The 288358-nt window shown below is 39.0% G+C and overlaps 5 protein-coding genes, 1 long non-coding RNA gene, 2 other non-coding genes and 2 pseudogenes across 13 annotated transcripts; 5 read left to right on the top strand and 5 right to left on the bottom strand.

The window, feature by feature from the left end:
* Positions 1 to 16107: 16107 nt before the first annotated feature.
* On the top strand, positions 16108 to 23064 carry Dusp26 (dual specificity phosphatase 26). Its single transcript, XM_046453324.1, has 4 exons — positions 16108 to 16445; positions 18473 to 18768; positions 20354 to 20568; positions 22213 to 23064. Exons 2-4 carry the CDS (start codon positions 18548 to 18550, stop codon positions 22410 to 22412), a joined length of 636 nt encoding a protein of 211 aa, XP_046309280.1. The 5' UTR covers positions 16108 to 16445; positions 18473 to 18547; the 3' UTR covers positions 22413 to 23064.
* Positions 23065 to 23741: 677 nt separating this feature from the next.
* Positions 23742 to 27638, bottom strand: LOC124098480 (uncharacterized). Its single transcript, XR_006853572.2, has 3 exons — positions 27499 to 27638; positions 26917 to 27096; positions 23742 to 23986 (listed from the first exon to the last, which is right to left on the bottom strand). It is a non-coding gene; the product is annotated as an uncharacterized LOC124098480 (long non-coding RNA).
* Positions 27639 to 38730: 11092 nt separating this feature from the next.
* Rnf122 (ring finger protein 122) lies at positions 38731 to 52912 on the top strand. The gene is made up of 6 exons (XM_046453311.1): positions 38731 to 39170; positions 44137 to 44293; positions 49326 to 49371; positions 49643 to 49684; positions 51464 to 51546; positions 51805 to 52912. Exons 1-6 carry the CDS (start codon positions 39146 to 39148, stop codon positions 51917 to 51919), a joined length of 468 nt encoding a protein of 155 aa, XP_046309267.1. The 5' UTR covers positions 38731 to 39145; the 3' UTR covers positions 51920 to 52912.
* A 10747-nt stretch (positions 52913 to 63659) lies between these two features.
* Positions 63660 to 63791, bottom strand: LOC124098486 (small nucleolar RNA SNORA70). The gene has a single exon (XR_006853574.1). It is a non-coding gene; the product is annotated as a small nucleolar RNA SNORA70 (small nucleolar RNA).
* Positions 63792 to 69102: 5311 nt separating this feature from the next.
* LOC124098487 (small nucleolar RNA U13) lies at positions 69103 to 69204 on the bottom strand. Its single transcript, XR_006853575.1, has one exon. It is a non-coding gene; the product is annotated as a small nucleolar RNA U13 (small nucleolar RNA).
* A 271-nt stretch (positions 69205 to 69475) lies between these two features.
* Positions 69476 to 78490, top strand: Tti2 (TELO2 interacting protein 2). Of its 2 annotated transcripts, XM_046453278.2 has the most exons (8): positions 69476 to 69598; positions 69883 to 70594; positions 72175 to 72361; positions 72953 to 73045; positions 74447 to 74634; positions 74713 to 74856; positions 75045 to 75207; positions 76435 to 78490. In XM_046453278.2, exons 2-8 carry the CDS (start codon positions 69951 to 69953, stop codon positions 76537 to 76539), a joined length of 1524 nt encoding a protein of 507 aa, XP_046309234.1. In that variant the 5' UTR covers positions 69476 to 69598; positions 69883 to 69950; the 3' UTR covers positions 76540 to 78490. The 2 variants fall into 2 exon arrangements, with proteins under 2 accessions (XP_046309234.1, XP_046309235.1); XM_046453279.2 differs by having other exon boundaries at positions 69538 to 70594; positions 75057 to 75207.
* On the bottom strand, positions 76748 to 84648 carry Mak16 (MAK16 homolog). Its single transcript, XM_046453280.2, has 10 exons — positions 84540 to 84648; positions 82294 to 82343; positions 82093 to 82202; positions 81926 to 81990; positions 81582 to 81733; positions 80832 to 80886; positions 79377 to 79451; positions 78264 to 78380; positions 77380 to 77445; positions 76748 to 77246 (listed from the first exon to the last, which is right to left on the bottom strand). The coding sequence occupies exons 1-10, from the start codon at positions 84552 to 84554 to the stop codon at positions 77049 to 77051; spliced, it is 903 nt and encodes a 300-aa protein (XP_046309236.1). The 5' UTR covers positions 84555 to 84648; the 3' UTR covers positions 76748 to 77048.
* A 13630-nt stretch (positions 84649 to 98278) lies between these two features.
* Fut10 (fucosyltransferase 10) lies at positions 98279 to 201569 on the top strand. Of its 5 annotated transcripts, none has more exons than XM_058582322.1 (5): positions 98279 to 98299; positions 109697 to 110048; positions 114188 to 114482; positions 172082 to 172917; positions 193443 to 201569. In XM_058582322.1, the coding sequence occupies exons 2-5, from the start codon at positions 109968 to 109970 to the stop codon at positions 193674 to 193676; spliced, it is 1446 nt and encodes a 481-aa protein (XP_058438305.1). In that variant the 5' UTR covers positions 98279 to 98299; positions 109697 to 109967; the 3' UTR covers positions 193677 to 201569. The 5 variants fall into 5 exon arrangements, with proteins under 5 accessions (XP_058438305.1, XP_046309274.1, XP_046309276.1 ...); XM_046453318.2 differs by lacking the exon at positions 98279 to 98299 and adding an exon at positions 101104 to 101248; XM_046453320.2 differs by lacking the exon at positions 98279 to 98299 and adding an exon at positions 101267 to 101556.
* On the bottom strand, positions 158380 to 167175 carry LOC124098467 (serine/threonine-protein phosphatase PP1-beta catalytic subunit-like; annotated as a pseudogene).
* Positions 201570 to 214715: 13146 nt separating the features above from the next.
* On the top strand, positions 214716 to 220925 carry LOC124098476 (ADP-ribosylation factor 1-like; annotated as a pseudogene).
* The last annotated feature ends 67433 nt before the right edge of the window (positions 220926 to 288358 follow it).

The raw sequence follows: 288358 nt of genomic DNA, 5'->3' as shown, positions 1-288358 counted from the left end.
GGGTCAATCATCAATCACCATTTCTTCATTTAATCTTCCTTTTACTGAAGTGTTTAGGATTATTTCTGTTTTTTTGTTGTTGTTGTTGTTGTTGTTGTTGTTGTTGTTGTTTGTTTGGTACTGGGGATTGAACTCAGGGGCACTTAACCAGCCCTTTTTATCTTTTTTGAGACAGGGCCTTGATAAGTTGCTGGGGCTGGTCTTGAACTTGTATTCCTCCTGCTTCAGTCTCCTGAATTGCTGGGTAACAGGCATTTGTACCACCATGCCCCGCTTTTCTCTACATTCCTTATTGTTGTTGTTTTAGACTTTTTCCCTTTTCCTGAACCTTCCATTGCTATTAAGTTGCTAAATATCACCTCTGCAGATTTTTTTATTTGCTTCCTTTAATTTGCTTCCTCTATAGATTTAGAAGGATAAAACAATCGTGTTGAAATTGTATCCCCAAAAAAGTGAATATGCTCTGATAAAGGCATATAAGTACATTATATTAATAATAGATACATGTGTGGTACCCAGATAAACATATACTCATTGTATCTATTTCATTCATTTTAGTCACCAGATCCTTTAATTTTTTTCAACTATTTAGGTTTAAATTATTTCAAGCTAACAGAAAAGTTTCAAGAATGTTTCAAGGAGTAGCCATACGCCTTTTAACAACTTTTCACCAACTCTAGCTAGAAGTATCCCAGTGAGCTCCTGGGATAAACTTTCTCAGTATCACAAGCAAAAAAAAAAGAAAAAAGAAAAAAAATGTAGCCATTTGAAGGATTTTTGGGTCCATCATATAGTTAGTCACTGCCATTGTTTGGACCTAAATGTCCCCCCAAAGGCCCATATGTTAAATCTTGGTCCCCAGAGTGGCACTATTGGTAGGGGGTGAAACATTTAAAAGACAAGGCATTGTGAGAAGTCTTTGCATCACTGCGGGTGTGCCCATAGGGGACTGCAGGACCTTGATTCCTTCCTCTTTCTCCCTTGCCTCTTGGTAAAGAGTTAAGTGGTTTTTACTCCTCTGTGTTTTCCTATCATGATGTACTACCTTGCTCCCAACCCAAAGAAATAAGGCCACCGGATCATAAACTGAAAAGTCCAAACCCTGTGAGTCAAAATACACCTTTTCTCTTTATAAACTGATTATCTCAAGTATCTGTTATAGTGACACAAAATTGTCTAATACATCCCATGACCCAATGGACCAACACCCACTGCCCAGAAATTTTAATAGCATCAGGAAGAATATTCATTGTGGCACTAATTGTAATGGTAAAAAACTAAACACAAACCACATATCCATCAATGACATATTAGTTGAATATACTATAATATCACCATACATAATATTACTATAGAATGAAGAATATTTCTTATACTTCAAATGTGTGATATCCAGAATATATTACAAAATTTATGAGGAAAAATAATTTTTAAAAATAAGAAAAATTAAGTAAACTACCATTTATTTTTTTTTAATTTTTATTGTTGGTTGTTCAAAACATTACATAGTTCTTGATATATCATATTTCACACTTTGATTCAAGTGGGTTATGAACTCCCATTTTTACCCCGTATACAGATTGCAGAATCACATCAGTTACACTTCCATTGATTTACATATTGCCATACTAGTGTCTGTTGTATTCTGCTGCCTTTCCTATCCTCTATTATCCCCCCTCCCCTCCCCTCCCCTCTTCTCTCTCTACCCCCTCTACTGACATTCATTTGTCCCCCTTGTATTATTTTTCCCTTTCCCCTCACTTCCTCTTGTATGTAATTTTGTATGACCCTGAGGGTCTCCTTCCATTTCCATGCAATTTCCCTTCTCTCTCCCTTTCCCTCCCACCTCTCATCCCTGTTTAATGTTAATCTTCTTCTCATGCTCTTCGACCCTACTCTGTTCTTAGTTACTCTCCTTATATCAAAGAAGACATTTGGCATTTGTTTTTTAGGGATTGGCTAGCTTCACTTAGCATAATCTGCTCTAATGCCATCCATTTCCCTGCAAATTCTATGATTTTGTCATTTTTTAATGCAGAGTAATACTCCATTGTGTATAAATGCCACATTTTTTTATCCATTAAAAAAAGGGTTAGGAAATATGAAGACAGAAGCTAGACTTCCTATAATGCGGTGTATTTGAAAATAGGTCCACAAATTCTTTCATAGTCCTCCCATAATGAGGTAGATCTTAATATACCAAAATTTTAGTGTAGAATGGACTTAGTGACTAGCTTCTAAATAAATAGAAAATAACAGAAGTAATGGAATGTCTCTTCTGATGTTGGGTTATAAAAAGACTGTGGCTTTCTTATGGGGCTTCCCCCCACCTTCTTCATTTGCTCTAGGGGAAGCAGTTTTGTGGACACTTGCACAGGCCTGTATCAGATTACACCCAAATATCTTTAAAGTATTCTAAAACTACAGAACATCAAGGATGAGATAGACATATTTTCACAAAGCTGTGTCACTGAAAACCTAAACCATCTACTCCTATGCAGCTTACTGTCTACATTGTATGAATTTAATTTTTATTGTCTTCATTAGCATTACTTTACTATTCCAGGAGACCCTTGACCAAGAAGGTTAAAGTTGTAAATAATTTCATCATTCATCGTAGGAAGTTATCAAAAGAACACCTTTTTTAGGAATATACATTTTTTAAAGTTTCAAAAGTTCTTTGTTAGGTAAAATAAAAGCATGGCTATGGGTGGAAAGTAAATATCTTAAGTTAAAGTCCACAAAGCTGGTTTACTTAGGTCTCAATATTTGTATTTGTATATATTCTATGTTACAGCACAAAAACATCTCCCAAGCTGCCAGACAAATCAGAAGATAAATTCACACTGAGTGGGATCATCTCTGTCTATATAAAGGGTATAGATGTGGATTCAGCATTTCCTTGGTGTCTCTCTCTCTCTCTCTCTCTCTCTCTCTCTCTCTCTCTCTCTCTCCCTCTCTCTCTCTCTCAATGTCTTTCCTTTCTCTTCAATATTTATATTCCCTTATTTCCCTCCTACTCACAAAAAATTGACATTCTAACATTTAATAGCCAATTTTTGCCACTTATTTATACCAGTTCTTTGAAATAGTATTGCCTATGATTCACGACATTTTCTTTGTACAACAGAATCTAAGATTGTAGATATCACACAATTTAATTTGATGGTTATTTTTAAAATGGAAAACAATGATAAAAATTTAGGTGCCAACTTGGAAGATATTATACATTCTGAAGTATTCTATTTCATTTCTATGACCTGAAATTTCTCACTCAAGAAAAACTCCTAAACATTTATTGTATCTTTCTGCTAGAAAGAGAAGCAAGTTTTCTCTCTGACAAACTTGTCCCAGGGGAAAAAAGTAAATGTTTTCCCAAAATGAAGTATAGTTCTTCCTAAATTACAGTGTATAATAACTAGAATATGGTGGTAATATTAAATTTCACAAAAGTTATAGCTCAGAAAGTGGTTTGGGGCATTTTGCAGGTGGTCTTCCATCTGAGTTAGTTCTGGTATCAATGCTATTTTCATCTTTTGTCTCATCTTCATCACCATCCAAGACCTTATCTAGAGCCACATGGTCCTGTAGTTGCTGCTGTTCCAAGGGACCAAAGAATTTGGTCATCAGCTACTTCATCTGGGTCACACCAGACAAAAGGTTCTAGAGATAATCTGCATCACTTGACATCACAGAACACCTGCAACTGCTGCTGCTCCCCATTCAGTCCAATGTACTCCCCTCAAAAGAACAGTGTGTAGTTTATATGCCAAGGCTCTGAATTTCTTATCTCAAAATCTTTACTTTTCTGTTTCTACAAATCCTAAGCTATCCTATTGCCCATCTAATCCTAATTAGGGAACCAAACACCATACACCTGGCCTTAAACTTCCATAGCCTAAGGTATTCCCACTGATATTAATAACAATGAACTCAATAACTTCTGATGCTTAGCAACTCTACCTGTGAGTTTAGAAGAGGCTGGCCCACATGAGGCTAGAAATATCACCTCCAGGTCTATATTTCATCCTGTTGCAAGTACACATGGTCAAATATTTCAAGGGACTCATGCAATACATCAACAAGTAGGAGTAGTTTTTCTTCAACATCCTCCTACACAACCCTTGCATGATTTAAAATCTGGAGGCTCCGTTTCTTGGAACAGACATCACAGAAAGACACCTCTTGAATCATGATGAAAAGGACACTTATCAGGCACTGTTAACAGCACAGTTTATCCTTGGCTGCATCTCTGTGCACTGCCCCCACTCCCAACCAATATGTCTACATCCATTCCAGGACATGCTACTTTATAAAATGGACTTTGAAGCTATGATTAAGCTTAGGAACTTGGGATGGAGAGATTATCCTGGGTTTTCCAAATGGACCCAATGTATTCACAAGAGGAAGATAGGAGGATTGCAAAGAAAAAGCAATGTGATGGCAGAAGCACAAGAAGGAGAGATATGAAAATATTATACTGCTGGTTTTAAAATGAAGGAATGTATCATAAGCCAAGGAATGCAGGTAGCCTCTGGAAGCTACAAAAGAGAAGCAAGGAAATTCTTGTAAAATCTTCTGAAGAAATGAAGTCATGATCTGGTTTTAGACTTGTGACATTCCAAAATGTGAGAAAATGAATTTGTGTTATATTAAGCCATAAGTTTATGAGATATTGTTACAGCAGCAATAAGGAACTAATATAATGTCTCATAGTTAAAGAGACATAAACTAAGCTTGAATCACTTGAAGACTGCTGCTATCAGAAACCATAACCCGAGCATTCCTAGGAACCTGCATAAATAGTCTTTGGAAAGAGATAGCATTCACCCAAGAACTTTGGACAAAGAAGATGACTATAGTGAATATAGACAACTCCTACCCAAGGCCATGCAACAAGACCACATATTGCCACTCATTAATCTGCATTATTTTGTTCATGATTTTCCTAGGTATTTTCTTTTCTCTATTCCTGATATAAGGCAAGTTTTAGCTATGTTTTGCATTAGACTTTTATTCTTAATATTGCTTTTTTGCATACTTTATCATTCTTTAATATGAATCCCATGTCTGACAACAATTTATTTAAAAATTTACTGAAATATAAAACTAAACTGGCTATTGAGTTTGTACACCTATTTCTTTAGGACCCAGTCAGCTCCACTTGGAACCAGGTCCTTATAATACATCAGCTTAGTTCCTGGGTAACTAAACTCAACCCTGAGGTGTTTTTTCAGATGGCAAACCCTACAATAGGTTAGACATTTCAAATTCTAAAGTCCTCTGTCACATCATACCTTGAGAAGAAAATTCTTAGGGAACAAAACAAAACTCAGAGATATTTTTGGAGCCATCTGTTATAACCAAACTTCTACTGAAATAGAACTTGGAAGAGGATGAGGTGGATGGTGCATATAGTCCTGTATCATTTAAGGAAGCAGAAACATTCTGAGAAGTGCATCATTAGGTGATTCTGTAATTGTGTAATACCAAATGCATTTACACAAACTAAAATGTGCATGATGTAACTAGGCAATATAATCTTATGGGATTGCTATCATATATGCAGTCAACTGAAAATGTCGTTATGTAGCACATGACTATAATGGGAAACTCTCTCAGTTTCACACATCTTTGAAAAATAAAATCTTTTCTCTTTATAAGTTGATTCATCTCAGGTGTTTGTTATAATGATGGAATGCCAGCTAACACACACTCATTAGCACAACACACACCTATCACTCTGAAAGTCCAAGGATTTAAAGTCTCATACTCAGAAATAGGGATAAAAGCCAGTCAAATTCTGTGTTTTACAAAACACCTACAATAAGGAATTATCTGGCCTAGAATATCAATAGTGCCAAGTTTGAGAAATCGTTTGTTACACAACTAGCTATCTAATGATCTTGAAACTATAGATTTCATTCCCTGGTGCCATACTATTCTGGATGAGTGGCATCAAATGTTCCAACCAACTATATATGGTGATATATATCCAATGACTATATTGAATTTGTGACACAAAGGCCTAGTGACTATTCCCCTTAAACTAGACAGAACATGTTACCTTGATAAATCACTGCCCACCTTCAGGAGGGTCACTAAGGTTCATGCAGGGCCCATTTGGGCCTCTTAGTTTCTCCTCTAGGAAAAACAGATAATTAAATGACTGTTTTAGTCAATTTATTCATTGCTGTGACCAAAAAGACCTGACAAGAACAAAATAGGGGAGGAAACGTTTATTTGGGGCTCACGGTTGCACAGGTCTCACTCTATAGATGGCTAACTCCATAGCTCTAGGTCCAAGGTGCAGCAGAACATCATGGCTGAAGGGTATTACAGAGAAGAAAAGCAGCCAGGTCGCGGCAACAGGAAGCAGAGAGCACTCCGTTCACCAGAGACAAAATATAAACTCCAAAGGCATGCCCCCAGTGACCTACCTCCTCCAGTCACACCCTACCTGCCAATAGTTACCACCCAGTTAATCCATATCGGTGGATTAATCCACAAAGTAGGTTATAGTTTTCATAAACGCATCATTTCACCTCTGAACATTTTGTCTTTTTGCGGGGATAGGGGGGTGGAGGGGTGGGGGGACAGTACCAGGGAATGAACTCAGGGGCACTCCACCACTGAGTCATACCCAAACCTATTTAGAGACAGGGTCTCACTGAGTTGCTTAACATCTCACCATTACTAAGGCTGGCTTTGAACTCACGATTCTCCTGTCTCAGCCTCCTGAGCCACTGTGATTACAGGCCTGCGCCACGACGCCTGGCTTTTTGCTTGTCTTATAATGAGCTTTTAGGGACACCCTATATCCAAAACACAACAATGACTTCATTCAACCACAAGATTTTTCTAGGCCTCAAATTTAACACCTAATCCCTACTCCCTCAAGGAGAATTCCAAATTTATTTCCTCTCCTAATCTCTTTAGTTCATGCTTTAGAAAAGGCCTGAGAAGTAAGGTGAATCCCAGAGGGTAATAAGCAAGTTAGACAACATCACCAAGGCTATGAGGCTCTTTACCTGTGATATTCATGAAATTAGACAGGCACCAGTGCAGGACAGAGATGCCTTGGATTTAATATTGTTCTCACCTGGGGAATAAGTACTCTTTCAGGGAAAGAATATTGTATTTATATCACTGCAGACTTCTGGAATAGTCTCTAGATTACTTAATTTTCTGATTTCTTTGCTTCTCAGATCTCTTCAGTAATAGAAGCAAAACAAAGAAATCAAAAAATCAGATAACTTGGCTAATAACACTAAATGTGATTTTGCAAAACCTTTGGATTAGAGATGTTGTCTACAGCCTTGATTTAATTTGGTCATACTTCATTCTTGGCTGAAAAGTGGATTCTAACCTCTGAACACGATCTTTATCATGGTATATATGTCTGTGTTGCAGCGTTCAGGGGTGGTCTCTAGAGTCTTAAATGTTAAGGTACAACACTTATCTCATCAAATAATGCAACATATAATCATCCAACAAAAAGAACAAGAAAATCTGATGCTTATAGAGGTTGACACAAATACGGTCAGATCCTTGGAGAATGACCAGTCATTCCCCGGAATTTGATATATGAATGTGATAGCTCAAATAGAAGTGAAGATCTGGATGAATCACACCCTAGATACTAATGGTCCACCCTCTAGCTCAAGAAGAAAAATGATCAGAGGGAGAACAACAAGAACCAAAGCTATCTACCCCCACACAACTTATGCTGCCTGCATTAACTTGGCTTCACTACTGCATGGCTTTCATTAGTATAATTTCACTACCCTGAGAGACTCTTGTCCAAGAAAGTAAAAGCTGCAAATAGCTTCATTGTTTATCGTAGAAATTTATCAAAAAACCCAGCAACTCTGGAGAACATCGATCCAGTTTGGATCCCATGATTCTTTGGACTCCTCATCTTAAAGTCCTCACTTTGCCATTTCAACACATCCTAAACTATTACATCATAATTACCTGATTCTAATCAAGTCAAGACTGTCTTACACCATACTTCAAAATCTCTATAAATCTGACCTCAGTTCTTCCTCAAAAAAGGCTATAAGTTAGCATTATCCTTACTGTGATAAGCAATAAGTTCAGCTCTGGGTCATCAACAGATTATTTGCTAATATTTGGGAAGCAAGCATTCTATAAGGACAAAGAGAAAGTTCTAAAGCTAACTAAGAGAGAAGGCCAGTTACAATAATTACAATAAAGGAATAATGAGAACTCAAAAAAAAAAACTTATCAGCAAAAATAAATGCTGGAAAACAATGAGGTAATAGCTTCCATGTTCTGAAGAAACATAATTGGGAGCCTAAATTTCTAAACTCAGGCAAAGTAGCATTTACAAGTCAAGGAGAATTAGAAATTTTTAGACTTGCAAGTGCTCAGAAATTTCCTACCAATGGTCCCTGAAAAAAAAAAAAGAACTACTAAATAAGAAAAAATGAACCTAGAAGGAATGAACAGAATAAAGAAGCAACAGTATGCAAAAGAATTGTTTTAAAATGCTGGTAAGTCTAAATAAATATTGAGAGTAAAAAAAAAATTAGAATAGCAATAATTTTTGTGTGTTTTCAAAAAACCAGCTGGCACTCCTAAAGATAGCATATTAAAAGCAAGCATTTAATTCTGCTTCCTCCTGAAACCTTACAAAAACGACAGTAGATTTTTTTTTTCAAAAAATGAAAAATAGAAGAACATAAGACCCACCAGAATGAAGAGAACAGAAAATATTTTAATAGCAACAAAATGTTGGATGTTAAAAAACAGAAGGCAAATTAATTGAGAAATACTTGACAGTCTGATTTACACCACAGAACATCCAAAAGGCCAAGGAACTGACAACACTAGGTACCTCCTACCCCTGGAAGAAAGTGTGGAAATGAACTAAAAACACAGACTTGACAGGAAATCTGTTCAAATTAATCCTCAGATCTCCCATCACTGCACAGTAAGGCAATAACTCCTTTGCTACACCAGGGTAAACTGGAGGTTCATTCAGTAAAGAAGTAGAACAGAAGGTCTCTTAATGGGGGGTGGGGGGATATCAGGCACATTTGAGCATGATGGTATCATTCTAAAAACAGGCTAGCCAGGCTTGGTGATGCATACCTGTAATCTCTGTGCCTCAGAAGGCTAAGGCAGGAGGATTGCAAGTTCAAAGCCAGCCTCAGCAACTTGGCGAGGCCCTAAGCAACTTAGCAAGACCCTGTCTCAAAAATAAAAAAGGACTGGGGATAGGTCTCAGTGGTTAAGTGCCTCAGGTTCAATCCCTGGTACCAAAAAATGAAAACAACAGTTTCAATAACATTCATCGATACAGAGGCTGCCCAGGAGACAGCACATCCAGAGGCAAAAAGAATCATGAGAGTCAAAGCAGACCCCAGGAAAACAGCTCTTTAATGCAGCAGGAAAAACTGTTCTGATGTGAATAAGTCAGAAGACTCCAGAAAAGACTTAATGAAAAAGATAATATTGAGAAAATAACTATGTTCACCAACAGGAGATTTAGGAAATTGGAAAAGAATATGGGGGCTGAATTAGTGAGGCATCCATTGAAAATTAAGCAACTAAAAAAAATGATTATTAACTGAAGGGAAAACAGAAAGATAAGCAAGAAAAGTAATCATGGCATGTGACGTGGTTCAAGCTTGAATAATAATGTATAGTTTTAATATCCTAAACACTGAATATTTATTTAATAAAACAATGATAGGGTTGCATAAAAAATAGAGAGGGGAGGTTCTCATATATCTTGGAAAAGAAGAGAAGAAGATAAAATAAAAATAAATTCTCAAATTCATAATGAGAAATTAATAGATAATGCTGAAAATTGAAAATCAAGAAATAGAAATATGAACCTATTATAGAGAGATATAAAATTGAACACTGAAAGAAACACCTGAGGACTGGAGGTGTAGCTTAGCAGTAGAGTGTTTACCCAACTTTCAAGGTGCCCTGGTTTGATCCCCAGAAAAGACCAATGAAGAGAAAGAGAAGGAGAAAATCATCCGAAATTATTCAAAATGTTTGCTTCTAGGTTGTGGGAAGTGGGCTGATGGGAAGAACAGAAGGGTCTAATTTTTACTAAGTATTAAGGAATTCATTGATTCTTTATAAACTATGTGCATTATGTGACTGATGAATATTAAGACTTCATATATATAATATATATATTTATATACTGGGATTGAATTCAGGGGTGTTTTACCATTGAGCCACACCCCTGGTCATTTATATATATATAGTTTGTTAGTTTGTTTGTTTGTTTTAGTTGTAGTTTGGACACAATATCTTTATTTTATTTTTTATGTGGTGATGAGGATCAAACCCAGCACCAAGGGCTCTACCACTGAGCCACAACCCCAGTCCTTCCCTTTGTTTTTTATTTAGAGACAGGGTCTCTCTAATTTACATCTTGTGATGCTCCTCCCTCAGCCTCCTGAGTGGCTGGGGTTATAAACATGCACCTCCAGGACCAGCAAGGACTTTTTTTTTTTTTAATCTGAATTCAAAGTACTAGATAATAACAAAGAAGAAGATGAGACAAAAGGTATCACTGAGTGAAGTTCACATAAAAATCCTTGGAGTCTAATACTGTGTTTAGGTATGAAATAAACATCTTTTTGGTGGTATTGAAATAAATAAAAATAAAGTCTTTGTCTTGATCATCGAGGGTGAGAATATTGACTAAATTTAGCCTTTAACTTTCAAATCAACAGAACATTATCCAGAGAATAAAGAAAACCAGATAAATCCAACTAAAGAGAGGAAAGGAAAATTTGGGCTGTAGATACAGCTCTGTGGCGAGCATTTGCCTAGCATGTACCAAACCTTGGATTCAGTCCCCAAGATCACATTTAAAAATAAATAAATAAATATGCTAAATATAAAATACAAAATAAGATGGTAGGAATTATTTAAAATATACTAATAATAACAGTTCATATTAAAAATTCACTAAATAAATTTCAGTTTGTATTTTTTAAAAGGAAAAAATGAAGAAGAAAAAAATAAAATACAGATAGATATTTAAATCTAATTATGTATGACCTATAGGAGTTACATTTAAAATAAAATAATATATATCATATATATATTATATATATATCAGACAAAGATAGTTTTTAATGCAAGAAAAATACAAACAACAATACAGTGTTAAGTCAGACAAGGTAAAACTTAAAGCAAAACATATTAATTCTTAGGCTTCTTTTTAACTAATTTCTTTTTTCTTTTTCTTTTTATGTGGTACTGGGAATTAAACCCAAGGGCACTCTACCACTGAGATACATCTCAACCCCCCCCTTTTTTTTTTTTAATTTTAGGACAGGTTCTCACTAAATTGCCCAGGCTGGTTTGAATTTGCAATCCTCCATTTCACCACTCACCCCACCACCTCCAGTAGCTGAGACCCCAGTAACTGCACCACGTGTCCTGCTAAGCAAAAAAATTTTTTAATAAAAAAAGAAATAGCATCAGAGAACTTGGTGCATCTATTTTTTAATCTTATTTAATTTTTTCATTGATTTTTAATTGATTTTTTCAAAATAAATGACAGCAGAATGCAGTACAATTCTTATTACACATATACAGCACAACTTTTCATATCTCTGGTTGTATATAAGTATGTTGACACCAATTTGTATCTTCATACATGTATTTTGGATATTGATGTCCATCACATTCCACCATTCTTGCTAATCTCCTGCCACCTCCCTTTACTTCCACCACTCTGTCCAATCTAGATTTCATCTATTCCTCCCATGCTCCCCCTCCCTACACCACTATGAATCAGCCTCTTTATATCAGAGAAAACAGTGGTGCATCTAATAACATAACTTTGTACTATCCCAAACAGCAATGGACAGAATTAGAAAGAATAATTAATAAGCCCACAAATGTAGGAGATTTTTAAATTCCTCCCTCAAAATTTGATAAAACAATACCAAAAAATTAAGGATTTGTAATATTTTAAAACCTTATTTAGAAGGGAGATAAAGACAGAAATCGCAAAACAGATCGTTTTCTTTATATACATGTTCTTTTCAAGCATGTGTGGGACATTTACTAAAATTGACCATATGTAAGTCTCAACCAATTTCATAAAACTGATGTTTAAAATAAATTCATACTGATTATAGAAAATTTGGTAAAAATAGACCAAATTTTACCATTGTGGTTTAAGGAACAAGATAAAAATTTTAATACCACTCTGATTAGAGTTTACCTCTTTTAACATTTGGCATACTTCCTTTCAGTCTTTTTCAAAATGTATGTTGCATGTTTTTTCAAGCTGCTGATGTTTGGATTTGGGGGTTTTTCTGGTTTTTTTCTTCTTCTTTTTTTCCCCATGCCCACATTTACTGCATTTTCTTTTTGTATCCCGTTTTATTTGCAAATAATAATAATCCTACTATTTCAGCAAAGAGAAGCAGTAGTCTCTCTTACCAAAAAAAATATATATATATAGATATATAGATATAGATATAGATATAGATATAGATATAGATATAGATATATATCAGCTCTTGCAAGAATGTGTGGTCCTTAGAAAATTAACATTCATAATGGTGGCATGTTTTCATCTGGATAGATTACTTGGGAAAATTGCCATGGAACTCATTGGCCCGAGAAGCAGAGAAGGACTGAATTGAAGTTGAAGCAAAACCAGATTCTCGCTCTACTCAAAGGAGCAACATGCCTTCCTCCCCAATTCAGACGCAGCCGGAGACAGCAGGGGAAATCCCCCACCAACACCTGGCAGACGCCTGAAAGGACAGATTAATCACTAGCAGGGACTTGGGGGAGAGAAGTATTAAATAGTGGCCAGATAGAAGCCTGAGGAGTGGGACCCAGAAGAAAAATAAGGAACCACCAAAGAGGGGGTAACTTCAAAGAAAAGCGAGTCTTTCTGAGCACCCCCCCCCCACACACACACACACATCCAATACTAAATAAAGTCGCAGTTTTCGGTCCTGTCACCTTTAGGTGAAAACGCTGTGTAAACTCGCAGCTGATTTCAAGGTGGACCAACCCAGAAAAAAAAAGGCATGGCGGTACTTTGGGCGCGGTTGGACAGAAGCGCAATTCCTGGGTACAGAAGAAAGAGTTTTGGAATAAAAGGAGCCATCTCTTGGGGATGAGAAGCAGCTTCTCCCAGCTTCCCGCACACACCTGCAGATCCTGCCACTAGGAAACCGCGCCCCTAAGAGACAAAGACCGGAAGCTTGAGAAGGATTCTTGCATGAAAGTCCTCCGGATTCTAGTAAGAAATTAACATTCTGTTAAATGCCTGGCACACAGTAGGACTTGATACATTTTAGTTATTGCTAGTCTTTTTTTCTTCTTTAAGAATAATACAAAAAGAAAAGAAAAGAATACAACCGCCAAGTGTAGTGGCTCACTCCTTTAATCCCAGGGATATGGGAAGTTGAGGCAGGAGGATTGCAGATTCAAAGCCAGCCTCAGCAATTTAGCGAGGCCCTAAGCAATTTAGAGAGACCCTATCTCAAATTTTTAAAAAAATAAATCAAAAGGGCTGGGTATATGGTTCAGTGGTTAAGCGTCCCTGGGTTCAATCTCTGGTACAAGAAAGAAACACAATGGTTTGAGGCACAGAGTTTTGCTTAAAAGAGTCCTGAATTTAAATTCATGCTCAGATCCCATCTATTACCTCTTTGGTCTCTGCAGAGTAGCTTTACTGACACTCTAAAACTAGTTTTCTCAATGGTGAAATGGAATTAATAACATCTATTAATGGGATTAAATTAGTTTATGTATGTAAAGACTAACCCATGGTCAAATGGTAGTAGTTAAAATTATCATTTAATATTTATTTGTTGGTCTTTTTAAAAAATACTCTTATTAAATTTCTCCTCTCTCTATATATATTTATTTATAGGGAGGGATCATTTCTTTCAAGACAATTTGAAATCTATCCTCTCTTGATTTATTCATTCATTTTATTCATTCAATGATTTTTCAGTTCTGGGGATCAAACCCAGGGCTTTACATATGCCAACAAGTATTCTTTCTGACTAGTTCTCAACAGCATTATCTGTATATCCCAGCGCCTTATCTCCATCTTTCAGTAGCCTCAATTTCCCATCTCTGTTATATTCATCCCTGTGTAGTATATCCATTCATGATTTCAACTATGGAGAACAGAACTTAAGAAAGTATATAATAAAGTAAAGCTCATAGGTCCTTTCATAGAACCTCTCTATGAACACAAAGAAGGAATTGAATGAATATGAATGGATCTAGAAGAGCATTATAGATAATTGAGTCTTCATCCTAGTCTTGAATTATGAATGTCTTGAATAAGATAACCCTGGGTTTGAACCTGTGTTCTGCCATAGACTCACTGTGGGTAAGTTAACTAATATGGACAAAAGTCAGTTTCCTCAAGTACTCGCTGAACATAATACCCACTTAAAATGTGAGTGGGATTAAATGAACTGATATATGTGAAGCCTAAGGAATCAACTGACACTATCTAAACATGCTATTTTTCATTCCTTCCTCCCCTTTCTGTCCTTCATTCTCCATTATCTGCTAATTTCTCCACCACCATTTTCTATTCTCCCCTTCATCATTTGTTTAGTTTGGAGTCACCTGGAAACAGCATAAACCTCTTACTTACCAAGAAAAAATATGCAACCACTTGAGCTACAGGTTGGACCATGGAAATGGTCTTCATAGGGATGTTGGTGCATGGACAGTTTCTATGGTAAACTATAAATAGGTGCCCATATTGTTGTGATACATTTTAAATCACATATTCTACCTTTTTGAGAAAAGTGCAATGCAGGGTTGAAACAGAAATCTTGTTAGAAATCAGGATCAATTTTACCTAGAACATTCTCTCAACCTACCAATCCTGAAGACCATTTTGCTTAAAATGAGGTCTTATAATTAAGTGCTCTTTCACAATTTATCTTGTGCCAATCATTGAAAGCTTTTCCTGGTTCTTTATGAATTAAAATCTCAAATTTAATTTTCCCAGGTCAAGACTCTGTTGCAAATACTGAGGATTTCATTTCTTCTTGTCAAATGCCATACTAAGAAGGCACAAGGAAAAGTGAAAGTTTGCTTTCTCTGGAGAAGAAAATGTTAAGAGATAAATTAATCATAGGTGGTAATCTGTGAAGGTACCTCCCCTTTCTCACAGAACTGACCAGGGGATTGTGTTGCTTTGGCCAGTACTTTCTCTGCCTGGAAATCAAAGCCTGATCTACTGCTGGACATGTAGATTCAATTCCTGATTTCATCTATAGTGGAGACCATCTTCAGTCCCAGTCTGAGCTAATGTACTTCCTGCCTTTCTTCCAGGAGACAATTTTCTGACTAGTTCTCAACAGCATTATCTGTAACATTTATTGTCTCCCATCATGCAATTGAGGTGGGCCCTGAAGAAAACATGCAATTCTAGCCCTCCAGCTGCTCCCTATCTTGGTGCTTACAAGGTGCTGACAACCGAATCTGAATCGCACAGGAAGTGAATTTTCACTAAAAAGGACTACAAAAGAAAAGAGAGATTTTCTTCAGATTTCCTCAGGAATCTGAGGAAAGCAGAGTTCACTATGAACTGAGCAGAATCTTTCTGAAGGAAACCTAGGGTGCATTCTCTATCTTGTGATGCACTGGTGTAGAGCAGATAGGGGCATGAACTTCAAAGTGCCACTGTTTGAAGATAAGCTCTTCCAAAAATCAGCTGTATGATCTGGGCAAATTACTTAGCCTGTCTGTGCCTCCATCTCCTTCGCTTTAAAATAAAGACACTAATACCCATCTCATAGATTGGTGATGCGAATTATGTGAGTTACAATATGTGAAGTACATGGCCTATGGTCAAATCTGAATAATGCTAATACGGACCACTGTTTTTTTTTTTTTTTTTTTTTTTTGAGAATGAGGAAATGTACAAAGGAGTATACAGAATGCCTGTGTAATTACTTAATTCTATCTGGGAGGAGCATCCGTGTTTAAGACACTGCCTGGGAGTGATCTTTAGACATCATGCTTTGTAATTGGCCCGTTACAATAACACTCAAGCGTGTGCGCGAGGCGAGGCGGTGCAGGTCTGGCTGCGTGGGTCTGTGTCTGGTCTGTAAACGGGGGCGGGATCGTGGCGGGTGCAGGCGAGCCCACACTGCGCGGCGGCTCGGACCACTGAGTGTGAGACCGTGTCCCTGTGTGTCACCAACGCACACTCTGATATGAACCCCACTTCGACGTGCGTGTCATGGCTTAAAAATAGATTCTAATCCGTCAGCCAGCTCTGGCAGCCAGCGGCAGCAGCCGGGGCGGCGGCGGCGGCGGCGGCGACAGCGACAGCGGCAGCGGCGGCGGCGGGAGAATCATGGCCGAGGAGCTGCCTGAGCCTGCGATCGGCCTCGGGAACTGAGACCCCGCACAGCTCGCGCGGAGAGGTACAGGGGCTGCGGCGGGGCGTCGCCTTCCCTTCTGGCTAGCGGACTGGGGAGAGGAGGACACCCCGGGCTATGGGGAGAAAGGGACACAGGGAAGGGGGCATCCCCCCCCCCCCCGCATCAGAGCGAGCTGTGCTGTCCTGGGCTCCCTCCCTCCCCCCAGCGCCAGGATGTCTGGGTTGGCAAAGGGCTGAGGCGACAACCATGAACCTGTTACCACCGAGACAGCAGACAGAGGAAGGGGTGGGGGAAACTGCCCCGGGGCCTCTCAGAACCGGCTGATGGGATTGGAGAATGCCCAGGGGTGTATCCCGGGACAGAATGGGGTTTCTCCACCACCCTCCTTCCCAAGAGGAGAGTCCCAGAGAGAGCTGTTTCCTACATCTGGTCGCCTTCCCTGCCTCCTCTTACCTATCACCATGACATAGGCAGCAGAAGCAGAATCTATTAGGAGAAAAAAGGTTGTTTGGGCATTTCTAAACAGTTATAGGGTCTTTAGGCCTGAAGAGAAAAGATGGGTGGTGATGGTGGTAATGATGATGGTGGTGGTGATGATCATAATAGCTGTGGTGGTGTTGAGGCAGTACTGTTTTATTTCTATGCTGTTTCTGACCCAGCCGTTGGGAGAAAAAAAAAAAAATGTCTGTATCTAAATACCTTAATAGCCATTTATTCCTCCTGAGCTGGGATCCTGAAACCCCTGTTTCTGATGTCCTGTGAGTACTTGGCCTCTACTGGCCCTGGAGAAAGGGAGAGATGGGCCCTGGCTGCCACTGTGGGATGAGACACAGTGTGGCCATGGATAAAGATGGCCTCTCACTGATGGACAGTAGGTTTTAGTCCCTTGGGCAGAAGTCAGGAAAGGAAATGGGAGGAGGACTGCAAGTCAATCTATCATTCCAAATACTGGGGAACATAAGTGTGACAGGAGGAGGAGGGATAGGGGCCCATGTACCTGTCTGCCTAAAGGTTCCAGGGCAAGCCTCAAAGGCTGACCCTTCCCAGCTGTAAAACTCAAGGCATGACTCTAGTTTCACAAACGCCAGCTGCCAACAGGTATTCTGAAACACATCTGCTAACCTCCTGGTTGGAGGCCCCCCGTGCACACTGTGTAGGATCAGTTGATTCTAACAACCCTGAAGAGTATCTGAGTCCCAGGGCCTGCAGAATCCTCATTTTCCCTTTTCTTCTCCCTCTACAGGCCTCAGGCCTCCACCTCTCCCCCTCCAAACACACAGACACAACATTATTCATGTATTTAACTCAGAATGCCTGCTTTGACTCAGAATTCTCACCTTCAAGGTGAGGTTTGAGCGTGGTTTATCTGTTATGCATATAGATTGAGTCCTTCTGTTAGCTCTTACACTGAGCAAGTATTTTCCCAAACTTACTCTCCCTCTTTATTGCTGTTCTTCACTAACCCAGTCCCTCCCCACAAATATTTCCTATTAACAGGCATATCTTTGAGGCTGTGCAGGGAAGGAATGGGTTAAGGCACTTCATCTCTCTGGAACCAAGGAAACAGGCCTGACATATGCCATGGCCCCAGCTGCCTTGTCTTTCTGATAATTTTCTCTGGAAGGGTCCAAAGCCACCCCCATCTGCATCTCAGCTCCCTAGACTCTCTGCCTATAGCCTTAGGCAGATGAGGCCCAGATTCAGGCTGGCAAGAGCCCCAGCAGTGGGTACAAGCACTGAAACGCCAAGTGTGTGTGTGTGTGTGTGTGTGTGTGTACTGGCAATGAGGGTGGGGTGGTAGAGCAGAAACCCAGCAGCTGGGCAGCTCCCTCTTCCCGTAAACAAGGACATGTGACTCTCCCACCTCCTTGTGTGGCAGAGCCAAAGAGCTCAGTGAAAGGAGCTTCTGCGGCTTGAAGAAAAAGGCAATCCTGATGGCCCTACCAGGGCTGGCCTTACCTTCTCTTCCTTGAGGATCCTCTCCCCAGGGCCTGACCCAGCCCAATTAGCAGGAAGGAAAACAGCTGCTCTGGACTCACTCAAGTGTGTCTCACACCTTCCTCTTTCAGCAACAGCTACCTGGTGACCAGCCCCATCATCACCACAGCCATCGTGCAGCTGCCACAGTTCCTGCTGCCTCTAAGATGTGCCCTGGTAACTGGCTCTGGGCCTCCATGACTTTTATGGCCCGATTTTCCCGGAGTAGTTCAAGGTCTCCTGTTCGCACTAGAGGGAGCCTGGAGGAGATGCCAACTGTTCAACATCCCTTCCTCAACGTCTTTGAGTTGGAAAGGCTCCTCTACACAGGCAAGACAGCCTGTAACCATGCCGATGAGGTCTGGCCAGGCCTCTACCTTGGAGACCAGTATGTACGGGGTAAACAGGGATCATGCCTGGATGTGTGTGTGTGTGTGTGTGTGTGTGTGTGTAAGGAGAAAAGAGGGTGGCAGACAGACACTGAGTTGTGTTGTTGGTTCCAGATTAAGGATTGAAGGGAGGGGGGAACACAGAAAATAAAGGCTGGAGGGTTTGGGAGAGTTTAGATAGGATTATCAAAATGCCCAACTCAGGATTGAAAAACTCTTGTTCAAATAGTAACGTTATTCATTTAGCAAACACTTAGTATTGAGTGCCAGTGCTGCGTACCAAGCACAGTAGATGACTTCTCTGACCTTCCATCTGTTGTGCTATGACCCTGGATAAAGATAGTCACTGGGAGCCAGGAACAGTAGGTAGTAAGCCCAAGGGGTTCATCTCGAGATCAAAGCTAAAGTGTCTGCAGAGTCTGTAAGTTGGAGGCTGTGGAAAGAGGAATATCAAAGAAAGAGCAAATTCTTCTCTTCCTCAGGGGCTCTATGGTATGCAAGGATTTTTTTTCACATGTATTTTCACTCTTAATCTTCACAACAGCCTTGAGAGGTAGGTGATAAAGAGGAAACTGATGCTCAGGGAAGTTGTAACTGGCCAAACATCACATGAGTCTCATGAGCCAGGACTTAAAGGTTCTTTCAAATTTCCACTTAAGGAGTTTGCACTGGAAAAGCACTTGCCCTGACATATGACCATTTTTCCTGAGAGGTGTCTGCCACTCAGCTAAAGGGGATGGTCTTGATGCAAACTTGAAAGTGAAATTATAAAACTGGGAAAATGTGAGCCATGGCATAACAGGGAAAACAGAAGAGGATTCTGGGTATCAGTGACAGTATAAAGTAATTGGAAGGTTGGGTATGGGAAGAAGTATCAGAACCATGTTTAATGTCCCATGTAAGGTCAAGATTAGCAGGGACATTAAACATTTTTTTTCTTATTTTTTACTTTTTTGGTGCTGGGGATTGAACCCAGAGCCTTGTGCATGCTGAGTTTGAGTTGTATCACCGAGCTACACCCCCAATAGGTATTTTAAATGTGAGCACATCTAACAACCCTCTTGATGCTCAGATCCTCTCTGCAATATCCATGGAATATTAATGGATATACAACATCTAATATCCTCTCTGCAATACTCAGTGGTCTCCTTTTCCTGCTTGAACACCCCAGTGATGGGAAATGGCTCGCTCCTGAGATACTCCAACCTTTCTTCAGTTAGATTCCACTGTTAGTATGTCCTGTTAGTAGCCTGAAAGTGAAATCTGTGGCCCTATAGCCTTAATCCTTTGATCTTATTTCTACCCTTTAGGGCCCTGCAAATCAAGGAAAATCCCACTTCCTCAGAGCACCCCTTCAATATTTTATTATGGCCATTTTCACCCCTCCTCCTTAGTCTTCTCCAGTCACCCTCAGTTCTCTCAACCATTGCTCACAGGACAAGACTTTAACTCATTGCCCGTCTTCCTCCCTTCTGGGGCATTAGTAAGTAAAGTAGAGGCCTGGAGCCCATGATAGTACCTAGGCAAGAAATGGCCCTGACACCCTGGCTTCTCTACTCTCCCTCTAATTTCTGTTCAACACAGGGACATGGCCAACAACCGCCGCGAACTTCGTCGCCTGGGCATCACCCACGTCCTCAATGCCTCACACAGCAGATGGCGAGGTACACCTGAGGCCTATGAGGGACTGGGCATCCGCTACCTGGGTGTCGAGGCCCATGACTCGCCAGCCTTTGACATGAGCATCCACTTCCAGACGGCTGCTGACTTCATCCACCGTGCACTGAGCCAGCCAGGAGGTAGGAAGGGAAAGCAAAAAGGAGGAAAGATCAATGAACATGGAGCTTAGGAGAAGCCCAAGCGTTCAAGTATGGAGAGAGATTTTAGCCACATGATAAAATGCTCTGGATATAATGTTAAGGAAAGAAAACCATTCTCTCAAGTATTTTTTTTTCTTCTCAAAACAACACAAAGTAAATCACCCAGCATTGAGTGGCAAGTTGCACCTGGGTGGTGAGAATCTGGGTGCTATAATTTTTTAATTTGGGGGTTTTACATATTTCTATGCTTTCTAATTATTTTTACCTTCAGCATGGTAAAAATGCTTTAGCAGTCAGAAAAAAAAAACAGAGTAGGTCCTTTGAATTAATAGGTTCTGAATCCATGGATTCAATCAACTACATATTAAAAATACTTGAAAGAAAAAACTAATGAACATGTACAGATTTTTTTTATTTCTTGCCTTCATTTCTTAAACACTACAGTATAGTAATTATTTACATAGCATTTATATTATATTATATTAGGTATTTAGATAATCTAGAGATGATTTAAAGTATATAAGAAGACGAACATAGGTTATATAAAAATACTAAACCCCGTTTTATGTAGGGGACTTTAGCATCTACTGATTTTTGGTATCTTTGTGGAATCCTAGGACCAATCCACCTTAAATATTAAAGAAGGACTATGTGTGAAAATATAAATATATTCAATGATTAAGAGAAATAGCAAGATAAAAGGATAAGGGAACCAGATGCAATGCACATGACTGCCGTCCCTGCTACTGAGACAGGAGGATTTTGGAGCCAGGCATTTGAGGCCAGCCTGGGCAATATAGCAAGACCCAGTCTCAAAAAACACAAAGGGTAGAGAGACTGAACAGGGCTTGACACAAGGGTGTTTCCTGTTGATCCATTCAGCAAATATCAATGGAGTCCCTACCCTGTGCTAAGCTTGGTTTCTCATTAATGATGAGTCTACCTTTGCACCCTTTTCAGTTTTATGGACACTGAGGTGCTGCACGACCTCTCCATCCATTTCTGCAGAGGTTTCTTCCCCTTTGTTGAGGATCTGCATGTCTTGGTTTATTTTTGTATTTTATTCATTGCAGTGCTAGGGATTGGACCCACGACCTTGCTCATGCTTAGCATGATATACCCCCAGCCCAGTATCTTCATTCTTTTATTTTTATTTTTTTAAGAAAAAGGAATAAGCCAGGCGTGGTGGTACATGCCTGTAATCCCAGTGGCTCAGGAGGCTGAGGCAGGAGGATCGTGAGTTCAAACCCAGTCTCAGCAAAAGCAAGGTGCTAAGCTACTCAGTGAGACCCTGTCTCTAAATAAAATACAAAATAGGGCTGGGGATGTGGGTTAGTGGTTGAGTGCCCCCTGAGTTCAGTCCTCAGTACGCAGAGGAGGGGAAAAAAGAAAGGAATAAGAAGGTTTATTGCTAGAAAAGGAGAAACATAGGGGACTCCTGACCCAGAGACTGTGATTCTGCCTACCAGGATCTTCATGCTTAACACCACTCATCTGCACCCGTTTCTTTCTCCATGCACCTCTACTTATCTGTCTTCCTGTTCACCTGTCCTTGTCATACTCTCCCTGGCTTCCTCCAAGCGACCACAGTCTCCAGCTATCTCTTTGTGTCTCTCTTTGCAGGGAAGATTCTGGTGCACTGTGCTGTGGGAGTGAGCCGATCTGCCACCCTGGTGCTGGCCTACCTCATGCTGTACCACCACTTCACCCTTGTGGAGGCCATCAAGAAAGTCAAGGACCACCGAGGCATCATCCCCAACCGGGGCTTCTTGAGGCAGCTCCTGGCCCTGGACCGCAGGCTGCGGCAGGGTCTAGAGGCATGAGAGGAGGGGGAAGAAGTCAGGTCAGGTCCCTGGGTAGGTCCCTGGCTCCCAGCTGGAGGAAGGAAGCCCAGGTGGCAGGTAACAGATAACTCAAGTAGTCCATTCTCTCCTAGTGACAGGAGAGTGAATGCTCAGGGGTGGAGCCTTTGAGGGAGGGGATAGGAAGTAAGGTTTGGAAGCGAGGTTGGTGGCACCCAGGGACTTTTGACCAGGGAAGGAAGCAGGTAGACTGCAGGTGAAAGATGATCCTAGGATCTGATTCAGGCACTGCTGGATTCCAGCCAAGGTGCTCCCAGTGATTCACAGTCCCCTACCCTCTTTGTGCTCAAGTGTTCCCCCCTCTCACTTACCAGAATGAAAGGGCCCTCTCTGTCCTGTGTCTGAGCAGGGAGTTAGAGATGCATCAAGCACAGATGTGATGGTATAGAATTGTGACAGACGGTGAAGGGATGGTGTGAGAAGCTGTGAAACCAGAGGGAGAAACCCACACAGACTTGTTACTCCAATCACAGGAAGAGTAGGTGTGTGAGGGTTGGCATGGTGCTTATGAGAGCTGCTTGTGATCAAGAGTATTACAGAGGTGCATGACTAGCTGGTCATTCACTTATTGGATTCAGGTGTCTGAAGGAAAAATAAAGATGATGGAAAAGAAGAGAGCTTCTTGGTGTCATTGACAATTTGAAAGAGTTCTATTTCTCTCTCTTGGGGATCCTAGCCTTGCTGGGGATAGCAGCAGTTCCTGACCCCCTCCTTTTGGTGATCAGCTTCCACCACCTTGAAAACCTCCACCAGTTCTTGCGAAACCCTGGAAAATCTTGAACTGTTATTTCCAGAGATTCCACTAAGAGGCAGCAGAGGACCAAAAACCTCAGCTCTGCAACCACTTCTTGTTGCCTAGAAAACACTTCCTCCATCTTCTAATCTTAAAATAGGTCCCTGTTCATATGCTCAAATGCATAAGAAATATGTTTATTTTTTTTAAATCAGCCTGATTTCCATATAAGCTCCCCATTCTGATCAGATAACATTCTGATGAGAAACCCATCCCAACTGTAAATATACATTTAGGGGTTTGTATTTTGTCTGGTGCCAAGGTATTGTGGGGGCGAGGGAGAGGTCATGTAATTGCTTTCTCTTCTGATCTTTACAGGCTTGCTTCAGAGGAATGGAACACAATCCTATTAGTAAAGTTAATCAAAAATTAGACTTGGAGCTGGGAGTATAACTTAGTGGTAGAGCATTTGCCTAGTACATACATACAAGACCTTGGGTTATATGCCCAAAACCACCCCCCCCCAAAAAAAAAGATATAAATCCAATTATAGTCAATCAGTTTTGATGAGTATTTTTTCTTTTAATTCATCTCTTCTGATGGCCCTTCTCATGGTTGGAAGCCAGCTCTCATGGTTGGCTTCTGTCTTGCTACTTTGGGCCTAGCAGGTCTGATTGCTTCTAGTAGTCTATGTTTATCGTATTTCCAGTTTCCTCACCAGCCTTGCCCATACTGGGATTCCTGTAGGAACCAGAACTCCAATCTCTCAGAATTTGTAGGTCTCAGTGCTCCAGGCTAATACCTATAAGATGAAGGCAAGCAAGCTCTGTTAGTTGGAATGTCAAAATTCCATCACTGTTAAGAGACATATTTATCTAAGAGATAGAATGAGGACTTCATTAGGTAATATTGATTTATTATTATTATTAGTTGTTCAAAACATTACAAAGCTCTTGACATATCATATTTCATACATTTGATTCAAGCAGATTATGAACTCCCATTTTTACCCCGTATACATATTGCAGATTCACATCAGTTACACATCCACGTTTTTACATACTGCCATACTGGTGTCTGTTGTATTCTGCTGCCTTTCCTATCCTCTACTATCCCCTCTCGGTAATATTGATTTTAATTGAAATGTGTTGATTTCCTATCAGAACCATGGACCAGATGAATTACATATAACTAAAAAGAATTACACATAACTCAAAATAACTCATGCTCTTAGAAAGACGAACTGCAACTAGAAACAGTTGGGTAAAGAAGACAATTGTCGTCTCCTTTGTTTTGGCCTAGAAAAGACAGTACTATGTATGTAACTGAACAGCCACAACCATATTTGTTCGGTCTGATTATTCCCTAGAGTGTTCATGATGAATAATTTGAGAATTTAATTCTAACTTCTAGTAAGGAATTACAGTTACTAAAATACATTAAACCAAAGAACAGGCTTCCAGATGATCTGCACAGAACAGATTCTGTACTTTTATTATTCAAAGAAGCATATCATTGCTATGCCCAGGCACTCTCCTATCTTTACAAACACTCGTCTAATTCTCATAAAAGCCCTGTGAAGACGGTATAATTGTCATTGCTTAGGAACAGAGAGTCAAGGTTCCCTAATTGGCTCAAGGATGCACAAAGAGTAAGTGGAAGAACTAGAATTTAAAACTGAATTATCTGGCTCCAGAATCTGTGTTTACCCATCATACTATACTGAGCCTCCAGCCCCACCCCTGAAGGGTTTATGAAGGATTTCCCTGTCTATTCTAGAGATTGTGATCCTTCCAAAAAGAACTATGTGTATCAGAGGGGAGAAGGAGCCCACAGCCTGGTATTCACCCAATTAGAATCAGTCCCAGCCTCCAAGTGGGCTCAGGGTAACACCTGTCACAGGTGTGTATCACCTCCATCTCCCAAACCTGAGGTTCAATGTCAAGACTCCCCTATCGTATTCTTGGGCAATGGACCATGCAGACTAAAATAACTGGAATGTGAACAGGAGGAAATGTGCTCTGATTAGGCACAGCCTGTGCCACTAGTTGACTGTGCCTCAACCCTCTGGAGCTGAGATCCAAGTCAAACATCTCATTCTGCTTCTTTCCTTGCCATCTCCAGCCTCCGCCTGTTCAGTGTTGACTCAAGCCCTTGAGTCAGGCCCTGGAGATATTGCTGGCTCTGAGGAGGAGGAGGAGTGTTTGCCCAAACCTTCACCCCTATAACTAATCCCAACTGGGAAGCTCCACAGGGAGCAGCAGCTAAGAGAAAACTGCTGCTTCTGAGTCCCAGGGCAGCAGATGAAGCTGGAACCACACAAGCATCTAACTAAGAATTATGCTGGGTCTAGAAGACTCAGCATTACCACATCCAAGGGCCTCTGCTAGAAGTAGATACCTTAAAGAAAAGGATATTTGGGTCTGGGGTTGTAGCTCGGAGTTACAGTGCTTGCCTAGCCTACACGAGGCCCCAGGTTTGATACTCAGATACAAAGAGAAAGAAAATTTGAATAGAGAGAAGAATTGGCCGGGTTATAAGGAAACGAAACCCTGCTTATCATAGATTTTTGTCCTCAAAGTATTTTTTGAGGTGGGGGAAGAGCAAAAGACCCACAAGCTTTATAGAAAGTCCTGTTTGCACCCTAATCCCTGGAACCTGTAAATATGCCATCTTACCTGGTGATGTATTAGTCTATTTTTGGTGCTATAACGAAAAACCGGAAGCTGAGTAATTTCTTACAGAAAAGAGATTGATTTTGCTCACAGTTTAAGAAGCAGAAAGTCCATAATTAGGTGATCCTAATAGTTTGGCCTCTGGAGAGGGTTTCCCCTGGCTGCATCATATCATAGTGGATAATATCAGAGCAGGAGCACATGTGAAAGGGAGAAAGGGCATGGTGAGACAGAAAGCAAGAGAGAGCTGGGTGTGATAGTGCACACCTGTAATTCTAGCAGGAGGTTAGTAAATTTGGGGGCCAGCCTCAGCAACTTAGCAAGACCAGGTCTCAAAAAAAAAAAATTTAAAAAGGGTTGTAAACTAACAGCATCAGTGTGAAATCCACCAACAGAGGGTGTCTTGTGTCATACCTCCATATCTGGGAAACTTGACACAGGATTTGGGTTTCCAGTCCTCCTTGAAAAGTTGAAAAAGACAATAGCCCACGTTTGCGCATGACAGCAGTCTGAGTAAAGGCTGTCTCCTTTAGAGGAGTTAAGTGCCTGTTCTATAGTTCCACCTCTTCCCTTCTCCACCTTTAAAAAAAAAAAAAAAACTGGGGATTAAACCCAGGGAAGCTTAACCACCAAGCCATATCCCCAGCCCTTTTTAAAAATATATATATTTTACTTAGAGACAGGGTCTTGCCAAGTTGCTGAGAATGGCTTTGAACTTGCTATTGTGCTGCATCAACCTCCTGAGCCGCTGGGATTACAGGCATGCACCACTATGCCCAGCACTCTACCTATTTTCTAACACAAGACCTGTTGCGCTCCTTGAGACCAATTGCCTGCAACCCCTGAGGTAAATCAATCCTACTATGTCTTTTTTTTTTTTAGAATTTTAATATTTATTTTTTAGTTTTCGGCGAACACAACATCTTTGTTTGTATGTGGTGCTGAGGATCGAACCTGAGCCTCATGCATGCCAGGCGAGCACGCTACTTCTTGAGCCTCATCCCCAGCCCCCCACTATGTCTTAAATTCCTACCCCAAAATATAAACTATTACTTACCTTAAAAAATCCAGACTAGCCCACCTTCCCTCATTTTCTTCCAATTCCTGTAGTCATTCTTGAAATGTTCTTAGTTTGTGGGGAGTGGTTGCTGGCCTTTACAACGGCCTGGGATGTTTCCCCTGGTTTGGCAGACACTCGAACCTCCAGCCAAATTCCCATTCAGCATCTGGAGCCAGCCTGGGAGAAGGTGGCTGGCACAGTGAGTCTCAGGAAGGAAGCTTGGAAGTAAGTGGAAAGAGGCCCAGGAAGCAGGGAGGGGTGTGTGTTTATAAGTTCACAACTTGGCTTCTGATGATCTGTGGACCTCCACCTTCTGCCTAGGTAATTTTCCCTGGGGCAGTATTTTTATTTTTAAGTGCTCAGAAATCAAAGGCCCCTGCCTCTGACCCTTGGAGCTTATTCACAAACTGGGTTAAAACTGGCCAAGCCCACATTCTCAATGTATAACCTTGACAGAGCCTGAGCTTAATTGAGACCCACAACCAATGGCAACCTACTGAAAACAGACAGCAAAAATATTAACCCGGGGAGGGAGATAGAGTCTGCCCCAGGAGAGGGGAGAGCACCCAGTCCACTTACAATGTTCAACCCCAAAGAGCCGGCACCGGTTGGTCCTTGCTCCAGGGAGGGAGAGGACTCTTACTTGCTTTAGGAGAAAGGAGAAACATGTCCCCAAGATGTGTCTCATAGAAAGTAAAAGAGGTGAAGTGGGCTGGACACCCAAGGCTAAAGCTCAAATGGTTGTCCCCTGCCAACCCATGCCAGGTACAAAACACTCCCAGCTGCCAAGCAAGATAAGGCTGGGACCCTGCCCAGCTTCTTTGCACATGTGAATGATCATAACCTCAAGAACACCCCCACTGGAAGGCATCCAAGAGAACATCCAGTTCAGGGATTTTATTTTCTTTTTCCTTTTGTTTCTTTCTGTTTCTTTTCTTTCTTTATGGGTTTTTTGTTTTGTTTTGTTTTGTTTGTTTTCTTGATGTCTTGTTCTGCTGGAAACAAGCATTTTTTCAAAGATACTATCAAAACTTTGGCAAATATCTCCAAACAAACTGATAAACATAATGCTTTGTTTTTCAACTGGCAGTACTTTGAAAAGATAATACAAAAAAAAAAAAAAAACTAACCTGAGTCAACATTAGCTCAAAATGCTTACATTTTTGACTATATAACTTATGTTCCCACATGATAAAACAAGTGATAGCTGGAATCAACATTAACAGATAAATTCTGTGAAATGAAAATTGGTGCTCTTGGATGAATCACAGAATGTTATGGTTAAATAGACCCACTCTTTTTTATATTCCTGGCACCCAGGATGAAAAAAAAAAAAAAAAAAAATATATATATATATATATATATATATATATATATATATACACACACACACACATGTAATGTAAGTAAAAGATTTTTACCTACTTATATATTGTAATAATTATTTTTTGAAGACAGATGTGCTAAGAAGCTAATTTACTTTTATTTTATTTCAGTTGTGTGTGTGTGCCATGGATGAAACTTAGGTCTTAAACATGCTCTAGGTGAATGCTCTACCACCAGCCCTGAGTCCTAGTATTTCAAATCACTTTCATTGGGGCCATTTATGTGAGGGTGGGATAGGGAGAGGAATTCCCTTGTGATTCAAACAAGAAGACTTATTTTTATATTTTATATGCATTTTGTTGTTTTATTTTGTTGTTGCTGTTTTCTTTCTTGGTGCCATGTATTGAACCCAGGACGTTACACAAGCTAAGCATACACTCTACCACTAAGGTACATCCTTAGCCCTTGCAGTTATTTTTAGACCTTACTACATAAAAGATTATGCCAACGAAAAACAGATATAAAACCAACAATCTAATCCAATCCTTCACTTTGTAAATGAGAAAACCAAGACAGGGAGAGGTAACAGGAAGGCACAGAAATAACACCAAAACCAAGACTCAGGTAGGGAGAGATTGCTATGAGTTCACCAGAGTCACTTCTCCCCTGTTATTAATAGAACTGCCTGAGCTTTGGCCAGACACATGACTATCCTGCGAACGACGACATTCCACAGTCTGCTTTGCTGAGAAATGTGACCCTGGGACTAAATTCTCACCAATAGAATGTGAGCAAAAGTAATGTTCTATTTCTTACAAGGAAAAGACTGTCCCTTTAGTGTTTTGAACCCTTCCTTTGGATTAGAACATTAGATAAATGATTAGTAAACCATATGAACAAGGGAAACATCCTGGGAACCCGCCAAGGGACAAAAGAACCTAGGTCACCAGATGGCTTTATGAAATAGAACCACCTTTACACCCTGCATCTTCCACTTTCTTTGGGATATTTATGAGTCAAAAATAAACTACTAGAGTGTTTGAGCACTCTAGTTTTTTATGCCTCTTTGTTACAGTAGTTTTATTATTTATCTACTGCTGAGTAACAAATTACTTCAAAACTCAGTGGCTTAAAACAATAAATATTTGTTATTATTTGGTGGTTTCTGTGGATTAGGACATCAAGGGTAGTGTAACTGTGTGGTTCTGCCTCAGAATTTTTCCTGAGGGTACAGCTATTGTGGTGACAGGGGCTGCAGTTATCTAAAAGCCTGAATATGATAGAATACCCACTCCCAAGCTCATTCATGTGGCTATCATCAGACACCTCAGTTCCTTACCACGTCCTTTCTCCATAGGTGAGTGACTTTGTGATGTGACATTGCCTACCCCCCAGAACAAACAACCCAAGATGAAGAGTGGCTAAGAAACCACAGAGCATTTTTATGACCCATCTTCAAAGACGAATAGTTGCCTCCATCTTTTTCGATTGTTACAAGAGTCAAGAAGTCCAGCCCAAACTCAAGCAGATGGGGACTAGACTCTACCTCTTAAAGGAAGGGGTATCAAATGATTTGCGAATGCATTCTCAAAAATACCACAGGGACTCAGCCTGCATCTGAATTAATGTACTAGATTTACTGACTCCTAGTCCCGTGCATCTTCTCGGCCATGATGCTTCATGACGTAGTTCAAGGACAGTAATGACTAAAACTGTTGTGTGACAGGGACATGCCAAGCAGTTTTCAAACATTTTACCACTCATACAATGCTGTGTAGTATATGCTACTCCTAGCCCTAATTTTATAGGTGAGAAGAAAAGTTTAGAATTACCATGCCAGACTCTAAAGCCTTATTCAGCAGCAAACAGCATGCTTTGGGGAGGCAGACCAAGGGTGGAATTCTTGCACCAATACTTGAGTTATATGATTTTTGGTAATACCTAACCTTTCTGAGCTTCAGTTTAACATTAGAATTAAAAGGAAAGTTGAAAATAATAAACTTTCAAGGATTGCGGTAAGGAGTAATTGAAATCATGAGACGCACTGAGCACAGGAATTGGCATGAATGGGGAATCAATATGTCCTCCCATCTTTGCTTCATTCTCAGATCTCCACTGCCACCCAGGAGATGGTTCAGCTCTGACCTACAATTTGCTTCATTTCAGAAAGCCAAAAACTTAGCAGGACTATGCAGAATACCTGGGCAACCAGGTAGCATGAACCCCATACCCTCTGTTTCCACCCCCACCCCCATCCTTCTCTGATACTTTGGAAAACCATCAGGCTATGCTTAGGAAGTGCTTAGGAAAAGACTCTGGCAACTGTAGCATGGTCCCAGCCTCTGGAGAGAGAAAGGATGTTCCTACTTAGTCCCACAAAAGCCTTTGTCTCCTACTGGACTTTCCATGTGTGTTGGGACCTGAGGAGAAGAACAGGCAAATTGCTGCCTCACATTCCTAGAGAACCACAGACCAGGACATGGGAACATTGCTGGGTACATTATAAACACCTGTGGTCAAGAGTTGTATCAATTTCCTAAAAGAATCCCAGTACTTAGACTTCCCCAGTATCTAGACAGAGAAAGATCAAAGTTTTTAAAGAGTAAAAAGAGCAAAGGGGCTAGGCATGTATAGTACATGCATGAGCTTAGCATGTGCAAGGCCCCAGATTCCGTCTCTAGCACCCAAAAAAATAAATGTCCTAAAAATTAATATGAAGGGCCTCATTAGCCCAGTGTACAATGAACAACTCTCAACAACTTTAAGGAATTACATGTTCCTTTGTGAAAATTCTTTACTAAAATATTAAAAAGCTTGGAATGCAGCTCGGGAGGCTGAGGCAGGAGGATTGCAAGTTCAAACCCAGCCTAAGCAACTCAGTGTGACATTGTCTCTAAAAAAAAGACACCTTGGAAAATTACTGTGACAATTTGTCTTATTTTGAGGCATGACATATTTGTTTACTCAGTTAATTATCACTGTTTACAAACCAACCCTGGTTGACATTCTTTTACACATCCTTTTTTTTTCTTTAATTAATTTTTTTATTTATATATGACAGCAGAATGCATTACAATTCTTTTATTACACATATACAGCACAATTTTTCATACCTCTGGTCGTAAAAAAAATATATCCACGCCAATTCGTGTCTTTATACATGTACTTTGGATAATAATGACCATCACATTCCACCATCATTTCTAGCCCCATGCCCCCTTCCTTCCCCTCCAACCTCTGCCCTATCTAGAGTTTGTCTATTCCTCCCATGCTCCCTCTCCCTACCCCACTATGAATCAGCCTCCTTGTATCAGAGAAAACATTCAGCATTTGGTTTTTGGGGATTGGCTAACTTCACTTAGCATTATCTTCTCTAACTCCATCCATTTACCACAAATGCCATGATTTTATTCTCTTTTATTGCTGAGTAATATTCCATTGTGTATATATGCCATATATTTTTTATCCATTCATCTATTGAAGGGCATCTAGGTTGGTTCCACAGTTTAGCTTTTGTGAATTGTGCTGCTATAAACATTGATGTGGCTGTGTCTCTGTAGTATGCTGTTTTTAACCTTAAGACTGAGGAGAGAGATAGCTGGGTTAAATGGTGGTTCCATTCCCAATTTTCCAAGAAATCTACATACTGCTTTCCATATTGGCTGTACCAATTTGCAGTCCCACCAGCAGTGTATGAGTGTACCTTTTTCCCCACATCCTCATCACCACTTATTGTTGTTTGTATTCATAATAACTGCCATTCTGACTGGAGTGAGATGAAATCTTAGAGTGGTTTTGATTTGCATTTCTCATCATCTAGAGATGATGAACATTTTTTCATATATTTGTTGATTGATTGTGTATCATCTTCTGAGAAGTGTCTGTTCATGTCCTTGGCCCATTTATTGATTGGGTGATTTTTTTGGTGTTTAACTTTTTGAGTTCTTTATATACCCTAGAGATTAGTGCTTTATCACAAAACTCAACTCAAAATGGATCAAGGACTTAGGAATAAAACCCGAAAGCCTGCATCCAATAGAAGAAAAAGTAGGTCCTAATCTCCATCATATGGGATTAGGCCCCAACTTCCTTAATAAGACTCCTGTGGCACAAGAATTAATATCAATAAGAATAATAAATAAGAATAAGAATCAATAAACTGGATTGATTCAAACTGAAAAGTTTCTTCTCAGCAAAAGAAACAATCTGTGAGGTGAATATATCTTGGTGAATACAATCTGACAGCCTACATCTTGGGCGCAAATCTTTTCCTCTTACACATTCTAAGACTGGATTTGGAGGTTCATGGAAGAGAGACTCTTACAAAAGGAGAAATGGAGTGACTAAAGCCTCTGTCCCCTTCCCCCCACAGAGGGACGTGGCTGACCCTCTCCAGTTTTTCTATTGCTTGCAAGGCCTTTAAAATGAGGGGATTCATGGGGTGCATAAGAAGTCTTTGGGGGGTTGGGACTGTAGCTCAGTGATAAAGTGCTTGCCTCGAATGTGTGAGGCAGTGATTTCCATCCTCAGCACCACATAAAAATAAAACAAAGATACTGTGTGTTCATCTACAGATAAATCAATATTTAAAAAAGAAGAAGAAGAAGGGTGGGGCAGTGGAAAGGAGAATCCCTTGACTCCTTAGGAAGATTTTCTGGAAGCTTGGTACTACCTTGCCCTCTTTCCATGGAAGATTTAGAAACACAATTCTGCTTCAGCTTTCTCAAGAGACTTAAAAAAACAAAACAAAACAAAACAAAACAAACAAACTATATATATATATATATATATATATATATATATATATATATATATATATTTTTTTAATATGAGCCCTTTATTGTTTCAATTTCCTCCTCAACAAAAGAACCAGATGTGTCTTCCTGACTTACACAAAGACAGCAAAGGAACCATCATATTTGGTTGGGGGCAACATATCTAAACTGGATTGACATAATGTGAGAAATCAATATGTCTTCGATAAGAACCTTCAATCTAGGAAAATGCTGGAACTAAATCAATTTTTCCTTTTTTAATATTTTTAATGAGGTATAATATTTGTACATCTTTATAGAGTACATTGGGGTAATTCAATACATGCATGCAATGAAATGAGCAATAATCAAATCAGAGTAATAAGTATTTCCATCTCTTCAACAATTAATCACTTTGACCTGTTGGGAATTTTTTTATTCTTCTAGTCATTTTGAAATATAAATTATTTTAACCAATAGTTACCTGACTGTATTAAAGAAGAACGCAAAGAAATCCCTCCAATGTGTTTTTTTGGTGTCCCCTGCCTTTCCCAGTCTCTAATGTCCATTATTCCATTCTATTCTTTTTTTTTTTTTTTAGTTGTAGCGGACACAATACTTTTATTTTATTTATTTATAAGTGGTGCTGAGGATCAAACTCAGTGCCTCACACATGCTAGGCGAGTGCTCTACTACTGAGCCACAACCCCAGCCGTCCATTTCATTCCTTAACAAGGCTGCCTTATTGGTTCCTACAAATGAGTGAAAATATGTGATATTTGTCTTTTTGTTTTTGACTTGTTTCACTTAACATAATGACCTCCAGTTCCATCCATATTGCTGCAAATTATAGGACTTCATTATTTTATGACCAAATAGGATTCCATTGTGTAAATATACTGTTTTCTTTATCCGTTCATCCACTGAAGGGCATAGGGTTGAAGAGGACCATAATAAAGTTGGGAGAGCAAATATCTTTTTGGTATAATGATTTCATCTTCTTTGGACACATACTTGGTAGTGAAACTACTGGTTCTATTTTTAGTTTTAGTTTTTGTTTTTTTTGTTTTTTTACTGTTTTCCGTAAGGGTGTCCTAGTTAACGTCCCCACCAACACTGTATAAGAGTTCCCTTTTCTCTGTCTCCTTGCCATTTCTTGTTATTGTTTTCACCATTTTGATGATAGGTGTTCTGACTGGGGTGAGATGATATCTCATTGTGGTTTTGATTTACATTCCTCCAATGATTAGCAAAACAGTATTTTTTCATGTATTGTTGGTCATTTATATGTCTTCTTTTGAGAAGTATATTTTTAGTTCTTTAGCCCATTTTTTTTAGAGAGAGAATTTTTTAATATGTATTTTTTAGTTTTCGGTGGACACAACATCTTTATTTTATTTTTATGTGGTGCTGAGGATCGAACCCAGTGCCCCGAGCATGCCAGACAAGCATGCTACTGCTTGAGCCACATCCCCAGCCCTTTAGCCCATTTTTTTAATTGGATTGTTTGTTTGGTACTCAGGTTTTTTAGTTCCACGTATATACTTGATGACAATCATATACTTTATGTCAGTCAAGTACAATCTTGTTGAATGAGGAGTTTGCAAGTATTTTCCCCCATTCTCTAGATTGAATCTTAATTCTATTGGTTATTTCCTTTGTTATGCAGAAGCTTCTTAGTTTGACTGAATCCCATTTGTCTATTTTTACTTTTGTCACCTATGACTTTGGGGTCCTATCTAAAACATCACTGCCTATGCTTATGTCTTGCAGTGTTTTTCCTATGTTTTCTTGTAGAAACTTCAGAGTTTCAGGTTTAATTGTTAGGTCTTTGATCCATTTTGAATTGATTTTTATGCACATCTAAAGAAAGGGATCTAGTTTCATTTTTCTTCATATGCATATCAAATTTTCTAGCACCATTTATTGAAGATGCTGTTTTGTTGTTGTTGTTGTTGTTTTTATGTTCTTGATGCCTCTGTCAAAAATCAGCAGGCTGAGGCTGGGGATGAGGGAGTAGTTTAGTGGTAAAGCTCTTGCCTATCTTGCACAGGGTACTGGGTTCGACCCTCAGCACTGGGGGTGGAAGGGATTAGTTGGCTGTATTAGCACAGATTAATTTATAGTGAACCAACATTTTCAAAAATGCCCAAGACCTTAGCTCTTTGGCCAGCCTACATCTTTCAACCCAAGCCATTATCTGAGGTATTATACTGTGACTACACTGGCCCAGGAGGGAAGAGGGTGGGACCTTGGGAAGAAATATGACACTTTTTCCAAACTGGAATCTCTAAGTGCCTCAGGAGAGCTTACTGGATGTTTGAAATGTTAGTCATAAACTATAAATCATTATAGAACATCCTATCTGATGACTGCAGCCATGGTTTATGTGTGTGTGATCTGACACGTTCACTGTCTTGACTAACTGGCTCGGTCTCCAAAGAACTTCCCTTGTTCCTACCTCCAAGGTGTTTTCCCACAGAGCCTCTTTTCATTCTAAAAGGGAGTGGGATAGAAAGGTCTTCCTCATTTCCTGTCAATTTTCTCTTCAAAGGCTCTTCCTCTTTCACAGTTTTGTGCTAGGAGTACCTAGCAGAAAGTCTTAACAAAATTTGAATAACCTATTTCACTTCACCCTGAGGCAATGAAGAGGAAAAAAATCATAGAAGTAAACATTACACACATTTGAGTTTTTAATAAACTTCATTTTTTTTCATGCAGTTTTATGTTCACGGCAAAATTGAGGGAAAATTACAGAGAATTCCCATACACCTCCTGTCCCCACATATGTACAATTTACCCATCATTAGGACCCTTCACATTGTGGTATATTTGTTACCACTGATGAACCTACATTGACACATCGGTATCACCCAAAATCCATATTTTACATTAGCGCCCATTCTTGTGGTGTTGTACATTTCATTGGTTTGGAAAAATGCATAATGACATGTAATCCCATCATAATATCATACAGAGTATTTTGCTAACTTTTAAATCTTCCAATTTCCACCTAATCATTTCTTCCCACCAACCCCTGAACACCCCTGAGATTTTTACTTTCTCTATAGTTTTGCCTTTTCCAGAACATCATATCATTGGAATAAAACAATACAGATTTTTTTCCTTTCCTTTCTTTTCCTTTTCTCTTCTCCCTCTCCCTCTCCCTCCCTCCCTCCCTCTCCCCCCCCCCACCTCCTTCCCTCCCTGCCCCCTCTCTGTCTCTCTTTCTGTTAAGGATGGATCCCAGGGCCTCCCACATACTAGGGAAGCACTCTACCACTCAGCTATACCCCCATCCCTTTTTATTTTATTTTGAGACGGGGTCTTGCTAAGTTGCCAGGCTGGCCTTGAACTTGCAATTAGATCACATACCATGAGGCCTGGCTCTACACAGTTTTTAAACCTCTAGGCTGCATCAACAACCTGGCTTAAATTACATGGTTACTTATATGTATGCACAAATTATAAGCATTTACTAAACCAGATACTAGAACCAAGAAAGTGGTCTGTGCCCTTGAAAAATTTCTTGAGGCAGGCTCATAGAGAAATCAAACTCCGGAAATCACATACTCAACTTTATAAACTTATAGCACATTACGTTATATATGTGAAGTATTAAAACAGATTCGGAAAGGGAAAATAGCAGACCACAGAAAACTTGAAGTTTTAGCTGAATCTTAATGTGTTTGTCAGGCACAGAAGGAAAATTCCAAACAGAAGCAATATCATGTATAAAATCACAGTCAGGAAAAAATAATACTATGTACAAGGAACAATAATAACAAAAAGCTTCAAAACTGATGAATAGTGCATGGGGAGAAGAGTATTGGGAAGACAGGCAAAGACTAGACTGAAATGTTTTGAATGCCAGGCTGTATTTCAAAAACACCAGAGACGGGTAAAAGTTATTAAGCAAAGGAAATACATTTTAGAAAAACTCTGGAAAGAATGGATTCGAGAATATATAATAAGAGCATTATTTCTCTCAATAGCTGTGTGAAAATTCTGGGGGGAAAGTATATCAAAATGAAGATTTCTGGGACCCACTCTTTACTGAGACAAAATTTCTGGACTCAAGGCCTGGGAATCTATAAATGTTACACGTCTACCATAAGTGATTCTTATGGGCTCCAAAGTCAGAGACTAGAACTAGAATGAGAGAGATCGGTTAGGAAGCTTTTGCAATTGCCCTATTAAGAAATGAAATGAGGGCCTGGGGATGTGGCTCAAGCGGTAGTGTGCTCACCTGGCATGCGTGCGGCCCGGGTTCAATCCTCAGCACCACATACAAACAAAGATGTTATGTCCGCCGAAAAACTAAATAAATAAATAAATAAATAAATAAAAAGAAATGAAATGAGTTACATCAGTACATGATGCTCCTCCAGACTAGCTCCTAAGGAAAAACAAGTGTTTTATGTCCATTAAGCAATCTTCCATATCTTATGCAAATATTAGAGGGATGATTTAAAATATAGGGGAATTTGTGCACAGCTTATGTGCAAATAGCACAGCAATTTATCTAGGGAATTTGAGCATCTAAAGATTTTTGTATACTTGGGAGTCTTGAAACTGATCCCCCACAGATGGAAAGGGAAAACTATTTGTTCCAGACTGATCTGTGATGTTGGTAAAGACATTTGATACCTTAAGGATCATACTTTGAAGTGACAAAGCATTCATATGCCTAAGCTTATTTGGGAGTCAGGAATTCCCAGGAGTTAGATAAAGTATTCATCTCCAATTAACAGACTGGATAGGGAGATTTCACAGGAAGATAAAGACATTCTTGTTTGTTTGCTTGCTTGCTTGCTTGTTGTCCCCTTACTTGCATTGTAAGCCCCAGGAGAGCAGAAATCTGCTGTCTCTGACAACATTGATGGTGCTCTTGTGCCAATGGTGCTTGGCATACAGTAGGCTCGCGGCGAATACTTTCTTTGAAAAATGAAAAGTGGAAAGACAGACAAAACCAGCAAGAAATGATGCAGCGTCAGAAAGAATAGTGGATGGAGAACTGAGAGACTCCGTCTGTCAACTACTGTTCATTCAACACCTATAGGGCGCTAGAAGCTGGGGATTCCTGTCCTTAAGACATCGACGGTGCCAGTTTCTGGTTTTGATTCTGCTAATCAGGAGAGTGCAACCCTGCCAAGTCATCTGCCTTAAGGTTCGGGCCTTGATTCCTTGTTTGTAAAATGAGGCGCTGGCCAAAAAGTAGGATGACAACGAAAGCCCTTTCCAAATCTCAGTGGTATCCGTCTGCTTTACCCTCTTCCCTCATTTGTCCCTTTTTGAAGGGAACATAGGACTGTGCTTTCTGCCACCTAAGACCAGGTCCAAACCCAAGGAGCTTAAGTAGAGCTATTCCCCAGGATTAGCTTCTCAAACAGCTATAGAAATGCTAAATAGTAACAGATCTGGAGGCGGAAAACAACGTGGCACTAATTGTTCAGTTTTTCCTCCAGGTCCAACACTGAGGAAGCCGGCCCCCTCCGGCGACGCACTGAGCAGCTCACTAGTGTTAGGACGGGAGTCTCACGGAGGTCTGGCAAGGTGGGGCCGGCAGACACCCACCTTGAAAAGATGCTGCCCTAGCTTCAGGGGAAAGGGCCGGGCCTGCAAATAATACCCGGGGGCAGGAGGAAGTCTCTCATTGGCCGGAGGGAAGGTGACGAAGAGGGGGCGGGGTTTGCTGGGGGGAGGGGGCAGTATTAGGCAGGGGGTGTGAGTAGCCGGGTGTCAGTTTCGGAATTCCAGTTGGTTCTCCTTCGCGCGGTGGGACTCGAGCCTAGCTTCCCGCTAAAGCCTTTGCTTCTACTAGCTGGGAGTTGCTGCCGTCTGGGCACTCCCTCCTGGCTCTGCATCGCTCCGCATCTCCCGCAACCCGAAGCCCTTCGTGCATTTCCTCTGTGCTTCTGCTCCGGGAGAGTTTCTGTTTGTTTCCTCCTCTTTCCTCTTTGTTGCTCTGAAAACCGTCCTTAGTGCATCCCCACACTCCGGAGGGAGTTGGACTTTTCGAGAAAAGCGGCTGCTGCACACTGCACCGGCCACTCCTGCGGACCCGCTAGGCACTGCGCCCTACCCGCCTGCCCTCCCCTCCGCCTGCGTTCGTTCGCCCGAGAAGGCCCGCCCAGACTTCATTGATGCACCCATTCCAGTGGTGTAACGGTGAGTCTCGGGGCGGGAAGGCGAGCGGACTCTGGACTGGCCGCAGACGCCAAGGGGGCGCAAGGTTTAACGTCTGATGGGTTCGTCTTAGCTCTCGAGTTAAGTTTTTCATTCAATGGGACGGCGAAGAAGACGACCTGGTGTCCAACTCTGCGGTGCACAGCGCGGAATTTGAAACAATCCAGTTTTAACGCGAGGGCTTGGAAGGGGTCTCTGAAAGTGTGGCAGGCCAGGGGCGTGGGAGCCAAGTGGTTCCCAGCCTTTGTGTGGCGATTCGGCTTTTCTACCCCCTTCCCCTGCCTTTGTGCGCTCAAACTCTGTTCTTTGTTGTGGTGGTTGGAGAATTAAATCCACGCTCGGGCTAGGTTCTCCTAGAGGGAGCTCAAGTTCCCGGTCTGAAACTTTGCAGGCTATTTTAAATATGTATACAGTGCAGCGTGCGGGACAAGGCGCGGGGGTGACTTCCTCTCTCTTTGTTGGGTTCCCACTGGCAGCTAGTAGGACTCCGCCGGTGGAAGACGATGGATTAGAGTCTGGCTTTACTGAATGAATAAAGTCTTGCAGATACCTCCGCTCCCAGCTATTCCTGTGGTAGGAGGTTGGCCTAGCAGGAGCTCTGCTTTCTGGCCCCAAGGCCAGGCTATGCGGTCTGTTCCCGAGCCTGCGTGGTGACCTCACCTCCAGACCCAGCCCCCCCACCCATCATCCCCCAGTCCAGGCCTGGTTGAGGCTGCTGAGTTAGTTCATCTCACCTGAGACTTTTTGGCGGTTCAGGTGATACGGATTAGGTTTGGGTCTGAATTTCTCACTGAAACTGCACGAAAGGAATACTTCTGAGCAAATCACTTTTAAATACCAATATTCACCCACCCTTCCCCCAGTGGTCCTAGAATCTTGACCGCGTTTTTCAGACGCTGGGAGTGGGGGTAGCGGGAGTCTAGAAGGAGGTGGGAAGCAGCTGGCCTTATTTTGAGTGTGGCAGCCTGGCTAGTTAGGAGGGGGAAAAGATCCATTCTAGAGAGTAGACTCCTGCCAGATCTTGGATTAATTATTTCAACAGGCTTTTGTTTTAAGGCCGGGTTTGGGCAGCATGTGTATGAGTGTCCCCCATCCCCCTTCTTCCTCCTTTTGCTAGTCGGATCTAATTTCCTGAAAATGAACCAAGCCGTGTGTGATAGGCGGGTAATGTGGGAGAGGGGGCGGAGGATGGGGGTTGAGGAAGGACGGTGCATCCCAGCATCTGGGAAAGATTCCCGTTGGCTGGGAAGGAGAAGCAGTTCCCAGATCCCCTGGTCTTTCTTGGCCAGCCCTTCTCTGACGTCATTCTTGCTCTCAGCCTGCCAGTTGAGATGAGACATTCTGATGTCAAGGCTTTCATAGGTTGGCGGAAACAATGGAACAGAGACTTAGAACTAAGGGGCTGTGGTTAACACTGGTCTTTCTTCTGGACTGCTACCTTTCAAATGCGATTTTAGGTCTTGCTTAACCTTTCATACTTTCCGCCCTGTCTTGCTGAGTATTAAACCTAAGACTGATGCTCATGCTAAGCACAGCTCTACCCTTGAACTGCACTCCAGCCCATATCTTTCACTTCTTAAAGTGGCTGACTAATACTGTCCTTTGACTCCAGTGAGGAAGCAACAGCCTTCCCTACCCCTAAGGAAAACAGCTGGAGCTCCTATTACCTGGGACTAGCAATCTCTGTTCTTTGCAAGTTTCTTGCACTAACCTAGTCCTGGAGCCCCAGGGAAAGCCTTTATGAGACAGGAAAAGATGGAAGAGATAAACTGATTAGAGGACTGCTGGGGCCACAGTGCCTCCAGGGTACCTGTGTATACTCTCTGCAATGGTTGCTACCACAGCTTTGCAAGTCCCCAGAGCAGGAAACAAAATTAGGTTCTTTGGGACCCAAAAGATACCAGGATTCAGCTCATGAAAGATAACACAGAAGAGCCAATGCATATGGAGGGAGGGTAAGTTAAGACAGCTTATTAGCATCAGATATGGCTGAGGCCAGAGCAAATGGTACAGGTTGTGAGAATAAAGAAAGAGAAGGGTCATTGAAATGGCACAAAGACTGCCACTCCTACCTTAAGAAGTGAGAGACTGGGGTGGGGCAGAACACCACATTAGCATTGAAAAGAAGATATAGTTTTTTGGAAGGGAAGTCCTGAGGCCCTTTGCCAGTATAGATTGAAGGTTGGCTTTCTCAGGCCAGTCTAGCATGATCTCCTCATAGAAAACTGATATCCTTTAGCCCATGGAGAGCAAATATTTTAGTGGGAAAGGGTGGTGAAAGTGTCTTAGTTTCTAATCTTCCATGCAGTCTAAAAGCAAGGGGCTTTCTAATGAACACAGCAAAGCTTAATAGCTAATTATTTCCTTAATTTCCTCTTAATTAAAGAGTCCTTCAGAACAAGAACTTCTTTTGCTTTCTGTTTTCAAACAATGTCTAGGTCAGGGCATAAAGCAGGCCTTTAACAATACTTGTTGGTTGACTGGTGATTTATTGGCTGAGGGCACTTTCTGGGCAGTTTTCCCAAACATCAATCTTCTTACTTTCAAGTAGGAGCTTTGCCAAGGGGACCAGGTTGTTTTGAAAAAGCAGGGAGTTATTTATCTATTAACTAGTTATCAAGACAAGCCAAACACTAGGCTAGGCACTGGAAAATATATGAAAGTTCATGTTGATGTCCTCAGACTTGGAGTATTTGGGCTTGTTAGGACTATACTCTCGGTGACTCTTAGTCTTGGTTCTCAGTCTTAGACCCACCTCTGCTGTGAAACCTAACTTTATGCCATGAAAATCTTTGTGTCTCTGCTTTTCTATAGAGTAAGATCGTCTGATGATTCTTCCACTCTTCTTTGCCCTTACTATCTTAGTGCTTATATAATCAATGCTCAATGCATACTTAAATTAAGTTGATGCTAGAAACAAGTGAGTATATAAAACACTGAATGAGCAAGGGCCAGAATAAGCCATGCAGGTTGTGAGCACTGTAGAATTCAGAACAACACAGCTCTTTGGAATATTACAAAGAACAGGTGGTGAACTTTAGAAAGAAGGAGGGAGTTCTAGGCAGAAAAGACTGCATGAATGAAGGTATAGATGCAGATGAGGACAAGATTGGGCAAGAAAATGTGAGGAGAATGGTCATATGTGGAAGTGTTGAAAACACTGGGGAATTGCAAAGGGACAGGGGACGTGTTTAAGAGGACTTGAAATCAGACATGCATTTGGAAAGTACACGATAAATGGAATGAGAGGATGTGGTAGACATGTGGGGAAAATTAGACGAGATGAAACTGGAAACAGCAATGACAGCAATTAAGAGACAACTAGTCAGTAATGAGTATTTGGAATAGAGATGTGCAATAGGAAGCAGCACACTCTGAAAGAGATTTGGATAAAGGTGATGAAAAGGAATGAAATATACCATGTCAGAGTTGACTTCCAGTCTTTGGAATCAACCTTCTGCTGAGTGGTATTAGCACTAGTATTTATCTAATTCTACAGCATACTATCAATTCCTGACTCCTAACTTAAAGCTTCTATGCCTAGAACCCAAGAGCATAGAGACTTTGGGAGCTAGGGCTCCTTAGCTGTTTACTTTAGGGAGATTATTTAATGATTAAGTTGGTTTTTTTTTTTCCGCATTGGTGGGGAAAGTGACATTTTACTGTGGCATTCCAGTGATGAAACTGGAAGCCACATATAGTGGTGTACCCCTGTAGTCTCCAGAAGCATCACTTGAGTCCAGGAGTTCCAGGCCAACCTGGGCAACATAGTAAGACCCCAATTGTTTAAAAAAATAAATAAATTTAAATTGGTATCATGAGAATGCAGTCGGGAATTGGGAAACAGCAGTCCCAAGTTTTGTTACTGAAGAATTCTCCCCTTTCCCTTCCTACTGCTGTTCTAAGCCATCAACTTTCTATCAGTTCTCTTTCCAGCTACAAGCTGGCTCCTACCCTTCTAGGTGCCCAGGGAGACATGACAGAAAGAGAAGCTTTTCTTTCCCAGCAGAACTTTGTGCCTTTGCCCAGAACCTGCTCACATACCCATGTCAACACCAAATACTAGCTAGAGGGAAATGACTGCCACAGTGGGAAAGCCAATCAAGACGTATCTCTGAGCCACGTGAAAAGGGAAGCAGAGTAACTAACTTAGTGCTTCTCAGACAAACTGTTCGGAAGAGTTACCTGAGTCTCTTGTGAAAATGTTGATTCTAGTTCTTTTAGCCTGGGCTGGGCCCAAGATTCTGCACATCTAACAAGTTTCCAGGGTGTACCATCTCCATAGTGGAACTGTACCATGAGACTGAGTACAAAGGACGGAGTAAGGGAAGCTGCAACTCCCCACCCCCAACCTCATCTCCACTTTCTGGAACACTGGCCTGGACTTGGAGTGAACAATTTCTATTCTAGTCCTGGCACAGCTTGTCTTCTGGAGCAGGTGGCTTAATAATGACAAATGACCTTTGCAATTGCACTTTGCAATTTATGAAGTCTATTTCTTATACTGTCATTTTAAGTCCACTCTATATTTTGCTGCTTTTTAGATGACATGTGAAGCTTAGAGAGGTAGGCTTCTTAAAGGTCGTGCAGCTAGCTAGGGAGAGTTGGGTTAGAACCCAGGTAATTCGTTTTCTCACCTATGACCCTTCTTCAGTCTATGAGCTTCTACATGATGGAACTGGGTTTTCCATTTTCTCCTTGATCTAAATCCTTGATCCCTATAGGTACCTTGAATGGAATTCCATTTCACATATTGGTTAAATAATTTACCCAAGATCATAAAAACCTAGTAAGAGTTAGAGCTGTGATATTAGCTCAAGCCAAAGAATCAGAGGTTTAGGAGCCTTAGCCTGCCATTGTTCTTTGCATTCCAGCTGACACAGTGTGCCATCACCCTCAGGGATAAATTTCCAAGTCTAATATTATTTTTCTTCTTCTTTTTTTGCAGGGTGTTTTTGTGGCCTGGGACTGGTTAGCACTAACAAGTCCTGCTCAATGCCACCCATCAGTTTCCAAGACCTTCCTCTCAACATCTATATGGTCATCTTCGGCACGGGCATCTTTGTCTTCATGCTCAGCCTCATTTTCTGCTGCTATTTTATCAGGTAGGTGGGTCACTGGCTTACTTAGGGAGGGAATTCAAGGAGGGAGGAAACCAAGTTAGAGTCACTAATCTCAGGCTGGAGCCACTGCTAGGAGAACATGGCTAAGCCTGCTCCTCTCTGGGCCCCTGAGGCCTGCTGTTTCTATTTATATCAGCCTATCAAGTTGTCCCAGAGCACATAAGGTCACCAAGGGTTGGATTGTATCCCATCTCTGGGCCAATTGTTGGACGGTTGCCTAGAATTACTATCCAGCTGTATAGTATAGTTGGTGGTCCCTAAGTATCCTTCTTTCCTCCACACTTATGCCCTCTAGGATGCCAGGATATCCATGATACCAGAGGCATGTTTCTCTGCCCTCCTGAGAAATCTTGTTGTCAGTTCCTCATGTTGATATTAGCAAGCTGATGTCTGGAGAGCTATATGTTGATTCTGTCTTGGAAGCTTTTATTTTGGAGAAGTGGGGGAGGGGGGAATGAAAAATGTCATTTATTCTTAATTGCTTGGGGATCCAGGGAGGGACTTGAGGTTGGCAGGGGTAACCAAGCTCCTGGAACCGTTTTTTTTCCTGCTGTTGAAGGACCTGGGAACTGGTAGCTATTTTCTAAAGGAAAAACTTGGAGCACTTTGACATTCAGAGTGGAAATCAGGGTAGTAATATTTCTGACTATATGGGACTGTCCTGTACATTGGAGAGGGTTGGACATCCCTGGCCAATAAAACATGTGACAACTGACGCCTCTCCTACCACACATATTACCAAATGCCTCGGTAGATGTCAGCTGGGGTCTAGGCCAGTATCTGATTAAATTATTTAAGGAGATTAAGGACAAGGAGCACTGACTCCCCACTAAGATGCCCTGCTGGGTGCATCCTTCAACTGGAAGGCAGCTAGCAGGGAGTGGCAGACACTTGTCGGTATACCTCAAGGAAGGGGACATGGATATCCCCTCAGGCATTTCTCCAAAGTTCCAATTGGCTCCCTTGGGGCTATTTTTCAGAACTTTTCAAAACAGGTCCCCAGGACTAGACTTTTCCACTTAAGTCTATGCAAAGAAAATAATGGTTTATTTTCCCTCTTGTACAGTTGAGTGTTAAATTTGCACTTCAGTATTAATTGGGGGTAAGAAAAGACTTATAGTATCTTTTCCTCCCTCCATTCTTCTCCATTTTCCTGAACCCTAAGTTTTCTCCCTCAAACTTGTCTATCTACCAACTTATTCCTATGAACCCCTGTATCGAGCCATTCCATTTCCTCAAAAGCTAAGTACTAATAAGTATTTGATATGAATACATATCAAATACAAATACTTATTTAGGATGAAACTGAAAGGAGTCCATAAAACCAACTCTACTTGGACCCTTTCTACATGCACAAACACATCAGCTTTTCTGAACAGTCTTTTCTGAACAGGTTTAGTTATTAGCTCATGTATAAATGAAGACATTCATGCTCAGTTAAGGACTTGCCCAAGGTCACACATCAAGGGAGATGCTACTGGTGGGCTAGCATGGTAACAATTGGTTGATCTGTTAGATTCCTTCTATAGCTGTGCTCTCCAGGAGTCTAATTCCTTTCATGGGAAGTGGAGGAACTTCTGTGCCATTATTTGTACCCACTTCCAGCTGGGCATTGGAGTCCTAGAGAAAGAAGCACAGGCGAGGGAACCATGTGTCACTGATTTGTTTCTCTTTGGCTGCCGTAAAAGAACAGAGCAGTAACCATATGATACTAAAAGCTGTCCCACTGTGGGGCAGCTCTGGGCCACCTGTCCCTTCTGCAGTAATCTGCTCCTTTATCACCCTGTCCTGCAGCCCGCCCAAAGCCAGTTGACCCTGGAGTTTCATGGCTTCAGAGGCCCACTGGTATGTGCTATGTGTACCTATATATAGAAAGACGCCCAAGCATAGAAGCCACTTCCTCTCTCTGCTTCTTCGTTTCCTCCTAGGCCAAAATAGGACCATGACCACTGCTCCTGACCTGGTGAGCTCATCAGCCAAAGCCAGCCTCTGCTCCCCTGCTGCCCAGTGCTCCTTTTCCCCCTCAGTGCTGACCTCTGCCCTGCACAGGATGGAGGGGCCAGTGCAGTACAAATGGGCAGGAAAGGAACAATTATTTTCAGGACCTGGCTTCATTGTTTCTTCTAAAAGGGAAGAGAGGAAAGGAGAGCCTGCTGGCAGTAGCTAGGGATGGTCTTATTGAATCCCGGGTATTTTTAGTTGCTTTGCTCAGCCAACAGCTGAGAAGGCCACCTGTCCATCCCCAGCTGGGATGGCCCGAGCTCTTTTCTTTTTGCTCTGTTTTCCTTGCAACCTTTTGGAGCCTCAGTTTCATCACAATCTAATCCTTCCTGAGCTGAAATCTTTATACAAGATAAAGGTGTAACTGTGAAGCCCTTCTCCATCCTGAGGGTTCTGGAAGATCTCTGAGTACGATCATCACAGAGAACTAGCTAGATGAGACAGGTGAGGGAAAGGGAGGATACCTTAGGCACCAAGGTTCAACCGGATGGCAGGGGAGGTATCTGAGTCTCAAAAGAGGCATGGCATCCCTCTTTCCCCCAGAAAGTTAAAAACACAGGCTTGGGGCTAGTTTTGTAGTTTCTCAGTAGAGTGCTTGTCCAGCACATTTGAGGCTCCTGGTTTGATCCTTAGCACTACAAAGCAAAACAAAACCATCACACAGGCTCTTCACCACTTCCTTATGTGCTCTGCACATAGCTGGTAATGGAACAACAGTGTCTTCCCTCAGACTGGCTATGAGCTCCCTGATGATGAGAACACATTCACCTTTCCTCCACTTAACTCACTGTCAGATAACAGATTAGCTCACTTAAGCTTTGGATGCATCTTCTCTGCCCCTCTGATGTGGAAGTTGAGAAGAGAGACATGTGCATTATGTATGAATATATTTTCTGGACCATAGTGGAAAGAAGGGGAAGAAGGCTGCCCCAGCCCCAAGCCCTTGGCAGAAGTCCACTTGAACTTGACATCTCCAGAGGCTCCAGGAACATATGACCTTGCTGGGTCATGTAATTTCCTGTCAGGAAGGATGGAAGAGGCTGGCAGCCCCTTATCTGACCTACACTGTGTCTAAGCTATAGCTCCGCCTGCACCTTCTCTCCACTATAGCACCTTCTGCACCACCCTGACAGCAGGCTCTCTAAAGCCTGTGGGTCAACTTCACACCTGCTGTGACTGAACCTCTCCATGATTCATGGTTCTCTGTTTCTAACTTGGGTCAGCAATCTTTTTTTCTATACAAAATCAGATAGTAGATATTTTAGGCTTTGTGGTTCATGGGGTTTCTATCATAACCACCCGGCTCCTCTGTTTACATGCCAAAGCAGCCGATAAATGAACTGAGCATGTCAGTGTGCTGGTACCATTTAATTGGACACTGAAATTTGAATTTCATGTATATGTTTTTATGAGGCACTAGGGATGGAATCCAGGGCCTCACACGCGCTAGGCAAGTGCTCTACCACTGAGCCACATCCCCAACCCTGAATTTCATGTATCTTTTATGTCAAGAGATAAAATTATTTTTTTTATTACTAGTTTGTTTTTATGAGATATTCTTCTTCTATATTCTTTTTTTTCTGGAACTGGCATTAAGTGTAGGGTCTTGCGCATGCTAGGCAAGCACTCTACCACTGAGCTATACCCTCAGGTCCTTTTACTTCTATTTTCATGCATTGAACTATAAAGCCTATTCTTAACTTCTGGGTTCTGTAAAAGAATGGGAATGAGGTAAATTTGCCCCTTAGATCGTCCCTACTATAATTTGGTGAGTTTCTGATGTTTGCTTCCAGTAACCCAGGCCAGGGTTAGAAATAATCAGTGAGGGTTGGGAGCATAGCCAAGTGGTAAAGCACATGTGCTTAGCATGTGGCAAGGCTCAATCTCCAGCACCAAAAAAGAAAAAAAATAATAATGAGAGAGAAAAAGCACTCGTGAACACCCCGTCAGGTTCTGTTATAGCCCAGGCATAGGAGGCCATCTAAAGGTACCTGCTGTCAGAGTAAGTTTTCCCCATGAAAAGTAAAGCAGCACAAATTTGTGCATAATTATGGTCCCAGCCATTTGCATAGTAAGCCATTCAGAGAGTCTTAGACTTCATGAGATGTAAAGGTGTGTCCCAAGATCATATCACATTCTCAGGACTACGATGTATACATCCTGATTAGGGGGACAGGTCATATTCTGTAGTAAAGAGAATGAGCTCTATAATCACTTGGAGTTTGATTCAACCGGACACAGCTGCCAAGTAGCTCTGTGGAGTTTGGGCAAATTTCTTAGCTTCTTAGGGTTTCATTTTCCTCATGTATAAAAAGGAAAGTTTCTCCCCTTTTAGAGTTACTTGGACTCAGTGAGAACAAATTTGACTAGGTCAGTGTCCGAGCAACATGTAGCACATACCCCATTAACTATTATGCCATTGCTATTAGTAACAACATGCCGTGTTTTGGCTACGGGGAGGTAGGCTGTTTGCAGGCCACCAGCTTACAATGAAGAGGCAAAAACAAAGAAGGCATCGCCTGGACTGTTTGTTTGGCACTTGAAGGGAAGAGTGTGCTTTGGTTCTGGGATACTTGAGTTCTCCAAGTGGAAAATTCCCCTAGGTCAAAAGAAACTTATTATCCCGCTACCCTGGCTTGATGGAAGGATCCCTTCTAAGAATATCTAACTCCTTCTCTACAGTTGGAAAGCACATTGTTAATCTCTATTGTTTGGATATCTGAAGAATTTACCTGCTGGGAAAGGGCGGGGAGAGTCATTGAGCTACAATGGGGTGTTCTGCCTGAGAGTCTCCCAAGCTATGTATGGGATCTGCTGAGAATCAATAAGAGGCTTAGTCTTTGGTCAATTCTGGGTGGCCTGGATGGATCAGAACCATATTCCCTGGCATCTAGAGGACAACCATCTCTCCTCACTCCCAGAAGAATGCCCAAGTAGCCAGCCAGCCTGGCCTGCTGTGATTGCTCTGTTTATGCAAAAACATAGTAATCATCTCTTTTTCTTTTTCCCCCAGCAAACTCCGGAACCAGGCACAGAGCGAACGATATGGCTATAAGGAGGTAAATGCCACCTCTTTGCCTGCCATTTCCTCCTCGAGAAGGCAGGAACCCAAGTTCCCCTCATCTGTACCCCCTTGGCCTCAGCTCTGGGCCTCCCTGAGACTAGCTCCTTTCACTGTCCTCAAGTCAGGCTTGCCCCAGACTGTCCAGAGCCCTCCTCCTCCATGGGAATCAGGGAGACACCCCATGAAAGACAGGGGACTCCCTTCACTGGCCCATCCTGCAGACCCTGTGCTGGTTCCTTCAGACATCTTTCCCCATCTTCTTCCAGGTGGTGCTTAAAGGTGATGCCAAGAAGTTGCAGCTCTATGGGGTAAGTGTCCTGGGACGGTATGCAGGAGGGCCCCAGCAGGTAAGGCAGACAGCACCTTTCTCCAGCTCGCTGCCAGGATCTTTTTGAGAATGTTTTTAGTCTCTGTTTTTGTATTTGCTTTGGCCAAATAAAAGGGACTCATGCCAGCAGGTAATCAATATATGGAATTTATTATGGCTAGAACAGCTTATGCAGGGGAAACAAAGAGCAGGGGGGATTCACACAAGGATTTGGGTTAGTAGTGACACCATGGCCCCAGGAATCCTGCCATGCATAATCTTCAAGGGAAGGCTGATCACAGTGCTTCACACCATAGGAAAATTTCAGCTAACTTTCCCACGTTTACCAGTGTATAGACCCTGTCCTAACCTCTGATCTGTGAATCCATCCCAGTGGCTCCTCCCTGTTTCTCCTCCATTTCCCGGATCCCCGCACACATACCAATTCTTTGGCTCCCCTCAAATCTGACCCTTAATTGGCCATTTCCTGATCCTTTCCCACCTATGCCTTTGAGGTCACTTAATCCATTTTCCAAGGCTTTCCTCGGTAACCACAGACACTCCTAATCAGAGAGAGTCTGTGGTTGTTTGGGAGTGGGGAGGATGCCAGCATCACCAAACATGAGACTGCCCAGACATGGCCTCATTGCATTTTTATTTTTGATGTCTGCTGTGACACCCAGGAAAGTTCAAGTGGTTTCTAAGCCTTCTTAAAAGAATAATTCAACTGAGATCATGGAGGCTGATACCTAAGGACTTAAATCTCAAAAGAATGTAACTGACTACATCCACCCCATCCCTTTATTTACTTTTACTATTATCCTCCTTGTTCCATGTATATGCTAGAGAGGATTTAAAACTATTCTCCCAGTACATCACTGTCCAGTGGAAACTTACATGATAACAGAAATGTTTTATATCTGTCCTGTCCAGTATGGGAATCATTAGCCACATGTAGCTACTAAGCATTTGAAATGGCGCTGTCTACTAGTGGAGCACGAGGGAGGATGCGAATTCTGTTTCAAAGCAGCTTTGAGTCAGCCAAGTAGACCACACTTTCCTGAGTTGAAAAAATCTATACATGGTGGCAGACATGTTCAAGGAATGCTGCAAGGATTTGGTCTCTATAAATCATGTGATAGATAACTGTGTAGAGAGGGCAGCTAGAGGCTGTGGAACAATACTGGAATCATGCTAACATGAGGAAATAGTATCATACTTAGAAATCTTGGCATGAGTATAAATAATGTCTGTCCAGCAGAGAAATCTCTGTCCCTTCTCCAAAAGACCTGTTTTAACTTATGACATAAAACTTGGGAAAATTGGATCTTATATATTTTTTTTCTTTTTTTGTTTGTTTCGTGTTTCTGGGATCAAACTTAGGGCCTTGCACATGCTAAACAAGTACTCTACCACTGATATATGCCTTCAACCCACATTATTCATATTAAACTCTGGATTAAATAAACTTTTATAATAATCGAAAAAGTGTGGCTACTGTAACTGATAAACTAAATTGTAATTTTTGTCTTATCTTGATTAGTTTCAATTTAAGCTGCCACATGGGGTTAATGGCTACCAATTCTGTCAATAGAGTTTTATAAAATAGAGCTCGTTTCTCGGTGAGAACAAATTTGTTCTCGGGTTGACAAAGGAGAATAAAGGGTTGACAAAGGGCTAGAATGGAGTTTATTTGGCTGTGGATGAGACGAAGACCTCCGGGATGGGTGAGTAAAGTGCTTCTGCAATCTCCTCTCACACGCCCCCTTTCTCCCTGCAGCAGACCTGTGCAGTCTGTCTGGAAGACTTCAAGGGGAAGGACGAGTTGGGCGTGCTCCCATGCCAACATGCCTTTCACCGCAAGTATGTGGGGTTATGGCCAGGATTGCCCTGTGGAGAAGAAATAATCAGGGAGCATTTTCTAGAACCTTTCACTCCTTGCCACCTCCCATCTTCCCCTTACCAATGATGCCCTAAATTTGGTCTTGTCTGAACACCAGAAAAGCCAGAAGTGTTAGGTTGTGGCAGGCACAGGGATGTTCTTCAAGAAGCAGTGGGACTGAGAAGCAGCTGGAGCAGTCTGAAGGATCTTCTTAGAAATAACAATTCTGTCGTTCACAGGTGCCTAGTGAAATGGCTGGAAGTGCGCTGTGTCTGCCCCATGTGCAACAAGCCCATCGCTGGGCCTGCAGAGGCCACTCAGAGCATCGGGATCCTACTGGATGAGCTGGTGTGAGGGCTGCCTCTACACCAAGACCTGGAGAAGACTTCTTACCATGTGGGCACCTGGTCTCTCTTGCACAGCTACAATGAACAAGTCTTGGATGATGATGGTCACGCTTACCTAAAAGGGAGAACGGCACGGGGCTGGTCTTCCCCCAGCAGGGTGAGACCAGTGCCAGCCTTGCTTCACCTCTCTGCCTCCTGAAGTCTCCTTCCCTATTACTCAGTACTGATGGCCTCAACCAGCCAGACCTCTATATCCTGGCACTGGACTATCTATTTACCTTGTCCATGCTCTGGGAAGAAATCCATCTTTATCTGGCTGTGAACATGGAGCACCCTATTTGAAGGTTCTCCATGGAAGGCAAGCTTCCCTGACTTAGGAGCAATGAGCTGACTCTTGTCACACCTCCAGTGTCTCATCCCCGCTCCTCATAGGAGGTTAGAAGGGAAGGAAGGAAAGATCAAAGAACCAAGTACTTTCACTGGAGGTGAGGGAGGCTCTGCATGAAACAGGGGAGAGCAGGGACCTATAAAAGGAATAAGTCAATGTTTACATGGAACCTATTGAAATAAAGGCTGGCTGGCTGGCTAGCTGACTACAGGGGACAGGGGCACTGATCCCTTCCCCTGCTAGGATCTGAGGTGCTATCTATCTGTTCTCTCCCTCTTCCTCAGTTAATCTCAGAGCTTCCTATTTCTTGTTGTGGTGTGAAAGCCTCTCTAGAGGAAGGGTTTGTCCTATACACAGCCTGATTCTCAGAGGTTTTTTCTAAAGGAACAAAAGGGGTCTGGGGACAGGGGCATCTGGAGGTTACAGCAGCAAGATACCTGCTTCCCCTTTGTAAATAGTATTTTTATACTTCATCCTCACCATCTCAGGCTTTACATATGGGATCCCCGCAATTCAGGGGTGGGAAAGGCTTCTGTGCCTCCCTAGAGTGGGCTCGGGAGGGAAAAAGTTATGTATTTAAAGAAAATTAAATTTAATAACAAGTTTCTCTAACCAACCTTTGCCTGTGGTTATAGCCCGAACCTGTGGGGCTCTCTGCTGATAGAGGGAACAAAGCTCTTTCACTGCCTCATCCTACTTCCTCCTACCAAAATCAGACACACACCCACTTGCTGGAACAACCTAGCCTCTTATATGACATCTAGAAGAATGGCATGGTAATGTTTTATGGTACTGTGTGCACTCAGATCTTGCACCATGTCCCAAGAGGGTTCTGAATAACAGGGTGTGTTAGGTGGACTGAGAATGTCAGGAACAATTTTCCATGCAATCTTACACATGAAGCATGTGGGCCCTGGCTGCCCTCTGCTCAGTGAAAAAGGGCGATGTCCATGGCCATCCAGGGAGAAAGCCCAGGGTGCTGAGCACAGGCTAAGTATTTGTTGAGCAAAATATGTTGTGCTGGTGAGTCATCTGTACAAGAGAGGCCCATACAGAAAGTGACAGGCCCCAAGGGCACCCCTGTGCTTGTGTGATATAGGGTATGGGCACACTTTGCATTTACATTGGACAGTCCAGAGGGGACTGGCAGTCCTAGTGGAGTCCTTACCACCTCTGTTAGTGGGGTCCTCTGCCCTTGCAAAGGGTGTACTTTTTCTTGTCCCCTCTTTCTCCTTGTGCTCGGGGATGACCCTACTCTTCCTCAAAACTTTCACCTGCTATTTGCTGCCACTAAACTTGTGGGGACTGATCTTTCCTCATGGGGACATGGACTCCTTTAGCACTTTCAGCTTGCTTTAGTGTAGGGAATAAAATGCATTACTGAAGCAAAACAAGAGCCTTCCCTCAGCTCTTGCCACGGCCTCCTGGTGGATATACTGCTGGGATCAGGAGGGAGAACTGGTGGTCAGAAGGTTGGCTTCAACTTTCCTACCTCATCATCTCCCCTTCCTCTTCAAGACAATTCATCAATGTTGAATTAATCAGTATTAGCATAACTCAAGATGAAAATGTTAGCACTAAAATGTATGTTTCAGAGATTTTCTAATATCCTGAGGTCAACAGGACAGGGGAAAAATGCCTGTGTTGCTTCTGTTCAGTCAGAGCAGTATGTCCACACAGAAAGGAAAAGTGGATATTGTTAGCTGATTGGCTATGAATTGGCAGCAGCTGAGCACAGGTTAAATCATAACTCCCAAATTCATAGTCATCAGTGTGGTCTTGTCACTCAGTTCAGTGTTTTCAGAACACATGCTATCCCGGGCACTGGGAGACAGAACAGTCCTTGCCTTGGGGAAGCAGCGTGAGTACTGTGTTTGGGGTGAACATGCTTGTATGGCACAGAAACCCTTAGCTCAACTGCTGTGAAAGCAACAGCAGGAGGTTGCCTGCTGGAATATGATGGCTGAGTCTCCTAAAAGCAGTAGTATGGCCAAAGTCATGCAAGAATTAACCAGCCTATTTTGGACCAGGGAATGCAAACAATTTTGTATGAAGTTAAGGCAGGGAAGGATGCAGTCAGCTAAGTCCTGTGTGGGGCCAGGAACCTGGGACATGATATGGTGAGCTTCCTAAGATTTATATCTAGTACCATTTAGGAGCTAAGCCTATTATTTTCTCCTCTGTGCACTAAGGCAACTTCATAGGTAACTACAACATACTTGGTACTATTCAAATTAATGAAGAATTAGCACCCTGAACATGTTTAAAAGGGTAAACCATTGAAGGAAATTAAGCAATAATTGTACATATACCAGGATTCCAACTTCACTGGTTTTACCTGTGGCAAACACCATGTGATCAGTCAAAAGATTCTAGGCAAACCTGCCAAGTTTCTTCCCCCATGAAGGACTCTGCTGTCCTTTCTGGGTAAACTCCTCTGATTCTGGATGAGGGAAAGAATGCTGAGAAAGCCAAATGGTTCATCTGTAATTCCACGAATAATAAGAGTCAAGGCCAAATGTGAACCCGGGTAGGGCGTATCTAAATTCAATATCAACTTCACTGCTCCACAGAGCTTTGGAAGCAGATGGGCTCTCCATGGAGAAACTCAAAAAAAATACCAGGTACTAGTAACTTCCTGGGCTAATGAAGTCAGGGAAGATACAAACATCAGGTACTTCTCAAATAATCTGTGCGGTCTGCCATTATGTAGAGCCATGGGTGGTATTTGGTTTTGTTTGTTTTCTTAACTTCACTGTGAATGACTTCTTTATATGGGACTACTATTTATAGAATAGATAATTGGAGTAGGGTTGAGAAATTGAGAGCTCCAATTAGGCAAAATTTGAAAATCTCTGACTGTGATACAATGGGACAATGGGTACCTTGAAGCATTGAGCCCTCCCATTCACCCATCTCCCATGAATTGTTACTCCTGACCCCCACATCTGCTAGGGCTTTTCCCATTTTTACTAACTCCCCAGTTTGTCATGTTTTCCCCACAATAAGACCCTACCTCTGACTTCCATTCCACCACCCTCTTTTGTCTTTGGGCATCGGATATCATCTTAACGGTCTCTGACCATCTCACTGACAGGTTAATCTTCTATTGAAGCCATATAAGCAGATTCTGAGGAAGAGATGTGCTCACATTGGAGACAAGGACAAACTGGTCAAATTATGTAAGCTTGTACAAATTCATGAAAAAAAATTAAACTGTTTACTGTGCCCCAGACAATAGCATTGGATTCCTATTGATCCCATTAAAAACAAAAGAAAAAAAGAAGCATGCTTGCTTAATTCCTTTCTGATAAGCAGCTATGTAGACCAGGAAAACAACTGATGTCACTTTTGTGCCGTGGTATGGTTTGTGGTTCTTTTCTGATGTGATGATCTCAACAAGAAACCAGGACCTATGCTCTGTAGAGGAAGAGGCAACAAAGAACTGCACTAGAAGATGCCCTTGATAGCTGCCAAGAATTCTTCCCAGCCTTGACCTCTCCATTGGCAATATTCAGCAACACATTTTTCTTATCTGTCTCCCTTCTTTCCAGTTCTTTTAAGCTCCCTCTTCCTTTCTTTATTTTTTTTTTCCTGCATCCCAACCTATTCTCTGGTATTTCGGAGGGCACCACACCATTGCAAAATCCTCCTGATGGGCTACTATTGTCATGAGTGGTTCAAAAAAATTACAAATGACTAAGTGTTTACACCCAAATGATGGTATAAGCCCCAACATGGACCAGCTCTGTTTCTAAATGTTTATTATTTTATATGTCCTTTGTGTCTCAAGAGAGCAGCTGATATCCTTAAAAGACACGAATAGAATTTGTGGTGACTTTGATGCATTAAAGAAATGATGCAATGGGGCTGGGGCTGGGGCTCAGTGGTAGAGCGCTCACCTAGCATGTGTGAGGCCCTGTTCCATCTTTAGCACCACATAAAAATAAATGAATAAAGATATTGTGTAAAAGAAAAAAGAAATGATGCAAGCTGGCAGCAGCGGCACACACCTATAATTCCAGCAACTTGACTGTAAGCTGAGGGAGGAGGATTCCAAGTGCCAGGCCAGGCTTAGCAACTTAGCAAGACCCTGTAGCTTAGTGGTAAAGTGTCCGAGTTCAATCTCCTGTACCAAATAAATAAATAATACAGTGTGAGGAAGGCCATTACATCCAAGCGCATATGAGGGAAAAACTAATGTCTTTAGTGGATGTTGGGTTGGGCATAAGTCAGAAAAAAAATAAAAATAAATCCAAAATGTAATAGCATGATTACAGTGTGCCAGGGACTCATTCTCTCTGCAACCTTCAATATTTAACTCTCTGTTGGGTTATTTGATTCAGATTTTATGTCTGCAGAAGAACAGAGAGATATAAAAATTCCCATGAAGGGCTGGGGTGTACTCAGTGTTGGTGTACTTATTTAACATGAGAGGTCATGGTTTGATCTCCTGCACACACACACCATGAGGAAGATATTAGAATATTTAAAATCTGAAGGCATAAAAAACACACAAAAAAAGAAAGTGGTTTTCAGCACTATGTTGTAAGCTTGAGTCTATTGTAAACTCAAACGTCCTAGAAATTGTTTTCTTCCCTTAAAATTGCTTTTGAAGCACGCCTGTAATCTCAGCAATTCCAGAGGCTGAGGTAGGAGGATGCCACATTCAAGGCCAACTTCAACAACTTAGCAAGACCATGTCTCAAAATTAAAAAATAAAAAAGGATGAAGATGTAGTTAGTGTAGCTCCTAGGTTCAATCTACAGTGCAACAAACACACAAAAAATAAGCTTCAAATGATTATACACTTCTTACATTATTTTTTATAGGTAGCTTCTCTTTAAGTAATTGAACTAAGGATGACCAGAAATCTGCCTTGACTATAAAGATAAGCACATAACTTGCTGATTAATTTTGAAGAGTAGCTCTGACTTCAAGGTGGTTTTAGGAATAACTGAGATAATGAAATCACTTTATTATTTATAAGAATTGTGTGTAGGGTGGTGCTGGGATTGAATCCAGCGCCTTGCATATGCTAAGCATGTACTCTACCACTGAGCCATATTCCCAGCCCCTCATTTTATATTTAAAATGCAGTAATGGTGATAAAGAGGTCTTCAGTTTCTTAGTTAACTTTTAATCTTGCTAAATTATATGTTGTGTATTAAGGTAGAAAAAGAGACAGGGAGAGAAAGAGAAAAAACATCGGAGTGTAAGATATCCTCCCCTTGATGCACATATTAACATTTCTTGCTCATTTATCCATGGAATATTCTGATTTTGGACTTTTTCCACATCCTAAATTTAGAAAGCTAGAATTATCTTTTAAGCACCACTTTAAGCAACCTTTTTGAAAGGAAGAATGCCAACAAGGGGGAAATCTATATTTCCTCGTGGTTGGAATGCAATATCTCTAACACAGTCATTCAGCAGAGAAGTCTTATTACATGCTGATGTTACAGCAAGGACAGTAATCCAGAAAATTCATTACAAGTGTGCAAGAGTGAAAACTTCTACATTAAGACCAAGAAACATGAGAAACACAGACTGCTGCCAGGCAATGAATTATAGGCATCCCCTCTTTGTGTGTTCAGGGAGCCATGCACATTGAATTGAATAATTGGCTTTAATGTACCAGGGGAGATTTCATTATTTAAAGAAATTCTATGTTGAGTCTTTTTATAGCTAAAGCATTCTTTTTTTTTTTTTTGGTGGGGGTCGTGCTGGGAACTGAACCCAAATCAAGTCCTCATGCATGCTAGGCTCTAACACTGACCTATACCTACCCACAAGCCTCAAACAGTCTTTTAAAGTAGAATTTAAGGATTTCTCCACTTTTAAAAATGTATACACTTTGAAACATTAAATTCTGCATATAAACAATGAGGGGTGTTTTTTTTTTAAAGTAAGACATGCCTATAGAATAAATCAGTAACAAGTAATTTCTCTAAAGTCGTGTTTACGAAAAGAAATGTTTGAAGCTATCACAGATGGAGAAAGAGAAGTTCTGAATGAATGCTCTTTGCTCAATTATTAATTTTTAAAAGGGGAAGGGCTTTCAGCCCTGTAGCAAAACCTTCTCAGAGCTGCCCCTCTCTCCCATGCTTCCCAGCCAGGCTGACTCTTTGAGCTTGCACCTTAAGCCCAGTAAACCCTGCCATGGATAGGGGCACTGCCATCTCAGTTGCTTTCCTCCCCCATTACAGGTCCATTTCTGGCAGTAGATAGCTGAAATCCTCACCGTGGCCAATTTCTACCTCTTCCCAATACTCCTTATGGAGAGGGGTCCATTGGAAAGTGGCCTATCCTATGTTGTGTAGTCTCCTCTTGATCAAAAGACTATTAAATAGAAACTACAGCTTTGCCCCGTTTACAGATCATTTAAAAAGTGACAATACAAAAAAAAAAAAAAAAAAAAAACAGATGGGGGGAGAAAAGAAACAAAAGAGAAAGCTCAATATTTGAGAAACAAAAGTTTTGCTGCCAAGCTTCAGTGATAACATGTGGCTGTGTTTTAGGAAAATATGGATACTTTCCCTTCTACTCCTCACTGTGAGATTAATTTATACAATGGAGTAACAAAGCTAGCATCAGAATCCAAAGAATGAGTTGTCAGCCCAGCTCAGCCTCTAATTAGCCAGGAGATCATAGTCTCATTCTTCAATCTCTCTAAACCTTATTTTTCGCCTCTGTAAGATGGAGATAATAGTAACTACCAACACATATTAATTGTTTAGTACATGCCAACTGTGTGTCAATGAATAAGACCAAAATAGTTCCCCCTCCCCAGATATTTGGGGTTGAATGGGAGTGATAGATAATAAACATACACACACGTGCACCACAATGATAAGTATAAAGGGCCGACATAAATTAAACTGGAGTGAGAGATGACCATGGAAGGTTTTTCTGAGCAAGAGGCAAGTCAGTTAAGATCAGAAGAGTTCCAGACAGAAGAGCATACCTAAGAACTCAGAGGCAGAATAGAGCTTGGATTATGGGGGAACAAATCCCATGCCCTGAAGATTAAGGAGAGAGAGGGAAGGAAGGTACAAGATGAGGTCCAAGGGTCACAGGGACTTAGGGCCTAGTGGCCATAGTAAGGAATTGTAATTTATGATACTGTGACTTAAGCAGAGCAGTGATGTTATCTGAGTTTTTGATGGAAATGGAATTGTGAAGAAGAATGAAAGGGAACAATTACAAGTCTATTCTAGTGTAAGTTCCAGCCTTTTTATTTTTTATTTTGAGACAGGGTCTCGAAAAGTTGCTGAAGCTAGCCTCGAACTTGCAATTCTCCCACTTCAGCCTCCTGAGTTGCTGAAATTACAGGCATGTGCCTCTGTGCCCAACAGTCCTAGAATCTTGAAGGTCCACGAACCTGGAGTTTTTATTTCCAACGGTAGAAGATGGGTTTTCCCCCTCTAGAAGAAAGGAATTTACCTTTAGCCTTTTTGCTCCATCTAGGCCCTTAAGAGGTTAGGTGTTGCCCATCCATATCAGGTAAAGGTGAATCTTCCTCACCTCAGTCCACTGACTCAAACACCCATCTCTTCCAGAAACACCCTCACAGACACAACCAAAAACGCTTTACTAACTATCTGGATATGCCTCTATCTGGCCAAGTTGATATATACAATTAAACATCACAGCTGCCTAGAAAAAAGTCTATGTCCAAGAACTTGAAACATTGAATTTGATTATAATTACTTATTAAATGTATTCTAAAGAAAAAAAAAAGGAACAGCAAAAGAATCATAAATTATGGGGCCTGGAAGTGTAGTTCAGTGGTAGAGCACTTGCCTAGCATGCAGAAAGCCTTGTGGGGGGGGGGGGGAGGAGAAAGAAAAAAAAGTCTAAACTATGTTCAAAAATCTTATGTTCAGTAATAACACTGTTGCTATTTTAATACATTTTTTGTGTATGCTTTAGGATAGAGAAAACAAGTAATTATGTTAATGTTATTAAGAACAAAGATTTTCAGTGCAAGAGAAGAGAGATAAGACTCACATTAAAGTGGAAGCCTGAAATCTTAAATTTGCATTGGAAATTTCAATATGAACTGATTATTTCTTTTTTTTTTTTCTAAATAATATATATTTCCTAGATGTGGCCACTGGCAAGACTAGTGAGGCTTAGAAATCTAAAATCAATAAAAATCAGGAGCAATGGCATTTCACTGTTCAAATGGTAGCCTTTAAATAGCTTTTGCCCTTGGAAGGCTCTTTGGAGGCTTCACTCAATCGAGGAAGCAATCCAACACTATGGGACATAGTAGCCAAAAAAGACACAGAAGCCAAAGGGAAAAGACTCCTGTTGGCAAAAGATGAGACACTTGAGTATGACAATGGCATTAAACTCATATCTATTAATTTCCTTGAGATCATATGATATGACAAGAGCAACAATGACAAAATATCAGGTATCAAAGGTCTCTAGGACACTAAACTCTTTGTAAAAATTGGTAAATAAAAGGAAAGAATAAGCACTCATCTTGGTTTCCCTGTACGAATTGCATTTCAATGTGGTCAAATAGCCAGTGGTTGAGGAAAAGTTCCCATTTAAAGTATAACTCCAGGTAAAAAAGTGCAAAAGGTAATAATAGAATTAGAAAATTTCCATTTGGTGACTCTAATCAAATTAAGCAATTATTATCAATTGGGCTGCTAAAGCCACCAGGGGAAAGAATGATGAAAAAATTTACAACAGATCAATCAATAAAAGTTCCTAACCCCTCAAGACTAATCCCTACCTGCTTCTTTAAAATTTTTTCTTTTTTAGTTTTAGATGGACACGATATATATATCTATATATATATATATAGATATATATATAGATAGATATATAGATAGATAGATATAGATATAGATATAGAGAGAGGATCGAACCCAATGCCTCACATGTGCTAAGCAAGTGCACTACCACTGAGCCACAACCCCAGAGCCCCTTAACTGTCTCTTTATAGGAAACGAGAAGATAGAAGAACAAATTAAATAACATCAAGGGAGAGAAATCAGGCTAGAGATATAGCTCAGTGGTTGAATGTGTGTCTAGCGTATGTGAGTTGATGGGTTTAATCCCCAGCCAAAAGAAGAAAAAGAAAGAATCTCCCAAATGGAGTTTCAGAAATTATGGACTGATTCCTTCAACATGAAAATGGCACTTTTTGGTTTTGGGTCCTAGGGATTGAACTCAGGACTTTGCACATAATAAGTATGTGCTCTGTCACTAAGTTACATCCCTCAATGGCATTTTTTTTAGAGTGTATTTTTAAATACTATTATATGGCTGGGGGTATAGCTCAGTGGTAAAGTGCTTGCTTAGCATGGGTCAATGCCCTGGATTTAATCCCCAATACTGAAAAGAAAGTAGTAAAAAAAAATAACTTATAAAATTTTAAATCAGTAAGAGACATACATATAACCAATTGCAAATTTCCTTTAAAAAAATCAAGTAATGATAGTGGGAGAATTGGTTTGTTTTACCTTATGTTTGAAGACATTTTGCTGGACAGAGATATGGGGTGACTGGTTGGTTGCTGGAGAGGAAGGTGGCATCAGTGAGATCATTTTTATGATGAAATTGAGCATTTAGGCACAATAAAGGGAATGACTGAGTAAGAGAAGATAGAAAAGGAATATACTACTGAAGTGGAGCCTCAATGAAAAACAGGATCCACCCCTACGAAGTTATAGGCTTTGGTCTTAAATCAAGGACCAACTAATTTTAATAAAAGATATTGTAGAAATACCACACTGAAAGCACAAGGTGAAAAGGAAGCTAAACAATCCTGGAGTTTTAGGAGGGAGAAAAGTGCAATGGAGATGTAATAAATTTCTATCACAGTGAAAGCAGCCAGATTCAGTTGAATTCTGAGCATGGATATGCCTATTATTTTTGATGAATATATCATGTTGAGATTACATTATTTTTGATGAATATATCATGTTGAGATTCCTGTGTTGATAGCTCTTTGCAATTTTTTCAAAGGATTTTGTTTAGCGGCTCCTTCTACCAATTTAACAAACAGGATTTTGTTAAGTGATCACAATCAAAAGTCTCTGCACGCATAATCAAGGATTTTCTTTGTTCAGAAAATAATTTGTTAGTCTGCACTAAGAGGAGAGTTTTGGCTCTCTGGTGTCAAAAGGTGACCTATAGAACACTTGTGTCAGCTCAATTTAAAGGGCTGGGGGTTTCAACTTTTTGAAGCCATTTACCAATTCCTGAAAAACAATTTGGGCAACCATTACCAGCATGGTGACCCAAATGTCAGAGGTGTTACCTATGGAAAAACTAATGGGAGTATTTTGCTTATCTCTATGACCTCTAAAATTGGTGATAAAAGTAAATGAGGAAAAATAAAAACCATGAAGGTAGAGAACTTTATTCAGGTTTTCTTTTTCTTTTTGAGATAGGGTCCCTTTAAGTTGATTAGACTGCCAGACTGGCCTTGAACTTGTGATCCTCCTGCCTCAGCCTGCTGAGTAACTGGGATTACAGGCCTGCACTATTACACCTAGCCCTAAGGCTCTCAGTTGCAACTCTTAAGAGGCATTCAAAGACTGCAAAAACTGTACTATCATTTTTCCATTTGGCTTGTAGTCAGAAAAGTAACTCTGCTGAAAGCAATCATTATCTTACTGTGTATTTCAAAATCCCATTTTAACCATGTTTACACTATAGGAACCTGGAAAGACCAAAGTGGTATATTGTCATGCTTTCATTACATTAGTCATTACTCATAGAAGGCAGAAGATACTTCTGTTTCTTTTTTCTTATGAAGAGGTTTTTACCCCAAATTGTTACTCATGTAGTCTTTGGAAAGCCGAGAAGTATTGCGCAATGTTTAGCTGAAAATTCCTTGGAATTTACTGTAATTTTCTGTTTCTCTTCCTCCTCTTCCTTTTTTTTTTTTTTTTTTCCTTCTTCTTTCTGTTTTGGATACAAGATTTATTGGTGAGTGTGATTAAGGAGGGGACAACACAGTGGAAGCCATCATGAGTGCAGTGTTCTCCACTTGTTCAGGGGATCATGTCTGGGGATATATTTGACCTCATAACCATCAGGAATGAGCCATTTCTCAGCCACCACTTCAGTGTTAAACTTGGTAAAAGCCCACTTCTTTTGAGATGTGAATGTTCTGGAAGCCAGGGAACCTGAATTTGGCCTTGGGTAAGGTCTCAATCGCACATTCCTTGTTTTGCAGCTTGGTGAGGATGGATATGATGACTTACTTGGCCAACGTAAACCCTGATTACCATGCCCTGGGGTCTCCCAAAGATACCCTGCACACCTCTCTGGAACCTAGATTGTAGACAGCATGAGATCACAGATATGAAAATGCACCGGAAAGTGCTGTCTCCAAAGTCTCTTTGGGCGACCATATGAGCAACAGGCTGCACACTACCAAAGAGACTGCTGTTTGCAACCAATGCACATTGTTCCTTCTTAACAAAATATTTTAAGTGTTAATCTTTTTTTACACAATTACATTTATACATATTTTATAAAATATACAAATATAATCATAGGCTGATTTGTAAAACATGTGGTCATTTCCCCCCACACTTTTTTTTCTTATCCTCTCCATCTTCTTCTCAGCCTCCCTTCCCCCACATCCACACCATCCAGCCTGCCTCTCAAGGTCATCCATCTATGTGGAGGACCAAGGGTGTATCCACCTACATTTTCTCCTTACTCAAGTGTTCAGGTACCCAGGGGAACTCCACATATGTATGAATCCATATGTACAGAACATTATTTTTTAAGCATTATCTTATAAGCAGGGCTCACAGTATCTCTTCATCATACAGGCACCACTTAACAACGTTATCAATTGAGCTCCACATCATTCTTTTAAAAAATGGAGAATTCCCCAGTGGGGACATACTGTTGCTGAACTCCACCTTGCAATACAAGTGGTGATGTAATAAAACTACTTATTTATCTTTGTGATCGTAAACCTATATCTTTGCAAATGGTTATTTGCACATGATAGTTACAGGAGTAGAGTTGCTACTGAATTCATTTATTCTTTTAGGAGATGCTGCTGGGTTGCTTTCCAAAAAAATGAAGGAAAATAGTCAAGGAGAATAAGTCAAATGTGGATAATAATGGTACTCTGTAGATTTAAATTGTGAGGATTGAATGGGGGGAAACATGCAGCGTAAAGACTAATCCAGATGAAATTGCTTTTAATTCTCCTAAAGACTGTGGGCTCCCCTAGGTCACTGCCTTGGCCTTTGTACAGTACCATTCATGTGATGTTCAATGATAGTGAGGTTTCAGGATTGTAAAAAGAATTGGTAGAGCAGTGAAAAGCATAGGTTTGGGAGTTGAACAGACCCAATAAGCACAGCATGATGGCTGACACCTATAATCCCAGTGACTTGGGAGGCTGAGGCAAGAAGATCGCTAAGTTCAAAGTCAGTCTCAGCAATTTAGAAAGCCCTAAGCAAGTTAATGAGAACTTGTCTCAAAATAAAAACAAAAAGGGTTGGAGATGTGGCTCAGTGACTCTGGTAAAAGCACCTCTGGATCCAATCCCTAGTACAAAAAAACAACAACAACAACCCAGGACTGCACAAACAAAACAAAAAATGTAAATGCAATCACATAATTTTTTTAAGAGAGAGAGAGAGAGAGAGAGAGAGAGAGAGAGAGAGAGAGAGGGAGAGAGAGAAAATGTTTTAATATTTATTTTTTAGTTTTCGGTGGACACAACATCTTTGTTTGTATGTGGTGCTGAGGATCGAACCCGGGCTGCACGCATGCCAAGCGAGCGCTCTACCGCTTGAGCCACATCCCCAGCCCTCACATCAATTTTTATTATGAATAATTTCAGAATTATGCTAAAGTACAAACACTAATATAAATGGCACCCATGAACACTACTTGGCTTCAACAACCGTCAACACACTTATACTCTTGCATCTGTCTCTTGTCCGTGCCTTCATCACGACCCTTCCCATGGAGTATTTTAAAGTACATTCCAGATATATAATTTGTTTTCCTTCCTTCCTTTCGTTTATTATGGTATTGGGGAAGGACTCCAGGGCATGTTAGGCATAACATAACTAACAAGAACAACCTAGAGGAGGAAAAGTTTATTCTGACTCATGGTTTCAGAGCCAGAATTGTTCTTTGGGCCTAAGGTAAGACAGCATCAAAGGCTGCTTGGAGCTACTCAGCTCACAGTGGGGTCTGGCAGCAGAAGGACAGGGTGGGCACAGGGAAAATGAACCCTTCCAGGGCATGCCCCTAGTGACCCACCTCCTCCAGTTATGTCCCGCCTGCCTATAGTTTCCACCCAGTTTTTCCATTCAAACTAGGATGGACTGATTAGGTTACAGCTCTTGTAATCTAGTCATTTCTCCTCCTAACATTTCTGCATTAACACAGGAACTTTGCCGGGAACTCCTCATATCCAAACCAAACCAAATCCCTGATACTAAAAACAAACAAATAAATAAATAAAGTTGGTTTCTTAGGCTCTCAAAAGGTGAATGATGAGGAATGTTCTTGTTAACATCATTACCAATTCATTGATTTGTATATATTTAATATGTTTCAATCATGACCATTATTATTCTTTTCATGACTAAATTGCTCCATCTTTGGCCAAAGGGTGCACCTTTATCTTGGCTCAAGGATTCTTTCGATGTAACCTTAGTAATATTTGGCAGCTACCTTGCTTTCTGGCATAGCAAAATGCTACAGGCTCATCTTGTACAGCACAGCTCTTGCCCCAGTTCAGTCATTTCTGAAACCATTCCTTGTTCCTGGTAGTGAAAAAAAGCATTTAGACTTTGAATTTGGACAACGGTCATTGGACTATTATTGCTTTTTGGCCTTTTCAGTGGACACAACTAGGACATGTGCATTTTGTAGAATGAAGACAATTAATTCATAAATTCATACTGACATTGCCCATTAGAATTTCAGATTATAGAGTTTACACCAAATTTTATTTATTTGATAATTTTATCTTTTTTTGTCTGTAGCTGGAAACTTTGGGTTCTAACAATATTAACATATTTAACTATTTGGTAATATATATAAATCATTTATAATACAATAGTAAATAACAATACATTATTCTAATAATACTATTTCTAAATGCAGTTGATTTCTTTGCCATTTTTTTTGTCCTTAGAAAATATCACATTAAGGGAATATAGCCATATTAATAAGCTTCAAAGTCATTTTCTTACTTTTCTATGTGGTCATGCTGATGACTCAATGTATTTTTAATTTTTTTCTGTAGAACATGCTTTGTTAATTTCTCTTTTTTAAAGGGAGAGAGAGAGAGAGAGAATTTTTAATATTTATTTTTTAGTTATCGGCGGACACAACATTTTTGTTTGTATGTGGTGCTGAGGATCAAACCCAGGCCGCACGCATGCCAGGAAAGCGCGCTACCGCTTGAGCCACATCCCCAGCCCCTGTTAATTTCTTTTTTAAATAATTACACAATGGGGCTGGGGATGTGGCTCAAGTGGTAACGTGCTTGCCTAGCATGCATGAGGCACTGGGTTCGATTCTCAGCACCACATAAAAATAAAATAAAGATATTGTGTCCACCTAAAACTAAAAAAAAAAAATTAAAAAAATAATTACACAAAACATTTATGGGATTCTTTTGATATTAAGTCAAAACTATAAAATGCTGTATATACAGAGAAGTCTAGGTTCCATCCCTATTCCTTTCATCCTGCACTTTTTTCTTATACGTAGTATTTTATTAGTTTGCAATTTATACTCCACTGTTGCTGCTTTCAGGTGTAAGGCTATACACACATCATTGTTCCTATTTGTCCATCTTTCTTAAAAGAAGGCAACATACATGTCCTCCACAGTGCTCTTTTCACTTAACAACATATTCTGGAGTTCCACAGCAGTCCACAGAGATGGTCCTCTTTTCTCTGTACAGCCACACAGAGCTGAATTGTGTGGATGTACCTTAGTCTATTCAGCCAGTCCTCTGTGGATGGACATGTGGGTTCAAAAAACGTTTATTGCATGACTAAATTGTGCCAGGCACTAGGGATAAAGACATGGTCACTGGCTTCAGGAAACTCTGTGTAGAGGGGGAAATGTCTACAATACAATTACTTTCCTCACATCAAGTGTGAGCTTGGATCCACTTAGCACAAGGGATACATGGTACAGGGAAGAAATGCTCCCACACAGGAAGGATACAATAGCTGCCTATTGATTGGCATCTTGCTCCACTTGGGCCTTTATAAAGGTAAGTCCTCTTGGGAGGAAATGTTTATTAGTGATTGGAATTGCTGAGAAAATCAGGAGTGCCACCAGTTGGTCAGAGAAAGGGAAGGTCAAATGACAAAGGCCAAGAAGGAGGGTCATAACGACAAAATTCCCTTGGAAAGAGGAAATGTGAGTTAACATGGGAATTGTGGTATAACAATAAGAGCTAACATCTATATGATCGAACTTTCCGCTGACCACACATTGTTATAAGCAGTTTGTATGTATTTAACTGCTTTCTCAAAACAATTCTAAGAGGCAGGTAGGGACTATCATCAACTACATTTTTTCCAGTAAAAAAATTAAGGCAGGGGCTGGGGTTATGGCTCAGCGGTAGAGCGCTTGCCTCGCATGTGCAAGGCCCTGGGTTCGATCCTCAGCACCACATAAAAATAAATAAAAAGTTATTGTGTACAACTACAAAAAATACATATAAAAAATTAATGCATAGAATGTTCTTGGAATATTGAACTTTTGCCCAAAGTCACAGGGAAGAAAAAAAAAATCAAGGCAGACAGGAAGACAGAGTAGATTGGTTAGTTGCAAGTCCTGTACCAAGAACATGCCAAGTGGGGGTCGTATAGCCCCCTGCACCATAACCACCTCCAGGAGGACAAGGAACCACTGACGTGTCACGGCTCACTCCTCGAACACACACACCCACAATCCGGAGGCCACAAGGGGCTTCTTCTGGACTTTCAGGGACCTGGAGGCGGGATAAAACCCAAAGCCTCTGCTGCAGGGTGGCACAGGCCGCTGGCCACAGGCAGGGCTGCTGGGTGGCAGCAGAGAAGCGTAGAGCCTCCCCGTGGATCCCGTTCCGAGAAACGGCCCAGTAGTCTCTACCGACCCTCCTGATGCTCAAAGTCCGTATTTTTTCCGCTCCTGCCCACGCCTTGGCACAAACGACATTGGCTTCTTCAGACTCCTGGGACACCGTGACACCTCTGGCAAACTCCCAAAGGGGCAGGGCACAGTGCCCGGAGACCAGGCCAGGAGGAGCTTTACTAAAGTTAAGCGAACGCAATTCCGCCCCCGGGGAAACTGCAATGAGAGGGGGAAATCAGGTCTGCACGGCGGGAAATGGACTAAGGTAAAGGACTCGATGCTAGGCGCCTGGTTAAAACTCTACCAAGACGGCGGTCCTGGACCTGGCTCCAGGAGCCCCAGCCTGCAAGGCCTGCGCCCTTCCCGCTCTCTTGCGGTCGCTCTGGGGTTCGTTCTACTCGCCGCCAGCAGCCCAGAACCAGAGCTACGCACCCCCGCACCGGAGGGACAGTGCAGAAAGCCACACCTACTGCTGGGTGCGGGAGTGACCGCGCTCCGTTCGGTGAAATGTTCGACAGTATCCACAATAAAAGATAAGACCTACACAAAAATAACCACCTACACTTAAACGAAAAACAAAAAAAAACCTACATACATTTTACAAGCTGGGGCAACACTATAAGCTAATAAGAACCCAAAAGATTATGCCTCCACGAACTTATAAACGTGAAAAAAAGTTATACGATCCTTTAAGTTCACGTCAGACGGGTAATGTGCCAATGTCGTAACAAGGTTTAGAGGGAGGCACATCTCACACAAGAGCGTGAATACCCAATCATCACGCTTATGAACCGAAGGATCAGACCCGTAATTTCTGGTAAGCAGTCCCAAGTATGTGCCACTAATTTTTCGAATAGGGTGATTAGATAATTTCACATATATCCAATTTTAACACAAAAAATTCTGTACACTTCAAAAAGCAGAGCTGATACTCTGTGACAACTTTCTTTCCCATCTTACCAAAACAAAACAGAAACTAAATTAGTGAGCGGGTGCTTATATATGTAAATATATTCGCTAGAGCTCCACCTTTTCTGCCTGTTTTCTTAGCCTATCTTTATGGCTTTCCGACCGTAAGTCGTGAAATAGAAGGTTGCGTCAGTATCGGCGGAAGTTAGCCTTGTGCTTTGCGGCAACGAGGTTTGGTGGTGCCGGATACTGCCAGAGACAGATGGTGTGTGGGATACCCGGCAGGTATTCGCATTCTTATTGTGTTCGTGTCTCAGCTCACCAGGTTCTTTCTTAAAAAAAAGAAAAAGAAAAAATGGAGGGGAAGTGGGGTGTCTTCAGAAAGAGTAGTTTCTCCACTTCCCAGTTACAAGTCTGAGACTTTTTACCAGCAAGGCGCATTTCCCTTGCACTTTATTAACCCGATCAAACTTGTCACCCTGCTCCCAGACGTCTCGCCCTTTTATTTGAATATAGTTAACTGTCCTTTGGCATAATTCCAGCTTCCGAGTCATCTCTCCCCTCTTTAGTGGGTCCTATCCAGCCTCTAGCTTCGTGCTCCAACGGAGACCAGATCTTTACTGCTGCAGCCGGAGGAATGGAGCTTGAGAGCGCGAAGGAAACACCGCGGGAAGGCTCTTCCTTGCCTGGCGAGTGGTCTCCCTCTGCCCTCGAACAGAATTTCTCCAAGATTTTGCACCGCCTTACCGGCCAGGAGGCACGACAAAGCAACTCAAGAGATGTCGCTCTTAAAGACCTCTGTGCTCTAATAGAAGCCACAGAGTGTAACAGATTATTTGAGGAGAGTGGCGAACCGCACCGTGGAATACCTGAAATACTCGGGCAGGTGGCAAAAGCTCTGGGAAAGTACGCAGCCCCATACAAAGAAGAGGAAGGTGGAAGTGATAGTCACTCTGAAGTAGATGAGAAAGCAGCAGAAGTTGGGTTACTCTTTCTTATACTGTTGGGGAAAGTCGAGACTGCCAAGAATTCTCTTGACTGCCCTGCATGGGAGACAGGCCTACGTCACTTGGCAGGACCCATCTATATTTTTGCTATCACACACTGCTTGGAGAAACCATGGACCAGCCCAAAATCTCAGGAGGTTGCTGGAGAGGTGCTCTCCTTACTACTTCGAGTTACTGGATGCAGTTCTGAGGCAGGATTCTTATGCGGAGAAAATGAAGATGAGAAAGGGAAATTTATTGTGGTAATGGGGCTACTCAAACCCGATTTGAATAAGTGAGTACTCCTTCCCTTTGCCACATGAGCTTCAACCTAATGTAGTGGAAGGTTAGAGCTCAAAGAACCCAAGTTTATTCATCAGGAAAATAAAGATGTTGTAATAGTAGATCTCTTAAAACTGACTTGTTAAAAATGCACTAGATAGTAGTAAATATGAGATTAAAACCAAGGTTTTCAGGCTTGATTTTACAATGTTCTTTCTGGCACTAGATATTTGCCTTGAAAAATTGGAAATCCTGTCCCACTGATCTGGAATTATGTTTCTTAACCTAGGTGAAGATAGGGATTTGGAGAGGATTTTAAAAACTTATGATTTGAGGGGTTGAGAGTGTAGAGCACATGCCTAACATGAGGCAGGACTTGGGTTTGATTCCCCAGCACCACAAAAACAAAAGTTTGAATTTCAATTTGGGGATCTTTAAACTCATCACTAGGTTTTAGATAGAGAAGTAGTATTTGGAATGAAAAAATAATGACTCTTTTTTTCACTTGATACTTTGGAAGTATTTGTAGCACTGAAGTGATGACAAAAAAATACCATAAACTGTCATTTTTACCAGGAACATGGAGGACAAGGGCTTCTTCTTTTAATATTTATTTTGTTTATTTACTTATTTTTATGTGGTGTTGAGGATCAGACCCAGGGCCTCGCGCATGCTAGGTGAGCGCTCTACCGCCAAGCCACAACCCCAGCCCAAGGGCTTCCTTTTATTGTTCTGAGTAGAACCAGTTTAGATAGCCTCTCTGAATCTGTTTCCTTGATGGCAGGTGTTTACCAGGGATTCAACTTAGGGGCACTCAACCATTGAGCCACATCCCCAGCCCAATTTTGTATTTTATTTAGGGTCTCACTGAGTTGCTTAGTACCTCACCGGTCTGAGGCGGTCTTTGAACTTGATATCCTCCTGCCTCAGCCTCCTGAGACGCTGGGATTATTTATATATTATTTAGTATAAATAATATATATTATTTATATTAAAAATAATGAAACCCAGCTGTTTCATTATTTTTAATATAAATATATATACTAACAGTTATTTTGAGGATTAGTTGAGTCATGTGCAAATTCACTTTATAATCTCTAAATTGGTGCTTATGTATTGATTCATTTGTTCCCTTATAGTAATGCCAAGACATTTCCATTATTCCTCTTTCCCTTTTCAGAACATATTTACTGTAATAGTCACCAACACCACTGTCACCTCAGATTCTTTACATAGCTGTGGTTATAAATAACTGTTTCTCATTGGATAAGTTTTAAACAGAGAGCCCTTGATGATTGTTATATTTAGTGTAGATTATGGAAATTATTATTACTTTTTTTGTGTGTGGTGCTGAGGATTGAACCCAGGGCCTTGTGCATGTGAGGCAAGTACTCTACCAACTGAGCTATATCCCCAGCCCAATTATGGAAATTATTTTAACTCAAATCATAAAATAAGTGTTATAAAACCAAGACTTATCCTATGTGAGGTGTATTTTTTCAAGAATAAAAAATACTCTGTTCAGTTTGAACTGGTTAATTATATTGCTAATTAACATCACATCACTTTATGTTGTTTCATGTATGCATTTAGGGAAACCTGGAAAAATAACCCTGCTGCCAAACATGTTTTCTCATGGATTCTGCAACAGGTCACTCGACCCTGGCTATACCAACACCTAGAAAGGATACTTCCCCCATCATTGCTCATCTCAGATGATTATCAAACTGAGAACAAAATCCTGGGTGTACGCTGCCTTCATCACATTGTGCTTAATGTGGTAAGCAATTTCTGCTGTCACCTGTGTTGATGGGACAGACTGAGTTAGTTATTCATGACCATTCTTAAGTCATCATATATAGCTATTATTTTCACTTATGTTCATTCACTAGCTTAAGTCATTAAGTCATTAAATTCACTTATTTATTTTTCTTCTTAAATTTCTCCTCTGCCAACCTGATGTGTTTCATGGTTTAATTTAAAAAGGACAACCAAAAAATCAGGAGTATAGCTCAGTGTTAGAGTGTGTTCATAGCATGCATGAGGTCCTGAGTTTTTAAAAAAAAAGCAAAAAGGATAGTTATAGTAGAAACAGGAAGGATGGATCATTATCATACTGAATAACTAGACCTTGAGTGATTAACAGTTGACTTCGAACAAGGGAAAAAAACTGAACCTGAAAGGGATTGTACCCAAATGTGCAAGCTAGTATTGAAGGAAACTTAAAAATTTTGTATTGTAGAGCTTTTAAAATATATGCAGAAATAGACTGATATAATTAGCCTCCATGTACCCATAATCTAATTTGGAGAATTACCAACATTTTGCCAGTCTTGGAAAACTTTTAATTGGATAACTTGTCTGATTGCAGCCAGCTGCTGATTTGCTCCAGTTTAACAGAGCCCAGGTCATATACCATGCCATTTTCAACCACCTGTACATGCCAGAACACAACCTCATTCAGGTAAGGTTTATTCAACTGTTTGAGTTCTCCAAAATTGAGTAGAAGATTGCACTATGTAAGTACTGAGTAGTTGAGAGACCTGTTCCTCTCTTATAAAGTAACGATGATAAATAAAATCTGTTGCCTAAAAAATAGCTCAACATTAGACAGGCATCCACACCTGAGTCTTCAAAGAAAAACCAGTGGTTTGCCTTCACGTTGGTCAGTTATGTATCACTTATCGGCAGCTAAATGTCTGAAAAAGTTCTTTTTTATTAATTTTAATGTTCTTCCTTCTTTCTTGCCTTATATCAACATATGCACTTGAAACTCATTATATGTAAATATTTAGTGTCATTTATTTTTTCATCCAGTAGTCACTGATACCCATTATGTGCCAGTAACTATTGTAAGATTCAGAGATAAATGAATTAGGTAGGCTTTAAGAAATCCTTTGGAGGGATAGTAAGGTAATTGATTATGTATTCACATATCTGAACACATGTGCAATATGAGTGATAACTATATTAGGTTTGTGTAAAATGCAGCAGATGTCTAGCAACAGGCAACTAACCAGGTTGGGGTGGTGTTAGGGATGATTTTAGAAGGCTTTGGGAAGCAAGTGATATTTGCTTATGAGGATGAATAGAAGTTTCATAGGAGGGAGAATATTCTGAAGACAGAAGAAACAAATCTATAAAATTACAGGTTTGTGTGTGTGTCGGGGGGGGATGGAACCCAGATCCCTGTACATGTTGGGCAGCACTCTTCCAGAATTATACCTCTAATCTTTGATCTTTTTAAATGTCTTGTCTACCTCCTCCTCCAGCATCTTTTTTTTCTCTTTATTTTTTTTACTTTTATATTTAAATTAGTATTTGGAGTTATTGACACTCCACATACTAACAGGTAAGAGTATATTTATGGCTTTTAAGATGGTGAAGAAGAGACTTTTGAAAATGCAAAACACTAAGAATAACCAAGCATCCCAGGAGAACTAAAAGGGGAGGGTCTGGATACTGTAACTTCAGATAGGGTGATCAAATGTGATACTAATTTGGACTATCTTAGATTCTGTGTGGAAGTGGATTTATTGATAGTACATGTAAATATGAAGTTATCACTAAGTCACTTTTACTTAGTGACAATAGACTTAAATTCCTAAAGTCTGGATAAACATCCCAGCTCTGCCAGTATTCCCATTTCACAAACTAGTAAGGAACAATCCTTAGGAAAAATGGAGATGAAGGATGTGAAGACGGTGTTAAATAATTTGCATCCAATATATTAATTACTTTGGTATCTTAGAATTGCTATGACATGGAACCCAAAGACAGTAGATTAATGAAGTTCTTAGAAAAATCAAGAGTGTTGTGAATGCAAACGGATGAACTATAGTTTCTTTCCATTTATTCCTTTTAGGCTGTGCTCCTGTGTCTCCTGGATTTATTCCCCATCCTGGAGAAAACCATGCACTGGAAGGGAGATGGAGCTCGCACCACCACACACTGTGATGAGGTACTGCGGCTGATCCTAACCCATATGGAACCTGAGCATCGCCTTCTCTTACGTAGGACTTATGCAAGAAACCTACCAGCTTTTGTGAAGAGGCAAGTATCTGGGTTGCTGGTCTAGCCATACATCCCAAATTCAACTCTTTGGCATCACATTTTCTCTTCTATTTTTAGGTTGGGGATCCTAACTGTCCGGCACTTGAAGAGGCTGGAGCAGGTCATCATTAGTTATCTGGAGGTTTATGACGGACCAGAAGAGGAGGCTAGATTGAAGATATTAGAAACCCTAAAACTTCTCATGCAGTATACTTGGCCAAGGTATAACTTCTAAGCAGACAGCTGTGCTAAAAAGGGGCAAAACTCGGCCAATTTTCTCTTTTTAACTTCTGTAATTCAGTGCAAAGTATTAGGGACATGCATAACAAAAATTTGAAGTCTGATCATTGGTTCTGTTTTGATGTTAATGGTCTTTTAGAATGTGAACAGTCTTTTCTTTCTGACTGCAGAATTTCTTGCAGACTTGTGGTCTTACTGAAGGCTATCTTGAAACTTATATGTGATGTAGCAAGGGACCCAACACTTACACCTGAGCCTGTTAAGAACACCTTGCTACAGGAGGCCACAGACTGCCTGATTCTCTTAGATCACTGTTCTCAAGGACAAGTAAAGGTAAGAGTGTACAATTTGGTTTTAGTTGGCCCTTATTATTTATATGTAATTCCTGTGATAATTTACTATTTATGTGCCTCACCAAGCCCAGAGGGTTTTATATTCCCATCTCTAAGCCCTCTAGTCTTCAACAGTTTGTTCAGTACTTTTTCTTTTTTTCTAATGATGGGAATTAATCCCAAGGTAGTACACTTTCCCCCAGGCAGCCTTTGAAGCACATGCTAATAAACATTATTCTTATTAATGAGCTATATCCCCAGACCCTCATTTTAAAGCTATTCAGAACTGCTTAGAGCAAAAGGCAAGAGGATCAGAGGTCTGAATTACGGACAAGAGAGTACGGGCAAAAGCATTATGATCAAGAGTTTGTAAAATTTAAGTTCTGTTCTAGTCTTTTGAATTAAAAGAAGTAATGAGTTTAATATTAAATAACTTAGCTATCAGAAATGTTCCTGTTTTGGGGTAGGTAACCATTTTAGGTGGATGTTTTCCCATAGTTTTATTTATCCATATAGGAATTCTTTTTGGTCGTATATTCCACAAAAGTTAACTACTCAAAGTCACAGCTTATACTAGCTATCTGTGCATTTATATGTATTTAACAGACTTAATAGACTGTCTCATTTTTTACTCCATTTAGAAATCTTCAATTGAAAGCCTAAAGGTAGCATGAAAAGAAATTCATATCTCAGAAATATTTGAGAGTGTGAATGAACAAATAAAACAACAAACCAAACTATTTCATTTTAGCTCTTAACCTTGGGCAGTTTCAAGTATTGAGTTCTAAATCCAGATTAATTTGCCATGGTTAGAATTAAACTGCTGCCTCTTGAACCAACAGGACACTGGAATAAACAAGTTAATGTTTTGTTTCAGTTTGGTTTTTTGGTACTGGGTATTGAACCCAGGGGTGCTTGATCACTGAGCCACATCCCCAGCCTTTCTTTGTATTTAGAGATGGGGTCTCACTCAGTTGCTTAGGGTCTTGCTAAATTGCTGAGGCTGGCTTTAAACTCATGATCCTCCTGAGCTGCTGGGATTATGGGCATGCACCACTGTGCCTGGCTTGTTAATGGTTTTTGAAGTAATCTATTCTGATTGGTGAACTGCCCTCTAGAGTTATCCATTCTTTTCTTCTTTGAGTATTTTCTAGAGAAGAAGAATGAAAGTAAAGGGGAAAAAGTAACAATTCAAAAAAGTCCATGTTTGTTTGGTTTCATGTTTCAGGGTCTCTTGGCCAAAATTCTCCTAAGCTGTGAAGACAGAACGGTGGTGAGCTGTATCAGAAAAGTGCAACAGGTTCCTGAAGGCAATCCCTACCATGGAACTTAAGAGTGCTCATTAAAAGGAAAGAATTTTCTTTCCATTCCAGATTGTATGAATGGAGTTGTGGGAAAAGGTATTATTACACTAAACATTGAAAAATAGGAACTTTTTTCTTTCTTTTACCCCATAGGAATAGGGAAAGGAGAAAAAGAAGACATTGAAGACCTGACATTCTATATAAAGTTTGGGAGAAAGAAAAAAGGACACTAAGGAATTTAGTGCTAAAATTTATAAATATTTACACCCACAATTTCATTCCACCTTCAGGGACTCATCTGTTAAGCTTCTTGGGCTCAAGCTGTGATTGCCAACACATATGGTATAAAAATACTCTTCACAACTTACAGATTTCTTCCACTTACTCCAGATTTCTTGCCCCACTGAAGTGGCATAAATATTAAGAACATAAGTATTGTGTGAAATAGTACATAAAAGAGCAAAAACTGGAGGTTTATGTATGTTTAAGATTAAAAAAAAGTTCAAAATGTTCAGTCCTGGTTAAAAATGAAGGAAAATCATGTGGTTTTGGTCTTGGCCATGGGCTCTGTCTCTTGTTCATACTCTATCTCTACATAGGCTCGTTTCCTCCTGAAAGGTCCTTTCAAAGGTGTTTTGCCTTTGTGCTTTGCATTAATAGTCTTGTCTTCTTCCTCTTCACTGGAGGATTTATCTTCCTGGTCTTCATCACCACTGACTTCCAGCTTATCCATATCCTAATATGGAGAGAAAAGATCAAAGGAAAAATGCTAGTTTAGAACAAATAGAGTGTTTATTTGCTTTTGTTTATGTTCAGAAACTATTCTTTTGCCACAGGCCAAAAGACAATCTTTTACCCCCAGAGCTCACCTCAAAATCACTTAGATCACTCTCATCCACTTCCTCATCTTCCACAAATTCTCTTTTGCCCACATCCTAAAATAAAACATAATGTTTGGGTCCAGAATACATAACAAAGATCCAGTTTAGACATATAGTAAAAACTCTTTGCTAAATAAGAACATGATTCTTTGGTATAAGCCAATCAAAATTTAGTTATTCCCATGTTTAGTGCTCCTAAATTTTAGAGACATCAGATAATTCCCACGCCTGATTTAAATTTTTAGATTTATATATTTAAATTTTTAAATTTATATATTTTATATATTGTTGTATTATTTAACATATTATATATATTAAATTTATATATTTAAAATAGATTTATATATATTTAAATTATTAGAGGCGAAATATCTTCATTAAGTAAAACTAAAATTGTTAATTTATAAAGAGTTTGTTGGCTGAGGTGGAGGACAAAGCAAATCTTGTGACAGAGAAAAGGTAACTAGATCATTTTTGGTTAAGGGGCTTAAGATAATATTCTCTCTCTTAATTACAAAAAATAGGGACCAAGGGTATAGCTAGTTGTAGAGTGCTTGCCTAGCATGTATAAGGCCCTGAATTTGTTCCCCACCACCACAAAAATAAATAAATAAAAGATGTAAGAATTACATAAAAATGTATCTGTTTCTAAATGTTAGTGCTTGTCAAAACAAAAACAAGCCATTGCAGTGGTATATGTATGTAATCCCAGAAACTTGGGAGGCCAAGGCAGAAGGATTTTGAGTTCAAGGTCAGCTTCAGCAGCTTAGCTAGGTACTACCTCAAAAAATAAAAGCTAGGGAATGTAGCTTGGTGGTAAAGCAGCCCTGGGTTCAATTCCAGTACCAACAACAAAAACAAACAAGACTTACTTCTTCTTCATCTTCTTCGTCATCTTTTTCCTCAGTATCTGAAGAGTCACTTTCTGTCTCCTGTTGTTCCAGAGCCTTGTCGAACGCATGAATGGGGAAGTTGTAGATGTCGCCATACTGAAGAACAAACAAATTGCCTTTAACTACATTTGGGTATTTCACTTGAAATTCTACTGTCCTACAAACATATCTCTTCCTCAGGGATTAAATGAGAATACTTAATTTGATGAGTAGTTTTTCTGATGCCTTCTTTTTGACATTCCCCCCACCCCCAGTAGTGGGCATTGAACCCAGGGCACTCCACCACTGAGCTACATCCCCAGCCCTTTTATTTTTTTTGACATAGGGTCTTGCTGAGTTGCCCAACTGGGTTTGAATTTGTAGTACTACTGCATAAGCCTCCCAAGTAGCTGGGCTTATAGGTGTGTGCCACACCTGTCCTGTTTTTGACTTTAAGACATCAGTAGTTAACACCAAATGGGTAGCTTCTATGGAGCATGCATGGAACCAGGACATTTAAACTTTAGAAATTTATAAAACCCAAGCATTAAAAACAAATGTAATTTTGCTGACAAAGGTAAATAGTAAAGCAAAAGCATATTTTAAGTTGTCTACACAAATAACAGTTTTTTTTTAAAGAAATTTATAAAAATCTTTAGACTAGATTAATAGGTAAATGGAGCATCCCAAGGTTTTTACACAGAGATCTAGAACTGTTGTGTTTGGGAATGAAACCAGGTCTATGTGAATTTAAATAAAAATCAGAGCAGAGAGCTTTCCAGTATTCTTTAAATAAAATACATTTCCCTATATTTTCTAGCATGATACTATTGCTTAAAAAATAAAACTTGTGCTGGGCATGGTGGTGCATGCCTGTAACCCCAGCAGCTCATGAGGCTGAGGCAGGAGGATTGTGAGTTCAAAGCGAGCTTCAGCAAAAGCAAGGTCCTAACTAAGCTACTCAGTGAGACACTGTCTCTAACTAAAATACAAAAAAATAGGGCTGGGGATATGGCTCAGTGGTTGAGTGCTCCTGGGTTCAATCCCCAGTACCAAAATTAAATAAATAGATAAATAAATAAACTTGTACCCCAAAGTTACAAGCTTTCTCACCGTATCTTGTTTCAGTCTCTCCAGTAATTCCTTCTCAATGGCGTTGTCCAGCTGAGCAGCTATTAATGCCTTTTCCTATAAAAGAGAGAAAACCCATTTACTTCATTAGTACTCATTTTTTCAGCCTGCAGAAACAGAAATTTCCCATTTCATCCTATTATTGAGGCTTTTGCCTCTAGCCAAATAGATTTCTTCATTCCCTCTCAAGCTTTCTTGGGAACTTTTCAATTTAAAAATTCCCATGGTTTTAAAAGTAGCATTATAAATTTAATTCTAACAAAGCTTTTGACAGATCACTATGTCTACATAAGAATCATAAAATTATCATCCCTAAAGTCAAACTTTATAAAGGCTGAGAAAAGGAAATAGAGACCTTCACCTAATTCTACTTTCTAAAACCATCTTAGATTCCATGTGACAGAACCAAAAAAAACTCTTCCTCTAATGGCTGTCAGTAGTAGTAATCCAGCAGAAAAACTTAAGTACAGTTCATAAAAAACAATTTAAAGGCAACACTTCAATAATGAGTTTCAGGATGAAATTATTATTATTATTATTATTATTATTATAGGCAAGCACCACCATGCCCAGCACATTCAAAAAACTTTAATTGATGGACCCATCAAAAAGTTTGGAGACCAATGATGTGATATATTTGAGATACAGAACTTTATATGTTATTCATGGGAACAAAAGCATCAAAAGATTAATAAAGCTATTTCTTAAAAGGATAGGTAAAAGGGAGGTAAGCAAAGCAAATACCAAGAAGGACTGAAAATTTGAACTGGTCAGGAATAGTAGATTCCTAGGTCTTGAAGCATAAGGTAATTTTAGGAGGTGGACAGGTATACTGTTCTGAACAAAGGTTGGAGATTTCTGACTAGTGCACATGTTCCAGGATACAATAATGTTACTATTCATCACTTTAGTAACAAAATTGCCCAATTTACCAAGTAAATAATCTATGATCAAAGCAGAGTTTCCAATTCTTTACCAGCAATTTTAAACTGCAGAAAATTCAATTTATCAATCAAATACACCCAGACCAGACATCTGGCTATTTAAAGATAATGCTCAAATTCTGCTGAAGATAACATCATATATAAGCAAAGCAACATCAGAATTCTGAATTCTTAAAACATCTGACTTCAAGAGTTTAAGGAGTTATGAATCTGTATTAAGACATTGTTTTTGTCTATTTAATCTCTTAAGACATTGTTTCCACTATACACATCCCTAAAGCATCCATATTTTAACCTAAAAATACATAATCCTAAAATACAAAAAACTCAGCTGTCATAGGCAACTAATATTGCTATTGATTAGTGCGCCATTATCCAGGGCTGAACAGTTTACATGAAAAACAGTAACTGAATCTTTCTCATGTACCTTGCTTACTACCGCTACCACAATGAAAATACAAAAGCTATGAGTGTGAAAAGTAAGTTACGTTACCTCTCTTCTTTTCTCCCTACGCTCTACCTTCTTACTCAAAGGAACCAGTTTTCTCCTAGGAGAAATAAAACACTTTATCAGAAAATCCAGATTCATGTGCTTTGTGTTGCTTTTAAAAGATAAAAGGATTGGAATTGGTTTTATAAGGCTCAGCTCAATACAGCAAAATATACTACTTAAAAATTTCCATGCTATAATAAACCAGCTATTTTAAAATATATTTTAACATAGGTGTTTTTGTTTGCTTTAGACATCCTGAGGTTTCTGAGGGCATTTGCTATACTAAGATTAATGTTTCAAAAAAAAAAAAAAAAGATTAATGTTTCAGTGAACTAATAAATAGGAATTTCCTGTAGAAGATTAATATCATCTTTAACATTCTCTGCACATGACAATGAAAAAAACATCAGGGTCTAACACTTTTAGAAAGTAAAAGTCTTACATTCCTGTTTATCATGTTTTAGACAATTTTCAAATCCCTAATGTTAAGATTTCCTCAGGGAATTATAAAAGAAAAAATTTTGAAGTATATTTTCAGGCAAGGAGTGGGGAGATAATAAAAGTTATACTCTTGTTTTAAAAATCCTGCAAATCAAAAGACACACCTTTAAAATTTCTTCTTAGGGTATCATACAAGATTATACAAAGCTGAATTTAATAGAAAGCATTATTAGCAGTTTAACAATCTCAGATTAATAACATGCTCTATGTAAAGAAGGTTTCAAAATAAACAAACATACAAATACTTACTGTCGCTTCAGTGTAAGTTTTCTAATTCGAATTAGGTACTGGGTTATCTTGGTAAATCTCTGCTTACATTTGTGTCGAATGAAGCGGGGCCAGTAAATTAGGTTTTCATCTATTTGTTCCAGTGCTTTCTCATAGTTTTTATGAAGCCGAACCTACCAAACAGAAAAAGGAAGCTTGAGGAGCAAGGGCAAATGATTAAGATTTCACCATCAACACCACCATTAAAAATCTTAGTGGGAATGGCTTCAGAAGTTTAATCTAGAGATGGTCAAGGAAGAGAGAAAAGTCATGTGGCATTTTTGCTCTTGATTTAATAGTCACTACAGTTTCTTTGTGAGTCTTACCCGTTCCCAGAGACGCCTAGGAAAAGCTGCTCGTTCTATAACTTTCATATACAAGTAGCACTGTCCTGAAGGATAAAAAAAAATCTTTAATATTACTTCAGAGAGATTGAGGAACATCCTTTTAAAAGGATGTTTAGTAGTTCTTATAGAAGTTAAGAAGGAATTACCTTTCTCTTCTTTGATAGTAGCATATTGACTATTTGCCAGGGGACAGGATGATCGATTACATAGTCCAGTTAGGCTGTATTCATTTCTGCAAAAGCCCTGAGTCTTGGTTCTAGAATAGGAGGAAATAAACATAGATTATAAAATGGTTACCAACAGGGCAACTAAAAGAATTTTAGTCCAGGTTGCAAATACAGTCTTACCTTATTTTGAAGGAACAAAATTGCCGGTTTCCTAGTGTATCCCAGATAACCTGCAAGACAGAAGTAAAAATACCCTTCAGGTGGCCCAACAGATGCTATATTAATTAAAAAAGACAATGCTACACATCAAGGTATGCTTTACTAAGGAAAGAAGTCTTTAAGGAATGGAAGAAATGGTTTTTAAGAAAGCCTAACTTGTTTTCTTTACACAAATTCTTTACAGATTCCTGTAGAAAAAAAAAAAATGAATACAAATTAGCAATAATCATAATGTGACTACCCAGAGATAAAATTTCATTAGTATTCTGTTTTTCCAGAATTTGTGTGGCACCAACTACAGTGTACCTGTGTGTACATTTTAAGCAAAAATGAGATCATATTATATGTACTTCGTAACTTTGCTTTTTTACATATATGTTCACTTTCCATTATAAAAGGTTGCACAATACTATTTCGGGATTTATATACCACAACTTTATCTCACTGAGGGCAAGGAAAATTATCTATTGCTATCCTTCACTGGCTGATGTTCCTGTTATTCACTCAGCATTTCTTATATATTTAAGGCTCCAAGTCCTGACACTCTGTAAGGAATGAAAAGAAGGCACAGAGAAGAGTTTTATCTATCTAGTTAGGGGGAAAATATGTAACAAAGCATCACAAAGTAGCAATCAATCTAAGAGCCACACAGAAGTGTATGATAGTGTAAGAACCTTTGAGAGAGCTGCCTTAAGGAACTGAGAAAAAGCTTTAAAGTAGTTGAAGAAAGGTCAAAGAATAGAACACATTTTGAGAATTTTATAGGAAATGAAACTGGACAAGCAGGAAAGTCATGCTTGTGACTTCAATATCATCTCTAAAACAATGACTCCAAAATTGCCATCTCCCAATTAAGGCTTCTTTCCTGAGGACTACTTTTGTCTTTGCATCCAGCTGCCCACTTGACACTTCAATTTCAATGTCTAAAAGACATCATAACTATTAACATATTCAAATAAAGATCTGAGTTCCACACCCCTCTAAAGAATATGGCACTGCTTCTCTAGTCTTCCCCCATTTTAATAAATAAAATCACGAATAAACGATTTGTTTAAATCAAAATCCCCTAATTTGTCCCATTTGTTCGCTGAATTCATCATCATGTCTTGTTACTTACCTAAAGAACAAACCTAAAGTTCATCCATTTCTTTTCATCTCCACACTTACTACCCTAGTCTCCTTGCTTTCATTCCCTCTCCTCAGAAGTCCTTCACACAAACAGCAAGGGGAGAATCTTTCACAAGGGTATAGCTGATATCATCACCCACTAAAAGCCCTAAGAACATTTCCTATAAGACTGCATCATCTTGCCTCAACAAGTATACCTACTTCTCATCCTCTTGATTCCTATAACAAGTTATAGGAGTGTCCTTTATATTCTTTCTCTCCCATCTTCAGATCGTTGTACCTTTATGTTTTCTGGAACGCTTTACTGTACCTCTACTGTTTTCTTCAATGCTCAGTGGTTGTCTCATTTTCATATTATAGGTCTCAAGAGAAACCTTCCATGACCAGCCCCATCTGAAGTAGTGTCTCCTAATTACACTCTACTTCATTTATTACTCATCTTTCTTTCACAGTACTATTGTTTTATTTGTTCACCTGTTTACTTTCTCCCTCACCAGAGTGCTCCAAAACAGCAGGGGTTTCTGTTAACAAACCCGAGTAATTACCACCATGCCCGGCACATTGTTGAAAAAATACTGAAAGTATGTTTACCAACAGCTAAATGAATCAACCTAGGATGCTTCTGAAATCCTGACATAAGCAGACAGAGCAGATGTAAAAAAAAAAAATAATAATAACACAGGAAAAGCAGACTGAAAAGTAACTTGCACCGGGATGAGCAGGATCCCTAAATTTGGAGTCTAAACTTCGCCATAAACCTTTTTCTCCCGCCCTCCCAAGTCCCAGGAACAATACAGCTGATAGCATGGCACAAAGTCCTTAACGCTAGGCACTAGGAAATGGTTAAGTTGACCCCGTGGTCTGAGGGGTAGTGTCCTGGCCTCTTAACGGAACGTGCGCAGCGAGCTGGAGATCTCGCGTAGACACGCGTGCAAAAACACTTTCGATAATCAGGGTTCTAGAAACCTCTCGTCAGGAACCGCAAGAGGCAAACAAATCAGCTGAGTATGCGGTTTCTGATCCCTAAGAATGTGCGAAAAGCACTGCATAAATCCCGGGAGCAACAGGAGAAAACTCACATCATCTGACTGCATGGTCTCGGCTGTTCAAGCAAGTAGCGCATGCTTCCAAGAAGAACCCGGCTCCTCCGGGCAGTCACTTCCGGAAAGCCTAGCCTCACGTCTCGCGAGAAACTGGACTTCTCGAAGCCACACGGCGCCCCCTGGCGATCTAACTGTCGTGCCTCCTGTGTGCCTTCAAGCGCAAGGACATCAGCGCGCACGCGCACTGACTTGTGTTTACTGTGGGGTCCCGCGCCGCTGGGAAGTCGTGTAGGCAGCGTGGTCGAGAATCGCCGGGTTATCTCCTGTTGCTCCAGCATCAGACTGAAGTTCCCTCTCTGCTTAGTTCGGCCCAGTGTAGAGCTCTGGAGAGCCGCGCCCGCGTCCGCGCCCGCGCCCGCGGACCTTGGCGCCGTGAGGGGCAGGATTGTTCCTTTTGCGCTCCTTTGTAGGCTGGGAGCTCGAAATCCAAATTAGCCTCTGTCCTTTTTAACCTAAGCCCCTGTGTTTCTCACTCTCGGAAATTCATATGTCAGATCATATTTCAGAAACAAATGTGGAGGGTTAACAGTCCATTTTAATTTTTCATTTTGCTAGAGGAATTACTGTTTCTACAAAAGAAAGGTTGTTTCTACTAAAGATCATTGCTAAAAGAATAAGAAGGGCACAATCTCAGAATAAGGATGGGCCCTTAGTTTGAAGGCATTAAATAAGTAATTGTAATAAGTATTGTACTTTGGCTACGGGCTGGTGAAAGCCATGATTCAGAACCATTGATTTACCCCTAATTTTGGAGGCAAATTTAAGTTATAAAAACTATGGCCATTTACTAATTATCTTTAGGCAAGTCACTTAATTTTTATCAAACTCTTGCCTCATTTGAAAAATGGGGATATGTAAGAACTAGAGGTATGTTAAATACATAGTTTAAATTGCTTTATAAAGTAATTGTGATTGTTTTCACTACACTATTGTCCTGTACAAGGCTGGTTTGGAGACCTAGAGGAAAGTCCTGTTATACGCACACACACCTTTTTATGCTAGTAAAAAATTTAAAACAGCTTGGAAGAACCCACCACCTGTACACACCACACTTTGCAAGTTGCATTAAGGAGAGGAAGTGGTGCACTTTTCAGTTTGACTTAATACAACTCCCCCCCCCCACACACACACACATTAATAGGTTGCCTGTGAATACTCTAGACTTGTTACCACGTCTTAGAGATGGCTCTTTCCCCTAAAAAGGAAAAATTTCAAATCAAAATGCAAAAAGGAGAACCATCCTTCAAATGAGAAATGTTTTTAAAAAATAATTACAAATAATATATGAATATAGGTTATAGCTACAAAGCGAGCTGTCAAATTTTTTTTTCATCCTCACTCTTTCTAAACAAAACCCTTTAAGTAATTCATCAAGTAATTTTGGAGAACCTGCTATATGCTAGATATAGTTCTAGGAGCTGGGGAGATAGCTACTAAGGGGGAAAAAAAAAAAGCTCTGTGCCCTAAAGAAGCTTACTTAGTAATGGGCATTCAGAGACTTGTCAAATAAACTATATTGTATAATGTAATGTCAGGTAGTTAATAAAGGATATATAAGATATAGTAAAAAAATACAATAGATAAAATTAAAAGAATATTTAAGAAATCCACAGGAAGACAGGAGAAAGGAAACAAATCTGTACACAAATGTTTAGAGCAGCTTTATTCATAAAATCAAGAAACTAGAAAAAATAAAATGAATTAAAAATGTAACAAAGATCTATGTATAAGAGCCCAAACTCTTAATAGAAAACTTAGGTAGAAGTGAAGCATGTTGGTGCAACCCTATAATCCCAGTGGCATGGAAGGCTGAAGCAGGAGTATCACAAGTTCAAAGACAGCCTCAGCAATTTACCAAGGCCCTAAGCAAGTTAGTGAGACCTTGTCTCAAAATAAAAAATAAAAAGGGTTGAGGATGTATCTCTGTGGTTAAGTGCCCTTGGATTCAACCTCTAGTAGCAAAAAAAAAAAAAAAAAAAAAAAAAGAAGAAAGAAAGAAAACTTAAATCTTCATGATCTTGGATTAGGCAATGATTTCTTAGATACGACATGTAAAGCACAAACAACAATATCAAAAAAGACTAGATATTATCATAATGAAAATATTATGTATTTCATAGAAATACATTAAGAAATTAAATTAAGGGAAGAGATAATATATAGAACATTTTTACAAATCCTGCATCTGATAAGAAACTAGTATTTAGAATAGATAGTTAAATTTTAAACATTCAAAAAGACAACCTAGTGAAAAATCAGGCAAAGAATCTGAACAAACATTTCTTCAGAAACAAAATACATGAGTGACCAGTAAGCACATGAAAAGATTCTTAACACCATTAGTCATCAGGGAAGTCCAAATCAAAACCATAGTACACTACTTCACATCTACTAGGATGGCTAGAGCAAGTTAGATAATAAAAGGGCTGGTGAGAATGTAGAGGAATTGGAACATTCATATAGTTTGCTGGCAGAAGTGTAAATAGGCACATCAGCCACTTTGGAACACAGTTTGAGTGTTAAAACATAGTTACCATGCAACCTAGGAGTTCCATTCCTAGATACATACCTAAAAGCAATAAAAACATATCTGTGTAAACACTTATTCATGACTCTTCATGGTAGCAGTATTCAGAATAGTCAAAGAGTGAAAACATCCCAACATCCATCAACTGATGAATGGAAACCCAAAATATGTTATAGTCATACAATGAAATATTATTCAGCATAAACAAAGTGAAGTACAGGTACATGCAAAGACATGGGTGATCTTTGGAAGCATTATGCTACATGAAAGAAGAAAGTTGTAAAAGACTACATATTGTACAAAATGTCCAGAATAGGCAAATCTATAGATACAAAAGAGTAGTGGTTGCCTAGGAAAAGCATGATAGTGAGGGTTCATTGAGGGAGAATTGGAGTGACTGCTATGCATACAGGCTTTCTTTTTGGAATAAAGGAAAAATTTTTAAAGTGATTGTGGTGATGTTTGCACAGTTTTGTGCACATAATAAAAGCCATTGCATTGTATGCTTAATTGGGTGAATTGTAAGGTCTATTAATTACATCTTAATAAAACCATTATATAAGGAAAATGGAAGTAATTTAGATGTCCTTCAGTGAGAGAATGGTTAACAAATATTCATACCATAAAATACTACTTAGTAATAAAAATAAACAAGCTATTGATACAATAATATAGTTTAATCTTTAGATGATTGTGCTGGAGGCTAATCTTAAATAGTTACATATTGTATAATCTTATTTATATAACAATCTTGAAAGTCAAAATAATAGAAATGGAGACTAGATTGGTGGTTAACAGGGCTTAAAGAAGATGTGAGGTGTGCCCTTCAACAGGTGAATGGATAAAGAAAATGTGGTATGTATACACAATGGAATATTACTCTCAGCCATAAAAAAGAACAAAATTATGGCATTTTCCAGTAAATGGAGGGAACTGGAGAATATCATGCTAAGTGAAATAAGCCAATCCCAAAAAACCAAAGGCCAAATATTTTCTCTGATATATGGATGCTAATTCACAATGGGGGGAGTGGTTAGGGAAGAATAGAAATACTTTGAATTAGACAAAGGGGAATGAAGGGAAGGGAGGGGAAATGGGAATAGGAAAGATAGTAGAATAAATCGAACACTACTATTCCATGTGCATATACGATTATATGACCAATGTAATTCAACATCATGTAGAACCAGAAGAATGAGAAGTTATACTATATATGTATAATATGTCAAAATACATTCTACTATCATGTATAACTAATTTAAAAAATTAAAAAGAAAGGGGTGAGTGTCAGAGTCCAGCTCCAACAGGGGGTCTCAGGAGATGAACGGATGGTGAGGAGTCGGCAAAAGGGGGTAAAGAAACAACACAGACACCAAAGTGAAGGTGCTGAATCCCAATCTTTACTTGTGAAGTTGATCATATATACTTTTCATTTTGGCAGGCTCACAGTACTTTGTGGTTACAAAACAGGAATCATTATTCAAATAAACAAAATATTACCTAGCTACAATTAGATAAGAAGAATGTCTCTTGGCTTAGGCATAAGCAAGCATTTTTACTTTCAGTTCGCGTTTTGCTTTGAGCTGTTTCTGCTTAGTTAACTTTTAATAATAGTTAGAAATGTCCCAAACTATTGGCCTATACCTTGACTATTCTTTCTTGACTTACTGACTGGAACCGGTGCCATGGTTATGGCAAGTGGTAAACTTGTTATTAATTTTAATCAAACAAGAGTAAGAGCACAAACAATTGTGCACAGGAACAAGAACGAGTTGCCCAGTACCAAGGACTAATCTGTCTTCTTAACATTAATTCTTCTTCTCTAGATTTTAATTTAATTTCTCAAAAACTTCCTTGACAGGAATACAGGGAGTTTTTCATTAAACATTAACAATTTACCCTCCACAGCTGAATCATTGCATTTAGAGCAAACAGATCCATTCTTTAGAAGTAGTTGCATTAATTGGGAAAGTCATGTTTTTTCCTTCATACTTAATGGTCATATGAGAAATCGCAACTATACTTATTAAAGGAATACAAAAACAAACCAGCCCATTCCCAGAAACATACTGCGCTCCTCCAGAGGATGGACGCCTTGCGCCATCCACCTCAGTAGGGCCTTGCCATTGCCTGAGTCAGGGGAGGGGTGCAGCAGGTGGGGGAAAAGGGTGTGGCTATAAATGAGCAACACGATATTGGAAATATTCTGATCTTGACTGTATGTATATCAGTATCCTTGTGATGATATTGTATTACAGTTTTCTGTTTTCTTTTGTGGTGCTGGGGATTGCACCCAGGGTTACTCTACCATTGTGCTTCATCTCCAGCCCTGTAAATTGGAAGACCCACTCTACTTTTTTTTTTAATATTTATTTTTTAGTTGTAGTTGGACACAATACCTTTCTTTTTATTTATTATATCTGGTGCTGAGGATTGAACCCAGGGCCTCGCACCTGCTAGGCCGGCACTCTAACTGCTGAGTCACAACCCCAGCCCTGTTTTTATTTTTTGACTTTTGACTTTTTATTTATTTATTAGTTCTTTTTAGTTATACATGACAATAGTTCATTTTAATATAATTATACAAACATGGAATATATCTTATTCTAGTTTGGATGCCATTCTATGGATGTACATGGTGGGATTTACTATAGTATATTCTATAAGTATATAGGAAAATTATTTCAGATACATCCCACTTTCCTTTTCTTATGGTCCTCCTTTCCCTTCATTCTCCTTTGTCTAATCTACTAAAAATCTATTCTTCCCCTCTTCCCCCTTATATTGTGGGTTAGCTTCCACATATCAGCAAAAACATTCAACTTTTGTTTTGGGGGACTGGCATCTTTAACTTGGCATGATGATCTCCAGGTCCATTCATATATTTGCAAATGTCTTAAAGTCATTCTTCTTTATGGCTGAGTAATACTCCTTTGTGTATATATACCAAATTTCTTTATTCATTCATCTGTTGTATGGCCCTTAAGTTGGTTCCATAGCTTAGCTGTTATGAAGTAAGTCACTTTAAACATTGATATGGCTGTGTCACTGTAGTATGCTGATTTTAAGTCCTTTGGATATAAACTGAGGAATGAGATAGTTGGATCAAATTGTGGTTCCATTCCTAGTTTTCTGAGGAATCTCCATACTGCTTTCCAGAACAGTTTGCAGTCCCATTAGCAATGTATTAGCATACCCTTTTTCCCACATCCTTGCCAACATTGTTACTTATTTTCTCCATAGTTGCCATTCTGACTGAGTGAGATGGAATCTCAGTGTAGTCTTAATTTGCATTTCTCTAATTACTACAGATGTTGAACATTTATATATATATTGACCACTTGTATTTCTTCTTCTGAGAAGTGTCTGTTCAGTTCCTTAGCCCATTTATTGACTGGGTTATTTGTTTTTTTCTGCTGCTTTTTGAGTTTTTTATATATCATGGAAATTAATGCTCTATGTGAGGTGCAGGTGGCAAAGATTTTCTCCCATTCTGTAGGCTCTCTCTTTATGTTCTTGATTGTTTCCTTTTCAGTGAAGAAGCTTTTCAGTTTGATGCCACATCATTTATTGATTCTTGATTTTACTTCTTGCACTTTAGGAGTCTTGTTAAGGAAGTCAGTCCCTGAGCCAACTGGTGGAATGTTGGGCCTACATTTTCTTCTAGTATGTGCAAGATTTCTGGTGTCAGACCTACTTTAGAAAGTAACTTAGTAATATCCCTTAAAATATGTTTTAAAATCCAGTAATTCTGCTTCTAGACATATACACAAAAGAATTTTTCATATAGGTATATAAGAAAAAAATGCAGAGAATTCTTTAGAGTAACATTGTCTGTACAAAAAAATATAAACAACTTAAATGTTTATTGACGGAAAAATGGATGTCGATTGTGTTATGGCTGTGCCTAGGAAAATTGCATAGCAGTAAAAATGAATTAAAAAATGGATAAATTCTAAAATTATCATGGTCATTGAGAAAAATAAATTACAAATGGAAACTTTATTAATTTATTATTGATGTGTAGCAAGTTGCCCCATGGATTTCATGGCTTAGAACAAAACACACATTTTTTATCTTAGCGTTTCCATTGGTCAGGGTTCTGGCCTATCTCTCGTAGACCCTCTGTGTTAATGTGTTGGCAGGGTTGTGTTTTCATCTGTGGGCTTGACTGGGGAAATGTCTGATTCTAAGATCATTCAGAATTGGTAAAATTATTTCCTTGTGGTTGTATGACAGAGGACCCCAGATTTCTGTGGGCTATGTCCTGAGGCTGACCTCATGTCCTGAATGCTAGCTGTAGCTCCTTATCACATGAGATTTCTCAACATGTTAGCATATTTCAGCTGTTCCCAACATGTTGATATGAGAAACCTTTAAGAAATGGGGCCTAACGGGAGGTCTTGAGGTCACTGAGGGTGTGCTCTAGAAGGGAACTGGGGCCCACCATGATCAGCCACTGGAGGCCCAAAACAAGGGGTCAACTTATCATGGACTGAAATCTCTGAAACCATAAGCCAAAATAAACGTTTTCTTTATCAACTGATTATTTCAGGTATTTGTTATAGTAAGACAAAGCTGACTAACACAGCAGGTTGTTGGGAGATGAAACATGAAAAGATTGCTCATCTATAAGCCAATGAGTTCCATTGTACACAAACAGAAGAACAAACTGTTTAGGTAGAGGTAGGATAGATGAGTTTTAGGTTTTTAGTAGAACCACAGAGTTTACCAAGAGGAAGAGACACAGGATTAAGGAATTGTGAACCTCTGATATAGTGAGTGAGTAGTTGGCAGAAATGCAAGTAATTATCAGAGGTACAGCATCTGTTAAAGTGCTTGTTTAGATTGCCAAAATAATAATTGGGCATCCAGAACTGCAAAAGAGGAAAGGAAAAACCTGTGGGATTATATGATCTTGAGTCCAACACAACAATCAAAAGTCACGTGGGGGTTGGGGGTGGTGGGAAAATTCTTAGTTTCTGAGGATAAATAAAAAACATTCTGGGATAAAGGGCCCTGTAGAGAAAGAGTACGTAGAGGCTTTTAGTTTTGTTTTGTCCATTTTTTTTCTCAGGGCTCATTTTTCTTTTTTTTTCTTTTTCTTTTCTCTCTTTATTATTATTATTTTTTGGGGGGGGGACTGGGGATTGAACCCAGGGGCTTTTAATCACTAAGCCACATCCCCAACCTTTTTTATTTTTTATTTTGAAACAATGTCTCACAAAGTTGCTTAAAGCCTTGCTGAGTTGCTGAGGCTGGTTTTGAACTTGTGATCCTCCTGCCTCAGCCTTTGGAGTTGCTGGGATTACAGGCATGCACCATCTCGCCCAGTCTCATCTGTCATATTATTACTTGTTATGATAATTGTTGGGCATATATTCTAAATAAGACTTCTTACAAATGTATAAATCTTTGAAATAAAAAGGATGATACTTCTTATGTATTTGCAGTTTAAAAATTTTTATTAGTTGTTGATGAACCTTTATTTTTATTTATTTATATGCAGTGCTGAGAATTGAACTCAGTGCCTCATACATGCTAGGCAAGTGCTCTACCACTGAACTATAATCCCAGCCCCTGTTTTGGCAGGTTTTGCCCTTGCAGATTAAATCTGTTCTTTCAGATTAGTCTACTGGATTCGAACGACAGGATTAGAGGGAAATTTACTTTGAAATTGAGGTATTCCAGTACTTGAAGGTGCAACAGAAATGCCAAAAAGAGCTTTGTATTTAAATGAACTGACCCTGAGTATTTCCCACATCTAGTTCTATGTTTAGAACACAGAAACCTTAGATGAGAGGCCTTGAATTCTCTGAAAGTACTTCCAGAGATATTTAGCCTGGCTGTCAACCTTCTGCTTACTGTGGAGGAGTAGTTTTGAAATAGCAGAGCTGAGGGGCCTCTTCAGTTGACACTTTGATCTCCTATTCTGAATCTGATGCTTTGAGAATATCATAGTCTTTCAGAGATGTTCTTCAAGTGCTTATCAGTTTAAGAGCAGACTGGAAGGAAGGTATAAAAGATATAGACTTTGTTTTTTGTTGTTTGTTTGTTTGTTTGGTTTTTCATTACTGGGGAGTGTACCCAGGGCTAGGCAGCATTCTCAGTACACAAAGGGACAGATTTTTAAATTCCAAGTAAAATCACATAATTTTTCCAGTAAATTAATTTTTTTTCTCACGGATTATAAGTATTTCTGTATTATCTATTTACATTTTATTTAATGTTTGTTTTAGTTAGCTTTTTTACAACTATGACCAAAAGACCTGACAAGAACAATTACAGGAAGAAAAGTTTATTTTGGGGCTCACAGTTTCCAAGGTCTCAATCTATAAACAGCATATTTCATTGCTCTGGGCTGGAGGTGAAGCAGAACATCATGGCGGAAGAGTGTGGTGGAGGAAAGCAGCTCAGGGCATGGTGTCAGGAAACAGTTTCCCTCACCACAGACAAAATATATACTCCAAAGGCACGCTCTCGCCCTCAGAGACCCACTTTCTCCAGCCATACCCTGCCTGCTTATAGTTACCACCCAGGTAATCAATTCAAGCGGATTAATGTACTGATTAAGTTAAGACTCTTGGGACTCACTCATTTCGCTTCTAAACTTTCGTGCATTGTCTTTCACATAATTTTTTGGGTGAAATCTCATATCTAAAACATAACAAAGTTTGAGTCAGCTAAAATAGCCTGCACATTTTAAATTTAATTTTGAAAACATATTCCCTCCCTCCCTTCCTTCCTTCCTTCCTTCCTTCCTTCTTTCCTTCCTTCTTTCTTTTTTTCTTCCTTTCTTTCTTTCTACTGGGAAATGAGGCCAGGGGAGTTTAACCTCTGAACTACATCCCCAGCATTCATTCATTCTCTCTCTCTCTCTCTCTCTCTCTCTCTCTCTCTCTCTCTCTCTCTTTCTCTCTTCTTTTTGAGACAGGATCTCACTAAGTTGCTGAGGCCTGCCTTTAACTTGGTATCCTCCTGTCTCATATGTCAAATTGCTGGGATTAGACCCCACTCCACCCCTTTCAAAATTCATTACATTCAATAAATACTATACTGAATACCTATTATGTGCCTGGCACAGTTCTACATGTTGGGGACATAGAATTTGAATAAGACAACCTTCTTGCCCTCAGGAAACTTATATTGTGATGGGCAGATAAATAAAATAGTAAATACTATAATGTCAGGCTCAATGAGTACAATAATGAAAAAAAAAAAAAACAGGAACAAGGAATAGAGAGTGATAGGGGAGGGTATTTCAAATGGAGAATCAAAGAAGCCCTTTCTTGCAAGGTGGCATTTAATGGAGCCCCAAAAGAAGTGAAGAATGGCAAAGTGAATCGACCTAGGAATTAGACCAGAGAGTTTGCAACTGCTAGAAGATAACACAGGCCCAACTCTTCAAAACATAGGCAAAAGTGTTGTCTTCCTTAATAAGACTCCTAAAGTTCAGGAAGTAATATCAAGAATCAATAGGGATGATATCAAATTTAAAAGCTTCTACATAGGAAAGAAAACAAAAGCATGAAGAGAAATCCTACAGAATGGGAGAAAATCTTTGCCAGCTACTCTCCCACCAGAGGATGAGTATCCAGAATACATAAAAAGATAAAAAAAACATGCCACCAAAAAAATCAAATAACCCCATCAATAAATGGGAAAATGAACGGACCAGCCATTTTTAAAAAGAAGAAATAAAAATGGCCAGCAAATATATGAAAAAAAATGTTTAATATCCTTCACATTCATGAAAATGCAAATCAAATATGCTGAGATTTTATCTCTCTCCAGTTAGAATGGCAGTCACCGAGAATACAAATAATAATAAATACTGGTGAAGATGTGGGGGGGAAATTATATTTATATATTGTTGGTGGGAATATACATTAGTACAACCCTGTGGAAATCAGTATGGAGATTCCTCAAAAGCCTGTGAATGGGGTTGGGTATTTAGCTCAGTGGTAGAGAGCTTGCCTAACATATATGAAGCCCTGGGTTGGATTCCCAGGGGGTGAGGAGTGGGGTGGGGTGGGGGGACATGATGACCATATGACTCAGCTATCAACTCCTTGACATTTATCCAAAAGAACTAAAATTAGCATGCTAGAACTCCCCGTGCATAGCCGCAATTCACAATAGCCAAGTTATGGAACCAATCCAGGGTTCCATTAACAGATGAATGCATAAAGAAAATGTAGCATATATATACAACTGAGTTCTACTCAGTTGTAAACAAGAATGAAATTGTATCCTTTGCTGATAAATGGATGGAACTGGAGAACATCATGCTGAGTGAAATAAGCCTGACTCAGAAAATCAAGGGTGAAAAGTTTTCTCTCATATGTGGAAGATAGAAAAAAAGGATCTCAGGAAATTAGAAAGGAAACCAGTAGAGCAGAGGAGAAGATAGAGGGGGAGGAAGGAAGGAAGGAAGGGAAAAGGGAGGTACTAGGGAATGAAATTGACTAAATTGTCATGTATGTATGAATATATCACAATGAATCCCACACTTATTTTATAATTATAATGCACCAATTTAAAAAGAGACCAGTAGAGTTGAGGAAGGGGGTGAGGGGAAAGGAGGAAAGGAAGGATAAGGGAGGTACTGGGGAGTAAAACAGAAGAGGTTATGTGCAATGTAACGTATACCACAGTGAATTCCCCTATTATGTATAATTATAGAGTGCCAATAAAAACACAAAAAGAAGTGAAGCATAAGCCATAAAAATATCTGGGGAAAGACCATGCCAAGCATATGACAGCAAAGCCCTGAATTTGAGCATGCTTTATGTCTTTGAAGAAACAACAAGGAGGCCAGTGTGGGTATAGAGCAAAGAGTAAACAGAGGGTGCTTGGAAATGAAATTGGAGAAATAGCCCAAAACTCATCATTTCAGACCTTATAGTTCATGATCTTATACAGATGTTTTTGGATGGAATAGTGGCATGATTTTTTTTCATGATTTCTGAGGATCACTCTGGCTGTCTCGGGAAGACAAATCATTAGGTATAACAGTTATCAAGATAACACAAATTAGGTCATCGTGACGATGTTGAAAGTTGTGAGAGGTGGTGAAATTTTCGAAATATTTTGGAGTTGGGCCTATAGTCCCTAACCTGTTAGATGACAGAAATGAGAAAAAGAACAATCAAGGATGACTATGAGGATTTTGGCTTGAGCCACTGGGTGAAGTGAAGTATCTTCACAAGATAGGAAAGGTTAAGGAGAGGCAAATATTAAAGGAGCCAAGGAGTTGATTTTGGACATATTCATTTTTATTTTCTTACTGAATATTTAATTAGAGTTGTGAGTACCTAGCAGTAAGTACACAAAATGTTCTGGTCCATTTCTTACAGAAATCCCACCCAGCAAGTGTTGCCAGGTCCTGGAAGGAGCAGCAGATGCTCCTTGGTTGGGGCCAAGTTCTGCTCCCTGCTTCTTTGTCCTTCAAAGCTCTTAGTTCAAACATTGGAAGCGTCTCTCTTTGCCATCATCCTCCTTGGCTACTTATGAAGACCCGGCTCCTGTTGGTAGCTGAGCACTCTTCTCAGTTCATATCCTGCCTATAGGAGCTTGGATCTTAGAAACATTTTATGAATTTGCACAATTTCAGCATGTTTAGTTCAAGTTGGGAAAAAAATTTTTACTAGGTAAAACTTTTAAAAATATTTATGAGTATTCTATGTAACATCTGATTGAAGTCCACTCCATTAGATAAAAGTCATATGAAAAAATTCTTTTCAGACAAATTTCTCTCCTCAGACTTAATTGTGACTACCTTGGGCACGCCAAACTTGGTAAGATATCCTTATTATTCCTACCGCCTGTTTTGTTTAACTTAAAAGATCTACTATAGGCTCACTTAGCCTTTTCTAGAGGTCTTAATAAAAGAACCTTCCAACCTCACCTGAGGATGCTTTACTGATTTGGAGACAGGAGATGAGAACCAGACATTTTTTTCAAATCTGCTAGCTTTTGGTCTCCCTTTTCCCTTTCTGCAGTTCCCAGAATATACAGCTAAAAGATACCAACGAACACATTCAGCATTCTGCCTGGAAATCATTTTTTTATCAAGATGTAAAAGTTCACTGGGAATGTTTTATTTGTTGCAAGTTGCTATAGGTAGTAGTTTAAGCAAATATTTCACCACTGCATAATATGTGCCATTATTTTTCCAGTTTGCTATAGTAGTTTCCTTGTTGCTCAAAAAATACTAAAAGTTTAGATTCTTGTTTGGATTAAAACATGCAGCTTATCGGTAAAGCTAAACTGCACTATTCCTAGCACTACCAAAACCAAAATCAAATAACAGCAACAACAAAACAGATTCTTCACTATTTACAAGGTTATTTCTGAGTGGCAAAAATTGTCTCTCCATGTTTTTCCCCTTTGTTATATATTTCTCCTGTATTTCCCCCATTCAATCTTCATTACCATAATCAGACCAACAGAAAATGTGAGGACATGTTTTTCTTGCATCTGTAGTGGAACCCTTGGCAATAGGCGGTAACTGCATAAAGCCTGTCAAGTAGATACATTCTCACTGTTTTTCAGTCTTTGCCCACCACCTGGTCCCAAAGCCAGTGCTATATATTTTAAACTTCTATTAAAGCAGCAGCCACTTCTAGATGCCAATTTCTATATTGGTTAGGTATTGCTGTGTAACATATCTTTATTAGACTTTGAATACATATATTCCTATACATTGATATCTATATGTATGAATATGTCACTATATCAGATTTGACTGTCTCTCCTAAGAATTCATGTGTTAGACACTTAACCCTTAAATTCATATGTTGATGATATTTGGAGGTAGAGCTTTTGAGAAGTAATCAGAGTTAGATGAGTTCATGAGGGGAAGCATGATGGGATTATTGGTTGATTTTGATGCAGCAAGAACACCCTCAGCAGATATCATACCGTGACCTTCCCAGTCACCAGATGTGAGCTGAATAAACTAATTTTTTTTTTTTTAGAAATTATTCAGTCTGTAGTATTCTGTCATAGAAAAAGAAAACAGACTAAGCACTCTAAAACTCAGAGGTTTAAAACAGTAAGCATTTATTATTGCTCACTCTTTTTTTTTTTTTTTAAGTCAGGTGGGTGGTTCTGCTGACCTTGGACTTGCTCAAGAATCTGCAGTCAGCTGGTGGAAAGGCCTGCAGCTGCTTGGTCTAGAATGCCCTCATATGTCTTAGAATTGGTAGGTTTTTGCCAGGGGCAAAATAGTGAGCTATTATTCGGCTGGTTATTTTGGGGATGTTCTTATGGGGGCTAGGTAGTGTACCAAGATACAGAAGTTGAGGACATTTAGGCTTAGGCTTGGAATTGGCACCCTGTTATTTCTGTCACACTTTGCAGCCAACCTTGTCACAAAGCTGGCTTGAGTTTTCTTCTCTGACCCATGTATTATATAGAAGTGTGCTGTTTAATCTCCACATATTTGGGGTTTTTCCAGTTATTGATTTCTTGTTTAATTCCATTGTTGTCTGAAATGTGATATCTATTACTTTAAATTTGTTAAGGTATATTTTATTGTCTAGTGTCTTTATACATGTCTTTTGATTCATATACATGTATTAGGCATATTTTATGGGAATTTCTGGGTTATAAAGCATGTGTACATTTAGGTCTAGTAGATATCAATAGGCAGTTTTCCAAAGTGGCTGTCACAATTATTCCTCCACCAATAATTCTTGAGTTTCTTAGTTTCTTGCTCCATGTGCTCCACAGATTTTCCTTCACTTGGTATTGTCAATTTTAAAATTTGTAACCATTTTGGTGGGTGTTAGTAGTACTTTATTGTGTTCACTTGCATTTCCTTGATGAATAAAGAAGTTAAGCATCTTTTCACATACTTACTGGCTATTTAGATTCCTTCTTGGTGAAGTGCTATATTTTTTTGATTGCTTTTCTTTCTTTCTTTCTTTCTCCCCCTGCTCCTCCTCCTCCTCCTTGACTGCTTGTCTTTCTTATTGCATTGTAGGAATTCTTGACATGTTCTGAGTATTAACTCTTTGTTAGATACTATCTATTGAAAATGTTATGAATCTGGAATGTCTCCCAAAGGCTCATGAGTTGAAGACCTGATACCCAATGCAGCAATATCCAGGTTTAGGATTTTGAGGATGTGATGGAATCCTGAGAGACTATCCTTATCAGTGGATTAATCCTGTGATAGCTGAATGGACTACTGGGAGGTGGTAGAAACTGTTGGCAGGTGGGGCATGACTAGAGGAAGTGGGTCATCCAGGATGTGCTTTTAGGGATTATGTCTTTTCCCCATCCCCCCACCCCCCTTCCTGGCTGCCATGAGCTGAGCAGCTTTCTTCTACCACCCTTCTGCCATGATGTTCTGTCTCACCTCAGGCTCAGAGCTATAGAACTGGCTGACCATGGGGTGAAACTTCTCAAACTAAGCCAAAACAAATATTTCCTCCTTTAAGTTGTTCATATCAGATAGTTTGGTAATAGTGATGAAAAACTAATACAGAAGTAAGTATCTCTTATCTATCATTTTCCCACTTTCTAATGGTGTCGTTCATGAAAAGAATTTCTTACTTTTTTCATTTTGTTTCTGGGGATTGAATGCAGGGTCTTGCATATTCTATGCACATGCCCTACCACCTCCAACCCCTAGAACTCATTACTTTTAATATACTCAATTTTCAATCTTTTGTGTTTGATTTTTCTAGAAGTGGACAGTATTATTAGGTAACCATTTTTGCAGAGAAGTTAATTGAGGTGCATGGCATGGGAACTCTGCAGGGTCAGGACTAGGATAAGGCAGACCTAGGACAGTATATCTGGGTCCTGCAGCTGCACCCAAGATTTGCAGTGACTGCCCTCCTAAACAGAAGCAATAACTTCATGGGAACTGAATTACCCCTTTCCATGATCACAAGTCTGGTTGATAAACATTGGGAACTGCAAGTGGAAATTGCCTCTTACACCCACAAGCAATAAGGACTTCTCCAGAGCTACTCCCAGAACCAGAACTGAAATAATGATCAATCAGACCACAGTTGGATCAAGTCGGCTTAATTATGTGTACCCTTTCCCCTGTTCCAATTCTTCCTGTATTTGAATCTAAAGCTCATTTATCCACACAAAGGGCTGAAATGCTGGATCTTACTTTGCCTTCCAAATATGGCCATGTTGATTAAAGTTATTTTCCTGTTTTTCACCATCACCTTTTCTTTATTTCTTTTTTTGGGGGGGGTGGGGGTGGGGAAGGGGGTTGATTCATTGGAATCCCCCATGTCAGGCTTCTAGCCTAGAGCTCCATTAACAGCTCCAGCCCTTAAATAATGTCCTTAGGTTGATCACCACCTGGACTAAGGCAAAATATTTTTAATTGGTTTATCTGGATTGGATTCTCAGTATCAGTTTTCCTTTAGCAGTACTGTAGTCCATGTGGCTGCTATAACAAAATACCTTAGACTGGGTGCCTTATAAGCAACTGAAGTGACGACTTGGAGACTGGGCAGTCCAAGATGGAAGCTCAGGTAGATTTCCTCAGGTGATGGTAGGACCCCCCTGCCATCTCTGTCAGACTCTGTCCTCCTGACCAAATCACATCCCTGATGGTTCCCCTCCCAACACCACTGCACTAGGACACAAACATTTGGTCTACACCAACCAGTAATACCAAACTAAATGATTCTACTAAAGTTCACTCTACCAAACACCAAGGACACTGATTAAAGGATCTCAGAATTGGATTAGCAAAAAAAAAAAAAAAAAGACTCACAATTTTCCTAAATAGCTAACTTTGAACTTTAGTACTTGTATAGTTTGAGAAGAAGAGTTTCCTGTGACTTAAGAGGGCCTCAGGAGCCTTCCTTTCTAGAAGGCTTTCATGAAGAACTTTCCAAAACTTTCAAGAAGAACTGAGTCCTAGGGCGGATTGTGCTTGGACGCCCCAGGGAGGAGAGGATCCACGTTCTCTGAAGCAAGCCCCACCCGCCCCGTCCCCGCTACTCCCCGCCGTAAGGCATTAGTGAAAACCTGGATCCAGGATCTCTCATCCTCAACGCAGCCCATTCAGGCAACCTTTCCCGGTCTTCCCCCAGGCCAAGAGGGGGCGCAAACTGAAAGTGAAAAGCAGCCTGCTGTAATCCGTTTAGCTATCCTCCTATGCTGCGGCGAGGTGAGTGTGGAACTGTGGGTCTTCTCTAGTTTGGGTAATGGCCTGGTGGGGGCAGGGGCTTGATGTAGAGAAAAGAAAAGAGACTTTTCTGTTGCCCTTGGAAACTGGGACGCGCCTGCTGGAGCCAACAGTTGAAGAAAATCTCTATGCCAAGAAGGGTATGAGTGTTAGGAGACCGAGTTGTGCACTAAAAGAGTCTACGTCTGTTTGAGAACAGAAACCTTGGGCAGATCTTTCTAGAGCCACGGCCTGAGATTTAAGCTGATCCGGCTGCTGAGATGGCACAAGTGGGAGGCTGATGACAGGCGGTGGGTATAACCGGGAGCCCAGAGGAGGAGCGCGCGGTTCTGCTGCTGCGCTAGCTGCGCCTCTGGCGCGGGGGACCTCGCGTTCCTCCCCCTGCCTGCCACCATCTGCTTCCCCTAACTTTGCTTGTGTATTGTGCATTGCTTCAGTGCACTTGGGTCTTCACTGAGAATCACTTGTTGCTAGAATTTCGTGCGGAACTAGCAGCAATCCTGACTTTCCAGCTGTGGAGATTCTTGTGTATATATTACAGAAAATACCTTGGGAGAGCCCCCAGACTGCAGGCTTTGGTTTTCCACGTGCAAGCCATTTCGAAAGGTGTTTTTGTACCCAGTTAGCTCTCTTAGAGCTATTTTCTATATTTTATGTAAGACATAGAATACTGCTGTGATTTTAAGACGTTTACTTGGGATCCTTCCACCACCCATACTGGGATTTGAATCCACGGTTGCTTTACTACTGAGCTACATCCCCTGCCCTTTTAATTTTTATTTATTTATTTATTTTTAATTTTGAGACAGAGTCATGCTAAATTGCCCAAGCAATCCTCAAACTTGAGATCCTCCTGCCTCAGCCTCCCAAATGGCTGGGATTACAAGCATGTACCACCACACCAGTCTTGGGATCTTTTAATAATTCTTTAATACTTAGGAAATGCTATGGCAAACTACTGTATTTCTTAACATTGAAGCGCCAACAGGTTACTCCCACTTACTGCCACAGTACCCAGAAATGTTGGGGAGAATATTTTATGCTTGAGGTGACTTGGATTGTTCATTTTATTTGTAAAATACATATAACTCTGGTTGGGTACAATTTTGAATAAGGAAAATCGGTCGTCAGGACCTCAGTGCCTTCATACATCCTCCCTTCTCTCAAATGAGATCCTCCCTTCTGCAGAAGCTTATGACCAGTTGTGGGCTTGTTGGTGATTTCACTCTGCAAAGTAGGGCCTTGTTTTCCCACAGTCCACCATTGTCTCCAACAGAGGTCTTTCAGGTGGGGCCTGGCCATCTGCATTGAATAAACAGTACAGGTATTAGCACACTAAAGTTTCCAAGCCACCAATATAGACAGCATCCTAGCCTCAGTCTTAGAACTTTCTCCTGCTGCCTCTAAGCCAGAGACAAAGTTGTAGCATTAAGTGATCATTAAGGTTTGTGCATATTTTGAAATGGCTACAATAACTCTTCATTTGCTAGCTTCCTGCTAGGTGGCAGTGTGCAACAGTGAATTAAACATCCAGCATCAACTGTTACTGTGTTGCTTATCTTTTATTCGTCAAGGAGGAAAAAAGTAGTGTGTTTTCAAGTTATATCTTACCAACAGATCATTTTTTGAAAAAGAAATTCAACCTGGTTAAATTTAGGAAATAAAGAAAAAGAAAATAGTTTGCATAAACAATGATGTTATTCATGTATGTATAAATATTGCTCAGTATGCAGACATTTCCAACCTGTATTTAAATACTTTTTATTTGGAATGTAAAGAGTTGATTTCAGCAAGAAATGCAGTATCTTACTCAACTATCAGCATTCTACAATAAAAATGTTATCACGTTACTGTACAAGGGTTTTTGAAAAATTAAGAAAAATTAAGCTGGGTGTGTAGTGGTAGTGCATGCCTGTAATTTTAGTGACTCAGGAGGCTGAGGCAGGAGGGTTACAAGTTCAGCGCCAGCTTAGCAATTTAGTGAGATCATCAGCAACTTAGAAAAACTCTCTCAGTTAAAAAAAAGTTTATCTTTATTTATAATGTGTTTCAGAGTGTTTTTTTTTTTTTTTTTTTTTTTTTTTTTTTGAGGATACAATTTTAGTTTTCAAAAGGTAATGTTGAATTACTAAAAGGGAAAATGGGGCTGGGGATGTATCTCAGTAGTAGAGTGCTTGCTAAGCATGCTTAAGGTCCTGGATTTGATCCCCAGTGCAGGAGGGGGGAAATTAACAATCCTAAACTTGTTATATACAAATATTTTTTGTTTTATATTTCTTGAAATTCTAGTTTGTGATTATTCAAATTGTCTTGATGATTATCATTTTACTAACTTAAACTTTCTTCTCTGGAGAATTTTTGCACCTGGACACTATTCATGGGAATAGAGAACTTGTTTTTGGCAAGAAACTTCAGAAGATTGCCTGGTACAGCTATTGTTTATAGACATGTGAAATGTTAGCCATATTCTGTGTTATTTAACCAGCTCCTCATTCATGATTATGTAAATTGCTAAAAGTAGATGAGATATTTTTCTTCATATCTGCCAAGTAGAAAAATTGTCACACAAAAAAATCTATAAGTTCTTTTTGAAGAATGAATAGTTACTAAGAAGACCTTATAGGAAAAACAAAAATGAAGAATTCTTGCCTTGGGGGATTGCAAGTTCAAGGCCAGCCTGGGTCACTTTGTGAGACCCTGTCCCAGATAAAATTAAAAAAGGTGTGGGGGTGTAGCTCAGAGGTATGGCTCTGGGTTCAATCCCTAGTACTGCAAACAAATAAACAAATCAAAGATGATGCCTTCTTGCTTCTTGAGGAGTCACCTTAGTTCTTATTTTGACATAAAAGCTTCAGTCTTGTGCCCCAATCACCCCTTTTAACTGTGCTTTTTTTTACTGGGGCTTTATATCAGTGGAGGCTGTATTATTAACACTGAAGTGTGTATCTGGAATCTAAGGGCACACCCTGACACCTCCCCACCCCTTTAATAGTCCATCTTGATTCACAAGGCTGCCAGTGCTCCTTTCTCCCTTCCTAGTCTCTGTTAGTCTTGCCTGAAATGTGTGCTTGGTTGCATAAAATAACCTTCCCAAGTAGAAATCTTTAACCCTCAGCCTTCTTTATATAAAAATAATTGCCTAGCAAGATCAGAAGTCCATTAAGAACCATGGAAATAAATGTTGATTAAAATTGGGTAAACATCAAAATTGGAATCATTACACTGTGGTCATTAGATGCTGTAGGGACAGTGGCAGGTATTAAAGAAGTTTTCAAATTAAACAATAGACCAACTGTTTCATGTCACAATTGTTTTTTATGCACCCAATGAAGCAGCTTCAGAAAGTTTTCTAAAATCCTCCAGCTTCCTGCCTTTTCTCCATTGTTGTGATAGAAATAATGCACAAGATGACATGGATCTATAAGCTGACTTGGTCTTGGGAGGGGTATATCTCATTTTAGGTAATCTTGAGAATCTTGTGGAATGGCTGGAAAAGTAAAAGAGGTTCAGGCACTCTAGAGAAGGCACAGAAGAGGAAGCTCTGCATTCTAGGTATAGCTGGGACAGAATGTGTGAGGAGGACACCAGGAAAGAAGCAAGAGGTGTGGGGCGGGATGCACATCCTCTAGCTTTTAAGCTAACAGAGTTTTATATTTACCTTGAGATCTTTGGGAAGCCATTGAAGGATGTCAATCAGAGGTGATATACCTAATCAACATTCTAGGGACATCTCTTTATATCTGAATGGAGAATGCATGAAGGTCAGACTAGGAAGAACACTGGTTATTGGGTCTTGGGAGTAACCAGGTAGGAATGAGTGAGGAGTGTTAATGAGAGATAGTTGAAAGGAGGTAGTTGCATGTGCCTGACGAGTGGTCCAAAGTCCCATTATGGTTTATATTTGGAACATACCTCAAAGGCTCATGTGTTGAAGGATTGGTCTATAGTGTAGCAATTTTCAGACTTGGGGTTTTTGGGAAGGGCTCTGATCTCATCAATGTAGTAATCCAATAATGCATTCATAATTGAATGGACTGTAAAACCATGATCCAAAATAAATATTTCCTCTTGTAAGATTGTTTTTCTCAGGTATTTTGTCACAGCATGGAAATCAGACTAATACGGGTCCTTAGACACCTTCCCATCAGTCTACCATCTCATCTCTTTCTTTTTTTTTTTTTAAAGAGAGAGAGAGAGAGAGAGAGAGAGAGAGAGAGAGAGAGAGAGAGAGAATTTTTTTTAATATTTATTTTTTAGTTTTCGGCAGACACAACATCTTTGTTTGTATGTGGTGCTGAGGATCGAACCCGGGCCGCACGCACGCCAGGCAAGTGCGCTACCGCTTGAGCCACATCCCCAGCCCCCATCTCATCTCTTTCTAAGCAACCATGTAAGGGATGTCCTGGAGATTTATGTTATAGAGTGACAACACTTCCTGGGAGAGTCAAGCTAACTGGAGAAATTATACTTTAATAGAAATAATTTAATAGGAATAATTTAAGTTTGATAATTAGTTGTATCCCCTCTAAAAGCCCTTCCTGGTATTATATTCATCTCAGTTAAGAGGGTTGTTTATTAAAACAATTGATTTCCAGTTGCTAGATGAGAAAGAACTGAGCAGAGAAGGCTTCCCAGAGCTCCCTGCCTTCTGCCTCACCTCTTTCCTGCCAATAAGGAGAGGGAGCAGAGAGGGACACAGACTGTCAGGGTTGGAAATCTCGTGTATCAAGTGCATCACTAGGCTTGGCTTCTCATTTTTCAGTCTAAAGGACAGGGTAGAATCATTTCTTTGTTCCAATTCTGGCCCTGCACAGCCAGAATTTGGAGCTGGCACACTCAGACTGCTAATTTTCTTTGAGATACTCAGTCTTTCTTCTGTCTCTCTTAATTCAAAACAAAGTAGGAAATATGGATCCATTTTAGGATGACAGTGCTGCTGGTTTTGGTGGAATAGCACTTGCAGGAGCATGAGGCAGTTGCACTTAGCTCCAAACCCCACTCTGGGCAGCAGATGGCCAGCCCCGGGGCAGTACATTACAGAAGCTCAGCTTCTAGGGTCAAGAGTATTGGTTAGTAAGAGTCCATTTCAGATGTGATGTTCTGTGATTGAACAAACACATTGCTCTGTACCAGAAAAAAAAAATTGGGGGGCATTCTCTTAGAAGACTCTGAGATTTATTTTTCAGGCAATGCTAGGCAGAAGGGCACTTTGCTCTTGGAGTGCCATGGAGTTGGAGATTGGTGGTCTTCATCGTGCTCTCTGCAAAGCCCATCTGTCACACAAGCTGGGAGACTGCTGACTTGATGATGGGCCTTGGGTAATTAATACTATATATTAGATTGATTGTTACTGCTACAAATGTACCCTGAGACTTGGTTGATGGCTGCATACTATAAATCACAGTACTGGGATCTGTTCTTTAGTGGTGGGTATTTAACCACTGCTTGGTCCCTGAGATCTCACTACTCTAGCTTCAGGAGTATAACCTAAGTTGAGATTTTCCAGATGCAAGGGAATTTGTAGCCTTAAATTCTTCCATTGCAGAATTTTCTTTCTACAGCCTTATAAAGACCCCACAACCGACCTGAGCTATCTGGTAGCTGTAAAAACATTCCCAAATCTGTCCTCAAGTTCTCTCTCCATCCTTTGTTTTCCTTTGTCCCTGACTTGTTTTGTATTCATGACAAACTTTCATTGTTTTTCCCATGTCTTTCCTTTCCATTGATCTTGGAGTCAAGTGACCTGATTTCTAGATCCACTTCTGCCTTAAAAACAAACAAACAAACAAACAAAGAAACCTATGATCCAGGCAAATCACTTAAAGTTGCTGAAGATCAGTTTACTTATTTGTTGGAACTGGGAATACAATACCTCCTTGTCTAGCTTACAAAGTGGTTATAAGATTGAGTGGACTGACAGACCTAAAACTTTTGAGAGTGATATAATTTTATTCCCTTTTAAGCTTATAATATTGTTTTACTTTCTAATCTGGGTGCATTAATTATAATAAATTGCTTTTGCACCTAAGTAGAAAAAAAATTTTTTAAAGAGAGAGAGAGAGAGAGAAAGAGAGAGAATTTTAATGTTTATTTTTTAGTTTTCGGCAGACACAACATCTTTGTTTGTATGTGGTGCTGAGGATCGAACCCGGGCCGCACGCATGCCAGGCGAGCGCGCTACCGCTTGAGCCACATCCCCAGCCCCTAAGTAGAAAATTTGATAATTTTTCTGTTATGCAAAGGAAAGAAACAATGATAATTAACTTTTATTGTTTATTATTAAAAAAACTGAGGCTTAGTAACTTGTCCAAATTATATTATGTATAAGTGATAGAATCAGAATTAGAACCTAAATAGCCAGCTTCACATTTTATGTAGCTAATATGTACTATCATCTACTGAGTAGAAGGTAAGGAGCTTTACAGGTTCCTGGTAGATTTTGTTTTGTTTTCTCTAACATACTAGCCAACAACTATTCTACGTAGTTTTTTTTGTTGTTGTTTATTTGTTTTTTCCCTCCTGTGGTTCAGGTAGATAGCTGTAATGTTAGCATTATCTGGTAGGAATTTTATAGTATTAATGGTTAAAAAAAAATAGAAAAGAGTCATGTACAGTGGCAAAGGCCTGTAATCCCAGTGAGTCAGGAGGCTGAGACAGGAGGATCTCAAATTTGAGACCAGCCTCAGCAACTTAGGAAGGCCCCATGTGTCTTAGTGAAACACTATCTCAAAATTAAAAAATAAAAAGGGTTGTGGTAAAGTGCCTCTGGGTTGAATCCCCAGTACAAAAAAACAAAACCAAAACAATACAAAGAAAGAAAAAACAAACAAAAAAAACCCCAAACCACATGAACTCAAAAGCCAGACTCTTTTCTGGTTGTAGTATTTATCAAAGTTATGAAGTTATTGTCTTGAGCAATTTACCTTGCTGCCTTCAAATTTAATATTCTCACCTTCAAAACTAAGGATAGTAGTTGCTACTTCATGCAGTCGTTTTTGGCTTATAAATGCTACATACTTAGGAAAGGCCTTGCCCATAATAGGTTGTTCAATAAACATGAACAGTCTCCTTTTCATGTTCATATCTCCTTAAGAAGTTCCAGTTGATGAGACAGTGACGTTGAGAATTCAGCTTCACTTCCATCTAATAAAAATCATAATAATATTTAAATTTATCGTGCACCTGCATTATGCCAGCTGGGGAGTTGAGATTTGAATCCTTGCAGGCTGACTCTAGAGTCTGTTTTCATAGTTACTCTATTTTGAGAATTCCCATGGATGAAAGAAGAAAAATGCACTTTCAGTGAGTCTTTGTGTTATTGAGGAAGAAAAGTATCCTGGGCTTAAAAGTAAATCAAGATAAGAGAAGAGCTCACTTTTTTAGACCCAGGTCTAGAGTTCCGTATCATTTTTACAGTTCTAGTTATATCTTTAACTCTCTCCTAGAAACCTGTGGCTCTGAGTTAGGGTCAGGCCTTTGGAGCACTGTGAAGCAATACTGACCATCTTCTGGAAGCTGATCCCTGCACAAGGCCATTTGCTAAGACGTGGAACTCATGGAATCTTGGGAATAAGAGACAATCTTTTGGAACCATGTAGTTCCTTCTTAAAACTTTTCAAAAAGATCATCCATTGAGATAGATGAAACCAGAGTCATGTTGCTCAAACAGCACACTGCTTTATTACACTTGCCATACAAGAATTAACAAAATAAATTAATAATCATGTTTCTTTATGTTTTCACTGAAGTTGGTTTTCTTGGGGTATACTGGGACAGTTGATGATCATCCATTATAAATTTTCTTTGTCCAGTGTTGGGGATTAAACCCAGGACCTCTTGCATGCTAGGCAAGCACTTTACCACTGACCAATACCCTAGTCAATTATTATTCATTTTTGATTGAAGCCTGACCATTTTTTTTTCTAATTTTTAACCAGAGTGCGTACATAGTCCTGGTACTTTCTTTCCTTTTTTCCCCACTCTGTAATGGTAGAGAGTGATTGAACTCAGGGCCTCATGTATGCTAGTCAAGTGCTCTACCACTGAGCTATACTCCTAACCTCTTGTCCTGGTACTTTCTGTTCTACTTCTTTATTCCTTTGAAACCTCAATATAAGGGAGTAACTTCATATAAATGGCTTCTGGAATTCGGTCCTCTTTTGCCATAGAAAATTAAGTGAAAGAGAATTTTAGATTTGGTACCTGATTGTAGATTTGACATGCTCTTCTAATGGGCTAGGTGACCTTAGGTGAGCCACTTCACTACTCTAGTCTCCATTTCCCTGTCTGTGAATGAGTTATTACGACTACATGATCTCCAAGATTCCTTTTAGTTTAAAACATTAGTGCTTGTACATGATAAACCTGTAAGACTACGTTTATTAAATCTTGTGCACTATGGCTAAAAGATTATCCATTTGTCTGTTACAGAATTGTTTGATGTCTTTTTGTCTGAAGAATCTCCAGCTGCTCTGATGATGGCTTAAGAAGACTGCATGCTGTTTGCTCTCGATGCCAAGCCAGGCTCGCTCAAAACCTCAGATCTCAGTCCTTCATGGAGACCAGGTCCCAGCAGGAATGGCAGTGCAAGAAATTGGCACCCAGATGGTTCCTCCATGTGAAGTTGTCTCGGGCTATGGGCTGCCGCGAGAACACCTGTTAACTGGGCTAGCCCTCTGTCAGTCACCCAGGGCAGGGCAGCATGGTGCGGATTCAGAGGAGGAAGGTTTTGGCATCTTGCCTGTGCATGACAGCTACTGTCTTTCTGCTCGTCACACTCCAGGTACCAAGAATTTGAGTTGTGTAATGTGGATTCATTACTGAGCCTTTGCCATCTCCTCTATATCCCCAGCTCTATTCTCACAGAATTCCAAGTATGTTACTTTTTGCTTAATCTTTCAGGATCAGGTGATTGCTACTGTCTAAGGCAGGAAAAACACTTTTTTTTTTTTTTTAATTTAATCATGTGGAGTTGAGGTTGAGTGAATGGGTACAGCAAACAGATATGTCAGGCAGAAACAAAATCATTGAGATTGAGATCAGAGTGTGACTCTTGTATGGTCCTGGTTTTAGGCAAAGTTTAGACTGTCTCATTGGGTCAAAGTTGAATAACTTTCTCAAAGTTTTCTATCTGCTTCTTTTTTTGGGGGGGGGGGTGGGTACTAGAGGTTGAACCTAGAGGTTCCCCCATGCTAGAAGTGCTCTACCACTGAGCTATATCCCAGCTCTTTTTATTTTACTTTGAGAGAGGCCCTCACTAAATTGCCCAGTTTGGCCTCAAGCTTGTGATCCTCCTGCCCCACATTTTTTGGTAGCTGGGATTATAGGTCCTAATCACTTCTGAAAGATGGCATTCTTGAAGAAGCAAGGACTATTCTGTAAAGAGTATATGAAAGATATTCTGTGTCTTAAAGTAAGTGCAGAATACAAACAACTGCATTAATAAATTTCTTGACATATTTGATTTATTTCCTACAGTTATTCTAAACTCTGTTCACTGATTTAAAATTGAAATAAAAAATTGTACAGTGATGGTAAAAATATGGCTATCAGTGTAGATATATTCTGTCCATTTGAGCCTTCAAGAGACTTTTACAGATTATCTGTGGATGTCAGTCTTTCAGGTATGGGACCAATGGAAATAGGTATTCCTTTGGCTTTTTGGCTCTGCGGGATCCTACTTCTCCTAATCAGCATAGAATGAGATAAAGATTTTGAAAGCACTTTGGCAGACACTCTACAGCCAGACTCGGATTCTGGACAGAGGAAACACTTGACTGCTTCCTTGCTTGTCTTTGAGGAAACGCTTTTCTTCCTTGCTTGTCTCCCCCCCAAAAGTTCATGTATCCATATTACTGTTCTCTCATTGAATAAAATTAATAATAATTACTTAATATCTTCTGTATCCTAGGCATGTTAAAATTCCCTCCCCCAATTTTTTAAAATTTGTTTAAAAATAATAGATTGTTTTGAATATGGAGTAAACAAATTTCACATATTACATTTGGTTGGTGTATCTCAGGTTTTGTGCTTTGTATTTTTTCTTTTGCAAATTTCTTTTATCCCACATTTTATGCCATGTCACAGGTTTGTTGAAGAAACTGGGTTATCTTTCCTTTTGAGTTCTAGATTATGGATCTGGCTGATTTTTATCCTTATAGCTTTTATAAATATGTTTTTCTGCCCCCCCATATTTCCTACCACCTGATAATGATATCTGGGCCTGACTATAAACAAATATATATATGTGTGTGTGTATGTGTGTGTGCGTGTGTGTACATATGTATACATAAATAATAGTACAAATAATAATATATAAATATATGTATATATATTTATACACATATACTGAGGATTGAACCCATGTTCTTGAACATGCTAAGTAAGTGCACTACTGCTGAACTACATCCCTAGCCCTGTCCCATGGCTTTTTAAAAGCCATGTTTTTTTCTTTTAGGTTACTGGTTGTACATTTGCAAAAGAAAGTTAAATGAAAAGATAGTGTGGAGTTATAAGTCAATTCTGTTCCATCAAGCTGCTGGGGAAGAGCTACATTATTCGATTACGAAATTGCTGAGAAAGCTATTGGCAAGGGTTAGGCTTTAGTTTTCAGGGATCGTTTTGCTGTTTGAATGTGGACTTTGGTATCATATGATTTTTTAAAGATAGTTTTAGTTGTATATAAACACAATACCTTTATTTTATTTATTCATTTTTATGTGGTACTGAGGATTGAACCCAGTTTCTCACACATGCTAGGCAAGCACTCTACCACTGAGCTACAATCCCAGCCCCTCATATGATTTTTTTAAAAGCTAATAGAACTCCTTACTCCTTTTGGAGTGCTTATTGGTTGGCTTTCAATCTGTGATTCCTACTTTTGGTTGGCCTTAGATACCTTTGAGAATCTAATGAAATTTATGGGCCCTTTCCAGGGACTTGCAGACTCCATGTCATGCATCAGTGACCAGTGATAGGAGTAACAAGGAAATAAAAAAGAAACCGTCCTTGGTTGGTGGGGCCTGATGGCCACACAGGAAATGCCTCTGTGGCTGGCTGTGGAGGAATTAATGTAGTCATCCAATGGTTTTCACAGAAGATTGGTTCCAGGACCCTCTGTGGATACCAAAATTGGCAGATCCCTACATGCCTTATTTAAAATGGTGTGCTATTTGTATGTAACCCATACATTTTCTTCTGTATACTTTTAGTCACCTCAGATTGCTTATAATATCCAACACAGTGTAAAAATTATGTGAATGGTTGTTATACTTTATTGTTTAGGGAATAATTCAAGGAAAAAAAAGTCTATACATGTTCAGTACAGATGCAAATTTTCTTTGAATATTTTTGATCCACAGTTTGTTGACTCTATAGATGTAGAACTTGCATATACAGAGGGCTGACTGCAGGAAAAATGTAAATGTGCCTTCTTTTAACTGCTTTATGTGCTTGATAGCCTGATCATTGATGTTTAAAGCATATGTAAAAAAACCCTTTTGATAATATTTTTGTAGCCTGATCATTGATGTTTAAAGCATATGTAAAAAAACCCTTTTGATAATATTTTTGTAGGGCCGTATTGGCATTAAATCTTAAAGTGTGAAAAATTTTGGAGAACAATTGGTCCTCAGTTTCAATCTCACCACCTCCAGATTACTATTTCTGATGGCCTGGCTGTCCAGTGACTCTGACTTAGACTATCTTGATGTAGGTAAAAATGTGGTTTTATGTGGAAGCGAGTGAAGATCCAATCCCCAATGGTTTACTGTGTTGATAACGCAGATTCCAGGAAGTTTTGCCGTTATACTTCATGGTGTCAGTGCAATAGTAGGTATTATTAAAAATATAACTCTCATATTATGACTTCTTTAATTGCAATAAAGGTAATCCGCTGGTAGTTTACAGCTCTTTTTCCCTGGAGCGTCATCGTTAGCGTAGACAGGTAGAAACCCTATTGTAATTTTCAAGGTACTATATGTGCTAGGCGCTATGTATGCTGATGAAATAGCAGAGAAATGGGTCTACGTGTAGAATAGAATTTTTATTTTGGAGGCTCTTTTCATGTCCCATATGCCTGGAACCTGTGAATATGTTACTCACACGGCAAAAAAGACTTTTGCATATGGGATTAATGTGATATACCTTGAGGTATGGAAATGCTTTGGTGTGAATATCTCTCAGAGTTCACATGTTGGGAACTTGGTCCTCAATGCAACAGGATTGAGAGGTGGGAACTTTAAGAGGTGATTAGGTCATGAGGGCAGATGAGTGCCTTATAGTGGAAGTCAGTTAGTTGTCCCTGGTGTAGGTTCCCGATCAAAGCATAAGCGTGTCTTCCTTTCCTGCTCAGGGACCCCTTGACTTTGTACTTTCTAGCCTCCAGAACTGTAAGAAATACATCTCAATTCTTTGTAAATTACTCAATCTCAGGTGTTCTGGTAAGGCAGCATGATATCAACTAAAACAGGAGATTATCCTGAATTATCTATGGAGGCCCAGTGTAATCACATGAATCATTAAGAGTACAGTCTTTCCTGGCTCTCGTTAGACAGAGAAATATTATCAAAAGAGCCACAGTCTTCAGTGCTGCTGGCTTTGAAGAAGCAGGAAGGCGGCCTTGAGTCCAGAACTGTGGGCTGCCTCCAAGAGAGAGAAAAGGCAAGAAACTGATTCTCCCAATCTCCAAAAAAGAATAAAGGCCTACTGGCCCCTTGATTTTAGCCCAGTGAGTCTCATTTCAAATTTCTGACCTTCAGAACTGTGTAATAATAAGTGTGTGCTGTTTTGAATTATTAAGTTCATGGAAATTTGTTACAGCAACAATAGAAAACTAGTAGGAGGCTAAATCATCAAGATGAGTGAGATATGCTGATGAAAGTTAAATAATGTGACTCTGGTAATAATTGCCTTCATTCTTAGGTCGTGGTTGAGCTAGGAAAATTTGAAAGGAAGACGTTTAAAAATTCCAATTTGCAAGATGGACATAAAAAATTGGAGGAAGAGCCTGAACATCTCAATCCATTCCTTCAGAAAGACGCACTGTCCTTGATTAGGAAGAGACAACTGGAAATCGACAGCTACCCCATCATGCTCTGGTGGTCCCCACTGACTGGGGAAACTGGACGGCTGGGCCAGTGTGGAGCAGATGCCTGTTTCTTCACCATCAACCGGACTTACTGGCACCATCCCATGACCAAAGCGTTCCTCTTCTATGGTAAGTAGGGCTTCTGTCTTTCTTCCTTTGCCTGCTGCTGCCTCACTCCAAAACTGAGTTACTGCATGTTTCCTGTGGAAGAGGGGGTGGAGCTCCCCTTGAAGACACTTGGGCACACCTGGTTTCCTCTGTGGAAGGCCTGAGCATTTAGCAAATATAAACATCAAGGAAATCTGATCAGCAAAGAAGTGTTTGTCCAGACTAGTTGGTATTTATGGAGGAGAAGAGAGATTTTTTTTTTTTTCTCACCTTTTCACTGTTAAGTTTTGTGCTTATTACATTTGTTATCAGGGGATTGGGTATTGCATATACACTGACATGAATTCAAAATGTCACTTGTGATGAAAGCCAGGTTTTGATACAGTGACAGATTTTTAATTGTACTTAAGCCAAGAATCATGTTCTTCATTTATTTAACGTCAGATTAATCAGAAATAAAAATAAAAAGATTATTCAGTGTCACCTTTCAAGAGTTCTTGAGGCTGATTATTTGTCATGCTGGGATTGAAGGGCAACCAAACCCCAGTAGATGTAGTTTGCAGGATACCAGCAGAGATGGGAATACAGAGTTTCTTGGTGATGAGAGGTGGGGCCAGGGAGACCAATTGGCTAAATGCATGTGAAACTAATTGCTTCAGTTAGGAAGTCAATGAAATCTGTTTTAGAGTGGGTATGAATGTATATATATATGTGTGTGTGTGTCTGTTGCTGGCTCTGGAAAGGTAGAACTGTTATTCTCAGTGTTCTGCCTAACAACAGCTTAAATAAAACTGTTGAAAATGAGAAATGAGTTCATTAGAAACTAAGTGGTAGGTATGCCCCACTAGTTGGTCAGGGCTACAGAGCAGTGTTCTGTTATAGGTAAGCATTCAGGGAAATTCCAGATACTTAAAAATCCAGAGAAATTCCAAGTACAGCCTAAATATCTCTTATCTGAAGTGTTTCAAATTTTGTATTTTCTTGGATTTTGGAATATTTGTATGTACATAATTATTATTTTGGAGATGAAACCCAGATCTAAACACAAAATTTATTTATGTTTGAGATATATCTCAGACACATAGCCTGGAAGTAATTTTATCCACTTTTTTTTTTTTTTTTTCAATTCTGGGTATACAACCCAAGGACATTCTACCACTGATCTATACTCCTCGCCCTTTTTAGTTATTTTGATTTTTTTATTAGTTCATTACAGTTATATATAATTTGATGTTATTTCTGGCATAATTATACAAACATGGAATTTAATTTGTCCAAGTCAGTCCCTAGTACTTCACCTTTCCTTCTCTTCCTCCCTCTGCCTGCTCCCTTTCTAGGATTCTACTGATCTTTCTTCTATTTATTTAACTGGTCTTTCTTTTTCACATCCCTCTACCTTCTCCCTCAATCCCACTGATCTACTCCTGATCTCTCTTCTATTTTCATGAAACCTCTTACCTCCCGTCTTTTTCCAGCTTCCATATATGAGAAAAACAATTGACCTTTGACTGTGTCTAGCTTATTTTTTTCACTTTTTGAAAATTCGTTCTTTTCAGATATACATGACAGTAGTATGTATTTTGACATATTATACATACATGGAGTGCAATGTATTCTAATTAGGATCCCATTCTTGTGTTTGTACATGATGTGGAGTTACACTGGTCATTTATTCATATAGGAACATAGGAAAGTTATGTCCAAGTCATTCTACTGTTTCTACTATTCCCAATCCCCTCCCTTTCCTTCATTCCCCTTTGCCTAATGCAGTGAACTTCTATTTTTTCCTCCTTACCTCCCCTATTTTTTCTTAGCATCCACATATCAGAGAGAACATTCAGCCTTTGGGTTTGGGGGATTGGCTTATTTCACTTAGCACGATGTTCTCCAGTTTATTCGTTCTTCTTTATGACTGAGTAAAACTCCATTGTGCATATATATACCACATTTTGTTTATCCATTCTTCTGTTGACAGGCATCTAGGCTGGTTTCATAACTTGGCTAATGTGAATTGTGCTATTATAAACATTGATGCTGATTTTATATCTTTATGATATATAGCAAGAAGTGGGATAGCTGGGTCATATGGTAGTTCCATCCCTAGTTTTTTTGAAGAATCCCCAGACTGGTTTCTAGGGTGGTTGTACTAATTTTTTTTGAGGTTATTGAGAGTGGGATAGTAGTCACCATTTTAGTCATAAGTTACAAATGTTCCTAACTTGGTACCATTGTTTATCCACTTTTTATATCCTAAAGTGTCCTTTTATATTTGTCCTGTCAGACTAATCTAGTGACTATCCTTTATTTGTTTGGCAAAGCAGGTGAATAATATAATTTTTGATGTTAAAGATTATTCTCTTGAGGCAAAGATATGGCCCAGATGTACTGCAGAGCCAGTCGTTATATGTACCACAAGAGAAATGTCAACAAATATTTTGGGGTTTCAGAGGCAGGAGGGAGCACATGATTGGAAGGATTAAGAAACGCTTTCTAAGGTCTCTTTCATAAACTAGGAGAGGAGTTGAGGGTGTATCTCTGTGATAGAGAATGTGCTTAGCATGCATGAGGGCCTGGGTTTAATCTCCAGCACCAAAATTTAAAAAATGATCTATTCTCTCTCTCTCTCTCTCTCTCTCTCTCTCTCACACACACACACACACACACACACACACACACACACCTCCATACAGATATGGAGAAATTTGAAATTACCCTGAGAGATAATGGAATTGGGCCATGTTAGGATTGGAAGACATTTTATTATGAAGAACAGCATAAATACGGTATGGAGGAAGGAGGAGTGAAGAGTAAGATCTGAGGTATAACAAGGAGGTTGGCTTCAGCATAGTTCTATATAAGGAAAAGAAAAGGATTGAAGGATATATTGAAACCAGAGCATGGAGAAACTTGAACACTGGCTTATGATTTTGGTTCCAATTAGAAGATAATGTTGGGGAGGAGTGAAAGTTGAACAACCTTTTAGAAATCTTTGAACCATTCTTGACTTAAGATGAAGTCTGTCTTCTCTAAACACCCATAAGGTGTGTATGTCATTGAATTGAACATCTATATGCCATGCACAATTCCAATCATGGAACAGAGAATCAGGAATGGGGATGATAAACAAAGTAACTGTGGCATTTGGTTTTGTACTGTATGGGCCTTCTCTTCCCTAAATAGATGATGGAGCAACATTGATTTTTACTTATACCTCTTCCCACCCTCATATCAAGCACAGTGCTTTGTATGGGATAGGTTCTCAGAAAATACTCATAGATACTTACAGCCAAAAAGAAATCTAACCTCTTCTTTGTAAAGAAAAGAAGACTGCAGCTTTGGGAGGCTAGGGAATGTGCCAAGATTGCATAGCAGTTGGCAGTAGAGGAACCAACCCAGTTTTCTGTTTGAGGACTCCAAACTTTTTATTAAGTAGGTCACTTAAACTGCAGTGGGACTCTGGTGCAGCAGGATTGAAAAGGAAAAGGCAGAAAGAATGATTATGGTATTAAAAGCTGACCTATTTAAGAGAAAAGGAAACTCGAAGGATTATGTGATCGCAAAGCTTCTGTCAACCAGAACATCTTTTGTTTGTCACCTTTGTAATCTAGTTTGTCTCTCTTCTTCCTTAAGATGATTTATTTACTTAATATAAATATATATCTGGTGGCAATAAAGAACTTAATTGGTGAAATATATCAAGTATTGGGTCTTCTTTGAGACATTTGAGAAATGCAAGGATTTAGCTGCTTGACAATTGCTTGAAAGAAAAATTAAGTGGTCACAAGTGAATAAATTAGTTTTTTTGGGGGTGGGGCTGGGAATGGGGATATTGGATCTAGAAATCAGAACCTTGTGCATATAAAGCATGTAATCTGCCTACCACTGAGCTACACCCTTAACTAGAAAGGGCTGGTAGTATTGGGGAACACTTCTTGAAGGACATGAGTTGTGAGGAAGGATTTATAAAAGAGGTTGTGGATATAAGAGGGGAGAGTGGATTCAGTCATGAAATGTCACCAGCAAGTCAACAGAGATCAGCATTAGAGTGACAGATGATAAGGGCGTGTAAGTGAACAAGGTGTTTTGGTTGTAAAGTTCCCCTGAATGGTAGTGTCGTTATCTATACTATGTATGCATTTCTAGTTTTTGGAGAGTTATGAGATTCATTTAGAACAAAAAATAGCAAATGTAGTAGGAAGCTTTCTTTGTTTCAGAGGATTCTTTGGGATTTCTCAGTGTCTTGATGTAATCATGTATAATTAAAGAGAGGGAGGTAGGAGGAGAGCCCAGCTGTTCATATAGGGCCTCTCAAGGGTCAGTCCTCTGGCAGAATCCTCATCCCTCTATGTCTAGTCAGTTTTTTTTAGTTCACCAAGAATCTATCAGACCTTAATGAACTGAATGGTGTTGATTTTTTTTTAATATTTATTTTTTAGTTGTAGTTGGACATAATACCTGTACTTTATTTATTTATTTTTATGTGGTGCTGAGGATTGAACCCAGGGCCTCACACGTGCTAGGTGAGCACGCTACCACTGAGCTACAACCTCAGCCCCTGAATGGTGTTGATTTAAATAGGAGATTCATGTTTATAAGAAAAGCTGAAAAAAATCAATTAAAAAAAAAGCTGATTTATTGGTCACAGGATTCCTGATGTTCATTGTTCCAGGTATTTACTCCCAATGATCAAGTTAGCTTGAAAATGGAATTAGAATCATTAGGTTGCTTAGCGATCTTGGAATTACAGTCAACAAAGCCTTGAGGGATAGATCATCTATAACATGAGAAAGCCTGCTTAGCTTCCTCTGTCCCTCAGAGTAGTGGGAACCTTCATCACTGTCATCACTTCATCACTGCTAGCATAAAGAAACACTCTCCATGTATTCTCTTATTTAAAATGTCCACAACACAATATGTTACCCTAGGTATGATTACCATTTTAGATAGAGTTATGTGATTTACAGAGAATGTCAGTGACTTGCATAAGGTCATATGGATGGTAAATGCCTGAACATGGATCCAAATCTGAACATCTGATTCTATAACTCTTGCTCTAGCTATTCATATTTTACCACACCATTACAGCACAGGCCCTAAGCATGTGTATCACAACCAGTGTCGTGGAACTCGTGTCCCCTAAAAGCTCATGTGTTGAAGTCTTTGTCCCTATCCAGTTGTATTATTGGGAGGTAATGGAACCTTTAGAAGGTAGAGTATAGTGGAATTAAGTTAGGTCATTGAAGGGATATCCTAGAAGGGGGATATTGGAACTCCAGCCCCTGTTTGCCTCCTGATCAACAAGTGGTGATCGGTTTTACTCCATTACATGTTCCTGCTATGATGTTCTGTCTTGCCACAGGTTCAAAATGGTGGGCCCAAGTGACTTAGACTGAAACCTCTGAAATAAATAAGCCAAACCAAAACTTTCCTCCCTCTAGATTGCTTTATCTCAGGTATTTTATCACAGCTGCAGAGACCTAGCACAACCAGCATCTTTCTCCTTTGTAAATGTTAAACAGTGGATTCTGTTGCTATTTATGTCTCTCTCATCTGGGTTTCATGCAAGCATTGACTCTTTAGTTTACTCATTTCCCTTTTAGACATTTTATTTGTTTTTTTCATGGCCGGTATTATTAGCAAACATAATGCGTGCAATAAGATCAACCCACATTCTTTGTGTTTTTAATTTTGCCCCTTTAAAACCTTATTAAGGAAGTTAATTCATCGCTCTAGAATTAATTTTCAACTCTAGCTGATCTCCTGCTTTTGTTTTCCCTCTTAGGAATGACAATATTATGATCACTTTAAATTGCAAGCACAGTTTCAAATTTAGTAAATGTAATATTCAGTCCCATGTAGAATCCAAGCTTCAAGCATGCCTCATTGTATCTTCTTGCATTTCCCAGCTCAGATCCCTGTCATACTGGAAGCCTGCTGTGGACTTTTTGCTCTGTGTTCACTCCTTGGTGCTCTTCTTTCTCCCTCAGCAGCTGCTTGGTGGAGCCAGCCAGAGTTGCAGTGAGGAGAGGTGGGGAGAATGGGGCATTTCTTACCTGGATAGGTAGCTTCATGTCCTCTAAATCTACCAGGTGGTTAAAGCTGATATCCACAGGAGGGCCTGGCAGATGATAATAGTGCACTTTTCTCATTCTGGATCATTTTCTAGTACTCGGAGTTTCTTTGTTGGACTTCTAGCTTTTATAGTTTTCCTTTCCAGAAAGCTGCATTTCTGCTCTGGGTAGTCACATGGGAAACCCTCCCTGCTACTGGCATCCTGCAGAACACACCCAGCTTTTCTTCTCTGGAGGTCTTCTTGCCTCTCCCAGAACTTATTGGGAGGACCAAGACCCCCGACATGTGCCTGTGAGATGTGCTCACCTACCTGTCACCCCCACCAGCTTTGGTGGCTCAGCAGCTCTCCTCCACTCTCCTGAGAAGATGGGCCAAGGGAGCTGGACCTCAGCCTGCAGTATGCCTGAGCTGCCTCAGACATGTAGGCACTCTACCCAGCACAGTACTCTAGGTAGCCCCTTTGAAACCAGGGATTCAGGGCAGAGCAATAGCACTTTCCATGGAAACTCCCTAGTCTCCCTGCAGACTCTTTTCTCCCACCCTTTCTACATTCTTGACCTCATTGAGGAATCTGTGAACCATGGAATAGGTTCTCCTTTATCCTTTCTATAAATTCTGTGGGTGGAGGAGGCAAGTTGGAGTTTCTGTCTCATATTGGCCTTGGAACCTTGATATTTGTCGTCTTGGTTCATACTGACATCCAATTTTCTGTGTCTCTGTTGAGAGTTATCACTTGCCAGGCCCCTCCTGTGGAGGAGTTGCATGGAAAACAAGCAGATACAGTACCATAATTCTATTACTGTTGATACAGAACCAACTGTGGTAGATTCCTTATGCTGACTTCCCTTGTGGGTGTCTCCAAAGACGTATCTAAGAACCATCCTCGAGGTCAAAGATTTCTGCTGATCTCATCCATTGCATACACTCATTTATCTCTCCAGAGATTAATTTTATCTCAGGCTCTGTGCATTATTAAATGCAGATAGTAGATAATTGTCAATAACATGCTAGATTTATTGTGTCTTATTTGGGAGATGGTAAAGAAATGGGCTTAATTGGAATGTTGGTCAGTAACCAAGCTGAACATGGAAAAGAAGGTCATAAGTGAGTGATAGATTTAATTTATTTGTTATAATCAAACATTTTCTGTTAAACAGATGTTCCATTAAAATTTTGTTGTTGTTGTAGATGGACACAGTAACTTTATTTTATTTATTTTTATGTGGTGCTGAGGATTGAACCCAATGCCTCATACATGCTAGGCAAGTGCTCTACCACTAAGCTACAACCCCAGCCCATAGACATTCCATTTTAACTTATACAAATGATTGTGTATTGTTTTATTTAACATGATTATCTCTACTGGGTCTTGAGATGTTATACAAACTAATGCTCTCATGAAGCTCTGTTTAGACGTCTCCAGTGACTTCCCATCTCATTAAAATTCCAAGTCTTCCCTGTGGCCTGTGAAACTCGGCTTATTGTCCCCCTTCCCCCCATCCCATTCTTCAAGTTTCCTCCTAGGTCTTCCTCCTTTGCTCACCCCTCCCTCCACTGCTCTGCTGTGTCTCTCAAACTGTCATTGTCTTCCTGCACCTAGGATGTTCTTCCTAGCTTACTCCTTTACACTAGCCACTTTCCTCACCTTTTTTCTAGAATAGTACTCTATTTCTTTAGTACTCTCTGATGGCAGAAATGCTTGCCTTGCTTTATTTTTTGTTTCTTTCACCTCCTGAAGTTCTCTTACTCATTTGCTGACTGAACAAAGCCTTGGGTCCATTGTAGTAGCTCTATTGCTGAGAACCGTGCCTGGAATAGAGCAGGCTTCAGACAACATTAGTCAATGAGTGAGTGGTTAAGTGACCCTGGCCTGATCCTCACATACAGTTGAGGAGGAAATGGGAACATTTCAAATTTTATCTTTGTTGGGTTTGAGATGTTCCATTACTTATCTGTGTTGTGCCTGGCATTCATCACACAGGAATTCATCAGACCCTATGATAAAAACCCTGCTTTATTTAAATTATATTTTGCTACATTTATTCACATATGAAGTTGAGTGTATGTTTGGGAATAAGGCTTATTTCCAGCAAACAGATTACTCTGCCCCCATTTTCCAGTTGCTAGAAGCAATCATTTTCAGTTCTAGTTATTTTCTAAGTAACAAGCTTATGTTGTCATTTTTTGGTAATCTGATGACTTTCTGTTTTAGGCATTGTCTGTCAGCCTCCCAAGAAGAAAGATGAGGATTTTAGTTTGTTGATTATTTAGCACTTACATTATTATAACTCAATAATTGCATTTTTATAACTCAATAATATTGTAATACAATATTATAACTCATAATATTATAACTCTGCCTTATATCAATAGAATGTTCTTTCAACATTCACACCTCAGCTAGGTAAGGAAGCTTATCATTATATTGTTATTACTGTCTTATGTAAGTATTTTGGGGGGTATTCTCTTGGTCTGGTCACATTCTCCAGTGAGAATTCTTTGGATTTTAAACATGGAGAGTAATATGGAGATGCCATCCCTCTGGGAGCTGAGTGAGGAAAGACAACTGAACTTCTCAATACTTCATCTGTAAACTATCAATTCTTTTCTCAGCATGTCCTCCTGAACCTGCAGCCCAAGACCTTTTCTTTTGCTGTTTGCAGGTCAGGTTGGAGAAGTCAGTGTTGCTTACGTTCACAGAATATAGTTGTCTGTTAAGTTAGCATTTACAAATCCTTTGCACTGAGTCTCATCGTCACCTCTACTTTTGGACACAGCTAATGTTTTCAGATTGTTGAATGCTGGTTGGGGCTGTTTGGGTAGAATAGGTTGTTTGTTGACCTTCCCCACTGTGTGTTTTAGATTTATCCTATCTGGCAAGACAGTAAATCTTATCACTGTGCTTTTCATAGAGGTCATGTGTAGTTAGTTACCCTCTTTTGTCTTTCTGGGCTTATATCTTTTTTTTTTTTTTTAAAGCACAAAAATCCTTTGTCATTAACTGAGCATGGTTGATGCATGCCTGTAATCCCAGCTACTCTGTACGCAGGAGCATAGCAAGTTCCAGGCCAGTCTAGGCAACTTAGTGAGACCCTGTCTCAAAATAAGAAATAAAAAGGACTGGGAATGTAGCTCAGTGGTAGAGCATTTGCCTAGCATTTGAGAATCCCCGGACTCAATCCCCAGTACTGCAAGAACAAAACAAAATGAAAATATCTATCATTTAATGAACAGTCAATCTGACCTCTTTAGCACCAAACCTGTTTATTCATGATTAAGCTGACAAAATAATGACCCAAGAAGATCTGAATAGACTTGCTGAAGTCTTAGAAGAGGAAAAAGAAAATATACTTTGTCTGCCTTGGGATCTGGATCCACAGCATGGATGCCACACACTTACTTGGCATTGTGCCACAGCAATTCAGCTTGGCCGCTGTGGGACTGGTATTTCAGCCCATATTCTATCAGTTGGATATGATCATCATTTTTACTAGGTAAAGTGTGGCATTCAAGAGCAACTCCATGAGGGAAAGGCTGACATGGGAACTGGGGCTTATAATCTTAATGCCCAACATGAACCAGGTGCAAACACAGTACTCATTCAGGTACTAAGATGGGAAGGTAAAGAGATGCAAACAGTGGCCCAGACTTTGGTTCTTGGAATAGTTGTGTTGAGTTTTGTTGCTTGTTCATGTAACATAAAGCATGAGTTATTCCTTGAACTTGTGCCAAATTAATTTCTGTCTCTAGAAAGTTTTTTTTTTTTTTTTTAAAGAGAGAGTGAGAGAGTGAGCGAGAGAAAGAGAGAGAGAGAATTTTTCAACGTTTATTTTTCAGTTCTCGGCGGACACAACATCTTTGTTGGTATGTGGTGCTGAGGCTCGAACCCGGGCCGCACGCATGCCAGGCGAGCGCACTACCACCTGAGCCACATCCCCAGCCCCTCTAGAAAGTTTCTGTAGGTGATACTAGAATGGTAGTAGAGAACTGAACCCAAATCCTCTGTCATTTCAATTTCTAAATCTCAAGAGTTTATCAGGGTTCTCATTTCACTGTAAATGAGTGGTTCCCAAACCTAGCTCACCTAGAGGTGTAGTTTTAAAACAAAGAAAGTTGGGTATAGTGGTGCACATCCGTAATCTCAGGGATTCAGGAGGCTGAGGCAAGAGGATCGTGAGTTCAAGACCACCCTCAGTAATTTAATGAGACATTGTCTCAATATTAAAATAATAAAAAGGACTGGTAATGTAGCTCAGTGGTAAAATGCCCCTGGGTTAAATCCAAGGTGTCAGCTGCCACACAGGAGCTGAGCGCCCCCTAGCTTTGAATGATGGAAATGTGGAGGCTTCCCCAACCCAGAGGCAGGTGGATCCCCATTTCTGCTCAGCAGAGGAGCACAGCTTTGGGAGTGGGCATTACCCAGGGGGAGTGGGCTGCCCCTTGTAACATTACCCCTCTGCCTTATATGGATAGAATGTTCTTTCGAACAGCCTCCCCCAATAAAACCGAGCTCGACGTATGCTCCCTCTCTTTCTTACCTGCTTTACCTCCTTTGTGGGAGCTGGGTCAGAGGGGCCGTCACAGAACCCAAAGAAAAGGTATTTCTCTGTCTTTGTGTGATTATTTCATGCCAGCCCAGTTCTCCTGGAGTGACCCTGACTGGTTTAGTGGTGTGTCAGGACAACCAGGTAACAAGCAAAAACAAAGAAGCAACTTAATTTCCTGGGCCCCATTCCAAACTTACTCCTTCAGAATCTCTGCTTTTGAAGTTTCATACTGTCAGAAATATGTCAGTTTGTCCATGTGAGAGATTGATTTCTCTCTCTCTCTTTTTTTCTTTTGGTGCCAGAGCTGGAACTAGGACCTCATACATGCTAAACATGTGCTATATCATTGAGTTACACTGTTAAAATACATTTTCCAGAAGAAAATGTAATTGTAACATGCTGGTTTAACTTAGTAGTAAATAGTATTTATACTTTTAATAATGAAAACCCTGGATACAGATTTAATAAAAAATGAATAAAGTGAAGGACAAATGTGTGGGGCACACAGTGATATGGGACAGTTAAAACCTACATCTTCCACAACAGCAAGAAAATAGGTGTTACCTAAAACTGAGAGACTAAGAAATAGCATGTTATTCAGATATTTTTGAAGCATAAGTACAGAAGAAACATCTGAAAGAATTAGAGCATCATCTGGCCTATGGAAATGGGGGGTGGAACGTTTTATGTGATCTCCTGATAAAACTATGTGTGGTTTTCACTTAAAAAGCTCTGTGTGGGTCTGGGGCTGAAGCTCAATGGAGAGTGCTTGCCTAGCACGTGTGAGGCACTGGGTTCAATCCTTAACACCACATAAAAATGAATAAAATAAAGTCATGCTGTCCATCTCCAGTTACAAAAAATAAAAATAAAAAAATCCATGTGACTTCATTTGACATAAATAAAAATTTAATTAACAAAGACATTTTGTCTTAAAGAGGTAGGTAAGCACAAAATATCAAAAATTGTTAATAAACTGTATGACTTCTAGGCTCTTTTGCTTTATAAGATATCTTTATGGAAAAGTATTGATTACTTAAATAAGTTATTGTTTCTTATAGCCAATGTACTTATTTATTTCCATGAAAATAATATCTATTAATATAACTTGATTTCCAGTCTTTCCAGTTAAAAAAATAAATCAACAGAGGTTTGCTCCATTTAGTTTGATGTAAAGGCAAAGGCTTTACTGAACCTCATGATATTTAGTTTTAAGGGTTGTTCAGTAAGAGTAGGGCTTCTCTTGGCCTTTTCCCTGACTTAGCATCTCCCTTCTTTTTTAAACCCTCTCTGTTCTGGCATGTGGAAATAAAAGGATGAAAGAAAGAGCAAAAGTGGCTGGAGGTCTGACTGCATTTCTCAGGTTGACATTAAACATTGGAAAGGAAGCAGAGAAGTGATGAGTTCTCATTCAGGCACTTCCCTTCCATCTGGCAGCAGGAGGTAGTGGACAGATTTCAGGACTGCGGTTTCAGCAATTTAGGCCAATGGAAATGCTGGCACTGATCCAGTTCCAGGCAGATTCTCTGATACCCAGAAATCCTCCGAGACAATCTGGCAGCTCCATTCTTCAGACCAGATGACATATCTCAAAGACATACAGAATGTAGCTATGTAGCTTTAGTCAATGTGTTTCTCTTTGCTCTTGAAAATTAGAACAAAACAAATTAGACCAAAGAGTAAGGATGGCAGGACTTTGTTTCCATAACTTTTTACATTCATAGTTGATTCACTTATCTAGACTGTTCTATGGCACAGATTTGGGTTGCTTGGCCTTTATAAGATGGGGATGCTAAGGAGAGTCAACTGCTGTTGGGTGAGATCAGCCAGTGTCTGTTTCTCACCTGGCCTGCTTTATATACTTGTTGCATTTGCTGAAACTCCCCTCAAATGTTAAAAACTCTGTTTTATTAGTGAAAAAATCATTCCTCTGTTGAAAGTCAACTGCAGTGCTAATAATAGATATAAGCATAAAGATCTAATGCCTTAATTAACAGTGGTTATTAGACAGAAGATAGTACAATGTTCTGATCTTTAATCCATTAAAACAGCTAACTTGATGGTTCGGATCCCCGTGAATTAGTCTACATAATTTTATTTATTTGAGAAAGCAGTATGCTATAATTGTCATGATTTGGGAGAATTTGAGAGTATGTCAGGGTATATCTGTGGTTCATGTTGAGGTCTCTTCTTTATTTCTTTACACACCTGGTATCTAAGAGACATTTATTGTACGTCTATCCTTGTGGAGGCACTGGGGTTATAAAACTAAACAGGCTCTGCCTTATGGAGTTTATGAAATTCATAAATAGGATGTGACCAGATAGACACAGGCATTTTGACTTTAGGCTGAGCTGCCAGGGAAACCTCTCTGAGGACTAACCCTTGAGGCTTAGAGTAGAAAGCTAAGAAGTATAGTGAAGATTGAAGGAACTTAGGGAGGGCCTATGGGTTGAGATTTAAATGGCAGGCAGGGGTTACTCAGGTAATCATGGATCATCAAGGGCTTTATCACATGGAGAAGTAAGTTTAACACACGTGTGTGTGTGTGTGTGTGTGACACACACACGTTTTAGTTTTTTTTTTTGTGTGTGTGTGTGTGTGTGGTATTGGGGTTGAACCCAGGGCATTATGATGCCCAGCAAGTGCTCCACTACTGAACTATCCCTCCAGCGCTAAGAAGTTTGATATAAGCTAAGAGCTATGGGAAAATATCAGAAGGTTTTAAGCAGGGGTGGTGTGATCTGATTATTATTTTGTTTGGTTCTGATTTATGTTTTTAAGACTCCCTCTGGCTTTTCTGGAGAATGGATTGGAATGTAAAAGTGTAAAATAAGTGGAAGTGATGGTGCCCTGGACAAGGGTGGGAGGCAGGGAAGAAAGAAAGAGATGGGTAGATTTGAGATGTGTCCGAAGACAGAATGGGTGTCTTGCTTATGGCTTAACAGTATCTCTGTGTATATGTGGGGCCAAAGAGAAAAATTAACTCAGCTTCTTTGTTTAACTCATGGCCTCTCAGACACTTTGTTTGACCTCATCTTATCAACTTACCGCAACTATGATGCATAAGAAATATAAATTGAGTTATTCATTTCCTTCCTGACAGGTGAAAAAAATCAGTAAATTATTGATCATTAAATATTTTGCTTTCACAGGCATATAAATATTTAATCCTTAATGTTATTGAGATCTTCATATTTTACTTTCCTGAGTATGGGTACTTTAATTTTACATCCAAATCATTGGTAACTACATATTTTAGTTGTATGTGAGGACCAGTGATTAAAATCTAAACGTGCAGCTGATTTTACTACCCCAAGATTTTAGCATCTAAAAATGTAAATACAAATTCTTTAGACTCCTTCATTTACTGATTGGCATTTTAACCAGTACCTCTAGGAGAAAAGCATCCAGAGTCATTTATGCATGTTTTTAAAATTGTTACTTTAATTGTACAAATCTATGTTTTTTTCCCTAGTAGGAGTCTTCTTTTTTTTGGAGCGGGGGTTACTGAGAATTAAACTCAGAGGCACTTAACCACTGAGACACATCCACAGCTCTATTTTTTTTATTTTATTTAGAGACAGGGTCTGTCTCACTGAATTGCTTAGTACTTCACTTTTGCTGAGGCTGGCTTTGAACTTGCAGTTCTCCCTACCTCAGCCTCCCTAACCACTGGGATTAAAGGCATGGGCCACTGTGCCCAGCTGTAGAAGTCTTTTTTTTTTTTTTTTTTTTTTAATATTTTTTAGTTGTCAATGGGCCTTTACTTTATTTATTTACTTGCAGTGCTAAGAATCGAACCCAGTGCCTCACATATACTAGGCAAGTGCTCTACCACTGAGCCACAACCCCAGCCCCAAGTAGGAGTCTTTTGAAAGTGCATAATGTTTGTTTCACTTGCAACTGAATCTCTTGCTTCTGTGACTAATTCTTTATCCCATTCTTTGTCTTAGTCCGGGTTCTCTAGAGGTATAACTTATTGGGGAGACAGTTCCAGGGAGCAAGAGTGAGAGAAAAGGGAGGTGGTGGTTGGAAGCAAGAAAAGGAAGTACAAGATGGTACATTTCACCATAAGAAAACTCTGTGAGAGGTCTCTGGAGAAGCCGTGTGAAACATGTGTCTTGGAACTGGGAAGAAGGAAGAACTTATTTGCCTCTTCCTCCCTGTCTGCTTCCTGACTTTCATTGGTCTGAGTTTCTCCAAGGTACTTTGAGTCATGTTATTCGGTCCCTGGGGTAGACTCTGAGTAAGCCAGATATAATGACACCCCTGCACACTAGCCAGCAAGCTAGCCCATGGGTGAGTATGCTGGCTGGTCTTGGCACCTGCCCTGCAACAGTGGCAGAGAAGTCCCCCAGAGAAGGCGAGACCCTGTCAGGTTATGTGTGAGTCCCTCAGAGAGCCAGGAGCAGCTCTGCAGTGGACCTGGGTGATCTTGCAGGATGATTGCCCCCATGGAAAGTGGAGATGGATGTCACTGAGTCTTTCTCTAAAGGGGGTCAGAACCTCCTCTCTTGGGCCTAGGATAATGTGCTGATGCCAGATGGCTTCTTCAGTGACTCCCATCAGAAAACCAAGGTCTGGTGTTACCCCGAAGGGCTCTTGACAGTTTCTACAGAAGTGTATGAGTGATGAGGGGAAGGAAAAAAGAGGTAATTAAATAGTTTTTTTTTGTTGTTGTTGTTTTGGTAGTGGGAATTGAACCCAGGGGTACTTTACGACTGAGCTACATTGGAGTTGCTCAGGCTGGCCTCGAACTTGCGATCCTTTTACCTCAGCCTCCTGAGTAGCTGGGATTATAGGCATGCACCACTGTGCATGGCTGAATACCCTTTTTGTTTATTTGGTTTGGTTTGGTTTTAAAGTATCCATGGAGCTGAATTAAACACTAGGCCATAATTGGCAGGGTCATTAAAGAAGAATTGGAAGTGGTCTTCCCCACTGGTCTTTCCATCCTCTCTTGCCCCAATGCTGCCACATGTGTTTTTGTTTTTCTTTTTTCCCTCTTCCGTGATTATCCTAGATTGTTCTGGAATTATGGGTGTGGCCAGGGTGCATTGGTCAGGGTGGAGAGAAAAATTAACTAGGAAGAGCAAATACAAGAGGATGAATAAGATCAGATTCAGGAGACTCCTATAAATAAAATAAAGTGCTTAATGACCTGCTGCAGGACAAACTATGGAAAGAATGTTCAGTTAATGATTTTAAATGCATCAATATGCTATAAGGAAAATTTAAAGCAGTGTCAATATCTTTTGAAGGACTTAAAGATCTTGGCTATCCTACTTATTATCCTAAAGATCCTTTTATAGTTTTAAAAATACAAATGGAATTAGCCAAAATAATTTAACCTTTATGATAGCTAAATATTACTATTTGGGCAACTTTATAATAAGTGGTACTTTTTAATGTATTCTAATAGTATGCTTTTTAGTATTTTGTCCTTTTGAAAAAACCAATATATTCAGCATTTTTGGATAGCAGGAACTGTGGTGTGGAAAGAGCATTGATCTGAGAATCAGATCATCTAGGTTTGAAGTCCAACTCTTGACACTAGTTGTGACCAGTCTAGACTAGCAATTCCCAAATCCAAATGCATATCTGAACTACCTGGAAAAATGAAAATGACATCATTTTTGTTTTCCATTCCATACCAAATCAGCCTTTTCAGTAATGAGGTTCAGTAATCTGTATTTTCTTTTTTTTGGTACTGGGGATTGAACTCAAGAATGACTTTACCTCTGGGCTATCTCTCCAGTCCTTTTTATATTGCATTTTGAGGCAGGGTCTCCCTGCATTCTTGAGGCTGGCCTCAAACTTGTGATTTGCCTGCCTCAGCCTCCTGAGTCACTGGCATTACAGGTTCTGCCTCATTGCAACTGGTAAGAACCTGTATCCTTTGTCAAGCTTCCTTGGCCATTGTGGCCAGTCTGTGGTGAGGCACTGGGGACAGTTCCTAGGTGATCTCTAAGGAGGCTTCTATTGCTAATGTTTTATGATTTAATATAAAATGTCCAAGTTTCATTATGGGAACTTGCAGATGTATCTTTGGTTTTATCTCCTGTTGTTGCTCTCACATGCTTATTATTTATTTGGTGCTATGATAACAAAATATCCCATTATAGCATTATATTTTCTGAAAAATGAAATTTGCTTGAAGACATTTGCCTTGTGACAAAATTTCCAAGATTGGTTTGTGTTGAAAACAGAAAAATGTTTCTCGAAATGTGAGTTTTGATAATTCCTTCAAAGGAATTATACAATGAGGGTATTCTTCTAGCCACATGGGAATAATTTAGTCTTTGAGGAGCACTTCATTGTTGGACATGTACGAAACATGTTAGCTTTTCATCACTGTGACAACGTACCTGAGGTAAGTAACTTATAAGAGGGAATGGCTTATTTTGGCCCATGGTTTGAGAGGTTTCAGTGCGTGGTTGCTTGGCCCTATAGTTTTGGCCCTATAGTGACACAGTACATTTTGGCAGGAGTATGTGGTAGAGGAAACAGCTCTCCCTGTGTCAGAGAGACAGAGAGGGGCTGGGATCCCAATATTATCTTAAAGGGTGGGTCCCCAATGACCAAAGTTCTTTCCACCGGGTGCTTCCATCACTCCCAATAGCTGCACAGGCTGGAGACTAAACTTTCAACACATGGTCCTTTTGGGGACATTTATTGAAACCATAACACAGAATCTGGTGATTTCTGAAAGTGTTAGAACCAGTGGCCTCTGTTTGGAGTCTGATCTAAAGTATGGATCCAGGAGGGATGAGGTAGAAATCTTCTACCATCTCTACCTAGAAGAGCACAGACCCAGAATACAGTCTCCAATGAGAATTTGCATGTTGCCATAAAACCACAAAACTATTGAGGCTTTGCGGGGATAGGGGACATTTGACTTAGCTTTCTTCTATAGTGCTCAAGTTACTAGTTTCCTTTAAAACAATCTTTATAAATTCCCATATGACCAAGCACTATAAAGCTCCAGTTTCCAAAACTCAAGTCTTTGACAAATGATTGGCTTCAGCCATCTGTATTCCTTTTATTCTCAAGGCACCTAAATGCTAGTTTTTATTTTCATATATGACATTCAGCAGTTTGCAAGCTGCCTAGTTAAATTGTCCCTTAGTTTGAAGTGAAGTCAAATGATCACACTTTAATTTTCCAAGTTGCCTACTTTTAGCCTATAAATTCAGTTTTTCAAACACTCCTTGTTTGGAAGTGTTTGGAAAATATGTGGAGAGGGGTTGAAGGCATAAAGATGAAGTGAGCATCTTTCTTTTTCATGGCAATTAAGTTACTTCTGCTCCTGTGCCGCAGTCTGGCTGGGCACAAAATAACCGAGCCACCACAAAAGCCTTGTAGATTCAAACAGCAGCTCTTTATTCCCGAACTGTCACCGGCACTCTGGGGAAAATACACCCTCCACCGGGCTCTGCGTACCAAATACCCTCTGAATCTCTCGAGAACTCAACGGGAACTCCAGGAGCAGGCGCCTGAGGCAGCAGGATACGCCCTATTCCCAGCAGGATCCACCCTAAACCTGGAGCCACCCTAATCCAGCAGGATCCACCCTAAACCTGGAGCCACCCTAATCCCTGAGCAGGGTCACCTTAACCAAAAATGCCATGTCATGGCTCTCAGCATCTCCCCCCTTCTGATGAATTAAACAACAAGCAATGTGGCTTAGGGACCGTGCCTGTTAGGTTGTCCAATTCAACATATGGTCCTTACCCGTCATCGGATGAACTGACCTCTAAGTCAGCCTCCTGTCTTAGGTTGATACCACTGCAATTGGATCGTACCCGTCACTGACTACCGGTCCAGCATACAGCCATACTTGTGGATAGGCCTATGCACCAGTGGGGGGGTGAGGTTCTTTGCCTCACCTCTGTTGGCCCCCAAATTTGGCCTTGGTGCCAGTGGGGGGGTGAGGTTCTTTGCCTCACCTCTGTTGGCCCCCAAATTTTAGACCATCACTAGCAGAAGGGAGGAGGATACAGAAATGCCACGACGCCAAGCCAATTGACGGCTCCTTAGGAAAAATTGTATCACCAGTGACACCATCAGCAAAGATATGCCAGCACTACCACAATTTGCTGCACCAACAGATAGTTCACAATGCATACAAGTGATACATAGTCCAGGCAAGTTCTGCAAGCAGTTCAAAGTGGAGGAATCTATCAATATGTCCATTTCCTCCCAAAGTAAATCGACTCCTTGATTGAGCATTACTTGTTGAGTTATTATTCATTGATGCATCAGTTTATACAGTTTACTGTGATAGCTATCAAAGAAGCTGTAGTTTGGTTTTATCTTTGTCTTCACCAGCACTGGGATGAAGATAGGAATTCTGGCAATGATGCTAAAAAGAAATTATGTAACATTACATTATCCTGAACAGAATTATTAAATATAATGAAAAGGAAAGGTGAAAGTAAACAAACAGATCTGTTAACCACCTTTAAAAACAATCCTTAGCAGATTATGCTAAGTGAAGCTAGCCAATCCCTAAAAAACAAATGCCAAATGTCTTCTTTGATATAAGGAAAGTAACTAAGATCAGAGTAGGGACGAAGAACAGGAGAAGAAGATTAACATTTAACAGGGATGAGAGGTGGGAGGGAAAGGGAGAGAGAAGGTAAATTGCACGGTAATGGAAGGAGACCCTCAGGGTTATACAGTGGAGGGGGTAGAGAGAGAGGAGGGGAGGGGAGGGGAGAGGTGGGGAGGGGGGAGGGTGGATGATGGGAAAGGCAGCGGAGCACAACAGACACTAGTATGGCAATTTGTAAATCAATGGATGTGTAACTGATGTGATTCTGCAATCTGTGTATGGGGTGAAGGTGGGAGTTCATAACCCACTAGAATCAAAGTGTGGAATATGATATGTCAAGAAATTTGTAATGTTTTGAACAACCCACAATAAAAAATTAAAAAAAAAAAAAAAAAAAAAACAAGGAGAGCTCATGGAAAAAAAAAAAAAAAAAAAAAAAAAAAAAAAAAAAAAATAAAAACAATCCTTAACAGCTGTTTACCTAATTTAAATTAAACCATTTAAATCACGTGAATAAAAAAAAAATTCGGATCCATTTTTTCATGAGCGCTCCTCATATATGAGACATACAGACATACAACACAAAACACAAGAGTGCACACAAATGTACAACACATAAGACAATAGTAAAGGCCTTGTAGCTTTACACAGGTGAAATCTCCATTGCAATGTTTAAAATTCCACAGTCAAAAAATAAAACTGATCAGAAAAACATTAACCTAGGTCTGTATGAGCTCAAAAAATAAAATAGAACTTTATGATGTGGGAAAAGGCAATAATAAAATAGATATTAAAAAAAGCATCCTGGTTAATCACTGTCACAGATGTAAGAATAGCCAAGCTGGAGCTCTGGATATCAGCTGTTATGGATTTGAGTCAAATCATCTTCTTTTTTGTCTTTAGAAATCGCTTTGGTTAGTCTCTCTGGAATCCAAATCGGCTGCTGTTCTCCCTGTGGAAACACACAAACAGAACCCCGACTCCAGACAATCATTGGGTCAGGACCTTTCCATTGTCCTGTTAGAATATCCTTCCAAAGTACCTTAGGCTTATGTACATTTTTTGGATACATATGCCTTTCCGCAGCACTAAGTCCTGATGAATCCAAATTTAAAAAGTTTAGAGTAAAAAGCGTTACTTTAAGTTTATCTTTGGGGGATATATACCCCTTTCCAATTCCCTCTTTTTGCTTTAATAAGTACATTTTAATAGTTTGATGAGCTCTTTCAACTATGCCTTGTCCCTGTGGATTGTATGGGATTCCTGTTAAGTAAAACATTAACTGATTTTTCTTCAGGGATGATGTTCCAAAATATCCTATATGCATCCTTTGGAAATTTAAAGATCTTTTTAAATTTAAGTCTTCCAAAAGCATTTTGTCTTAGTTTTTAGTTATTTTAATTTTTTGATTGATTTTAAACCAATTTCCTTCTAGTTTAACGTTTTCTAAATTGGCACTTGTCTTTAAATTTTAACATCCTCATCTGAGACTTCTAATTTCTGCACCACCAGAAATTAAAGTTGATGGGCTTTTTGTAAAAAATTACTAATAATCTCCTTGTTCTTCTATTTTATCCAATATCTGACTTTAAACTTCTCTCTTCTACTTTTTTCTATCTTGAATGTCTGTATCTAATAGTTGTCTTAGCTTTTTGCATTTTTTATCTGAAATACCTTTACTTGAAATTTTTAACCATTTTCTATCTTATTTCTATCTTCTAGTTTTTTTTTGTTTTGTTTTGTTTTTTAGGTTTGTACATTCACCCTTAGTTGCTTTTTTTCTCCTAGTTTTCTTTTGTTTCCTATTTTGTGGGTTTAAAATTCTTGTCTTCCTACATCTTTTCTTTCTACATCTTCTTTATCTTTTTTTCTTTTTAACTTTCTATACTTCTGTCTTTAAAGTTTTTCACTTCAAATTTTTAATCTTCTTTATCCAAATATCTTTTATCCTATTATCTTCCCATTTTCATGTTTTTTTTTTAAGTAATGCTTTTAAGATTAACTAGGCTTCGAATGACGCAATCTTTCCTCTGTCATGAAGGCATCTTAACCACCTTCAATTTAACCTTTTAAAGCCTTCCAATTATCATCTATACTGTACTTTTAAATGTACTTTTTCACCACCTACAGCTTCACTCTTTTAAATGAGGCTTAGATTCTGTTTAAATCGCTTAATGTTAGTTTACATGGCTGCCCTTTAAAGGCTTTTTTTTTACTCCATTAAGAAGCTTTGTCTCAATCTGCCATGTACAAATACCTTTTTCTTCTTTCTTCCTTTCTCAAGCTTTTAAAGTAAGTCTAGTTTTCTCAAAATCTTTTTAAATGGCATTTTACAACTTTTTACTTTACCACACAGAGATTATCTCATCTAGAAACATATTTCCACATCTTGAATCTTTTTATATCTCTTTTGTAGCCATTAACCCTTTTTATAAATTCACATTCTGAAACAACCCTTATAAAATTTCTGAATTTAGACAAATTACTTCACTTTAATAAGATGAAATACTTTCATTTTTTTATGGTACTATAATACTATAATTGAAACCCAACTGAAACTTCTTATACTCTTTGTATATAAATTACACATGATAGAATCTTAACTCTTAGTAACCTTGTTTTAGCAAAGACACAGACACAAAGCAATATTAAACTTTTTTCCATTTACCAATTTATGAAAACACACATAATGTTTAAATATATTACCTTATGTAACTTAATAAGTAAAGAGTACTTGATTTTATATTTAGTGGTTGATATTTTAACACTTTAGCTTTGTAAATTAATCATATGTCTGTAAAAACCAGGATCTTAGACAAGTGTAGTAAACAGAACTAGCCATCTCTTTCTTGTTGAAGAAAAATCCTTTTACAGGATACCATGATGGTCCCATTGATATATTTAACAACTTCTCTTTAAAAAGCCATGGGCTACATTTTTGTATTGTATCAACATATGCCCTTATTGTTCTTGGTCTTACTGGGGTGCCTCCTTCCTCTAACAATTTCTCTTCCTCGGGGGCGAACAACTTCAAACCTTGAGTCAACCATTTTCCCCAGTTTGCCTGAGAAAGTTCTAGGAACAGGCAACTTGAAATAAAAACAAAATAAATCAAAACAAGAACACATTGTTTTTTGAAATGGTCACCCATTCTTTCCTTCTCCTTCAGGGGCGAGTAATTTCACTTACCTCCAAGTTTCAGACGTTCCCCGCACGGGCCGCCAAATGCCTCCTTCCTCTAAGCAACATTGGGTAGGCTGACAAGGAAATTGCCATGCGTCATTCCTACTTGGCTTATCCTAGACCTCGGGTCCTCTGGGCCAGTGCTCTGTCTGCAAAGCTAGCATTGATGTTTGGCACCAGTACACCATTATGAGCATACAAGTAATTGGTTTTCTCAGTGACTATCAGGTGGTTGGTAATGGTGGTAATGGTATAGAGGGTAGTAAATTTTACTACATGGCAGGTTTAAATATGAACCAGATTGAACTTTTTTTTTTTTGTTTGTCTTTTTTTTTTGTTTTTGTTAAGATCAAACCTTTCTCCTTATTGCTTGTACCCATATCTCCTCTGTCTTGTTTAATTTTTTATTGTTGGTTGTTCAAAACATTACAAATTTCTTGATATATCATATTTCACACTTTGATTCAAGTGGGTTATGAACTCCCATTTTTACCCCATATACAGATAAGCATTTTTGCGGGTGTCTGCCCTTTCTTCTCTCCTCCTCCCCTATTTCCTCCTTAGTCTCCTCAATTGCTTCAGGCCTTTTTGTCATGAATTATAGAAAGTATACATCTTGTTTGTGAACCTCATTATGCTTTATTTTATGTCACATTATTCTTGGGAAGCAAGAGGCTGATAGTTGTTTCACATTAGCCAAATTGCTATTAAACACTCAGACTGACCGAAAGAGCTTCTTTCATGATGAATGAAGGCCAGTCTAATTTTGGCAGGGAGAGGGGTAAGTGAGGCACATCATAACTAGTCTTTATACTCCAAAACTGCTTGAGAAATTCAGAGGTTTAAGGGAACTATGTGTGGTCTGAGTCGGAAGCACTGGGGTGAATTCATCTCACCACTCGTTAAATCTGTAATATTTGCACCACTACTTAATCTCATTACGTATCTTTATTTGTAAAGTAAAGATAGTAAAGCAATTCTTTATGTTTTTGTGACGAGTAAAGACAGTTCCTAGAAAATACTCATTATAGCACATGAGGCATGGTAGAGGCTTAATAGATTGTGCCAGAGACTTACCATCATGCTTAAGTTCAGATGAACTGCCATATAAAGTTAAAAAGCAGTGATAATGGGAGTCTATAATATATTTAAAAAGCAAACTCATTGAGGTTTTTTTTTTGGGGGGGGGAAGGGGACCAGAGATTGAACCCAGTGACACTTAACTACCAAGCCACATCTCCAGCCCTTTTTTGTATTTTATTTAGAGACAGGGTCTCACTGAGTTGCTTAGAGCCTTGCTTTTGCTGAGGCTGGATTTGAACTTATGATTCTCCTTTCTCAGCGTAGCAGACTCAGTAATAGGGTGACTGTGCACTTGCTGGCCCACGACAACTGGGCTTTCACCCACACTACCTGCATCCAGTTGGTGCTCCAAGTCACTCTTCAAAGGGTCACATGTGTACCATAAGTGATATGGTTGTTTATCCCAGAGAGATATATTCCTAATGGGCATTGAGGGGGCTGAGTTATCAATGGAGTTTCCTCTGGGTCCTGGCAGGATCTCTTGCCAGATCACAAGTGACTATGTTGCAAAAGCATATGTCCACTGAGGTCAGAAAACTAGAGGCAGAAAAAACACCACTTGCTACCCATGGTCCCAACTTCCATCCCTCTCTTAACAACTTCAACCAATCTGAACTCCTTTTAAAGGAGGGAACCCAGGTCATTAGTTTGCATTGAAGATATAAAGGTCACATTAATAAACAGATCTGTAGGTAGATGTTTTTCTTAAAAAAAAAAAACAAAACAAAAAACAGCAGCAAGAAACAGCCTCCTATTCATCTTCCTGTTGTCTCCTGTCATTCCTTCTTTATAAAAAAAATTCCTCAGGAAGCATACCATAGCCATTTCTATCTTCCCATCTTCTCCTTTACTCCTCAACTCTGCCTGGCTCTGGCCCCATCCCTCCACTGAAATAGCTCTTGCTAAATTATCAGACATCTCTGTTGCCAAATCCATCACATGGTTAAATAAGATGAAGGCATTTCCCAGTACATGTCCTGTTAGACTTCTCAGTGATATTTGACATTGATAACTAAGTCCTCCCTCCTAAAATGCTTTTTCTTTGCTTCTCCCACCTAACATTTCTGTTTTTTTTTTTTCCCTCTTCATTTTTTTTTCTTCTGCCTTTGCAAGGCTGAATTTCTCTAGCTGGCCATTGAATGTTGGAATTTTTCATGACTGAACCCAAAGCACTCTGTTTCTTACTTAGATTTTCTGGGCTGGTAGTTCATAGTCCCATCAACCTAAATGCCAACTCTTTATAAAAATTTGCAGTTAAAAAATACATAATATCGTGTTTGTAATATAAAGGGAAATAAGTTATATTTAATAAGTATTTTAATATGTATGTGCTTAGGCATGTAGAAAGCATCACCAACAAGCCAAATAGTTTGTACCTCTGTGTAGGGATCATCAAGGGTGAATGTGGGCATTTTTACATAGAGTCCACTCTGTAGAAGGACAGAGGAATGTTGTACTGATACTCATTTACCATGAGCACAGATGTGGTTTTTCTGAACTGGTGAATAGCTCTAAATAATAAACAAGAGTCCACTTTTCCTTTAATTTACATAGTTCTCACATTCCTGAAAAATTCAATGTAAATTGAAACTAGGCAAGAAATATAAGCCTTCGTGTTTATGTGTAAGATGAGTTAGAATTCAGGCTCAGATAATTAGAAACAGGTTTTTAAACCTTCATGACATGTGGAACATGGGCTGTTTCTTCTCTGAATTGTGTTGTGATTTGCAAGATGACCGGCATCCCTGGTCCCCTCAGACTGAATGGCAGTAGCAATCCCAAATCACAGTAAGACAACTGCCCTATCTCCTCCACCCTGAAAATTTTCCAGAAGCCTCCTAGATGTCTTGTTCCTTAAATAGCCCCCAGGGATCTGCTGTAGTTTGATTCTCTCCCTCAAAGTCCATTGTTGGAAATGTAGTCCCCCATGTATCTGTCTTGGGAGGTGGGGCCTAATGAGAGGTGTTTAGGTTGTGAAGGCTCTGCCCTTGTGAATGGACTAAAGTCCTTATCTAACAAGGATGGGTTAGTTATTTTGGGAGTGAGTTTGGCCCTTTCTTGCTCCATCCTCAATGCATGCTGTCTCTCTTCATGTGATGCCCTCCGCCATGTAACAACTTAGCAAGAAAGTGGTTACCAGAGGTGGCCCCTCCATCATGGACGTCCTGGCCTCTAGAACATGAGCCAAACAAATTTCTCTATAAATTACCCAGTGTGTGGTATTCTGGTTCAGCAGCACAAAATGGACTAAGACAGGTTCCTATTCAGTGAGGAGACTACTGCCCTAAGAGGCCTCCTCCATGACCCAGCTGCCTACATGCAGATAACACATGTACATTCTGGCTCTCTTCAGTGCTCCACATGTGAATATCCTATTGTGTACTCAATTTCCACTTTAAGAATCACTCCAGTCTCAGATCATGGGTATGGTGTCCATCTGTTTATGCACGTCAGAAAACCAAGAATCATCCTCGGAACCCTCCTTTATCTTAGCTTGTATGGGTATCTAATCTGTCAAAAGATTTTTTTTTAATTCTATAGTGTTTCCTAAAACTGGAAAATAAGTTTTTACATGTTTTTCCTAATCTCTTCTTTCAAGCTGTGCCATGACATCTCAAACCTAAATTGCCATAGCCTCTTGCTTGGACTCCGGTGGCAACCTCCAGCTCAACCCTCTTGCAGCCATGCAGCCTTTCCTGTTGTCCCTCTTTCTACTCTCCCCTTTCCTCTGCCTACACTAACCATTTTTTTGGTCCCTTATAATTAGTATGCTCCTTGCTACCACAGACCTTGTAACACATGCTGCTTCCACTTCTGGAACATTCCTTCTTCCTTAGCCCTGTTTATTCCATTCACCCTGCAATCTCAGCCTTTGATGCCATCTCCAGAAAGCCTTCTTTGACCTTCCTGACAGGGTAAAATCCCCTATCACAGGCTCTTAAAGTATTTTATAACACCTCTGAGTTCTGGTGTTACATTTACTTATATGATTATTTGATCAATGCAGTGTATGAGAGCAAGAGAATTTTCTGATTTTTCTTGCTATTACATCTTTAATACTGAACACAATACCAGGCACACACAGAAGGCTCTCAATAAATGCTGCCCATTGCCAAAACCTGCAAGATTTTTGTGGCAAGAGCAGTTTCACTCATTGACAAGAGGGGGCAGCAGAGAGCTGCCAGAATCAAGGTTTCTGTCTTTGAGGTTAGTTATCTAGTTTGTCAGGCTGTTTAATCAGGAACAGAGGAGGAGAGGGAGAAATGTGAAAGTGGAAACTTGAGAAGCAAAAGCATAGTTTATCCAGGAGAAAAATGGAGTGAGTGTGAGGAACTTCTAGCTGGAGTTGGTGAGGGGGATGGAGGGAATCTCAGCTGTGAGTGAAGCCGCAGTTGGTGGTCAGGCCTTCTGCTTCTCACTAGTCCCTTCTGGGGTGGAAAAGGATCTTGCCCCTATGTACATGAAAGCTGTAACTATATAGACAGAGGCAGAACAGTAAGGGGAGAGAGCAGTTTTTTCTTGCTGACAACAGCTTTGCTTTGGAAGCTTCTTGCACAACATGTGGTAGCAATTCTATTCCTCCATGGGGTATAGAACTAACAGGTTGGACCTTGGGATAAAAAAAAGGAGGGAGAGGACTATAAACTAACATTTCCAAAATTCCCTCTGTATTACAGGCACATGGTAGGATAAGGTCAATATTTTCTTCATTTGAAAGATGGGCGAGCTATGGCTCAGAGATACTTAAAATCATATTCATGTGGATAAAGTAAAATTTTAAATTCATTCCATTGGCTGAAAATAACAAATTCTTTCTAATATATTCTGGTGATTTATTAAAGATTTTGTAATGACTGTTTTTTATTTGCCATTGAAGAGAAAAATACCCTTTTCAATTATTTGTCATATTAGTAGGTTCAAAATTTACAATTGAGGGGCTGGGAGTATAGCTTAGTGGTAGAGATTTTGCTCAGCATGCTTGAGGCCCTGGGTTCTATCTCTAATACTGACAAAACAAATTTTACTGGAACTATTATCCCTGTTTATATACTTGTTGGTTTTGGGGAAGTTAAGCAAACCATAGGATATAAAATATTTCATTTTAGGCTAAGAATGGGCAATATCTAATTGCCGAAAAAAGACTCAGGATTTGAAATGTTCAATTTCTAAGTGGTATGCCTGCGAGGGTCAAAAATGTCTGGAATTGTCCTCCTGATTTTATCCTGAAGGATGCAAACATTGTGAATTTTCTTGGTCAAAGTGTTAATCAGGTAGATACCAATGTAGGAAATTTACAAATGTTTACAAATCATGAGTCAAAATCTGAACTACTTTGGAGTGGAAGAATTTCTGACCTTGAACTAGGAGCTTTTGTGAGATCTTCCAAGAGAATGCGTCTCAGTAGAACACATACCACCTTTACTGTAGGTGTTGACTGTCCCATGCCTTGAGCACCCAGGATCCTTTTCTTCTGAATAAGTGTGGATGAGGGTCCTTAGCTTAGAGTGGAGGAGCATACTTGAAAAACCTAAAACTGGTAAGGTTGGGGGAGACACATGGTCTCTGTTACCTAACAGCAGAGGAAAAAAACTTGGAACTGAACCTGTGTTAAAGTTTTGGCAGGGAGAAATATGTGATTTTTATCAAATAGTAAATAATGCTTAGGAACAAATCACATTCTTCTCATTGCAAAGGAAGGAGTGTGGTGAAAAGCAGGTGGTTCTTACTGTTTTCTTCCCCCCCCTCCATGTCTTCTTTTGTCAGGGGTGGCTAGGAGGCATCAAGGTGGACCTTTGGTCATTTAATCTCTCCATTTCACCTCCAGGAATGAATTAGACATATCATCTGATTTGCCTTGTTCCTCTTCACTAGATAATTTGGTGTAAGCAGTTATTAATGACAACAATATCAATGTCCTATTCAAAAATAACCAAGGTTACCAACACATAATAAAATAGCTTCTGAAAACCACTTGTTGCCCAGTTCGCTTACTGTTCTTTGAACATCCCCATGTGTCAAACTTTTGCCCAGTACTACATGTGATTCTAGAAGCATCTGTTCTCAAGGAACTGAGGACAAATAGAAGGTTCTTTGCTCCAACCAAGGAAATAGTTGTTTGGAACTCAGAACATATTTTCTGATTAATTAACCATTATCTAGGTTCCAGGACCCTCCATCAAAATCTTTTGAGTCCATAATGAAGCCAAGCTATACAATTATAAAATCAACCCAAGCCTGAATTCTAAGTCGTAGAAATAGGAGACTGATCACATGGAGAGAGCAGAGGATCTAAGACCAGAGAATGTAGCATTTAAAGATTTAAGTAAATTTCTACTTTACAAAATGTAATCTAGAAATTTTTCCCATGTTTTCCCATGAAGTGACACTAGAGGGCAGTGTGTACAGTGAAACCTTGAAGTAAGCTACTGAATTTTATCATTTCCAGTTACATTTTTTAGAAATGTTCAAGTATCCCCCTTAATTCTTCCAATTTTATTACATAAAGGAAAAAAGGCATTGAAGTTACATGCATAATGAAACATATCTTTAGAGGATGAAGGATTTTGTTAATTTTAAAATAATACTTTAAAAAATCAAATAATATTAATTTTTTAATTAGAAAAAAGCAGTTCCTATTTTACCTACTTCTCTCTCCTGTAGTTTCTTCTGGAATTGATGTTACTATTTTAAATAATATGTACATTTATTTCTTGAAGCAAATGGTTATTTGGTTTATTTGTAAAGAATTACCCTAGACACATACATTTCTGTAGCCCAATAATCTAATATAATCCAATTATATTATCTTAGAAATCATAGGTTGTCATACAATCATTATAATCTTAATTTTTATCATGGAATTTTTTATATGCAAACAAGAGCAGATGGAATGAGAAATGCCCTAAAAATCTTTGTAAACTTCAGCAACTGCTGATTCCATCTTTTTTGGATTTGAGTATTCCTCCCTTACCTTAAATAAATCTTAAACATCATACCATTTATCAAGATCATTTAAATTATTATTAACACACTAGTATTGCTGTATGTATAAACGTGGCTGTATAACCAATGTGATCCTGCAATCTGTACATGTGGAAAAATGAGAATTCATACCCCATTTGAATCAAATGTATGATATGTCAAGATCATTGTATTGTCTTGAGCAACTAAAAAAATTATTATTAACAATGAGAATATTACTAGATATAGAGCCATATTTGTGTATTTTATTTACATAAAACTAATAAGTATCTCAAAATTAATTAATTAATTTAACAGGCTTCTTTCAGATATATCAAACACATATACACATATATAAATTTTAAATAAATGGTCTAATATAATAGGTGATATACCAATTTTATTCATTTTGCAGCTCTCTTCTTTAAACTAAATTTGTTGTCCTCTAATCTTTATGAATATTCCTGAATATTCTTATCCTGGAACTATCATGAGAAAAAAATTGTTTTTTCACTTTTGCTGCTTTATAATGGATTGATTTCCTATTTCCTAGGTCTGACATTTTCTGCTTTTTTGATTTACTCCCTTTAAATGGCTGCAGCCACTCTTCTAATCATTTCCTTAAAATGATGAAAGGGAAGTTTGGAATTTGGTACTGAACATCATCTTCCTCAGAACTTTGAAGGCTTTGGTCCATTGTCCTCTAGAAGTCTGATGTCATTCTGGTTCCTTTTCTTTTGTAAGTAAATATGGTGATTAGTAGTTCACACTGGCCAGTTTAATTAAGGGACATTAGATTGTCAATTTGGGGTTGGTAACAATACACAGTTCTGTCTTTGAAGAAAAAGGTGCCATATTTACTGAACAAAGAATACTGGTGTTTGAGATTGAGCTTTTTTTCTGGTTATTATTACTCTTTGCATGTGGTGGCATTTCACTTCCCATTTCTTTTTTGTTGTTGCTTTTGGTACCAGGGATTGAACTCAGGGGCACTCAACCACTGAGCCACATCCACAGCCCTATTTTGTATTTTATTTAGAGACAGGATCCCACTTAGTTGCCTAGCTCTGCTTTTGCTGAGGCTGGCTTTGAACCTGTGATCCTACTGTCTCAGCCTTCTGAGCTGCTGGGATTACAGGTATGTGTCATGGTGCCCAGCTTCCCATTTCTTTTTCAAACCAGTTTTCTGAAAATTCTTACTGATTAGCTTAGTGTGGGTTTTTTTTCTGCTATGGAATAGGCACTGAGTAAACCTTTTAGAGCCTGTGTGCTTCAGCTCTGAAAACATGTCTCATAGTATTTTCTTGATCACATCCTCTTCTCTGATCTCTACTTTTGAAACTATATTAAGTGGGTATCCATTGAAGCTCCTGGATCACTTCTCTTCATTTAGATTTTTTAATTATTTTAAAATTAAAATAATTTTAATTATTTCATTTCTTCCCTGCATTTCCATTTCTTGTTTATTTGTTTAATTCTCTCTGGTTGGTTTGGGGGAGGCTACTTAAATTTCCTTCCCCCTGGGGGACCATTGAGTATTAGTAATGTGTGGGTCATTCTCTGGCTGCTCAGTTTCCAAAGGAAAGTATTTACAGGACATAGACATGGCTGCCAACATTCTGGGAGCTGAGGGACTAGGTCCTGGGGCTTTAATTCCCACAATTTCTCTTAAGCCTCCCATTTTTTGATCTTACCTGATCTTGATTATACCTGGTACAACCAAGTCTGGAGATTTTAATTTCAAATTTATGGAGAAAATAACTATCTCTTGGCTGGGAGTGTATTGGTCAAAGGCTACATGAAGAGGGAGTGGGCCTGGTACTTACTTGCTCCATAATTAATTTTTTTATTATTCTATCTTTTCACCCCTCATCCCTGCCTTGACAGTACTATCCTTGTACCTTCCTGCATTGTTCAAGTGTCCCCAGGCCCAGTTGGCCCCTTCTCCCCCACAGCACCTTCCTTCTTTGGGTTCACCAGCTCCTCCATTCAAAAAACTCAGATCCCTCATTTGATTCATGATTCAGACTTTTCTTTTATTCTGCGTTCTTGTAGGTTTGTATTTTTTTCTCTTTGTGATCATTTTTAGGGGTTTGGAAATGGGGAAAGAGATGAACTTGTGTTTAACTAGGAGACTGAGGGATGCTTAAACTAGTGAGCCAGGCACTGAGTTCAGTTTGTCACTTACCTGTCCTGTGAGTTTAGGTGTCCAACTCCACTTCTGGGGCCATATATAAATATATAGAGAAGGAAATAAGACAGTGTGTTGATGGGAATAAAAGAAGGAAGAATTATAATTAAGGGAGACTAGATTGTAATATTTGGGTTGGTAACTGTGGAGCTTTATGCTCTTTGAAGAAAATATACTACAAAGGTTTGGATCTTAGTAGCCCCCCAAGGGCCCATGTGTTAAAGGCTTGAGCCTAGGTTTGATGCTGTTGGGTGGGGTGGAGCCTTTAATAGGTGGGGCTTATTGGGAGGTGTTTAGGTTATTGGGGGATGTGCTGTCAAATGAGATAGAGGGACTCCATCCCCTTTCTCTTTCTTTCTTGAACTTCCTGGCTGTGAGGCAAGAGGTTTTGCTTCATTACATGCTTTTGCCATGGTGTGCTGTCACAGGCCCAAAGCAACAGGGTCAACAATCATGAACTGAAACCTCCAAAACTATGATAAAAAGTAAACCTTTTCTTTTCACAAGTTGGTTGTCTAAGATATTTGTTATAGTAACGGAAAGCTTACATAGATACTTAATAAATAATAAATAGGAATATGTTCATCTTTATATTAAATTCTAATTAGTGAATTTTCTTTCTTTTTTCTTGTAATACAGTACTTGGGATTGAACCAAAGCTTTATACATGGTAGGCAAGTACTCTATGACAAAGGTATATCCCTCTGCAATCTGTATACGGGGTAAAAATGGGAGTTCATAACCCACTTGAATCAAAGTGTGAAATATGATATGTCAAGAACTATGTAATGTTTTGAACAACCAACAATAAAAATTAAAAAAAAAGCTATATCCCCAGCCCTTAATTAGTCCATTTTTGAAAATAAGATGTATTTATGATGTATATACATTCTTTGTAAGTATTTTTTGTTTTTTTGATAGAATATTATGGCAGAGTGCACTAATACCTTTATATAGCATCATTGCCACATGTTCACTTACACTCTTGCTGACTTATTTGATGCAATAAAGACATTTACTAGAAGAGAGAAGGACAGGGATGGTGGAAGAATAGAAGAGAGACACTTTGTAGTATTCCAAGATATGAGAGTGCCTTAGTCAGTTTGGGCTGCTATAACAAATTACCATAGAACCAGTGGCTTAAACAACAGGTATTTATTTCTCATCATTGTGGAAGCTGGGAAGTCCAAGATCAGGGTGCCTGTAGATCCCATGTCTTAGTAAGGGTTGTATTTCTGGTTTGCAGATGGCCACTTTCTTGCAGTATCCTCACATGATAGAAAGAGCAAGAGCTCTGGTGTCTCTTTTCCTTTTAAGGACACTAATCCAATCATGGGGATGCCACTTTGATGACTTCATTCAAACCTAATTACCTCTTGAAAGAAGTCCAGCCTCCCAATACCTTTAAATTATGGTTTCAACATAAGAATTTTTGGGGGGCACAAACATTTAGTTCACAGCATTGTGCCACTATTTTTGTTTTAAGAAATATAAATGAATAAATAAATGAAAGAAATAAACTATCATGATCATATATACTTAGGAAGTGAAATATTCTGTCCTTCATGATTTTCCATTCCCTTCTGCATGGACACATTACTGCATTGCCTTGATGCCCAGGATCTCCTAAGACAGCAATGCAGAGATATCATGAGTAACTTGAGAGGAAGAAAGAGTCTTTTCTACGATGTAACTTCACAGGCTGCATACGGTGGCTCTCCTTAGACCCCGGGCAACATTAATGGCTCAGACCTAAGCAGCCATTGGCACTGTACTATCATAGCAAGGCTGATGCTGTGTTAGTACAGTGAGTGACGGGGCCAGTATTTTCTGGTTGTCACCTTCTTTCATGGCTCTGTGGTTGAAGAATGAACTGAAGGGATTAAATTACAAAATCCATTTGTATAGCCTTTGCTGGGTGTCAGTTTTTGAGGTCTTTTCTAGTATTCATCATGGACTTATTCTTCATTTCCAATGCTTCACTTTTGTTTTCCTTGGGTCTCTATTTAATATCTTAAATTTTGAGATATTTGGAGGCTTCATTCAAAAAACTAATTTGGTGATGTTGATTTCAAAGATGCTAAGTTTCACAAACATTGAGGATTTTTCTGTCTTGGTTCTTTAGACTGCAGAACATGAAAGTGTGTATTCAGTAAGGATGGGCTTAAATGTGGTCCCGTGTTATTGAATTGACATTCATATGTTGACTCTGTTGAATATTTGTGTTGCCTAAGTTATGTGCATGAGGGATTTGACTCTTGATGTCCAGTCTGAAAAGGAAAACTTAGGAATTGTCAGATGCCTGTCCTGACCCTGGAGTGGTGAATGGCTGAGCAGGCACAGCCTTTGAGATTCGGAGCTCTTGGCTGCTGCCCAGTGGAACTCAGGGGTGCTTTATTTAGAGCTGTTCTAGGACAGAATTCTAGATTATTCCCTCTGAGGTTGTCATATTATTTAAAATCTAAAACAAATATTTTTAGAAAGATGTAGAATCAATTTTCTAATGAATGGTGCTGTGCAATTTCTCTTTTGAGATGGAGTCATTCAGTAAGGTTGAATGGAAACCAACACATCCTCTTTGGCCTATCTGCTCGGGAACAGATGAATAGAATGTCGAAATATGACTCCTTGGTTCATTTTGGCCTGGTTCCAGCTATTGTGTAGCTTAAAACAAGTTCAGCATTTCTCTGCTTTCCCTTTCATCCTCATTTTGTGTTATTCTATCTTAATTTTCTTACCTTGGATCAGTGAATGTGGTACTTTTCTCATAACGTCATTTACCAGTTCTAATCCTCTAATTCTTTTCATGCAAGCTCAATGATATCTCTGTGGTGCCATTATTTTTCCTGAGTACTAGCTCCAAGTTACTGGGGGAGGATTTATTTTCAAGGTTTGGCATCTGAATGGCCCAGACCATAACACCCAGCATCTATCCACTGCTCATTATTAGACAAAAGGGACCTGACAGTTTGGTAGGAAACCTGAGTGCAGTGGCTGTTAGAGGTGGTCATCAGGCACAGGCATTCTGCCTGAGGATCTGGCCCGGGCTGACAGTGCTGTATTGGGGCCCATGCATGCCAGCTCAGCTCTTGGGTTGCAAAGGATAGAATTGTCTCTGATGTTTTACTGGGCCAGGATTTCTATTATGTACCAAACCTCATTACATACCATTAGATGGAAGAGTCAATCCAATAACTTTCCATTTCCCAACCGGGAAATAATTCTGGGAAGATGTTTGGCTCTTCTGGTACAGTGCAAGGAGTCACTATGCTAGCTAACAGGAACCAGCAGACTCTTGACACATGGTAATGTAGGCGCATGCACACACCCATAGGCTCATGAGCCTTATCCTTTGCCAAATATGTATCGAGTGAGAGACTGCTCGCTTTCTCACTTGAGAAATTTTCAGTGAAAGTTCATAGAAGATTCCCTGTGGGCTCTATAAAGGTTGGGCTGCTTTCTTTTCTCCTGGTTAACTACCAGCAAGCACCTCTGCTCTCCTGTGGGTGCTACACTCTGTCTTGGGGCTGCTTAGCAACATAGTGGATTCCTTCAGTTCCAGCCTGTCATGCCAACTGTTCATAATGCACACTGATCCTCTGGGCAGCCTTAGGACCAGGAAAGAGGCAAGGAACTGAAAAGTGAATCAGAGCAAGCTAATGTTCTAAAAGTCAAACCGTCCAAGGACTATTTCCCTGTGGAAGTGTTGTCTGATGCACTGAAGGACATATGTTCCCTCACCAAAGGTTTTTCTCTCCTTTAGTCATTGAGTTCTGTATCTTTGTTTTCCAGTTCCTAGCCAGCTTGCAGACATTTTCATGAAGTAAGCAAATAAGACATCAAAATCAGAACAGGGACCAACTCCTGAACCAAAGCCACTTCACACATTTTTATTAGATTAAGTCCCCACAGCTGGGACAATCTCTGTACTAGAAGCTGTTTGTGTTGGGTTGCTCTATTGGTCTATTCAAAAGTGCTGAAATCTATACCAACTCCCCTTCGACTGTGTGTCTGGTCCTCTAGTCTTTTCGTAAGTTTGTAGATATAACAACAACAAAGCCACATGAAATGGGGGAATGTTAGCTATGCTTTTTCTTAGATATTTCCAGAGAAGGAATCTATACATTTCCTGTTTTGAAGGATTGTATGAATTCTGAGACAATTTCGAATTGAGTGAATTTTGAATTGATTTTAGAAAAGGGAGAGAAGTAAGGTGCTTGCCCTGTTAGAATCTTGTAAGTGTTGAGTTGAAAGTGACTATGGCTCTTTGATCTGCCCAAATCATGTAACTCAGGAATCCTGCCAGTGGCATCCCTGAAAGATCCTGCTCCAGTCTGTCTTGCATCTCTTTGATGATTGAAGAGCCCACTCCTCTTTTTAAAATCAATGCTTATTTTAAAAATAACTTTATATGAAACTGGTATATAAAACATAAAATTATGCATATTAATGAAGTGCCATGTGATGTTCAATGCATGTATTCATTGTGTACTCATGTCTATTACAGTCAGGTTGTTTAAATCAAGTTAATGTGTGTTTGTTTGTTTATTTTTGTTACTGGGGATTGAACCTAGGGGCACTTTACCACAGAACTACATCCCTAACCCTATTTATTTTTTATTTTGAAATAGGATTTTGCATGTTGCTTAGGGTCTCACTAAATTGCCAAGGCTGGCACTGAACTTGCCATCCCCCTGCCTCAGCCTCCTGAGGTATCGGGATTACAGGTGTATGCCACTGTCCTCGGCAGGTTAATGTTTAAATCAAGTTAAACATATCTGTTCTCTCTTTTATAAATTTTTTATGGTGAAAGATTTTAAATGTTTTTTTTTTTTTTAAAGAAGAAAGAATTTATTTATTAGTTGTAGTTGGACACAATACCGTTGTTTTATTTATTTATTTTTATGTGGTGCTGAGGACTGAACTTAGAGCCTTGCCCATGCTAGGCGAGGCTCTTCTGCTAAGCCACAACCCCAACCCCCTTTTTCTAGTTTTAAAAAACATACAGTACATTATTGTTATCTGTAGTCACCCTGTGGCACAATGGTACATCAGAACTTCTTGCTCCTATTTAAATGTAATTTAGTACCCATGGACAAACCTTTCATCATCTCTCCCTCCCCACTATTCTTTCCAGCCTCTATTAACTGCATTCTACTCTCAACTTCTATTAAATCAATCTTTTTTTAGCGTGCACATTTGAGATAAGGGATTTTCAGTGGTAAAACTGGAAAAGTCCGAGGCCAGTTGAGATTAACTGGTCACCCTATTCCCCTTTAGAAAGTACTGTCAAGCACCTGTGGTGTAGGACCTTCTAACAAATGGAGAAAGGGTAAGAAAAATGGGTATTTTATGCTTCTTTACCTTGAAACCCTCAGTTATAAGGGGCCCCTGCTCTGGGAGAAGCCCTCTAGAAGCTAAATCCAGCTGGAGGGTTTGCTGAGGGATTAGGCATCCCACACCTGATTTCTCAACTGTTAAATTTTTTTTTTACCCATTTTATAGTTTAGTTTCCTATTTTACTATGGGTATATTATGTTTTATTACCCTTTTCCTTCCAGAATACTATTTTAAGAGCTTCAACATTGCCAATATTTGGTTTTTAAATATAATCAAGATTTTGAAATACATATTTAAAAGTGCTAAGCTTGATACATTTGCAAATGTTATTATTTCAAGGTGCTTGGTTTGATGGTCTCTGATTTGCTTATTTTTGTCAGGTTTTAATTTTTAAATTCCAGCCAACCTTTAAGCTGAATTATTAGGCATTGTTCTGAAAGGGCCTCTGAGAGAATGTAGGCTCATCTCTAATTCATTAGGTGGATGTTAACAGAACACATTCACCTGCTGATGTTCAAGTGACCTATAATTTGCCTCTTTCCTTTTTGGGGTAGGTGAAATTCCTGGCAGTTTACTGTGCCATATAATTTTCCACATAAATTCCAAATTATGATACTCTTGTAAAAACAGGCAGGAGTCCAAGGGCAGTATTTCTTAAATGTCACTGGGATGATGTGGCAGTTTTAGGAATGTATCTGTGAGTCTTGACATATTTTACCAAATTGGTGAGAATTTTTTTTATTTTTCTCTTCAGAAAGATTCTGTTTTTTTTCTTTAATATTTTTGGTTTTCAAAAATAATTTAAGAGGAATAAGGAGCTTTGGTTCCAATATCCCCTTCAGGAGCATACTCCTAATGAATAACTTCCTCCCACTAGGCCCCACCTTCTAAAGGTTCCACTACCGTAATGCCATAGGTTGGTGACCAGGCCTTTAACCCATGAGTCTTTGGGAGATACTTTGGAATCAAACTGTAACAGTTACTATGAACATATTGTATGTCTATGTTCATGTGCTAGTGTTTTTCTAAATATCTGAATTGCTGTGTGAGTGCATAAATTAAAATTTTTACACATACTGCTAAATTGGAAATTGGCTATACTAATTTCCCCTCCAAGTTTGAATGTTTTTAACACTTGAAAATTTTAAAGCAAAATGAAAGTGTATAACTAAATCTTGCAAGTTCAAATAACAAATTGGAAATATGATCTGCTTTTTATGAAATTTTATTTATTGCTTACTTATATATTTGATTCTTATAAAGCTTCTCAGACAAGCTTAAGACATTGACTTGCAGATTTATAACTTCATGGACTTCACATGAGCTCAGAATTAGAGTGAAACTTAGTGTTTCCTCCTGACTGACTGCTAATATGTTTGCATGTAATAAACAATAATGAAATGTGATCAGCATGGAATAATCAAGAAACTACCTCCAATGAGAAGATCTTCCAAAGTTCAAATTAAATCTTCTGGTTCTTTAGCATTTTTTTAATGTCTCATTTCCATTCTCATGACTCATTAATTCTTTCTCAAAACACTGACTTTATTATTTTTTTGCCAAGAGTTAATAACTTAATATCAAAGTTTTGCTTATATTTTATTATTATTATTAATGAGTTAGTATCATATACTAGTCTACCGTGAAATATTACCATAAGTAATTAGAATAAGACTGTTAAGCTTGTCAGAGTAAATCAGTAAGGATAAAGTTCATGATCAAGGTAGTCATTTTCTTATCAATTTGTTCATCAGTTTCTAATTTAATATGTTTTTTTTTGTTCAGAGAAACCTGTTGACCACATTGGGTGGCCATCCAAGTCACAAAATCTAACAAGGAATTTGAATGAAATTCTTGTTTTGTTTTTTTTTTAAATTTTGTGATGAGACTGATTAAACTTTCAGATGACACCTGTGTAGAGGTTATACCATATTTCAATGCTTACATTTAATTACAGTTGATCTATATTTGAGTGGTGTCCCTTGACATGTACTTGCTGTTAGTATAAAGTTTCTAGTTTTACTTCTTGCTTACTGTATACAGCTTATTGTCAGAAAATGATAAGGCCTGACTTTTTACAAAATAAGACTTAACTTTGTTTAATATTTCTTGGAATACACACACACACACACACACATACATATACGTATATATTTGGGGAGTGCTTGGGGGGAGTACTAGGGATTCAACAAACCAGGGGTGTTTTACCCCAGTCCTTTGCATTTTTTAAATTTTGAGACAGGGTCTTGCTAAATTGCTGAGGCTGTCCTTGAACTTGGGATCCTCCTGCCTCTGTCTCCCAGTCTCTGGGATTACAGGCATATTCCATCAAGCTTGACTATACTTGGAATATCTTTGTGAACCTACTACACTGCTGGAAGTATGTTGGTTCTTAGGCAAAGATGAGCAATACTTGGTTTTTGAAAGCTTCCCTCACTGGTAGGGAGTTAGATAGATTTACACATAATTGCAGTTGAGAATGATAAATGCTATGTATAGTCCATTACAAAAGCCATGAGATAACTGAAAGGGGATAACCAACTTGGAAACCTCTTTCTGAAAAAGCGTTTGTTTCCTAGAGTCCCTATTGGCAATAGTGATTTGACTTCTTGGAAAAAAAGCCAGGAAGGTCTCATCTCCTACATTTGGTGTTTTTTTTTTTTTTTTTTTTTTTTTAGTTGTGAATGGACACAATACATTTCTATTTATTTATTTATTTATTTAATGTGGTACTGGGGATTGAACCCAGTGACTGACATGTGCCAGGCAAGCACTCTACCACTGAGCCACAACCCCAGTGTCCTACATTGTTTTTAAACACCCACACACAGACTTCCCATATGTTAGGCCACAGTGTAGTGTTTTTGCCATTCAAATGTAATAGGCTGTAAGTATGAAAAACCTAATCAAAGTGGCTTAGCAATAAAGATATTAATTTACAAAATTAGCCAGAAGTCTAGGGCAGACAGACCTATTTTGTTCAGTAGTTGAACATGTCATTGAAGACACCCCTCTACTCTGCCATTTTTCCACATGTGGGTGAGGTCATTTCCACACATTTTGTGATTATAGTAGCTGAAGGACCTCACCTGTGCAGAAAACCCAACATCCCCCAACATTGTGTGATGAGATCCTTTTCTGAGAGCCTTCCTTTCCTCCCCCCGTCCTGTGCTTCTGCTCCATGTGCTGCTTGCTTCCTGGCTGGCTGTCATGCTCAGCTGCACACACATGCTGCATACATACCACATGAGCTAAAGCTTTGGAGATAGGGTAACTGAGCTGGGAAGAAAGAAGCTGTGGCTGTTAAGTTTCCCCTGTCATTGTTAGAGTATATATGGCATTTTTTATTTCTTACTTTGGGGCCCATTCTGTTTCTTCTTTGACTCATAGTGAAACCAGAGTTTGAGATGGAACTGGATTCTCTGCTTCTGCTGGTGAGTCCAGCCTCCATAAGCTTGAGACCTCTGCAGCAGAGAAAGCCTGTTGTAGTGTTAGCTAATCAAGGTGGGGTGTTCCTGCTTGTGTCAGCTCTGAGGGACACAGTCTGTGTAGCCCCCCACTATGATTGAGTGGCCTATTGAAGCTCTTCATGTCATACCATTCCCTCCAGAAGACCCCAGAAACTAACTACCAGCTTCTTTCCAGGCTTTTGCTTCATGAATTTGAAGAATAAAATTCACATATGAGGAAAATTGAGTGCAAAGGAGTAGGACTTATTCATGAGGGGAAAAAAGAGACAGAGCTCTTGCAGGGCAAGAGGGACCCAGTAGGGATTGCTGCTTGAGTATGGTAGTCTAGGGGTTTATATAGCAATTGGTCAATGCCATTGGTCCCAATTTATGCTAATGAGAGTTTGGAAAAGCACCAACTGCTATTGGTTAGCCCTGCAATCCCATTTAGGTCTGTCCCTCTTCCCTTTCTTTACTCCCAAACCTAGTAAGGAAGTGGGAGGGAGGTTGAGGTTTGGGACCATGGATGCTTGGGGGTTCCAGGCTATGGTGCTGTGTGGAGTGGGCATCTGCATTGGGTTTGGGCTGGCTGCCTCTGCATGACAAGTGGGTGCACTCTGCCTTGCTTCTATTCTGGCTCACTGCACTGGTATGGTAGGCTCTCTGTGGCTGAGGCCTTTATTCACTGCCTGTGCTCCAGCCTTCTCGGATTGCCCCTCTAGTGCTCCATCATTGCTTCATGGCAGAAATTAACAGGCTGGCTGTGTATCTTGGCAGCTGGGGAGCCATATGATTAGTCTCTATAGAATATGGTTTTGGGAACAAATCTTAACTTACTTTACATATAGTAATATAGAATATGCTAATTTTATCATGAATTCTTTTACTGAAGACATATGTCAATAGTTAATGCATTGTTAGGTTGAAATCAGTGTTTTCTCATTTAGCTCTACACCCACTACACTAGCACATCATAACACATTCACGCACACACATGCTCTCACACACATGCACACACACGCACATAGTACTCATGCACAAATTCGTACTTATGTGGGGGAAAAGCCCCCATTGTTGAATGTTGCTTTTCTTTGTGAAAATGGGTGATACTTTTCTTCTTCTACCCATTTCCTTTTATTTTTTGAGGTCACTAGAATGTCTTGTATTGAACATTATACTATTATTAGAAATTTGATGAAAACATATTAAATAAAAGAAAAAATATTGGAAATGTGTATGTCCTTTGCTTAATGTTTTTATCATTTTGCTTTTTTTGGGGGACTGTCCTAAGAGAGTTGGATCTTATTTGTTTTCAGACCTTATTCATTAATAGACTTGGGCCTATGAATTACAGTTCAGGCATTTTGCATTACTTTGATTCTTTTTGATTGTTTATTTGTTTTTGGTAGTGCTGGGGATAGAACCCAGGCCTTGTGCATGGTAGGCAAGCACTCTACTAACTGAATTATATACCCAGTTCCTGCATTACTAGTGATACTTAATGTAGACCTGATCCTTGACCATGTTTGTTGCTTCACTGATAAAGCATGTACATGAGAAAATCAAGTTGGGAACATCTTAGATATGATTATATTTATTTATTTACTTATTTAATTTGTTCTTTTTAGATATACATGACAGTAGTGTGTATTTTGACATATTATAGATACATGAAGTATAATTTATTCTAATTAGTATCCCTTTCTTGTAGTTGTACATGAAGTGGAGTTACATTGTTTGTGTATTCATATATGAACAGAGAAAAGTTATGTCCAATTCATTCTACTGTCTTTCCTATTTCCATTCTCCTGCCTTCTCTTCATTCCTCTTTGTCTAATCCAATGAACTTCTATTCTCCCCCTTATTGTGTGCTAGCATTTGCATATCAGAGAGAACTTCGGCCTTTCAGTTTTTGGGATTGGCTTATTTCACTTAGCATGATAGTCTCCCAATCTATCCATTTACCAATAAAAGTCGTAAAGCCATTTTTTTATGGCTGAGTAATATTACATTGTATATGTATACCACATTTTTAATCCAATCATCTGTTGAAGGACACCTAGTTTGGTTCTATAGCTTGGCTATGGTGAATTGAGCTGCTATAAACATTGGTGTGGCTGTGTCACTTAGTATGCTGATTTTAAGTCCTTTGGGTATAGGTCGTGGAGTGGGCTAGCTGGGTCAAATGGTGGTTCCATTCCCAGTTTTCTGAGGAATCTCCACACTGCTTTCCAGAGTGGTTGCACCAATTTGCAGTCCCACCAGCAATGTATGTAGTGCTTTTCCTTTACATCCTTGCCAACATTTATGGTTACTTTTACTAAATGAGAAAACTACATTTAAAATGTGCTTTAAAACAAAATGGAATTAGGAAAAAAAGACATATGCATTTTAAAGAACTTTTCCACTGTGCTGAAAATCAAATATTTCTTGCAGTAATACAATGCGCCAATCCATAAAATGTAAGTTAACAGAATTCTCAATTTAACATTTTCAAAGACAATATTAAGGTCAAGAATTTCATGTCTATGGTAGCACATATAGAAGGGTATTATAAATATGATGTCCATCCCTGTGAAACTTACAAATTTGACAATGCTCAATAAAAGATTTTAGAATCACATCCAATGAATCACAAACCTGTGTCCTATAAGTTCTCCTTCTAAAATCTTTATGTTGACTTTTCTACTCCTTGCCATTTGTTAATTCTAACTCTTAAAACAAAACAAAACAAAAACAAGAAAAGAAATGCTGCAATAAACTCTTGATCATGTACAGAAATTATTGCTACTATAGTTCACTACAAAGCATATCTATACAATATCATATGACCTTTGATTATGAAAAACCAGAATTAAAATCTTTAGTGACACAGCCTTACAATCATATACAACATTCACATGGCAATATTAGACAGTGAAGCACCCAATACCCATAGTTGACAATATGTCCCACTGACCAGCATCCATTTTAAATACATCCTTCATACAGAGGGAGGAAAATAGTGCCAGCTTTCCAAGGCTTGTCAAAATAGGATTCTCATGTTCTGTGGATCTAAAAACAAACAAACAAACAACAACAAAAACCCCAAAAACAAAACTGATGCAGATGAGGGTGTTATCAGGAAGTAGGCATGCCAAAAGGTGTTTCGTGAAAATTAAAACCTAAAGCCAAGGTACCACATAATCACATAACCAACTAGTTGGGTGATACTATATGAGCCTTATCTTAAAATTAAATGAAATGCTACTGTACAATAGAGCATCAATAAGTTAAAAATTAGAGTGCACAAATCCAAATCAGTGGCAATTTCTGTAAAAAGCAAAATATTCACTATCAGCTGTATGTATGCCCAAACTGTTTGATTAAAAATTATTGGATTGGATAGTTTGCATATTTTTAAAACTATCAATCTCTAAAATTCCTTTTACTGTAATGAGGCATTGTTTTCTTAGTAAGAGCAAATAGATAAGTAAAGGAAAATAATAGTTGGTGAATGTCTTTAAAGGTCTTCCCATGTCTTCACTTTTAAAAATGTTTCAGAAAAAAATTAAAAATAGTTGCCATTATTCTAGCAAAAACAAACAAACAAAACAAGCCCAAAATAATTAAACAACCAAGCAATACTAAAACCACATTACACAGATGGATCATCATGCTTTCATCTGATTTAACTATCACATCTAGTTTAACTGGGATGCTTTTTCAAACTTTAAAAATTGTGATACATGAAGATGTAACTTTAATGGATAATTTTGAATTTGGATTTAACTTCTTTTGTTGAATATTATAACGGAGTATACTTATTACAATACAGTGTAGCACATCTTTCTATTAGAAAAAAATTTAAGATCCTTTACCCGTCTCCTTAAGTTAAAGGTGTGACATCATAAAGGGTGTCAAATGGCTGGATGGTTTTACAGTGCACACTTATATATTATGAAGTATGTCCATAACAAGTCTGATGGTTTCTTTATAGAATTCCTTTCTTCACCTTTTCTTTGGAGGATTAGCTGTTCGAGGTGGAGTGACAGGACGTCCAGAGTTCAGTCCACCATATTGGTACTTAGCTTTCTTTTCAGATGGTTTCAATATCTGAAATGAACACATCAAAGTTTCATCCACACTCATCATTCCACCAGCACTGTCAAACTCGCCACAGTAATTTGGGGCTGAAAATATGGTTACCAATTGTCATTTAGCAAAAAATTCATATCCATCTTCCACCACCTGATGAACTCGACAAATCAAGTATAAATCATGACGATTCAGAAATTTACTAACTACATCAGCTCCAAAAGTAAAGGAAACACCACGATCATTTTCTCCCCAGCCTTGCACATCCTTATCTGGGTCAGACCACAGAAAATCACAGAGTAAACCTGCATCAGGGACATCAGTGGGTCTCATAATTCTCCGAATTTGCTCCATAGATTGCAAGTCTGGTGATAGTCCTCCATGACAACAGAAGATCTTCTCATCCACAATGGCAGCTATAGGCAGACAGTTAAAACAATCAGTGAAGGTCTTCCACAATTTAATATTAAACCTTCATTCGCATTCATCATAGAATCCATGAATGCGATTGATGCTAGCACATTCATGATTTCCTCTTAAGAGAAAGAAGTTCTCTGGATATTTGATTTTATAAGCCAATAGCAAACAAATGGTTTCCAAAGACTGCTTTCCTCTGTCCACATAATTTCCTAAGAAAAGATAGTTGGCTTCTGGTGGGAAACCTCCATATTCAAATAATCTCAGTAAATCTGTATACTGTCCATGAATATCTCCACAAATTTTCAGTGGTGCTTCCAATTCCAAAAGAATAGGCTGGCTGAGGAAGATTTCACGAGACTTGATACATAAGCCCCGGACTTCTGCTTTAGTCATCTGCACAATCTTTCCTGGACGACATCCTTGTACCACCAGCAGGTGGGTGATGTGGACACCAGACTCTCCTTCCCAGCAGGGGGAACAAGAGCTTCTCCGCTGCTCCAGCGGAGCAACGTAACTTGTAAAATTTGCTGTTTCTTGACCCAACTTTTATTATATAGATTTAACCCCACCAAGTTGGGCGAATATTGAAGAGACTGCGTACACATGCGTAATATCATGTGATCAATAAAGAGAACAGGGTACTCTTATGCACTGGATGGTAATTTTATGGATAATACCAAGTTTATAGCTATGTCTATGTTTTTATTTATTAGAAAAAAATTTCCTTAATTCTAGGAAGTTTTTATCTCCTTTTCAAATTTCAGCATCTTTGAAATCAGCATGTCTTGTCATACATGCATGTATGACATATCAACAGCATAATGGCTGTTATGGTTTTGACCTGATATGCTCCTCAAAGGCTCATGTGTGTACAGGAGGGGCTTTTAAGCAATGATTGGATCATGAGGGCTCTTAAGAGTGGATGAATGTGGATTAATCCATAGATAGCTGAATGGACTGCTAGGTGGTGGGACCTAATAGGTCACAAGGGGCATGTCCTGGAAAACTTATCTTCTCCCTTTCTCACTTCCTCACTTTCCCTCCCCCTCTTTCTTTTTCTCTATTTCTTGGCTGCCATGAGATGAGCATGTGCTGGGCTCTTCTGCCATGAAAACTGTCCCTCACCTCAGGCCCAGAGCAATGGAGCTGGCCATCCATGGACTGAATCTTCTGAAACTGTGATCCAAAACAAACCTTCCATCCTCTAAGTTGTTCTTGTTAGGTATTTAGTCACAGTGGTGCAAAACTATCCCAGTAGTCTCCTGTCTGTCTTTGTCAGTTGGATGACAGCAATGCTGTTGTTGTGCAATCCTTAATGGACACCAACTGGGTTCCCCCATCTAGTGTGATGGGACAGGGACAGCCTTTGGGGGTTTCTCTGAGCAAAGCACTTAAGGACTAGTTAAGGAAGGTATAGGAGTCCAGCTGGTGTGTGGAAACTTTCTTTGACAACTTCTGGTGACATAAAGAAAGCATCAACATTAAAATTCGGGGCTGGGTATCAGTGGCTTGGAAGAAAATTTCAGAGATGTTAGCCGAGCACTCTTTGAAGGAAGGCTGTGATGCCAGTGGTTTTAGGTACAGAGCAGAATATCACATAGGAAAACATAGACGTCAAAGATTTAAGAAGTGATTCAGAAGAGTTAGACTCTGAAAAGATTTTGATTTATTAACAAATTTAATTTTTTCCAAGTGTTCACAAAAGTGATCAATGGTAAAAAAAATCTGTAAGTAAATCTAAAAGAAGTCTTTTAATAAGTACAAATAAAAAAATCTAGGTATAGGAAATCATTATATCATAGATCTCTCCCTCCCTCCCTTCCTTTTTTAACCTTTCCATCCAATTTTTTAAAAAAAATATAGAACATACAACTGTCATCTGTGTGGCTGAGGTATGGGAAAGAAGACTTATTTTCCATGTAATATTTTGTTCACTTTATTTTTATCAGAGCTATACAAACTCCAGGTTTAGATAGTGAATGGTTTTTTCCCACTGGATTTTTTTTTTTTTTTTCTTTTTTTTTAAAATTTTTTATTGTTGGCTGTTCAAAACATTACATAGTTCTTGATTCCCACTGGATTTTTAAAGTGAGTACTAACATATTAATTGTACATATTAAACAGATTCACTGTGATATTTCCATACATGCATACATTGTGCATTGATTACGTCCATCTACCCCACCCTGGCACCCTGCAAGTCCATAGTAATCTCTCTTCTACTTTTCTACTTTCAGATATTCTTTTTCTTAAGTGTCCACATTTGAGAGAGAACATAAAAATAATTGTCTTTGTTTCTGGCTTAGTTTGTTTAACATGATGTCCTCCAATTCCATCCATTTTTCTGCAAATGATAGAATTTCATTCTTTTTTATCTTGTGCATCACAGTTGTACATAATGGTGAGATTTGTTGTTACATATTTATGCAATATAACACTATGATTTTGGCCAAAATTATTCCCCAGTATTTCCCCTAATTTCATTCTTCTTTATGGGTGAATAATTTCCCCTCTCTATATGTGATATTATCGTATCCATTTATCTGTTGATGGAACCCTAGGCCGATTTCATATCTTAGTGATTATGAATAGGGCTGCAATAAACATGAGTGTTTATCTCTTTTGTATACTGACTTCCTTTGGGTTTACACCTACTAGTGTGATAGCTGGATCATATGATAGTTCTATTTTTAGTTTTCTGAGGAGCTTCTATAGGGTTTTCCTTAGGGGCTGTACTAATTTACATTCCCACCAACAGTGTTTAAAGGTTCCATTATCTATACATTCTCACCAGCATTTGTTTTTTGTTTTTGTTTTTGGTAATAGGTATTCTAACTGGAGTGAGATGGTATCTCATTGTAGTTTTGATTTGCATTTCCCTTATGGCATAATAAACATTTAAAAATATATATTTATTGGTCTTTTTTTTTTCTTTTGAGAAGTATCTATTCAGATCATTGCCCAGTTTTTAATGGGATTACTTGGTTTTGTTTTGTTTTGTAGATGGATCGAACCCAGTGCCTCACACATGGTAGGCAAGCACTCTGCCACTGAGCTACAGCCCCAGCCCTTAGTTTTTTTTGTTGTTGTTAAGTTTTATGATTTTTTCTGTATAATCTGAATATTAACCCTCTGTCAGATGAATAACTGGCAAGTGTTTTCTCCCATTCTGTGGGTTTTTTACACTCTGTTCTTTCCTTTGCTGTGCAGAGGCTTTTTAATTTGATGTAATCCACTTTGTCAATTTTTGTTTTCATTTTCTGTGCTTTTGGAGTCCTCTCCAGAAAATCATTACTTGTACCAGTATTTTGAAGTGTTTTCCCTGTTTTCCAGTAGCTGTTTCAGGTCTTACATTAAGATCTTTGATCCATTTAGAGTTGATTTTTGTACAGGGTGAGAGATAGGGGTCAAGTTTCAATCTTATGCATTCCCCATCAGGGAATGATTATCACCTTTCAAGTCTTTGATCTGACTTTTTTTTTTTTTTCTTTTCAGTGTTGGGGATGAACCTGGGAGCTTGGTGTTAGGCTAGTGCTCTAGCACTGAGATGTATCCCTAGCCCAGCAATCTGTTTTGGTTACTATCACTGGACCTCTAAGTAACATGTTGAAATTACTAGTATTAAGCATTATCTATTGGTTCTGTGTTGGATTATGATCATTCACTCATTTACCCTGTTTTTTCAACATGCACATTCAACCTTCCTGTATTCTGCCCTCCTTTTATATTACGGTGCTTGAAAGATCAATATCAACTCTTTAGGTTATGATGACTGTGCAAATGATACTCATAAATGAACCAGATAATACAGTGATTATCTTCTTGTTTGTCTTTTGTTAAAAATTAAGCCTTCTTTTTTTGATTGCTAGGTTTTCTATGTACTTTTCTATGTACTTCTATGAATTACTAATTCACAAACTCTACCTAGTCAAAAATAATTACTCCTTTCTTTTTCCTGCCACACTACATGTGTGCATGCTATTTTAGTTCGAGTTCGAGCTAATGGTTTAACATTTACATTCATAATCATAAGATCCCTTGGGGCTTATTTTGCTCATCTTTGAAGCTTCAGAGTTTCCAGCTTAATGTTTTTCAAATAGTAGGACTCAGTACCATTATGCTTTTTAGTAATGGCTGAGCATCTCTTAATTAGTAGTATGGTCTCTTGTCTCCAGATATATTGACTGCAATCAAGTAACCAGAATGTGATATGTAGAATCATGCATGTGGCTTTTAATAATTAGAAATAATTTTTTCACATGCTTTGAGAGATACTCCCCAATCCTCCTCAGGGTTAAGCAGTTTTGTCCTGAGGTTTCTTATTGGTGTTGAGTGGAACATTATGGGACTCTCTGTACTGGCTTTGCCAGTCTCTTAACTGCCATCTCAGCTGCTATTTTTCTTTGTGGAGGGCAGTGCCTCAGGCTGCACCGCAAGCTGTCACCCCCTGCTCTGTTTTGAACTTTTTTTTGTCTTCTTCACAACACCTATTCTCACTTTTTATAATTGTTGAAAGAGAGTGAATTGGTTTTGTGCTTGGATTTAGAACCTGTCAGAAGTAATTTGCTTTCAGCTTACTGTGGACAGCAGTAACAGGGAGGTAGCACTTTTAATAGTTATCTCAAACACTAGAAGTTGTTCGAGCTTTGTGAAACAAATGGTTTAATCCAAGGCAGGAAATGAGAAAAACTCAAGAGAGTCACTGTGAATTTAGTTTAACTGAGGGGACTTAAAATAGGTGTAATTTATGAGCTACTGCTGTCTCCTACAATAGTCATATTTTGGAAATTGTTTAACAAGCTTTAACATCTTATGGGCATGGAAATTTTCATTTTGTATGGCTTAAATCTTTTGTAATAAAATCTTTAACGAACAAAAATGTCCTTATCTCTTTTTGACATTGTCAAGAAACAATGGAGAGGATTTGTAATTTGTGATAAAATGTGGGATGTGCTTAAGCCCTGGAGACCTACTCCACCTGATTATTAATTGTAGCTACCCAGGTCTTAATATTCTGTATATTTTATATCATAGCTCAGAGGAGGAGTTTGTGACACCATACCTGAATGAAGAATGTGTTTTTGTTTTCAAGTAGTTTGATAGTTCCTTTCTTAAAAGGAGTCTAGTTTTCTGATTTTATATTTTTCATTCTTAAATAGAAAGATTTCATTATTCTATTTCCATGTTCTCACCAGATGGACTAAGAGACATAAACAGAAAGGTGATTCTCTGAGAAGAAAACAGAAACCTGGGATGGTAATAACAAGGGGACAGAATCATAAACAAAACAAAACAAAACAAAACAACAAAACAGAATTTTTAGAAAAAAATCAAAGATCCAGAGAGCAAGAAAACTTGGACTCATTAGTTGCCATCAGAAGTCTCAAGCTTTTGCAATGGGTCTCTGTATTATACATGTTCTGATAGGAAAACAGAAATAATTCTAGATATTTCAAACAGTAGGTTTTTTTTTTTTTTTTTTTTTAAATGGGATCTGGTTGAAGGGCTGGTGGAACAAAAGAAGGAAAGAAGGTAGGAGAATGTTAGGCAAATGTAGGGATACAAGAAAACCCTAGTGTCCCTGGGCTAAAGAAGCTCAGGTAAAGGAACTTCTCCAGGTGTGCAGTCTGGCTGGGTCTCAGGGGTCTGCGTTGAAAATTCCTTCTCTCTTCTGCCCTCCTCCCAGTCCCCCATTGGCAGAACCTAATTATGAGTCAGTTGTCCAGGGAACTTGAGAAATGAAGTTTTCTGGGTCTTGGGCCCCTAAAATACAGAGTATAGCGCAGGAAGGTAGAAATGGAGCTGAGCAACTGAAAAGCTAATGGCTAGTACAGACTCCTGTTAGAAAAAAAGATCAGAGGTCACTTTGTAGTCTTTTGTGAACCTAGATTTACCTGACAGTGCTATAATCTTGGGCAAAAACCATTGTAATACTAGGCCTAGTGTTTGAAATCCTGAAAGAAAGTGTGTTGGAGGACATAGGTATACTTGGGAAAAATTATTCTCCACCACCAGAAAGACAGTCTCTGCTTTAAATTCTTTGCTTTCGTGATGTATTTTTATAAAATCTTGATCCATTGATCCATTTTGGCAAAAGAATTCTTTTTTTTTGAGTACCAGGGGTTGACCCAAAGGTACTTAACCACAGAGCCACCTCCCTAACCCCTTTTTTTACATCTCATTTTTGAGACAAATTCTTGCTAAGTTGCTTAGGGCCTTGCTAAATTGCTGAGGCTGGCTTTGAATTTGTAATCCTCCTGCCTCACCTTCCTAAGCAGTTGGGATTATGGATGTGTGACACACTGTGCTCAGGGAGACTTGTTTAAAAAGAGAAAATTCTTTCATGTACATGATGTTTTATCCCTCATAGGAATTTATAATTGTTATATTTCAAGTCATTGAAAAATATGAATTTAAGAAACAAGTTTGACTGCATGTAGTGTTGTTCCAGTATGTAAAGGTTTAAGGGATTACTCAGATCTCTGGGGCATTGTCTCTAAATGGCAACTCCTAAATTATGTTCTGGGGTAATGTGTTGGTAGTAAGAAGAGGTACATTGGCAAGAGTTTATATAGATTTATACTTGCTTTGTTAAAGGATAATTCTGTGCAATTGAGGTATGTTTTCATTGGGGGAAAACAAAGGAAGAGAGATGCTCAGAGGAGGAGCACCCAGTTTATTCTAAGAGGTTCAAATCATCTTTAGTGATTTGACAAGGGAGAAAAAGAAAACAGAGAAAGGCCACATTTGGGAGAAAGATGACAGGTTTAGTCATGGTAATTATTTATACTTGTCTATGGAATATACAAGGGGACATTTCTAGTAGCCTTGTAGGTGTCTGATTGAAACTCTAGGTAATTTTCCAAATAAAGGATTTAGTTAAAACAGAGTACTTTAGAATAGAATAAATAAATTTTAGTTCACTGAAAAGAAATAATTTGGGAAAATGCACTAAAGGTAAATAATTGTCCTTACTGCCCCTTTCTTTGTCCGATCATATTGCATGTAGTTGCTGAGAGATTTTAAAGCAGAATTTGTGCTCGTGACTTAAGGAATCACTAATGTACATCAGCCCTGTATAGTTCAGTGCATGAATTACAGCTGTGCTTGGGAAAGATGATTGACAACTAATATGAGACAATGGAACCTATAAACTTGGCCAGGAGTGTCTAGTCCGGCTTCCTTCAGTTGTGCCCCTTCACACAGGACAAGGTGTCCATGAGCCAAAGTTCTATGTCCTCTTGTAGACAGAGAGCCTATACCCCATCCTCAGGGGAGGATATCACATGCAAACACCAGGACCCCAAAATTCCCTTCCACAAAAACCTGGAGTCTACTTCCAGAACTTGCAGGGGCCTTTTGCCTAGTTTATTCTCTCAAGAGAAAACTGGGCTGCTAGTACACACCCCTGATGGTTGGCCAAGGGTGACAGCAAAGGTGTGGACTATAAGAGAAAAGTTTTGCACCAGATACTTGTTAAAAACAGAAATTGTATTTGTGCTACTGCAGTAGGGGAGAGAGACTTCAATATAACTCTGAATATGACAGAGACAGTTGGGAATTTATGGTCAAGCAGCAGAGTGAGGGAGGCGAGTGTATGGTAAATGGCTAAAGGCAGGCCAAGGGCTTAGACATGCTGTATAGGGAATGAGGACCTTGATCAGATATCAAAGGTGGAGATTCTTTGTGAAAGCTGAGCTCAGCAGGCCAAGTTCAAAGGGGCTTCAGAGGAGTCTGACTATACTCGGGTCAAGGAGGGAGTCTTGCTGGGATGGAACTTGGACTTGTAGGTTGGAGTATCCATATTTATATGCAGAGACTCATCCCTCATAGTGTGGGCCACGGCTTGGGTGCAAGAAGAAGCGGGCCAGGCATCATCATATTCTGGCTTAGAACTCTGAGAGGTCTGAGAGCTTTAGATTTGTATCTGGTTTTCTAGATGTAGGTTCCTTTGAGGAACTTGAAAGACAGTTGACAGCAGGGATGGGACAGAGGTTATCTGTGGGGATTCTTTCAACAGAGGAGAAACCTCAGAGGCAACATACTCATGAACTTCCTCAGGCGTCTGGACAGTGAGGGGAGTTTGAGCTGTAGTGACCCTGAGTGAAAGGAAGAGAAGATTCGAGGGATCAGGTCAGGGTGAGTCAGCAAGGAAGAACTGTTTCCCTTTTCATCTCTTCACTCCAAGCCAAGCCCCAAAGACAACCATCATCTTTGGCAAAAATGTTGTAAAATTTTTATGTTATTACTATATATATATATATATATATTACTATATATTATTATTATTATATATTATTATTATTATTATATATTATTATTATTATATATTATTATATATTATTATTATTACTATATATATATATTAGTGGGGTTCATTTTGACATATTCATAAATGCATATAATATAATTTTCTCCACTTTAATCCCCAGAACTTTCCCTTTCCCTTCCTCCTCCCCCCCAGTTAAAAAAATAAGGAAGGAAGATCACTAGAGGAGAGATAGGAGATCAGAGGGATGTTAATTTTTAATATATGTTATGCACAATTATTCATTGTGGGCTACAGCTTTACACACGTTTGCACTCACATGTACACATAATACTTTCACCATAAAGGTGTATGTGCAGTGGTGGAAGGATAAAACAAATATTTTATTTCTAGCAGCTTGTTAGATTGATTTATGGCTTTTAAGTATTTTAGGCATATGGTACATAGGACTCTATTTATACTCTTGCTTCAGGCTCTGCATATGTTAGGAAGGGGGCTGCAAATTTATTGACTGGCCTATAGCACAGACTTCATAAGGGGGCTAAAGAAATTTCCACGCCCAGAGGTAGAACATACCTGCCTAATGAACAAGTGCAATTGAGAGAGGGTTGAATGATATAGAATTGATTAAGGGGAAGGCAAGAGGACTCTCAAAGAGAAACAATGGGAGAAGAGGGAGGAACATGGGCTTAGAAATTAGTGTGAGAGCTCTTTGAATCAAGTGGCCTGTCAAAATCCTTTGAGTTGGCTGGAGCCAGGAAATCTGCAGAAGTCTGGTAATAAGAACTTTTCCTTTTTACCAAAATCATTCTTTTAGATTTTTAGTTAATACTTAGAACCTTGGAGAAAATAAATAATTTGATGGAGTTGTGTGGATAAGTCAAGAAAATTCATGCTGAAGACTTTAAAAATAGCAGTGAACTCTGCAATTGCTAGATAATACACAAGGCAGCCCTTTTCTCTGCATTACTTTTTCTCAAAAGTTTTCTTATTGGAATTTTTGATGGGACCATACTTTATAGGATGTATGATTGTAAAACTTTATGATGAGGATTCTTTTCTAAAATAAATTACTTGTGAGGACAGTATATGAGACCACTTCTCTGTTCCATGTTAAGACATGCCATCTTCTAGAACAGAATGTGATTTCCACATTTTTAGTATGCTAAAAACTGGTGGTGGGTATTTTGGGGGCATACTTGAGAGTGCCAGAGTCAGTCATTCATTCACAGAATGAATATCATAGCAGGGCCACTGATCCCTGGGGTCCTTTGTTATTGGCCAGTCTGAAATTTTGGCCCCACCTGGGATTTGTAGCTCTGGATAAGTGATTCACACTCTGTTAATAAGTGGGGTGAATCATATGTGTTGCCTTCTGTTTTTCCCAGTCTGTGTGGGGATAATGAAAGAATCAAGCGTGCCCCTACAGAAGGAGAGCGGCACATAAACACATCCTGTAATGTATGTTACTCCTCTGCTTATTGCTATTTTAAATTCAGCCTTCATAGTCAGCAATCTGGCATCATTTCCTAGCTTTAATTTCATTCCATTTGTATTCTAAGTTGTAATTCCCTTTACAGTGCACTTTAGTGCTTAAGTTCTATTTGCCAGCTGTTGTTTAAAGGAACAAATAAATTTGTCAGTATTCAGTAAACACAGAATAACCCAGAAAAATAAAAGTCTAAATCTAAAGTTTTTAAATGTTAAGAGGCAGCAAAGATGACTGTCTAAACTAGTGAGCCAGTTACATGTAACTTAGTCATATTTTCTGGATTTACATAGGTGGGTGGCTTTCCATTTCTTTAAACACCTGAGTTCCAATTCTTGTTATAGTTGGTATTCCTCTGGAGGTAAGGAGATTTGAATGACTTAATTGTTTCATGAGCCACATCCAACACCTTTTAGAAATTGCCCAACATTGACACTCATTTTGTAGGCTAATGCAGTAGGTTAGGTTTGTTGTGGTTATAATTTTGGTATCAAGAGATAAGTTTACAGTGCAAACTGACAGAAAGTTTTAGTTTGAAACAATCTGACACAAACCCATTTTCAATGTGATAGTATATGTGCAATGGGCAGGGGGTAGATTGTTTTGTGTGTGTTATCTCAGGGAATGATCTTTAAAAATAAAAACCTGGAAAATATTCCTGGAAAGATAGACCCCTTTAACTATTAAAGAGACATCCCCCACTATTGAAGATATCACCAACTTGCAAACTCAACAGGATTCAGAGTTGAGTTGACTATGAGATGGGTATGAGAACTTCACACTTTAATTTTTAAGGTGTGTTGCTTCTTAATACGTGTATATAAATATTTCCTGCTTAGATTCTGCAGTATGTTTTGCTACTCTAGATTGCATGTGGGGGGACCCCATTCTCTTCTCTCCTTTTTTCCAATGTCAAGATTCTAATAGCTGCTTGGCTAGAGGCATAATGGACCTATAAACCTGCAGTTACCATGAGTGACAGCCTCATTATAACTGTGCAGCTGTCAAGTCCCACAAGTCCCATCACCTGCACAACCTGAGTAGACCTACACAGTGCCCACAAAAGAGTCTTGACATGGCCATTTTTAGTTCCTGCACTTTGCTGATGTAGATGAACAGAGATGGAACTCTGAAGCACTGGAGTATGTCTTGTCTCTCTGCTTCCCTGCTCACCAACTTGGATCTTTGTTTTGGTGTACCCACAGTGAGCCAAATTAAGAATCACCATATGCCTCCTAGCAGTTAGCAGCAGACAGCCAGAGGTGTTAAAGTCGCTCATTCAAAACACCTGTGACTGATTCTCCTGCTTAATCCTGGATCTCCTTTGTTTTAATTGTATCCCCTTCAGCCTCTAATCTTACAACTTCTATTCCTGTCTCTGATTCCTATGAATTGCACTTTGTACTTTCTCTGCTGGTAAATGACCTTGGTTTCTGTTATGCTGTAGGTGGAAACTTTATGTTCTAACTCAATTTTATGGGTTCCGGTTCCCATCATTGACCACTGACCAGCCTAGACCCTTTCTGAGCAGCAGCAACTTCAGTGCAATGAATTGCCTTTTGTCTCAAATTCTCTTTCATGTCTTCCTGTTTCTCTGCCCTAATGATTATTAACTTTTGCCAGCTATCCAATTCTGTATGCCATTACATTTTTGAGGTGTGGGTGAGTATTCTTTTTGATGCTGAAAGTCAAATATAGCAAATGCCAAATAAACATATATACCCATGTTTACATGTCACTCATTACTCTGATGACAGAGGCATTTTTAAAAGCAATTTCCCAGAGATCAGTGTGCTTCCTCTGCCATAATCTTATCTAACCTTTAATTTTTTAAAAGCTTTTCTTGATAATTGATTTCTCATTGGATGTGTTTTTGTCACCAAAGAGTTTATATTTATTTGAGACAGTGTGCACTGACCGGCATTAAATAAATGACTTTTATGAGCTTTACCAGAGAATGTTTTTTTTTTTTTTTTTTTTTTTTTCTGCTGTATTTATTTATTTGCTGATCTTCCCCTCCTATCCTTCACTGCAGGTGCTGGAAGACAGATTTTTTTTTTCCATTTCCTTACATTTATTTTTAAAATTTCAAATCAGAACCCACAAAATCATGTGTCAGGATCATTCAGAAATTCCACATTACTTATTGTGATAATGTCTTAATTCTTCCTCCTTAGTCATAGAAATAAGTTCTTCCTGAGTGGATCTCCACCCACACAGTCAGGAAACAATTGCTTCCCACATCCATCACTTCTGCCTCCACATTATCATGTTTCAAAGGTTTTCCAATTAATCCTGTGGAAGCTAGAATCATTCCTAATTATAATCCTGTTAGGCCTCTTTATTTCTTGATGTGCTTGTTAATTCATGTCCACCCGCAACAGTCTGTAACATAGTGCTATTATCAGCTCTTTTGTCTTTAAAAGCCTCTGTCTACCATTTTGACTAAGATTGATTAACTGCACTTTGTTGAAATCGATCATTTTGGATTAAAAAAAATCTATCCTGTATATTTCTTCTGGCTACTTTTGCATGATTTCACTGCCTCCCCCACCCTCACCCCAATTAATCAATCAGCCATCCTGGTTGCTTTTTCCTTTTAGGCTTCCTTTCTCTTGCTTTTTCTTTTTAAAGAACTGTCTATCTTGATCTCTTTATTTCTTCTGCCCTCCCATGGACAACACCGCTCCAATGGAAACTGAATTGCAGGAGGCAGTGGAATAAATTCTCCTTTAGCATCTGACCAGACATTACTCTCATTTCCTTTTTCACAGAATGAGAAGGATATTCCTTCTACTTGACAATCCTGTCCTTATGCAGTTTTGGGGGTGAAATTCTTGATGATTGACTGCCAGGCATTTTACAGTGACAGTGTAACATACTCCTTATTTATAGCCTCAGACTCTGAATTCTCGTCTTAACCATAGATACCAAGATTCTTTTGGGCATACTAGTTAACATTTTCTTTTCTTTTCCTAGGTACTGACTTTAACATAGAGAGCTTACCTCTGCCTCGGAAAGCCCATCATGAATGGGCCCTTTTTCATGAAGAGTCCCCAAAAAACAATTATAAGCTCTTTCATAAACCAGTTATCACCTTGTTCAATTACACTGCCACCTTCAGCCGGCATTCCCACTTGCCACTGACTACCCAATACCTGGAGGGTGTGGAAGTCCTGAAGTCACTCCGATACTTGGTTCCTTTGCAGTCCAAAAACAACCTAAGGAAACGACTTGCTCCACTGGTGTACGTACAGTCAGACTGTGACCCACCATCAGACAGGGACAGCTATGTTCGTGAGCTGATGACCTACATTGAGGTTGATTCCTATGGTGAGTGTTTACGAAACAAAGATCTCCCTCAGCAGCTGAAAAATCCAGCCTCCATGGATGCCGATGGCTTTTATAGGATTATTGCACAGTATAAGTTTATCCTTGCTTTTGAGAATGCAGTTTGTGATGACTACATCACCGAGAAGTTCTGGAGACCACTGAAACTGGGGGTTGTCCCTGTCTATTACGGATCCCCCAGCATTGCAGACTGGCTTCCAAGTAACAGAAGTGCTATTCTTGTATCAGAATTTTCTCACCCCAGAGAACTGGCGAGTTACATCAGACAACTGGATTACGATGACAGATTGTATGAGGCCTATGTAGAATGGAAGCTGAAGGGTGAGATCTCTAATCAGCGGCTTCTGGCCACTCTCAGGGAAAGGAAGTGGGGAGTGCAAGACATCAATCAGGACAATTACATCGATGCATTTGAGTGTATGGTGTGCAGCAAAGTGTGGGATAACATTAGGCTACAGGAAAAGGTAAGTGCATCAAGATCTGGCAAAGGGGTGCTAGGCTGGTCATTTCTAGGATCTCTGCCATTTCTCAATGCGCTGCCCTTCTTTCTGTGGCTGCTGCCCATCACTGTTCTTCATTCCTAGCAGGAGGCTGAGATCTTTAAAAAGGTTGAATATTTCATTAATATCTTTGGGATTGGTATGAAGTTTACAAGTCATGTCCTTAGAAACCAACTCAAATGAAGCAAAACAAAATGAAACAAAAACAAACAAGTCATGTCTTTTTTCCTGAAGTCCTTCAATTTTCTGGAAGACCCCTGTATTGCAGATGCTGGGGCCTCCAGAAGGAGGGAAAAAGCCTTAAAAAAAAAATGGCAAGTACAGTGTCACACACCTATAATCCCAGTGACTTGGGAAGTGAGGCAGGAGAATTACAAGTTTGAGGCCAGCCTCAGCAACTTAGAGAGACCTTTTCTCATACTAAAAAAGAGGTGAGGATTTAGCTCAGTGGTAAAGTATCCCTGGGTTTAATTCCAGTGTAAAAATGAAAAAATAAGTTCTGCATATCAGCCACATATTGATCCTTTCACCTTTTCATTGATACTATGACGAAGGATTATGGTGATTTCTGCCAGACCCTTTAATTCACGGTCCCCAGTCTGCCATCCTGAAACTCATTTTCATTTCCTGAACCCCATTCTTGCTTTTTTTCTTTTGGGCACACATATATCTTAATACAGATTGAGTATCTTTTATCTGAAGTGCTTGGGACCAGAAGTATTTCAGATTTTGGAGTTTTTCAGGTTTTGAAATGTTTACATAGACTTTACCAGTTGAACATCTTTAATCTAAAAATCCAAAATCTGAAATATTCCAAAATATGAAAAGTTGTGAACATTGTGTTGGTGTTAAAAAAAAAAACACTTTAGATTTTGGAGTATTTCAGATTTTAGATTTTTGGGTTAGGGATGCTCAACCCATATGCAGAGAGACTATTCAAATAGTGATGGAGATAATTCTTGAAAGTCTTCGTTTTTTAAAAATTATTGTAAAGTTCTTAGTAATGTATTTAAGTTTCTTGCCATTTGTTTACTTATTTACAATGTGAATGGTTATACATAACTGTATTTGTTAAAATGAAGTTTGTTGAAAGAAATAGAAGGATGAGATTTAACTTCTCATGAAACTTCGAAGAAATGAGATGGCTCACACATACCAGTTGCTTATCATCCATCATCCTCTTGCCTGATTCCCATCTATACATAATGTCTTATCTAAATTCTCTGAAGGCAAACAATTTTTGTTAAATATTTAAATGTTTATTTTGACCGTCATATTAATTTCAGGTGAGACAAAACCTGAACAGTGTGTAAGATTATTTTTCTGTATTGTGTGTATACTATACAGGGAATTTCACATACTAAATCTGTGTATTGTTGTATGTGTGTGTGTGTGTGTGTGATAAAACACACATTCTTTTGTCTGGCCTTATGAAATACATTTTAACTCATAAAATCATTTATTTTATGTTATGTATCTTGGTCAGTAACAGGAACACTAAGAATTAAGTATTGTATCCTGCTTTCTGATGATTTCCTTTATGTGTAATTTATAGGGTTACAGCACAGGAAAAAATAAGATACACCACACACACACACACAGACACACAGACACAGACACACACACACACACACACACACACAGCTACATAAGTACACCAGAGTAGTCACACATTAATTGTCCCATGCTATACCAATTATGTAATTCTCAAAATATAAAGTCAGATAATAAAATTTCGGAAGGTGAAGATTTGCTTAGACTATCTTGTGGATTACATTCACAGAAAACTGCAAGAACTGTGCAAATCCTGACTGTTTCCCTGCCTCAGAGAAGCCTTCTAGGAATGATTATTGGGCACCAGGAGAGGGGATATGATGATACTGGTAAATAAAAAGTTATAGGAGATTACATACATTCATGCTTTTCTAATGGAAAAACAGCTGATTGTGGTATTTCAGATTGCCCAAGGTGGCACAATTGAATATCCTTCGCTTTGGACTTACCGAGGACGAACAGAAGAGATAGCTCTTATTCCAGAGAGGTGGTCAGCAAAGGTGCTTAGAAGCCTTTGCTTACATTTCAGTGAATTAGTTACATTTCTAAAAAGCAATTATCCTCATTAGTGAAAAGTGGAACAAACATGCCATTAAAGTACATTAAAGGATACTAGACCAGTTGTTTTCATTTGCCTTTATTTTATAATATTTGTTATAGTTTACATGTGGCATGACTCAAACTACTTAAGTGTAAGTTTCTTCATTTTTTTTTTGTCTTTCAGCCAAAGAAGAGCTAAAAGACAGTTTGATTTCCTTTCTTGATGATTTTTATCTTGCAGTAGATAATAGTTTGAATTGTTATGTTTAGAGGTATAAAGTACTGTTACAATATCATATGCATTTCCCATTCCTTTACTTTGCTTCTCCTCTTCTTAACCTCCCATATACAGAATCTTGTAGTATAACAAATCTTGTGGTGCAAAACAACATATGTCATCTCAGTTTCTGTGGATCAGGATTCTGGTCATGGCATAGCTGGGTTCTGTACAAGTCTCCAATCAAGGTGTCATTCAGGGCTGTATTCTCATCTGGGTATTTGTTTCTTAACTTGTGCCTTTTAGCAAATTCAGTTTTGTTTTTTTTTTAATTAAAAAAATTTTCTTTTTCTGGCACTGGGGATTGAACTCAAGGGCACTTGACCACTGTGCCACATCCCCAGCCCTATTTTGTATTTTATTTAGAGACAGGGTCTCACTGAGTTGCTTAGCGCTTCACAGTTGCTGAGGCTGCCTTTGAACTCACGATTCTCCTATCTCAGCCTCCCAAGCCACTGGGATTACAGGCAGGCGCCACTGCACCTGGCAGCAGATTCAGTTTCTTGAGACTTAGTTTGAGACCTTGGTTTCTTGCTGATAGAAAGTTGGAGGCTGCTCTCAGCTCCTAGAGGCCACCCACAGTTCCTTGCCATGTGAGCTTCTGCAACATGGCTGCTTATTCCTCAAAGCCAGCAAGGAAGCCAGAGACTCCAGAAAGACCAGTGTACTCTCATGTACATAATCATATATTTGTAATAACATTACCTTTGCTATATTTTATAGAGTAGAAACAAGTAAGAAGGAATCACTTAAGATGCTGTATGTTGCGTGATCATATCTACCCCAAATTCATATGTTGAGACCCTGACCCTCAAAATGTGATTACGTTTGTAGGTGGGGCCTTCAGGAAATAATTAGAGCATGAATGTGGAGCCCTCATGAGTGGGTCTCTTGCCTTGAAGGATACAGCAAAGATACACAGATGGCCATCTGTGAACCAAGAAGAAGGCCCATCCTAGACAACAAAATTTCTGGTGCCTTGGTCTTATACTTCCCAGCCACCCTGTTTTGTTACAGCAGCTAAATAGAGTAAGAGCCAAGGATAGGAGATTACACAGGTGTTAATACCAGGACACAGGGATCATGGGGGACCATACTCAATTTCTGAAGTAAGGACCTACCAACATTTACTTATTTGTTTACCTGTTGGTAGACATTTGAGTTGTTTCTAGTTTTTAGCTGTATAAATAAAGGTGCTATGAACATTCGTACATATGCTCTAACAGCGTGGATGTTTAAGACATATGTTTTCAGTTCTTTTCTGTAAATATCTAGGACTATAATGGCTAGGCTGTATGGTAGATGTATATTTAACATTTAGAGAAACTCCCAGATTGGTTTCCACTTTCTTTTTGTCCCACATTCTCACCAGCATTTTTTGAGAGTTCCACCTGGTTCAGTCAGACTTTCAATTTCTGACTTTTTAGTGGGTACATAATGGTATCTCACTGGGGTTAATTTATATGTCTTTAATGACTGATGATATTGACGATTTTTTTTTTTTTGGTATTGGGGTTTGAACCCGGTGTGCTTAACCACTGAGCCACAACCCCAGCCCTTTTAAAATATTTTATTGGAGACAGAGTCTCGCTGAGTTGCTAAGTGACTAAGTTGCTGAAACTGACTTTGAAATTGTGATTTTTCTGCCTCAGCCTCCTGAGCCACTGGGATTACAGGGGTGCACCACTGTGCTTGGCTTTATTGAACATTTTCAATTGCTTGTTTGCTATGGAGATCTTTGACGGGGTATCCTAAGACTTATCCTTGCTTTTAAAACATTTGGTTGTGTGTGTTGTTATTATTGAATTTTAAGAAGTCTTTACATATTTCTAATACAGAATGATTTTTAATTATAAGGTTACAAGTGCTGTGTTTTATTCCAGCCTGTAGATTGCCTTTTCATTTTTTTCTTTTTTAAAAAGAATATTTATTTTTTAGTTTTAGGTGGATACAATATCTTTATTTTATATTTACGTGGTGCTGGGGATCGAACCCAGTGCCTCATGCATGCTAGGCGAGCAGTCCACCACTGAGCCACAACCCCAGTCCATCTTTTTCTTTTCTTATAGTGTCTTTTGAAGTGTGAAGTTTTAAATTTTGATGAAGCCCAACCTATGCTTCTTTTTTCATTCATTTTGTGTTCTGCGTAGAAAAATCTTTGTTTAGCCCAGATTCACTAAGAATTGTTTCTGTTTTTTCTAGAAATTTTATAGTTTTAACTTTTTCATTTATGCTATGACCCACTTAGAATAAATTTTTATAATGCAGAATGAGGCAAGAGTTGAGATTCATTTATTTGGATATCCATTTGTAGCAGAATAATTTGCTGGAAATGTTATACTTTACTGATTGAATGACCTTGGCTTCTTTTTCAGTAATCAATTGTCCATATATTTTTGTGTTAATTTCTGGGCTTATCAATATGTCTGTATTTATGCCAGGACCACCTATCTTAATTACTCTAGCTTGACGAAAAGTCTTTATGAAAAGCTTTTTGAAAGATCCTTTTGAAAAGTCTTCCAACTTTGTTCTTTCTAAAAATTATTTTCACAATTTTGGGTCTTTTGATTTCCACAAAAATTTTAGATACATTTTGTCAATTTCTACAAAAATCTTGGTGGCATTTTTATTGCCATTATGTTGAATCTATATATCAGTTTGGGGAGAATTGACAATGAGACAGTTAATCCATACACATGTAAATCTATCATAGTATTTAGGTCTCTAATTTCTCTGGACAGTATTTTATTGTGTCTGGTATACATATTTTGTAACTCATGAGTTACCCTAAGTAACTCATGTATGTATATATGTTTATTTTTGTTAAAACACAAACAAATCTCTTTTTTCCATATTTTTATTGGTGCATTATACTTGTACACAACAACGGGATCTCTTGTTACGTATTTGTACATGCACACAATATAACAATATAATTTGGCCAATAAGATTCCCCAGTGTTTCTCCTTTCCCTCCCCTATTCCCTTCCTCTGGTCCCTTTCTTCTATTCTGTTGATCTCCCTTTCATTTCATGAGATTCTTGACCCCTCACCTTTCTTTTCCTTTTTCCTGTCTAGCTTTCACATATGAGAGAAAACACATAACCGTTGACCTTTCAATTTGACTTATTTCACTTAACATAATGTTCCCAAGTTCCATCTTTTTCTTGCAGATGAGATAATTTTATTTAATTTTGATTGAATAAAACTCCATTTTTTTTGTATATATATATATATATATATATGTATATCACATTTTCTTTATCTGTTTAGCCATTGATGGACATATAGGCTAGTTTCATAGTATGGCTATTGTGAATTGTGCTGCTATAAACATGGGTGTGCATGTATCACTAGAGTAAGATAACTTTAATTTTTTATGATAAATACTGAGGAGTGATGTGACTGGATTATATGGTGAGTCCATTCCTAGTCATTGAGGAACCTCCTTACTGATTTCCATAATGGTTATACTAATTCACAATGCCACCAACAGTATAAAAGTGTTCCTTTTTCTCCACATTCTCCTCAGCATTTATTATTGATAGTATTCTTGCTGACTGCCATTCTGACTGAGGTCTTAGGGAAATTTTGATATGCATTTCCCTACTTGCTAATGATGTGGAACTTTTTTTTCATATAGCCATTGGCCATTTGTATTTCTGTTTTTGAGATGTGTTTGTTTAGTTCATTTGCCCAATTCATAATTGGTTGCTTGTTTTTTTGCTGTGTTTTTTTTTACCTTTATTTTATCTATTTATTTTTATGTGGTGCTGAGGGTTGAACCCAGTGCCTCACATATACTAGGCAAGTTCTCTACCACTGAGCCACAACCCCAGCCCCAGGTGTTAAGTATTTTGAGTTCTTTATATATTCTGGATATTAATACTCTGTCAGAAGAGTAGCTAGCAAAAATTTTTCTCCAATTAGGTAGGTTCTGTCTTCACATTCCTAATGTTTCTTTTGCTGTGCAGAAACTTTTTAATTTGATGCTGTCCCATTTATTAACTCTTGGCATTATTTCCTGAGCTTTAGGAGTCCTATTGGAAAAGTCATTGCCTGTGACAATATGTTGAAATGTTGACCCTAGAAGAAAACTTCTAGGAGTTGTATAGTTTCTGGTTTAATTTTCAGGTCTTTAATCCATTTTGAGTTGATTTCTTTTTTCAGTTCTGTTAATATTTGCTTCAAGTGTCTTCAAGCTCTGTTATTAGGTAAATAAATATTTAGTAATTTTGTGTCTTCTACATGAATTGACTTATTTATCATTTTGCTCTTCTAATCTCCTTCAAGGGAGGTGCTGGCTTGGTTGCAAGTGTTCTGTTTGCTGAGTGGAAAAAGAAAGCTATGTCTGCCAGCATTCAGAACTGAAAGTTGTGCATTACACCTTGTATCTTGAGTATATGTTAATAGCTTAGATTTTTCTCCATACATACCCAGATATAGCCTGAGCAGGAGGCTTATGTACTATTATTTTATTAATGAGTATAATCCCAGTAAGCCAGAGTAAAGGCCAAGGAGGGTAAAGCAGGGAAGGAGTTAACACAAAGATACCTTAATTGTCCTAGCCACTACTAAGTGTGACTGATTGCTTTATCTATAGAAATGTGCTTCCCCAAATCTAAATACTTTCTTAATGCTTGTAGGAAGACTGTAGAGAGAATTGATCCACTGGTTCTATGACCCCTTGGTCATAGGTTTGTCCCATGGTGTGTTAACTTCCCTACGCTCTGGATGTACATGTATGCATGTCAGCTTCCTATGTGATCTCAAAGCAATATCAGCGTGGAAGTCTTGGGGTAGGAAATGAAAGGCATTGGTGCAGGTAATAGCCAGTGTTCTTTCAGGTCATGTCTATGTGAAATCTGTCAAGCATATGTAGAAATGGAATGAGAGTCCATTTATGCTGAGGGGATTTGAAATGATGAAATGAAAAGTATCTAATATCATCCATTCTTGATATCACCCAGATTCCCTTATCTTTCCTCTGTGTCCAGGTCTCATACTATAGTATTTAATAATGATAGGAGGGGAGATTATCATTTTTTTTCCCTGAGTAAGGAAGTATAAGTCCAGTTGGTCAGCCCAGCTCTCTGAAAGACTTTGGACAAGAGGGTTAATGAAATAAGGTTTAGACCTCATTGCTGCAGGTGACCCAAAGTCAATAACCGATATGCATCCTTTTCCTGTTTCACAACCCATTCTTTATTTCCTTCACTATTGGCCAGTAACTTTGAATCGTTTGGATTGCTTGCCTTTGGTGACCAGACTTTCTTCCCATAGGAATCTGTAGTTGCCTTGCCCCTCTTAGGCAGTGATTACTGCAATTACACTTTCACATTGGATATGAAATTCATTTGTGTATGGACACTGCCCAGTCCTGGATATGCCCAGTTTACTTCCATTGTATAGCTGCAACATTAGCTAATTATTAGTCCATTATTACCACCACTACAGAAATTTCTTTATTTTTCCTGCTAATCCATTGCTATTAAGGACTCAAAGTGACCAGGGAGTAGTTGTAGTTCTGTAGATTCAAGTTCAGTGGAAACCTTCCTATGCTCCTAGTGGAAAAGATTCCAATTTCCCACTCTACCTGGGAACCCAGAAAAGACTCAAGTTGCAGGAATAAAAAACACAAAATAAGCAAATGGGTCAAAGAATTATGGTGAGGTTAGTCAATCCTATTTCAACTGGGGGTTTCCTAGAACTATTTTGTCTAGCTGCTTGGAATACAATACCAGATATCAACTACTGGTTTAATAAACCCATAAAGTATTATCCTTGCACTGTTACTTATGCTGAGTTACTAAAAGACTATTCTGACTTCTTCTTAGTGATGGGGTCACTAACGTGAAAGAAATAAATCCTGTGCTCAGGGTCATACTGCATGTTGTTAGCTGTCAGTTGTCCATTGATATCTCCTTCAATATACAGTGGGTTCTTAGGTTGTCTTAGTGTTTACAAGTTACCATGTTGCTAAAGAAGCTATTCTGTAACCCCTGGATGGTCAGTGTTGGCAGAATTTGGGCAGGGGGTGGAAATTAAGTCAAATATGTATCTAAAGTAGGTGTCAATTTCAGCAAAGACAAATTTCTGCTCCTTCTGGGTGAAAGGATTTTAGTCAGTAAGAAGCTAGATGGTCTCCTTCAAAGAATGGTGCCATATCTAAAGTTCATAGCATTGATCGTTGTTGCTGGTAGGCAAGGTATTAAAAAAATGGCAGTAATGAATTCTGCCTTCATGTTTGGGAGCTGAAGCTTTTTGGTTCATGCATAACCTGCATCATTGCAATCATGTCTTCTTGGTTCGTGGGCCAAAGAACAGTAATGGGTAACAGCATGGAAGCTGGGTGACATCCAAGACAAACCATATTATCAACCTGCTTGTTAAGAGCTTCTTGTCAGTGGACACTTATTTGTGGTCATTAATATCAGATATTGGTTGGAGTAGTGTTGGTCTTACATAGATAGCACATTCAGTAGGGCAGTGGTAGTTGGTTCACTATTAGGTTAAGGTCATAATATATGCCATCTTCAGCCATGATTTAACTTGTTTTTGTCAAGAGTAAGAAAAGTAAATTAAAAGGGGGTGAGTGGGGATCATGAGGACAAGCCCTCAGTCTGATACAGGTGTTGATCTCTGAAGTTTTCCCCAAGGATATGGTATAGCTTCAGTCAGCATCCTGACTAAAGGGGGCAGTTTGAAGGTTTTTGTCATGATTTTTTTCTTAGACCCTCAGATTAAGGAATTTATATGAAGTTTCCCCCAGCTGCTAAGTACAACTTCCCCACATACTCACTCAGGAACCAAGGAAATAAACACAAGGTGTATTTGTAGAAGCATTGGAGCTACTAGGCGTAGGCAACAACTTCATTTATCATCAGGTCACGATGTGCTCCTACTCTAAACAGAGGGTCATGGTGCAGTTTTGAGCCTCTGGCAACTGTCAGCTTCAGACCCTGTATCCAGCAGTCTTTGAAAATCTCAATATTCTGCTTTTCTTCTCAAATGAATAATGAACTGCAGCAATGGACCTTTCAGCCAGTGGCTCTGCTCTGTGACCTAATTTTAGTTTTTGAAACAGTGAGTTCCATTGTGGTAACTACCATTCATTTTCTCTTCATGATTTATCCCTTTTGGTTATACAATCTGAGTAACTTAGTTACTTTGACCACCATCTATCTCACCTGCAGAACTGCTACAAATCCTGTGAGTGAGGCAACTCTAGTGTGGCATTCCTAATCATTATGGTACTTTCCCTGATGGTCAAGTGCTGATACCTGATTTTGGAGCTTGCTTTAAAAAAAATATTTATTTATATATATATATATATGTATATTTTTTTTTTTTTAATTTTATTTTTAGAGACTCTGTTTCTAGAGGCACACTGATAAAAAGTGTCAGTCCTTCTCTCTTCTCTCATGTCAGTCATTCTTCCCATACTGAAGTTGTAAAGTGTCCTCTTGAGTTCTCAGTGTCCTTTGGGTTGGTTCTCAGTCTTACGTAGTAAATCCATCCTAACTTTTCCAGCTCCTGAGCTTTCTTACCATCTTCCTGATATTATGCCGAGCAAGCTTTGCCATTTCGGTCTCATTTACAGTACACCCTCATCATGTCCCAGTTTCAAGGAGACATTCAACAAATCATTAGGACCAGCTTCAGGTCCTACTTCTTGCCAGAGTATTGTATTTCATATCATAAGTGTGTCTCTCTAGGTCCATAAAGTTTTTCCTATTTATCCTCATATTTCTCTCACTCTGATCCAAATGCCTCAAGATATACCCTGCATATGCTTCCCCAGTTCTTGGCAGTGTGTTCTAGCCAGAGCTTCCAGGGGCTTTTTGGGTTTATGAGTTATTTCTCCTTAGAGCAGGCCCTGCATTTTTCACTCATGTGCAAAGTGAAAGGTGATATCCTTATTGGTTTTAGTGGTTATTTACCACCAGTAGTGGGGCTTTTATTGTCATCAGTTGAATAATACCTTTTAGGGCCACTCCTAGCACCAACACTTTTAACCTGGGTTCCACAAAAGACAAAGGGAAGCAGCGGCATATGTGCTGTGATTATATTATGAAGTGTAATCCTGTAGAGATGGAGGGAGGAAGAGGTGAGTGAAGCAGTGAAGGAGGAGGGGCAAATATAAGGATGTGACTGAGCTGAGTGCTTTTAAATGGGACGAATGGTTAATTATTTCAACCTTCCAATGAGAAGCACATAGAGCATCTCAAGATCAGGGTAAGGGAGGGGGGTGAATTTATCCATTGACTCTAATCTTCTGTAAGTAAAAATTTTTCCAACTGGGCTTAAATCCCACTTACTTTTGGCTTGCACTTGGGTGATCAGTTGCTGAGAAGAGTTCATAGTGACATCGGCAGTTAAATCTTAGGGCAGGAAAGGAGTCACATGGAAGAAGCTGAGGTGTGCAATTGTCCAGGGCCATGAATAGCCCAAACTGTTCTGGCTGAGATGGTTCAGGCACCTAAGAGGTGTCTGCTAGAGTAGAGTGCCCTCACCTTCAACTATGCCCCACTCTCCCTAAACCTAATGACCCACCGTACAAGATTCTTAGAGATACCTGACTTGGTGGGATAGGGGAGCATCAGTTTCTTGTTTGTGCAGAGTGATTCATGACTTCTATTGCTTCTTGCCAAAACAAGTGCCTTTTCTGGTTTTAGCCCCTGCTTTTTACTCACTTCCAGAGTTTTCTTATGTCACTAAATTCTAGAATTTCTTGGGCCCATTGTAGTGTTCAGAGTTGCTTTTCTGCTTCTTAGAACTTTCTCCGATCAACTAAGTCATTGATTTTGCCATTTCCAAAATTTTGTTACTCTTTCTCCACCATTTTGTCTTTCCTTGTGAGATTATGTCATATTAGAAAACTCCTTACTCTCATTATTAAAATGTATGTTTAGTCAATCTTTTTTTTTTTTTTTTTTTTTTTTAAATCTGGAAGTCTCCACTCATTTATTGAATAGACTATTGAGAAACATTTTCATTGAGGATATGCTCTTTTTCTGACATTATTTGGGTAGACAATAAAATACATGGTCCCTGTCATAGATAGGTCTTACAGTTTAGACAGATATTATTAAATAGCAATAGAAATGATCTTTGATGGGAGGGAAAGGTTTTCTGATAGGCGTGAACACTTCTGGTAGAGATTCTACAAGAATCTACCAAAGGACCATCCTAATTACTGTCAGCCGGTTGTTAGTTGTTAGTCCTATTGCCCCAGTGCTCCGACTCTGCATTAACAGCGATTCTGTTAACTTCTGACCAAAGATGATGAACCCTAGAAACAAAAGATGCATTTAGTTGTATTCTCATGTTAAAGCTTTTAGCATCATGTATCCCTAGTACTAAATCACCACTAGGAGTAACAACCTTAAGTGGACACTTGCTGGGAGAGAATGAGCTTCTTTACATTTTCTTTTCTTTGAGCAAACTTTTATCCAATATCTACTCACAGAGTAAAAATTTATGCTTATATCATAGATGTCATTTATTAAAAGTCATCCAATAAACTCCTTGGGTCAAAACTTTTCTTCTTAAGTATTAATGTTTTAAGTAGATGGGATGATTTTGTGAAGTTAGAAGGATAAATGAGGTATGAAATGGGGAGGATTTCTGGGAAAAGTGGATTTAGTGTGACATGACTCTAAAAGATGGATAATTTAGAGGTTTCCTATTTATATTTAAACAGAACAAAGCAGAAAGCCTCTCTTAGGGTTAACAGAACTTACTTTCTAACTGGAGTTTCCTGAAGTAATTTTTCACTGCTTTTTATATTTTAGACGAAATATGTGAAGGAACAGTTCCAAGTGGGAAATTGTCAGTTACATCATGTTTTCTACATATTAACAATCCAGTTCTTTATTTTTGTTATTCTTAGATATACATGACAGTAGAGTGCATTATGACACATTCTACAAATACGGAATACAACTTACTCTAATTAGGATCCCATTCTTGTGGTTGTACATGATGTGGAGTTTCACTGGTGGTGAAATAGGGAAGTTATGTCTGATTTCTGTCCTATCTCATCACCCCCCTTCACTTCATTCCTGTTTGTCTAACCCAATAAACTTCTGTTCTTCCCTCCCCCACCTTATTGTGTGTTAGCATCTACGTATCAGAACATTCACCCTTTGATTTTTTTAGGATTGGCTCATTTCACTTAGCATGATAGTCTGCAGCTCCATCCATTTACTGGCAAAAGTCACAAAGCCATTTTTTTTATGGCTGAATAATATTCCATTGTGTATATATATACCACATTTTCTTTATCCATTCATCTGTTGAAGGGCACTTAGGTTGGTTGGTTCCAGTAGCTTAGCTATTGTGAATTGAGCTGCTACAAACATTGATGTGGCTGTGTCACCATAGTATACTGATTTTAAGTCCTTTGGGTATATGCTGAGGAGTGGGATAACTTTGCTTTGGGAGAATATTGCTTCCATTCCCAGTTTTCTGAGGAATCTCCATACTGCTTTCCATAGTGGTAGCACCAATTTGCAGTTCTACCAGCAATGTGTGAGTGTACCTTTTCCCCACATCCTCACAAAAAGTTATCATTACTTGTATTCTTGATAATTACCATTTTGACTGGAGTGAGATGGAATCTCAGTGTGGTTTTAATTTGTATATCTCTAATTGCTAGAGATGTTGAACAGTCTTTTCATATATTTGTTGACCGTTCTATTTCTTTTTCTGTGAAGTACTTGTTCAGTTCCTTTGTTCATTTATTGATTGGGTTATTTGTTTTTTTTTTTTTTTTTTTGGTGTTAAGTTTTCTGAGTTTTTTTTTATATATCCTGGAGATTAATGCTCTGAGGTGCAGGTGGCAAAGATTTTCTCCTTTTCTGTATGCTCTTTCTTCATATCCTTGTTTGTTTCCTTTGCTGTGAAGAAGCTTTTTTGTTTGATATTATTCTGTTTATTGATTCTTGATTTTACTTCTTGCACTTTAGGAGTCTTGTGGAGGAAGTCAGTTCCTAAGTCGACATGATGAGAAAGTTGGGGGCCTACTTTTTCTTTTGGTAGGTGCAACATCTCTGGTCTAATGCCTAGGTCCTTGATCTACTTTGAGTTTTGTGCAGGGTAAGAGATCAGGGATTCAATTTCATTTGGCTACATGTGGATTTCCAGTTTTCCTAGCACCATTTGTTGAGGAGGCTATCTTTCCTCTATTTTATGTTTATGGCACCTTTGTCTAGTATGAGATAATTGCATTTGTGTGGGTGTTTTTCTGTGTCTTCTCTTCTGTTCCATTGGTCTTCATGTCTGTTTTGGTGCCAGTACCATGCTGTTTTTCTTATAGTAGCTCTGTAGTATAATTTAAGGTCTGGTATTGTGATGTCTCCTGTTTAGCTTTTCTTGCTAAGGATTGCTTTGGCTATTCTGGGTCTCTTATTTTTCCAAATGAATTTCATGACTGTGTTTTCTATTTCTATGAATAGTTGTCATTGAAATTTTAATAGGAATTGCATTAAATCTGTGTAGCGCTTTTGGTAGTGTGGCCATTTGACAATGTTAATTCTGCCTATCCAAGAACATGGGAGATTTTGCCATTTTCTGAGGTCTTCTTCAATTTCTTTCTTTAGTGTTCTGTAGTTTTCATTGTAGATATCTTTTACCTCTTTTGTTATAATGACTCTCAAAATATTTTTTTTTTAGGCTATGGTGAATGGAATAATTTTCCTAATTTCTCTTTCAGTTGATTTATCACTGTTATATAGGAATGCAATTGATTTATGGGTGTTAATTTTGTATCCTGCTACTTTGCTGAATTAATTTATGAGTTCTAGAAGTTTTCCGGTGGAGTTCTTTGGGTCTTCTAAACATAGAATGTCATCAGCAAATGGGGATAGTTTCAGCTCTTCTTTTCTTATTTGTATCCCTTTAATTTCTTTCTCTTTCCTAATTTTTCTGGTTAGAGTTTCAAGGACTACGTTGAACAGAAGTGGTAACAGAGGGCATCCCTGTCTTTTTCCAGTTTTTAGAGGGAATGCTTTCAGTTTTTCTCCATTTAGAATTATGTTGGCCTTGGGTTTAGTATGTATAACTCTTACAATGTTTAGGTATGTTCCTACTATTCCTAGTTTTCTAGTGTTTTGAACTTGAGTGGATGCTGTGTTTTCTCAGATGTTTTTTCCGCTTCTATTGAAATAATCATGTGATTCTTGTCTTTAAGTCTATTGATGTGATGAATTACATTTATTGATTTTCATATGTTCAGCCAACCTTGCATCACTGGGATGAACCCCATTTGATCATGGTACACTATGTTTTTAACATGTTTTTGTATGTGATTTGCTAGTATTTTATTAAGAATTTTTGCATCTATATTCATCAGGGATATTGGTCTGAAGTTTTCTTTCCTTGATGTATCTTTGTCTGGTTTTGGTATCAGGGTGATACTAGCTTCTTAGAATGAGTTTGGAAGGATTTCCTTCTTTTCTAATTCATGGAATGATTTGAGGAGGATTGGTGTGAGTTCTTCCTTGAAGGTCCGATAGAACTTAGCTGAGAATCTGGTCCTGGCCTTTTCTTTCTTGGTAGGTTTTTGATGGCATCTTTTATTGCATGAAATTGATCTGTTTAAATTTTGTATCCTCCTGATTGAATTTCGGCAGTTCCTTATTTTTATTTTTTTCTTTTATCTTTTTAATGTGATGACCTCACAATATTTGATCTCAGAATATTTGATCCTTGCTTTGTATTACATCTCTTGACTGATTTAACTCTTAAGTTCATGCATATTTTTTCACCTTCTCCATTATATTTTTATTCATTTATTCATTTATTTGTATACAGTGCTGAGAATCAAACCCAGTGCCTCACATATGTGAGGTAAGTGCTCTACCACTGAACCATCACCCCAACCCCTCCACTATAATTTTTAACATTAGGTATTTTTAAAGTTCCTGCCTGATAGTGCCATTATCTGAGTCTTTTGATTGTTTTAGCTCTTGACCATTTTAAAAAAATGTGTCTTCTTCTTCTTTTTTTTTTTTTTTTTTTTAACGGATTGCTCAATATCATGCACATGAGTGTAGAGACTGAGGTAAATAGCATTTGTGTGTAGAAATGGGCAGGTTTTCTTTTTTGTCAGGCTGTTAGTGGGTAAGGGAGTTGAGCTAGATTTGAGATTTGTGTTATTACCTTTAGTACTCCACAGGCTTCAAATTTGTTCAGTAATAACATTTATCTAGTAACTAAGCCTTGCTATTACCCATGCTTAGAGTGGGGTCTGGAGTAGTAAAGAGTTTTTTTCTCAGTGTTTATCCTCCACTCTCAACTTTTATTGATTCCTGCATCGCTCCTCTTGCTGTGTAACAGCCGTTTCCTGTTACTTCATGGTAGGTTCATATTGGCAGTATGGCAGGTTTTTGTTGGTAGCCCCAGGTCTAGGCAGGCCCTCAACCCCTAGGTCTCAGTGGTGAAGCTTTCTAGTGTTCCAGCCTCTCCTTCCCATGGCAGCTAAACAGTGTCTTGTGTTTTTGGTTGGATTGGGTGGGAGAGAGTTTTTTGTCCCTCACCAGTGTAGGTCACCTCTGGTATCACTGTAGGATCCTAGGCCCAACATAGTTTCGAACTTTTTCCCAACCAGGAGAGAGGAGTTTTCCTTTGACCCGCCCCCCATTCCCTGCAAATAATAGATTTTTCTCTTGTATCTGGGGGCAGAAGGATTTCTTACTACTCCTTCAGTGGCATAAGGCTTTTTTCACTTTATCAAAGAAGGGTCTGGGGAGGTTGGGAAGACTTATTGAATGTTTCCAAGCAGAAGTTGATTTCCTCCTGCCACTGCACTGTACCAAGGTGGGGAGCCCTTTCCAGTCTTCTCCCCACCCTCATCTTCCTTCTTGGCATTGAATGAGAGGCATGGCAACGAGCTCTTCAGTGAGTTAGAACTTTCCTTTTGCAACTGGCCCTCCCAGCTATGCCAAACTGACAGGGTAGCCGATACTTCACACTTAAGGAAGGGTTAGAATTTTACCTGATTTCTTATTACCTGTTTGTATGGTGACCACAGCTTTCTCCTGTGTTCTGCCAAAGGTGAAGCAGATCATGTATCCAACTCTCCATGGAAGGGTTTCTTACTCTGGGATTCAGTTCTCCAGTAGACTCAATAAAAGTTCAGAATTTGAGGATTATCTGATTTCTTTCCTCATTGTTGAAGAAGGAGCCATATTCTTTTTGGAAGGAAAATCTTTTAAAATCATATTTTAGAAATAGCTTGTTTTTCTTCCCAAGATCTCAGCTAGAAAGGAATACCCAAACTTGGTTATTTCTAAAAGTGCCATAATGATTTCATCAAACACACTTCCTTCAGGTCATATTGTGAAATATTTTTGGCAGAATGTTGGAGTGAAATAGTCCTTTTTATAGGATTCTTTCCTCTGTTATGTCACCTTCAGACGGAACCTTATCCTGCACTGTTGAGTGGAGTCTTCTCAAGTGGCTGGAAATGAAATAGACTGTCATTTCCAATGGTCTCATGTAAACAGTTAGACAGGGTCCGTATTGAGAAGGCCATTGAAGGTTATGTGATGAGTACAGCTGCCTGCTAACTGATGATTCAAATATTGTGAACAAGTTGTGCCCTAATTTGTGCTAAAAATTTTCTAGTGCTGATGATTTTGTTATTATTATTATTTTGGGGATACTGGTTATTGAACTAGGGGACACTCGACCACTGAGCCACATCCCCAGCCCTATTTTGTATTTTATTTAGAGACTGTCTCACTGAGTTGCTTAGCACCTTTTGCTGAGGCTGGCTTTGAACTCACTATCCTCCTGCCTCAGCTGTTGGAGCCACTGGGAGTATAGGCATGCACCACCACACCTTGTGATTTCATTATTTTTAAGACAGCTTATTTTATCATTTGCCAGCTTGGACAGTTACATGGTTCTTTATTTTGAACCCCAGCTTCCCCTTTCATAGTTCTTAGCTGCTTGCACCCGATTCTTCAGTTTAGCAGGATACTGCCTGACTGCCTTTGTACTTACCAGTCAATAAAGATGAACAATGTCTTCTCAAAGTTGTTTTTGGTAATCACCTTGGGCTCTCCTTACTCGATTCTGTTCTGCTCTACTAGCTTCCAATGAAGAGATATTTGGGAGAGTATATAAAAATGTCTTCATTCCACTATAACATTTAAGCAATAATTTGAGCGTAAACTATGAAAATAGACCAATTTTCTAAGAATTTTGAAGGCATTTTGCAGTGCCTTTCAAAAGCTTTTTTTAAAAATAATTTGTTTACAGAAGATTAAAAAGAAAGCTCCAAGTTCTGTGTACACTTCACCTGGCTTCTAATGTTAATGTTTTACATAATCATGGTACATTTTTCAACAACAATTAATTTTGGTTAAGCTATAAACTTTAGTCATTGTTCATCATATTTTCCTAATAGACTTTGTCTCTTCCAGGACCATATCCCGGTTCTAGGTTGTATTTAGCCATCATCTGTCCTTAGTCTCCTTCAATCTGTGATCTCTACGTTCCTTATTTTTAATGACTTTTGAACAGTGTTGGTCATAATTCTATAAAATAGCCCTTCATGTGGTTTGTCTAATGTTTTCTTTCTCAAGTTCACACTTGGGTTATAGATTTTGGGAAATAATACTAAAGAAGAGAAAACATCCTCATTGTATCTCATCTCAGCGGGTTGCATGATAGCCACATGACATTACTGGTAGTATTAACTTTATTAAGGCTGGTGTCTACTGGTTTTTTCTACTATGAAAAACTGACTTTCATTTTTTTCACTTAATGAATCACTAGGTCCAGCCCAGATTCAAAGGGAGAGGAATTAAACTTTTATCTCCTTAAGAGAGAAATACAAATAATTAGTGGACATGTGTAAAAAGTACCAGACCACCAGAGTAATTAAAAGTACTTTTGGTGAAATATTTTGAAGATATGCAGCTATCCTTTTTCTCCATAGTTTTAGTTTTATTCACTAAACTTTGCATTCATCAGTGAATCTCACCATTGATTCTTAACTTCCCGTATTGCTACCAGGAAATCCAAAACCATCCTAACTTCTGGTCCTTGAATTAGGCTTGTCCTACCAGAGAGGTGTAGTGTAGTGGCATCCCTTTTCTCCACAGAAAAGACTTAACTGGGCCTCTCCGGAAATCTTCACCATGGCTGATTTTAGGACTGTCAGCAAAAGAGTCCAATGTAGATAAACTTCCTATTTTCGTGTTGTCCTGTTTTACTTGGCCACTGGCCAGGAAGAAATCAGCACTCCAGGTGCTGGACACCCCCTTACTAGTTTCTCACAAACATGTATCCAGTATAGTAGTTTGTAGAAATGTGCAAACAAGGCCTTTGGCCTTGAGCTGGGGCTTCACAGAGATGTCTACATTCCTAAGAGAAGAGAAGTTGCCATTTGGGCTCCATGGTAACAGCTGGCAGGGGGAGGAAAGAAAGGGGGAGAAAAAGCTCTCCCCTTCTCAGGTATTGTCCTTGAAGGGTTAACTTGCCCAGAACAGTGAAAGAAAAAACTGCTTTTATGTGAACTTCTGCACAATGTGAATTTCTGAGCCCCTCCCCTTACATGTTGGGTATGAAACTCTGAAACTACCTGAACTCAGGGTTCAGGGGATTGATTGATTACAGCAAAAGCTGTGCCCTCTGAACCTGGCTGCGGCCAAATAAAACAGTGTCCTGCTATCTTCGGTGCCTTGCTTCATCTGTCCCTACAACAATAGAATCTTTTTCTTTGGAAATTTCATAAAAATGCACTTTGGCAAGAGATTCTTGTGATGGTCATGCTGGGCCCTCACTGGGAATTTTATATCTGGAAGTGAGGATTTCCACCTTTGGGAAATTTCTTTGAATTATTTCCTTGGGCATTTCTTCCCTTTCCTCTCTCTTTGCTGGAACTTTTGATATTTGCATAGTGGATCTCATGGATTGGTGGTCTGGTGTTGAACTGATCCCAGAGGTCCAATCTTCAAATACTTTTTCTTCTAGTTTTTGAATATTTTCCAGCTTTGTCTTTCAAACCTTTATCAGACTTTCTATTAATTCTTTTAAATTTGTTGCCCCTCTTCCACTTCCAGGGGTATCTGTTGCCTCTTATTCTTTGGGGTTCTGCAGTGTAAAATAGGCTGCTTTGCATCTCACACTTCGGCTGCTGCACTGTTTACTGCTGTCCCACCTGTTTATTCTAGTGCCCAACACTTTACTACAATTCTGCCATCTTCTCGTCTCTCAATTCTTACAGGTTCTTAATTTCCAAAGACAATCATTTTACTCCTGTTTTAATGGTGTTTAATAAGCAAATGAAATTAGGTGTGTACGTTCAGGCTGACATTCTGGAGTCTCTCTCTTTCACTTTCTTCTTCTCCTTCTCCCTTCTTCCTTCTTTCTTCTTCCTTCTTCCTCCCTCTTTCCTCCTCCTCCTCCTTCTTCTTTTTTCTTTTTTTTCTCTTTCTCCTTTCTTTCTTTTCTCTTAGAAAATTATTAGAGGACCGAATCTTAAATTTGTAGGGCATCAAAAAACTTGGTCTTAAACTTGGAATGCAAAGAGCTGCTGAGTATAGGCTAGCACTGAATCAAGAAAAATGAGGATCACTAGTCAGGAGACCATGGAAATAAACCAGGAAAGGGCACGGACCAAGCTCATAGCAGCAGGGAGGATCATAGTGGCAGTGACATTCAGGTAAAGGGAACTAAATACATAACTGAGGTAACAAATAATAACAAAAGCAAGGAGAATTCTTTAGAATCTAGAGAGAACTAGGTTACATTTTAGTTATATCAAGATTTGTTTGGGACAGTTTTTACAACTCTTGGAACCCTAGTTCCCACCTCTCTAAAATAAGGTAGTGGTACTTATTTAATTTGCTTGTCATAAGAATTAAATGAGACAATCTATGCAGCTGTCTAGTTGTGTGTGTGGTACCCAGAGTAGTCTCCATAAGGATTAGATACCTTCTTTCCCCTTCAACTGTTGAACAGTATAACTATTGAGACATCATTAGGGAAGATATTTGCTTTAGGGAGAGTATGTGTTGTGTTCTATTATTATGAGATGGAAACATGGAAATTGGGCTTCCTTATTCTGTCTTAAGTTCTTTTTCTCTTGTCTCTTGCAGGGTTTACCCCCCAAAAAATGGAAGGCTGAAGTTACACACCTGAGTTGCCCGGAACCTACCACGTTTGCTTTCTCATCTCCAGTTACTCTGGCTCCGCGTAGGAACTCCCTGCGAGAGATGTGGATGCCAAGCTTCCAGCAGTCCAAGAAAGAAGCCCAGGCACTGAGGTGGCTGGTGGATAGGAATCAAAATTTTTCAACTCAAGAGTTTTGGGCTCTAGTGTTTAAGGAGTAATTTCCAAAAGTATTAGAATAACATAGACTAAAGCCTTTATGAGGTTTATTTTCTAGGTTGCCTTAATGTCTGACTATAATAGCTATTCTGTTGACTATCCTTTAGGATAAACATTAATTGCTACAGTTCTCATAATGAGCCCTATCAAGTAACAGATATGAATTATTACCCTTAGGGGTTTGCTTCTGTATTTTTTATAGTGAAAAAGTAAATATTTTTTTATGGACATTGATCATCTTTAGTTTACATGTTTGGACCCACATACTTGCTGCTTTTTGTAAAAATTCACCTAAATAGAGTGTTTTCCTTGCTGCAGTGGGGCCACAGTATCTAGCTGGGACTTTTGATAGTCACTCCTCCATGTATATCTTAAACGATCAGCAACTTACTGGCTTTTGGCAAGCCAAATATTTCTATGCTGAGCATGAACATGAAATGCATTAGAATTTGGCAATAAAAGATTCCATCTGTTTGTTTCCAGGCATGCAAGGGAGTAGAAAAAACTGTGTCAAACTAATGCACTATCTGCTTTTTATGTCAAAAGATTATATATATATATATATATATATATATATATATATATATAAAATATTCTTATACAATTGTCTGTGTGCATACCATCATGACACACCTTTATTTATATGGCTCCATTCTCTGTGCTGTCAGCTGCCTCTCTGACCTTTCTTATGTTCACCTTGCCCCAGGCTGCCTCCTGTCTTCCCTCCCAAGTGGAATGTCTCATAAAGGAGTAATTTCTTCCTGTGTATTTTGATCAGGGAGATTAACCAGTTGTTCCTTGTACTTCTGAGCAGAATAATAAGATTTGTCTGGTTTGCCTGGACAGCCTATATGTTTTGATCAACGTGAGAGTAGAACTGAATGCCCCAGGCACTCCAGTTGTGTTGAAGCTGATTTGTCTTTAGGATGATATACAACCTGTCATGGTGGGCAGCCACAGGCGTTCAGTTCATGAGCATTTCCTGGTTTCCTATCCTGTTAAGGGTCAGCTGTCTTATCTGGGGTGTCTCCTGTAGTTCCATGAGAGACAAGGAGAACAACACTGACTTTTATTCCGTGAGTTGGTGGCCAGTGCCCTTGATGTGCCCAGCAGTGAGCTGTGTCATTCTTATACAGTGTTCTCTCTGCTTGTGGCACCAGCAGGTGAAGGTCACTTTGCTGGGTGGGAGAAGGTGTCTATGACTAATTTCTTCCCAGACCCAAGTCTGCCATAATTAAATGTGATCTTGTACAAATCTGTTAACTTACGTGAGCTTCCGGGGTGTTTTTTGTTGTTGTTGTTGTTTGTTTTTGGTACTGGAGATTACATTCAGTACCAGGGGCTCTTTACCACTGAACTCTATCCCTAGTACTTTTTATTATTATTATATTTTTAGTTTTGAGTCAGGGTCTCACTAAGTTGTTTAGGGTCTCATTAAGTTGCCTTGAACTTGAAATCCTTTTGTCTTAACCCCTGAACTGCTGTTTTTTTTTTTTAATTTTTTTTTTAATGATGCTGGAGATGGCCTTGTATCTGCTAGGTAAGCACTTTACCACTGAGCTATACCCCCAGCATAGTAGGGCCTTAGTTTTGCATCTACAAAGAAGTGATGGGGTTATTCTTTGAAATTTTTTTTTTATGTAATATTCTTTAATTTACTAAAATTTAAGAAGTTTAATTTAGTAAGTGCTTTTACTAAGTCAGTAGGTCAGAGTGACTGTCAAAGGAAGTGTGCCCTTTTTTGCAGGAAGGAGCATACTTCTTGGGTGGTATTGGGAATAGGGGAGCTTTATTTCTCTTTTTATCTGATGATATCAAAGTAGTATACATTGGAAAGGAAGAATTTGTTAAAAGATCAGGTTTTAAATTATATACTGAGTGAAGTAATGTTCTTTTTGAAAGAGAAGACTGAGAATTGACTTATGCCTCCGGCAAGATATTATGATAGCTTGTGTTCTCTCCACAAATGCCTTAACAAATATCCAGTGCTTATATCTAGCATGTCTGAAACCTCAGTAATCCATGTACTCTTGTCGTATCCTAGTTCTTTATGAAGAGTTCCTAGGTGAAATCCTCCCTAAAGTTTTCTGAATTATGTATCCCCAAACAAATTTAGTGAAATGAAATTGTGCAATGCAGTCTAAAGATTTTGTTGGGGAAGAGGATGGTGAAGAGAGAAATCCACAGGCTTGAAAAGAGGATGTATTTCAAAGAAAATAACTCAGGGGTTCTTTGAGATTCTTTGAGTCCCTACCCACAGATTTGAGACTTTATTTTTTTGCTTAGCATGTGCTGCTTCAACAGGATTTTCATTCATGAGACAACACTGTCTTATCTGATAATCACTGTTAGGGAGTGAAAAGTGGTCCCCATGGTAACAGGATTCTTATCTTACACAATTCTTATACAATTGTCTGTGTGCATTCCATCATGCCACACCTTTATCTTCACCTTACTGTCTTCATTTGTGAAACATGATTAAGAAAGGGGTCTGACTTATAGCACTGTTGTGAGGAATGCCTCATGGCTCTGAAAACTTTGTTCAATACAGCATTCTGTTTAGTGTTTCATTATATTTCACTTGGATTGTTCTCAAAGACAAATTTTCAAAGTGATATGACAAGGTGGACAGAAACCTTTCCAGAAATGTTGGGGAATACAGACGTAACCTAGTGTGACAGTGATCCCTAACACTAGTTAATAGCCTCCTGGTCTCCACCTGAAAATGGAGGCAACTCTGACCTTCAATCATGTACAGATATTTCAGACCCCAAAGGCTGTGACTGGCTTATTTGTTGCTATTAAGGACTAGTTTATAGTAACTAGAAAGACTAATTTATAGTATCTAGAATATTAGTTGGGGTCATTAGCATTATGGTAATAGATTGAACACATAAGTATGCTATGCACGCTTCAGAAATAAAAGACACAAGAAAAAAATGAGTATCATTTTTTCAGTCACACACTGAATGTTACATATAGGAGAGCCAGCTCAGAATCCAGAGAACACTGTGTGAATCCAAGTACAATACAAACCTGAACTTGAAATGCCTGAGGTAATATTATACATTTAAAAAAAGCCATTGGTGGAACATAATTCCTGCTAAAGATGGCAGTTCATTAGCATAATTTATTTATTTTAGTCTGTCTAGGCTGCTCTAATAGAACACCATGAACTGGGGTGCTTATAAACTTTTTTCTTATAGTTCTGGAGGCTGAGAAGCCTGAGATCAAGGTGCCAGCACATTTGGTGTCTGGTGAAGGTACTCTTTCTCTTTCACATATGGCCGCCATCTTGCTTTGACCTTTCACATGATTGAAGGTGTGTGGGAGCTCTCTGGCTCTCTGTCTTATAAAGGCATTAGTCCCATTCATGGTGGCTCCACCCTTGAAAGCCTTCACCTCCTAAAATCATTACCTTAGAGGTTAAGATTTCAACTATGGATTTGGGAGAAACACAGACATTCAATTTATAGCATTTTGCCCCTAAGCCCCCCAAATTATCCTTCTCTCATATAAAACATATTCATATATCCAAATAGCCTTAAAAGTCTTAATGTATTTCAGCATCAACTCAAATGTCTTCAGATCCAAAGTCTCATCTAAATATCATCTAAATCAAAGGAGTGAAACTAAGATAAATGAACAATGTTGGTAACCATAGACGAAGATATATTTTTATCCTGAAATGAATTGCTCTTTTGCTGTGAAGCCAAATAAATTCTGTGCATCCAAAATATAAGGGTGAGGATGGACATTACCATTTCAAAGGGGAGAGATGGAGGAAACAATGTCCCAGGTAAGTCCAAAATCTAATGGGGAAATTCCATTAGACATTAAGGCTTGAAAATAAAACTTTTTGACTCTCAGAGTTCTTCCCTCCAGGACCACTGGGGTGGAAACGTCACCCTCAGTGCTTTGAGACAGCCCCACAGCAGCTTTCTATAGCAGTCCTTCCCCCACTGCTGCAGTTTTCCCAGGACAGAGCTGTGCTATACAGTCTTGGCTCCATGTACCTCTGTCCTTTAAAACTCAGGTGGAGGTAGCTTTTCTATGCTCCCCCACATCCTCTGCACTCTGTGGGTCAGTTCGGACTGTACTGTATGGATTCCATAAAAGATAGCTTATCTGGGTGGCCCATACCTATAATCCCAGCGACTCAGGAGGCTGAGACAGGAGGATCACCAGTTTGGGACCAGCCTTGACAACTTAGTGAGACCCTATGTCTCAAAAAACAAACAAAACCTGGGGGTGTAGCTCAATGGTAAGGAGCCCCTGGGGTTTGAAAAGGAAAGAGAGAGAGAGAGAGAGATTGATTGCTGCCTGCTCCCTCTGGAGGTGTGCTGCTACTATGGACTACAGGGCTCCAAGGCCACTGGAGCTGCATCTGGGTGGCTGAGGAATGGTGCCAGAGTGCAACAGCGAAGGCTGTGAGGTGAGATGGTGCTGAGCAGCACAGGCCCCAGGCCCTCAGGTGCCGTGGTGGTCGCTTTGAAACTGCTCTGCTCCTCTCACTCTCGCTTGTGCCTTAAGTCATTGTTAGGAGTAGCAGCTCTATCATTCTTCCATTGTTTTGGAAAATAGGTCCTGGCTTCTGTTGAGATATCTGATCCAAACTAATCTCCTTATAAAGTGGTCATTGGACACACCCTTCGTGTTCTTATTTTTATTTATTTATTTTTTGATATAGGATAGACTGAGAACTTCCTCAATCTTTAAGTTGCTCCTTTTGCTGAACAATTCTGTCTTTAAGTCACGTCTTTGTTTTCACGTTTCATTGCAAGCACTCAGAGGAGCCCTGTTATACCTCTAACATTTTGCTTAGAGATAACTTCAGCTAGGATCTAATTTCATCATTCACAAGTTCTCCCTTCCATAAAACTCTGGAACACAAACATGACTTAGCTAAGTCCTTTGTCACTTCATAACAAGGATCACTTTTTTTCCACTTTCCAGTAATATATTCCTCATTGTCACACGAGGCTTTATCAGAATGGCTTTATCGCCCATATTCCAAACAACTTTCTGTTCAGGATTATTGAGGTGTTCTCTAAGAAAACTAAAGCTCTTTCTATGGTTGTTCTTTCTTTCTGGACCCTCACCAGAATCACTTCCACCATTCATGGGAATGCAGGCTTTTTTTTCAGCATGTGCCTCAGAATTCTTCCAGCCTCTACACTAGACCTAGTTCCAAAATCACTTCACGTTTTTAGGTACAATAGCACCCCTTCTCCTGATATCCATTTCTGTCTTTGTCCCTCTGGGTTGCTGTAATAGAATACCATACACTTGGTGACTTACAAACACCAAAAATTTATTTCTCTCAATTCTGGATGCTGGGAAGTATAACAAGATCAAAGTAGTGGTAGATTTGGAGTCTGATAAGAGGCCACCATATAGTTCATAGATGGCTGTTTTCTTGCTTTGTCCTCACATGGCCGAATGAGTGAGTGAGCTCTCAGGTCTCTTACAAGGCCACTGATCTCATCGATGAGGGCTTCACTTCATGATCTACTTACCTCCCACGGGCCTCACTTGCTAATGCTGTCACATCGTGATTAGAATTTCAACATAGTAGTTTTAGGGGGACACAAAAGTTCAGTCTGTAGCATCAGTGTAGAGTTAATTTTTAGTGAACAATGTTGATTACCCTAAAGCAAGATAGGTACACTCTGCATGTCATACATCTTTCTTTCTTTTTTTTTTTTTTGGGTGGGGGTACTGGGAATTGAACTCAGAGCCACTTGGCCAGTGAGCCTCATCCCCAACCCTGTTTTGTATTTTATTTAGAGACAGGGTCTCACTGAGCTGCTAAGCACCTTGCCATAGCTGAGGTAGGCTTTGAATTCTCGATTCTCCTTTCTCAGCTTCCTGAGCCACCTGGATTACAGGCCGCTTGGATTACACCCAACTCAGCTCATGTATCTTTCTTAAAAGCTTCAAAGTATATAGTTTGAAAGTTCACAGACCAAGAATAGTGCTAATTATGTTTTGATTAACTTTTTAATCTTGAATATTTTATTAAAAACTTCTCATCCTTCCTTAGGAAATTTAAAAATTTTTCTTTTCAGTACCTATAATATTGTCCCTTCATAATTCTATTATCAATGTAGATGTTGAGTTCTTCTGATTACAGAAAGTTAAAAATGCTTGAAAAACTCAAAATAGAATTATAAACTATGACTTTGGGGTAAGAAAGACCTATTCTTAGTTGCCACTCTGTATTGTATTGTCTGTTATTTTGATCAAGTTATTTGGCTTTTCTAAGCTTCACTTTGCTCTTCTTTAAATGAGTTTCTAGCATCTACAATGACATCCAGCCTCCCTCTAAGGTCATTGTGAGGATTAAATAAGCTCATGTTCAAACATAGCTAAACAAATGCTGGCTGTATTGGTTATAGCTATCTGTAGCCATGACTTTTTTTCCCTTAATTTTTATTTTCTCTTCTTCAAACAACCTTTTGTTTTTGAAGATTTCTACTGAGATTTGTCCAGAAAAATGGTATAATTAGTGATACTACCAGGGGTGATACTTTTTTGTTCTTTATTTTGTTATTTGATACATATTTATTGAGTGTTATGAAATAGGCATTCTGCTAGACACCATAGTTGATGTGAATAAGATGTAGGAAAGATGTGCAGGGCTCTGGGTAGGGTTTTGTGATCTTATGATGGTATTAAAACTAGGGACTGAAGAATGCCCAGGTTATTCTTTGACTCTCTCCCTCCTCCATTGGATCTTTGATGGAGTTTTATACACATCTCCCAACAAGTAATGACACTAAAACAGCCTCCTTATATTAGTTGTGTAAATCTGAGCAATCCCTTTGCAGAACTCTCTGGTAAAAGCTTGATTTAGACCGGAAGCCTAAATAGACTCTTTTGTGATCTTTCCATTTCTCAATCTGAGTCTTGGGACCAGCCAGTTCATTATGCTAGTACTAAGAAAAAGGAGAGAAAAATGACCAGGTCTGTAGGTCTTGACCCAGTTCACTCATTAATGGAAAATCAAAGGTGGAAAGAAGAGAAACCTTATTTGGCCTTCTAAGGGGAGATGGACCCTCTTTTGCTCTCCATAAGGGATGGATATGAGACTCTGGAGTACAATGCGTAGAGCCTTACTTTTAATTTGTAGGGACCTCCCTGATTCTAAAATGTGGCCCTCCTAATTTCCTAGACCCAGTGGTGTTGGTGGTAGGGTTTGTTAAGAAGATTGGCAAGGGGCAGAGGTGTAGGGAGGGGCAGAGTGACTCCAGGACTTTTGTCCTCTAAACTCATTGCTCATTGGGTGTAACAGTCAGACCTCTGGTCAGTCAGAGGTGTAGCTGTATCCCACAGGGTATCTGGCCATTTGTGAGAACTGAGACCTCCTGTTGTCTTCCTGAGAGTTCTTTCTGACATCTATCCTTGCCCCTTTGTATTCCCCTGGGATAGTGACATATGCAGTTTAGTTATTACCTCTGAACCTTTTGAACTGAGCGGAACTAGACATTGATCCGTGCTTCCAAGGACATTTTGAGCATTAGGCCAAAAATTTATTCTTTATATTATTTACCATGCACAATGTGACCGTCATCAAACCTGGCTCACCAGAGGTTATACAACCAGCCCAAATAGGCCATTATGAATATTCAAAATTTTACTATCAGGAACTTAATAATTTTTAAAAAACACTGATTATGAAGATAAGGAAATTTAAAGACTGTGTAGATAGGGACTGGTAGTAATGATTTTGATGCAGGGGCATTAATTATCCCAGGAGTCCTTGGAATGAATCTAACATTCTCTATTTAGAGGAAACTCATTTCATGAGTCTATCCCAGGGGGGAGAAAATGCCAGTTTTATGTAAGAACATCCTTGAAGAAACAATAAAAATAATTTTATTAAATCCCAACCTTTGAGTACATGTCTTTTTTGTGTGACAAAATTGAGAGTATACATTAAACATCTGTGCTACACACCGAAGTATAGCAGGAGTCTTAAGGAAAGCCTCATGTGATTGAGTTGTGAGATGAACTAGCCTTGTTTGCCATGGATATTCAAAAGAATATCTGACAAATGATGCTTATTCAGTCTTGGGGTTTTTGTCAGTCTGTTTCATGAAAACAAAGTGAGCCTGTTTAAGAGACTTATAGAGTTTGCTGCCAGTGATAAAAATCTGAGCTTTCAAGTAAAAATTAAAATTTTAGAAAACTAGTATCTAACACTTTGAAGCTGACAACTTCCCATATTAAAAGATTTTCTTGATGGTATTGGTGGTAATATGAATCAATATTGCTTTTGACACATGGAATGGTGTTCTTTCCTTTTTATTTTTATAATTCTAAGGAAGGAAGAAAAAGTGTTATATCCTAGAGAGAATATTTTTGAACACACACACACACACACACACACTAGTTAAAGAGTTCCATATGTGAAGAGATTTTTCCCCTTTTTATTGGTACATTACAATGATATGTCACAGTGGGATATACTGTCACATAGTCCTATAACAGTATACTTCAGTCAATTTCATTCCCCAGTAACCCTCCTCTTCTCTCTCCCTGCTTCCCTGGTCTCCTTCCTATATTGGTCTCCCTTTTACATTTATAAGACACCCCCACCTCGCTCTGCACCTCAGGTTTTAAACAATATTATTTGACAGTTGTGGTAAGAGAAGTGATAATCAGAGCTATCAATGAGGAAAAAAAATCTTGGTTTTTAAAATGGGAAACAAGAAAAAGATGAATCAAGGATAAGAAAAATATTATAAAAATATACATATTTATTAAATGTATCAAGGAAGTCATTATTTTGGGGTCAAGCAGCCTAGGACTTATTAGTGTATTTTATCCATTTTTATTGAACATTTACTATACGCCAGGAATTATTCAGGGCTATGGGGTTATAGTAGTGAATGGAACTGACAAAGCCCAGTTACCATAGTTTCTAATTCTATTAGGGAATGAAAATTAAACTACTTTAGCAAAATATGAAGCACTTCAAGGAAGCTTTTCTTTATTTTCTAAGATCCCTGTGGGATGGAATTTACCTCTGAGTTCCTACCACTTCCATCTGAAACATGAAATGTGATATAAATGGATTATATTTATAGACTGTATTAAATGGGCTATGTTAGTCATGTGTTAGAAGTACTAAAAGTTCAAATCCAAAGTGAGTTGGCAAGTCTAGAAGCATATCCTTTCTCTGTTCATTTCATTCTTTGATCCATATTTATTCCTGTGGCCCGGGAGAAGGGGCATTTCGTCTGTCAACATGCGGTGATTTCTGACTAGAATTCCAACTTGGGGAGTAGAAATGACAGTGGGGAGCCCACCTGGGCAAGCAGTTTTGTTCTATCCCATCTACATCTGTTCACCTCAAGAACAGAGGCTGGGGTGAGTCAATATTTACATACCACGGTGTCTCAAAAGGGTAAGAGTTACCTTTGCAGCAGCCTTCAGTCACTGTCGATGGAGCTCACATGCCATTATTAAGAAGACTCATTTCACCACTGAAATAATCTGCGGGTCTCAGAGAATGTGGGTCACTTAGATAAACATCTTCAAATATCCAAGTTTAGTCATTGATATTTTCTTCATCCTGTTTTTGTGGTCTAAAATTTCAACTCCAGCGTGCAATTGGCCTAGAAGCAGAAACAGTGAAAATGAATCACACCTGTGTGCCACACCCCCTTCCCCATTTGTGTATTTATTGTTACAGTAGCTCGAGGGATGCTGTTGAAACACATTTTGGTGACCATTATTCAGAAAGACCAGCAGAGCTGTTTGTGCCCTTAGTGTAGGACGTTTTCTGGAAGGAATGACAATAGGTAGGGTGGTCTTATCATTTATCACCAAATTGGAACATTTCTGGAGTGGGGGGTGCTCTTGATTTAGCCAGCACAATAGACTTAGCCTGGGAATAACACACACCACGCGTGAGGATGTACTGGGGAGCACGTGGTGTTTTAGCAACACTGTTCAGCATCAGTCCCTGAGGACACAGTGCTCAAATAAGGATAGGTGACTGATGTTTAATAAGGGTGTCATGTGTTGGGCACTGGGCTAGATGCTGTTGTGTATAATGACAATTGTTATTATAGTATTTGGTTTTCCCTGAATTTATAATACAAAATAAAACCATGGTGGGATAAATTTTTGACTTATTTTTTCACTTGAGAAGGTACTGTGATAAGAGTTACCAGCAACTTCTTTTTCTAGTGGTAGTGTTCCCCAAGGACCCAGGGTGGAGGTGATCTTGATTCAGCAAGAATTTCTTGAGCAGTTCTTTTACCAGGGTGATGTAGGTGCTCAGGTTCCCTTTATTCTGGAGTAAGAAAAAAAAATTTTTTTTTTTTTTTTTTGGTACTTGGAAATGATAGCTCACCTCTACCAAATACTTTAGTTATGGAAAAGTTGTATTAGTCCATTTTCTATTGCTAGAAATACACAACATCACAAACTGGGTTGGTTTAAAAAAAAAGATTTATTTTGGCTTGTGGTTCTGGTTTAAGGTGAGGGGCCACATTTGATAATAGCCTTCTTCTTCTTTTTTTTTTTCCCAAGTCGCTGAGAATTTATTTTTTTATTTTTAATTTTTTAAAAATGCTTTTATTTTTTTAAATACATGACAGCGGATGCATCACAATTCTTATTACACATATAGAATACAATTTTTTGTATCTCTGTGTATAAAGTATGTTCACACCAATTCATGTCTTCATACATGTACTTTGGATAATGATGTCCATCACATTCCTCCATCATTGCTAACCCCCTGCCCACTCCCTTCCCCTCCCACCCCTTTGCCCTATCTAGAGTTCATCAATTCCTCCCATGCTCCCATGCTCCCTGATAATAGCCTTCTTGCTAGAAAAAACCCTAAGTTATGCAGGGTGTTGTATGCAAGAGTCAGGAAGTGTGTGTGTGTTTCTCCCTCTTCTTATAAAGCCGTGGATATGCAATCATGGGCTTCCACCCTGATGACCATAATCTAACCCTAATCATCCCCAAAAGGTCTAGCTCTAAATACCGTCGTTTAAGTTTCCACTCTTAGATCTCACAACAGGGATTTAATTTTGAAATGTTTTCTGAGGAGATAAGCCATATTCAAACCATAGCAAAAGTCAAAAGCCATTTATAGGGAGGTATAGAAATCTGAGTAGAATAGGTCCTGCAGTCTCTCTTGGGGGGAAAGTTATTGGCACTTAGAGAAACTCCCTCTTTACAGAAAGAATCCTTTTTTTTTTTTTAACACAACATATTATTTTAAAATAATTTCAGAACTACAAATAACCTATAAGAATAATATAATGCTTGAATATTCTTCAGCAATACCCATCAATTGATAAATTTTGCCAGTTTTGGTTTATCTTTTTTTCTTTCTGTTTTAATGGTTTGCCATTCAACAGTAAGATGCTGACTGACCTTGCGTCACTTTATCCCTCCATCTTACGTGAAGGGCATTTGTCTTAGGTTGTTTGGGCTGCTAGGAAAATACTACAAACTGGAGGCTTATAAACAAAAGAATGTTATTCTTCACAGTTCTGGAGGCTGGGAAGTCCACGATCAAGGTGCAGGTAGACTCAGTGTCTGGTGAGGGTTTACTTCCTGGTTTATAAGTGACTATCTCTTTACTGTAACCGCACATGGTAGAGGAGTGAGGGCCTCTCTGGGTTCTCTTTTGTAAGGGCACTAAATTCATTCATGAGGCCTATGCCTTCATGACCTAACCACATCCCAGTAACCCCACATCCTACCACCCTCACCTTAGAAGTTAGTATTTCAACATATGAATTTTGCAGGGTGGGGGTCACAAAATTCAGACCATGATAGTATTCTTCTGAACAGTTATTGTACCACTATTACACCCAATAAATGAAACACTGATATTATAATATTATTGAATACAAAGTCCATATTCAGTTTCCCAGTTGCCATTATGATGGCTGATTATAGCTTTCTTTTTATCCAATCACACATTGCATTTATTTTTTATGTATCTTTAATATTTTAATCTACAACAGTTCTGTTTTTTTTTATTTGTTTTTATTTTGCTTAGGTTTGGTCTTTTGTGACCCCAACATTTAGGAAGAATCCAAACCAGTTGTCTGGTAGAATATATGATAATCTGAATTCATCATAGCCTTAGATAGTCCCCTAAAGTTCTTAGATTTATCATAATACTTAGAAGATTAAAGAGTTCTTTTGAAATAGAAAAAATGGAAACATATTAAAAGAAATGTGCCTTTATTATCTAGGATGATGAACATTAATTATAAGTTATGAATATCAATTATATATATATATAACTTATCCAGTGTTACACAACTAATGACAAATGTGAATTCCAATCCAAGATTGTTTATGATAATATGTTTTATGATAATGTTTTATGTGTCAACTAAGCTAAGGGTAGCTGAAAAACATTATTTCTATTATGTCTATAAAGGTGTTTCCAGACGAGACTAGTATTTGAATCACTGTTCTGAGAAAACAAAATCACTCTCACCAGTGTGGGCAGGCCTCATCCAATTCATCAAGGGCCCTGATAGAACCAAAGGCCCAAACAAGGGTGAATTTTCTTTCTCTTCTCGGTCTGGAACATCCATCTCCTACTCTCATACATTGATGCTCCCAGTTCTCAGGCTGGGAATTCCCCTGTCTTTCTCAGGTTTTCAGACTTGTACCAGAAATTGCACCAGCAGCTTCCCTAGATCTGTAGCTTAAAGATGGCAGATAATAGTACTTCTTAGCCTCTATTGTCACATGATCTAATTTCCATAATAAATCTCATCTGTGACTATATCTATATAGTTTCTTGTTGATTCTGTTTCTCTGGAGAACTGTGACATGACTCTCCAAAATTCATATTCTGCCCCATTTCTTGAAAAACCAATATCCTCAAATAAACCTTATTTAACAGATGTTCCTTGACCTAGGATGTAGGTACATAACTCTATTGTAAGTTCGAAATAATCATAAGTTGAAAATGTGTTTAATATGCCTAACCCACTGAACCTCCCAGCAACACAGCACCCTGTGGTACTGGTTGTTTCTCTTTGTGATCACATGGCTGACTGGCAGCTGTGGCTGCCTCAGATCTCCAGAGAGTATCCTATTGCATATCCCTAGTGTGGGAAAAGATCAAAATTCAAAATTTGAAGTACAGTTTCTACTAAATGTGTTAATTTCACACCACCCTAAAGTTGAAAATTTGTAAGTTGAACCTTCATCAGCCGAGGACCATCTGAATCATAATAAGGGGCTGTCAAATTTTCTGTAAGTTTTGGGAAATGACAATAACATGGGACAGTTAGGTATGGGTAAATGAAGAAAAAGTTTTAAAAATAGCACTTTCTGAGGATATATAAAAATAGTGTTAAGTTGGTGAGGCAGATTGCATGGTGACGCTGATGCACACAGGCAGTTCCAGAGAAAAAGGTTTCCCATGGGGTTCTTTACAGAGGCCAAAGTCTGTATTTCAGTTTCAGGAAATTCCCAAACAGGAAATAAGATGTTGCAATCTTTGGGCTTTTGGGAAAGACTCATGAGAGAGATGAATTTCAACAACCTAAAAATTGCTCTGTGGCTTCTCAGCCTCTGAAGACACGTAACGGAGCCAAGATGAAGCCACCCGTCCTTACCTCTGTCTGCAGCTGGCTCAAGTGCCCTCAGTCTTACTAACCATTGTTCCAGAACTGGGGTTGGAGCAACACAACCCCATTCCCCACATCCTCCCATGGCCTCCGCTGAAGCTGCCCCGTCCTTTAGCAAACCGGAGGGTCACTCATGGAGGGCATGGAAAACTGAAAGAGAAACAACTCCTAATCTTGTGCGGACTAGAAAGAATCTGTTTTGGCCGTAGTGAGGAGGGGAGCTGCTGTAGAACTCGGGGGTTTAAACAGTGATCTCAGTTCTGGCAGCCTCCGGGATGACCTTGGAAAAGATTTTTTAGTCTGTGTCAACTTGATCGGAACCTCCAGACAAAACACGTGAGTTCAGCCAGACAACGTCTCCACATTGGCCTGTTGGACACCGATTAGGCATAGTCTTCATTGCACTGGGCTTTGGTTTTACTCCCTGTCTATTGTGAAGGAAGCCCCTATCCACCTTCACTCTCTCCTTTTCTAGCACCTGCAAATAGATTGTGGTAAGCATTTGACTCATAATTTGTTTATGGGTGCAATCCACATAGCACCCAAAATGTGTGTGTGGTTTGGGGTTTGGATGAATTTGGACATGACTGAAAAATGACACTAAGGACTGGGAACCTGAATGTGTCTACCAGGACATACAAATCTGAAATGTTCTTAGGTGGGCTTGCTGCTTTCCAGTGAAACCCAGCACTCCGACTCAAGCTGTGCAGAGCTTCTTTTGTGTTTACATGTGCCCCATATTTCCCCTAGGCACTGCCCACTGGGATTATTGATTAATCTGAGATTGTCATTAATTATTTGATATCTGTTATGTAGGAGAGAGAATAGGATGGTCCAAGGCAAATCTAATTTGAGAATAGCCAGGAGTGAGTGGTAATATCTGTACTTTTTCGTCTCCCACTGACTCCAGACATTCAAAGTCAGCTTGGCAATTATCTAAGAAAGAGAGGAGTGACATGTGGCTTCTCCCAATGGGGGATTTCATTGTCCATTTGGGTCCCAATGTTTACTGTATCTCAAAGAAACCATGACAACCATATTTGTCTCTATTTCCTCTCCCCTAAATGTTTCTGCTTCCATCTGTTAGATATTCACTGATGAAGGCGAATTTTTATTTTTCTTTCTCATAATAAGTAGAAATACACATATGTGAGTTCATGTTTAAAAAAAATAAAATAAAAATTTAAACTTGGCACTTGGCTTGGTAAATTATTAAATAGCTTCTCAACACTTCCTCTTTCTTAATTTTCATTGGCATTCAAACATGCTCTTTATTTGATTTGTCACGAAGTTCCTGTGCAGTGTGCAGAGATGTATCATCACAGAGGGGAGACAAGGCCTGCTTTGTCGGTATGTATTTGTGTGCCCCCCCCCCCGCCCCCGCCGTGTTAGGCCTAGAGGGGCAGATCTTGTTTCTTCCAAACTCCCAAAGCTCAAGTCGTCCCTGCTGGGAGCACCTCTCTCTTTTCTTGAAGGTTTCTAAAGCCTTGTATAAGCTTGTAGGGCCACATGGCTATTTCATAAACACAGTATACAGAAAGCAGGAACTAGAGCATGTGACTCAATCTCAGTGGGTCACAAATGGGGCTCCTTTTTGTGATATAGGGTGACACATATGCTTAATCCCACTGATGGAGCGTTCCAAGATGGGACCATCTCAGACCCAGGAGTCCTGGCTTGTGTAGACTTTCCTTTGTTATTGACTACATTTATGAGCTCAAGCAAAATATTTTACCTCATTATGAGCCTCAGCTCCTCCATATATCAAATGAGGTGGGACTAGATGAATATAAACTCCCGAAGAGCTTGAAAATGATACAATTTTATCAGAGCTAAACACTGGTTGACAATTGGGCTAGTTTTCATTTCCTACCCATTACATATAGTTCTCGCCTCTCTACCCTTCTTATTTCACTCTATCATCATTCTTTTTTTATTCATTCTTTTTAGATATACATGACAGTAGAGTATATTTTGACATATTATACATTCATGGACTATAACTTAGTCTAATACTTGTGGTTGTACATGATATGGAATTACATTGGTCATGTATTCATGTATAAGGATAGGAAAGTTATGTCTAATTCATTTTCTATTCCCAACCCCCTCTCTTCCATTTATTCCCCTTGTCTAACCCAATGAATGTCTAATCTTCCCCTCCTTTGTTGTGGGTTAGCATACACATATCAGAGAGAATATTTTGCCTTTGGTTTTGTGGGATTGGCTTATTTCACTTAGCCTGATATTCTCCAGTTCCATCCATTTACCAGCAGATGGCATAATTTTATCCTTTTTTATGGCTGAGTAATATTCCATTATATATATATATATATATATATATATATATATATATATATATATATATATATACCATATTTTCTGTATCCATTCATCTGTTGTAGGGCACTTAGGTTGGTTCCATAGCTTGGCTATTGTGAATTGAGCTGCTACAAATATTGATGTGGCTGTGTCACTAGTATGCTGATTTTGAGTACTTTGGTTATAGACTTAGGAGCGGGATAAATGGGTCAAATGATGGTTCCATTCAAGTTTTCTAAGGAATCTCCACACTATTTTTCATAGTGATTGCACCAATTTGCAGTCCCACCAGCAATGTATAAGTGAACCTTTTCCCCCACATACTCACTAAAATTCACTGTTGCTTGTATTCTTGATAATTGCTATTATGACTGAAGTGAGATAGAGTCTCAGTGAAGTTTTAATTTGCATTTCTTTAACTGCTAGAGATGTTGAACATTTTTTCATATATTTTTTGACTATTTGTATTTCTTCTTCTATTCAGTTTCTTTGCCCATTTATTAATTGGGTTATTTGTTTTTTTGTGCTAAGTTTTTTGAGTTCTTTATATATCCTGGGGATTAATGTTCTATTGGAGGTGCTTGTGGTAAAGATTTTCTCCCATTCTGCAGGCTCTCTGTTCACATTGTTGATTGTTCCCTTTGCTGTGAAGAAGCTTTTTAGTTTGATACCATTCCATTTATTGCTTCTTGATTTTACTTCTTGTGCTTTCAGAGTCTTGTTGAGAAAGCTGGTTCCTAAGCTGACGTGTTGGAGAGTTGGGCCTACTTTTTCTTCTAGAAGGCACAAGGTCTCTGGTCTAATGCCTAGGCTCTTGATCCACTTTTAGATGAATTTTGTAATTCTTAAAACCCTAACCAGAGAAATTGGACAAAAGAAATTAAGTTAAATTAAAGAAATTAAATTGGACACACAGGAAAACAAGAACTCAAACTATTCTTATTTGCTGTTAGAAGATCCAAAAAATTCTACCAGAAAACTTCCAGAACTCATAAATGAATTCAGCAAAGTAACAGAATATAAAATTAACATGGATAAATCAGTTATGTTCCTATGCACCAATGACAAATCAGTTGAATGAGAAATTGGGAAAAGTATCCCATTCTCAACAGCCTCAAAACAAACAATCAAACAAACAAAAATCTGGGAATCAATCTAATAAAAGAGGAAAAGACCTCTACCCATGAAAACTTCAGAACACTAAAGAAAGAAATTGAATACGACCTTAGACGATGGAAAGATCTCCCATGTTCTTGGATAGGAAGAATTAATATTGTCAAAATGGCCATACTGTATAGTACTATATAGATTTAATGCGATTTCTATTAAAATCCCAATGACATTCTTCATAGAAATAGAAAAAGCAATGATGAAATTCATTTGAAAAAATAAGAGGCCCAGGATAGCCAAAGCAATTCTTAGCAAGAAAAGTAACTCAGTAGGCATCACAGTACCAGACATTAAATTATGCTACAGAGGTATGGTAACAAAAACAACATGATATTGGCACCAAAACAGACATGAAGACCAAACGGAACAGAATAGAAGACACAGACACATACCCACATCCAGTTATCTCATACTAAACAAGGCACCATAAACATACAATGGAGAAAAGATAGGCCTTCAACAAATGATGCTGGGAAAACTGGAAATCCATATAGTAGAATGAAATTTGAACCTCTGCACAAAACTATATCACCATTCTTAATAATCTTGTCTATTTCTCATTAACATTTGTGATTTAAACATTTAAAAATATTTACTGCATTGTAATTTCCTGAAATACCATTCAACCATTTCAGACTCAGTGAGTTCTTTCAAATATTTATCTATCTCCACAATCAGTATTATCTTATTCACACCAACAAATCTCTTAATCCCACTTTATAGTCAATACTTCTTGTTCTGGGTTCCAGGCATCTGACATTAAAAATGTTTTCTCCTCAAAGCTATGATTATAATCTTGATCATAGGTTAGATTACTCACTGAGAGTCTTGTATCAAGGCCTTTTTACCTTACAAAGTGGAAATCAGGATCTTTCTCTATCAACCCATCTCATCATCAAAATTGTACATAAGTGAGTCATCCTGTACTCCTTCCTTGACTTCTCTCTTCCCATGTTAGTCCAGATTAGTGGATAATATACTTTCTAGAATATATACCTGGCACCAGAAGGAGAAAGTTGAAATGGGAAAAGCTACTCCTGCAATGTCTATAAAAGGACTTAAATTGCTGTTTTTAGAATCTGTTTACATGTGTCTCTTGCATGTAAAAACATGAGTTCCTTGAAGGGATGATGTCTCTTCCTGTACATATATCTCTAGTGCCTAGCACAGTGGCAGAATGAATCAGTGAATTAATTTGTGAATTTGAATCATGTCTATACTTCCACTACCAAAGTTAATGAGTTATGTTAAGTAATATGCTCTGCCTTAATTAAAAACCTGCTCATGAGCAAATGAAAATGTGTTTGAATATCTACAAATGTGTTTGAATTTTGAATATCTTTCCATTTAAAATTAGCAACAGGTATAGGTAATCTCATGTATTGTTGCTTTATAGTAAATGCATTATACTTTAAAATAGAAATTAAAACTAAACCTGAATAATTAATTTGTATAATTTACCAAGTCTTATTCCTGGTGTTAGATGCATAGACATGATATGTAAGTACTATGGTACATTAAAATGGAAGAAAATAAGCTATAAGAGAAAATGCAACCAAACAAGACATACTCTTTTTTTTTTTTCAACACCACTTTCAAAAGTGTCTGTTCAAAGTGTTAAATGTGGAGATTGAGGTGGGCTTGTATGTTTTTCTCCATGTTTGGAGGAGCCTGGAAAGAAGCTCTGATCTCTGAGCAGATCTCTGTGATGAGCCCAGGAGAAGGAACACTTGGTCATCAGGTGGTTTGTGATAAATGTTTTGAAGGATAAGTTGTATTAATAAGTGTCAGAGATATGGGTAAAGCATTTGAGAAGTTCTTTGAAGACATATGAGTCTTACAAATACCAACAGTATATTCTGATTTTAGATTTGATGGATGGATCATATTCCTTTCAAGGGCTAAATCTCTTGGAAGTTTCCTTGGACTAACCTGCCCCATGTTTACTCTCACTTGCTTTGAATACTATAATGTTCACATGGGCTGTGCCTACTCAGTGTGTGTGTGTGTGTCTAATATTTATATGATGCTTTATGATAATCCCATATCACATCTCACCTGCTAGATTATCTTGTTTTAGGGGTTCATGTCTTTCTTTTAATTCTCTGTAGCTCCATATATATCTACTATGATTCAAACATTTTTATATAAGGCTATGATGAGACCTGAGCCTTCTGTAAGGTGGAAATATCATTATTCTGATTTTTGCAGATGGGAAAACAGATGCAGACTATCAAGTGACATCCAAATTTGCACAGCAAAGAAGTGTCGGTGTCCAGATTTAGAGCAAAATTCATGATTGCTTTGTAATATACTTTTTAAAGAAATAGAATTATTCTGATTGGTATATATAGTGGCCCTCCGAGAAATTAAATAAATAAAAATTTTTAAAAAGAGAGAGGTGGGAGTCATGAACTTGTCATATATATGTATTTGGTCATCTGATATTCTGATATTCTGTCCATTCCACATTGGGTATTCACAGGATAGGTAACCCAAGGTTCTGCTTTTAATTGGTGCTTAATTGAGATGGGGTTGTGGCTGACAGTGTGAACCAACAGCCCACATGGTAGATGATGGGCCTCACTGATCTCAAACCTGTCTTTTAAATGGCGTAAATCAAATATATAAACTATATCTCACTCTCAAACACCTTTGAATTTTAGTGTTTCAATCACTCTATGGTAATATTGCTCTTTAGAGTAATTTAATAAAAATATATTTCTCCATGTATTTTTTAAATTGCACACTGCTTTAAATAAAATGGGTTGATGTAGCAAGAGAGTTCTCTCTTGAACCAACTGCAAATGTGCTTTTAATAAAAACTAGACGAGTGCAAAAGAAATCTACTGGAGCAACAAATGCTCATGAAAAATATGTCCTGTTGGCTATATTGTGAGTCCCAATTGCATTAGACAATTTCACATAAAATCTTTATTTTGATGTCTCTTATTATTCTGCTCTATTTATTTCTGGGACCCATATAGGGTGTCACAGTTATAAAAATGTCATAAAACCAGGCCATAAATGAAATTATCTCTAGGTACAAAGTAACTTATCCATGGATGGAGGTAAATTGTACTGCTAAATTATACTGAGAGCAAGGGATTCGGTAGGTTTTTTTCTTGAATAATTTGGCTGCTGCTATGTTTTTTTCCTCCCTTATTTTTTCTGTATGTCTGTAGTCTCTAAGACACCTTAGATTTTGACTGGATCACAATCTGTGACTCTGAAGTGAGCCAATTTACTTTGCTACATCACAACCTTCCTCTAGGTCTTTGTTTTGCTTCTGCAAGTGAAGGAGGGAAAAAAAATCCAGGCATAAGTCTCTCACTCCATTAGAAAGATGCATTTCCGTTTCCATCCAATTAGCAGCTGTAATTTGAAGCTTAGGTGCCTGCTGATAAGGTAGGAGGCTGGCAAGAGCAAAGGCCACGGAAAGCTTTCAGAGGGCACACCGTGAGCTGCTGCCACCAGTTTCACTCTAAAGATCAAGTGTCAGGCCTGCTCAAGCCAGCCTGGTCCTCAAATCCTCATGTATTCATTAACCATCAATATGTGGTTACCGAGGGACCTTAAGTGGAGCTTCAGACTGTCAGGTCTCAAGGCACACAGGACCAAAGTAGCCAGTAATGAATTCAAATCCCAGAGCACAGCTTGTTCTCAGTGGTGAAGGATTTAAGAAGCTGGCTTCTTTCCCTCTTTAAAAAACATAAGCACATCAAGACCTGGACATTTTAATTTGACTCTATTTATTCTTGATAATATTAGCCGGGCAAAGGAGCTAAGAGGGGAAATGGAATCTGTTAGTTCTGGAAGCCTGAAGAGACTCCTGTAATTGCCAGCATGTTGGGGTGATGCGAGTGTAGACAGTGGGCAATTAGGAAGGGAGAGCTCACACCCCGTTTTATGGCTCCCCTCTACTACTTCCTGGAATGGAAGAGGATAAAGGTACTTCCTAAAAATAAGACAAGACATGGCCTTAGGACCCTTTAGCTTGACTTTCAAGATGATGAAAGAAAATAGGGGTCCTGCTTCAAGTTTTGGAGTTGAATTTTCTAGGACATCACCAGCATCAAGATGTTTGTGAGAAAAGATTGCACAAGTGAGATTCTTTAGTCAAAAGAGAAAACTCATTGATTTGAAATATGTAGTCAATTACTTCCGAGAACAGGATGGACTTTGCAAATGGAGAAGTCAGATAGTAAGCACAGGGCCTGTTAAGAGGTATGCTCGGTAATTGATAGTACCTCCTTGGTTTGAGTATTTCTGATTAACAAGTCGGTGTACCTTGGAGATACTGTGAGCTCGGTTCCAAATCACAGCAATAAAGCAAGTATTACAGTAAAGTGTTTTGGTTTCCTAGTGCATATAAAAGTTACAATTACACAATAGTAGGATCTATTAAGTTTATAATAGTATTGTATCTAAAAATGTACATACCTTAATTTAATAATTCATTACTAAAATGCTAATGATCCTCTGAGACTGTAGTGAATTGCCATCTTTTTTTTTTTGGCAGAAGGTCTTGCCTCAATGTTGATGGATGTTGACTGATCACGGTGGTGGTTGTTGAGGGTTGGGATGGCTGTGGTAATTTGTTACAATAAAGATAATTTTTATGGTTTGGATTTGAACTGTCCCCTAAAGGCCATATTCTAAAAGCTTAGTTGCCAGCCTGTGGTGCCACTAGGAGGTGGTGGAACCTTTAGGAAGTGGACCTAGTGGAGAGAAGTGAGGTCACTGGGGATGTGTCCTTGAGGGATCTTGGGACCTCTTCAAGTTTTTCTCTCTGCTTTCTGGTTGCCATGAGTTGAGCAATGTTGCTCCACCACATGCTCCTACCATGATGTTGTGCCTCACCACAGACCTAAAGTGATGGGGCCAAGCCACCATGGACTAAAACTTTTGAAACCATGAGCCAAAATAAATCTTTCCTCCTTTTAAGTCTATTTTTCTCAGGTACTTTGTCATAGCAATAGAGAGCTGACTAACACAATAATGAAGTTTGCTGCATTGAGCTGGGCATGGTGGTATGCACCTGTAATCCCAGTGACTCAGGAGGCTGAGACAGGAGTATTGGAAGTTGGAGGCCAGCTTTGGAAACTCAGTGGGCCATCCTCAAAATGAAAAATTAAAAGGAGTGGGAATGTAGTACACTGGTAGAGTGCTTGGGGGTTCAATACCTAGTACCTTCCCCCAAATTGCCATATTGATTAATTCTTCCTTTCATTAAAGATTTCTCTGTAGTATATGATGCTGTTTGATAGCATTTTAACCAATTTAAACATTTTAACAATAGAACTTCTCTCAAATAATGCTGTAACTTTGCCAACTAGGTTTATGTAATATTCTAAATCACTTGTTGTCCTTAAACAACATTCTCAGCATCATCACCAGTAGTAGGTAGATTCCTCCATGAGAAACACTTTCCTTGTGCCTCTGTAGGAAGCAACTCCACTATGTTTTATCATGAGATTGCAGCAGTCCAGTCCTATTTTCAAAGCTTCACTTTTTATTATTGTTCTCTTGCCATTTTTAAAAATTTATTTTTTATTCCAATTTATTATATATGACAGTAGAATGCATTACAATTCATATTACACATATATAGCACAATATTCCTATCTCTGGTTATATACAAAGTATATTCACACCATTAGGGTAATGATGTCCATATAATTCCACCATATTTTCTACCCCCATCCTCTTCCCTTTCCTTCCCACCCGTCTTTCCTATCTAGAGTTCATCTAATCCTTCCATGCTCCCCCTCCTAACCTCCTATGAATTAGCCTCATATGTCAGAAAAAACATTCAGCATTTCTTTTTTTGGGATTGGCTAATTTCACTTAGCATTATATTCTCCAACTCCATCCATTTTCCTGCAAATGCCATGATTTTATTCTCTTTTATTGCTGAGTAATATTCCATTGTGTATATATACCACAGTTTCATTATACATTCATCCACTGAAGGGCGTCTATCTAGGTTGGTTCCACAGTTTAGCTATTTTGAATTGTGCTGCTATAAACATTGATGTGGCTGTGTCCCTGTAGCATGCTGATTTTAAGTCCTTTGGGTATAGACTGAGGAGTGGGATAGCTGGGTCAAATAGTGGTTCCATTTCCAGTTTTCTAAGGATTCTGCATACTGCTTTCCATATTGGCTACACCAATTTTCAGTCCCACCAGCAATGTATAGGTGTGCCTTTTCCCCCACATCCTCGCCAACACTTATTGTTGTTTGTATTCTTAATAGCTGCCATTCTGACTGGAGTGAGATAAAATCTTAAGAGTAGTTTTGATTTGCATTTCCCTAATTGCTAGAGATGTTGAACCTTTTTCATATATTTGTTAATTGATTGTATATCTTCTTCTGAGAAGTGTCTGTTCAGTTCCTCGGCCCATTTATTGATTGGGTTATTTGTTTTTTTGGTGTTGAGATTTTTGAGTTCTTTATATATTCTAGAGATTAGTGCTCTATCTGACATGAGTGTGGTAAGAATTTGTTCCCAATTAGTAGGCTCTCTATTCACCTCACTGAGTGTTTCTTTCGCTGTCTTAAAGTAGTTTTGATTTGCATTTCTCTAATTGCTAGAGATGATAAACATTTTTCAATGCTTGTTGATTGATTGTATATCTTCTTCTGTGAAGTTCAGTTTTCAACATGGCTTCCTTTACTATGCTTCATCATTTTTAGCTTTTGACTTAAAAAAGAGAAACATGCTACTTTTCCTTCCAATTGAACACTTAGAGGCATCATAAGGTTATAGATGTGCCTACTTTCAATATTGTTGTATCTCAGGGAATAAGAAGTCTGAGGAGAGGGAGAGAGAAGGGGAATAGCTGGTCAATGGAGCATCTGAATGTACACACTTATCATTTAAGTTTGCTGTAGTATATGGGTGCAGTTCTTGGTGCCATAAAACAATTACAATAGTTACATCAAATATCTTTAATCACAGATCACCATAACAAACATAATAGATATAAGAGTATTGAAATATTGTGAGAATTACCAAAATGTGACACAGAGACATGACGTGAGCACATGCTGTTGGAGAAATGGCACCCATAGACTTGATTGACACAGGTTGCCGCAAATCTTCACTTTGTAAAATAACTCAATATCTGTGAAGTGCAAGAAAGTGAGTCATAATAAAACATGTTAAACCTATACTTCAATTTGGAACTGACAAATATTAATCTTTGTATATGCCATTTTTTGAGGGGGGTGTACCAGGGATTAAACTCAGGGGCACTTGGCCACTGAGCCACATCCCCAGCCCTACTTTGCATTTTATTTAGAGACAGGGTCTCACTGAGTTAGTTGCTCAGTGCCTCACTTTTGCTGAGGCTGGCTTTGAACTCGTGATCCTCCTGTCCCAGCCTCCCAAGCCACTGGGATTATAGGTGTGTGTCACTGCACCCGGCTGTATATGCTATTTTTGCTGGTTATGTTCATGAGGACACTGCTAATCAATAGTAAAGATGTTTCTTGCTAACTCTGGAATCTAGAACCTTAAAATCTTTGTCAGCACAGAATTTAGCCATTATCCTTCAGATGAAGGCAAAATTTAAATGTCATTCCAGATATGCTAGACAGGTATATAGTGAAGGACAGAGGACCATATAGAGATCTTGTCTTGTGTCTTTACACTTTTGTGTATCCCATGAGAAGTTAAATATTTTAAAATTAAGCTTAATAGAGGATTTTGTGTGAAAATAAGTTTTAATTTCTCTGGGATAAATGATCAGATGTGCAACTGCTTGGTAAAACATTTGTTGCAAATTTAGCTCTTAAAGAAATTGGCAAACTTTTTCCAAAGTGGCTATAACATTTCTGCTAACAATGTATGAATAGTTCTATTTTTCTGTGTTTTCACTAGCATCTAGAATTTTCACTATTTAATTGTAGCCATTCTTATACAGTGTGTAGTGACAGCTCATTGTGGTTTGAATTTGCATTTCCCTAATAGGTAGGGCTGAACATCTTTTCATGGGCTTTTGGCTGTTTGTATATTTTCTGTGGAATGCATCTTCATATCTTTAGTTCACATTCTAATTGCATTGTTTATTTTTTACTGTTAAACTTTGAAAGCTCTTATACATTCTAGTACTTTGTTGGATAAATGATTTTCAAATATTTTCTCCCACTTTGTAGCTTGTCTTTTCATCCCTCTAACATTATCTTTTATAGAGCAAATTTTTTAAAAAAAATTCTAAGTCCAATTTATCATTTTATAACTTTATTTTAAACCACGTATTAGTTTACCTTTCATGATTGTGTTTGGTGTCAAGTCTAAGAACTTCCACCTAGCCCTAGATCCCAGACATTTTCTCTTACCTTTTTTTCCTAAAAGTTTTATAGTCTTGCGTTTGATCTTTAAGTTCATATTCTATTTTGAGTTAATTTTTATAGAAGTCATGAAATTTAGGTTGAAATACATTTAATTTCTCCAGTATCATTTGTTGAAAAAGCTATCTGTCCTCCTTTGAACTACTTTTGCACCTTTAATCAAAAATCACTTGGGCAGGTGGAAACCAATCCCCTGCTTGACGCAGCAGCCACTGAGACTCTATGGCTAGTGTTGCCCCAGCCCCCCACAAGCATGGGGAATAGCTTTAGGCACAAGATAGGTTAAAGAGTTGTTTTGGCAAAAAAGAAATGTGTATCCTCATCATGGGTTTGGATAGTTTGGGGAAGACTATGATTCTGTATGAACAAGCACTGCAAAATCATGACCACCGATTCCACCACAGTCCAGAACACCCAAGCCTTGTTTCTTGTGGCAGATAGCAATGACAGAGAACAAGGCCCATGAGGAGCTCATGAATATACTGGAGGAGGAAAAGCTTGGGAATGTAATCCTCCTGGTATTTGCCATCCTCTTGGTGTTCACCAATAAACAGGATCTCCCTAATTCCATGAACATCCCCCAAATCACAGACAAGCGTGCATTGCAGGAACTGATACATTCAAGCCACCTGTGCCAGCAGAGGTGGGCTCTAGGCAGGACTGGAGTGTCTGTCCTCTCAGTTCTGGAACTAGAAGTGATCCAGAAGCCTCCCCCACCCCAACCGCACTCTCTTTTTCCTCACCTCCTTCTCCTTTTCTCTCAGGTGGCAGACCTGGATCCTGAGTGACAGAAGCTAGCTCCATGGGTTGGTCACATTGCTGTACATGTGCAGACTTTGACGGCAGCCAGGTTTTAATTTAATATAAATAATGTCTGTTTCCACTGAGGCAGTTTTTGGTGTTCCCAGGCAACATTACTCAACATTTAAAAAAAAAAATCAATTTGTTGTTAAATACTGAAAGGGAAGGTGCGTGGTTAAGCCCCAGCCTTGGGAGCTGCTGGGCTTTAGTTAGGTTGGAATGGAGATCCATCTGGTGGTTTGTTTTTAACCTGAACTCAGTGCACTTTTTAAAAATAGTTAAAAATTCAAGATAGGGAAAACACTTGAAGACATAGAAGGAAGACTATACCAAATGCAGGTTTTGTAGTAACTGCCTGAAATATGAATTCATCAGATCAGATTGGCTATTCCCTTCTGGTTCCAAGAGAGATGGCTATGAAACAAACCTCCACCATTCTGCATGGTCACAGATCCCTGTGACTCACCTATCTTCAGGTCACCTGCATTCCACAGCATTGTGCTGTCTTTGACCTCAGTCACCTAGGAGATGGGCTGGGGACCGTCATGGGGATGCAGGGCTCCATCCTTGCTCTTGGTTAGTGTGTCACTGGTATGGGGGCTCCTTTAATTCCCAGTGCTCCTTTGCTTATGAACTGGCTCAGATACATTGATGTGAGGCTGGGGTCTCACTAGTGGGAACATGTACAAGCCGTAAGGGTTGGCTCGTTCTAGATCCATAGCCCCTGGACCATCTCCATCTTCACATGTGAAGTAGATTTCTCTTTATAACCCTGCAAGAGTACTAATTACCAAGGAAAAAGATGACCTCTAGCTTTTTTTTTCTTTTGTATTTTGATAAACACTAAAGAAATAGGAGCTGTTAAATTTGTCTTTGGGAAACATAAGAACTGGTTTATTTGGTGTTGTGGAACCTCATACTGCTTTCGATAAACAATAAATAATCTACTGTTGTATGTACTTGTTTGTTTTGATTTCCTCAAACAAGCACCACAATCACAGCTATTTAGAATAAAGACATTTAACTTAAAAATCACTTGGCATATATTTGTATGTTATGGTGAGGATACGAGGTGTCCCCCTCAAAAGCTCCTGTGTGAGACAATGTGAGAAGGTTTAGAGAAATGATTGATTTATGAGACCCTTAACCCAATCTGTGAATTAATCCCCTAATGAGGATTAACTGGGTGGTAACTGTAGGTAGGGTGTGGCTGGAGAAGAATGAGGTGGTTCCCTGGAGGCATGCCTTTGGGGTTTATATTTTGTCTTTGTTGTGCAGAGCTCTCTCTGCTGCTTGGTGACCTGCTTTTCTCCACCACACTCTTTGGCCATGATGTTCTGCCTCACCTGAGTCCCAAGGAATGGAGCCAGCTATCTATGGACCAAGACCTCTGAAACCATGAGCCGCCAAATAAACTTTTCCTCCTTAAAATTGTTCTTGTCAGGTATTTTGGACATAGCACTGAAAAAGCTGACTAAACACTATATGAATCAATTTCTGGGTTCTCTATTTATTGGTCTGTATGTCTGTTCCTCAGCCTTCCCATAAAGTCTTGATTACTATAGTTATATAATTAGTCTTGAAATCAGTAGACTGATTCTTCCTGCTTTCTTTCCTCCCTGTGTTGGGAGCTGATGCTTCCCATATGCTAGGTAAGCACTCTGCCACTGAGCTACATCCCCAGGCTTTTCTTCTTTTAAAAATTGTTTTAGCTCTTCTAATTTCTTTGCATTTCCATGTATATTTTAGAGTAACCTTGTCTATATATTCAAAAGGGCTTGCTGAAATTTTTCTAGGAATTGTGTTCAAACTGTATATCTGTTTGGAAAGAAATGACATTTTTAGTGTGTTGAGTCTTCTAATTCACAAAAATCTCTTCAATTAGATCTTTTTAGATTTATTTCTTCACCATTGTGTGGTTTTCTGTATATAAATATTGAATATTTTTTGTTACCTTTACTGATTTCTGCTAAGTATAATATTTGAAATTATGGTAAATTTTGGTTCTGATGTTAATTTCTCTGTTCTCTTTTTTAGCCTGTACATATGTGAACATATTTTAGTGTTTCATTTTAATTATCTATAGTGTTTAAAATGTATTATTTGATCTTTATTATGTTTCTTCTTTATTACGTTTCATTATACATACAGAAATTATCACAATCTACTGCTGTTGTCATTTTACCAATTTGGGAGAGGTAACGAAATCCTTCATTTCTGGTTCCCCTTTAGCCTTCTTAATTTATGGTGCAAATGTCTTGAATATCAACATATATATTTCAAACCTTATCAGACAGTGTTATACTATTTGTTTCAATTAGCAACCATAAATTAGAAAACTTGAGGGGTCTCCTTCTGTGTCTCTTTTTAGTTTACTGTATTTCTTCTTCTTTTCTAGTTTTCCAGTATTGCTTCTATTATACTTTTCATTATATTTTAGAGAACTTCTTAAAACAATTCTTCAGGGTAGGTTTTCTGGCAAAACCAAAAAAAGGTTCTTTTTTCCTTCATGTGAACATATCTGATTTTCCTTTTATTTCTCAAGCATTTTTTTCTGGGATATAAGATTCTGGGTTGATGTTTCTTTTCTTCTAGCACTTGAAAAACATTATGACACTTTTTTTTTTTCCTGGCTACCATGGCTTTTGAATAAGAAATCAATTGTCATTAGAACTCTTTTTCCTATATGGGTAAGGTGTCAGTATTCTAGAATGCTTTTAATATTTTTCTTCTTTGTGTATAGTTTTAAGAAATTTAATTAAGATGATATGGCTTTTAAAAAAATCATTATGGTGGTATGGCTTTTTTTTTTTTTTTTTTTTTGGCATTTGGCCATTTTGAATCTGTGGATTTGTCTTTTGCCAAATTTGGTACGTTTTCTGCCTTATTTCTCTTAGCGTCTTTTCAACCCCACCATGTTTCTCCTTTCCTTTCAGGACTCCAAAGACACGTAAGTGAGACCTGCAGTTACAGCCCCACAGGTTCTTGAGGCGCTGCGCATTTTTTTCAACCTGTTATTTCTGTTTTAAGTTACGTCATTGCTGTTATTTTACCTTCCAGTTCACTGATCCTTTCCTCTGTCTCTTCCATCCTTACCTTCAGTCCATTCTATGAACTTTTAAAACTTGGATATTGTATATTTTAATTCTAAATTTTTCATTTGCTTTTCCTTTACACTTCCTATTTCTTTCTTGAAGTTTTATATTTTCTTGGTGGAAACTTTCTGTTTTTTTCAGTTATTTCAAGTATAATCATATTGCCATTGTAGTCTTTTATGTCACACACACACACACACACACACACACACACACACACATACATACACACATTCATTTCCCCTGAAAAGCTGGTTATTAAGCACTTATTAGCATATAGGCCCTAATATTTATAAGAAGTTTCAGACATCTCATATTTTAAGATCCCTTTTACATCCAGAAGATACACTTCAGGTAAAATTACAAGTGCAAAAATCTTTCCTCACTTGATTCAATTTTTCTCAGAGCTTTCTTAAGAGAACGAGTTTAAAATGTAACCCATCCTTTCACCAGCAGGTGTCACTGTGGTGTAGGGTCACAGTCAGATGGGGGCCAGACTGGTGCTTCCTGGAGGAATATGTTGGAGCTGAATTGCTTCCGATTAAGTTACACACTGAACATCTTCTGAAGTCTCTTCCTGGAAAGTATGTCATACCCAGGTTATATGAAAACAGGCAGTAAAGTGACAGAGGCATAATCTACTGGCTCTTTTTGCTTGTTTTGTATTTTAAACTCTCCTATTGTGTTCGGAAGGCCAAAAATAACCTTCTTTTTAGTTCTAGAACTGTACAGGGCTTTGCTATTGAAAGTATGGCTCATGAACCAGCATAAAGGCTTCACTGGGGAGTACGTTAGAAATGCAGAATGTGAGGCCCTATCATTACTGATTAAGAATCTGCATTTAATAAGGTCATCAGCAGATTCATTTAGGAAAGTGTGAGAAGCACTCGTATAAAAGACCCATGTGTTGGCAGTTACTCTCAGTCTTCGTCAAGAGAATAATTTTAATGGGAGAGAGGGACACTTCTCAGAGATGTTTGGTGTAACTGTCTTAATATCTGTCTTTCTTCCCTCTTTCCTCTTTCATTCCCTTTCTTCCTTTTTTTTGGAGAGAAAAATTTTCTGGACCTTTTCTCCTGTGTCCTGGCCTCTGCTGATTTCTTCAGTGTTACCTCTTGTCACTTCCCTTCCACACTCTGTATTTCAGCCACATGGAACATGACTTTCTTAAAATTGCAGTCTAATTACATCACTCCACTGCTTTAACTGGCTTCCTCTGGCTATTCAGACATGGATCCAGATCTATACCATGATTTATAGGGACTTCTCAGAACAGCCTCTCTGGATTCTGGTCTCACCTCTTATACCCAATCTTAGCATCACTGGAATTTCAATCTCAAATGCACTCCAGATTTTATTCTAGACCTTTTCCTACTTCGAGTTTTCTCCCTGGAATGTCAGATTCTCAGTTTTTCTGTTGACAGATTGACACTTTCTAAAAGAACTTGGAAGCCTTTGTTAAACTCCTTAGGACATTAATGTTCTTTAATTTATATGACCCTCCCCTCCTTGCATCTTAGTTTCATAATGCTTATCATGTTGGCGATTACTCTTTTATGATTTCTCTTTTCCCTGGTGGACTATTTCTCCATAAAGGAAGGGTATGTGTCTATATTGTTTCTCCAAAGGTTTTGCCACAGCTTCAACTTCAACTCCCTATCTGGTGCCCTCCTCCTCTGACCCTTGATCTTTCAGCTTTTATCTTCCCTTCCCTCACCCCTTTCTCTCTCTCTCTCTCTCTCTCTCTCTCTCTCTCTCTCTCTCTCTCTCTCTCTCTCACACACACACACACACACACACACACACACACACACACACACACTCTTCTGTTTCTTAAACCAAGTACCTTCTGCATGGGTTTTGCAGAAGGGCTGATCTTTTTGCTCCAGCACACTGAGTAGAAAATTTGCTTTGGCTTAGGTCTTGTGCTGCATCTGCCTGTCAGTGGAGCATTTTGTTGCTCACTTTAATAGAAAATAACTGATCTTTTCAGTTAGTTAGGATGGGTTACATTTTAAACTCGTTCTCTTAAGAAAGCTCTGAGAAAAATTGAATCAAGTGAGGAAAGATTTTTGCACTTGTAATTTTACCTGAAGTGTATCTTCTGGATGTAAAAGGGATCTTAAATTCCAAAAAAAAAATTCTTTCTTTTCCCTGAAGAGTAGGTTCCTGAGATCAGCTTCTACACAGGCTCACACCAGAAGATGAAGTAGGAAAGCTATGCATAGGTTATGGCTGAGAAGAGGTCCCCACTGGCTATGGGAAATGGGTTGGGGCAAAGGAGACTTGGAAAATGGAAGGGGGGATTTAACAGCAGCAAGAATTGTTTGTTGTTTTTTGCACTATAAAAGTGTGAGAAATAGCTAAGGTCCTTTCCTTCCTCATTGTTTATGAGTTTCCAAAAATATTTTTGATGTAGGAGAGAAGCTAAAATGAAGCAAACAATCCAAATTGTACTTTTTCTTAGTGTGAAAAAATATTTTTGCTTAGAGAATAAATGTGTGCCTCCATTCTTTTCTTCATTTAGCTCACTACTTAGAAAGTGGCCCTTCTACTCACTACCTTGCATTAGGGATTGTGCCCCTAATTCTCATAAGCCAACTACAATGCATGCACATACCAAACCTCTATCTCTGATGAATTTAAACTTCAAAGCTCACATATTAATTCATCTATTCTTATAGAAAACCTTCTGTAATTCATTCCTTGTGAAGAATTCTCCAATCTTTCCTCACTTGGGTAGTATATAGTTTTATTCCCACTATCATTATTACACACAGTTAATTTAAGGGCATACATATTTGTTGAGTCTACACTGCACTGGGAAATATGCTAGATGTTGGAATTATAAAAGCAAAAAACCCACGATGCTTCCCCGTGAAGGGATCACAATCAGGTTGGGAGGTCACTTGAGATGAACAAGATAGAATGAAGATCACAAACTCAGAAAGGTGAAATATAGTGTGTATGGAAGTCTGACTTTACTGAGACAGAATCATAGGTCTTCAAGGAAAGAAGGGAGAGACATGTAACAGCAGATGATGGGGAGAGGCAGGCAACAATATTAACTGCTATTACATGTATGTATCAGGCACTGTGCAAAGCATTTTATAATAACAGAGATGTTAAGTAACCTGTGCAACACTACACAGCTTGTTAGTGGTAGAGCCAGAGTTTGGCACAGGTATAATGCAGTGTGAGAATATGAATTTTGTTATTGGCAAATAATTTGGCCAAAAAACATTTGAACATCTTCTGTGTGTGAGACCCTTTTTTAAACGTTAAAGTTCATATTATCTTCCCTACTGGTTTGTGATTCGTTGAGGAAAGGAAATCTTTTCATCTTTGTTGGGAATGAAGCAAACATTTAAATAATTGGGTCCTTTGCTCTTTTCCCACCTTGTCTTAAAGCATTGTTATCTTCCCTGTAATCCCTAAACAACTGCACCTTTTTATGTCTTTCTTTTAGTGTTAAGTATTTTGGGGCTGAGGTGCATTAGAAGGTAAAATGGATTATTATTCTTTTGTTCTCCCTTAGGTTATGCACTTGCTTAAATGAATCTTTGGATGAAAAGCAACTAAAATGATCTTTGAAGAGGAAAGACCCATTTACAAGAATATGAAAGGCCTAGTGCTATATTGATGGCAGCCTAGAAACATACTAAATCTTGTAAGAACACCTCATTATGAGCACTCATAATTCTTGGCTGCCCACATTTACTTAAGAGTGAAATGGAAATAAGGGAAGCTCTGCCTCTTCCTTCTCTGTGGCATTGTTTGTAGCCTTGGGGACTCCAAGCCACATCAAGTAATGAATGGGAAAATCAGCTTCATTTCCCCTTTGCAGTATTGAGTAATTGTGTTACAGAGGCAATGGTTATGAGTCTAATATTATAATAAGAAAAAAAGAGAAATATGAAGGAAAAGAAAATTTCCAGATTTCCAACTCCTACATAAAGATAACAGCCTCTCTTTTAATCGACCTTGTGAGAATTAGATTTTATCTCAGAAAATTCTGCTGTGGGTTTACTTTTTGAAAATGTGCTTGAAAACAATCCATTACTTTTAGACTTTCTAAACATCCTGTGATTATTTCAAATTTCCGCTTAGGAAAGTATGGTTGATCAATAGCAATGTGTCTTACTCATCTTTTCCATCTGAAATACTTGGTTATTTCTAAAAAAAATTTTTCCATGTGATTTCTCAATATGGGAGAAGAAAGGAATCGATTGGGAAAGACAGGGCACTCGGTGTATAAATTTGACACGTGGTTTATTGCTGGGGAAGCATAGAAGATATCCACTGTGTGCGGGTCCTAGGTTTTAGATATATAGCCTAACAGTCTTTGGAAGAGTATATTTTAATATTATGTCCAATAGGCTTGCTAGGCATTACATAAATTCTTAAATATCACATGAAATACCAAAATTATCTTAGGTAATGTATGAATGAGTGAGTTTTGAAATATAAATAGAAAAATGTATAGGAGTCTTAACTGATGGATAGATGTCAGTTCAGCGTTCATCCCTCAATAGAATATCCTGTCTGTTTTGGTCAGCTTTTTCACTGCTGTGAACCAAATACCTGACAATAACAATTTTAGAGGAAGAAAAGCTTATTTGGGGCTCACATGTTTTGGAGGACTAATTCATAGACAGTCAACTCCATTGCTCTGGGCCCCAGATGAGGCAGAAATACATCATGGTAGAAGGATGTGGAGGAGGAAAGCAGTCGAGGACATGAAATATATACCTGAAGGCACGCTCCCAGCAACCCACCTCCTCCAGCCACTGCTTGCCTGCCTACAGTTATTACCCAGTTAATTCATTCAAGTAATGCACTGATTAGGTTAAAGAGCTCATAACCCAATCGTTTCACCTCTAAACCTTCTTGAATTGTCTCTCACATGAGCTTTTGGGGGACAGCTGATATCTAAACCATAACACTCTCCCTCACTCCCTGTATTTCTCTGGATGCTCCTGCCATTCAATTCAGTAGGTTCTCCTTTCCCTACATTTGGATATGGGTACACAGTACTGAATGGCCAATCAGCATTCTTGGTATCTCTGGCTATGATCATTGGCTTGTGGTTGGACAGTTTTTTGGGTTTTATGTCTCTACCAAGAATGACTTTGAACTCTGGGTAAATTTTGAGGTCAGGCTTTTCTCAATGAGTGAGGGTGAACAATACAAAAAGGTATCCAGGCCAAGAGCTTCTGGAGTAGGACCTCTTCCCTCCTAAAGATCTGTTTCTAGAAACCACTTCCTATTCCATAGAGTGCCTCACCATCTGAATGTGGAAGATTCTGAGCACACCTTCAGCCTTCTGCTTCCTATCCTTTTTCCTTTCCACCCTAATTCTGGGAATTCTGAATAAGTGAGCCACAGAAAAAGTAGAAAGAAAAAAAAAAACCTCTCTTTTTGGATAATACTCAGATTCCAACCATTTTATGCTCTAATAAATGGAATTAAATATGGACACGACTGGGTCCCAGAGGAAATAGTTTATTAACCCTAAGGCACTGTGAGTTCATCAGATGGCACCACAGGTATTATCCCTTCTGGAAATTCCATTTCACTAATTCATGTGCTCTGTCTTGAATGAGATAATCAGCCTTGTATTCACTTGAAAGATAAAAGAACAAAACCATTACTTTTCCTGGAAAATAAAAAAAAAAGACTAAATGAGAAGAGTTATTTATACTTCTGGCTGTCACCTTCAGCAGGCAGTTAAGATTGCCCTATTGAGTGGCCTCTGCTTATTAATAGAAGGAGTGAAGGCAGAAAAATGGAGTTAATGTTGCAATGAGACACGACAGAGCCTCTGGTTTCCAGGATTGGCCTGAAATGAATTAAAGCCAAATTGTACCAACAAATCTGTCATGCTGCCCTAAAAACAGGAAGTCTAGGCTGGGCCAGCATTAGTCACGGCACACACTGGCAAACCCTACCAGATTAGGGAATGAAAAATGTGCTTCATCTGCAAAAATTAACTTTTGGAATTTGTACAGTGTTTTCCATTACCCATTTTCTTCTCTCCAAAGGCCAGTCATCAAATATGCTTGGCTCACTTTTGCTTCTGCTGCACCATTAAGTGTATGAATTTGTATGAGAAATGGAATCCCAACTAGCTGTGTGCCCTTGGATGAATGACCTCATCTTTCTAGGCCTGAGTTTCTTCTGAAAAGTGAGGAGCTTGGCATCTCACGATCTTGGAACTTTAGCTTTGTTGGGGATTAGGAAACAGTATATCAGGCATTGATTCCATGCCCACAAAATGCTCAGTACTGTACTAAGAAATGGAGATAGAAAATGAAGAAGATATATTCCTTTAAAGAGTTTCCAGCATCTGCAAGGAGACACATACTTAGAGATATATATTATAAAAACAATGATAAAGCCAACAGGAATCTATATGTCTATAATATAAGGCACTTAACAGTGTGTTTCCCCCTCATGTATAATTGCTAAAACCCAGAGGTGAAGAACAAAGGCCCTACATACTCCATATTCCAACAAAGCTCTTCAGCAAATGATTCCAGTAACACTGCCTGGGGTTTATTGGGGATCTGGATCATGACAGATTTGCTGCTATAACATGGCTCTTTGCTAGCCCTACCTCCATCACTACTCTGCCACCCTTCTACCTTTCAGGACAGGGGAACCTTGGCTGAGCGAGCAATGCAATGCTACCCAAACACAGGCAAGAGAGTTCAAAGAGACTTTCTTATTAAGACTGGAGGCTACTTCAGGGTGTGGAGAATGGCAACTTTTTCCTTGACTATTTGCTGAGCTGAGAGCAAACTCCCAGAGTTGTTCTGATGCTCTGAGTAGTGAGTGTTTTAAGGCCTTTGGAGGAACATGCTGGAATGAATCCTAGGGGAATGCCTACATTGCTCTCTTTAGCTCCACAGTCTTATATGTGTTCTCTGAGGTTTGGAGACACACTTAAACCCCAAAAGCTAAGATCTAAAGACTTATGAGGATAAAGGCCCACTGGCATGGGTTTGAAATAGATTGTAGCATAAAGTGTTTGGTGGGAAAAGATGTATTTCATTCCAGTCCTGCAGAGGCCATATGTAGAAGGCACAAGAGAGTTCCCACAATACCAGCAGTTCCCTGTGAAGAGCCCCAGGTTTACCAGAGAAGCAGCAGCTCTGGGTCTGCCTAATGCACTGCACCAGACAATACACTACTCAATCCGAAGGTAAATGTGGTGGGTACTCCTGGTGGAGGACTTCTGGGAGAGGGTCTCAGTTATGGAGTGTGCTGGGTGAAAGCCAGTCTTTCCCCAAACACCACATTGTTAATTGGAAGCCATCTGCATTTGATGGAACTAGATGAAACAGAGTGAGTTCAAGAGAGCCTGCTATAGTTTGGATGTGGTTTGTCTCCCAAGTTTCATGTGTTGGAAGCTTGGTCCTCAGTGTGGTGATACTGAAGCTTGGTCCTTAAGAGGTAGGGCCTAGTGAGAGGTAATTAGGTAATTGGAGGGTTGCCCTTGGAATGGATTAATGTAGTTCATGTTGTATCCTGGTTAGTTCCTGTGAAAGTAGGTGGCTATAAAAAGAGCAACACTGGCTTTTTCCTGTTCTCTGGCTTTCTCTCTCACCATGTGATCTCTTTCTCACATACACTCTTTCCTTGATGCCATCTGCATAATTGTGATGCAGCCAGTCTGGGCCCTAACCAGAGGTCGAGTTGATGAAGGCTTCTGATCTTGGACTTTCAGCGATCATAACTGATAGTAAATAACCTATTTTCTTTTAAAATTAACCTGTCTCATGTATTTTGTTTGAGCAATGGAAAAACCATGCAAAGAAATCCTGCCTTCATTATCCTTTTCCTTCCTCTTCACATTTGAGGAAAGTTAAGTTGGAAAAGGAAGAAGGAGCAGGCGTCTGATACTTAGATCATGAGACGTTCCGGTATCTAATGGATACCATAAATTTGTTAAATCTGCTATGATATTGTTAAGAGAATTACTGCTCAGTGGGAAGGAGGGAATTGACATAGCTCGTTGAATGGTAATTACTGGGTAAAAATAAGAGTTAAATAATAAACCCGGGGGCACCTAACCACTGAGACACATCCCCAGCTCTTTTTATTTTTTATTTAGAGACAGGGTCTTGCTAAGTTGCTCAGGGCCTCGCTAAGTTGCTGAGGCTGGCTTTGAATTTGCAATCCTCTTGTCTCAGCTTCCAGAACCACTGGAGGGGATTACAAGTGTGTGCCACCAAACTGGGCTATCCCCAACCATTTTTAAAATTTTATTTTGAGATAGGGTCTCACTAAGTTGTCCAGGCTGGCCTTGAACTTACAATTCTTCTGTCTCAGCCCCATCCAGTAGCTGGTATTGTATGCCCAAGCCCCACTCCAACATGCAGTAATATAGTCTTTCATTAGGCGTGAGCCTGGAGTGAAACCTCCCACCACATGCAGCAGGGACAAGCTCATTGCTTACTTCAAGACACCTGACTTGCATATGCTCTACACTGCACAACACATCAGGGTTCCCTTTCTCTGCAGGTGTAGCACCAAGTGAAGGTTAATCAGCACATAACGTTGATGTGTGGAAAGCAGACTTTATTACACTTTGTGAGTGCTACCTGATATTGACTGAAGCATTATGGAAGAAAAAAGCTTAATATGCCATGCATATTTGCAATGCAATGTACTGTCATTACTGTGAAGGATGTATGGGAACTTTGGTTGAAAATGAAGCACTTTTCCAATAGCATTTCGCACAGGAATATTTTAATGGGATTTGCAGACATGAAGCACACTGTCCAAATCATTAAGACACATTTCAGATATTTTCTAGAATCAGCTGCTAAGTTATGATTCAGACACATGCCCTAATGCAAATTCAGTTCAATTTGTACCTGCAATGTTTAAATGTGTGTGTATGTGTGTGTGTCTGCTCTCCTGCAAGCAAGACAGCCAAAGAGACTGGACAGGGAAATGAAATGTCCCAAAATGTCCTCAAGTTGACCTCACTCATTTGTAAAATTGGCATCCTGAGCACTATGATAAGCTTAGGTGGCAAATACTTAATTGTCGCTTAAAAAAAAAAAAGTCCAACATATGAGGTCTTACAAACAAGACTTCACCCAGAGCTCCCCCTCACCCAGCGTATCTGAGACAGCCAGTCTCGTAAATCTCACATCAACTCAGTTTGGCCTCCAAACCAAATCTACCTTAATGTTATTTGTGGATATAGATTGCTGTCTTTTTCATTACCATTATCAAATGATGCATTTGTGGCTCAGCTTGGCGCTCCTTGACCCATTAAGTGGATTAGATTGCTGGTTGCCTTTGTCCTTCCAGCTCTTGTTTTATCCTCAACTATCCTACCCTTTTATTCTATGTATATAATTTACATGCATTATTATGTGTGGCATGCACATGCACGTGCCTGTAATGCCAATTAGCCCAACAGCCCTAGTCCTTCTGTTTTATGAGGACTGTGTTCAAATCTCTTATCAGAGTCATCAATCCTTCCCTGTAGCAGCAGCAGTATCTGAAATCCTCTGAGAAATGGCATGTCACAAACTCAGCTCAGGGCTCCTTGTAGAGCTACACTCAGCAAATTGAAGATCATGCTCCCTATTAAGCTCCTGGCTGGTGCATCATGGTAGATTCATTTTCAGGAGCAGCTTAGGTCCCCTCCCCTTTTCTGTCTTACACATGATAATCACTCTTTCAGCCCACAGGAGCTCATGCAGAAAAAATCAGTCCGGGATAAGACTTGATGATGTTATTAACAAGAAAAGTATTGCTGTTCTGTTTGGGAAAAATAAATAGAAGGGATACAAAGTCCAAGGATTGAGACATGCCTTTGAAACCAAAGGATGGCTCCAGCAAGGTTGGCAGCAGATATAATCAGCTTCCAGTTTTATTCCATTAAATATTAATTGAGGGTCAATCATGTGCAGGGTACCATGCTAGGTATTGGAGATGCAGCAGATGCAGCAGTGAGCAAGACAGAGGCTCACAGCAGCACTTAGTCAAGTAGACAAAGTTAAACAAGTAATCTTAGTAATGGGAATAGCCATTGCTATGACATAAGTACTTATTATATAAATTAAAAAGGATATCTAAGCATTCCAGGGGAGTCAAGGAAAACTGCCTTAAGGGAAGTGACATTTCAGCTGCAATTTGACGGAGATGAATTGTTTTCCTGGAAGAGCTCCATGTTTGTGGTAGGCGACAAGGAAAACTTAGTAATTTTTCTGCAAGATGGCTAACATGAATCCCTTTCCTCATCATACCAAGAAGTGGCTCTATTTCCTTTCCTTGCATCTGGGTGACCTGGCTTAATAAATGGCAGAAGTGATATTCTGGAACTTTCATTTTTGGACAAAGCTAGTGACCAAATAAGAAATTCAGGTATTCTGAGGCCACCCTGCTGTGAGACACTGATTCAATGGAGGAAAGGAAAAAGAGAGGAGAGAGTAAGTGCCGGAGAGTGAGCGCAGCTTCAGATGTAAAAGGGAGAGAGCCTCCTTACCCATCACAGCTGCTCCTGCTGGTGCCCTGAAATGAGCTGTATCTTCTCTGAATGCCTGATTTACAAAATATAATGCCTATTAGAAGCCACTCAACTCTACACGACTCGCTATGTACTAATAATTAATTAGAAGAGAATTGGTACCATTTGAACAAGTGTACCTGAGGAACTATATCTGAGGAGCCTCCTCACTGTCTAAACCTGGTTGAGATGATGAGACCCTACACTTTCAAAAACCCAAACCCAACACCATAACGGGATGAGACTTGGAGCTATTAGGAGAAGTGAGTGTATTTTGTATGTTGGAGACATATAAATCATTAGTGGCTAGAAGGTGGACTGCGGTAGCAACTCTCTAAAGATGGATTTCCAAAGAACCAAGCATCCCTGTATTTGTGCCTTTATATAACCCTCTCCCTTTGAATTTGAACCCTGATGACTTATTCTTTACCAGCAAGATACATCAGAAACAATAGTTTCTGAGGCCTGAAATCTACTACCTTTTGCCTGATTCTCTTATAATGTTTGTTTTTCTGATTTTTACCTCTTAAAACTGAGCTGACATGAAGTCCAGCTACAAGAAGCCCAAACCTTATAGAGATCATGGGTAAGTACTTTTGTTTAAATCCCCACTTGATTCCTAGTATTTAGTCAGCATCAACTCTCAGCCATGAATGAGCCATCTTGGATGTTCAGCCCCGTCAAACTTTGGATAGCTATGGTTCTGTCTGATATGTGAGATACCAAGAGAGAACCATATATCTTGGCTCAATTACTTGAGAGCTATGAAAGGTGATAATTCTTGATTTAAACCACTAAGTTTTGGGGTGATTTATTGTGTAGCAATAGATAGCAAAGAGAGAAACCACAACAAGTATTTAATTAGGAAGTATTCATTATATAACCAACTGAGCTAGAAAAACTTAGGTGAGATCAACCAAAAAAGTTTTGCAAAATTAAAATGTAGCATTCTAGGTGCTGAAAGGCAAATGAACTCTTTTAGGGTAGTTGTAAATCATTTGCAAATTATCTCACTATCATTGATCATAATTTAATTTTGTTCTACTTCAACATTTGATTGTGTTCTTCCCTAATTCATTTTGAGAAGTGAAAAATGGAGAAAAAATGTTTTTCAGGTATCCTGCTTCTGTATTTGTTAGCAATTAAAGTATTAGTCAATCGACTAGCAAATGAAAGTTTAACGATCTCATATACTTGGTATAGTCTTTATTCTTCGGTACCTTAAGTGTTTGCCAGTATAGTCGTGCTAGTCAGTGACTGGGAAAACACAAAGCTCTGAGCAGGAGGAGGTAAAATCTATCATAATGACTAGCACATGGTAGATTCATGGTCATTTTCTATTGAATGAATCATGGGGGATGTCAGTGTCAAGTGGTGATCAAGTTCAGGTGCAGCTGAACTTGATTATATATGCCTCAGGAGCTGGCCTGAAAATATGAAAACTCTTTAGTCAGTGTCAGGATCAGGGAGGTCAGGACTAATAATGTTTCGTGTGTGTGTGTGTGTGTGTGTGTGTGTACAAAATCTTGCCTTCCTCTCACCCATCTTCCTTTTTTGTGCAAGGGAATGTGTGGGAAATTATAGAGTTTATATAAATGTCTGTTCCAAGCTTGAGCTCTTAAGGATGTCTAAGATTCTGGATTACTCAATCCTTCCTCTTTAAAAGGTTGAGAGAAACAGTACACCGAGGAGCAGGTGTACATTAGCAGGAGAAGTTCTCAATAAATACAAAAGAGGGTGAAGTAAAATAAGCCTAAGCACTTCATTGAATGGAATTCTTATGTGGCCAGAGACCTAGAGGCTGGTTCAAACATAAATAACAATTATTCATGCCTAGAATATCTAAAGATGTAACTCCCCAACTTATGTAACACTTTGCCTGCAATTCCATAATTAAGGGCATTTCTTTGGAATTGGCATATTATTCCTGAGATGTTAGTTTGCAAACATATTACACAAAAGGTTTAATTAAACATTGAGAAATCAATAGAGAACAAGATCATGAGAATATGGACCAATTGGAGGTGAGGATTAGGAATGGAGAAGTGAGGCTGGAAACACCTGGGCCTCTGTTGGACAAATGAAGACCGGAAAAGAACTCGAATCTGGAACTCCATGTGCTGAGGGCAAGCAAGGGAGCAGGCAGGGGACATGGAGCCCTTACTTCACACCTTTGCTCAAAACTTGCCCTAAAATGAAGAATCAGAAGAGTTTTAATGAATCTGTCAAGATAGGAACATAGGACAATGGTAAGGAAATGGTGAAAATATGGGGAGAAGACAGGCACCACTTTGTGTCACTGTTCAGCATATTCACAAGCATGCTTAAATTTGTCTTTAAGAACTGTTTTCAAGACCCACTGGGCTTTTCTAATTTTATTTTCACTTATTGACCTTAGCTCTGACCTCAGAGAGGAGGTGTTATCTTCTAGTAGCCGTATCTCTCTGTGCTTGCCAACGTTGGTACAGAAGATAGAAACTGGTCTTGCACAGGGAATCCTAGGACACTGTCTTGACCCCATGAGTCTCACCAGCCCCATAGGAGGAGGAAGGCAGTTTTTAAAGTCTCATTAATTGGATACCCATTCATATTCCTTTTATCTTCCTGATGACCCATATCCTATAATAAAAAAAAGACAGGAGATGCAGGACAAATAAGCCTGCCCTCCTAATATCACTTCCCCATTAGCCCTGGCTGTGCTTTCAGGTAGATAACAGGTGTGCTTGACATTTGACAGCAATGATAATCTACCTCCCCACAACTAGACAGTATTGGAAAAATTCTAAGATTGCAGAAATCCCAGGCACTTCATCTTTATCTAATTATAACATAAATGTGAGGAAAACATATACATTACTCTCAAAGAAAAATAGAAGATGTCCTTGGATTTAAATGATTCACCATAAAGACGGTATCAAAGGAAGGAAGAAATCAAGGAAACATATTAATTATGAAAATTTTTTTTTCAGTGACAGGTTCCTATTAGCTTAAAGTAAAAAGGGGAACTTATTATTCAAATGCCAGGGAGTCTCATGAAATCCCAGCAGATGTATTCCGGGGACAGCAGGAACAAGGGACAAAGCTCATCCCAATGACCTCTGTCTTCATTTTTCCTTTGCTACAATCAGTTCCTCTCTCATTTTCTTTCTTTGGATTGGTGTATTCTGTGTCCTGAAGACGGGGTAGGAAACAACCATGGAGGTTCTGAGCTTTACAGAATGTGCAACAGAAAGTTGCTGAAGGAAACTGGCCTGGGGTCTGAAAATTGTAGGAAGGGGCTCTGTGGGCTTACCCAGATCAGGGGTCAACTGCGACCTGGTGTCACAGCCACGTGGTGTGAAACAGCTGAGCTGATGTAACCATGTGAATGGTGGCAGTGGGGGGGGGGTGAGGGAAGGAAAGGGGTTACTGCTTCCAGGAAAGCCAAAGAGCTGGGCAGGCCAAAAATGGAGCCAAATAGAAAGGCAAACCAAAATGGTGAGGGGGCATCATATGACCATAATGCAACCATTATGTCAAGAACTGAGTGCTCCCCATGTGCTGTACAAGTATCCCTCTATTTAAAGCTTCTCAGTGAAGATGTTTGTTTAATTGTAACTGAGACCAAACCTACATTCTCACAAACACTGAAGCGTGTTCCCACCAGTCCTGACTTTCAAACATGCCACTTTGCTATTTCACTTGCTCTCCAAATGACATTGGGAAGGGAGCAGGAGCTTGGTCCCCCACCTACAGCCCTGTTCTTCCACCTGTTGTGGTTCTCTCTACTTCTCTCAGTGTTTCCTGGGATGGAGGGGAGGAGTATTTAGGAGCAATGTCACAAGGAACCACTTTTACTATCAGCAGGTGCTAAAGATTCACTCTGATGTTTAATCATCCATGGAAACCATTTGTTTAAGCAATTAAGAATTTGGGTATGGGGCATTTCTAGGGATTAATGAACAGTTGGTAAAAACTGACTGCTTATGGCCTTGTCAAGGGCTGTTTATCAGCAGAAAATGAGCTGCTTCAAGGTGGAGGATGATATTTATCTGGAATATTAGATGAACAAGGGCATACATACATTTTGAAGTGATTCAAGGATGACAATATAGTGAAAGCATATCTCAGTTTGCTGTTGGAAGGATTTTGTTCTTGTTTTAAACACAGGGTGCTCTCTATAAAGATATTTTTCTTTAAGTTTACCATCAGAAAGAAAATCATGCAATCATAAAGAAGTTTTAGTTACACAGATTCAGCACTGTTGTGCAGATATCTAAGGTTCAGCAGGAATATGGGGTGGTGTGAGGCAGTGGAAAGAATAAGAGAAATTGGGACTAGGTTTCTACATCTGACTATCATTCCTTACCTTTGTGCTCAAGGATAAGCTTCTTAGATTTCTAAGTTTATTCATGCACAACATAAAGTACGTGCAATGGGTGATCCAGAAGGTACTTTTAATTCTGCTACTTTACAGGTAGAACCCCAGTCTATTATCATTGAGGTACCAAACAAAAATTGATTCAATCAGAAATAAGATACTATATGTGCATAATGTGATTTTTTCCTAAGGCAGTCAAAGAGTTCTGCACATACAGGTCATACAGTGTACTTAGCAATTTACTTTGATGACTTGATTGAATTGCATATGAAATGCTATGCTTCTACCCTTGCTGATCCTGGCTTAGTGCCTAATATGCTCATCTTGGTGTGTTTTAATTGATCCTGTCCAAGGCAAGTTTTTTTTTTTTTCTTTTTTAAATTTTTTATTGTTGGCTGTTCAAAACATTACATAGTTCTTGATATATCATATTTCACAATTTGATTCAAGTGGGTTATGAGCTCCCATTTTTACCCCATATACAGATTGCAGAATCACATCAGTTACACATCCATTGATTTACATATTGCCATACTAGTGTCTGTTGTATTCTGCTGCCTTTCCTATCCTCTACTATCCCCCCTCCCCTCCCCTCCCCTCCCCTCCCCTCCCCTCTTCTCTCTCTGCTCCCTCTACTGACTTTCGTTTGTCCCCCTTATATTATTTTTCCCCTTCCCCTCACTTCCTCTTGTATGTACTTTTGTATAACTCTGAGGGTCTCCTTCCATTTCCATGCATTTTCCCTTCTCTCTCCCTTTCCCTCCCACCTCTCATCCCTGTTTAATGTTAATCTTCTTCTCATGCTCTTCTTCCCTACTCTGTTCTTAGTTACTCTCCTTATATCAAAGAAGACATTTGGCATTTGTTTTTTAGGGATTGGCTAGCTTCACTTAGCATAATCTGCTCTAATGCCATCCATTTCCCTGTAAATTCTATGATTTTGTCATTTTTTAATGCAGAGTAATACTCCATTGTGTATAAATGCCACATTTTTTTTATCCATTCATCCATTGAAGGGCATCTAGGTTGGTTCCACAGTCTAGCTATTGTGAATTGTGCTGCTATGAACATCGATGTAGCAGTGTCCCTGTAGCATGCTCTTTTTAGGTCTTTAGGGAATAGACCGAGAAGGGGAATAGCTGGGTCAAATGGTGGCTCCATTCCCAGCTTTCCAAGAAATCTCCATACTGCTTTCCAAATTGGCTGCACCAATTTGCAGTCCCACCAGCAATGTACAAGTGTACCCTTTTCCCCACATCCTCGCCAGCACTTGTTGTTGTTTGACTTCATAATGGCTGCCAATCTAACTGGAGTGAGATGGTATCTTAGGGTGGTTTTGATTTGCATTTCTCTGACTGCTAGAGATGGTGAGCATTTTTTCATGTACTTGTTGATTGATTGTATGTCCTCCTCTGAGAAGTGTCTGTTCAGGTCCTTGGCCCATTTGTTGATTGGGTTGTTTGTTCTCTTATTGTCTAATTTTTGGAGTTCTTTGTATACTCTGGATATTAGGGCTCTATCTGAAGTGTGAGGAGTAAAGATTTGTTCCCAGGATGTAGGCTCTCTATTTACCTCTCTTATTGTATCTTTTGCTGAGAAAAAACTTTTTAGTTTGAGTAAGTCCCATTTGTTGATTCTAGTTATTAACTTTTGTGCTATGGGTGCCCTATTGAGGAATTTGGAGCCCGACCCCACAGTATGTAGATCGTAGCCAACTTTTTCTTCTATCAGACGGCGTGTCTCTGATTTGATATCAAGCTCCTTGATCCATTTTGAATTAACTTTTGTGCATGGCGAGAGAAAGGGATTCAGTTTCATTTTGTTGCATATGGATTTCCAGTTTTCCCAGCACCATTTGTTGAAGATGCTATCCTTCCTCCATTGCATGCTTTTAGCCCCTTTATCAAATATAAGGTAGTTGTAGTTTTGTGGATTGGTTTCTGTGTCCTCTATTCTGTACCATTGGTCCACCCGCCTGTTTTGGTACCAGTACCATGCTGTTTTTGTTACTATTGCTCTGTAGTATAGTTTGAAGTCTGGTATCGCTATACCACCTGATTCACACTTCCTGCTTAGCATTGTTTTTGCTATTCTGGGTCTTTTGTTTTTCCATATGAATTTCATGATTGCTTTCTCTATTTCTACAAGAAATGCCGTTGGGATTTTGATTGGCATTGCATTAAACCTATAGAGAACTTTTGGTAATATCGCCATTTTGATGATGTTAGTTCTGCCTATCCATGAACAGGGTATATTTTTCCATCTTCTAAGATCTTCTTCTATTTCTCTCTTTAGGGTTCTGTAGTTTTCATTGTATAAGTCTTCCTCAATATTGTAAAAGCAATCTATGCTAAGCCTCAGGCTAGCATCATTCTGAATGGAGAAAAATTGAAGGCATTCCCCCTAAAATCTGGAACAAGACAGGGATGCCGTCTCTCACCACTTCTGTTCAACATAGTTCTCGAAACACTGGCCAGAGCAATTAGACAGACGAAAGAAATTAAAGGCATCAAAATAGGAAAAGAAGAACTTAAATTATCACTATTTGCAGATGACATGATTCTATACCTAGCAGACCCAAAAGGGTCTACAAAGAAACTATTAGAGCTAATAAATGAATTCAGCAAAGTGGCAGGATATAAAATCAACACGCATAAATCAAAGGCATTCCTGTATATCAGCGACAAATCCTCTGAAATGGAAATGAGGACAACCACTCCATTCACAATATCTTCAAAAAAAATAAAATACTTGGGAATCAACCAAGGCAAGTTTTTACTATTAGAAAATCAGAAAGGGTAACCTCTTTGATTCTCATTGGGATATTCTCAATGGGAGAATTTTATGTTACGGTTATATCATATTTTTAACCATATTTAGAGGACAGTTCTGAATAATGGATGTGCTCTTGGCAAAGGGAGTTGACCTGGGTCAGAATAGCCTTGGGAAACTTGTTGGGCTGGAAGGGAAGACACATAAGGATGGGGCATTGAGGACACATTGGCTACCTGCCCAGGTTACAGTGCAACTTGGACTGCTGGAACAGAAGTGGCTCCCCATTATGAAAGGTAAGTCAGGAGCTCAGGTCTCTTTCTGGAATTCCAATCTGACTAAATTCCATTCTTCAGGGAGCAGTCTTCCCCCTTCAAGGATGTATATTGCATTTTGAGAAACAGAAGCCACATATTGAATGTGCACATTCGGTACAAACACTTAACACACCTAGTTCTCCTAGCAGCTCTCTGAAGCACACGTTATTATCACTCTTTAGCAAATGAGGAAGTTGAGGCTTACCTAGGATTAATCTCTTTTCCAAGATCATGCAGGTGAGCTTGGGTCTATCTATTCCTTGTCCATCTGACTTTGGAACCTGTTGTATCACACAGTTTCTCCTGGAGAAAACACAACACGACAGATAATCTGTCTCCAACTATTTGGGAATAAATTATGAGTTTAAGTACTTAATTTTAACCCTGAGTGGAAGGTAACACTTAACATGGTGTTCACTATATGCCAGTTATGGTCCCAAGTACTTTACACATGTGAACTCATTTAATGGTTACTATGTGCCCTGACAGTAGCTACTATTATTAAGTCCATTTTATGGAGGGAAAACAGAGTCACTGAGGGGCTGAATGATATGACCAGGATTCTAGGATTCTGGTTGTTGGTTGATTTAAACCCTCAAGACAGCTGTAATATATGGTCTTAGTGTCTTTTTTTGCTGAGTGGGGGAGGTACCAGAGATTGAACTCAGGGACACATCTGAGCCAAATCTCAAGCTGCATTTTGTATTTTATTTAGAGACAGTCTCACTGAGTTGCTTAGTGCCTTGCCATTGCTGAGACTGGCTTTTAACTCTGGATCCTCTTGCCTCAGCCTCCCGAGCTGCTGGGATTACAGGCATGTGCCACCCAGCCTTAGTGCCTTTTTAATTATTTTTCCTTTCTGATTTTGGAAGGTAATCAATTTAAAAAAGAAAATTTTAGATATAAGAGCAGTTTAACCTCCATACCATATGGTCTAATTGTCTTGTAGGGCTGGGCAGTGAGAAGAGAATGTGAATTTTCTTCATGATCTCATTCTCAACTGGAGAGGCTGCAGGGCAAGCACACAGCCTGTTCTCACTCAGAAACAGTGGGAGTCACCTCTGGCAAGGGAAGCAAAGGACAGAAACATGAGCTGCCATCAATTGATTTCTTTTTAAACATTAGAAGGGAAAAAATAGGCAGATGATAACTCAGCACTTTAAAGCATTGCAGATTGGGATGGTGTCTAATCAAATCTCTAGAATATAGCAGGCAGAGTTATAGGGGGCAGAGAGGATACCTAGAGGTCATTGCACACTGAGTGTCCTGACTGCCTTAACTCCTTTAATTTTTCCTAAAGCTAATAAAATGAGGAGGGAGGAGACTCTATGGAGTGGAAAGAGCCTGGGGGTTGCAAAGTTAGGAAACATAAAAATTTCTTAGCCATCTAACTGACTTTGGGGTCTACGAGTCAGCAACATGGTACAAAAAAGAAAGAAAGGAAAAAGGAAAAGTGGGCCTGATCATGTTTGTACCATAAGAAATAAAGTATGTGGAATAAAGAGTATCAGAGGTGATAGTTTCCTTTTACTCTGTATTGGTCAGAGTCAACTGGAATAGTGAGGGAGGTTATCAGTTCTGTGCTCCAATTTAGAGAGAGCACAACTGGAATGGAGTCAACAGAATACTTCCAACCATGAGCCCTAAACCGAAGGGAGGATTATGATGGGGGAGGGGAGAGGAGGGAGGGCTAGGAAAGAAGCTTCCTCCAAGAGATGGGACAGAAGGTAAAGAGCATGGGCACCAAGGGATGGCTCTGCCTAGAAAATCAAGAGGTAATACTTACTACCATTCAAGGTAATAGAATTTTTGCAACCAAGTACTGTTGGTAGTTGAATTTTGCTATAGTAACTAGAAGTTGATTTACCCTGACTACCCTTCTAAACTTGCAATCCCTACTGAACCTCCATCTTTATATTTAATTTCCCTCTATTGTCTTTGGCAACAATTGGTTTGCTTCATTTATTTATGATCATAACAGAATAGAAAGTACACTCCTTAAGGGTATTCATTATTCATTTTCATTTTGTTATATTCCCACTACTTGGAACTGGACCTGACACAGAGGACATGCTCAGAAGGGATGAATGAATGAATAAATGAGACATCAGCAGCAGAAGCAGTGATATCTGAGGAGATGGTGCGGTATGTGTGCCTCATGTCTCTGACCACAGGAGATTGGAAATACCTGTCAGGAGGAGGTTGAGTTACATGACAATTACTAGACCAGTAGTTTTCTGATACTTCAGGGAGATGAAGAGAAAGGAGGGAAATAGCTTTCTGAGGATTTAAGTTATGGCTCTGAGCTATTATTGCCGCAAATTGGACAGCACAAAGTATAGAATGAAAACACGAAGGGTTTTAATTGTGGAGGAACTAACAATTTGGTGGACAAGGAACTCTTTAGATTATTATAAACTTAGTTTTCATGGTCTTTGGTGGCAGGAGAGATTTTAAAAATACTTTATTTGGTGAAGCTCATTTTATCTTTGAATGCACTAGAGCAGAATCCTTCCTTTGCCTCTTCCTAGAGTTAGGTGATTGCTGGCAATCCTAGACATGCCTTGGTTTGTAGACACATCACTCCAACCTCTGGCTCTGTGGTCACATGGCATTCTACGTGTGTGTGTGTGTGTGTGTGTGTGTATGTGTTCCTCTCTGTGTCCAAATTTTTCTTTTCTTATAAGGAAACCGGGCATTGAATGAGGGCTTGCCCTAATTCATTATACCTCATCTTAATCTGATTTCATATGTAAGAACGCTGTTTCCAAATAAGGTCAATTCATTGTTATTGGGAGTTAGGACTTGAACATCTTTATTTTTGGTGGTTGTGGGGCAACATAATTCCACCCACTGCAAGAAGATATCAAAACACAAGACAAGGCATCTGAGGTCTGAGCTAGTCTTTCTAGAAAGTCAAATCATGTCCCACGCTAGTTTAAGGAGATTTCATGTTTAGCAGGAATAGGGCTCCTCCTACTGATTCCAAGCCATGGTCAGAAATTATAGAAGAGTGCACTCTTTCAATCTTTAACATAGTGGGTAAAGTAAACATATAGAAAGTAAAACAATTTAATTTCAAAGTTCCTGCTTGTATTTTTGTGTAGCAGTTAGGTAAGACTCTTGAGGCAAATTTTCTGTAATGGGATTCTTCTTAATATTATGGTTGTTTCTCTTTGAATAAGCATGAGAATGGTAAAACTTGTTCCTTTTCTCTTATCTATGACTGTTCAAGTTCAAGCTGATTTAGAGCACTGTAATTTATTTATTCTTTCATTCACTCAACAAAGACTTACTGCGATTCTATTACATTCCAGATACTCAAATGTTTGGCTAAAAGTTCTTTATACCAAAGATTGTGACCACTATCAATTATTAATTTTCAAAGCCTGTCAATGTTAAAAAATATAAAAGGACATAGAAAATTTGAAATATGTACTGAAAATGGGAATATGCAGATACCTGTGAGCTGGCATGAAGGAGGTCTTCATGACTTCTCTGAAGGTGCTGCGGACATAGCAGCAAATACAGCAAGAAGGAGAATAGATTTCCTTAAGGTTTCTAGAAAAAAAAAGCCAATGCTTTTCTTATTTCCCTCTGGATATGAATGATGGTATATTGTTGTCCTAATCACTGACCATGAGGATATGAGTCCTAAAAGGAAGTTAATGCTTTGTTCAGCAGAAAGAAGAAAAGAGCTGAGTCTCTGATGACATTGTTGAATAACAGAACTAACCAAACCTTGCATTAGGACATTCTGTATTATGAGAAAATAAAATTTCAAAGTGAACACTGAATTGGGTTAGAACTGGATATTGATTTCTTATTTACTAAAGGATCTAAGCAACACTGGCTTCACTTTTCTTGCATTATCACCTCCTCCTCTCCCAATCAGCAGTTGTACTTTAAGTATGGTCAACTATGGTCAACTGAAATTATTAAATGGAAAATTCCAGAAATAGACAATTTATAAGTCTTAAACAATTTTTATTATAATAATATATTACTATAATTGTTCCATTTTATTATTAGTGGTTGTTGTTAATCTCTTATTGTGCCTCATCTACAAATTCAACTTTATCATAGGTATGTATAAACAGGAAAAAAAAACATATATAGAGGAAGGGACTTTCTGAGGGTTCAGGCATCCATGGATCATCTTGGAATGGATCTCCACCCCTTTCCGTAAGGGAGGGCTACTTGTACTTCAATTCTGTACAGTATGAAAACCACAAGTAAATAAAGGGGACTGGCACCACTCTCCTTGACAAGTTCTGTCTTATTTTTCTTCTCCTTTTTTTAAAAAATAGTACTATGGATTAAAACAGACTCACCCTTGGTAAACAAGTGCTCTACTACTGAGCTGCATGCCCAGCCCAGTATTCTGTCTTTGCTGTGGTTTATTGTGGGAAATTTTTATTGTTGTATTTTGAGAAAAGAGTCATTTGGTGAGAGATCATCTATGGATAAGGAAGCAAGGTTGGGAATTGCATTGTGTATTCAAAAGAACTGCTGTCAATAGCTTAGCCTTTTTTTTTTTCTTCTTTTGAGCTTTTTCTGTAAGACACACAGTTTAAAAACCTCTGTCTTCCTTTTTAGTAATCCTCCTCAGTTGCCTTCATTTTAGTACCATCTCAATAGCCTTGAGCACTGTGGTGAAATCCTGGAAAACAGATGAGGGACATAAGGAGAATTCTCTGATTCTGTCAAAGGTGGAGCTCAGATCAAGTCTCAAGCCTGGATGAGAGATCCACATGGAAATTGTGCTTCTCAAGTGGTCAAAGAATTGTATGTTTGTGACGAAATTCTTCCCATCCTTTCTATTTTTAATTTATTCAGGCATAGAGAATAAACGAATGATAGGGACAAAATTCATATACAGAATGGGGATTGACAATTAAGTAGGTGACTTGGGTCTTGAAGATTTCCTTCATTAGTAAGAATTTTTTGTGAGCAACCAGAGCAACCATGGTGATGTAAAGTGTTAGGGTCCATAAACAAGTCAAGATGGCGCCTGGCCATTAAGTGTAGAGATTCCTTAATGACTGGCTGCTGTGTCTAGATTATGTCAATTAAGTTAAGCTGTGTGTAATCATTAAGATGATGAGGATTCCTTATTGGTTGACTGCTGTATCTAGTTTATGTTAATTAAGATAAGCATACCTCTGCTGTCCTGCAATAAAGACGGCTCTTGCTCCCGCTGTATCAACCTTCACAAGTTCCTTGTCACTCCCCCCCCCCCTCGTTATTCCGCCCAGCCAGACTACAGCAGTAAAGAAGGAAGCACTGCTGGGCTGGGGTTGTGGCTCAGTGGTAGAGTGCTCACTTAGCATGTGCAAGGCTCTGGGTTTGATCCTCAGCACCACATAAAAATAAACAAATAAAATAAAGGTATTGTGCCCAAATATAACTAAAAAAAAATTTTAAAAAAAGAAAACCAATGAATTTTCCCTGCCACATAGTTGGTTGGTTTCATTCATTTTCTTTAGTCAGGGCTTGACTAAACATTTTTATTTAAAATCACCAAAAAGTTAATGTCAGTTCAGAACTTATCAGAGTTTGTGAGATGGATTTTAATTTATTTTTACTGAGTATTGATTAAGGGCATGGGAACAACTGAGGATGACATTTAGAAGTTCAAATTGAAATGTCAGTAGTGATAAGGCCAGAGGATTCATTTAATCACCTTGTATCATAATGAGGAGTCAGAAATCAAGAGTCTCATTGTCACTGGGTTTCTGCTGGTCAGAAGAAGATGTGAGTTCAGGTCTCGTCAAGAGAACTGGAGTGATCTTCTTTTCTGATGGAAGCTCTAATGGAGATTTTCCTGAGCCACCCTTGATTCTCTAATCACTAAAATCTCAGATGATATTCTGGAAAAGAGATCAGAAGCTACAGAATATTAGAGCTCAATGAAGGCTTGCATATCATCTAGTAACTAAGCTAGACTCTATTCCAAACACCCATTTTATAGGAAGAAAAACTGGGGTCCAAAGAGACATTGTGATTAGATTCCTACCATCATCCAGAGATAGAGCTGGAACTGGAACTTGGATCTCCTGGTGGAGCTCAATGCTGTCTTTTACTGTTTTCTTTTAGATGAAATAATTTTTGTCATTCCATCTTAATCTCCTTTTTTTTTCTTATAAGCTATAACTCTTGTTAGTCAGTGCTTTGTATTTCTACACCTTTGACTTCTCACAGTCTATGCTCAAGTGATATTATACTGCCACTTCACACACAGCAAAAGATCATTACTTCTCTCCGTTCCCAGCCTTAATGCTATTGCTGTCATACATTTTACTTAGGCCTATGCTATAAGCCCATAATACATTGTTATTATTTATGTTTGAACAATTCTATTTTACAGGGGTTAAATAATAAGAAAAGACTTACATATTTACACATGTAGTTACTTTTTCCTGTGGAATTTATTCCTTTGTGTTTATCTATATTTTCTTTCTTTCTTTTTTTTTTTGTATGTGGGATTGAACCCAGGGCCTTATGCATGCTAGGCAAGCACTCTACCAACTGAGCTATATCCCCAGCCCTATATCCATATTTTCATGTGGTATTCTTATTCTTATTTATTTATTTATTTTTGGTGACACTTTAAAAAAATTGTAGTTCTGGAGAAGTCTTTTTCCACTTTCATTTTTGAAGGATATTTTTGCTGGATATAAAATTCTATGTTGACAAACTTGATCTCTCTAAGCTTTCAGGTTTGTCTCTTCAATACAAGTCCGCTGGGCTCTGCTTGTGTTCTCCTCCTTTGAGCTGCATCTTGAAAACTCTCTCAAGGAGGGAAGCTGGAGCAACCACAGGGCTTATCTCCTTTGTTTCCCATTTCCAGGGACAGTTGTCTTTCTTTATCTGGTATCCAGTGTCTTTTTTTTTTTGTTAATTGGTTGTTCAAAACATTATAAAGTTCTTGACATATCATATTTCATACATTAGATTCAAGTTGGTTATGAACTCCCAATTTTACCCCAAATACAGATTGCAGAATCACATCGGTTACACATCCACATTTTTACATAATGCCCTATTAGTAACTGTTGTATTCTGCTACCTTTCCTATCCTCTACCATCCCCCCTCCCTCCCCTCCCATCTTCTCTCTCTACCCCATCCACTGTAATTCATATCTCTCCTTGTTTATTTTCCCATTCCCCTCACAACCTCTTATATGTAATTTTGTATAACAATGAGGGTCTCCCTCCATTACCATGCAATTTCCCTTTTCTCTCCCTTTCCATCCCACCTCATGTATCTGTTTAATGTTAATCTTTTCTTCCTGCTCTTCCTCCCTGCTCTGTTCTTAGTTGCTCTTATTATATCAAAGAAGACATTTGGTATTTGTTTTTTAGGGATTGGCTAGCTTCACTAAGCATAATCTGCTCTAGTGCCATCCATTTCCCTGCAAATTCTATGATTTTGTCATTTTTTAGTGCTGCGTAATACTCCATGGTGTATAAATGCCACATTTTTTTTATCCATTCATCTATTGAAGGGCATCTGGGTTGGTTCCACAGTCTAGCAATTGTGAATTGTGCTGCTATGAACATCGATGTAGCAGTATCCCTGTAGTACGCTCTTTTAAGGTCTTCAGGGAAAAGTCCAAGAAGGGCAATAGCTGGGTCAAATGGTGGTTCCATTCCCAGCTTTCCCAGGAATCTCCATACTGCTTTCCAAATTGGCTGCACCAGTTTGCAGTCCCACCAGCAATGTACAAGAGTACCCTTTTCCCCACATCCTCTCCAGCACTTGTTATTGTTTGACTTCATAATGGCTGCCAATCTTACTGGAGTGAGATGGTATCTTAGGGTGGTTTTGATTTGCATTTCTCTGACAGCTAGAGATGGTGAGCATTTTTTCATGTACTTGTTGATTGATTGTATGTCCTCCTCTGAGAAGTGTCTGTTCAGGTCTTTGGCCCATTTGTTGATTGGGTTATTTGTTTTCTTATTTAATTTTTTGAGTTGTTTGTATACTCTGGATATTAGGGCTCTATCTGAAGTGTGAGGAGTAAACATTTGTTCCCATGATGTAGGCTCCCTATTTACCTCTTTTATTGTTTCTCTTGCTGAGAGAAAACTTTTCAGTTTAAGTAAGTCCCATTTGTTGATTTTTGTTATCAACTTTTGTGCTATGGGTGTCCTATTAAGGAATTTGGAGCCCGACCCTACAATATGTAGATCGGAGCCAACTTTTTCTTCTATCAGACGCAGAGTCTCTAATTTGATATCTAGCTCCTTGATCCACTTTGAGTTAACTTTTGTGCATGGCGAGAGGAGGGGATTCAGTTTCATTTTGTTGCATATGGATTTCCAGTTTTCCCAGCACCATTTGTTGAAGATGCTATCCTCCCTCCATTGCATGCTTTTAGCTCCTTTATCAAATATAAGATAGTTGTAGCTTTGTGGATTAGTCTCTGTGTCCTCTATTCTGTACCATTGGTCCACCCTCCTGTTTTGGTACCAGTACCATGCTGTTTTTGTTACTATTGCTCTGTAGTATAGTTTGAAGTCTGGTATCGCTATACCACCTGATTCGCACTTCCTGCTTAGAATTGCTTTTGCTATTCTGGGTCTTTTATTTTTCCATATGAATTTCATGATTGCTTTATCCATTTCTACAAGAAATGCCGTTGGGATTTTGATTGGCATTGCATTAAACCTATAGAGAACTTTTGGTAATATCGCCATTTTGATGATGTTAGTTCTGCCTATCCATGAACAGGGTATATTTTTCCATCTTCTAAGATCTTCTTCTACTTCTCTTTTTAGGGTTTTGTAGTTTTCATTATATAAATCTTTCACCTCTTTTGTTAGGTTGATTCCCAAGTATTTTATTTTTTTTGAGGATATTGTGAATGGAGTGTTTTTCCTCATTTCCGTTTCAGAAGTTTTGTCGCTGATATACAGAAATGCCTTTGATTTATGCGTGTTGATTTTATATCCTGCCACTTTGCTGAATTCATTTATTAGTTCTAGTAGTTTTTTTGTAGACCCTTTTGGGTCTTCTAGGTATAGAATCATGTTATCTGCAAATAGTGATAATTTAAGTTCTTCCTTTCCTATTTTTATGCCTTTAATTTCTTTCGTCTGTCTAATTGCTCTGGCCAGTGTTTCGAGAACTATATTGAATAGAAGTGGTGATAGAGGGCATCCCTGTCTTGTTCCAGATTTTAGGGGGAATGCCTTCAATTTTTCTCCATTGAGAATGATGCTAGCCTGAGGCTTAGCATAGATAGCTTTTACAATGTCGAGGTAAGTTCCTGTTATCCCTAGTTTTTCTAATGTTTTGAACATAAAGGGATGCTGTACTTTGTCGAATGCTTTTTCTGCATCTATTGAGATGATCATATGGTTCTTATTTTTAAGTCTATTGATGTGGTGAATAACATTTATTGATTTCTGTATATTGAACCATCCTTGCATTCCAGGGATGAATCCTACTTGATCATGGTGCACAATTTTTTTGATGTGCCTTTGTATCCGATTCGCCAGAATTTTATTGAGGATTTTTGCATCTAGGTTCATTAGAGATATTGGTCTGTAGTTTTCTTTCTTTGAGGTGTCTTTGTCTGGTTTCGGAATCAGGGTGATGTTGGCCTCATAGAATGAATTTGGCAGAGCTCCTTCTTTTTCTATTTCCTGAAATAACTTGAAAAGTATTGGTATTAATTCTTCCTTAAAGGTTTTGTAAAACTCCGCTGTATACCCATCCGGTCCTGGGCTTTTCTTGGTTGGAAATCTTTTGATTGCTTCTTCTATTTCATCTATTGTTATTGGTCTGTTTAAGTTGTGAGTATCCTCCTGACTCAGTCTGGGCAAATCATATGACTTAAGGAATTTATCGATGTCTTCACTATCTTCTATTTTATTGGAATATAGGTTTTCAAAATAATTTCTAATTGTCTTCTGTATTTCTCTAGCGTCTGTTGTGATATTGCCTTTTTCATCCCGTATGTTAGTAATTTGAGTTCTCTCTCTTCTTCTCTTTGTTAGCATGGCTAAGGGTCTGTCGATCTTATTTATTTTTTCAAAGAACCAACTTTTAGTTTTGTTAATATTTTCAATAGTTTCTTTTGTTTCAATTTCGTTGATTTCCGCTCTGATTTTAATTATTTCTTGCCTTCTGCTACATTTGCTGTTGTTTTGCTCTTCCTTTTCTAGGGCTTTGAGATGAAGTGTGAGCTCATTTATTTGTTGGTTTTTCCTTTTTTTGAGGAATGACCTCCAAGCAATGAATTTCCCTCTTAAAACTGCTTTCATTGTGTCCCATAGATTCCCATATGTTGTGTCTGTATTTTCATTTATCTCTAAGAATTTTTTGATTTCCTCCTTTATGTCTTCTGTAACCCATTGATCATTCAGTAACATATTGTTCATTTTCCATGTGATGTAGGATTTTTCCTTCCTTCTTTTATCATTGATTTCCAGTTTCATTCCATTATGATCAGATAAAATGCATGGGATTATCTCCACCCCTGTATATTTACTGAGGGTTGCCCTATGGCACAATATATGGTCTATTTTTGAGGAGGATCCATGTGCTGCTGAGAAAAAAGTATATCCACTTGATGATGGTTGATATATTCTATATATGTCAGTTAAGTCTAGGTTGTTGATTGTGATATTGAGTTCAATAGTTTCTTTATTCAGCTTTTGTTTGGAAGATCTGTCCAGTTGTGAGAGAGGTGTGTTGAAGTCACCCATAATTATTGTGTTGTGGTCTATTTTATTCTTGAACTTGAGGAGAATTTGTTTTATGAACGTCGCAGCACCATTATTTGTGCAAAAATATTGATAATTGTTATGTCTTGTTGGTGAATGGTTCCTTTTAACAGTATATAATGTCCTTCCTTATCCCTTTTGATTAATTTAGTCTTGAAGTCAATTTTATTCGATATGAGGATGGCCACCCCTGCTTGCTTACGAGGACCGTGTGCGTGGTATATTTTTTCCCAACCTTTCACCTTCAGCCTGTGTATGTCTTTTCCAATCAGATGTGTCTCCTGGAGGCAGCATATTGTTGGATTTGTTTTTTTAATCCATGTTACTAGCCTATGTTGCTTTATTGGAGAGTTTAAGCCATTAATGTTTAGAGTTACTATTGATATATGGTTTGTACTTCCAGCCATGTTTGATTATTTATCTTCTTCTTTTTTTTTTTTTAATTTAGTTTGTTTCTCCATGGTTAGCTTTCCCCCTGCCCTCTGTCTTTATAGAGGCACTTCCCACTGATGGTTTTGGTTATTGTTTTTCATTTCTTCCTCGTGTAGTGTTTTGCTCAAGATGCTTGCAATGCTGGTTTTCTGGCTGCAAATTCTTTTAGCTTTTGTTTATCATGAAAGATTTTTATTTCGTTATCATACCTGAAGCTTAATTTTGCTGGATACAGAATTCTTGGTTGGCATCCATTGTCTTTCAGTGTTTGAAATACGTTGTTCCAGGATCTTCTCGCTTTCAGCGTCTGTGATGAAAAATCCGTTGTTAACCTTATTGGTTTACCCCTGAATGTAATCTGCCTCCTTTCTCCTGTAGCTTTTAGTATTTTCTCTTTGTTCTGTATATTGGATATCTTCATAACAATGTGTCTTGGCGTTGGTCTACTGTGATTTTGTGTGCTCGGTGTCCTGTATGCATCTACAATTTGTATATCCGTTTCCTTTTTTATTTCTGGCAAGTTTTCTGTAATTATTTCTTTCAGCAGGTTACTCATTCCCTTGGTTTGAATCTCTGTACCGTCTTCTATCCTGATGACTCGCAGGTTTGGTTTTTTTATGTTATCCCATATCTCTTGGATGTTTTTCTCGTGGTTTTTAACCAGCCTTTCTGAGTTGGCTCGGCTCTTTTCAAGATGATATATTTTGTCTTCATTATCTGATGTTCTGGCTTCTACTTGCTCCACTCTGTTAGTGGTACTCTCAATTGAGTTTTTAATTTGGTTTATCATTTCCTTCATTTCTAGAATTATTGTTTGGTTTTTTTTTATAATCTCAATCTCCTGATAAAGATGCTTAACTTCTTCTTTTATCTGTTTATGTAATTCTTTTTCAAAGTGTTCTTTCACTGTTTGGATTTGCTGTCTCATATCTTCTTTAAGGTTCCATTCCATCTGTCTAAGGTATTCCTTGAGTTCTTTATATGACCATTTTTCTGCTGACTCCAGGTCCTCCTGAATATTTAGGCTGTCCTTCATTGTTTGTACTCCTTTTCTTCCTTGCTTTTTTATGCTGCTCATGTTACTTCTTGTTCTGTGTGACTGCTGAGTTACTGTTTACTCTTATAGATTTATTTGATGCTTGGGAGGAAAGATATTAGAAGGGAAGGGAAGAAGTCACTAAAGAGAATGAGAGTAGGCAGGTAGAATTCAAGGAAGGGGGAATAAGAAAATTTAAAAGAAATGAAAAGACAAAAGAAACAAAAATAACAAAGATTAGATAATAAAGAAAGAAAAGACGAAAAAAAATTTTTAACAAAAATAATAGTGATAATAAAAAAATGAAAATTAAAATTAAAAAAAAATAATAATAAAATAAAAAAAATTAAAAAAATAGAAACATTGAAAAAAGTTAAAGAACAACAACAAATAAAAATTGAAAATGAAAGAAAAAGAAGAAAAAAAGAAAAAGAAAAGAAAAAAATGATAATAATAATAATAAATGCAGTCCTAGAGTTCTATTAACTTCTCTTCCAGTAGGTGGAGCTGTGCCCACTGGGCCAAGCTTCTCCTCTCAATAGGTGGGAACCATTCACTGTGCAGCAGCTCTTTCTCCTAGACTGGGCAGGTCTCCAATCCTGAGTGTCTAGGGCCTTGTCTTGTGTTTCCTCAAGCCAGGCCGTGCTCACCTGTGGCGCTCACCACAATACTGGCTACACACCAGGTCTGCTGCTCCTGGGAGCCCTGTTTTCATGAACACCTGGGCTCACTCTCCCTGTTTGCCTCCCTCAGACCCTAAGTTTGTAGAGCTTGGGGCTGAGATCCCCCAGCGAATTTGCTTGCCCTCCTATAGCCATGCCCCCGGTAGCTGGTGCAAGAGACCTCAGTTGTCAGCACTGGTGGGAGCGGTAGCCGGGAGTTCCGCGCCGCGAGTCCCGTGCCACTCCTGATTCCCTCGGTCTCGTTATTGCGTTCACAGGAGAGCTGGGAGTGGCCCTTAAGGTTTCCCCGCTGTGTGGAGAGAGATGACTAGGGGATTACACACCTGTCGCGCTGGTTTCAATGCAGTTATCTCCTCCGCCCGTGACGCCATTTCTCTGCCATGGTGGTATCCCATGCAAATGGTGACCGTTTGTTCCCTTTGCTGGGTGACCAATGCAACGGGTGGGTCCTGACTGTCTCTCCCAATCCCCGTTTCAGTCCTGTGGCCACTGCCTATGAAGGCTCGGTTGGCTTTTACCTCTGTAAGTTCCTAAGGGCCGGCCAATTATTTCAGCGGGATCGTTAGTGCTGAGTCACATGAAGCAGGCGAACCGGAGCTTAATTGCCTCCGATTCGGGCTCTGTGTGTGTGTTCTGAGGGGCCCAGCCTGTACACCCCAGATCCACGTCAGCTCAGCATTGCCTAGTGATCCTGAGCAAACAGCATTTAGACAGTTTACGGCTCCCTATGCCCGCGCAGTTGAAGATGTCAGAGACTTGATCTCTCTGCGCCTGCCACCATGTTAGATCTCCTCAATGATATTCATGTTGCCCTTACAGCTTCCTGGCATAAGCAAGTTCTTGGGATTATACAAACTGCTGCTTCTGTTTCCAGTCCAGATTTCTAGAAATGAAACCCTGCCGCCGTCGCCTCCGTCTCTGGGCCGCGCTGACGAGTGCCACGCTTGTCTGCGACCGTAGCAGAGCCGCCCTGGCCTCCGCAGCTCTTCAGCCCGGTGCCCGGCCCCAGGGGCCCAAGCGGCTGCCGCTGTGGCTCTCCGTCCCCCTCCTCCGGAGCACGGGTCCCCTGGCAGGGGGGTGCAGAACGACCCCAGAGCAGGCTCTGCCCGAAGGTGCAGCGGCGAACAAGCCACCGAGGCGCTCAAGGCTGCAGTCCAGCCTTCGGAGGACAGGGCTCGGCACGCAGCCCAGCTCCAACCTGGTATCCAGTGTCTTAAAAAACTACTATTTTATATAATTTGTTTCGCTTTTTCAGGTAGGAGGATAAATTTAGTCCTTGTTACTGTATCTTGACTCAATGCAGAACTACTGGACGGTGGAAACTTAATCTTAGTGAATTTTGAGGATTTCCCACTGCCCTCAGATATTTGTTGAAAGTCAGGGTGCCACATGTAGTGCTGACATGTGGACTCTCAGGAGCCCATCTGGTTCTTGGCTCCTCTGAGCAGGTGGTGGATAAGATGTTCTTTGTCTCCATGGCACCCTTCATTTCTTTTTTTTTTTTTCATTATTTAGAGAATACTTTATTAGTCTTTGTGATCAAACCCACATAGATAAGACCTTCCATATTTAATACATGCATTACCCCTGTAAAAATGGGGAAAAAAATAAGTTTAACATTTCTAGATTAACATGGCTGTGAATTTCTGTACAATGCCAACTCAACACAGTGAACTGGGATACTTTTTCCAAAGTTGACGGCACAGCTGAAGTTTCCAAAAATTCCAATTACATATATTTATATTTATATAAAAGATTAATAATAGCAATATGTTATGCATCAATAGCAGCAACAGATTTTCCAGGTTCTGCAGTCATCTGAACAAAATTATAGAGTCATCCAGCACATTCCATTAGAAAAAGGGTGGTGGGGGCGGCAGAGGTAGTTAAAAAACAAAACCAAAATAAAACCCAAGAAAACAGCAAAGTTCTGTTACTGTTTTGATACCTGCCACTGTCTTTTTTTTTTTTAAAGCTTCTCAATAACTATCTGAAAAGAAAACATTCTAGATTAACATCTTTAAAACAGCTCTGATAAAGCACAGTCACTACTATGTATCATAAAGCAGGTACAAGAGGTCTTACACTCACAGAGTATGATACAGTACTGTTCTACATCTGTAACACTAGAGGACACAATTAAAAAAGCATTGTTTAAGACTCGATTATACTTTTCCAGTAGAGGATGGCCCTTCCCTCTGGAAGCTGTCTTTGCTGCTTCTGAGCTGTGCTAGAAGGAGTCGTTGCCAGTCTGTTGAGCCCAATACCACCTAGAATTAGCACCATGTAACCATTTTCTCTTTTTCTGGGATTGTCATCTTCCCAGTTCTTTGCTGGAGAGATGTGCAGGCTCCTCTACCAGGAATGTACTGGTTTCTTATTATCTATCTGCCGTCTCCCCCATTCACCTCTCCTTTTCCAATGCCCTCACTCTCCTTTCCTTCTTCAACCCTTTTTTAACCTAGGAGAAATTCTTTTCTAATATGGGGTGGGGTGAGTATTAGATTCTTAAAATTCTGTAAATTCCTCTAAGGGCTTGGGCTTTGGGAACACAGAACAGAGAGTCTCTTAGGCTATTTCTTTTTTAAAATTCTGGATACTGAATCTGGGATTTCCTTCATGCTAAGCATATGTTCTACCACTGAGCTACACCTCCAGCAAGGCTTTCTGCCTGTCATGCCCTTCCCTGGAGGCAACATAAAGAAGGCTATTTGACAGAAAATAAGAGGTAGGAGAAGATAAAATGCCATAATTAAAAAAAAAAAGTTGTCCAAGCAAAAAGTTGTCCCAAATAATTATATCTAAGTAATAAGAATTAATCCTCATTTTGCTAGGAAATTTACCTTTTGAAATCATCAAGTAATGTTATTTTTAAAGTAGCAAAGTATTTTTTTATGTAAGGTGAGCTAAACAGATGGTTCACTTCTTTAATGTTTAAAAAATATTGCTATATTTGAATGGAAAGTGGTGTAAGCTAGATTTTAGAATATATAATTAGTTGGCATTCAACAGTAGTATTCAATATGGCATGCAAAGCTATTATTTTTAGCATCCTGAATAAAGACATTTTCCCCCTTCTTAGACTCTAGTCTTCCCTGCTTATACACCCAAATAAACTTTAATACATTATTGATACATCCTCAATACTCAGTTTCTATACATAATTTTTATCCAGGAAAGATTTTGCAATATTTAGGATTGTTCATTGTGTATTTATGGGGCTCAGGTATTGCATAGCTTGGACTATAGCTTCTACAATCCTTTCTTCCTATAGCTAGGACCAAGTCTTTTTAAAATAGGTTAAACTTATAACTCTTGGGCCCACACTATGAGAGGAATTTCCAAGTGACTCCTAAGGTGCCCTGATGTTGTGCTCCAAGTTCATGAACTGGGCTCATTTTTATTTCTGAGACTGACCCACTTTATGTCCCAATTTTAGTGCTTAAGTCACTATTTTCACAACAAATGTAGCGTTACTCTCCTCCAAGGACTGGGATTTTACCTTCTAACAGAGTAATGGGTCTCTCCATCTTCAGGCAATCTAATCCAGGGCTGATGATGGGCCCACACACCTAAGTCCTCTGTATGTCCCCCATTCTCAGATCCCTCAGTTTAAAGCTCTGCCTATTTATTGGACACTATGGTACTCAGAGGGGCCTTTTCTAGCACCCTTTCCTCTGTTAAATTTACCATTTAAACTGATATTTTTCTCAGTAACTAAAATTGTGGCTTTTATAGTCAATGTTTTGCTTTGTCAGTGGATCTGTGTAACCAGTAATTACTACTAATTATCTAAGCCTTCTCAGATATGGCGGTGCTCTCAGCATCTCCTAGAAGGCAGCCTCTCTGGGCCTCTCTGACACAATCTAAGCAAGAGTTAGATGATACATGTATATATGTGCTATGGCCTGAATATCTGTGTCCCCTAAAATCCATATATTGAAATCTAATCACCAATGTGATGGTATTAGGAAGTGGGGGGTCCAACCCATATTCCAGTGTGTCTAGAAGGTGGAATATCAAGTCAAAGATTATTCTGGAACCCTAAGATTTGATGTTGTTTCCTCTGTTTGATTCAGATTTTCTCAACACCAGTTATTCTTTCCTATTTTTTTCCTTTTTGGAATGGGAATTGCTATTCTATGGCTGTTCTATGTTGTATTTTGGAAGTGTATAACTTACTTAGATTTCATATTTTCATAGCTAGAGAGCAATTTGTCTCAGGAGGAGCTCAACTCTGAATCTTAATCATAACTGATTTAGATGTTTTTCAGATGACATTTGGGAATTAGCATTTAAATTTGACGTGAAGGGACTGAGGATGTGGCTAACTGGTAGAGCACCTGCCTAGCATGCATGGGGCCCTGGGTTTGATCCCTAAGACTGGAAAAAAATTTTTTTTGATGCTGAAATGAGTTAAGACTTTTTGGCTACTGGGTTTGTTAGAATGTATTTTGTATGTGGGAAAGACATGAGTTTTGGGAAGCCAGAGGTGGAATGCTATGAACTGAATATTTGTCTTCTCCAATAATTCCTATGTTGAAACTTTGTCACCAATATGATGGTATTAGGAGGTGGGACTTTGGGAGGTGATTAGGTCATAAGAATCTTCATAAAAGGGATTAATGCCCTTAAAGATGCCTGAGAAGAAGTCTTTTCCCTTTACACTATGTGAGAACACATTGAGAAGTTGCCATCTACAAACCATGGAAATAGATCTTCCACAGACTCCAAATCTGGCAACTTGATATTGAGTTTCCAAGTGTCTAGAATTATGAGAAATAATAACATTCCATTGTTTATAAATACCCAGTCTATGGTATTTTGTTTTGTCAAGCATGATAGACTAAGATAGTATGTATATAAATATACACATGTATGTATACACATGAGTATTATGCTGTAATTTGTTGTATATGTAATCTCTGGCACTTCTGTGAAGTCCAGTGTTATTTGGGCAATAGTCAACCCTTCACCCCAACCCTCCCTACTTAACCTTTCTACACTTGATCCCGTCTGGAGTTCATCAAATGCCCCTTTCACTCCCACCTCCTTGTTGGCAGTTGGAACAGCAACCACTGTCCTTTGTCAGGGAAGATAATGTAGTGTTGGTGGAGGTGAGTCTAGGGCCACTTTCATTCATTTAGTAATTAATTTAGTCTTTCCACACATATCCATTGAGCACACAGTATGTGTCCTGGTACTCTCTAGGTGTTCTCTATATAGAAGTGAGCAGCATGATCAAAATCCTGTGTTTTCATGGACTTTACTTTATAGCAGAGGGAACAGACAAAAAAAAAGCAAATGAAGGATCAATATAATGCAATATAATAAAGGAAAATAAAGCAAGACAAAATTACAAGTAAGGGGTGTGTGTGTTTTTATGTGTGTGTTAGACATAATATTAGATACAGTGCTCAGAGACAGTCTATCTAAGAAGATTTAATTTAAACAGTAACATGAGTAAAAGGAGATAGAAGCATGCCCTGTGGATATCTGGGGGAATAACATTCCTGGCAAGGGACCGAAATTGCCAAACAGCAGAGAGACCAGTGTGCTCAAGTGCAGTGAACAAGGGCATTCATTATGATAATCAATAAATCAGAGAGGTATCCAGGGCCAGATAATGACTAAGTCTCTAAATGAGATGAGAAACTGTTGGAGAGGTTTAAGCAGAGGAGTCTAATATTCAGCATTTAGATGATCCTTCTGGATGCCCTATAGATAACAGTCTGTAAGGGGGCAAGTATGGAATCTGGGAGACCCGTTAAAAAGTTATTACAACAATCCAGGTAAAAGATGATGGTAATTTGGTCTAGGGTAGTAGTGATAGATGTGGTTATAAGTATAGTGATTCAGAATATGTTTTCAGAGTAGATATAGCAGGCTTTGTTAGCATCTGTATGAGAAAGAGAAGATTCAAGAATGGTTTCAAAACTTTTGGCCTGAACAGTTGGAAGGAGAAAGTTACCATTCACTGAGCAGGAGATGGGGGGTGGTTGGGATTGGGGTGGTTAGGGGGGTTGGAGGATGCTGAGGGAAGAGCAAGTAGGAGTAGATGAGGTTGAGAGGAATTAAGGATTTGTTTTTAAATATATTAAATTTTAAATGCCAATAGGTGTATGGAGAACTTAAGTGGAGAGCTGAAGAATTCAACAACAGGGCTATGTATTTGTATTAGAGATACAAAGGTCATCAGCTTGGAGATTGTGTGAAAGTTAAAGGTGCTATTGTTTGGTTAAGTGTCCCTGAAAGGCTCATGTGTTAAAGGCTTAGTCTACAACTTGTGCTGTTTGGAAGTGGTGATAACTTTAAGAGGTGGGGCTTCCTGGGTGGTCTTCTGGTGGTGGTGGGGTATTCCTTTGAAGGGGATATTGGGACTTCAGCCCCTTCCTTTTCCTCTCTCTCTTGCATCCTGGCCATGAGGTGAGAAATTTTGCCATGGTTTCTGCCTTGATGTACTGCTTTACCACAAACCCATAAATGACGGGGCCAACCATGGACTCAAATCTCCCAATCTGTGAGTCATAATAAATTATCTTTTTGAGTTGATAATTTCAGGTAATTTGTTATAGCAGCAGAAAAGTAAGTAACACTATAGGCCTGGATAAGATCACCTATGGAGTAAGTATAGATAGTGAAGACAAGAGATTTAAAGAGTGAATCCTGGTGCCGCAGTCTGGCTGGGCACAATTCAGGAGCCACTTGTCAAAAGAAACAAACTTTATTTTTAGAACCACACACGCCAAACAAAACAGCTCCTCAGGAAAAACCTTCAGAGCCCAACTGCCACCACCGGCTTCCCACAATATGGGATCAGAAATTAGTAAAAAACAAACTGAAAGAGTGTTAAGTAAATTGTTAGAGGAAGGAGGCATCCCAGTAAAATCAAGAGTAGTCAGGGCATACGTTGATACAATACAAAAATGTAGCCCATGGCTTTTTAAGGAGGAGTTGTTGAATATATCACAATGGAACCATCATGGTGAAGATTTAAAAAGAATAGAAAAGAAAAGCCCAGAAACTCTGCCAGTTGGCACATTGACATTGTGGGCATTGGTATCTGGTTTGCTTAGTCCAAAGCCTTCAGTTCATAGAGCAATCCAGCCACTTAGAAATCAAAATCCTGAACTACAAATATTTCACTATATGGATGATGTATTGTTAGCACACAAAGATAAAAACACATTGCTAGAATGTTATGCCACACTTACAAACTTATTAAAAAATTATAATCTAGAGATAGCAATAGATAAAGTACAATTAAATTTTCCAATTAATTATTTAGGAGTTCTATTATCCTCAACCATGGTCCATCCACCAAAAATTCAAATACGAGTAGATCAACTCAAATCACTTAACGACTTTCAAAAGTTATTAGGAGACATAAATTGGATAAGGCCTTATCTAGGTATACCAACAGGAGAGTTGGGACCTTTATTTGATATCCTAAAAGGTCCATCAGATCCAAATTCACCCCGAATGTTAACGCCTGAAGCAAGAAAGACATTAAAAATCATGGAAACATATATGGAAAATATGCATTTGGATAGAATTGATGTAAGTTTGCCTTTATTATTTATTGTACTACCAACAAAAAATATTCCTACAGGAGTATTTTGGAAGAAGGTCCATTATTATGGATACATTTATCTTATTCTCCTAACACTATTCTTACTAGGTATCCTGAGGCTGTAGGACAATTAATACTCAAAGGAATAAAAGCAGCAAAGGGAGTGTTTGGATTTTCTTCCAATAAAATTATTACTCCATATACTATGAATCAAATTGATGAGTTAGCTAATGAGTTAAATACTTGGGCAATAATCATGTGCAAATCTAATGTTTCATTTGATAACCACTTACCATCTAATCCTTTATTGTCTTTTTGGTCATCACATCCTGTAATTTTTCCAAAAATGACAAGAAAAACACCTATCATGAATGCTCCAAATATATTCACTGATGGGTCAAATAATGGTACAGCAGCAATAGTTACACCTGATCAAACTTTTACATTTTTAGTACCCAAACAATCAGCTCAAAATGTAGAGCTTAATGCAGTATTACAAGCTTTTTTGATGTTTAAAGATTCTGTATTTAATTTATTTTCCGATAGCCAGTATATAGTTAATGCTATAGTATCCCTTGAAGATGCTGGTAGGATTTCCCCTTCCTCTACTGTTTTCTCTTTGCTTTCCACTATACAAAGTCTAATCTGGGACAGAAAAGATCTGTTCTTTATAGGACATATCAGGGCACATACAGGATTGCCTGGAGCCCTTAGTTTGGGCAATGATTTAGCAGATAAAACTACACATGACATACATATTTTCTCTACACTAGAAGAAGCTACAAATTTTCATAAAAAGTTCCATGTCAATGCTAATACTTTACAAAAGCATTTTAAAATAACTAAGGAACAAGCTAGACAAATAATAAAACAATGTCAAATTTGTGTGACCTTTTTACCACAAGTTAATCTTGGAGTCAATCTAGAGGATTGATACCTAACCATATTTGGCAGATGGACGTCACACACTTGCCAGAATTTGGAAAATTAAAATATTTGCATGTTACAGTTGATACTTCTTCTGGATTTTTGATGGGCTCCCTTCATGCTGGAGAAAAAACTAAAGATGTTATAGCTCATTGCTTACAAAATTTTGCCACTGTGGGCATTCCAAAACAATTAAAAACAGATAATGCCCCTGGTTATACTTCTACCTCTTTTAAACAATTTTGCTCAACATTTGGCATTACTCATATAACAGGAATCCCATACAATCCACAGGGACAAGGCATAGTTGAAAGAGCTCATCAAACTATTAAAATGTACTTATTAAAGCAAAAATAAGGAATTGGGAAGGGGTATATATTCCCCAAAGATAAACTTAAAATAACCCTTTTTACTCTAAACTTTTTAAATTTGGATTCATCAGGACTTAGTGCTGCAGAAAGGCATGTGTCCAAAAAATATACATAAGCCCAAGGTACTTTGGAAGGATATTTTAACAGAACAACAAGCAAGGAGTATCTCCAGGATTCAGCATTCTTCTGGCAGATGTGTGTTCCTTTCTGCTGATTCAGCTGTCAGTCTTTCCAGTGACCAGAATACTCCTTCACCTGGTATGAATAACAGTGATGAATTATTTGAAAGTATTTCAGTAGATCTACTCCAGATGGCTGGATTGACTGACATTGCAGACATTATCAATGATCTTATAACTAGAGGCGGAGTTTCCAGTAAAGAGCTTGGTGCTGATAATGCCAAGGTCGCGGGTTCGTTCCCCATACGGGCCACCAAATGCCGCAGTCTGGCTGGGCACAATTCAGGAGCCACTTGTCAAAAGAAACGAACTTTATTTTTAGAACCACATCTGCCAAACAAAAAGCTCCTCAGGAAAAACCTTCAGAGCCCAACTGCCACCACCGGCTTCCCACAAGCCTCTCAACCTCCCCCACTCCTCCTGCTCTTGAGGCCGATTGGCTGGGTCGTGTGGGCGGAGCCAAAAAAAGTCCCCCAATGAGCAGCTCCATAGTCTGAAAGGGTGGGGAAACAGCCCAATGAGCATCACCGCAGAGGAGCTAATCAGCTAGAAGTTGCTGGGGCCGCTGTGAGCCAATCATCAGCTGGCAGTCTGAAAGTTTGCTGGGGCCCCTTCGGCTGTGGCTCTCAGCATCCTGGAGCACTTAGAAGTTTAGATGTCCAAGATGAGGATGGTCTAGACAATGATATTCAAAGTGAGTGGCCAAGACTGAGATGGAATGACCATTTTGGATGGAATCATTTAGTTCTGCAGGAACTATAGCATTGGTCTTATAAAAAAAGAGGGAGGAAGGAAGGAAAGATGGAAGGAAGAAAAGGTGGAAGGGTGTGTTCTATAATAAATTCTTAACTATAAGGTTCCAGTCTACAAAGACCCAACCTCTGATCCTTTATCTGGTAGCATCCTGGGGAGAAAACATGGACAAAGGCCCTTGGATGACAGTGCAAGAGTGGCAAAAATGGGAAGGCCTGGTGTGGTCAGTAGGAGTTAATGGGACAGCAACAATGCTGTGACAACACTGACTTAAAAATATTCCCGTTTTAACTACATTTCATGTATAGGATATAAGTAGGTTTCTTGTTGATTTTAGACACAGTAGATGCATTATTATGATTGTATTCAGACTCTGAGGTGGGGGGCGGGGGGGGGTGTTGAGGTGGCAGTGTAGGCTTTAAATAGAAACCACTCAAGTGGTCAGAAGGCCAAGTATGATCTACCACCCTGATTAGGAGCTATCTGCTACTATTATTTGAGGCACCATTTGTTGCTCTTGCCTAAGCATGGTTTCCATAGCAACTGTCACCACACTTATCTTTTCAACCTCATGCTTTCTTGCCTGGACCATCCAGGCAAGTTTTCCCCTGTATATATTTTTAATCAAGATGTTGCTGATTGCCTATCATTACGCTCTCTTGCTACTGTTTACCATTTTGATAAAATTAAATGTCCAAATGTGGATGATTGGTGCCATCTTCAGTTTTGAAGATCACCATTCTTCCTTCATGAGAAATGTGAACTGTTCTTTAAGGGGTCTTGCATCACAGATTTGAAGAAAGTCTGAGGTTAGATGTAGTGAAAAGCAACACTCAAATCATGTGCTAATTATTTTCAGTGTCACTTATTGTTCAACTCTGGGGGTTGCCCCTTTGGAAAGGTAAGTTTCCTTATCTTACTTGTAAAAAGACAGAGTGAATCTTTCTGGGAAAACCAGAAACGATAAAGAGCAAAATCCCTTGCTAAGAAATCTTGGAGTTAGGTGGTTAAAAGGAGCATGCACTTTAGAGCTAGAACATCCTGGGTTTTCATCTTAGCAAACCTTTCTTGGCCTCAGATTTTGACTGTGTATGAGGACGTTGGTTGACTAAATAAGATGCCCTACTACAGACTCTATGAGTTCCCTTAGCGATGGTCTTGCCATATCCTACTATTCAGACAAATTGTCATAAGTGCCTATTCTTAAATTGTAGGTAATATTGACATTTCTGATGAAAAACATTATATTCAAAACAGATGAACCTGTAAATGTCTGAGTTCTATTAACTATGAAATTAAAAATATATATTCTAAGCAGAGTAACATTAGTAAACTGATATCATTTCTTGGTTTCTTTGAGGCTATAAGTTATACTGTTTGAAATGTGATCAATAATAAATTTTGCTCATTTACCTCCTTTGAGGCGATGGACTATAACCACCTTAATTTTGGGGATACTGGAGATGCTGTTAAAAAGTTTTCTCCGGACATTGGGTTCTGAGACAACACTCATATAAAGCACCTCTCTTTCACAAAACTGGTAATATTGGGGAAAACATATCCAATTATATCATAGGGTTACAGAGAACATGAGCCTCAACTGTCTCATCTTCACATTAAATTGCATAAGTATCCTCTTCAGGTCTATAGGCACTTGTATTAAAATGTGTTTTTTTTTTTAAATAGGGAAATAAACGTTTCCCCCTAAATTATTGATATGTTTCTCTGTTTTTGGTAAGATTGGGTACTGTGGGGGAAGAGTGACAGAGTCTGAACAGATAGAAACTTTCTCCTCTCCCTGAAACCTAAAATATAAAAGGATAATGATTTGAATAAGAGTGATAGGTTAAGAGTATTTAGTACTTTATGGTTTGAAGAAACTATGTTGATGGATACCCATGAAATTGTTTAGAGATGCCATGGTCCCAATGATGAAAAGACAGAGGAGATACAGACAATCTGAAAACTTGTTTAGGTGACTAGTGTGAATACTGCTGTGGTTCAAAATAGACCTGGACCATAAAAATAAAAATATATATTTATACACATCTGTGATTACATAATTAAATATTGACAAACCACTAAAAACTAATAAAAGTAGTAATCTCTAGTGAAATAAAGTGAAGGAGGTCAGGAGTTGAAATGAGACATATGAATGTTAACCTTTTCATAATTTTGATTTTGGAGCCATGTGAATATATCGCCCATTCAAAAGATGCATAGGAAATAAAAATTGATCCATGTGGTACAGCTGCAATTGGCCCCAACTTCCATTCGGGGCAGTCTCAGGATGTAGATTTGGAGTCTTTCCCTTACTCTGCTGTGCCAAGACCTCTTTGGAGAAAAGACTTCCTTGTTGTGGACTCTCTTCTTTCAGTTGATTAGAGAACCATGGGGACCCTGATTCTCATGGTTGTAATGCAGGAAGAAGGATGGCTATAAAAAATATTTTTCAAAATGTTAACAGTTGCTTCTGAAGAGTGGAATTGTATGTATGTACAGGAAGATCACTTTCAATCGTATTCTTCTTTTTACTTGACTTTGAGAATATTAATTTCAACAAGAAAATGTTTATTTAATTGTCATCACCATCATCATCATCATCATAATCATTACAAAATAGGGAAAAACAAGACTAACAGAATTGTTCAGGCCAGAGGCCATTATTTTTTGGCTCCCATGACTTGGTCAATTTTAAGGGATCTTTGATGCTTTGCTGTTGTGGAACTGATTTTTGCTTGTTGGTCACATCTGTATCAGTCTGTTTTCCATCATTGTGGCAAAAATACCGGAGGACAATCAATTTAAAGGAGAAAACTTTATTTTGGCTCATGTTTTCCAAGATTTCAGTCCATGGTCACTTGGCTCTATTGTTCCCGGGTCTGCGGTGAGGCAGAGCACCATGGTGGAGAGCTTGTGGCAGAGTAAAGCTGGTCACTGCATGGTAGCTGAAAAAGATACCCTTCAAGGTCATGCCCCCAGTGACCTACTTTTTCTAAGTAGGCCCCATCTCCTAAGTTTCCACCACTTCCCAATAGCTTTGTTAGCTATTACTCAGTCGTTTGATTAGTTCACTGATGAGGTGAGAAACCTCATGATCCCATCACCTCTCAAAGACCCCATCCCTGAACACTGCTGCACTGGGGATCAAGTTTTTTGGGGGCATTTCAGACCCAAACCATAACTCATACCAACTGCCGAGTAGGTTTTGTGTGGAGGTGTCACTAGGTTGGGACATTCTAAAAAATGCTGCAGAGTTTGAGTAGCAAAACATGAGTCAGAATTGCTGGACTGAGTTACCTAAAATAACAGATTAGACCTTTGATCAGAGGTCCCACTGGTAGCCATCAACTGCCCTTCCCCAGCATCTCATACTTCTGCTGCTCCCATTCATGCTACTCTCAGGTGGAAATACTCTCCTGTTCTGGGGAGGGACCAGTACATGTTTTCAATGTCTATTGTGTACCATTCAAGTAGTTATATCACTGCTATCGAGGTCAGCATAAATCTTGTGTCAGAGGAGAATATTTCACTGTCTATATTTGTATCAGTCCATTTTATTACTATAATGAAATACTTGAGACAGGATAATTTTATAAACAACAGAAGTTCACTTAGCTTACAGTTCTGGAGGATCAACATTCCAGATCAGGTGGTCCCATTTATTCAGCCTCTGGAGAAGGCCTAATGGGCATCATGGCAGAAGCATATATGAATGTGAGAAATCAAATCTCAAGAAAAGAAGCCACAGAGTTACTGGGGACCTTTCCAAGGCATGCTCCTGAGTGACCTAAGGACATCTTGCTAGGTCCCACCTCTTAAAGGTTTCGTCCCCTCTCACATCGGTACATTGAGAACTGAGTCTCCAACACACAAACCCTGGGAAATAAACCCACTCCAAACCATAGCAGCATTAAAGCTATATCTTCCACCTGTCATTACATACTTCAGGATATGTGACTAAAGGCACAAGCCATCAGCACTGAAATTATCAGACTTGCATTCAGGTGTTAACCTTGTAACTTAACAGTTGAATATTTAGCAAATAGACCAATCTGTAAATCTCTTTTCTTCATGTTTAAAGTGGATATAATTGTAGTACTGGCTAGGGTTGTTAAGAGCATCCAGCAAGATTGTGCATGAAAAAGGTTTAGCAGAGTGACTGACATATTGTAAATGCTCTTGAAAAATTAGTTGTCATTATTGTTGTTGTTATTTTTATGTCCTTAAGAGACAAACCATTTGGTGAGAGAACACAAGGGTGGTAATATTCCTTATCTTCATGATTTCCCTGTTAGAAAACTCCTGTGACACCTATTCCAGGGTCCAGTGATTTCTCATTTAAGCAGATTCCCTGTTATCCCCAAAGACTTGATTTTCTCAGGACAATGTATGAGGTCTTCAAGGTGCCCTGATTTGAGGATTGAATCCTGCCACTGGAAGTTTTCTCCACAGTTAGTGAAACATCACACCAGAGTTAGACTCTGCGTGCTGAGGCAGCACTCTGGCCGGACGTGTTCCAGCAGCAGTGCTTCTCCCAGGCAAATAGAATATCCAGGCACCATCTCTTTGGTGTATGTTCCACATTTTCAGAATGGTTCAGGGTGACAGCACAAGGAAACAACAAGGTAAGTTCGTCTAGAGAAGCAATTTTTATGCCAGGCATCCCTTTCACATATCCAGCTCCTTAGGTTGAGCATCTAAAACATAGCCGACACTGTACAGGGTGTTGGGTGCACAGAGACGAATGAAGTAGACACAGTGGTTGACCTCCATGGGGAATTTACTATCAAGTGTGGGTGAGGAGTGGAAGGTCATAGGCTTATAACTACATAAACAAATCCATAAATAAATAATTATAAAATGAGAGCATCCTTCCAAGGAAGTTGTCATGAAGAATAACGGGGTAGGCATCAAAGGAGGCCTGTCTCCATTAGTGATGTTTAAGTTGCAACTTCAAGGATGAGGAAGAAGTTGTGAAGAGCATTATGAGAACAGACAAAGGCAAAGCCAGGGCTCTAGGGCAGCAACAATCTCAGCTAGTCTAAGGAACTATAAAAGGGGCAGTTCTTTGTTATCATTAAAGATAATGAGAGGCAGTTTGGCTAGAATGTAGTGAAAGGGGAGGAGTGAGTCAAAATAGGGCAGAAGATCTAAGCAGGAAGGAAAACCAAGCACGGGCTTTCTGGCTGTGCTGTTGAGTTCAAGCATTAGTACAGGGAAATGCAGAATTAATTAAAGGGATGACAAAGGGTAAACCTCCTTCCCTCCCCCTATCCGTCTATCCCTCCCTCCATTTCTCCTTTACTTTCATTTCCTTCCTCCTTTCCCCAGGTAGTTAATGAATGTTTACTAGATGCCTGTGTTATTTTAGTATTTGAACGAGGGAGAACAAGAAACTTAGCCCAGGACCCTAGCTTTCCAGTCAGAACACTGCCATAATCCCGTGTAGAGGGACAGTGACCTGATCAAGCAATGACAGTGAAAGGGAGAAAAAAAAATCAATGGCTCTAGCCCCCTCTCTTCACCCTCTCCTACCCACACAGTTCTCAACACTTCCACTACTGGCATTGCATCTAGCTCCTAATCTTAAAACTTGTTCCTTTAGCTCTCCTTCCTGATCCCTCCCTCACTGTCAGATGCCATCTGATTCCATATCTCATCAACAGAAAATGATGATGATGAAAAAAGCAAGAGAGGCTGAGAGCACAAATCAATACATGAATTAGAACATGAATCAAAGGAAAGGCAAGAATGATAGGGAAGAATGGATGATGGCAGGAAGCCAGCGTCAATGTGCTTTCTGAGAAAGAATGGATGAGGTCTCGGGAAAGGATGGATGAACCTGGTCCACTTGGAGAGATTAGGTTTAGGTCTTTGTAAACTTGAGTTCCCCATTAATTCTCAGATGCTTACACTGATGGTGGGTTGAAGCTTTGGACTTCCACCTTATCTTTAATCAAAAGGGCATGTATAACTGGAATGAAGGACAAAAGGGGCACTTCCCCATGGGTTTCCTGTCTTATAGCCACTAGCTGAGTGTGACTCTTGAACACTTAGTAGTCTGTCTAATTTGGATTCTAATATACTACAAGCATAAACTATACAATGGATTTTGATGATTTTGTATAAAAAGAAGAATAAAAAACATCCCACTAATGATTTTTGTATTGATTCTCTGCTAAAATGCTATTTTGGGTATTGAGGTAAATAATAAAAATAACTTCACCTATTCCCATTTACTGTTTCTAGATGTGGCTATTAAAATTTTAAATGATACATGTAGCTCTCATTATATTTCTATTAAATAGATAGCATTATGGTAGATAAAAACAGGAACCAACACATATGGAGCACCTAATGTGTTCCAGACATTGCTCTAAGCATGCTGCATATAACTTCTAATTTGAATGCACACAACAAATTTAAATGCATGCACTAATATAGTTTCATTAAAAATAATAAACCAAGGTATAGAGGGATTGAGTAGCTTGTTTAAGCTCATACAATTGGACAGTGGTAGAGCTGGGATTCCAGTCTAGTCAGGTTGACTCCAGAGTTCATATTCATCATCTCATTGTTCTATCTGGCTATTAAATTGAGAGTTGCTAAGCAGATTTAAGGATTTGATGACTTTATGTATTAACTAGTAGTTTTAAGTTGTAAGAAATGAAGATCCACTCAAGTTGCTCAAGCTGATTGCTATTTATTATTAGACTAAAGAATAAGCAGCAAGTTCTAGCAATGTTAATATCAGGTTTTTATGGAGAATTGGAATATATTCAGGATAATAAATTCACGATACCATAGTGATCCCAATATTGTCAAACTCCACCTAATGGTGTATTTGGTCAATGAACGACTGTATATACCATGGTGGCACCATAAGGTTATAATGGATCTGAAACAATTCCTATCGACTAGTAATATTATTACACAATGTGTTCATGTATGTTCAGTTTCTGAACTGCCAGTCCTACACAAGTATATCACACACAATTATGTATAGTATATAATACTTGATATTAAAAAACCACTGGTTTATGTATTTACTATAATTTAGATCAGTATTTTAGATTATGCTCTATTTATAAAAATAAGTTTACTGTAAAACAATATGCTGGGTCACAATGGCAGCAGCTTTATACGTCTCCTGTTTACTCTTTACTTGATTGTACCATTTTTTTCTTATGCTTGATTTAATATGAGTTTGTTGTTTTTTCTCTCAAGGATCCTAAACATAAAAAATTCACTGCTAATGTGGCCAGAAAGAAGTCACATCAAAGGACTGATCTGAAAACAAAACTAAAAGTGATTAAGGACTGTGAAGGTAAAAAACCAGTGATTTTCAGACATGTCCCATTCGACCATAGCTATGGTCCTGAACAACCATAGCAAAGTGACAGAAGCCATTAAAGGGTCTGCTTCATTGAAGGCAGCAAGACTAACAAAAATTTGAGAAGGGCCTATGTTAGATATAGTGGAACTTTTTATTACCTGGATCGAAGACCAGACAAGAGAAGTGTATTCCTCTCAGCACCATGGCAATTCACAGCCAAAGCAAAGACGAAAAGGCTGGAACCAACCACGATGTTAAGTTTACTTCTGGCTCTGGGTAGTTTAAATAATTCAAGAATCATTAATCATTACCTAATGTGAAAGTGAGTGATGAGTCTGTGAGAACTTAAGTGAAGTTGGCTGGAATATTATTGTAAACTCTACCTAAGCTGATGGTGGAGGAAAATTATTTGCCAGAGCAAATCTGATGAGAGCAATCCAGCAGAGCAAATCAGAGTATTGTGACAGAGCAATAGGCTCTACCATATAGCTTAGGTGTGTATTCCATCTAGGTATGTGTAAGTACACACTGATGCTTGCACAAATGATGAAATAGACTAATAATACATTTCTCAGAACATATGACACAATTAAGTGGTACATTGCTGTATAAGATACAACTTCCAAGTGATTGCCCTTGGGTCTTAAATTCTTTTTGCCTCATTCTTAGTTTATGATCAACTTATTGCCTCATGGTTTCTACTTACTTAAGACTTTCACTAATTGACTTCTCTCAGCATATTTCTTATTTGATTTCTATTCATCTTTGTTGTTTGTAAGGTTTGTATAGACAACTGGGTTGGTGGGACCAGACACTCTCCAGTACAGACTTGTTCTAGTAGGCAGAATTTTCTGCTAGCCTCCCTCATAAATCACAGGCCTTCCTTGTATTCAGCTATATTTGGCATAGCATCCATCACTGATTGACAGTTATGAATAATCTTATAAGATCATATGACCCACATCACGATACAATAGCAAGATTTGTTATGTCACTAAGTGCATTTAGTCATGTTCATTCATTTACTAAATATTTACTGAGTGTCTACTCTGTGACAGGCACTGTTTTTGGCACATGGAATCTATTCATGAAAAAAGAACAAAGATCCCTTCTCTCATGGACTTTACATTCTAGCCAAAGGAGGCAGACAATAACAGGAAGCCTAAAAAGTAAAGTACAAAGTTTGTTAGAAGGTGATGAAGGCTATGGAGAAGAAATGAGAAAAGAATAAAGAATTTAGGAGGGTTGTTAGAGTGAAAAAATAACTTGAGGTTTTACATATCATGATTAGGGAAGGCCTCGTTGAGAGGTAAGATTTGTGCAAAGATGTAAAGGAGAGAGAGTTAAATTAAAAATCTACGACAGACACTAGTACGGTAGTATGTATAAACGTGGCTGTATAACCAATGTGATCCCACAATCTGTACACATGTTAAAAATAAGAATTCATACCCCATTTGAATCAAATGTATGATACATGATATGTCAAGATCATTGCAATGTTTTGAGTAACCAATAAAAAAAATACACCAGCACATTTTATTCACATGGTTAACCAAATTGATCAATAATACTGATATTTATGAATAAAGATATCTTAAGAGCCACCATATTTTAGAGATATTGAATTAATTCTTATAACTTCATTTTAAAATAGGCAAATGCTAAAAAAAATGAGGTAGAGGAAGAACATTCGGGTTAGTGAAAATATTTGAGGAACAAGGCAGTTGCGACTCGTGGAGCAGAACGAGGAAGAGAGAGGATGAGGAAAAGGAGGTCAGATCAGGAAGCAGTTTTGTAGGCCTTCGAAAGGCTTTTACTACAATGAAATGGGGGTAAAGATAAAGGTTTTAGCAGAGAAGCAGCATTATCTGACTTACCTTCTGAAAATATAGATTGTTAGGGGATGAGCATGGAGGCAAGCTGTTAGCAGGCTGTTGTAATGCTTCAAACCAGAGATGAAGTTTATTTGTGCCTGGATGTTAGGAATGAGGGAGTGAGAAGTGTCTAATTCTGGACATGTTTTAAGGTCAAAATGAAAGAATTTTCTCAAATATGGAATTGGTGAGGTGGAGGAAAGATTATGTGAAGTCAAAGATGATTCCAGAGTCTTTGGCATGAGCTATTTATCAGTAGGATGCAGTTACCATGACAGACAAGAAAGGCTAGAGGTGCCTTCCTTGGCATGTAGGGAAGATCAAGTTCAGTTTTGGATACAGTGGAAATGTTGAGGGGGCGGTGCACATATGAGTTTGGTGTTTGCAAGGGAGTTCTGGTTAAAAATAGACATCTGAGAGCTGTCAGATTACAGATAATTCTTAATGCAATGAGAGTCAATGATATCATCAAAATAGTGAAGACAGATAGAAAAGAGGACCAAGGACTAAACTCGGGGGTATTCAAACATTAAAGTTTCATATAGAATAAAGAGAAGTCACTGGTAGTATGCAGAACAAAACAAAACAAAACAAAAACAAACAAACAAACAATCAAACAAAAAACCCAGAATATGGTAACCCCCCCTGAAAGCTGGGTGAAGAAAGTATATTTGGAAAGAAACAGTGAACAAGTGGATGAATTCTCCTAGTGGTTAAGTAAGAATAGGACTTAACTACTGTATTTTACAATGTGTAAGTCATTGGTGACTTGATTAGAGAAATTTTAGTGGAATAAGGTTATAGTGGATGCTGATTGGTATGGATTGAAGAGACAAGGATGTGTTGAATGGGTTGAATGTGTCCCCTAAAGGTCATGTGTTAGAAACTTAATCCCATCAATACTAGGAGGTGTGTCCTAGTAAGAGCTGAATGGGTCATGAGGGAAGAGCCCTCATGGATTAACATCATTATTACAGAAATGTGTTAGTTATCACAAGAATGGGCTTGTTATAAAAGTGGGCTTGGTCCCTTTTTACTTGTTTGTATTTTCTCGTACATTCTCTTGTCATTCTGCCTCCCACCATGGGATGAAGCGGCATGAGACTCTGACCAGATGTGAATCCATACTCTTGGACATCCCAACCTCCTGAAACACGAACCAAATAAATCTCTATTCCTTATTAATTACCTACTCTTAGGTATTCTGTTATAGCAGCAGGAAAAGGGCTAAGACAAATGAGAAGAGCAAAATAAGAGAGAGTACAGATAACTCAATGAGATTTGCTATGAAGGGGAACAAAAAAATTAGGTCTAAGTTGGTGGGGGAAAGCAGAATCAAGAGAAGGTTTTATTTATTTTTTTTCTTTTCTAAGATAAAACAAGATCTTACCTATTAGCATTCTGAATGAAATGATCCAGTAGAGAGTGAAAAGTGAATAATGTAGGCAAGAAAGAAAAATTCAGGAGTCAACACCTGGAGCAGATAGAGAGGATGGGATCTGATAAGCATGTGGAAGATGTGGATTTTATACAGCAACATAAGAAGTTCATCTATCAATGGGCGGGAGAATGGGAGATGTGTGGAAGTTTGTGGAAGGTCACTTTTCTGAGTGAAATGGGAAATAATGTCATCAGTTGAGAGTAAGGATGGTGGAAAGGTTGTACGTTTTAGTAGATAAGAGAAATCTTGAAATAATCTGCCAGGGAAATGGCAGAGTGCTTAGATGGAATGCTAGAGAGTGATAGAATTTCATCTGAAGAAAAGTCAGAACTCTCTAAGAACAAATGAGTGTTTTCTTCCTTTCTTTTTAAAAAACAGTATAAAATTTACCAGCTACTTGTTTGAAACATGTCAGATACTGGCCAGGTGGGGCTGTTGGCCAAGGACTAGGTGAGAGACAGCGTTTCAAAGGCTGAGCCAGGGATGGGCATCAATAATTAAAACAGACAGGTCATTCATCTCCTTTATTGTACTTCTAGTAAATGCTTAATTAGGAGAAGGGGGTGGGGAGAAAGGCCACTGCAGAATTTAAAGACCTGGAACAATGTCATTCTGCAGAACTCAGTGTCCTGGCAGTGGCCCGGTCTATGATAGAAATAGATGAGCAGCCCTCTCACTGATCACAGCGTGAAATGAAGAAGCACTCCAAATGTTCCGCCTGCAGGGCTGTTGTATTAAACTTTATTTCCAAGTCTGGACCTTCTATGGCCTCTAAATATGAGAGAAAAATTTATAAAAAGATCTAGGGTGGAAATAATGAAGCTAGGTTGTTTGCTCACGGTTTACCTCTCCTGATGGTAAATCCGATAAACCAGAACATCTCCATTATGATTTCCAGAGGGCTTGACTTTCAATATAAGAAGTCAAGTCATATCAGAGGACTGGGTATTATGAGAAAGACCTACTCCAATTCCCTCCAGAGAAAATTGGAGTGATTCTCAAGTTCTATTTTATTTTGGGACATAGTGAAATTACACTAGCAGACTGCTGCAATAGAATGTCTTTAGCATATTTCTGGGGCTGAATGTATAATTACATATCTCACACCTCAGCCTTCTAAAAATTTTAACCCCATTTAAGAAGTCAATGAACATGGATTCTGTGGCCAATGATGTTTTAGTTTCTCTGGTCTTTTCAACCTTGCTCTCACTGTCTTGTGGTTAGATTAAGGTCTGAGGAGGAAAGCCTTCTGGGCTATAAGATTCTTCACCCAGATCTGAGACTGGCTCAAAAACTGTGGAGCGGTCAGTTGTGCCCCTTGCTCTGTTCTGTCTGAGAAAGCATCTGTTTTCTTTCCTCCAAGAGCAAAAGTATAAGTCAACCTCTCTAATGCTGGAATTTTATCTGTTACCTATCTGTTTTGAATCAAAAGTATGGAAACCATCAGTCAATCACCAACAAGATTATCTATCATTCAGGAATGAGTTAGTGACCCCAGATTTGAACTGCCCATCACATTGAGCCTTTCAAAGTTTCAGGGAAACAAAGTATAAACCAGAAGGACATTCAATTCTTTAGGCATTCATTAAAATGCTGGTATTTATCAAGAGCTCAAATTCAAAAGGAGATCTAATGATACTGTAGTTCCTGGACTACATTTTTGCCAATACTCCACCTTTTAATTCAACTGGTATTTGTTGAGTACCCACTAGTTATCAAGTATTATTTTAAATAATAAAAGTTAGTTCATTAGCTTTGGCTGTTGGTAAAAGTTAATGAGAGGATCATCCATTTGATGGAGTTAGGTTTTACTCCGTATGTGGCTTGCCTTCCAGAACTGGAAAGAGATTGACATTCGTGTATCGCTTAGGGTCAGCCCTTTCCCATAAATGGAATAGATGACCACCATTTGTTAACAAAACCCTCACAAGCCTTCAAAAATGACTCATCCAGTGGCTAAAATTCATACCATTAAGAAAAGAAAATTTCACTTGCTTGAGCTAGTGTACTGACTCTTAATGAATTTTTTTTTTAAGTGTAAATATCTCTGGGAGAATAGCTGACTCTATTTTCACTATTCAGACTTTTGTGGTGGATGTCTTTTTCTTGGATAATTAGGTATTCTTCTGGAAAGCAAACAGAAGGGAGAGGGGAGAGGGGAGAGGGGAGAGTCCTGAAGGAGTAAGGCATCACTCCTGAAAGTTCTTTGGAAGGGTATAGTGCCTTGATCAAGGAGCAATATCACCGCAGAGGGTACTGAGAAGATGCCTAACTGTGCTGAGAAGTTAAGGTAAGAAAATAGCAATGAGAAATCACTGAGGTAGTGGTGCAAAGGGAATGGATTTATATGAAGCTTTATATAAATATGGACTGATATGAAGATTGTGTTTGATTGTTCAACAGTTTGTCCTTGGGCTACTCCTTGACCTGAATCAGCTAAGTCCTTCCTAATAATAGACTTTCGGGAGTGACAGCCACGCGTTTGTTTCTGTAAATATTAGGATTGGAGAACTTGGGGATAGGTCAATTTCCAGCTCTGACTTCCTGTCCATCCTTAGGCAAGTCACAGAGCCTCTTGCAGCCTTAGTCAGAATCTATGACAAGGGATGGTACACTAAAATATTTATATTGGAGAGGGACGTACCGTGAGGCCTGCATGAATCCTCACATTTGGAGATAGTATTCTGGCATGTCATTTACCTCTTGAGTTTCAATAAATCGTGACAGTAAAATTTTAATAAGCATATTTTTTAGTATTTATTTGGCACACAATTTGAGAAGTTTGGGCATCACTACCATAATAAAGATAATGACCATAAACATTATTTCCAAAGTATCCTCATATCTACCTTTCTGACCTTCCAAGTCTTCCACCCTTTACCCCATCCACATATTAAATTTTAAGTTACCCTTTAGATCCATAATGAGAATAATCCATATTGGCTTCAAGTGAACCAGTTGTATTAGGATGTGGGTATTGAGCGATTGGCTAAGTTCATTCAATTTTTAAAGCCTCTTTGCCAAATTATATTGTCATAATACAAATAACTCAAATATATAATTCAACAAACTTCAGAATTCATCTGTCTTGTACCTTGCACACTGCTTGTGACTAGTTGCACCTTATGGCTTAATCTAGAAATGCCTGGTCTATTGTTCACTTCATGGGTTGTTTCAGGACAAATGCAATAATGTATGAAAGTCCCTCATCTCTAATTGCTTTACAAACAAAAAGTGTAATTTTTACTGCATAAGTCACTACTTTCCCCGTGAAGCTCTAGTACTGCCATGCATACGAATCTTTTGGCAACACACACAGCTTCTTTGTGTTAAGTATTAATCATTCAAATTGTTAATTAAACAACCTTGCAAGGGCTCCATGGTGCTAATGATGGAACTGCTTTGCATTGATACTGGGAAAAAAATTAAAATGACCACTGGGGAATCTTTTAGGGATTTTTTTTGGGGGGGACAGAATGTAGTGTATTCAATTCACAATTTAAACATTATTTAAAACAATAATAGCAGACTAGGCTATATGGTGTTATGGTTTAGATGTGGTGTCCCCCGAAAACTCACATGTGAGACAATGCAAGAAGGTCTGGAGGAGAAATGATTGGCTTATAGCCTCAACCTACTCAGTGACTTGATCCCTGGTGGGATTAGCTGGGTGGTAACTGCAGGCAGGTGGTGGGTGGCTGGAGGAAGTAGTTCATTGGGGGCGCGGCTGTGGGGTATATTTTGTATCTGGAGAATAGAGTCTCTCTCTGATTCCTGATCATCACGTGAACTGCTTTCCTCTGCCACACTTTTCCACTATGATGTTGTGCCTCACCTGGAGCCCCAAGGAATGGAGCCGGCCTTCTGTGAACTAAGACCTCTGAAACCGTGGGCCTTCAAATAAACTTTTCTTCCTCTACATTTGTACTGGTTGGTCATTTAGTCACAGTAGCAGCTAAAAAGCTGACTGAAACATATGGTAAACAAAATCAACTCTGAACACTTTGCTATATTATAACCTCTGCTAATCCTCAGGTAGTACATTAAAAATTTGCAAGTCTCCTTTCCCTATGCTACTTGCATGATGGGCCAAGGGCAATAAAATGAAGTGCATACCATGAAGACAGCAGGGGTGCAACCTTGGTTAAACATAATCTGGGTTGCTCCCCGAGTCTGCAGTGTCATAGAGTGAATTTTTTTTTTAATCTCAAAAGGTAAGATGAAGCCCATTTTCACCAATAATTGTGCTTCAAGGATTTCTTCTTGGTCTAAGAAAGTAATACATATAAATTACAGAAATCCTTCCTCAATCATCATAGTTTGGATTCTGACCACTCTTGTAGTAGAATTCTATGGTTGGGGAATTTGTAGAAAAAAGACTAGGGGACTTAAAACTCACCTGAGGATATGCTTATTTTCCAAAATTCTTATTAACTGATACTTAGACATATAGATAAATGAAATGGAAAGGCTATGTAGGAGAATGTCAAAGACCTTAAAATAGCAATAACATATCTCTTAAAATAGTAATAATGAATACTGTGCAGCACATTTCAATTTAGCTTTCATGCAGAGATGACTTCCTGAGAAGATGTATTGGGGGGAGAAGGGAAAGGAGGCAGATTATAATTGAGAAAGGAATCATTGGCACCCTCCACCCATCTCTTGGATGTGCACATCTCGAGGTCTGATCTGGAAGGGGAATCCTGTAGTTTTGCTTGTAGCAACAGCAGGAATAATATTGCATGAAGGATTCCAGGCTCTTGAGGGAGGTTTATCTTCCTTTGTGAAGAAAATGCATTGTTCAGAATGAGTAGTCTATTGAAAAGATGGCTTTGCTCTTCTTTATAGGTTGTGGTCAGCCCTTCACATAGGATTCTTTTTGAGTTTTGCTTTTACATGTGTTCAAAGTGGAGTCCTCAAGTGCTAAGTTTTAACAATGGATTTTTTGAAAGGTTTTATTCTTTTCCAGTATCCTCCATGAAAAGTAATCTGCCTCTAGGAAGGGCTAGGTGATGGGCAAATGGCTCTCTAACATGAGGGTCTCCACCTGCACAGTGTCTGCATTGTTACCAAAAGTCATCAGGTTGAGATGACCAGGAAAGCAATTTAAAGCCCTTTTGTCAGAAAGAGCACTTGTGAAATAATAATGGAGCTTCCTTCCCAGCATTCTCTATCTACCAAGCCATTTCTAAAAGCCTTCCTACATTATCTCATTTAATACCCTGTCTGCTGAATGTGGCAGTGCTTGCTAGTTCCTCAATTTTACATTTGAGGAAGGGAATAGCAACAGAGCCACATGCTAAGTGGCAGAATGGGAGTCTGTATGTAGCATTTTGATTCCAAGCCTGTCCTCCTTAACCCATGTATCAGGCTGCTTCCTGGTGTATCAATAGCCAACACCTTATTATTCCTGGGATCATAAACCCCAATCCCTGGTCTTACTCCCCCAATCACTGCCAATAACGACATTTCTAAAGCATTATAATTCAATTACTTCACAAATGACGAAAGCACCATAGAGTATTACACAGATTTATCTGTATTCATGAGAAGGCAAAAAAATAATCTATGGCCTACAGAGAAAAGCACAGAAGAAGGTGAGTACCCCAGAGATATGCCTGGTTCCACAAGATTTGCTTACAATACAACTTTACATTGACATAGAATAACTTTTATGCAATGATCCACAATTCAATTGGTTGTAGAAAATGTGTACAGAAATAAATCTAAAAACAAAACAAAAACAACAAAAAAGACATTTTAAGGCCTGTTCCCATGATTATTTAAAGAGAAATAATGATGATTATTTAAAGAGAAAGAACACCAATTAAATGACCTCACTGGAGGTTCTTCCACATTTTATAGTTGCTCTTGGACTTACTTGGTCCTGTCTTGATGGTAGAGGAATAATGATAATGGTAACTTCATTTCTGGTTTCCCATAAGCTCTGTTTTTGTGTTACTTCATCTCTGGTCTCACTTTTCTTAGAACCATGCTATACTTCATATACCACAATAAGCCTCTGGGATCCATTTTAACAAAGTAAGTGAATAAATAAACTCCATTTCGTAGCTCTTTTAGAGAATAAATGAGATAACATTCAAATGCTTTCAAAACAATAAAATGCTATACAAAGCACTTTAGCTGCCATTTATTCCTCTTTCCTAGAATGTGCTTTCCTCTAATCTGTGCTTAACAAATTTTCTTTCTTTTTCTCAAATATTCTGTATTTGTTCAGGTTCTACTTACCTCCAATTTTCTGGGCATAAATGTTTATTGTTCGATGATTTAAATAAACGAGTCTGTGTGTGCTCATGTACGTTTTCTTGACCTCTTCCATCATCATAATAATTTTTTTTTTCCTAGAGATTCTTCCTTCTTTAAGCTCATATCTTAGCCTTACTTTCTGGCAAGATCTAAATCATCCTCTGATATTTCTCATTTGCTTTCATAGAATGAGGAAGACCAGAGGTGTTTGATTACACTTTAATCATTTTATCTCCATTCACTTATAGAAAAGGAACCATTACTTATTTTCTGTGATCAGAATATAATCAGGTTTTCACCCTTTGTCGATTCAATATTGTTGGGAAATCATTCTGTTTATGAGTCTGTCACAGAACAATGCATCTCAGTCTGTGCAATTCTCTGGAAAAGAACCCAACAGGGCAATATAACTTGAGAAAGTACTCTAATCGGCACACTTTTCTCTTTATCATTCATGATTTTCCCGGGTAAAGTAACATATTGTGTCATTAAGTTGCAAAGGAAATGAGCGGAAGGGCAATTTCTTATGCAGGTGAGGAAATTGAGATTATTATATTCCTTGTGGTCAAATGTATAAAAATGATGAATGCTTTTACTTTGTATCTTCTTAATAAACCTAAAGATACTTCTTAGTATTATAAGAACTGTAATATGAATAAATACAGATACAATTAAATCATAATAATATACAGTGTGTCTGAAATCATATGCACTTAAAATTGGTATCAAAGTTGGAGAGTTTTTCAAAATGAGATCTGTTAAATCATGAATTTGTCCCCTACCAGGACTCAAAAGTAATTGGACAGGCGAGCAGAAAAAGAGTGCTGGAAAATATTCAAAATTTCAACTGTGAATGATCCCCACATGTATCTGAGCTGCTGTATTAGTTGGCAATTTGGGGACCATGTGCCTTTTTTTTCCCTCACAAAGCCACAGTCAATACTGACATTAATTCTCATTTTAATGCCATGATGGGTAGCTGGTTCTCAAGGGTTTAAAAGGATTCACTTTGATTCCATGCTTTTAGCTACCTGTGTTAATTGGTGTTTGGACAAAGCTAATCTCTTAAAGAGAATTGTTTGACACTCTGTAAAATGAGGACACTGCAGAACTGGGAAGCTGGGTGCTTTGGGGTGTAAACAGTCCCTGGCCACTCTGGAATGCCTCTGATTTCAGGAGTGTTTCTTACAGGGAGCTGTCCATGCTGCCTCAGGCCCTCTGCTCATGCACCTCTCTCTCCCTGAAGGTGAAGGAGTGAGGGCACATTCACCAGCCATGCTAATAGAAGTGTTGGAGGCACAGTCAGAGCTGGGCCACATCTGCTCATCCTTCCAGGAGACCAGTGAATCAATACCCACAAAGGAGATGTCAGGGCACCTGACTGACCTTGTGCTGCACTGGGCGTGGTAGGTAAGATTTGAGCTGAGGAGGAAGGAAGGCATAGTTCTCAAAACACAGAGTGAAATAAAAAGCCCCTCCTACCAGCTCAAGTGAGACAGCAAGTACCTGGATCTTTATACCTCCATTTCCTCTTCTACAGAATGCAGATATTAACCGAACCAACTCTTAGGGTTGGAGCAAGGATTAAATGAAATAATTAACAAGACCATTAGCAGAGTGTCTGTGTTTGATAATAATTTGCAAATAGAAAATATTATTGTGTAAGTAGAGCATTCTGGGATTTTGTTGGTTTGTGTGTTTGTTTTTGCTTCTTTTGGTGTGAGGGCCTAGGCAGTCACTAATATGATCCTGTACTATGGATTTTAAGATAGATAGAGATAGCTCTTCCCTTGGCAATAATAGAGTTCATAACATCAGAATTTGTGGATCTCTCTTTTTTTTTAAATGTACATTCTCTCTTCCTCTCCTCTCTCTCTCCCCCTTCCTCCCCCACCCCTTCTCCCTCTTCCTCTCTCCCTCTCCCCCTCTCCCTCTCTCTCTCCCTCTCTTCCTCCCCCCTCCCCATATAGTTTTTATATCAGTCTCTGCCCACCTACCACCTGCCTATAGATAACTGTGTCTAGCTATCTGTGTATCTAATTTTTTCCTACTAGTATGTTTGGATCTTCTCTCTAACTGTAACCTTGGCAAGATGGTAACTTGGAACAACAGTGAACCACTGGGGCAGGGCTCAGTTATAGGCTTGTAAGGGCCCCTCCCAATCTAACTGGTTTCAGTATCATCATTCCTGATAAATGTATCCTCTCTTTGTGCTTGAGACAAGGAAGCTAGAGGAAGAGAGCCAGTTCTGGTGTTCATCTAGGGTGAGAAATGTGAGTAGGAGACAAACTGAGTTAGGATCCAAGATAGAATAGTGTCTGGGATCAGTGGCCCAGAGGGGGGATGCCATACTTCCATGCCAAGAGGAGATTGGTTTGGGCTAACAATGACAGATTCACCAAGAGTGGGCTGGGCCTAATCCAGAGATGAGACAAAGTCCTAAGAGTATGGCTGTGGCTGCTAGGGTGTGCAAGTCTGAGGGTGTAAGGGGGAGCTGAAGAGTCATAGGTTAGAGATGAATGAAATTGACACGAAGAACTCTTAGGAGTGGGGCACAAAGAATTTTGCTGTTCCCCAGGGGCTCCAGGGCCTTGGCAGTCAGTCAGGGAAACTGCTCTGTGACCTTGGATGGGCCTTGGGAATAACTCACAGGGTGTGGGCCTTTCTTCTTAGCCATATGAGCCTCTAGTGGGCTTCTCAGCAAGGGCACAGTCCCCATTTCTCCTTTTCTACTCCTCTTACTAAAAACTCTTCATTGTATTATATGCAATAAACATTATAATCATATTATGCATTTTACTTGTGGGACTATGTTATTGTACATATTATAATAATAATAAATCTGGCTTAGCATTTATTATGCCCACAGGGCAACTAATGCCTTGGTAAACCTTTCCTCTTCTATTACGCTTTCTGTTTTGTCCTTTCCTAATTTTTGAAGCAAGGTGGCTGTATCAAGGACTCCAGAATTAGTTAGAAATTTAGTTTTCTTTAAGCACTTAGCTAATGACATTTAATGGATTTATTTTGGGAATATAAATATCTGACTGAATTGAGCAATAGGTAAGTTCTGAGACATTCATGATAAGTGCAATAGGGCATGGCCTAGTTAAATCAATGATTGCTCCCTCTCTGCTCACTGCCCCCCCCCCCCCAAAAGGAGAGGTTGATTTCTGTATAAGTCAACTTTCCATTACTGTGGCAAAATACCCAAGATAATCAACTGAAAATTTTTATATTTTGGCTCTCAGTTTCAGAGGTTTCAGTCCATGGTCACCTGGCTCCAATGTTTTGGAGATGGTAGTGAGACAGGACATCAGGGCAGGGACCACCTGGTGGAGCAAATCTGTTTATCTAAGAACAGTCAGGAAGCCAGAAGAAAGAAGAAGGAGCTGGGGTCCCCAATTCCCCTTAAAGGGCAAGCCCCTAATGACCTAACTTCCTCCACTAGGCTCTAGCTGCTGAAGATTCCACCATCCCCTGACGGTGCCATCAGCTGGGGTCCATGACTTCATCACATGGGGAACATTTAAGATCCAAACCACAACGGGTTCCCTATTTTATAAAACATGAACCTGAATCCTAAACAGCCCACTGAAGCAGGAGTCTGCCAGGCTTATTTACATTAAGTCAAGAGCAGGGGTGTGACAGAAGAGGGGGGAGGGGGGAAGGCTGGTGAATATATAGACATAAAAATTAGCGCAGAGATGTGGGAAAATTAGTATCAGGACTCTCCTAGTTCCTAGTTCTCATCCCAGCAGCATTCAAATCTGCCCTTAGATATACCACCGAGTTCTTGAATTGTTAATTTTATTTTTGCCAAAGCAGACAATAAATTAAATAAATAATCCAGGTGAAAAAAAAAATCCCAGGACCACTGGTGTTTGCTTTGGTGGGAGTAAGGGTAGTGTGGGGGAGTGGGTCTCCGCTGTGCATCTCAGCAATTACCTTACAGTTTGTGCTTCAAAAGTGTGTTTCCTTGGAAGACACTCCTGAGAAAATACTTTGACCTTGAGTTGGCCCTAAGGAGCTGGCCTTGAGATATATAAAAACCTAAGAAAAACAACAGCTTTCCTTTCAAAATGTCAGTGTTTCCTTGCATTGTTAGAACTGGAAACTTGATTACACCTTTGGGGGCCAACAGCTCTTTTGTTTTGGAAAAACACCCTATAGGTTTTGCAAAGTTAAAGCCCAGATCCTATGTTGGATAGGAGACAGTGAGAAGCCAAACTGTGCTATGTGGTTGTGTGGAAGGCTGTCTTCCTCCTGGGTAAAATAGCATCCCTAAGATTATGTGTGAGGAGAAGCTGGCTTGTGTTGACAAGTGGAAGAAAAAAATCACTTTGCTTTCTGTTTGTGTTTTTCCCTCCCTGCGGTGATGGCTAAGGAATGAACTCCAAAGGCAACCTGGAGCAGTCCCAGCTCTGCCATTGTGCCATTCCAAGCCTAGATTGGAGAGAGAACCATGCCAGTCACTTGAACAGAGAGAATTGCCATAATAAGAATTATTAATTAGGCCTAGGGCTAACTTGTGACCAAAAGGGTTTCTTAGAGGTGGCAAATGAAAGAAGCAGCTATTGCCTCTAGGGCTGTGGAACCAAAAGAAAGAGGTTGTAATAATTAAAATTCAGATTCCTGGAAAAGAAGCCTCATGGAGACCCCTCTGAGGAGGAGGTCACTGCTGGGCTGATACTGGGTCCTCTGAGTTGGAAGGAGGGGCCTAGGGAACCCAGATCTCCAAAGTAGAAGTTTTGTTGTGTAGTGCTGGTATCTCAGGAGGAGCGTCAAAAGAAGACAATTCTGCAAACCATGTGTTTGCACGCGCCTGTATGTATACACATGTGCACACATGTAACACCTCCTGCTCTATTTTGTAAATCTCCACCAAAGGCCCATGTATTAAATAAAGGTTTGGTCCCTAGCTTGGTGTTATTAAGACACTGTGGAAACTTTAAGAAGTAGGGCCTAGCAGGATGTCTTTAGTTCATTGAGTGGTATGTCCTCAGAATGCATTGTGGGGCCTGGCTATTTCCTCTTTTCTCTCTGTTTTTACTGCCTGGTCATAAGGTGAGTGGTTTTGCTCTCCATGTCTTGATGTGCTGTCACAGACACAAAGCAATGGGATGAACCAATTATGTACTGAAAACTCTGAAGTAGAATGAAAATAAACCTTTTCTCTTTGTAAGCTGATTGCCTTAGGTGTTTATTACAGCAATTGAAGGCCAAATAACATACCTCCCTTATGTCTTTGTAAGGGAGGAAAGGATTATTTTCTTTACCTATTGCTAGGTCTTAGGAGGCCCCTGTGACAAAGGGAGATTAATAGGAAAAAAAATATTGTTGAACAAAATTTATGAGAGCCCACTGTTTTGGACTAAGCTCCTGCTTAAGGGACCAATCCATAATGGAGTCACTTGCACTAGAAGTCATGCAATCAGACTGAACTTTGAAACAAGCCAGTTATCTAAAAACCAGGATATTCACAGCAACCAATCAGTATGTACCAGGACCACCATGATAAGGAAATTCCCTCTACTTTTATCCTATAAAGAAAGTATCAGTCTTTGATTTGCTTTCTTTAGCCCTTTTTTACTATAAAGCCAAACCTTTCTGCTCAGCTCATCAGGATATCCATCCTATTTTATAGAATGAGATATTGCCCAATTTTAGAATACAAATAAAGTCAATTAGTCTTTAAGCCAAATTTATTGTAATTTTATCTCTTGATAGCACACAAAATTATCGAATACAAGTTTTATATGACACAAGAAACTTCAGAAATGAAGACCCAAAGAATCAGGGAAATCTGTGTATTTTTAATGTGAGATTTGATGAAAAATAGTCAGTTGTGGAAAAACACCTGGACCAAGAGGGTATAATCAGCTGGGAAGAATTCCATAAGTTGTTTGTTCACATTCTTTTGGGCACTTAACGCATCATTTCTTTTCTTTTAGGTATAAGAACAGTACCCCTTGAACAAGTCTCTTATGCCTGCTTCAGGGGAAGACCAGAAGATTTTTCCTGGGTTTTATGACCTACTCCAGGGGAAGGCTCTACTGATAATTTTCTTTCTGCTGGTTTCTCAAATGCCAAGGTGCCATATTTTGGGGGGTAGCATGTACTGAACCCCATCAACTTTTCCAAGTTTTTAGACAATATTTATTTAACAGTATGTTACGACTTGGTCTCAGATCTGTTTTTGGAGTTAATGGCTGGGTTCATGTCCATGCTTGGGGCAACACATGATGGAAAGATCAAATGTCATCAGGAGGATTGATTCTGAGATGTCCAGAGGGGAACTATATAAGAGTGAATACAGTTGAGAACCAGACCCAAATGTAGGCCATGAAGTTAGGGGACAATAGGATCCATTTGTGAAAATAAGAGCATACCATATGTACTTCCTGAAATTCAGGGGGAAAGGAATTGGGTCAAATAGAACTGGGTGGGAAGAACTTAGATTTTAGTTATTGTTAAATAACCAAGTTGGTTAGGGAGCTAGTAAAGTATGATTACTTTCAAAACATTTAGGAAACTAAGTTACTTATGTACAATTTAATAAGAAAATATTAGAATAAGATTACTGGGTTAAATATAAATTCATTTGATGTCCAAAAAGCCATAAATATGATATGAACTCTTCCACTAGACAGAAATTATTTGCATTTCAAGTAAATAAAAAGCTACAAATTAGCAAGTCATTTCACTAGGTCTGTAAATATTAATCTGTAGGAAAAAAAAGATGAGCTACATATATTTCCCTAAACGATCCTTTCTTGTTTTGTTTTGTTTTACATCATATTATATAGAAATTCTGCCCATCTTTTAGCCACCCATCTTTTAGCCTTAATTTCAAGTTGTGGATAACTATCCTGATAATTTCCTGGTATTATTTAGGCATAAAAAGAGGTATGACTTTGTAGGTTTCTTTAGCAATCTCACAAAAGTCTGCATAGCAACTAGGTTAGAAGCCATCTAAGGCTGTTGTCTTGGGTTTGAGGCCACTGCCTGCCTGTCCGCCCAGTTACCCTTCAACTTCTCCAGTTGATTGGCTTGCATCAAGTCCACCAGTACTGGGTCCCTGCTTTATGTTTAGACATAAAAATATATCTAGATATATGAAAATTCAATTTTCTAGATAGTGAAATAAGACCTACAATGTTATAACAGAAAATGTCAATATGTGACCCATCCCAGGCACCTTTTCCCTTGCTGCTTCCAAGTATTTGCATACTGAGCCCAACTGCTCAGTTCTCAAGTGCATTTCTCTAGCTCTCAGAGAGTTTCTAAAACCCCCCTTTATACATTCAGTTAGTAAATACTCTTTAGTAATTTTTCTGCCAAATGAGCTAGAGTGAGTTTTTTTTTTTTCAATGAAGAAAGCTGGTTGCTATAAAAGTTAAGAGAAAGACTTAAGCTTGTGACTGACTCATGCATGTGGTTACCCATGGTGATCTTTGGGGGAATTGAAAAGCAGGAGATGTGCCAGAAGAGTAAAGATAAAGAAAAAAAGAAGGAGAAGAAGAAGAAGGAAGGAAGGATGGAAAAGAAGGAAGTAAGGAAGGAAAATTTTAGAGGTCAAACAAAAGAGAGAGAAATTCTACAACAAGATGTTAAATGCATGCTTTGTAACACCTAGAAAAATGAGTGGCATCTTGAGGAACTCCTATGAATTATTTAGAAACCATGTCAA

The sequence above is a fragment of the Marmota monax genome, unplaced genomic scaffold, assembly GCF_021218885.2.
Source record: "Marmota monax isolate L192 unplaced genomic scaffold, Marmota_monax_Labrador192_F-V1.1 WCK01_AAM20220418_F8-fsc00117, whole genome shotgun sequence".
NCBI classification, from domain to species: Eukaryota; Metazoa; Chordata; class Mammalia; order Rodentia; family Sciuridae; genus Marmota; species Marmota monax.
The sequence above is the reverse complement of the archived record's forward strand: the minus strand, read 5'-3'. Positions and strand labels throughout refer to the sequence as shown.

Coding starts and splice junctions, on each gene's coding strand:
- Rnf122 (XM_046453311.1), top strand. CDS start 39,146: ATGCACCCATTCCAGTGGTGTAACG. Junction 49,372..49,642: donor AACGATATGGCTATAAGGAG/GTAAATGCCACC, acceptor ATCTTCTTCCAG/GTGGTGCTTAAAGGTGATGC. Junction 51,547..51,804: donor CAACATGCCTTTCACCGCAA/GTATGTGGGGTT, acceptor TGTCGTTCACAG/GTGCCTAGTGAAATGGCTGG.
- Fut10 (XM_058582322.1), top strand. CDS start 109,968: ATGGTGCGGATTCAGAGGAGGAAGGTTTTGGCATCTTGCCTGTGCATG. Junction 110,049..114,187: donor TTCTGCTCGTCACACTCCAG/GTACCAAGAATT, acceptor CTTCATTCTTAG/GTCGTGGTTGAGCTAGGAAA. Junction 172,918..193,442: donor ACATTAGGCTACAGGAAAAG/GTAAGTGCATCA, acceptor TGTCTCTTGCAG/GGTTTACCCCCCAAAAAATG.
- Dusp26 (XM_046453324.1), top strand. CDS start 18,548: ATGTGCCCTGGTAACTGGCTCTGGGCCTCCATGACTTTTATGGCCCGA. Junction 18,769..20,353: donor GGCCTCTACCTTGGAGACCA/GTATGTACGGGG, acceptor TGTTCAACACAG/GGACATGGCCAACAACCGCC. Junction 20,569..22,212: donor TGCACTGAGCCAGCCAGGAG/GTAGGAAGGGAA, acceptor CTCTCTTTGCAG/GGAAGATTCTGGTGCACTGT.
- Mak16 (XM_046453280.2), bottom strand. Junction 82,203..82,293: donor TTTTGTTCCTTCAAAATAAG/GTAAGACTGTAT, acceptor CTCCTATTCTAG/AACCAAGACTCAGGGCTTTT. Junction 79,452..80,831: donor GTAGGGAGAAAAGAAGAGAG/GTAACGTAACTT, acceptor TCTCTTTTATAG/GAAAAGGCATTAATAGCTGC.
- Tti2 (XM_046453278.2), top strand. CDS start 69,951: ATGGAGCTTGAGAGCGCGAAGGAAACACCGCGGGAAGGCTCTTCCTTG. Junction 72,362..72,952: donor ATCACATTGTGCTTAATGTG/GTAAGCAATTTC, acceptor GTCTGATTGCAG/CCAGCTGCTGATTTGCTCCA. Junction 75,208..76,434: donor GTTCTCAAGGACAAGTAAAG/GTAAGAGTGTAC, acceptor TTCATGTTTCAG/GGTCTCTTGGCCAAAATTCT.